The following is a 288,358-nucleotide window of genomic DNA, read 5'->3' on the forward strand; positions in this document are numbered from 1 at the left end:
TCTACACAGTCTTTCAAAATTAACAGCCATAAATGTACATCTCCTGAACCTCACAGTGAAATTCAAAGCAGTCAGAACACTCTGGCCCTGAAAGGCAGTAAAAAACACTTCACAGCACTGCAACAGTTTTTATCTTTTTTTTTCCCCTTTTGTTTGTTACAAACAATACATAGCTCAGTGTATTTGCCATAAGGAGCTTCTACAAGTCAAGATGTTCACACCAGGGTTTTATCACCACCAAAGCTCTTGCAAATAAATTGTGTACCCTAAGTTTCCACAAAGGAATTCCTGTAATCAGAGGGCATCCCAGGTTTTCTTCAAGCAACATGGGAGAGTAACGCTACGGCACAGAGGGTTAAAAGTCAGCAGGGGAAGTACTTACTCCTCACACAACCATCTCCCCATCACAAGAGATGTATTCATCTGTGAGTCCCGCGGGGCCATTAAATGTCATAAAGTCATACACTTCCTGACAGACAAGCAGAATTTCAGAAGTTTAGAAACTGCCAAGGGCGTTGTCGTTTTGTACAGCATTTTACATAGAAACAAGAGAAGAGCATTCTAACAAAGAAACTTGCAGTCTGTTAAGCTGTCATGGTGAGGAAAATTTGCCAGGAGGAATAAAGAAGTGTAATCAACGAATGCATATTGGGTAACAGCACATTTCAGGCTGTTGAGGTACAGCTGCAGACTTTCAGTGTCCTACTGGCTCTAGACAATAGGGAGGGTGAAAAACAAAGCCCTGGGAGAGCAAGGCTCTCCTGGGTGGATTCTCTTGGCTCCTTCGTGGTCAGGCAGTCTTCGTGGCTGCTAAGGTGGCTGAGCTGTTGGAGGGACACCTTCGTAATGGACAGCAATCACACATCAGAAGAGGGCAAGGGTGGGAGAAAGTAAGGTCTGGTGCCGAAAGGACACCCCCTTTTCCAGACAGCCACCCAGACAAAGGCACAGGGCAGCAGAAAAGCAGCCACACATGTGTCAATGGTTTATGGCACAGCCTGGGCCTTCCTGGGCACAAAGAATCACAGAATCACAGAATCACCAGGTTGGAAAGGACCCATTGGATCATCGAGTCCAACCATTCCTAACACTCCCTAAACCATGTCCCTCAGCACTTCATCCACCCGTTCCTTAAACACCTCCAGGGAAGGCGACTCGACCCCCTCCCTGGGCAGCTGTTCCAGTGCCCGATGACTCTTACTGTGAAGAATTTTTTCCTGATATCCAACCTGAACCTCCCCTGACGGAGCTTGAGGCCATTCCCTCTTGTCCTGTCCCCTGTCCCTTGGGAGCAGAGCCCAACTCCCTCCTCTCCACAACCTCCTTTCAGGCAGTTGTAGAGAGCAATAAGGTCTCCCCTCAGCCTCCTCTTTTCCAGGCTAAACAACCCCAGCTCTCTCAGCCGCTCCTTGTCAGATGTTCTCCAGCCCCTCACCAGCTTCGTTGCTCTTCTCTGGACACACTCCAGAGCCTCAACATCCTTCTTGTGGTGAGGGGCCCAGAACCGAACACAGTACTCAAGGTGCGGTCTCACCAGTGCCGAGTACGGAGGGAGAATCACCTCCCTGGCCCTGCTGGTGACCCCATTTCTGATCCAAGCCAAGATGCCGTTGGCCTTCTTGGCCCCCTGGGCACACTGCTGGCTCATGTTCAGTCGGCTGTCAACCAGCACCCCCAGGTCCTTCTCTTCCGTGCAGCAAAGGGGCTGGAAGAGTCTCTCCCGTGGACCACGATTGTCATATGTTGGGACGCACTCTATAATCCTCGTAGTGTACACATCAGCTGTATGTGCTGCAACTCTTCCTGGAGCCCGGTGCTTGGAGACGGCGGTTGCTCATGTCGTATTTGTCAACAGCTCCATTTGTGGGTTTGATAGTTCTCTCCCTCAGATGCAGCACTGCCTTCCCCATCTGTTGAGCACAGGTATTGTGACTGTGAAAGAGAAAGGTTTTGTTTTCCCTGCGTATTTTTAATTGAAAAATTGCAAGTAACCATCACAGATGGATATGTTGAGTGTTAAGACGTAATATTCATTTCCAGAGCAACACACAGGTTTTATTGCTTTCAGCTGTGTGTGTAACACAAAAGAGAATAGCAACTGTTGTTCAATCTTAAGCAAATCAGAGATAATGAGAAGCAGGATTTCGCCCTATATTGAATCCACTGCAGATATATTTACGTGGTATACTCTGAGAAACTCAGTTTTCCTATACTTCGAGCTATCCTGCCCAAACCATCCGAAAATAGTTGAAATGGCAACAAGCCCGGCTTGTGAGCTCTGCTTTAGAGGCAGGACATGTTTGTTCAGGCTCAACACATTAAGGGTTTTGGTTGCCTGAGTGCGCTGGCTGAGCAGTTTGGCACCTATCCAGGCGGAGGTACATGGGAATTTTCTGCAAGACGCTTCCTTTAACCGCTACCAGAACTAATGGACTGCAGAGAAGTCTACAAAAAAGGCATAACTTAGGGACCTTATTTTCATATGCAAAGATTGATACTTCCTGTAAAATAGACTGAAATATCCCAAATGTACATTAAATGCAATGTCCCACTGCTTTAGTATGTTTTATCTCATTCTGAGAAAAATTTAAAGAATGCGATAGAACTCTACCAGGGAACAAGAAGACTCTTCAGTAACACCTATATGCTCCTGAAACGCGTGCCTCCTGATTCCCTTTGGGTCTAAAAGTTTGAAATAAAAGAGGAGGGAGGTCCAACTCCACTGTATCCATGGGTACACCAGTGCAATTATTGTTACACTTTCACAGTGGATTTTATGAAATTACATTTCCTTTACAGTGGATTTTATGAAATTATATTTCCTAAGTTTTGGGGGACAGTATCAGGAGATATGTTCTTTCAAGTTTCTGTCCGTGTACTGCTCTGAACCACATGGGCATTCAGAAGACTGAGAACTCTGCATCATTCATAGACGTTCATTAGAGGGACATTGGCTCAGCCTTGTGTCACTCCATTGCACGGCACAGTCCACCGCAGCATCCCCCTGGTCAGTTCTTTTCAGGAGGGAGGGAAGGAACCGTTTCCTTTCTATATCCAGACCAATTTTTTTCTTTTTAAAAATGAACTTAATTAATCTACAGAGAGCATGGAGACGGATCATCAAAATAGTTGGTAAATACATAAAATGTTGCAGAGAATAGAATAATGCTCATAAGTATGTGATGTCCCATGCATGATACGACTAAGAAAATATTTATTTCCAAAATTAAGACAGATATATGAGAAACTTACAAAGAAAATTATGAATCTGCAGAAGAGACATTCTCAGAGAGACAGTTCTTGTTCTCATAAATTGTTTGCTAAACATCTTTGAGTGACATGATCTTAGTTTACTTGTCCTTCTCTGAGAGAGAATGAATATACTCTTTATCTTTCTGAATTTTCTTCCATTAACATTTCTGCTGATAAGAAAAGATAAACTCGCAACAGTCCACTAAAATGCAGAAATAGTAAATAAATATGTCTAAGCAATTTTTGAAGACTTAACTTATATGGAAGGATTTTATTCTAAAAATAAAATATTGGTATAAACCATTTACTGCTTTTTAATTTCTTCCTGGTCACTCTTTTTTATTAATTTTTTTTAATTTTTAAATTTTTAAATTTAAAAATGATATTTTCAAAGTGTTGCTGTAAGGGATTACCCATTAAGTGATTTTTAAAGAAAGATGCGAGGAGCAAGATGTGTTTTCTGCCTTTGAACAGTACATCACAGGAGAGGAAGACAGTAATTTGGTGTGTTCAGTCATGACGTTTACTTTGCCATCCCAACCTCAACACTTAGAAAACCTTCACTCCTTGACTGCAGTCCCAGTACGGCTCCTCCGTTGCTGCTTCTCTGACAGGCGCTGTGGGCTGTGGAAGGCGGTCACAGAGGATCCTTCTCTCCTCAGTGTTTTGGGGAGGGGGAGAGTGGAAATGGGAAAGCAAGGAAGAAAGCAACCATCTTCACAACCACAAATGTTTGGGCTCTTCATAAGAGAAGAACAGACCACACAGTCCACCAGACACAGTGGAGTATCAACATCACGTGCAAATGGTACAGAGAGCTGCTTGGAAAAATTTATTTCCAGGTCGCGTAAACCAACTCAGCCTTTCATATCAAAAGTTTCACCTTTTGTACTTATTATCAAACCATTGCCTGGAAGAAAACAGGGAAATTCTTTATGAATTTGTTTTAGAAGATCTGCAGAATTACTAAAGTAGATCCTGCTTTGCAGTAGATAACTCTGCAGTAAATTCCTATGAAATTCTGTGAAACTTATTATTCAGCGGAGAGAAAGCTGCATGCGATCAAAACCTCCGTGCTTGGTCTCTAGCGGTCCAAGAGAATGTCTCTACGTGTGTTTTGGAAACAGCAAGATGTTCTGTTGGCTACAGGATGGGCTACGAAAAACTGGGCTTCATGAAATACAACATACTGTTTGACTCAGGTAAGAAAACTTCTAGGAAGCTCTCCATTCGCTGCAGTGAGTTCATGCACTTAAATCAAACAAGAAGTAGAGCAAAACTTCTGAACAATAGCTGCTGGAATTCTATCCAATCTTAATTGGAAAAAAAAAAGCTTCAGATGTATAGCTTTGAGAAGATTCCTTTGGAGCTGAAATGATCCAAACTTTTTCATTTATAAATCTGCATTCTGCAAACCGCGGAAATGGAGACAACATGCGTCCTTACGTTGGATCACTTATCTGCGTAAGTCAGGCTTCAGATCCACACCACATAATACTCTAATCTTTAACACATTTGTTCTATAAATCTGCTATGTGCATAGATAAAAGCATTAATAATAATCACAGAATCACAGAATCACAGAATCACCAGGTTGGAAAGGACCCATTGGATCATCGAGTCCAACCATTCCTAACACTCCCTAAACCATGTCCCTCAGCACTTCATCCACCCGTTCCTTAAACACCTCCAGGGAAGGCGACTCGACCCCCTCCCTGGGCAGCTGTTCCAGTACCCAATGACTCTTTCTGTGAAGAATTTTTTTCTGATATCCAGCCTGGCCCTCCCCTGGTGGAGCTCGAGGCCATTCCCTCTTGTCCTGTCCCCTGTCACTTGGGAGAAGAGCCCAGCTCCGTCCTCTTCTCAGCCGCTCCTCGTCAGACTTGTTCTCCAGCCCCTCACCAGCTTCGTTGCTCTTCTCTGGACACACTCCAGAGCCTCAACATCCTTCTTGTGGTGAGGGGTCCAGAACTGAACACAGTATTCAAGGTGCGGTCTCACCAGTGCCGAGTACAGAGGGAGAATCCCCTCCCTGGCCCTGCTGGTGACCCCATTTCTGATCCAAGCCAAGATGCCATTGGCCTTCTTGGCCCCCTGGGCACACTGCTGGCTCATGTTCAGTCGGCTGTCAACCAGCACCCCCAGGTCCTTCTCTTCCGTGCAGCTCTCCGGCCACTCTTCCCCCAGTCTGTAGCGCTTCTTCCATATAGATCTATGTAAATGCTGAGCTCTAGGGCACAAGAGTCAGAGATTTGGGCTGCTTAACACCTATACAGAAACATCTGCATTAGGTAAAGAATAATGTCCCAGAACATCTTAAAATGCATCACTTTTTATTCCTGCAACTAGGAAGTGCAAAGAAATCTGTAGTCTTTGGGCTTTTAAGAAAAACAGAGAAGATGGTACAGATGAGTAATGGGATCTAATTTCTCTTACTCAAGTATTACTAATATTGACAGTCACGCAATCTGTTTCACACACTTTTTTTTCGTTCAACTTATGGGCTGAATAAAAGGAAAATTTTTTTAGAGCTGAACATATTTTACTTATTTATTTATCTTTAAAAATGTAATCACTGTACAGCCTAACAGAAAATATGGAAGGTTTTCGTGATGCTCCTTGAGAAAGATAAGAAGCAGCCAAAGCATCAGGGACTCTATTTCAGTAACACAGCTTTAAAGTCCCTATAATTTTCTGTCACTTAAGAAATACTGTGTGGAGAGCTAGAATGCTCTTCTCTGCCTCAGTTGCACTCAGGTTAATGGTCTGTGGTGCAGATCCCAGACTGCTCCTCTACATTCAGCGAACACCTCACGTAAGAAACAGTGTCACTTAGTGAGGAGATGTTATTTCTCGTTGTATCTTGTCAGACTTTAGGAATGATTGTCTGAAGAATAGAAAGACCTTGTTTTGCTGAAAATAACAGCCAGACTAAGAAACAAAAGGGGAAATCACTGCCAGCATAGCAACAAATTATGTAAGAAGGAAAGCTGCTTCTTATGATTGCCGTGGTGGGAGGAAGAGCACTGTAATTGACTCCACAATCGGCGAAGACTTTGGGCATCGTAACGTCTTGTCTGTCTTGCCTTGACAAGAGCAAGTGTCCTGGCTTTGGCCTTACTGTTTGGTCGGGCTCTGCAACCAGCAATAATGCAGGCCAGTAGTTTTGCAGAAGCACTGAGACAATATGAATAGAAGCAAAAAATGTATTATTTTACAACGTTTCATATCCTAATTACAAATAATAAGACAGCACAATATAAACAGTACTTGCCGCCTGCTACTATTAGTTTCCTTTAGCAATGGAAGTGTGTTCATGCTAAACAGAGATGGGTTTACATGAAGAAAAGTGATTTAGAAAGGCATCTGCTGCGTCAGGGAAGGAAATTTGAAGTATCTTCACAAATTTTGAACATAAAATTGCATAAAAATACTTGTTAATACAGTAAAAGGTAAATCCTTTTATCAGCATTTCAATTGCCAAATTTTACCAAACTGATCTGACACTTTTCACCCCAGGCACAGACAAACGTTTTGAAGAAATATCAGATTAATCTATTTTTTAAAAGCACGTGAATCTGGATGGTGCAACAGATATTTAAATGAGGTATTTTTGCTTTGCTCGGTTTGCAGTGTTTTTCTGTTTTCCATTTTGTTGTTTTAGTAGAGCTCTTGAATTCTCACATGGCTTCTGGGCTTCTGTAATGACCAAGAATAAATACTATTATGCCATTCAGGATTCTAAATTAAACTGATACTGTAGAGCACGAACAATGGAGTTAGACTTAAAAACAGTGGCAATAATTGAATGCAGAATTGAATTCTCTATTCTCCTTAAAAACAAAAATTAAATTCTGCTCTCAAAGGTCAACAACGTACTTGAAAGAGACTGGTGGAAGGTTAGGTACTCTTTTTTTAATTTTAAATATCATCAAAACACAGCAACGTACGCACGGGGGTTTTTTTTGTTTAAATTCTGTATTTAATTACTTTTTCAGGTTTTTAAAGCCGTAGTAATGACATGTTGATTCCACGTCCCTGTTCTGATGAACACATTTTTGTTCTTGTCATCTTGTTTCTGTTTGGAACACAGTACGTACAACCAGATTAATATAGCTGAGTATACCTGTCAATCACTGTCCACACGCAGTCTGCTGCCAAACACGCAGTGACACATTCACAGATTATGGTGATTGACTTTGAGGTTTTCTCTGAATTTTGCTCTTGTGTAGTCACCCGATCTGTCATTTATAAGCAACCATTGACTAAAACCTTTCTCAGATAGGACTGTAATACTATGACAGTAATTATTCTCTACATTTAAAACTTTTAATAAAGCATGAAGTAGTCACTGGACACAAGTTGAAGCACGAAAGAGGCAAAAAGGAGGAGGAATAATGATGCTGAGAATGGATATCCACTTCAGTGGACTTGACTATAGCCTTATTTTCAGCTGGAAATGTTCGCATTATGTGGCCATAAGGGTACCTTGACATCATACAATGGTGTCAGCTCTACAGAAATCTAACCTGTACTGTGCTTCTAGAACCAAAATATTCTTCACTTGGTTCTTGAACAATCTCAAGCAAATTCCCTGCCTTTTACAAGACTAGAAACCGTGTTATCAGATTAAAGATGCAATTTCCAATCAAATCTGGACCTTGAAAAGCAGTTAAACAAAGAAAACCACATGGTCCATATGGATATTTTCTAGGGACCAGGAATTCCTATGGAATTTAGGAAGAAAAAGAAAGTCTGTGGTCTTTCGAAGCCAGGTCAGGCTGCACAAAAGGACTACAAAGGTGCTGTTTGCCACTGTAGTAAGGAAATTTGTGCAGATGAAGTTCAGCTGAAGTCAGTCTCACTTTATTATCTGGTAATATAGACATCAGGAAGAATTTCTTCACCACGAGAGCGGTGAGGCACTGGCCCAGGTTGCCCAGGGAGGTTTTGGCTGCCCCATCCATGGAGGTGCTCAAGGCCAGGTTGGATGGAGCCTTGGGCAGCCTGATCCAGTGGGATGTCCCTGCCCGTGGCAGGGGGTGGGACAGGATGATCTTTAAGGTCCCTTCCAACCCTATGATTCTGAGGTTCTATGTCTAGCAAAAAAATCCAATATTTTACTTGCATTCTTTTAAAGATTACAAATGCTGTTCATAGCTCCATCAGTTGTATTGTAAAAGAGAAAATGATCAAGTCATGCAGTTTATATTCAACGGAGTTATAGTGAGCTAAGAGGAGGAAAAAACATATCCTCAGAGGAAACTGTCCCAGGCTTTACTTCATTAGATTCTACATTATTGCCATAATTATTATTGTTGTTGTTTTTCTCTTATTCTCTTGCCCAGCACATCAGATTTATTCCCAAATGGAGACACAGTTTTATTTATGCATAAGCTATCATCGTACTGCAAAAAGCACCAGCAGACTCAGCTGTTGCAGACCAAATCAAGTTATATCAGCTGTATCACCATTTCACAGATCACCTATCTTTCAAGCAGCTCAAAAAGAAGTGTGTATTGTGGCTCACTAGTAATGCTTGCAGTCTAGTATGTTAGAGAATAAAAATGTGGAGGAAAGGCTTGAAGCAGTCTTGTAGCTGATGAGATAATACCTGTTTTCCTAATCTGGCCGATGCGTTACTCTCATCAGCTCCACATATTGCTGACACCTCATTGCCACTCATGTCTCACCGCATTTACGTACTACAGGTTTCCTTTCTAAGCACGCTTCTGGAGGCGAAAGCCCCCCAAAAAATTAGAAAAGGGTTTGTTAAACTTAAAACAAAGCCTCACCATCAACTTAAACTTAGATTTCACTTTCTTTTCTTCCTCTGAGTCCACATTTTCAGGACAATTTAATTCCATGTTTACTCGTCAAATAAGTTAACGCTGCAAGAGGTATCATCTATTTGATTACATTAATTTTTTTTCTCAGTTCTGTACAACATTAACATTAGAGCAAAGCTCACTCCAGTGTCTGGCAAATATTTCCATCTTTGCTTTTTGAAAATGAATTCCTTGGTGAATCACAGAAATTATACACATTATATAAATTATATATAAAGTAGACAAGCATAGGAGTAAGAAAGTTTTAAAGTGTTTCCTTTCCATGCCGGGATTTCTCAGAGGATCTCACATCAACACAAAAGGTTAGGGATTTATCTTTCACATCTTTCAGTCAGAAAATGCTGTTGAGGTTCACATTCAGTTCTAAAGTTTACTAAAACTGAGCATCTATCCAGGGAGACTTTATAGAGGCGTTTTAGTCTGCGTGTGACTTGAAGGAGAGATTGTTAACCCAACTATAACTTAAAATGAAAATCTTTGTCACCATCTAAGACAACAAGGGTTTTAATGATGAAAAACAAGACAAGAGACATAACACGGAATGATCGTAAGAAAAAATTTAAGAGGGTCAGAAGCCAACAGTTCTCACTCCTGGTGATCACTATCTTTTCCTCCAGCAGTCCAGCCAGCCCTGACTTTTGATTTATCATCTGCCACGAATGTGGTGGCTTTCAGGAATCAGTGACCTGGATGGGCCGGAGACCGCTGCGGCAGGCAGAACTGAACATTTTGGACAAAATTGTGGGCAGTTTTGAACAAACTTTGGCTATGAGGCAACAGGGCTGAGAAACCAATCCGCTCACAGTAGTGATTGGTGTGCACCAGCATGAAGAAGGGGACTCGGGGTTTCTTCCTTGCTCCAGCCCCAGCTACCAGCGAGAACAGAGAGAAAGCCGAATCTGTTTTTTCAAGCTTCTGCTCTGTCCGTCAGGAATTGTCACTCTCTCCTTTTTTCTGCTGCTCGCAAAGGTAACTTTGCCAGATTTCACAACAGGGATGAAATCACACTGAAAACACTTATCGCAGTTATTTGGGGGACTTCAAGAGAAACGTTCTTTTAATATCCAAGACCAAGCTATCGCAGTCAAAGTTGACTGAAATTCATGATGGATGGCTTTAACGTAGTTCAGAGGACAATTCATTACAGATGATTTTGCAGGGCCGTTTCCCCAGAATTTCAGCATTTACTTCCATGCTTCCAGCCTGCAATATGTCCACAGAGAAAGTGACCAGGAAGACTGTTTTGGGTCTTGCTCAGCAGTAGCCAAATAATTTCATTGAGACAGTATTCGTTGCTAATGTCCTTTCACACCTAAGCCTCTCGTTTGCTATAGAGTCCAGCCCTGTACTTTATGTATGCTGCATGTTTCAAGACTCCAAGCCATGACACAACTTGGAATCTTTCTCGTCCTGCAGAATCTGAAAAATGCACAGCACAGCCAAGATTTTCATTATTTTTTTTCCTGTGTTTTCAAACTGATTGTGCTGAAACAGAAAGTGAGCCCTGGACATTTGCATGGACGGAGGACAATAGGAGGCCCCTGCCCTTCCCAAGGACCCACTAAGTCTTGACGTATTACAGCTGTTTGTTGATAAATACCTGGTAAATTATTTCTCCTCTATCTTACACCCATCATCTATGGCGTAGGGCTCAATATTTTCCACCTTTCAGTGGTGCTGGAAAATTATTGCCACGTGAACTTCTCTGAGATTCTCGAACAGAAGATGCTATAGAAGATTAAATTAGAAGTTAGAGGAAGGAAGTTCTCCAAATAAAAGTTTTACTTCACTTGACAACGTTACAGTGATGATGAATTTATCTGCCTCACAGAAAAACATCTAAACATTTTCCACAGGAGAATGCATTGATGTCTGTGAATACTCAAAAGAGAGGAATTCCCTTTCAACTCCATATGCCTGTTTATTACTTAGCACTCTAATGCTAATATTAAAGGCTTTGAAGAACAAGTGCCTACAGACAGACTACATAGTATGAAAAGCAGTGGCAAGGGACTCAATGATTTCTGTAGACAAGGGAACGTAGACAGGAGAAGAAATTATTTGGGGAGGATTTGATTAAGGATGCATGCATAATGCATTCATTCCAACTATGTTGATATGACTAATGCACTTCAGCCCGTCAGTTGTATTTAAAACTAGCAAAAGGCAATATTCATTCTCAAGGTGTGCACACCCTTCCCCCGCTGAGCTGCGGGATGTCAGACCTTACAAAGCCGCTGTTACAAAGGGAGCAGCAGGCAACAGGAACAGGGAGAAGAGCACCCGGCTAAGACAAAACAGCAAGCTTAAGTAGTTTCCAGTCTATTGTTCTTTTGCACTGAGCAGAGATATTGTTGTTTTCCATTTGACCAGCAAACAGACAGACTGCACGCAGCAGAGCAGTAAGCAGCTCCGCAGAGGTCATCGTCTCACATACAGCTGCAAAAGTACCTCTCAGCGCCAGGAGAAGTGGGGGCTGGAAGAGACAGGTCCTCAGGAACACAGTCCTTGCCTGTCTTTACATGTCAGATCTAGAGTTACAGTGAGGTTGGGCGTTCTTCAGCCCTCTCTCACCGGCTGAAGAAACATAAAACAGCAATGTACTGTCCCACCTTGGAATCCTCAGTCTTCCCTGGCCTTGTAGACCAAATCAACACAAGTGACACTGACACTTTTTGGGACTGTCACACCAGCTTACACGAGCTAGCACTGCCAAAAGGACGGCTTGAGGGAAGAAATGGGGATTGCTGGCGCAGAGAACCTCTTGCACCTTCTGACATTGTGTCTCTGGCACTCTACCAGGCAGAGCAACATTTCACAGGTATAAACTATATACCTAGAGTCACCTCTTAGTGTTTTCCTTCCTGTCCTAGCCATTTCCGAGCAGAAAAGCAAAGGTGCCACAACAGAGTAAGCCTTTAAGCATGAGTCGCCTCACATTACCTCTGCTCCTTTCACTGGTAAGTTCTCCAACCAATGGAGATGTTTGCAAATAACTTTTTAAACGTCGTTTTCCCTGTAATTAAGAAAGGAAGATCACAGTAATTCCCTAATACTGACCCACTGGAGCCTACGTGGACAGTAGGCATGGATGGTAATCTGTGGAGTTCAGCAGGCTTGGCTTACCTCTCAGTGGTACCACAAAAACAAGCCTCCCGGTAGGAAGCCAGCTTCTATAGCAAAGCCGCATGGACAGAAAAGTAGGTGTTTTGGTGCCTCCCAGTAAGACATCTCCAAATACTTTCTGTTTTTCTGGTGGCGCTGGTTCTGCTGTGTACTGGTGGCTGGATGAACTTTGCATGGTGGTTTGCTCCCAGATCCCGTCCTCTGAATTCTCTGCTCTCTCTCAATTCTTCACTCCAGAGCACCGTATCTGTTCCGCTAGGGCACCTTACAGAAGTGAGAACATTCTTCTTCTGCTCCGGGCAGAGACAAAGGTCCAAGTCTCCTTCAACTCATGGGGTACTTGTGTGACTCAGCTCAGGACTGAACTCAGGCTTCCCTTCCCTTTGTGCAGCTTTAAGGGGCTGACCTTGAAATACCGGATAGATTACAGCAGTAGGAAACACAGTAACATGCAGAGGCTTCGACTACTGCCAAGATGACTGAATAACGTCAGACCACAACAGAAGGTCTACAGTTTGGACCTCCTAAATGACTGGATTTAGAGGAAAAAAACAGTCATTTCCACTGTAAAAAACAGTGGAACCAAATGTCTTACCATTAATGGGTGCATTCTGGGGTTGAAGCTGTAATTCTTAAGCATGGACTCAACAGGAGATACCAAGAGATTATCTGGTTCACTTTTGTCTCACGACAGGGTCAGCCACATGCATACTGCTACATTCTTCTGATGTGGAAAAGGAAATGAAAAACATGGTGGAATAGTGAAGTCTACTGAAAACAGAATTTCTTCAGGGGAATCAGAGTGAGAAGTAACAGAGAAGCGTTGAAGATGGGTATCACTATCTCAAGTGTATTTACTCGTAATAAAATAGTAGGTGATGTTCTGCATCAACAAATGCAAAACATCACATATGGGAAGAGTGGAGACTTTAATGGCAAACATATCCAGTTATAGGTTTTATCTTAGCTATTATTGCTCAGGAAGAAGCTTAGAGCCATTTGAGGCAGTTCCGTGTAAACATAAGAACCACACCTAACAGCGGTCAAAAATGCAAATAAAACATTAGGGGCATAGGCCTGTCCTTAATGAGTATTAAGACTTACTAGGGTAGAAATCAAGAACAGAGCAGAAAACAGCTTTCTGCCCCCAACAGATCTTTCATGCAGCTTCATCTAATTACAAAAAATAATCTAATTTAACCTCAAAAATATCAGAAAGCAGATCTTTGTTTCAAAGGGCTATTGCAGAACTTGAAGAAGTAGAGCAGAAGGTGGCATGGTTGGTCGGCGCTGCAGAATGGCTCCTGAAAAAAGGAAAGGTAAAGAGATCAGGATATGTTGAGGGAGAGAAATAGTACATGAAGACAACAAGAGATAAACAAGTAGCTAAGTGTTTTGATAAGCATACAGTTTGGGAGACATCCAGTGAAATTTACAAGTAATAGCTGTAGGAAAAGAAAATTACTTTATTTTTTCCCCAGAGCATAATTAAAGAGCAGGCCATTAAAGTCATAGACTGTCCTGATTATAAAAACAGGGAAATGCCAAAGCAAAAAAAAAAAAATGGGCAGTGTTTTTTCCACAGATTGCAGCATCTGATCACATACCAATATGAATTTGTTATATGAAAGTTGAAAATTACCCAAATAGTAACATAACTCAAACCCTGAAGTGCAGCACTACTCAAAAGAACAGGAATTAAAAAAGGTGATTTTTTTTTTATCAATTTCATAACTTAGTTGAAGTTACATAGGACAACTCTCTTGTTTGTGCAGAGCTCCAGTGAAGTCTCTTTTTAGCCTTCTTTAAGCTTAAATGGAGCTAATAAGCCAATATAAGCAATACCAGCTAAACTGAGAGTAACACTGTCATGAAGCCCTGGATTGTTCTCCCTTCACATGGTCAATTGCTCTTGCATAATTTTTTCTTGTGACAAACTTTCCAGACAACACAGATGATGAACCACCTCTTATTCAGGTTTCTGTTCTTCACTGCAAACGGGTTTGCGTTGCCTCTGACCGCACAAGGTCATCAACCATGTTGTCTCTTCCTCTGGATGATAGGAATCAGTGGCTTTCTTTCTAGGAATTAGCTGTCCCTTTGTTTTTGCTAGTATGGCAGTTCAAATGAGACAAAGGAGGAAAAAGAAATTATGATCATGATTAGGAGAGAAAGAGCTGCGATAATCAGACTGGTGCTTTGCATTTGGGGCAAATATTTACTGTATTACAGTCCTTTCCCACCTTTAATATGATGTTGCAGCTGTTGTGAGGTGAAATGTATCTGATTAATACTATTATCTGTTTTATATAACAGCAACACATGCAGCTTCTTTGAAGTCCCCGCTCAGATAAAGGAATATATTAAAACAAATACTACTTCTTTTATCTACCCATATGAGAAAGACAGCAATGGAGAAAAGATGTTTTCTTTTTATTTGTCACTGTTGTAGGACAGGAGGTTCCTCAACTGATGAAAGAAATAATCATGATGTCAATTGGCCTACTTAGACAAGAGAAACACATGAAAGAGAATTTCCACCAGCCTCACCTCTTGTCTCCCACTCATCTGTCACATTAAAAAGAAAGCTCCGAGGAGCAGGAATGGGAAGTAGCATGGAACTAGTTGGAAAATCCATACATAGCCATGTTTGGAGCTATTTCTTTCTTTGCTGAGTCACAAAGCACTGAGTGACACTGGGCTACTGATACTGGGATGTGTGTAGCTCATGCAATAAGAAAGGCACAGACCATAACAAATATCTGCACCATTCACGTGTGGAGTTACTGTCAGTGCCCACATCCCTCAGTAACGTAACCAGGGTGAGTCCGTGGGTTGCAGAGTATATTGGAGTGCTGTGTTCATCCCAGAACCTCAGCTGGTGCAGTTCACTACACAAGTTAACAGAAAGTTGACAACATAAGATTTAAATTCACAAAGCACAAACGCAGCTCAGGTTTTGTGATTACATCAAGTTGCCTAGAGATGTTCAGGTCTGTAGTAAGATGCTGACAACACATCCTTATATTCACCTAATTTTGCTGCACACACTCATTCTTCTCTCCCAGTTTTTCTCATCCTGATTTGGTGTTACGAATGTTATCCTTAATTACCTTTAACGCTGCACTGCTCCTGCCAAAGGATGTCAGACATGACGTAAATCTCCAGTAACTCAGATTCAGTCGAGGATAAGCCAAACAGCAGGTTTAGGCTTCAGCATGCACACAAAACAAAAGGAGCTGTGAGATCGGGACCGCGACCTGGGCAGGCTGCAAGCTTCAGAGTGCCCAAATCTCAGTGATTGCCTTACCTTCTGTCTTCAGAGAAAGAGCAAATTTTGAGACAATCTGAATTACCATGTGGGTTTCCAAGATCTTATAGTTGTTGGCCTTTTAAACAGAGAGAAATTCACCATCTGAGCTTCAACCCAGCTAGCACAGTGCTATAATTCTTTTTTAAATAGAGTAGCTAAAGATTACCGAGGCTTGACTGGCTTCACAATCAGATAACAGTAAAGGCTGCTGGAACACTTATCTTCAGGGTTTCACAAAGTCTATTGCTGCACGTTACCTTGACATTTAAGGGCCTTAGACCCAACGGTTCTCCAGTGAGAAAATTCACTTACCGTCCTGGAAGAAGGGGTGAGACCCAGATCCCATTATTGAGGGTTGTGGATGAAAGACAAGACTGCAAGTACGAGAAGAGCAGAAAGGTGGTGGCGGGGTGAAGAGTCTCAATAGAGAAAAAAGGAGGACAGGGGTCTTCTTAACAGCAACATGGAAGCCCTGATGTGAATATCTACAGTAGAGGCATGCAAAAGCAGAGATGTGGCAGGACCATCTTTGGCAAGTTTCTCCTTGAGGAAGCTCTGACACCAGCCGCTCAGAGTGGAAGGTTGCCCAGGACGGTGGGGCCCATGCTAAAAGAAAGACACCTGCGTTAGATTTTGGGCAGCTGTTTGCCCATTTTAACTAATGTTTCATTGTGGTTTAGAGTGATAGAGGCGAGAAAAAAATAAGGCAGTAGGGGTGAGGAATGTAAGAAACAGAAATTGGTAATAGTCAACTTAAAAAATTATTTGCCATCTGTTTTTATTAGATTTACAATATTTCCATCAGTCTACAAACTCCAGATCTTAGCACAAAATACCTATGCAGACAGTTTGCAGGCAGAGAGGATTACTAGATATAGCTGGTTTTTAGGTGGGACTGGTTTCCTGGTGTCCCAAAGATTTATTTTCAGAGCTGTTATCCACTCCTCTTGCAATTCTGACCTAGCTTCAACAGTAACAGCTGAGACCCTCATCTCCGTTTCAGACGTACAAAATATCTCCAAGTTACACTATGATGATCCAGATCTGGGTATTTGTACACTGGCACTGGATTCTCATAGTTTTCTGTACCTTTTGGGTACAGAACTAACATTTTTCACCCACAGCAATGTATCATCACTCACTTCTGATAAGAGATAAGAAAGTGAAAGTGACATTCCGTTGTGCTAAATAAAACCTAAATACACTCACACATTTTGCTAAGAGAAAGTTGAAAACTTCAAAGCTCAAACAAAAGGAGTTTGCCATAACCCAATTACATTTTAACTAGCAATATACTAGTCAGTAATACACTCAACTTAAAAGGTGACTTGAAAACTTATGTTTGTGTATGTATACATATATGTATTTATTTTGCATCTGCATTTATGCACATCTATGCAGTCCATCACTTGAAAAGGAACCTAATGCAAACTGACAATGTATGCCAAAAAGCATTTTTCTCTAAACCACTACAAATAAAGCATCACTGCTAGTCACACTACACGCCAGTCACAGTTCATCTCTGAACACTACAGAATTTTCAGCAACTTTGGGGAGTTTGAACAGCTTTGACAAAGTTCCACGTTTTGTCAGTCCAAAAAGCACTTTGAAGAAACAATACCTCAGTTTTCATGTTGATTCCGCACTTTCAGCTGCATGCTGTTGTATCAATGCTGGCTCCAGAAGAGACTTACAGATCATAGATACGATTATTTTATTGGTTGTTGTTTTTTTAAAACATGAAAAAGAATTAAACAAATCTATAGGAATGTAAAATTCAGGGTCAAACCTGATTTTTCAATGAAGTCTAAGCTTTGTCTGTAACCCTTGTGTTCATAACACGTAACGTGGTTGCTGGGGATTTTGTCTCAGTTTGCCAGTAGAATTCATAACCACAACATAGAAACATATTTATTATGTGATATGATGCATTACTAGAGGTTGTCCCTAAATCTCATTAGCTTAGATATCACCACCTCAAGATTTACAGTGTTTTGTATACATCACATAGAGAACACGGAAAAGATGTGACTATTTTTGTTCCAGTAACCAAAGTGTGTTTGTAAAGCCATACAGAGCGGCCCCACCACTGTAGTGAGGATCCTGAAAATGCAAATAAGTGCTGGGAGGAAAGAGAACAAAAGGAAGAACTGCTCAAATAAACAATTGGAGCAGCAAGAGTTATATATATATATATGTTGTTTCTGAGTTTAAGAACTGTGACGGTCAAGATATCACAACAGCAAAACGTAAGAAATCCAGCCAGTTTAGAAGATGCAGACAGAAAAGGCAAGGGGGGAAAGGCAGAGTGCCCAATATAAGCAGAAAAGATAGCTTTTGTACCCCCAGAGCACTGGGTGCAAGCAGCTAAAGGCATAAGGCAATTTCCGTTCCATGACAGGTTAGTTTGACTCTCCCCTTTATGCAGGAAAAGAGCATTCTGCTGTTGCGAGGGGCCACCCTGCCCTGCTCCACAGTTCTTCAAGTGATGTAGCCTAAAGCCACAGAAAACTTCCCAAGGATGGTAGTTTGTGGTGCGCAGCACTGGAGGTTTGAACTTGCCTCTGCATCACCGTCACCACTTGTGGTGGCTGTCTGGGGACAAGAGCATCACAGGCAGAGGTGAAATGATTAATGTCAGAGATTTTGAATTATTGTAATTCATATATATAGTCTCTAGTAGGGACTGGAAGAGCTGGATTCAGGCTAAACCCATAAATATCCTCGGCAGGAGATAATTAGTAAAGACTCCCTGTTAGAATGTATCCTGCAGCTTGTGTTTCTTTCATGAAAAACAGCATATAAAAAGACAGGTATGACACTTAAGAAGAGAGTGTCATCACTGGGGGTAGAGTGCGTGGCTGAGAATTGAGAGATTTCATTCTTTTCCAGTCACAGATTTGCTCTATGACCACAATCAGCACAACTGCTCTGTTGTGTTTCATTTAACCTCTCCATAAAACAGAAAATTGCAGGCACAGCTCACTGCATTGTCAACCTGATCTGCTCGATGTCTGTAAAGCTGAGAGGGCAGAATGCAATATCAAACTGTGGCGTATATATCGAATGAACTAATTCAGTAGTTCCCCAATAAACCTGTCTTAATAAATTAATTTCTGTGCTTAAATAACGTTGCTAGCAATTTGCAATTCCCTTGGAGAATGTAAGATATTTAGAAGAAAAACAAATCTTTGCATTATATCATTACCAAGAACAAACAAAATATACATTTGTGGCAGAAAATGCATGTAAAAATTGAATAAATTAAAATCAGAGCTGTGTGCCAAGGACTTCAAACAACTTGAAGCATCACTTATTTCAATGAAACATTTGGAGCTTCATAACCTTGAATCTACATTTGTGCATAACAACAGAAGCGAATTTGACATTCAGGTATCAGTATTTATGTTCTGTGCTATTAGCTTTTTTAAACTTATTTGCCTTTCTTTTATCACACATCTGCCATAAAAGTAACTTTCATGGAGGAAAATTCAGGATTTGATCCTTGTTGCCCTTGGACAGCAAGGAAAGACAGTGCTTGAAAACAAGTACAGACTTTGCAGAAAAAGAGAAAGGAGGAGAAAGAAACACTCTTTCTTCTCCTTTTGACTTACTGCACTTACTAGTGTACCGTTTGACCCCGTTGGTAGGTTGTCCCTACAAAGAGGACGAAGATAGCTGTCCTCCTTTCCGGAATGGCCCATGTTACACGGTGTTGCAGCAGCTTTAAACCACTGCCCTGGCCAGTGGTCACCCCGAGGTCTGAAGTACCATTTCTGTTGTGTACATGAAAAGCAACCAAGAAAAGCAGTACCTTGCTCTGAATTCACTCCACTGCTGTGCTCACCTCAGATGGAAAATTTTCAAGGGTGTGCAGTCAGGAGGATGCTGTGTCACCGCCCCGACCAGCACAGGAATGCGTTGCAGCTGCAAACCAGAGCGTACAAGCGTGAGAATGCACAGAAAGAAGCCACTGCTCGAGCCGCTGTGGGCTTTACTCCTTTTCCTGCCCCACCGACAAAGTCTGCTCTGCAGGCTGGGCTGCGCCGCTGTCGCTCCATGAGCGAAGAGGGCAGAGAAAATCTGTGTACTTAGCACAGAGCGCATTGTCCCCTTATGCGCGGTGTATTCGAGCTCCACCATTAAACAGTGCAGAGATTGAAGCCCCCGACATGCACACACGGGCCCTGTGCCAGGCGGCAACAGCCCCTGCAAGGCATGGATTGACCCTGGGAAACCTTCTTCCCACCGCAGCTGTCCCAGCAGAGCACTGAGCTACCAAAATCAGCTGGACTGAACGGAGGGTTTCTCCACCACCACCACTTTTCCCCCTGCTTTTATCCTGCTTGTGTCACAGACTTATTTCTCAGGAGGAAGGATGCTGTGGCTATGATGAACGCTCCCTTCTCACAAACACATCGACTGACCTGCCACACCTCAGCCAGCCCGGCGGGAGAGCCACATCCTGACGCAAGAAGGACGGAGGCTACTGATAGACTGCGGGGCTCGCTGAGGTTTCACTATTTATACCTGGGTCATAAGAACCAAAATCCCACAGCATGAAGCTCAGCAAAATGTTCCCACAACAACCACACAGAAACACACACACAAAACTCAGCAAATTGCATTTCTTTCTTTTTTAACACTCTAGCATCAAATCTTTTATCAAGAAAACACATTGGGTACACGACAGGTATTAATGAAGCTCAGGGTACCGAGGCAGGAAACACAGGCTAATTATGATTTTGATTAATCTTTCACTATTAGCACAAGTTAAACAGTCCAACCTAATTATTCTCTTACTTGGGGAAAAAAAAATAAGTAACCGGAGAGTGCAAGTTCACATAAATCTTTTAGATCCCCTATGGATTGTCTTCTTAAAAAGAAAAGCATAAAAATGCTTTTTCTTTTTTCCTTGAGATGGTAGTTTCAAGAACAAACTTATCGTTAAAAACACAAGAAGCAGACTGGGGATCTCCCCAGTCAGCATCATGTGTCTTCCAGGCAAGAGGAAAACTCCCTGTAAGGCAGACAGGGAGTTTGAATTATTAAAGCTGAAGGAATAATCTACTCATGCTGATCAGAGCAGGGCTCTCTCTCAAGAGCTGGTGGGGTTTTTCCACTGGCAGGCGGATTATGTCATACGTGACCTGCATTTAAAGCAGTCACCAGCATATTTCCATATTGCTTTCTCAAGCAGAATTTCTATTGCCGCAACTATTTTGCAAAAAGAAAACCCCCACCACTCCCCCACTGTTAAAGACGATCATAAATCAAACGAGAAAGTAGGATTAGATTCTCTGGAGAATTTTAACATAATTCCCCCATCACTTCATAGATTCCAAAGGAGGTGTGGGTTGGTTTTTTTTTTCAAATTTTAAATAATTGCACCTAGGAGTGTATACTGCAGCAAAAGGAAAATCTATGGGCATAGGGTTTCCCAGGCAACCTCTTATCAATTGTCTGCTTCTTCGTGATAGTGTTTGCTGCACTGTAAAACCTTGAACAGCCTCTTCTGTCGCAGACTGAAAGAAGGGAGAGGGAAGGAGGGAGGCAGAGGGAATCACCCCAGCAAGAGGTTCGTTCATTGATTAAACGAATGCTGTATGATTACTTTGAATCCTGAGACTAATTTGAGCTACCTGCATGCAAATGCTTGTTGTAAAGCAACACATGTAATCAGGAAAGGAATTTATTATCCTAATTACTAAAAAAAAAAATAAAATTCCAGTCTCCTACAGAAAACATACCCTAAATTAAAAAAAAACCAAACCAAGTTTCCTGGCATCCCCACGTAATATTTCTGGCTTCTTTTGTAGCTCAGTTGTATCACTCACATTTTGAAAGATTTCCACCTTCTGAGGCTTCTCAAGAGGAAATGACAGTCACACCGTGTACTCACACATAAACAATCACCTGAACTGGAAACTGCCTCAAAGAGTCAGGCGTCGGGGAAAGCAACATAACACACCAGCACTCTCTTCGCTCCATGTAGGTTTCTTTATATCTGAATTCTCCGAGACGAGGGGGCACAGGAATGTGCTGGGGGCTGTGCCCTCTCCTGACGGCTTTTCCTGCTGTTATCACAGTGGGATGGAAGCCCCGAAGAGCTGAAAGTATTGAAGTGTCACAGAGGTGCCTACCTGTATTGAGAAAATAAATGAAAAGCCTCCAATTACTAAACCCAAAGGCTTTTTAGGCAGCAAGTACACAACCAGCCATAAGTATTCCCTCCTTACTGCCAAATGCTTGTAATAAAAATTCTCTTGTGAATTCCTGGAGCAGCCACGTCTCCCCTTCACCTTCCCCTCTAGCTCAATTCCCTTTCCCTCCCCCTTCTTTTCTCTGCCCCTTTCCCTTTACTCATCTGCATGAAAAACTTCCAATTGAGTGAGTCCCACCAAGGTGGGAAAAGGGGATGAGCCAATAACCCAATATCCATGCAGTCATGTAGAGATCATGAACACATTTTGGGAGCTATCTTTCACCTTCCATCCTGCTGCACTTGCTACTCCAGTTCCTCTGCTATGAAGAGAAAGAAAACCATGTTGACTATTTTCCCCTTTTTGTTCTCTTGGGATGACAATGAAAAACCGCCCCACATCTCATCGCGTACGCACAGGTTTTGCTTTATTGTCACCTCATACAGCAAAACTGCTGCAGCCTGTCATTGTGCAAACACAGCTTTCTGGGTTTGTCCCTAATGCGGTTTAAATTTGAGTTACGGGGAAACACACAGTCAGGAACCTGCGGGTGACTATTAGTAAAGAAGTAAGGGAAAAGATTGATGCCAATAAAATGAAAAGGTCAAAAGCAGACTCTGTACTTTGAACAGTAAACAGGCAAGAACCACCTGGACTCATTCAATTACACTTCCACGTTTTTACTGCAGCTTGACTCTAAATTTTACAATGAAGTCATGAGGTTAAAACACCGGACAAAATGGAAAGATGACCTCGCTTTGGTGACAGCAGTGACCGATAATCAGCACATTAGGAGAACATGCAGCAGTGATAGCTTAAAACAGCTCAGTGAGATGGAGCTTTTGAGACTCCCGAAGTAAAATCTGGAACAGTTATGAAAAAATTACAAAAGGAGATTGATATCTTTCACACTCATACCAAGCAATACAACGCAATTTAGTCCGATAGTTTATTGTTGTTGGCAATAATTAAACGTCAGAACACATGCAGATAATGAATGTTTTGCAAATAAATTGAAACATAAGACAAATAAAATCTTTTCTGTCCTATCTACAAGAGCCCAGGGTGGGGAGGGAGGTGGAGGAGGGGATTACCCAGCATTACAATTTCACAAAAGTTATTCTGGAACATATAATCTGTTTTGCAAGACAGTTAAATCCAGACCCTGACCAGGTTTTGTTGCAGAGTTTTGCCTCTGGACAGATCATCCTGCAGAACTGTTTTACTATCGTTTAGCCCTTGACAGGCTGCCTGGGCAGATCCTTGTGGAGTTAAAGTGCCAAATGGAAAAGAGAGGGTGTGTGATTGAAGTGAGTTTAAAATTATTTCAATATCATAGGTTTGCATTTCTAATTGCAAAATATCACCATCAAAGGAGCACTTCAATGCAGAGAGAAGCCTTCCCAGCAACAATGCCCTGCCACGGTCAGAAAGAAAAATCTCAACAGAACTCTTACATGACATGGCTGTGGAAGGCAACACAACACAGTCATTTTTCAATTTTACAACTATATACACAAAATACGTTAGCTCTTCTTTCCATTTCAGGCCTCCAACAAGCTCATTCTTTACTAATAAGAGATTTTGGAAGTTTTATGAAAAACTTCTACTCTTTGTTCAGGTTTTATTTACATTTTTCTCCACAATACGTGTCACCATGCAAACAGCTTGTAGCTCTCCTGGACTAAAGCCCTGTCACCTACCTCCACTGTCATCTGCTGGCTGCTGGGTAATACAGAGCTTACACTGAATTAGACACACAGCTGAGGGAATCAAAACTAGAAGTCTTCTTTCTCAAGAAAATGAGGAAAAAAAGACTGAGATGCAACCTATGATATGGACACTATCACTTTTCCCTTGTAAAATGTTCTATTAACTTATTAAAGAAAACTTACAAAACATTCCCTAAGTACAGCTGAGTAATATTAAACCTTCTTCGAACTGTTTTTCTGTATAAACTGATGGTCACAATCCTTAAAAGCCCTCTATTAATTAACTCAATTAGATGCGAAAGTCATAATAGATGATTGAGAAGTTTGAGGAAGGAGCAAGTGGCTCACAAATGCAGCAACAGACAATTTATGATGTGCAGAGCCTTTTACCTTTGTATCACCAGCTCAAAGTTGTCCAGAATCAAGGGGCAGAGAAGTACCACCATCCAACAGCAATTATGCAAAATGGAATTAAATTAATGGGTGTTTCCATTCCAGACTCAAAGAGAGTGCCCTCCTCACACCCGCAACCCAGCAGCTGCGAGGTGTAGTGCAAGGTTTCTGTTCCCAGTGAGCAAAGAGCCTGTGCTACACTCTCATTGTATTTGTGACTTTCACCACTCTGTTGCGGACAGAAATCTCTCCTGCGGACACAGGTCTGCGTCCTGCAACCAAACACCCCCAGACCACCCCACAGACACCGGCTCCCGCAACGCCCACCCTGGGATCAGCACTGCCCACGCGGCTGACTGCGCAGACACCTCCAGGGGGGTTTTATGAATTAAAAACTTCTAAATTAGAAAAAAAATAATGATAATCCCATCGTTGCAGCAGAAAAAGAGCTTTATGACTAATTTTCCAGCAGCAGTTTTAAGCAGACTGGAAAAAAAAAACCAAAACAGAACAAAAGCAGTTACCTGTGTGCAACCCCGGCATGACAGTGCTGTTGATGGTCTTTTCTAGTTCTGAAGTTAAGTGAGTGATCAAATTCTTCTTTCCTTCTAATACAGAATCCGATCAATTTTGGGAGCTTGGATGCCATTCTGAACACCCCACCAACACAGTTAGAAGGGTTCAGCATTTTATTACTTTGCAATGAAACCCAAGCAATGTCACTGTTACGGAGACCTGCCCTGCTCGCGCACGAAAGGAGAGCTGCTTTACTGAGGGTAAAAGCAGAAGCCACAGACTATGGGGTTTTTCTAATGTCCACAATAAGAGAAAAGTGTGGCATAATTAAACATATTAAGAAATAAGCTTTTTATCAACAGTAAACAAAACGAACCTCAAATATCATCATAATTACAGCCAATTTGCTTTTATTTCAGATGTGAGATCTGTAGGGCTACCAACTGGCAGCATTAAAGAGCTGTGAAACTAAAAACTTATTACACTGTTCAGTCACTTCGAGGCAGCACAACTTTAATATATAAATATGAATCATGATCTCTCAAGCAAAGCATACTTTTTAATACATAAAGTGCAGCTGAAAGTCAATTTTCTCAGAAAATGCAATTAATTTTCCTTATGAATGACGGCATTTCAAAGGTTATTAAAGTTTTCAAAAGGATTTAAACAGCCTGTGGATTTAAAATGTTTACTGGCAATGGGAAAGTGCTAGCAAGTGCTATTTCACTTCCCTGTCAAAAATGATTTTGGTTAAATAAAAACTGAGTTGGATAGCCGCAGACTCCTGCTAAATGCTCCTCTCGCTAGCTGTGCTGGAGCCTCACCTGCTGGACGTGACAAACCAGGTAAGCTGGCAGACAAGATTCCTCCTATTTGACTCTCTATTTGGCCATAAAATGAGAACACGGAATTAGAAATAAATGTAATAAAACACAGGTATCTCTACAGGAAAGACACAGTCCTATCCTACAGCATCCTGCCAGTTCTCCAGCAGCTTCATAAGACTTCAGTATTACAGCGATGGGATAGTTTTGCCTCTCTCACAGCCCTCTTGTCTTCCAGATGTAGTTGGTAGCAGCATCTTGGTACTTTCCACCCAGGAAGAATCTTCCCTTTGCAGCCTAATTTGACACCTCACAAACAAGGAGCTGCTGAGTTCCTCCAAGCACGCATGCTTCCTGGTACAAAGGAAAGCAAACTAACAACGTATGGTTTGATTTTAACCTAGGAGCCACCTCCATACGAGGGGGCATCATCAGTGCCCGCAGCAATGCTGCACAGCTATGCTGGAGCAGTCATGATATTTAAAACGGACAAATGTAGAATTTGTCTACAAGTTCATCAGATGAAAATTTGAAGTCATTAATGTCTCCTTTAATTTCTTGAGTGCTGCTAGTAAATAAGTAAGCAAGAAGCTCCTCTAAAAGGCCTGGTCTACAGCAGAGAAGGTTAGCAAACCCTTACAGGACAGAGACAGCTTACACAGCAAGACTGCTTTTGCTGACACAACTTATTACTAGTGCCACAAATGAAATAACCTGTATTGACTTGTTTGTCAAAATGTGTTGCATTTACATTAGGTGTTTGCTCTGCCGGTATGAAAATGCTGATTGTTTCATTTTTTACCCCACAACCCTCATTGACATTACTAGATTTTAAAGAGCTCTTTGCACCAACCTGTCCCGGTGCCTTTCTCTCTCTCTTCTCTGTTATTGGCATTTCAAAAACCGACTCCGGTATTCATGAGGTCGGTGAGTGACCATATTTCTGTACAAGTCCCTAAGCATTTGTTGTTTACTGTCCTTAACAGTGCTTTCTTAGGAAGTATTTTTTAGGCACAGAGGTGAGGGAGGAGTTGTTTTTTATTTTTACTTAATGAGAGCGCAGAAATTAATTTTGGAGTTCAATTCTCCAGAAGGCTGTGGGTGGAAAACTTTGGTGGTGCCATTTGGCAGACGCATAATTCCCAAGAGACTTTTGTGAACTTCTGGACAGGTTGCTGTGCACTCGGAATGCCCGTCTAGTCCTGCCTGTCTAGTCATGATGCTCATTAAAATTCCTGAAAAATCACAGGATCAAGAATGACTATCCAGAAGCTTATATTATTTCATTGGTTCCAGTGTTTTGTGCTTCCTTTCTAGCTATATTAAGGAAACTGCAAAGATAAATACCTTTGCAGATGTGGGAATGGTAACGAGTCTAAGGAAAATAGTATTTGCTAGAAGAGGAGAAGTAGACTGCAGAGAAGCATACCTCGAAGTGTGGGTATAATCATAGAATCATAGAATAGTTTGGGTTGGAAGGGACCTTAAAGACCATCTAGTTCCAGCCCCTCTGCGATAGGCAGGGACATCCCACTAGACAGGTAGGTAGGATATTTGCAATTTTCATAATATAAGCTGCAAGCAGTAACTGCCAGAGAAAAAAGGACTCAGCATGACTTTTCAGCTTATTTTTAATACATACGCAAAGATCAAGAGTTGCGTTATTCTTTGGAAATGCACATTCTACTCACCTGGTCAAAATTTTTGAGGATTACTGGAAATGAGGTAGTTGTGATGAAATGGAAGAGTTTTTAACAACTGTTTGAAAATTACAAAGAGATAGTTCTTCCAAAACTTCAAGTCCTCTGCACACTGTTCCCTACGTTATAAACAACGACTACCCTGGTGTTTAAGGGAGAATATCATCCTAGTTTTGAAGAACACTTTTGTCCCTCCTTATAGAGCAGGGAATTGTAAGACAGAGCAAATACATTTATCAAAACAGAAACTTAGCACAAGCATTTGCCAAGCTCGGCACTTTCTTTACTCCCTTCTGTAAACTCGCTCCAAGTATATTTTTAAATGCTAGCTTTGAAAGTGCAATATCAGATGTCATCAATCTTCACGAGATCTTAGCAGCAATAGTGAGAATTGACTGATGATGGAAGATGCAACTATTCACACACTGTCTCTCCTCCCCCACAATTACATTAAAGTCTGTAACAAACATTCATCAAATTGAATCAAATCTACCTGCAAGTGGTTTTTTTTTTCAAACTTGCAATTTCTTATGACAACGTAAAGAAAAAGCTGCAATAACTAAAGAATAATAATCTTTATGTTCTATGGTCTGTCCCTTATTCATTCATCTGTATTTCCCACATTTTAAGCTTTTCCTGACAGAACATCACCACCTAGTGACTGCAAGCGCTTATGGGAGCTTCCAGAAATCAGACCTAACAGAACTCAAAAAGAGAAGGCTGATGGGAAGAAAAATGAAAATGGATAACAATCCTTTTTGATATTTACATTGGAAGAATTTCCTAAGCAAGCTGAAAGAAGACATTCTAATGAAACAAAATAAGTAAATGAAACGGTAAAGTGCTTTGCCTCTTAAAATGCTTGCTAATTCATTTTTCTCCCCAATTCTTTAACTGCTTAGAAGTACATTGAAAGGTTCACAGTTATGCCTTTCCTGCCAACAAAGTTCGGTTCCTGGCCCTGTTCCAAAGCTTTGTGAATGATTTTTTTCACCACTGCCAGGATGAATCCTTTCAGGGAGAATTGCACATATGTCACTGTGACGGCAGCAGTTAACAAGAAATAAAGAAGGTTAAGTAATAAAGGTGCCATTTGGATACCTTGTGAAGAAAGCCGCATTCAGAAACCCAAGAAAGGCCCACTGAATCATCAAAAGTTTTGCTATGGATGTCACTTAGAATAGGGTGAAATAAAAGTTATGATAGCAAGCTTTATCCTTATCTTTAACTTCTATGGATGAGACATTCAAATTAATATTTTTTCTTATTTTTTGCAAGAGTAAAGCCTTTTCACTGTGAATTTGACTGAGACCAGCAACTCAATTTTGTCTATATTAAAGGCATCACTAATAGCAATTAAGTCACTGGCCGCCAATATTAGCTATGCTCGACAAAAGTAAAATGTAGGCATCCCATTTTTTTTAGAAAAGCAGATAAAACAACTGAGGATGCATCATTGCTAGCGTCCATCAAAAATATTATTGAAGCTATTGAGCAGCACTTGGTTCTAAGCCTACAAATAAATAGTCTACTAAAAAATTGTTTTCAACAAGCAGTAATTGGAAATTGCCAAGAGTTTGCTCAGCAACAGACTACAGACTAGCTTTATTTTAGCACTAAGATAAGTTATCACAGTCTTACTCTGTGGTGTTAGTGTATTTTTCAGTGTATTTTTTCAGTCATTAAGTGAAACGCAGACCTTATTTAATAAAATTAAATTGCCCAGTGATGTTCTCATTCATTTAGTACAGTGCATACATTTCTTTTGGCTTCCCCTGCCCTGAGCACTAGCTTTAAAGTCAAATTTCAGGAGTTAATGACTACAAATTAATCTAAAAGTAATCTGAACTGGCTTTTTCATAACAAATCCTATTCATCAATCTAATAATTTGTAATTAGCATACAGTGTTTATTATTTTTGTTTGCCTGCGTAATTTTTACAGTTGTTCTTGTACAAAAGAAATGTGAATCTACTTCTCACACTTCCAAAGCAGAGACTGCTATGCTTATAAGCTCTACAGAAAATTATTTAAAGTTGAAGTCGACAGTAATAAGGAATTTTTCCTGAATTAAAAAAACCTCCAAAAATTCCTGCGTTACCTATTATTTTTAGAAAATAGTTCATGTTTCACAGCTCTGTTTTGTCTCCATATCACTTTCGCTGTACAAAATTAATTCAGATCCAACGGCTGATGTGAATTATAAAATGATCTCTATTACATTATACCTATAAAGCCTTAAAATTGTGATATGGCCTGGGCATATTTGGTCTTGTACGCTGGCAGATGAACTTGGAGGGTGAGCACAGGAAAACAAGGAAAACTAGACGCTAGACTTGGATTAAAGAAGCCATATTTGGTAGGGAAAGAGAAAGGGAGAAGTTTCATTCAGAATCAGCCCAAAATACAATGATTTCTCTAGGGTTCTTGTTGACTTTCTTGATTATTCTCTGAGATTGGCATCCAAATAAAACCACCATTTTAAACCAAAGAATACATCTTTAGTTCCCTAAAATACCTGAATCAAAACTTCTGTTGGCTAAATTCAAAATGACTTCGCCATGCTCCTTTCTCCAAAACTACTAAGTTTACTCCTGGACATTAGCATTTTGCTTACCTTTAGTCAAAATAATCCTCAAATTAAATATAGCTATTTTGTTCTCAATGGTGACACCATAGCTTTATACATAGTTAGAAAGTTCAGAGGCCACTCCTTTATGAGTGACCTTAGATATCAGCAAACTGTAAGGCAGGAGGACAGCGAAGTGACAGAGACAAGGAATTTATTTTCTACCATGAGAAAGACCTTGTAGTAACCAGGTCCCCTTTTGCTAGGCTGGTTTAGAGCTGTCTGAGCAACTACTGCATCTGCAGAAACACAGACCTCGCGTGGTGTGCAGTGCTGCCCGATGCACGCCGAAGGCTGAATGGGCGGTAGGAGTTGGGAGAAGGGGATTTTATCTTGTGTCGTAGAACCATAGAATAGTTTGGGTTGGAAGGGATATTAAAGATCATCCAGTTCCAACCCCCCTGCCATGGGCAGGGACACCTCCCACTGGATCAGGGGCTGCCCAAGGCCCATCCAACCTGGCCTGGAACACCTCCAGGGATGGGGCAGCCACAGCTTCTCTGGGAAACCTGGGCCAGTGTCTCACCACCCTCATGGTGAAGAAATTCCTCTTTATGTCCAGTCTAAATGTGCCCCTCTCCAGTTTATACCCATTGCCCCCACATGGAACTGGGGAAAAAGAAAGTCTAAAAAACTGACTCCAACTTCCAAACCACAGTCCTTGTGGAAAAGAGCCTATTACTCGAGTCTGGGTAAAACTAAACTATACGTCTAGCAGCACGGTAAGCCATTGGGTACAAGGCAGGTTTATGCATATTGTGCGCTAGGTAAGGTTTGATGGTTGATATCGTACAGGAGGTCAAACTACACAATTTGATGGCTGGTTCTGTCTTTAAAGATTGTACACAGTCTGGGAATACCCAGAGCCAAATAAACTGGCAGTCTCCCACACAAAACAGCAGAGAGAAAGTAGCCCAGTGAAGAATCTGGAGTTATTTGAGCCTCAGATGAAATACAGAGAAAGGAGGAGGGTCAGGTAGAGATAGAAAGGGATCACTTCCTCTCCTTTCACTATCTCAACACTTTTTTCACTAGCATTGAAAATTCTGCCTGCTTACCCTGCTGAAGATGTGCACAATCCCGTATTATTTAATTGACTTTCAAAGACTATGGCAAGAGCACACGATACCTGTCACAGGCAGAACAAACAGAAGACAAGCTAGAAAGTTCTGACAAGGAGAAAAAGAATCACTTCTTTGCAAACAGAAAAGGCAGTGCACAAGGTTTACACCCAAACATTAAATAAAATATCTGGAAAATAAAATAATTCTAGCAAGAAACAACCAGGATCTAATTGTTTGGACTAAACTTCCACCCATCACTCCCCAGTTGTATCCTGGCATATACACCTTTTCATCCCGTGGCAGAAGCCTGAAAAACTCCACCCAGATATTCTCTAAGCTTTCGTCACACTTCTAGAGAAAGGTCTACCTATTTTTCCTGCCACAAAAGGCTTCTTCCAACATTACACTTCAGCTAGGTCTGCGATCACCACCAAAGCAGATAGGTTAGACAGCTGATATTTTCCTCTGATCTTGGCACCTCCAGAAGCACAGCATCAGCCAGATTCAACTCTGCCTGTATCCGGTATTAATCACTTTCAATGCAGCTAAACAGGATTCTCCTGCAGAGCATGGAGGAAGCCCAGCTGCAGCAGGACTCACAGACTATATGTAAGTAGAGGGAAGACAGAGGCATATATTTTAATGAACACAGTAAAGCAGAAAGCACTATGGAACTCCTACCTGCCCAGCACAGAGTTGGAGCTTAGCTCCATGCCGTACTCACCTCCATCTGACCTTAAAGCAAGTGCAGGTAGTAGGGATCCCTCTGCTGGTGCCTCCAAATTCAGAGATCCTATTTTGTTCTGCCACTGCTACTCAGCACCTCCTCTCCATGAGCACATGCAAAACAAATCAAGACTTTTCTGGTTCCCTTAAAACAGTGAATAGATATATCCTAAAACACAGCACGCTGAAACAATGCTCCAGGACACTGCAGAACGATTTGCTGCAGAGCCATCTCAGACCAGATCAATACCAAAGCTTCTATCTGTTGTTTCATTGCACAATGCTTCGTACAGCTCCCACTTAGAGAGCACTAGAGGAAAAGACAGAAAAAAACAACACAAAGGTGGGAGGTTAGAGAAAGACACCACTCCACAAAATCTGCAGTTTATGCCCCCCACAGAATACACAGTGCAATAGGAACACGCAGAGGCTGAAAACAGTGCAAATTTTCAGTCTCCCTTCAACATGTCATCCAATTTCAGACTGAGGAAGAAAAAGGCACGTTACACCTTCTGCTCCTATGAAGAAATAAATTTATTTCTTGGGGCATATGGCTCCTTGCAAGCAGGCTCCAAATTCAGTGTTAATGAAGAGGAATGACCGCTTCAATTACGCGGAGGGAAGGGGTCGCCGCCACAGAGAACACAACTAGCACTTTAATTATTCACAACCAAATGACACGTCCAACATAAGCTTAGTCTGCTGGCTCATGGTGCATAAAGGTCCGGTTTGTAAGCAGGATACCAATTCCTTCCTTCGGTTTCAGTATTAGAGCTGATCCATTTCAGCAAAATTGTAGGGAAAAGAGTTGCCACCCTCAATCCTCACTTCAGGGGAAAGATCCTCCTCACCATATTCCTGCAGTCAGACCCAGGTAAAATCACAAGTTACCCAAGATGGTGAAGCGATGGGGACAAATCACGTTAACACAAATGACAGTAGCAGAACAGCCTTTTTCAAAATAAATGCCAAAATCCATATAGATATATATAATAAGCTGCCGTCTCCTCCCATCCCCAGCTCAGGGAATGAGAAGACTTACCTCCATCCCGACACATAGCAACATTACTCGTAATTACTGTTCTGCAGGTGCCACTCAGTGTCTTCCCCTGACGACTATTCGACTCTCCATTTTAAAAGAGATAAGGAAATCAACTTTAGAGAGTCAAACTGCTTCTGCCCTCGAAGATGACAAGGTGACAGTTGGTGTCATTCTGAATATTCATCAAAAGCCAGAAGTGATTGCATTTCCAGTGAAATGGCAAAACGGGTGATGGAGGTCAAGGCTTTTGAGTCTTCAGAAGCAGCAGGGGAAAAGGGCAAATCGAGAGTCCTCAAAAGAGATGTTCGGTTGTCATTTCCCTTCATTGGGCAGTTGCTGTTTTCTTCACCTGCAGAGAAAGGCTTGAATACTATCAACTGTCTACCTTGGGAACACATCAACACCCGCAGTCCGACAGTAGAGAAAAGCTCAGAAAGGTTCAGCCTTCACAATTTATGGGAAGATTCTAAAGTTGGAAAACAAAAGTTCCAAAAATCCCATAAAATAGCTGACATTAAACATAGCCCAAGCATGAGCCAAAATAATGAAGAGGTTATGAGCCATCCTGACAGGACTAAGACTGAACTCATATTCATTTGTGCACAAAGTTCAGAGGTATGTCATATGATAAGTATTAAAAAAAGGGTTTAGTTGATTTCCTGTGTATTTTTTTAATTAAATTAATCACAAAGTCTGTTTTGCACCCTCCCGATAAAACCTAATAAATATACATAAGTATGCACTTAGTAACTTCTGGAAAATTTGAGGGCAGAAGAGCAGGTCAGGTACCTGCCTTGGCTACTTGATTTTTACTTTTCCTATGGAAGTTTTGCACACATGCAATTAATGGTTTGGGTTTTTTGTTTGTTTGGTTTTTTTTTTTTTTTTAAAATTAGGCTGTTATGTTGGAGGTTTTTAGTCAGTAAATGCATTCCTTTTTGCTTCTTGATCTGTGGGGTCTTCTGTTCATTTCTCATTCACATTACATTTCTTTACTTCCAGCATTCTCAACGACGAACTCACCTAAAACTGCCTGTTAATGAGACCTGACAGAAGATATTCCCACTGGGAGCGCCGTTTTTCCTACAGCTGATTCCAAGAGAGCATGGTTGCAGTGCAGCTAAAAAGCTGCCTCTGCCTTTCCAGCAGTCTGATGCCTCAACCAGACAATGGATTCAGGCAGAACTCACCGGGCACAACTTCTTCTTGGAAAGGTCTGTATCTGAATGGATTGTCCCTTGGATGGCAGAGAGAAGTCATAACAGGCCAAGAATTTGATTGCTGTCCAGAGTGTTCTTATAGGATATCTTCACCATTTTTATATAAACAGAGTGCTAAAGCAGTAACAAATCTGTACCACGGGATAAAACAGGAGACAAGGATGGATTTTAAACAGCTCTACTTGGTTTGAAACAGCATTTAGTTCTGGTTTCAAGATTAAAACATAAATTTCATTACATATGTATAAATCCTCTTACAATCTTTCTTATTTTTCTTTTTTTTTAATTTTTATTTAGTTCTTAAAGCTTCCTTTTATTTTAAATATTTAGGTATCTTTTTCCTTCTTTCCTATCTGGTAAGCCATCCACATCCCTGGTGACTGCACCAGGTCCTGCAGTAGACTGGTTTGGGTCTAATTTAACTTTCTAGAGGTGCTGTGCCAGAGTTAAGGCCCCAAAAGAAACATCCGGCGGATTCAGTCCAGAGCCGCTAGAGTTGTGCACTTTCCTTTTTTTATTGTACATGTTTTAACGTTACTGCAAATAGTACTAGCAAATACTACTGCAAAGGCTCAAGCAAGCAGAAGATCACTGAACTTTCTTATCTCTCTTCTGTCTATAGAAGACACCGAGAGCAGAAATGCAGATACCTTTCCAATGCACGCAGAACTGATCTTGCCTCTTCTGGAAAATCTAGTTACTAGCTCCTACAGGAGCAGCACAAAAAACAAGGGAAGGGAGAAAACCATAGAATCACGGACTATCTCATGTTGGAAGGGACTGTAAGGATTACAGAGTCTAACCCACTGCTGCTCACAGGACTGCCTACAATTAAACCATATGGACTAAGAGCATCATCCAGATGCTCCTTGAACTCTGACAGGCTTGGTGCCATGAGTAATGCCCTGGGGACTCTGTTCCAGTGACTGACCACCCTCCTAAGGGAACCTTCTCCTAGTGTCCAATCTGAATTTCCCTGATGTAGCTTCATTCCATTTCCCAGTGTTCTATGGTTGTTCACCAGAGAGAGGAGATCAGCATCTCTCTCTGTGTTGAAAAACAAGGGAGAGAGATGCCACGATAGCATCAGTCAGCTATTTCAGTGCCCCAGGATGAATCCCATTGGGCAACACAGATTTACGCACATCCAGCTGGAGCAGCGAGTCTCAAACAAGATCAGGATTGGCTGGGAATTTATCACTCCGTCAGATGTGGTCTTCCAGCCCTGGGCTCTGTGGGTCCCAGGGCCATCCTAAGTGTGAAAGATAGAGGCAGAGAAAGCATTGAATGTCTCAGATTTGTCTACATCATTATTTGTGAAGTGATCAACATCACAAAGCAAGAGACCAATGTTATTTCTGATCCTGGATCCCAAACATTGTCCTAAGCTGACCTTTTTACTTAGTAAAACCATCCTCAAATCCATTATTTCTTGTCGATAAGTCGTGTTCTACACAAGTAGTATTTACACAAGGAAATTATTATTTGAAGCCTTTAGTAACTAACGTATCATTATTGCCTTAGTCTCATACTGTCTGCTTTCCACAGGAGGAAAATTTTAGAAGTACTTAAAAAACAACTTTTAAGAGATATCCTTTAACATCTACCTGCAGCTTAGTACCTCTTTTCCTCCTCTTTCACCACTTCGTAGAAGCGTGAACTTATGGATGAGTATGCGAGATGTAAACCAACAGGATATTATATAAATTCCTTACCATAATTCACTGTTTTTTCCTGGGTAAAGGCCATTTCATTAGCATCTACTAATAAATCTGTTTGGTTTTCTACAACAGTCCCCAGCAGACAACAGCATATATGCTATCCAACTGCACCATTCAGCTTTGTTCTGAAGGACCTTCAGGGTCCTTTTTTTCATGACACAAGTGGGGCTTTTTTCCTTCAAGGGAAAGGCTTCTTCCAGTATCACTTCTACTCATCTGGCGCCTCACCACTGACATTACAAACAATTCAACAGTTTTGATGCATTCAGTATTCAAGAAACCTGTCCTTTAAAAGAAAAAGGAGCATTGGTGTTCACAGGTGTGTAACAGAGCTACTCTCTTTACCCTCCCACCCTTCTACCTCACACAGACTGGTGTGAACTTCCAGCCCACAGATACTTCCTATAGCTCTTGTATCCACGTTTACCAAAGCCTGGCAGCATCAGTTGTTGGTTTCATCCACTACAGGGAGGAGGGCCATCAATTAAAACAAACCATAGTACACATGAGCTCCACCACTTACTGAATCTCAGTTTGGGAAGTTAAAGGCTCGCTGGCTCTCATTTCCAGCAGTGTTTCCTTTCCAGGAGTGTTAAAAGAGGGTGCCTGTGGCCTCTGACTTCAAATAAAATGGTCCTTACTTTTAAATGAAAACCAGTATATATCCACCAAGATTCAATTCTGACAAAAAGCACATTTTCTGCAACTTCTGAGCTTGAATACTGGAAAACAAAGGAGCAGGCTGTGTACTTCCTTTGGGTAAACGCACCATGGCACATTTTTTTTATTACTTTCTGACCTTATTCAGCATCAATTCTGAAAGAGGGATGAAAGCAGAAAAAAGTAGCAAAGCTATAGCTCAACATCAGACTAAAAAGCAATATAACCACGGCTACTACAGCCCTCTAAGGCCCGAGGTAGACCACCGCCCTCCGTAACATATTTGCACAGTACCTCTGAATATAGAAAGCCTGAAGAAATTCACGTATGAGCTCTATGCCACATTTAGATTAATCAGTTCTATTTAATCAGCATAGCTAACCAGAAAAATAAGCTAGAGCATCAGTTCATGAGTCTCTTGGAAGCTTCACAGCTTGTTTGTTAGGTGTTCTGTGGCCCTTCTTTTCCCTCCCTACATGACTGGTACTTTTCCCAAGTCCCTAGGCTTATCCCAGAATAAAAAGTATGCCCCTCTTTCATGTAAAAGCTGTGGATAGAGCACAGTAATTCTCTTACAGTGATGACACCTCATTTATCATAGACTTAGAGCATGTGAAAACTTAACAGTGTCTGAGCTGCTCAAAGCAGCAGCCACCGAAATGCCACACGTGACAAGTTGGGAAAAAAAACCACTGCATTAAACAAATACAAAAACACAAATACAAATACTAAAAGTGTGGGTAAGAAAAGAGTTCTGTCATCTGAACAGAGCCATGAAAATAATCAAAGCAGGAAGGTTTCTGCTCCTATTTTGACAGGACAAAGTATAAGCCAAAACCCACAGTAAGCTTATCACTTCACAGAGAGCTAGTGCCCTCTTCTGCACAGCTTGCTTTGTAAAAGCTTATTAAAATGTTCTACAAGAGCAGAAGTTATCAAATCTATTTTACAGGCATCACACAATCCCACCCTCAGTTTCCACCCGTGTCCAGAACATCCTCATAAAGTAGCAATTTTGGCATTAGTGTCTTGTTGCTCAATCTTACTTGATTGCTGCTGGGCTTTACCGGATATTCCCTATAGACAGAACAAAGTGGTTTATTATTAAAGAGCCTCAGGATGCAGCCTTTGCTCATGCATCAACAGTACCAAATGCAATAACCTGCTCATACAGGCAAAGTTACAAGATCAGATGGGGATCTCAGAGCCATGCATTATACGACACAATGCAAACATGATCATTCCACGTGCACACAATATGGAATTAGCTTTAAAATTTCTTCTGGACTTGACACAAACAATACAGCTTCCTTTCTCAATCACTGGATTCAACCATATGCCACGCTTTTGAGTATTTTCAGGACTCTCAACCTTTTATTCTCTAAGATAATGCAAGGCATTCCCCCAGTCTGCTTTCCAGAGAACCAATTTGTCTTTAAACCCGGATTTTTACTTTGGTTTTAGGTAAGACCCTTTCAAGATTTGCAAAAAGAACTGTAACAACAAATACAGCTTTTAATCTAGAGAAGCATCATCTACTTCCTGCACTGTGGTACCCCTTGGAAGACGCAACAAACACAGTGACAACATATCATAACCCATAGGGAAGGAAACAATGCAGCTAAGAGTGAGTAGAAAGAAGTAGAGAAACAGGAGGCGAACCGTTAAAATTATTCAGATGGTAAATGCCACAACTAAATACATCTAGAAGGCTCTGGATCACTTCAGAAATGAATTGAGTAGCTGCAGAAACCACTGTAATTCAGTTTGAAGAAGCACCCAGGGGTAACAACAATGCGATCCCACCACAGCTCAAGCAAGTTTGCTTGCCAGGTGTGAGCTATTTCATTTTGACAACAGCCAGCACCAGGCATTTAAAATGGAAACTTCAAAAAATCCCACAGTAGAAAATCAACCCAGAAGCACTGGAGGAAATGTCTTTGTAGATACTGTCACGGCAATGGCAGAGTGGGAATTATACCAGCCCAACAGTGGCAAAAAAATGCAAAATAAAAAAAAAAAGCAGATACTAAAAGAAAGAGTTACAACAAATAAGCAATTTTAGGCTACAAATTATATATCATAAAGTATCTAAGAAACTTGCCTTAGTTCATAGAGAACTAAATTCCATCTGTGGCAAAAGAGCTTGCTAGCTTGACCATGTTGTCAGAACCGTGTTCCTGAGCAGGCCTTACATCAGCTTTTTCTCACATCGGCCACCAGCAAAGCTCTTACCTACTGTCATGGGGACCATAACTGGAGCTGTCCTGAATAAGCGCTGCTCAGAAAAACCTTTGCTCACCTATGAACAAACTTTGCCAACCCACGTCTGTCACCCTTAGCTCTATTTCCATTCCCTCCCTCCTCACTCTAGTGTATTTGTATACACAACCCTCTAGCTTGCCAAGAGTTTCACTCATTCTAAAGCAGAGGAAACAAACTCCTGGCTGACAAACCCCAAGCTGGGATTTTCACTGTTGCGCAGAAGATGGTGATGGGTCATTTGTCCCATCTGTCATCACAGACACAAAGATTCTGTAAATAGTCTGCTGTTCCTGCCCCAGTATTTTTCACTCACCCTCTCGCTCTTCACAGTGCTTTAGTTTCCACTCAGGTACTACTACATTTAGTCGTATTGGGCAGACTGGGCGCCTCTGAAAATCCCAGTAAAGAGCTGCAGTGCTGGCGCTCTTGCACAGACTGGTGGTACTGCTGGTGTCGGTGTCATCACACGCAGGTCCGCCAACAGAACCCTCTCTATGGAGACCAGGGTGATAAGAAGAGCTGAGTGAAAACGTCAATACGCAGGGTCAGGAATGTGCTTGATGGCTCAAAAAAGCATTTTTTCCAAAACATGCAAAGGTGGTTTTACAGACATAACGTGAAGTCAGAGCAGAGGATTCTGTGGAAAGAACTATTAGAAAATTCATTGCTGTGCAGTGAAATAACCATACCCATTTCACATGGATTTAACTGAAGTAGTGTCTGGCCATAAAGTCACCATCATTTTCACTGGATGAAACCTAAGAAAATTTCTATGGATGACAGTGCAGAAAATAAAAGGACTTTTCCTGAGAAAACAAGGTCACTTTCCTTCAAGTTTCAAGAGTAGAATATTTTATTGTAGACATTCAGCCAGGCTCACCCAAGAACAATTTATTCTGACTTATTGAAAGCTACAATTCAGAAATATTCTCTTTAACCTTCCTCTTCTGACTGACACACCTGCAGAAGCCCTTCTTGTTGGTCTTCACTTCCCTTGCCCAGTTCCGCTCCAGCTCTGCCTTGGCCTTCCTGACCCCATCCCTACACAACTGGGCAGCGTCTCTGTCCATGTCCCAGGTTCCCTGTCCCTGCTTGCACTGCCTGGGCAGTTCCCTCTTGTTCTTCAGTCTAACCAGCAGGTCTCAACTCAGCCACACCGGTCTCTTCCCTTTCCTGCCTGATTTTCTACATACGTGGACTGAGCGCTCCTGCACTTTATGGAAAGCTTCCGTAAATGTTTTTCAGCTCTGTTATGTTCCCTTGTCTCAGAGGACCATTTCCCAGGGGAGTTCTACCGAATCATTCCTTGAGGAGCTGGAAGTCTGCTTTCCTGGAATTTAGTGTCCTGACTATACTCCTCGCCTTTCCAATATCCCTCTGGACCTTGAACTCCACCAGCGAGTGATCACTGCCGCCCAGGCTGCCTCCAATCCCAACGTCACGGATGAGTTCACTTGTATTGGTGACCATAAGGTCCAGTGTTGCTTCTCGGGTGGGGGTCTCTATCAGCTGGACTAAGACATTACCTTTGATGCACTCCAGGAGTCTCCTGGATTGCCTACAGCTGCTGTGCCACTTCTCCAGCATATGTCGGGGTGGTTGAAGTCCCCAAGTAGGATGAGAGCTTGTGAGCACGAAGCCTCCTGTAGCTGGAGGAAGGCTTCACCGCACAGCACTCCTTGATCAGGTGGCCTGTAGTAGACACCAACCACAAGGCTCCTGTGTAAGAAAAGGTTTTCATGTAAGAAAAGCAGCAGGGTATGTCCTCTTCTCCAGACAAGCGAACCCAGACCAGCTAGCAACCTTGGGGAATGCAAATGCCCTGGCTGGACCATCCTTTTTATAACTGAGCTGCAGGAGCACTATTTGGGCTTGCTAACCAAACATTACACCCCTCCCTCTGCTCCCCCTCTGTGCCAGCTCTGTCCTTGGGGTACATGTGGCAGGCCTGGGAATCCTGGACAAAGCAACACATTCCTTTGTGGGCAGGGCCCTGCAAGTGTCCTACAAGGCAAGACAAGCCTCACAGCTCCATAGATTCACCACCTCCAGAAACACTGTATTAAGCAATATTGGCCTTACAAGGATCCAGTTAGTCTTGCTGAGGCAAACCAACTGTCACGTATGGAAGTCTCTACACGGAACGCCATAATGAACACACAGAGGACTGTGAATTGTGCCAATATTTATTTATATACACAAAATGTGCTATTTTGTGTAGCAGACACAAAAGCCCTAAGTACAGACTCAAAAGCAGAGAAAGCTCTCAATTTAACCTAAGAATCATAGAATAATTTGGGTTGGAAGGAACCTTAAATGTCACCTAATTCCAACCCCCCTGCCATGGGCAGAGACACCTCCCACTGGATCAGGCCGGTCAACACCCCATCCAACCTGGTCTGGAACACCTCCAGGGATGGGGCAGCCACAGCTTCCCTGGACAACCTGTTCCAGGGCCTCACTATTCTCATGGTGAAGAAATTCCTCCTTATATCCAGTCTAAATCTGCCCCTCTCCAGTTTATACCCCTTGCCCCTGGTCCTATCACCACAAGCCTTTGTCAACAGTCCCTCTCCAGCTCTTGTAGTCCCTTCAGGTACTGGAAGGTCACTCTAAGGTCTCCTCGGAGCCTTCTCTTCTCCAGGATGAACAAGCCCAACTCTCTCAGCCTGTCCTCGGACGGGAGGTGCTCCAGCCCTCCCATCATGTCTGTAGCCCACACTCAAATGTAGTGCTGCCAGCAAGCAGACTGAACTCATACCAGCCTTACAGTACACTAAGCCAGCGACTAAGGAGAGGCCTCATAACGGTACAGAAGAAGAAAGACCAAAACTGAAAGAAGGGGTACAGAAAGAAGGCACAGAGACTTTCTTGTTTCATCAGCCTGAGACCACGATTTAGCAGGAGCTCGAACATGATGCAGAAATAAGCTCTGCCACTTCTGTCTGAGTTGCAACAGCAAAGCACAAGCCTGTAATGAATTTCAATTCTGTTAAAGGCTAATGAAATTTAAACCAGACAGGTAAGGGTACCCTATGCCTTTCCTCTCAGACAGCATCTGGCATTCTAAAATGAATGGGGTCCAAACAGCAAAGCAGGACTGAAACACCAGGGATGGGGAGAACACCCCATACTTCACCTAAACTGTTATCTTTTCTTTCCTTGGGTGCAAGATCATTTCTAGAACATTTTATTTCCATTAGCTCCGCACTACACTTAAGATTCCATTGTAAATCCGCAGGAATCTTTATTTTTCATGTTACATTTTTATTTTAAAATACCCAAACAACTGTAAATGCTTTATCCTCTTCCTCTCAGTTCACTCTGTGTTCACATACTCTTCCTCCACACCTAAGGGAAAAGAGTTTTAAGTACCATTTTTCTTAGGCATACTTCTGCTCTAATGCAATGATTAAATTTAGACCGCTAAAGTTTAATTCCCATCTTCTCAGAAATGCTTCCCTTTTTAAAAACTCTCACTTTTGAACACCTCTACAAGATGTTACTAGAGCAAATAAATTTGGTTCAGAAACTACCCTGCCTCCTACCGGAGCCACAGCTTCTCAATGACCTCAAGACTATCTTCAAAATGGGTTGTTGTTCTCCTTTTCCTTAAACCTGGCAGTAACTTCCTTTCAGCAATTCCAATTGAAAGTGCTCCATTTTGATCCAACTTAAGTCATCCTCTCAGAGAAGCAAATTCCCAGGATGCCATCGCAACTGTTCATTCAAGTACTGCTCAGATTTTTGGCTCACCCAGCTCAGGCTAAGGTCTGGCGTGAGCTGGGAACGGCGGTACTAGGTCAAACTGAGAGGATCAGATAGGCAGGATGGGGGTTCAGAGAGAGCTGAGGGTTCATCCTGCAGCCACTATCACCCGCAGCTCGCTGCCTCCTGCAGCCATTACCTTCGGTCTGGCAGTTTGGTCGGAATTTGCTTACTTGCGTAAATGGTCTGAGCTGCCCAGCAGAAGGATAAAGACTTTGAAACAGGTCCGACAGCAGCTTGGCTGCTGAGACCTTCCTGGGGTGGTAGAAGGGACACCCACACCATGACGGAGAAAGAAGAAGGAGCCCTCTCACTGCCAGCTAGGTAAACTGACTCTACTTTTCTTTCTGCTCATGGGCGCATGAATTGAGTTACAGGTTACAAATTACGAAACGTTACGACGTGAATGGTGAATAAATGAAGTCATGTAACACAGAAAAGAGGATCGAGTCCCAGCGTGAATTTTGTAACGAGCTCAGGAAATACAGAGGTTAAATCACATTGTCCTGTAGCTCTGAGAGACCCAAATGGTCTGTGACAGCCATTCTTACAGAAAATTCTTGGTTACCTAAATGTTTCAGAAATTCTTCTAGGAAGCTGTAACATAAACATCCTTCTACAAGAAACAAGCACTTAGGTGGTAGTTAACTTACTTCAGGGTCCAGTTTGAGATGGAGCCATTCATCTAGCTCCAGTACTGCCAAACGAGCAGTTGTTTTGTCCTCACTCTCACTATCACTGCTATCATTCCAGAACACATCCCCTGAATTAAATAGAAAAGGTACATTAACATTTCTATATTATTTCCACTTACAGACAAAAACCCGAACACTACTGTGTAGCAATAAACCCCATTTTCCTTCTACATTTTGTTTTAAAAGGCAAATGCTTGTAAAAACACTGTTTATTTTCTGCAAGCATACCTCAGTGCAAAGTCTCCTTTAGCCAGCAGAACCTGCTGAGGGCCTTGCTATATAAGGACCTATATTGATGTGACCTGACTCACTCGTGTACCTTTATCAATATCAAAGGCCATTACCAAACTTGTGCCTGAAGCTGTTTGCAAAACCACACACTGCATATATACATATAGATATATATAGAGTCAAGTCATTTTGCTGTTGATTTTCTCGTACGCAGTAAGATGAGAAACTTACTACTGACATTTTTAGTGAGGATGAGATGGAACACCTGAGCAAAGGCATCAACATCTTTATACAACCAGATGTCAGAAAGACAAGAATCCATTTCTTTTATTAACCGTGGCTCAAGGGTACTCGCATCTTTTTCAGTCTGAAGAGAAAAGAAAGTATTGAAAGATTAATCTCCTTAGAGGGTTGTCTTTGCTCTTGTCTAGTAGACACAAAGAATTCAAACAGCATTTGAAGCAACAACCAGAAATGCAGCATTCAGGCGTCACTTCAAGCATTTACAGGTTCACCTGCAAGTACTTTAAACAATGCCAGCCTAGCCATTTGATCTAAACAAAAGCTATGCACGACCATCACGACAGGAAAGCACACTTCAGCCAGACGACTTCATGCTACTAACAAAGAAGTTAAAAACTGTCTTTTAAAATTGGTTAATATCCTTCTAGAAACTCTACAGGAGTAATATCTTTAGAAACCAGTTTCAAATAGGTAGTAATAACACTATGCAAAACGCAGATTTAATCGTCTTTTCCAGCTAAAGGAGAAACTTACCAGCTGATTATACACAGTGTCACCACCATCATCCAAGAGATTACCCTTTCCTTCTGCTCTTGGGACAGATCTTTGTCTCCGAGATCCCAGTTCGCTCTTGTTTTCTTGAGCAGAACACCAGCCACTCAGAGCGTCCCGTTCCTTTTCTTCTAGGATGCAAAAAGTATTTCCAAAAAGAGTTTTACAGTTGTCTTAATTATTCTTTGTTTCCAGTTACAAAAAAACAGTCATACCAACACAAGTTTTAACTATTCCAGTTCTTTTATTTAATCTAGAATGCTGTCACCAGCCCATATAAATTTCATTACTAAGGGCATCCCAAGTGTACCACTGTAAACACCTGCTAGAAGAGCTAGGTGAAAAATATCACGTAGGTGCTTAACCTCCTAGGCTCTCTGGTGTTCCAACACACTGCATTCAAATGAGCTTCCCAAGTAAATATCTCCTAAGCACTTCTCAGTCCAGATCTTTCTCCAGAAGTGAAATACCAAAAGAGAAGTTATATAGCTCCTGGACATAACAACTACATTCTGTATACAAGCAGAATAAACAGTAGAAGATAGCAGGGCCCTAACTTTTCTATCCACAGTGATCAGAACTGAGCAATGCAATAAATGTACACTTAGGATTGTATATTAGAGCTTTCGTCATTAGTTATTGTTGGTTTGGCTGTGTTTTTTAAATATGCTTTATGATCATTACTTACCATTGCCAGGAAAACCTCTCAAATAACAGATCCACTTCATCAAATAAAAAAGAACAATATTCAGTTCAAACGAGTCAAGACTTCTGATCTCCCCCTCTAGTCCTCTTCCATGAGACCCCACCTGGAGGGCTGTGTCCAGCTCCTGAATCCCCAGCACAAGGACGACATGGAACTGTTTGAACGAGTCCAGAGGAGGACCACAGGAGGACCACCAAGACCATCAGAGGGCTGGAGCACCTCTGCTATGAGGGCAGGATGAGAAAGTTGGTCTTGTTCAGCCTGGAGAAGAGAATGCTCCAGGGAGACCTTCCATCAGCCTTCTGTTCCTCAGGGGGGTCTACAAGACAGCTGGGGAGGGACTTTTTGCAAGTGTCAGGACTGATAAGGACATGGGGCAATGGCTTTAACTTGGAAGGGGGAAAATTTAGACTAGACATGAGGAAGAAATCCTTCATGATGAGGAGGACGAGACACTGGCACAGGCTGCCCAGGGAAGTTGTGGATGCCGCCTCCCTCGAAGTGTTCAAGGGCAGGTTGGATGGGGCCTTGAGCAGCCTGGTCTGGTGGGAGGTGTCCCTGCCCATGGCAGAGGGGGGTGGGACCTGGCTGGGCTTTAAGGTCCCCCCCAACCCAACCCATTCCAGGATTCTACGGTATTGAATACATCTGTGTCTGAAGAAGGCAGTGAAAATGTTACTAATCGGAACCATTTCTGTACAAAATGTACAAAACCCTGCCTTCTTTTAACGGCTGCACTTCAGTTTTCATGCAAACGACAGCACGCAGTGCCTTCTGCTTCTGTAGTTTTTGTGTGGGCAAAATCCCCAAGAATATGCAATTCTACTGAATAATAATTATGACAAACACATCCTTTCTCAACTGAAAGCAAAAATACAACCATAAAAAGAAAATGAAAACAATTTTTTGAAGTTACATAATTATTTCAATCATGTAAACACTGAGAGCTAAAAGATATTTGCTTCCATCTAATTGCATCTCACTGCTTAGTCTGACTTTGGAATTTAACAGAGAAGCATCCCATTTAGCTGCTCAATCTCTCCGTCAACGAGACGCATTGCCAATCCTAGCAATTAACAAGTCCACCAACCTTGCTGCTTCTCTTCTTGGTACTTCAGCATCACTTTGTTTATATACCCAGTGCTTCGTAAAATATCCTCCAAAAACATCTCTTGAACTTCAAAAGCTCTTCCTTGGACTGAAAGTAAAAATAGTTCATAGAACATTAGACATTCCCTACCTTCATCTGGAATCTGAATTTTAAAAAAGCATTTCTGTAGATACAAAAAGTGAATTAAACTTTATCTTAGAGACTGATTTAAGGAGTTATACTTTTCTTTGAAAAGTCTTGTACAAGTATCTCCAGCGGAGTTCATTTTGTTAAAGATTACCGGGCCACAAAGCAAAACACATTTCAAAAGGGGAATGTCAGCTGGGTACCTTGTTTCCTATTAAGCTCTTCAATTCTATCAACTGTTATACCAAGAGATGCTCAGAAGAGTGACAGTTAAAACTGCAATTTTATCAAAAAGAAAAAAAGAAAATAGCCATTTTTGTTTAGGTTTACAGAAAAGAGTTAACTGTGTAAGACTGGATTAAAAATTATAACAGCAATTAATACAGTTTTAGTGCAAGATCCCAGAAGCAGACCGCCATCTTGGTATTAAAACACCTTCTTTCATGAGAATTATACGATGAGAAAAACTTCTCTCCATTTCCTCCATTGCTGCAGCCAAATTTGGCTCCTTTTTACCGAGTACGCCCTGACAAACAAGATAATCCAATGGTGCTTATTGCCTAACAATCTACCCTGATATCTGTTTCAATATTAATGTTTCCTAGACCTTACTTATAGACACTAAAGGCTTCTTGCTCACAGGAAGAATTAAAATCTCCAGATTTTAATTTCTTGTACCTTAGCAGACATTTGCCATACCTTAGTTTAAACCACTCAGGGCTTTTCTCTTCTTTAGATATAAGAAGCTACAGCTCACACACTTGTAGAAGCTGTTACAAAGTCTTCCAGCACTGATCACAAACTGTGCTACAGGAACACACAACTACAAAATGGTGGTTTCTGTGCTAAGGACTTTGTCAGTTCTATTATTGAAGGAAGATGAAGCTTTCTCATGACACTAACAGACAGAGTTTGGAAACTCTCTTCTCATACTTCCTAAATTCTCAAAACTGGAAAAAGCAAAGGGTTTTTTTCAATTGGAACTCATCTGTAGAGATTAAAGGAAGTGATAGCAGCATGGCTTCTCAGGTAATCCAGAAGAAAAAAATTGTCCTCAGGATTTCCTGAATAAGTGTACTGATCTAAACGAACAGGAAGCTGCAAGGAGAGGAAAGTGGAAAGCCACAAAATAATTAGAACTGAAGTTTCCCTTGGGCAAAAAAAACTTTTGAAAAGACTGAAATAGCGTAATTTCCAGATTACTGCCTCCAACAAGTTGCAAGCCTTATTTTACTAGGCACAAATTCAGAACTGAGAACTAGAAAGAAATGTTTCTATCTATAATAAAATAGCTTTGTTTTTCAGGAGTGTTCCAAAAATTAAAGCGATGATTTGTGGAGATTATCAGGAAAGTGATCCTACCCATGTCCTGGGACCATCGAGCCTCTTAAAAAAGAGAGGCTGACATGCAGACAGCCTACTTGGTTGTTCTGAAAATACAGGATTCCTCTTGAAATACTTCTTCTCAGAACACATTATACTCAGACATCATTGCTGAGAAAGGAAGAGCAGAGCGAAGTGCCACAGGAGGCCACCACGTACAAAACTTGCAAGCCAGGAGGGTGAAGAGAAAGAAAACAAAATAAACCTTCTCTCACACATTTCTTTTACCTCTACTAAAGATGAATCAAATGAAATAATAACAGCAACAATGATAGCTTTTCCTTGCATTTGAATGTAATCTAACTGCAGATTACGGAGTCTAAACAGAAATCAACAGGAATTGCCATGGTTTTCTTCTCAACCTTTACCTAGATTATCAGCTCCATCTTAAAAAGAAAGAATCATATGATTAAAATATGAAAACCCAATTTGCCTAAAACTGCAATTCTGAAGCGACTGGCTGCAGTTATTTTGGTTTTATCCACTAACCAGCAGCAATCTCTGAGAGACCTGAAGAACTGGAACTCCAGGGAATGAATTAAGGTCGATCAGACTCTGGCACATCCTAGGCTCTACACCACCACGTAGATCAGCACTTTAAGAACCTTTTCCCGTTTCCTGAATTGGTCAGAGCACAGGCCAGGACACCCCTGCGCTTACAGAACTCCCTGTGATAAGAGCTCTCCCATCTAGGCAAACATTAAAAAACTCACAAAAATTAACAAACCAAGAGCAAGCATTGCGGCAACTCTCAGCGTATTTGCCATGTTCCATTATCAGAATGGTTTGCTCTGGTTCAATAAAATCTACAAATGCTATGGCAGACATACCCAGAGTTAAGATTTTTTAAGAAAAAAGTTAAGATAACTTTGTGGGCAAATCACATTTTTGTTATGCTTGTGAAGGGATTTGAAATGAAAGACGTGGTTTTGGGATGTTTGTGAGCGGCTTTTAGGTGAAGGTCCTATTTTGACGGAGTTTGTTGGGGTTGTGAGGAGATTTAGATGAGGGTGAGGCTGTTTTCAGACGCAGCCCCAGGAGAAGAGGACAAGGGCAAACATTTCATGCCCCAGAATGAAGGAATCCCCGCTGCGAGAACGCCAAGTCCTAAGGGGGGGTCAGGCCTGGGGGTCAGGCCTGGGCAGCCAGGCCCAAACCTGCACAAGTGGGGGGTCCCTTGCAGCCCCCCGGTGCCCCAAAGCCTTTCTCCCACTGTGCCCCCTCCCACGTCAGGGCTCCGCGAGGTGGGGCCTGGCAGTTTGGGGTGGGATTGGGGAGCAGAGAGGGCGCTGGAGCTTGTCGGGACCAGAGAACCATGGTGGCCGCTCGGCAGAACGTGAAGGCTGCTTCAAGCTCTGCACTAGCCATGACGGATGCAGGCTTTCAGACAGACCCCCAGCGCGTGCACGCTGCCAGCCCAATGCTGAGCTGCAGAGCGTGTTCCCTTCTTGCGCCGGGACTGGACGCTAGTGGAGAATTAACCTGTGGCCCGGGGACTCACATGGAGGAACTCTTCCCCCTGATGACAGAGCTCAGGGAGGAGGTGAACAGGCTGAGGACCACCAGCGAGTGTGAGACGGACACTGGCCACTGCAGTAACACTGTGCTGCCTGTCTTAGATGTGCCAGGGTGCCCAGTGCCAGCACAGTGCAGGGATCGCGGCACTGCATTGCGGCAACTCTCAGTGTATTTGCCGTGTTCCATTACCAGAACAGTTTGCTCTGGTTCAAGAAAATCTACAAATGCTATGGCAGACATACCCAGAGTTAAGATTTTACACCAATACTTACTGTGCATGATTGGGCAACTTCCGAAATAGCTAACAAAGACTTTTGCATCCAGAGCAGCACTAGAAATAATTAGTTTTAAATTAGCCTGATCCTGCAACGCATCTCTCAGTTTTATTAACAAGAAGTCATTGAACCAATCCCTCTCGTGTACTTCGTCCTGTAACAAACGGGGTGTGGAAAGAGGGGGAAGCAAACAGCAGAGAAACTTCACAGACTTAAGATTGTAACTTTCCACACATATGCACTCTTTAAAAAAAACTGACAGATACAATTTGCTGGAACACTAAAGACACACAGAAATCTGCTGGTTTAATTTAAGACAGGATTTTTTGTTAAACTATTCAAAAGTAACAAATATTTCAAAAAGTTTGTACAAAGAAGTTTTAGGAAGACTGCTCTGTTAACCCGCTAGCCACACACAGCTTGATTTCAGAGGTTCAAGTGAACTCCTGAAACTTTTCTAACTCTTATACTTGAATTTCATTTTCAAGAAAATGAAATTATCATCACAATTGATGAACATTTAAATAAATTGATGATAACACATAACGAAAAAAATTAGATTGTTTAGATCCATTAAGTCACACACAAAGCTTATCCCCAGCTGAGGCACATGACTGACTAGAGTCATCTCTTTTGTTAGTGTGCTCTGCTCTGGTTTTTGTATTATGGACTGATGAGGCAGGGATGCAAACATTTCAAAAATACCACATTTTTAGGCCAAAGTCATCAAGAATGTATAAACTATTCTCACAATTTTTCTCATTTTGATAAACAGGCAAGCACATAAAATTATCACAAACATTTCTGTCTTCAGCCATGGAGAGTTCAATCTTGCAAAAAACATTCTGGTTCCACTGACTGATATCCAATTCCACAATAGGACTATTCACGTCATCAGGAATGGATGCTTAAATAATTTGCTGAAAATTGGACTAGTCGTTATCTTGAAAACATCTGGGCCAACAGAAGGACTGCAAACCTTGTATTGCTAAAAAAGTACATTTTCCAAAGAACACCAACGTGCTTCTGTTGAACCATATCTACAGAAGCCTCCCTAGGGCTCTTCTGCTTTCTGACAAAGGAAATTCAGAGAAATTTAGATCTCTGTCCTCCACAACTATGTAATGATTCCAAAATTAATTATTGGTATGAACCTAAAGCAAGAACCTCTTACAATTAAAAAAGAAAAAAGAAAAAAAAAACCGAACCCAGTGCTATAGTGACAACTCATTAAGGTCTTAACAGTAATTCAGATTCTAGCCACATAAAAACACTGTAGATTCTCAGCAAATTAATAAATACAACTAAGATCTTCCAATGAGTAAGTAATACACATTGCTCCACTGCACGCGAAACACAGCAGGACTCTTACCACAATAACATGTGTCACTGTTGACAGAGCGCTGTCTCCCGCCATTAGCGTGTGAAGTAGGACGCCATTAGTGCAAAATGTTAACAGTGTCTTTGGAGAAACCCTATTGAACAATTCATGAAGAGACTTCAGTCCTTCACACCATTGAAATCACGCTAGCTTTCCAATACTTAATGAAAATTAAATCATTAACAGCTGCTCACCAGAAACAGAATTAGATTCTGGTTCTCCCAAGGAATTCATGCATCCTATTTGTTGACAAACAATGCCTATTCCCAGAGAGTTCCTAAGGAATCTTAGTGCTTACGCTCCAAACCTTCAGGCAATGAATTAATTAACAAATTAATTAATAAATAAACAATCAAGCCAAATAGAACCTTGAAAAACACTCTATATTGTTTACTTTACTGGAAAAGTCAGCATGGACTGCTTTGGAAAAACAGGTGGCAATTCTTCAGCATATGCTTCCGTATCGTTTTGTATTTGCCCACACCAGACTGAATCCCAAAGAAATCAGCTGATCCTTTTCAAATGCTTTATTTTTTCCTCTTCAAGAACTTCAAAATCTTTAAAAGGTACTATTCTGGTACCTGTGGCAGAGTTAGCTGGGCAAGGAAAAGCAGCGATTGCCACACTCCGCGGCACTGTCACTTTAAGTACTCTGAAGTTCCTTTGTATTAGGAACTCTCACTCTACACCATCCCTCAGGTGTGCTGCTCTGCCTACTTAGCTTCAAAGCAGGAAGAACTTTCGGATCTAACCATGTTAAAAGTAGGGAGAAAAAAAGAGGGGAAAGTGGAGGCTTTATCTGAAAGTAAGATGAAGAATTCCACTCACACACTTCCAACCAGAAAGAAAAAGACCTGCAATTCACTTACCTAAGACAATTTACCACACGAAACTGAAAAGTAGAGGAGGAAAACTGTCTTTTTCACTCTTAAATATTCCATTATCCAAGCAATAACATGCTCTACCTATACTTTACGTACAAGCTTCTACTCGGCTGTATCCCAAATATACGGTAGCTTATATGTACATAAGACCAAAGACAGCAACATGCGATCGACTGGCTATAAGAAATGTCCTGAGTACCTGCTTTCTAATCGGACCTGATAACCAACTGTCTGGCCAATCTTTTCTCCTCTTTCTGCTGCCACTCTTTCAGCCACAGCAACGGCTGCCAGACGTCTCGGCTGAGGGCAAAATATACGACAGGGAGTCCCATTTGTGTAACAGTCGTCCAGAAGGAACTGAGGGATCTGTAAAGAGAAGTGGTTTCAAGTTCCTTGTCAGTTTGATAAAAGTCATAGCTTTTTCACCAGGAAACAATTTAACTGCATTTCAATATTACAGAGGTTGCAAGGCAATTCACAAGAAGATTATCACTGCAAATGTGCTTAAAAGAGTAGAAAGGCAGCAATCACAAATTTCTGATTTTAAGTTCCATCTGTTTCAAAAAAAATAATTTAAGCTTCTCTCTCCTGCTCCAGAGAAATCGATAAAAAATACTTGTAGGTAATCTTTCATTTTATCACAAAAATATTCTACTATAGAACTAGCTTTAGAAGGAAAGAGGCTCTAGAAAATCAGGGCTATTTTCCCTCCAAAGTTTTACGTTACTGTAATGAAAAACTAGTACTGGTCACAAAATTGTGCAGAAATATTTATGCTCTTACTAAGTACCTGCTGGCCTAATAGTTCAAAAGCAAGAAAGGGAATCAGTACACAAGCCTTTCGACTGCAAAGGATAACAAAAAACCTAAAAGCAGCATAAAGAAATCTCTTATTACATAAGTATTAAAAAAATGGCATTAGTGTTTTATAAATACAGTTATAGTTTCATTCCATTAAAGAAACATACTTGTGTAGTTTTTCCAGATCCAGTTTCTCCTACAATCAAAACAACTTTATTATCCTTTATCAGTTTAACAATTTCATCCTGTTTTTCAAAAACTGGTAGCGATTGCCTGAGGGAATCAAACTCCGATTCCCCTCTTTTCACTGGCACCTGGGGGATCCCACTGCTGAGTCGCCCTCCTGTCTTGTTCGCTCCTCTGTTTTCTGTGAAGAGAAGTTAACACTTTACTTGGACAGAAGCAAAAGGAAGTCACTAAACTATGGCTTAGAAATCATACCTGAAAATGAACATTCCTAACTTTGTATGCATGCTTAGAGATGGGATGAATGACAAATGCATCACACATTTACAAGCCATATTCACAGTAGCACAGCCTGTTACAATGCTTGAAATAAGTATCATTCAAAGGAGTTCTTACTTTCCTATATACTTTGAACAAAAACAAACTATGCTGGTAGATTGCTCAGTGTCAAACAAGGTCATACGGAGCAAAAAGAAATAGAAAATAAATGCGAAAAAAAAGCTGCCTGGTGTATTTTCTTGGCTTTCGTATCATATTCACACCTTCACACCTCTACAGTTGGCCTAGAAATAGTCACTGTATAGTTAAACTTTTAAGTTATTCCAAACTAGCAATGTTGTCTCCTGAGAAAAAGATAACTTTACCATGGTTCGGATGCCTTCTTTTACATGCTCTCTGGTCTTTTATGACCTCCCTCCAGTCAGTCTTACACAGCCTAACACTCTAGTCCCCAGGATTTATGTGAAATCGTGCAAATTGAATCACGCTGCATCTAGACTGCTGGACTCACAGGGCACACAGTTGTACATTAGAAACCAGTGCAGCATTGCACGTCTTCAGAGAAGAGCATTTCAAATTCAGTATGGTAAATGCTATTCTGCAATTGCTTAATAATTATTTTCCAGAAGAATTAAAATCTTGGGTAACATGACGGCCTAAGCTCCTCACGACACCAGTTTTAAACGACCCCATTATTACCAACAAAAAGGCAAGAAAAGTAATGGGTTTGTTTTGCTGGTGAGTGTCAGTTGGGTTGGGGCTTGGTGAGTTCTTTAAGCCATGTCAATCACCAGTCCGTATCAAAGCACACATTGAAGATACCAGATTCAAGAGCACACGCATTTCCTCGCTCTGTCTTTGGCCGAAGTTCTGTTCGTTCTTTCCTTGTGACAGGAAATCTCTGAATTAAATTCCAAATTGTACGTTTCGTACTAGAAGTCAAGCAACAAGTCATTTCTGCATGTGTCACTGCTGATGTGTCCTTCTTCCTTACAGTCAGGTATCGATGTGCTCCTTTTCTGGGAGGGAAAAACCCCTAGAAGTATTTTAGGAATAAGCAATCTGTTTACATCTATGTAATGATCTGGCAGTCAGATTATTTTCAAATATAATGTCATACCTAGAAACTTCCAAACAATGTCCTGGGTAGCATAACACAGACCAAAATACCAGAAGCATCCACAACATCCAGCATCAAAAACACACAAAATATTGAACTATGGTTCCTAAACAAGAGCCTCCCTCGTTTATCCACTCGGTACAGCAAGTACAGATACAATTATAATTATTAACATCAAAATTATACTCTCTCTAGAAATTCAACGATGAAAATCAATCGCGATCAAGTTTTAAACACTGATCCCTTGAAAATTTATCACACCCAGAAATACTGAGGAAATCTGGGGAGACTACAGAGGAGTAGAACTCTTGGATTTATTTCCAAGGAAACGTACATTTCTTAAACGAGTAATGCACTAGTACAGCAAAGGAAAAAAGATACAGTTTGTGTCTTCTGAGGTATTTTATTTTTCTCACCTGTTTGAATCTCAGTTCAAGTATTCTCTCAACAAACAGCGCATGGAAAACAATGCAGACCTTGGTCAGAAGTCCTTTGGATTGACCCACAAAATCCACAAAACATTACAAAGGCAAGCCACTTCAAACTAACCATGCACAAAGATACTTATTTTTATCTGAAACTTTTCTCTCTAGCACCGTTCCCTGCAACAGGGCTCAATATGCTAGGAACACGCATCATTTTAAGTAATGAAATTCCATCAAAAAAACCACAATAAAATTCAATCTCTAACTCACCCTTTGCTTTAAGATATCAGCCCGAGAGACCGACTGAGACAGTGAACAAACACTCTTTCTGTACTCGTGAAAGAAGAAGGAAATTCCATTTCTAGAAAGACAATGAAAGAAGAACACAGAACCACACAAGGCAGTGTATTCTTAGAAACACAGAATCATTGAGGTTGGAAAAGACTGCTGACATCATTAAGTCAAATCATTGGCCCAGCCCATGGGGTTGGAAGGGACCTCAAAGCTCATCCAGTCACAAGCCTGCTTCCACTGGATCAGGCTGCCCAAAGCCTCACCCAGCCTGGCCTGGAACACCTTCAGGGATGGGACAGCCACAACGTCCCTGGACAATATGTGCCAGTGCCTCACCACTTATGGTGAAGAAATTCCTCCTTATGTCCAGCCTAAACCTGCCCCTCTCCAGTTTACACCCGCTCCCCCTCATCCTATCCCCACAAGCCTTTGTGAACAGCCCCTCCCCAGCTTTCCTGTAGCCCCTTCAGGTACTGGAAGGTCGCTCTAAGCCCTTCTCAGAGCCTTCTCTTCTCCAGCCTGAACAAGCCCACTGTCTCAGCCACCCCTGGGCCCTGAACAGTGTCCCCAAAGACCACATCTGCACCTTCTCTTAACATTCGCCGGAAGGAGCCTCCCTCACTCCCTGGGTAGCCTGTTCCACTCTTTCCTAAGGCATTCCTCCCTTGTTCTCTGCTCTCACCCCCTCAGTGCATCCCAGGTCGTTCCTTCTCCCACTTGTCCCTCCAGAGAAGAGCCTGGCTCCCCCTCTCCATCACCTCCTTCCAGGCCCTTCAGCAGTGCTCGGGGCTCCCCTCAGCCTCCTCCAGGCTCAGCAGCCCCAGCTTCCTAAGCTGGGAGGAAGCATCAATCTGCTGGAGGGTAGGGAAGGCTCTGCAGAGGGATCTGAACAGGCTGGACCGCTGGGCCGAGACCAATGGGATGAGGGTGAACAAGGCCAAATGCTGGGTCCTGCACTTGGGGCACAACAACCCTGTGCAGCTACAGACCAGGAGAAGAGTGACTGGAGAGCTGCACGGAAGAGAAGGACCTGGGGGTGTTGATTGACAGCGGCTGAACATGAGCCAGCAGTGTGCCCAGGGGGCCAAGAAGGCCAATGGCATGAAACCGTTTCGTGTCAGAAACAGCGCGACCAGCAAGCCCCACGGAGGTGATTCTCCCCTTATACTAAGCACTGGGGAGACCACACCTTGAATTCTGTGCTCAGTTCTGGGCCCCTCACCACAAGGAGGATGTTGAGGCTCTGGAGTGTGTCCAGAGAAGAGCAACGAAGCTGGTGAGGGGCTGGAGAACAAGTCTGACGAGGAGCAGCTGAGAGAGCAAAGGGTGTTTAGCCTGGAGAAGAGGAGGCTGAGGGGAGACCTTCTTGCTCTCTACAACTGCCTGAAAGGAGGTTGTGGAGAGAAGGGAGCTGGGCTCTTCTCCCCAGTGACAGGGGACAGGACAAGAGGGAATGGCCTGAAGCTCCGCCAGGGGAGGTTCAGAGTGGAGAGCAGGACAAAGTGTCTCACAGAGAGGGTGATGGGGCCCTGGCAGAGGCTGCCCAGGGAGTCCCCATCCCTGGAGGGGTTTCGAAGACAGGTGGACGAGACCTCCTGGTTTAGTGGCAGATAAGACGGGTTGGACTAGATGATCCAAGAGGTCCTTTCCAAGCCCGTGATTGAATGATCCCCTCAGCCGCTCCTCCCCCAAGCTCCTCCCGCCTTTCCCCCCTTTCCCTCCCCCCTTTCTCGGGGTGCCGAGGGCAGAAGGGAGCCGCCCCTCCCCACCCCCCCGCCCCACACCTTCCTCCTCCCCGCCGAGGAAGCGATCCAGGGCGAGGTGCACCGCGATGTCCACCTCCTCGTCCACACGGACCTCCTCGGGCCCCTGTCCCCGGCCCCCCGGGCCGCCGGGCCGCGCCATGGCGGGAGGACAGCGGGACAGCGAGCGCTCCCGGCCCCGGGACAGGGCACCGGGGGGAAAAAGGGGTGACAGGGAGAGTGAGGAGAGTGGAGGGAGAGAGGGAGGAGGGACGAGAGATGAGCAGAGAGGGGGGGGAGACTACACGAGAGCAGAGCAGAGCCGCGCGCTTCTACCCATGTGTCGTGTCGTCCCCCCCCACGGAGCTGCCCCTTTCCCCGCCCAAACGAGGCCCCGCCCCTTTCCCCGCCCAAACGAGGCCCCGCCCCCACCCGCCCGGCTCTGAGCCAGCAGAGCTCGCAGTTCACGAGCAGAGTCGCAGAGGGGATTCTGTTCCTCTGCTCTGGTGAGAGCTCACCGGCAGTGCTGTGTGCAGTTCTGGAGTCTTCAGCACAGGGAGGACATGAGGCTGTTGGGGCGATGCCAGACGAGGCCACGAGGATGATCTGAGGGCTGGAGCAGCTCCCATAGGAGAACAGGCTAGGAGAGTTGGGGTTGTCCAGCCCAGAGATGAGAAAGCTCTCCTGACAGCTTAGAGCACCTTCCAGAGTGGAAAGGGGCTCCAGGAAAGCTGGGCAGGGGCTCTTGAACAGGAAGTGCAGGGCTAGGACGAAGGGGAACTGTTCAGAGCTGAACGAAGGGAGATTGAGTTGGGATCTTAGGAAGAAATGTTTTGCTGTGAGGGTGGGGAGGCCCTGGCCCAGGTTGCCCAGAGCAGTGGTGGCTGCCCCATCCCTGGAGGTGGTCAAGGCCAGGTTGGATGGGACTTGGCACAACCTGATCCAGTGGGAGGTGTCCCTGCCCATGCAGGGGGCGGAACTGGATGGGCTTTGAGGTCCCTTCCAACCCAACCCATTCCAGGATTCCCAAGACGCTGGCAGCAGGGTCCCGTGGGGGTGGGCTGGGTGCTGCCAGAAGGCTGGGGCTGCTCCCAAGGAGGGAGAGAGCAGGGGGCACCAAGCTCCTGCACTGGGGCAGAAGCAGCGATGCAGGGGGATGGGAGCCTTTCTGCCCTCAGTCTGGTGTGTCAGGGCCTGTCCCAGACGTGCCGTGCTCCATCGTGGCAGCGCAACTGCATGTGAAGCATTGCATGGGCTTGTGGTGACCCAAGAGCAGGACTCGGCCAGGCCCCCACTTTTGCACTCAGCAGAGTTCACTGCACCCTCTCACAGCCCTCTCCCTGCTCTTCTGCTTTCTTAGACATCTGCTGGTTGCCCGTGTACACAAAGCTGAACGAAGCTGTGCACTACATCTGTACTTCTCGTCAGCTGTGCAGAGAAGGTACTCCTGCCCCTCACTGCCTGGGCAGAGCTGCTTCTCCCAGGTCTCCCATCTCCAGTGTTCTGGTCCTGCTGGCAGGTGTGCCCCTTCTCACGCTCCCCGTTTTGTCTTTGTGCCAGGAGAACAGCAGGAAGATGAAGTTTATGCACAGCATCGGAGCCCTCTGCCAAGGTGCCAAGTCCTGCTTGTTGTGAGAGCTGGACATGTTCTGCCGTGGCTATAAGGTGGTGGAGGAAGTTGAGATGAGAGGATAGGCAGGAGCTCAGCGGAAGAGGGCAAAGCTTGGTCAGCGTGAAGGGAAATGGCCTCAAGTTGCACCAGGGGAGGTGTATGTTGGGTATTGGAACAATTTAGTTATGGAAAGGGGGGTGAAGTGTTGGAAGAGGCTATCTAGGGAAGTGGTGGAGTCTCCATCCGTGGAGGGGTTCAAAACACGTAGAGATGTGACGCTTTGGGACAGACTTTAGTACACCTGGTAGGGCTGGCCTGACAGTTGGAGTGGATGAGCTCAGAGGTCTTCTCCAACCTTAAAGGTTATATGATACTGTGAGGGTGTGGTGGCACTGGGTGTTCCTGCTGCCAAGTCCCATACCAGTTGTGCTTCGCAGGCACTGCTGCAAGAGGAATGCAGGAACGACTACGTCCACTTGGAGCTGTGGCAGAAAACCATATGTGCGGTCACCGAATTGAGGTACCTGAACATTCCTACCTGAGACAGCCGAGGTCCATGTCCACATGTACAAGGCCTTCAGGTACCGCTCCCAGCACCAGTGCTGAACTGGCCCCTCTCTTTGCAGCTCCATGGAAAGACTGCTGGAAGGAAGTTCCTGACACAAACCTGCCTGACAACACTCTTGCCCCTTTCTATAAAAGTAAAGGAGCTTTTTGAGACAGAAACAGACACTGGTCCCTGCACCGCGGTGAGTGCTGAGTGAGCTACAGGAGCCCCCAGGCCCTCTGGGCTGCTCCCTGGCCACCCTGTGCTGCAATGCCACCAGAGGGCCAAGGCAGGGGCTCTGCTTTGCTTGCCCACCTTCATCCCCTTCCCATGTTCTGGCCACCTCCAGTGCCATGGGATGCTCTGTGCTTTGGGTCTCTGCCAGGCACGCCTGGGAGTCCTGCCTTGGCACTGAGAGGTAACATCAGCCTCCCAGTGGTGAGAGGGACAGCAGAAAATTGTGCCACGATCCTTTCTCTTCTTTGCAGACTCTGGAGGCCCTAGACAAGATGATGGAGTAGTTGGTGTGCATCATTTTGGTTGCTAGAGTCACTGAGGAACTGCAGAACATCTTCCAAGTCTGCATCTGTGACCAGTTAAGTGCTGAGGGGCTGCTTCTCACCCTGGGGGGAGGGGATGTCCACTCTGGAGTCGATGGTGCACACCTCAGTGCCAGGCAGATACAGGCCTGCTGGGAGACTGCTCAGCCCCTCTAGGAACCAGGGGCTGCCCACCAGGCTCTTCCCACATAGGGCTGCTGCCCAGTTGTCGGCTCTGTGAGCTGGAGCCAGCATCACCCTGCAAAGTCCCGACTTGCCAGGGATCCAGCCCTGGGCACCCTCTTGCCCTCAGCACTTTTATACGACTTCACCTGCAAGCAAGAAAGTAAGAGATGTTGTGTTGGGCTTCATCCCTCCACGCAGACATCTACTGAGAGTTCTGCTTCTCTTTAAACATCATTAGATCTTAAGGATAGTGATGATAGGGTTTACCTTGGTGGTGGAGGAAGCTGCTTTGTCCTATTGATCTTCTGCCTTTTCTCCACTCTTCAGGCAGGTTAATGCCTATGGATGAAGAACACCTCCCTGACCGATTTTCTCAGCACCAAGGACTTTCTTGTGGTAATGAGCTCTCTTGCTGGGACTGCCCTGCCAGGCATAGACAGGGAACTTGTAGGAGTAAAGGCATGGAGACTCAGTGGCACTGGTGTGGCCCCAGCGTGGCCCCACTGCCCTAGCTAGGAGTTCCTGCTGTCCCCGAGCAGGGACGATGGGAGGGCTGCACTCCAGGGTCCCAGCAGCGCCTCCAGTCTCCTGGCCACCAGCAAGCTCTGGCTGGCTTGGGGGCCACCCACTGTGTGCTTGAGCCTAACCTTCCTCCCTCCCACTAGGGGCCCTGTCCCCCCATCCCCTGAGAGAGCACTCTGAAGCCTTGGAGCACTAGCGGGCATATGGCCCAGTAGTTTTGGGAATGCTCATCCCTAACGTGGTTGATGGAGCTAGTGGGAAGCACTGGGTGGCCAGGAGAGCACGCTGACGGGCCTTGCACAAGCCCATGGCCATTCAGCTGCACCTCCAGAGCTGTCCCGCACTTCCAGTATCCGAATGCAGCTCTGGAGCATTTCCCCTCCTATCAGCCATGGTAATGCTCCAGCTCACCACGTGCAGAGACAAATTGGTTCTCAAGTCCTGCTCTGCTTCTTCCTGCCAGAAGCTCACTCAGGTGAGAGAATGAGCCATTGGGTGCCTCAGAGAGCAGCTGAAGAGCGTGGTATGCAAGCACAAGAGCCTGATGAAGAGCAGTGAGAATGGCTCTGCTCCTGCTCTTCCTGCACTTGAGAAATGAAACGGTGAGTGTGGCCAAGGGACAGATTTCAAGGCTGAGCCGTGATGCAGCGGGTGTGGCCTGGGGTTGCAGCAGAGCCAGTGCAGTGGAGGCAGCTGGGGCTTGTGGTCGGGGAGGTGGAGCAGATACCGAGTGGCCAGGACAGGTTCTGCTGTGGCTACAAGGTGATGGAGAAGATCAAGGCAAGAGGACAGGCAGAAGAGTGCAAAGCTTGGTCAGCATGAGGGGAAACGGCCTTAAGTTGTGCCAAGACAGTTCTACAGCGAAGTTCGCGTGCCATCTGCTGTTGGAACCTCTACTCTGACATTTAATGTTGTGCTTTACATAAAGCAGCCAAACCAAGAGTCAGAATTCTTGCTTTTTTTTCTTCTCCCTAGCCAAACTTTTCCCTGAAAATTAATTTTGTGTTTATAGATGTGGAAAATAAAAGTGGATCTCCTGATGGTTTTGAGAGTAGGATTAATGATGTTCTTGAAGCCGAAATCCAATTCTCTGTTGCCAGTTCCTTGATTTTACGGGTTTCAAGGACTGCGTGGAAGGTGAGAAAAGAAAAAGAGACCCCTCTCCCTCAAATCTAATCCTTCGCTGCCCCTAGTACTTGGGGAGCAGCATTCCCAATTACAGGCCAGTGTGCCCAGTGCAATCCCAGTGTACCCACTGACAGCCCAGTGCTCCCAGTTCCAGCTGGTGTGCCCAGTGCCAGTCTAGTGTTCCCAATTCCAGCCCAGTATGCCTAGTGCCAGTCCAGTGTGCCCAGTGACAGACCAGCATACCAAATGCCGGCCCAGTGTGCCCAGTACCAGCTCAGTGTGCCCAGTGCTATATCAGTGCTCCCAGTCCCAGCCCCGTGCTCCCAGTCCCAGCCCCGTGCTCCCAGTCCCAGCCTAGTGCTCCCAGTCCCTGCCCAGTGCTCCCAGTCCCAGCCTAGTGCTCCCAGTCCCAGCCCAGTGCTCCCAGTCCATGCCCCGTGCTCCCACTCCCGGCCCCGTGCTCCCAGTCCCGGCCCCGAGCTCCCAGTCCCAGCCCAGTGCTCCCAGTCCTTGCCCCGTGCTCCCAGTCCTTGCCCCGTGCTCCCAGTCCTTGCCCAGTGCTCCCAGTCCCAGCCCCGAGCTCCCACTCCCAGCCCCGAGCACACAGGGCTCGCTAACGTGGCCGCCACGTTCGCAGTCTCTGCGCTCACAGAATCCCGGGCCGCTCAGTGGAGCCGAACCCTCCTTCTTCCTGAATGCCATGCGCTGCACGGGCTGCAGCTATTTGAGAACCCCCCGGCGGAGCGAGTCTGGCGCACTCTAATACCGAGCGAAGAGCCGCCGGCCGCGCCCCCGACACCTCCCTCTGCGACGGGCGGTGGCGCCCCACGCCGCTCCCTCGGGGCCCCAGAGCCGCGCTTGGTCCCGGCTGTTCTGCAGCCTCTCGAACCTTCGGCACCGCTCCCGGCGAGGAGCGGGAGGAGCGCGGTCCCGACTCAGCCTCCGGGGGAAGTGGATCGGCTCCGCCTCGGGGCCGGAGCGGGGGGCGCGGGGCTCGGGGCCGCCCGCTCAGCCGCTCCTCGTCAGACTTGTTCTCCAGCCCCTCACCAGCTTCGTTGCTCTTCTCTGGACACACTCCAGAGCCTCAACATCCTTCTTGTGGTGAGGGGCCCAGAACTGAACACAGTACTCGAGGTGCGGTCTCACCAGTGCTGAGTACAGAGGGAGAATCACCTCCTTGGACCTGCTGGTGACCCCATTTCTGATCCAAGCCAAGATGCCGTTGGCCTTCTTGGCCCCCTGGGCACACTGCTGGCTCATGTTCAGTCGCTGTCAATCAACACCCTCAGGTCCTCTCCTCTGTGCAGCTCTCCAGCCACTCTTCCCCCAGTCTGTAGCGCTGCATAGGGTTGTTGTGCCCCAAGTGCAGGACCCGGCATTTGGCCTTGTTAAACCTCATCCCACTGGTCTCGGCCCAGCAGTCCATCCTGTTCAGATCCCTTTGCAGAGCCTCCCTACCCTCCAGCAGATCCACACTTCCTCCCAGCTTAGTGTCATCTGCAAACTTGCTGAGGGTGCACTCAATGCCTTCATCCAGGTCATTGATAAAGACATTGAACAGAGCTGGACCCAGTAGTGAGTATCTCATCTTCCAATGAGTAAGTAATACACATTGCTCCACTGCACACGAAATACATCAGGACTCTTACCACAATAACATGTGTCACTGTTGACAGAGCGCTGTCTCCCGCCATTAGCATGCGAAGTAGGACGCCATTAGTGCAAAATGTTAACAGTGTCTTTGGAGAAACCCTATTGAACAATTCATGAAGAGACTTCAGTCCTTCACACCATTGAAATCACGCTAGCTTTCCAACACTTAATGCAAATTAAATCATTAACAGCTGCTCACCAGAAACAAAGTTAGATTCTGGTTCTCCCAGGGAATTCATGCATCCTATTTGTTGGCAAACAATGCCTATTCCCAGAGAGTTCCTAAGGAATCTTAGTGCTTCCGCTCCAAACCTTCAGGCAATGGATTAATTAACTAATTAATTAATTAATTAATAAACAGTCAAGCCAAATAGAACTTTGAGAATCATTCCATGTTGTTTACTTTACAGGAATATTCAGCATGGACTGCTTTGGAAAAACAGGTGGCAATTCTTCAGCACATGCTTCCATATCGTTTTGTATTTGCCCACACCAGACTGAATCCCAAAGAAATCAGCTGATCCTTTTCAAATGCTTTATTTTTTCCTCTTCAAGAACTTCAAAATCTTTAAAAGGTACTATTCTAGAGTTAGCTGGGCAAGGAAAAGCAGCGATTGCCATACTCCACGGCACTGTCACTTTAAGTACTCTGAAGTTCCTTTGCATTAGGAACTCTCACTCTACAGCATCCCTCAGGTGTGCTGCTCTGCCTACTTAGCTTCAAAGCTGGAAGAACTTTCGGATCTAGCCATGTTAAAAGTAGCGAGAAAAAAAAGAGGGGAAAGCGTAGGCTTGATCTGAAAGTAAGACAAAGAATTCCACTCACACACTCCCAATCAGAAAGGAAGAGAAAAGACCTGCAATTCATAGAATCATAGAATCACCAGGTTGGAAGGGACCCACTGGATCATCGAGTCCAACATCCTTCTTGTGGTGAGGGGCCCAGAACTGAACACAGTACTCAAGGTGCGGTGTCACCAGCGCTGAGTACAGAGGGAGAATAACCTCCCTGGACCTGCTGGTCACACCGTTTCTGATACAAGCCAAGATGCCGTTGGCCTTCTTGGCCCCCTGGGCACACTGCTGGCTCATGTTCAATCGGCTGTCAACCATTACCCCCAGGTCCTTCTCCTCCGTGCAGCTCTCCAGCCACTCTTCCCCCAGTCTGTAGCACTGCATAGGGTTGTTGTGCCCCAAGTGCAGGACCCGGCATTTGGCCGTGTTGAACCTCATCCCATTGGTCTCAGCCCAGCAGTCCAGCCTGTTCAGATCCCTTTGCAGATCCCCCTACCCTCCAGCAGATCCACAGTTCCACCCAGCACAGTGTCATCTGCAAACTTGCTAACGGTGCACTCAATGCTTTCATCCAGGTCATTGATAAAGACATTGAACAGAGCTGGACCCGTATCCCAAATATACGGTAGCTTATATGTACATAAGATTTAAGACAGCAACATGCGATCGACTGGCTATAAGAAATGTTCTGAGTACCTGCTTTCTAATCGGACCTGATAACCAACTGTCTGGCCAATCTTTTCTCCTCTTTCTGCTGCCACTCTTTCAGCCACAGCAACGGCTGCCAGACGTCTCGGCTGAGTGCAAAATATACAGCAGGGAGTCCCATTTTTGTAACAGTCATCCAGAAGGAACTGAGGGATCTGTAAAGAGAAGTGATTTCAAGTTCCTGTCAGTTTGATAAAGTCATAGCTTTTTTACCAGGAAACAATTTAACTGCATCTCAATATTACAGAGGTTGCAAGGCAATTCACAAGAAGATTATCATTGTAAATGTGCTTAAAAGAATAGAAAGACAGCGATTATAAATTTCGGACACACGTGGAGCCGCTTTGAGCCCCACTCCTTGCGTGCAGCCTCCTGGTACCATGAGGAAGGGGGCTGGAAGAGACAAGTATGAGCCTACTGCTACATCAAAGCATGGTACAAAGAAGAAAAAGGGGAAGAAGGAGAAGGACATGGAGGAGCTTCAAAAGGAAGTCTCAGTAGATGACCACAAGCTGAGCCTTGATGGGCTTTATAGTAAATAAGGAACAGACTTGAGTCGGGGTTTGACTTCTGCACGTGCAGCTGAGATTATGGCTCGTGATAGCCCAGATTCCTTCACACCCCCACCAACCACTCCTGAATGCGTCAAGTTCTGTCCGCAGCTCTTTGGAGGATTCTCGCTACTCTTGTGGATTGGTGCTATTCTCTGTTTTGTGGCATACGGCATAGAAAGTCTGTCAGAGGGCAGGGACAACAATGATAACCTGTACCTGGGTGTTGTGTTGGCATGTGGTTATCATTACTGGCTGGTTCTCTTATTACCCAGAAGCAAAAAGTTCCAGCATCATAGAGTCCTTCAAGAACATGGTGCCTCAGCAAGTTCTTGTAATCAGAAATGCTGAGAAGATGAGCATAAATGCTGAACGTGTTGTAGTTGGAGATCTAGTAGAGGTGAAAGGAGGAGACAGAATTCCAGCTGACCTTTGGATCATATCTGCACATGGTTGCAAGGTGGACAACTCCTCGCTTACTGGTGAATCAGAGCCTCAGACCAGGTCTCCAGAACCCGGTGGAGACCAGGAACGTTGCCTTCTTTTCCACCAACTGTGTGGAAGGTACTGCCCGTGGCATTGTCATTAGCACTGGGGATCGCACTGTGATGGGCTGTATTGCCAGTCTGGCTTCTGGTCTGGAAGGGGGGGAAACTCCAATTGCCATGGAGATTGAACACTTTATTCACCTCACCACTGGAGTGGCTGTGTTCCTGGGTGTCACCTTTTTCATCCTTTAACTCATCCTTGACTACACAGGGCTGCACCTTGTAATCTTCCTCGTCGGGATCGTTGTTGCCAATGTCCCCGAGGGGCTGCTTGCTACTGTCACAGTATGTCTGACACTAAGAACCAAGCATATGGCTCATAAGAACTGTTTGGTGAAGAACCTGGAAGCCCTGGAAAGCCTAGGCTCCACATCCACTATGTGTTCTGACAAGACAGGCACTCTTGACACGGAATCACACAACGGTTGCACACATGTGGTTTGACAATCAGATTCATGAGGCTGATACTACAGAGAACCAGACTGGTGCTTCCTTTGGCAAGAGCTCAGCTACTTGGACCGCTTTGTCCAGAGCTGCAGGTGTCTGCTGTGTTTCAAGGCAACCAGGAAAATGTACCAATTCTTAAGAGAGCAGTGGCAGGAGACGCCTCTGAGTCTGCACTTCTGAAAGGCATTGAACTGTGCTATGGTTCTGTCAAGGAGGTGGGAGATAGGTATCCCAAAGTGGTGGAAATACCATTTAACACTACCATCAAGTAGCAGTTGTCTAGCCACAAAAATGCAAACCTATCAGAATCCCATTACTTGCTGGTGATGAAGGGAGCTCCAGAGAGGATCTTGGATCACTGCAGCACCATTCTTATTCATGGCAAAGAGCAACCACTGGATGAGGAAATGAAAGATGCTTTTCAGAATGCCTGCCTTGAGTGGGGAGGCCTCAGGGAGAGAGTGTTGGGATTCTTTCACTTGGCTCTGCCTGATGATCAATTCCCTGAAGGCTTCTGGTTCGATCCAGATGACTTGAACTTCCCTGTAGACAAACTCTGCTTTGTGAGATTGATGTCTATGATTGACTCTCCTCGTGCTGCTGTGCCGGATGCTGTTGGCAAAAGCAGAAGCACTGGGAGTTGTTATGTCAAGGTTGTTAATGGTTACTGGTGACCATCTGATCACAGCCAAAGCCATTGCCAAGCATGTTGGCATCATCTCTGAGGGGAGTGAAACAGTAGAAGATATTGGTGCTTGACTCAACATTCCTGTCAGCCAGGTCAATCCTAGGGATGCCAAAGCTTATGTTGTTCATGGCTCAGATTTGAAGGACGTGACTAGTGAGCAACTGGATGATATCCTGATGCACCATACAGAAATTAACTTTGCCAGGCCATCTCCTCAGCAGAAGCTTATTATTGTGGAAGGCTGTCAGCAACAGGGTACCATTGTCAGCAGTCACGGGTGATGGCGTGAATGATTCCCCAGCCCTGAAGAAAGCTGACAGTGGTGTTGCTTTGGGTACATGATTCTCTTGGATGATAACTTTGTCTACATTGTCATTGGAGTTGAAGAAGGGCATCTGATCTTTCATAACCTGAAGAAGTCTATTGCTTACACCTTGATCAGTAACATCTCTGAAATCATGCCATTCCTGAACGCAAACATACCCCTTCCACTGGGAATGGTCACGATCCTCTGCATTGACTTGGGCACTGACACGGTCCCTGCTATCTCCCTGCCGTATGAGCAAGCAGAGGGTGACATCATGAAGAGGCAGCCTAGAAATCCCAAAACGGACAAGCTGGTGAATGAATGGCTGATCAGTGTGGGCTATGGGCAGACTGGTATGATCCAGGCCCTTGGAGGTTTCTTCACCTATTTTGTAATCATGGCAGAGAATGGGTTCTGGCCTTCTGGCTTGCCAGGGATCAGAATTCAGTGGGATGACCAATGGGTTAATGATGTGCAAGACAGCTATGGGCAGCAATCGACTTATGAATAGAGGAAAATACTTCTAGGTAATCTTTCATTTCATCACAAAAGTATTCCACATGGAAGTAGCTTTAGAAGGAAAGAGGCTTTAGAAAATCAGGGCTACTTTCCCTTCCAGGTTTTATATTACTGTAATGAAAAACCAGTATTGGTCACAAAACTGTGCAGAAATATCATAGTGCAGGGATCACTTCTTCAAGTGCTCGAGGGGCCAGTGCTCCCCATAGAGCTGCAGGTGCTGCTCCAGGGCCATGTGCTGCCGGCACAGCTCAGGCAGCAGCTCCCGGTAACCACTGGAGAAGAGGATCTCCTGTTTGGGCTTCGGCTTCCACTCCCTTGAACACCTCCAGCACCTGTGGGGTGGGAGCTGGCCTTTTCCTGACCGAAATCTCAAGGATCCTCCGCAATATCGAAGCATCCCCACCAAAATCCCAGGGCTTCCTCCCAGAATTCAAGGTTCCTCCTTATAAATCCCACCAGATCCACCAACCCCCAGACTGCAGCATCCCCAGTGCCAGCCCAATGCTCCCAATTCCAGCTCAGTGTTCCCAGTTCCAGCCTGGTGTGCTCAGTGCCAGCCCAGTGTGCCCAGTACCCAGAGAAGTGATGGCTGCTCCATCCCTGCAGGTGCTCCAGGCCAGGCTGGATGGGGCTTGCTTAGTCCCTTTTCCAAGGACGTTAATGCTGATGGACACCTGAGGTCCACATCCACGCATATGAGGCCTCCAGGCACCGCTCCCAGCACCAGTGCCCAACTCGTCTCTCTGCAGCTTCGTGGAGAGAGTGCTGGAGGGCAAAGAGAAATAGCAGAGTACAGCTCCCAGACACTTGGGCCATTGCCCATCCCAGCTTCCTAAGGCCATCATCGCCCCACAATCAAAGACAAGAGAAGAAGGACACCCAGTCTCCCTGCCCAGGCCTGTGTCATCTCCCACCTTCTGCTGCTCCACAGGCATCTGAGGAAGCTCTCCTGGCTGCAGCAAAGTCCTTCGGCAGGAGGAAGCTCGAAGAGCCCATCTAGACTCAGCAGATGCGGAAAATTGCAGAGTGCTTGGTGAGAAGAACCCCCAAACCCAGGGCTCAGGCTGGACGAGGGCTGCCCCACGTGTCTGGGATGTGGGTCTCACCTGTCCAGCTCCAGCCTTGAGCCCACAGCCTGGAGCTGCATCTTTGCTCCCTGTCCTCAAGAACAGAAATCCCCAGGGCTCTTCTCCCGGATCTGTTGAGAGGGAAGGGTCCCTGCAATGGGGCGTCCTGGGAGGAGGGACTGGTGCGGGCAGCTGGGGAGGGACTGACATGCCTGTCCCCTGGTGCTCTCCAGCTGGATCAGGACTGAAAGAGGCTGAGGAATATTTGAGCGAGAGCCTGGATCTGTATATTTTGTTTCATATGTTACATAGTCTGTTGCTGCTTTCTGGTGATTTTCAGGTTATGAAAACTATAGCATGTATGTGTACTGGAATTATAAAACTCAGATGCTGAGAACTTGCTGCTACCAGGAAAAAATTCTTGACCTGGAGAAGCTTTATCCTCAATTGGATTTTAATCATTACTACACCTGTTTTTACCAGATGGTGCTGTCAAATGAATCTGTGTTTCTGAATCTGCTCCTTCATGTAATATAAATAAGACACACAGGCAACCATGCAGTTCCCTAAAAATTCAAGTTTTACTTGACGTTTAAATAACCTGGACACAAGTATCGACACAGTGATCTACCAGACTCAAAATAAAGCACAGTTGCTTCATGAATACTCAGTGTACACAGAAGATACGTATCACATTGCTATGTTTAGGTATGTTGTCTTCAAAGATCTTTCTAGGGAGCTTTGAATTAAACAGGCTTTCACAAAAGAAAATGTGCTATCTATTCAGTTCAGTATTCACCTGTATAAAGATGATTGATTTGGCAACTTAAACAGTAATGATTTCCCCACCCCTCCTCCCCCCCAACCAACATCTTTAACACGATGAGCTTGATTAGAATTGAAGAGTTACAGGGTTATGGATACTGTAAGGAGTGCAGTGTAGAAAACAGCAGGTCAACACTAGCTCCTCATGAAAGAAACTAGCTAACGAGCAAGGGACCAATATGGGATATACAAAAATGTTTTTGTGGTGTGGTTAGCAAGCCCGCTTTATTGAATAAAATACATGTTGTGCGGAGAGGTATATCTATGTTGTAGGTGTTGCTTATTAATAAGTGAGAGAATGCCATAACTTACCTATCCTTAGCACTTACAGAAGTCTCAGAAGAGCTAAATGCAGAGGCACGAAGTTAAAATTTTTGGCCTGAGATTGATTCAACAGACTAGAAGCAGTAATTCTGCGCATTCTCATGTCTGATGCGAATGTCTAAAATAGCAGGTTGTGCCCATGTGAGAACAGGTCTGCACAGCATCCAACCTGATGTAAGCTTTGCCTGGCACACGTCTCCTGTCTTTGGCCTGACTCGTCAGGAGGTGCAAGCGTTTGGACTGACCTCCAGCCTCCAGGTCTCAAAGCTGTAAGAAACCTACCTAGGAAGGGGTAGCAACAGTAGAAGGGGTAAGGTGTGACTCAGCTGTAAGAGGCCAGCTGTTTACAGATGTTGTAGGTCTGGTTTGGGGCTAGAAGGCATAGCTGTGGCACAGAAAGTGCTTCCAGTGATTGATCACTTGTAGCCCTCACAAAAAAAATAACGAGATCACAAGAACACTTCCTTCAAATGACCGAGGAAAACAAGCTTGAAGGAGGCTTATGTATATGGAAGAAGTTTCTTTTTCTGTACAGTTAGCTGAGAGCAATGTCCTTCTCCAAGTTTTACCTTGTTCTGGCACTGACACGTGGTTAATATGTAACATAGGTGTCAAGATTAGGCTTTCTTTTGCAGATACAATACTGTATTGTAGTGCTCCGAACAAAGTACTAGACTTACTAAAACCTGTTTCCTACATAGTCTCATTGGAGATAAGACCACTAATTCAAGTCCAGGACTCTATAAATGTCTCATATAAATGCAAACAAAACCCAAAAAACCCCAAAAACTGGCGGATAACAAAACATCTCTGTGAATTGAGAATTGAAATGTATCACTGTTAGACTAGGGTGCTGGTTTTGGCTGGGAGAGAGTTAGTTTTCTTCACAGTAGATGGTAAGAGGCTGTTTTGGATCTGTGCTGGAAACAGTACTGATAATGCAGGGGTGTTTTAGTTATTGCCAAGCAGCCAAGGCCTTTTCTGCTTCTCACCCCACCCCAACAGCAAGCAGGATGGGGTGCACAAGAAGATAGGAGAGGACACAGTTGCGACAGCTGACCCAAACTGACCAAAGGGATACTATTTGTCATCAGGTTCAGTATATGTATCTGGGGGGAAGAAGGAAGGGGAGATGTTTGGAGTGATGGTGTTTGTCTTCCCAATTAACTGTTAGGCGTGATGGAGCCCTGCTTTCCTTCAGACAGCTCAACACCTGCCTGCTGACAGGAAGCAGTGAATGAATTCCTTCTTTTGCCTTGCTGGAGTGCACAGCTTTTGCTTTACTTATTATACTGTCTTTACCTTAACCTACAAGTATTCTCATTTTTACTCTTCTCATCCTCTCCTCCAACCCTCCAGGTACATGGGTAACTCAGCTGGGAGCACATCAGGCTTTTGGTTTGCGGGTCCAGGGTTTAAACCCTGTCCAGGCTCAAAGGGTTGAAATAACAACAGATTTGACCAGAGTGCGTTAAAACAAATCTGTTATAAGCATTCATTATGTGGGACTGGACATCTGTGTTGCTGATCAGAATGTTGTTTTATTTGGTTTTGGAGTTGCTTGCCAAGCTACTTGCTATTTTACCTTACCTGCTGTACACACTGTTTGCTAGTGTACTTATGCAGTTTGTCTCACCTCTGGGCACTGGATTAAAGATACTGCTTTGCTGTCCTGTTTGGCACCAGCTTATGGCAGGATAAAATTAGTGGTCGCAGGACCGATTTTGTATCTACTCAAAGGCAGCAGGGAGCGCCTAGAGCAAAGTGGAAGCAGAATTTTCATCTGCGTTTGTAATTACAGCTTTTGTTACATTCTAGAAAGCCAGGCCATGAGGAAAACATCTTTTTTTTTTTTTTCCAGCCTCCCCTTCTCATTAAGGCTAATTACAACAGCTCCTGAGAGTTCAGAATACCTTTAGGATGTTCTGACCAGCACGCTTCTATTGTCGGGTCTTCTGCATCTATGTCACGTCTTGGTCTTGCTAAGGGTAAAACATTGGTACAGATGTGGGTGCTGTGCAGCTACTGCAACCCCCACAATGGGCACTGCAGCCACCCCAACCCCCATGAGAGGCACCGCAGCTATTCCAACTCCCATGACCATCACTGCAGCTACACAAACTTCTATGACAGGTACCGTGACTACTCAAAACCGGGCAACAGGTATTGCGCCTACACAGACGTCAGGGCAAGCTGCAACTGATGACCAACCAGTGCTTTTATAAGCTGCTCCTGTAAAGAAGAAGTACATAAAAAAAACAGCTTGCGAAGGTGGACCACTGTCATCAAGACCTAAAACCTGATCCCTATCTCTGAGTTAACTGCGAGACATAGGAAAAGACTTCAGTCATCAAGAAGGCCAGCGACTTGTCCCCTGGCTGTTCGGATGCTGGGATAATGGCACCCAATAGGTTGGACCTGGAGGGTACAGAAGCCTAGCATCTGGGATCCCCAGATGGAGGAGGGGGCATTGTCAAGGTGCCTGGAAGAGACACACAAGCCCTTAGCCTCTGGAAGTGAGGCGTGAGGAACAAGGAAGATATCAGGTGCCACTCAGGCAAGTGGACTGCCATGGAGAGAGGTATCAAGTATCTGAGGGAATTGACTGTGTGGGAGCTGATTTCATAGTGACCTGAGTGACCCGCAGACACCTACAGATACAGATGAAGAACAACATACCTGACCCATGTTGCAGAAGTTTGTACGGAGTGCACCACTGTCATACGCCCACTCATTGGCAATAATGTCTTGGGGAGAAGAAGCACCAATGACGGGTGATATGGCTGGAAAAATGTAGCAATACAAGGACAGTATCTTTTCCTGCCTAAAGGGCCTGTGTCTCAGCTGTGGAAGGACTGTCCAAAAAAAATAAAAACCTTATTAAAAAAAAAAAAGAAGTTTAAAAAACTGTTCTGGATAGAGGATAGGTCCTACTCTCCACCCGCATGGGCCAGTATCTCAGCCATTAGGAGAACCCCTGCAAAACCTGCTCAACAGAGATTACACATAGCATGATACCCTGTGGGGTTTTCCTGCATGACCATGGAGAGGACATGTGGAAGTCAGATGGAAAACCTGCTATAACCTTAGAGTCATGAGTACATGAGTTGCAAGGAGAAACAATCACAAATAGGGTTTCTTTCAGGCAAACTGCTGCTCCAGTTTCCAGTGGGCAGCTCCCCAGACCGGGCAGATCCCTGATCCCTATTTACAGGATATGGATAAACAGGATGAGTTTCAAACCTCTGTAAACCACATGAATCCATTCATTGAAAGTAGCTACTATGCTCAGAATTAGAGGGGCTACACATCACGCAGCTGATGCTACATGGAGCAAAGGGCTTGCACTGATCACACAGTAGACTCAAATAGGGAACCACAATCACCCAGTGATCTTGGAAGTGATCATGGACTGGCCAGAAGGCAAAGATTTTGGAATGCATGCTGAAGAGGCTCCACCATGTAATTAACTAAAAAAAAAAGAAGTGATAGGCCCTGTTCACCGATGGATCTTGTGGTATTGTAGGAAAACACGGGAAGTGGAAAGCTGCTGTCCTACACGATGAGCCACAGAAGCTACTGATGGACAAGGTGAATTGAGCCAATTCGCAGAGGTGAAAGCCATCCTGTTGGTGCTGGATACTGCTAAATGAGAATAATAGCCTGCACTCTTCTACTGACTCGTGAATGGCTGCAAATGCTCTGTGAGGGTAGTTAAGGCAATGGAAGCAAAACAACCAGGACCGCAGAGGCAAACACGTATGGGCTGCCCCACTGCGCCTGCCCAGAGAATCTGGCTGCAAAAGCACATAACATAGTTGCCTGTGTGCCCAAGAGTGGGGCCATAACACCCCGGCAAGTGGATCAGGCTGCTAAGATTAGCTGGCAATGCAGGGGAGAATTATTTTCAGCAGTGAGCCTGTTTTCTGATGTAGTGGGTTAAGTAAAATACCGCACACTTGGCTAACGGTATCCAGCAGTCATACACAAAACACCACAGGCAGATGACAACATATAGGGAAAAAAGGTTGGATATAAACTTTACAAGTAATTTTCTTCTTGATCAATATTTGAGGATTGGCAAGACATGGACATTATGTACTTATCATTCTCGAATAATAACACATATTCTCCTAAAGTCATAGATATATTCTACTTGCTTGTGTCTGAGTAAGGAATGCAGACTAATGGTAATGATTTAGAAAGCAACAAATTACAAGCAAGTGCACAATGCTCCAGCTTAGAACACCTTCTTGAAGAAATAAGTGGTTTTCATTGTAGACACTGTAACTACTTCTTGTGTGGTTTGTCGTATTTCAGTAGTCTTCCAAAAGGCTGTAATGCTCTGGATTCATCTGTATTACCACAATCTTTGCCACAGTAATGGGGTATTTTGTGAGTTTGGGGTTTTGCTTTGTTTGCTTGTGGGAACAGTACATAAGGTCATAAATAGATCCTAAAAGATTACTTTAAATTGGAGCAATGGCAATGAAAACATTTAAAAGACTTACAGAACAGTGTGAGCAAATACTTGAAGCCTAGCCCAACAATGTCCTAGTGTGAAATACACAGTAAAATCAGAAAATACTGAAGAACTGCCATGATAACAGAGTTTTTACCACAGAGTGGTTCTGAGCTCTTTCCTTGCCTTAGATTTGTTCACTGGGACTGAAGAAACGGAATTGTGCAAAATAAGTGATAAAGAAAAATATCTATGAAGTGAATCTGTCTTCCCTGGCACAGAGCAGCATCTCCCAACCTGCAGACCAATCCATACTGCAATAGGAATATGCAAACTGTATGGCTACCACCCTGGCTAATAGCCTCTACTTGACCACCTCAGGTCATGAAACAATAAAGAATCAAAAATTAAGTGGAAAATAAAACAAAACACGTCATACAAGGTTTAAATTCTCAGTTTTGTTAATTAAAATATGTCTTAGTAGTCCCCATGTTTCTTGTAAAGCTTGAATTAGATGCCTTACACTCACTCCACTTCTCAAACAGTACTGCTTTTCTGTCAGGGCTGCAGTCCCCTGGTGTTGCTGGGGGTGGAAGACACGGGATCACTGCCAGTCACTGAAGGTGGTCAAGGTCGAGTTCAAGCACGAGAGATGCAAAAAGGCACACGAACTACGACAGCCGTTTCCAACTCCGTTTGACAAATTCAATATTTAGTTTGCGGATTACACTTGGAAGAGTTACTTTCACAACACAAAGATTTTACTAAGCTTCTTAATAAGTTAGGAATGCCAGAAGGCTTATTCGTGTACTGACTGTGGGCAAATGGCAAGCAGAGTAATGACTTCAGCTGCTTGTACAACGTGAGAGGACAGGAGAAGAGCTAGGCATCACTTCAGATACATACTAGAAGATAACCCACTCAGTGTGCAGCATCATTAAAACTTACTATTCCTACCGTGACAATAGAAAAAAAATTGCAATCATCATACCTGAAATACTGCCTTTGTCATTTTATCAAAGAACAAATGGCTCAGAGAAAAGTATCGGAAAGTACTAGCATTGATTATTTCATACGAAAAGAGATTAAGGCAGACTTCACTAATCTAGTTTAAAAAAAAAATGCTATTTGCTAGCTGTCTTAAATGCTACTCTACAAGTTTCATTTAACCAGTACTTAAGTGCCTTGCGAAGCAGTCTTAATGTGGTCCGTCAGTACATATTCTCCATTTTTTTTTTCCAGTGTGTTTTACTGTGAGGTGATAAGATATATTTCTACAGCGTGGAATGTACAATTAAATAATCCCCCTATGTTAAAGGGCACTCAAAATTGAAAACACTTAAAACTACCAAGGGAAAGTAAGTCTGTATCACCTCTAGAACTCTCTGCTATAGTGTGTTACTGAGTCTACTACTATTGAGCTAAAATGGGTCAAGTCAACAATTGTATTAAGATGAGCATCTGTTGTTGTGCTAGGCTAAAATAAACCTTGTAAGAGCTATCTGTCCTTATGTCTCAGGACACAAGTTGATCCCCATATAAAATCATGAAGATAATTCTCCCCATATCACACTGTATTGCACAATTGGCCAAAAATATGACTATTTCGCTTCTCTTGAAGCATCTGGTCCTGATCGTGTCAGTTAACAGTCATTTTTTTGGAAAAAGGCTATTCAGTTACAGAGCAGACCGTAAGGCCTGTTTTGTTGCAGCAATTTTTTTGTTCATTTTTTTGGAAATGTAACTGCTGATGATTCAGTTTCACTAAGACTTTTCTTTTTGGTTGTCTAATTAGGTAGCTTCTCCTCAATGACTCAAGCCAATAGAACATCGCCAGTGATAAAAGCATCGCTTGGCCTTCCCAGCAAGCAGGCTGCGCTTCTGAGTGTCCTGAAGAAATTGCTACCGTGATGACTTCAGTTCCTTCCCTTGCACACACACACAAATTCTCCATTTCCAAAAGAATAAAATCCGTTCACCATCCTCAGTTACAGCAGTCAAGTCTCCACCTTGAAGCGTGACACCTGTACAGTTTTTACGATCCTAGTGGTGGGCTTTCCATCAACACTGTTAGTGGATAACTGAGATGTTTCTTCTATTAGGCTGTCTTTAGATCCATTCTGTTTCTGAAAGGAGCAAATTAAAACGATGTTGAAAATGTATTTTGATAAGTGCTGCTATGGCAGCCTTAGGCTATGATACAGCAATTTATATATTTATGTATACAGCAAAACAGGAATATTAAAATCTCCACATATATTTGGTGACACAACTCTTTCCCCTTCTTGCCTTCTCTTTCCTCTGCCAGCTGCTGCCCCTTTGTACTATTTGCATCTATATTCCCTACTCAGGAAATGCCACAACTAATTATTTGGTATTTAGCAAAACACTGCATGCAAGTTCTCACAAGGAATTCCTGGGCACCGTTGCGAGGAGCTCTAGGGCAGAGGGAAAAGAGAGGTGTTTGTGGACACCAAACAGTGTAACATTAATGCTTTCTAGGGCATGAATTTAAGCCACACTGTACGGGATAAGAATGGAAATAAGATCACGAGAAGTTTGAACAGGACTTAGTCACACACATTATCTACTTCTAGAAAGCATGTAAGTGTGCTTAAGTACATCGACTTCCCCTTCACAGCTGGAGCAAGTCCTTACAGAAACATCAAGGGCAGCTCATCTTTTTCGCTTCCCATCGTACAAAGGAATGCAAAAATCCTTGACCTTAACTCCTAGCAAAGAACAGGTGGTCTGTTAGCTGGACTTGAAGTGAAAAATATCTGTCTGTTGTTTTAAAATTGTTTTTAACTGCTTGTAGGATAAAATGTGATATATTTTGCTTGTTTTATTCTGTGCAGTTTTCACATTAGATGCAGTATCGGCATGTGGTTTTGATATATCCATACACCAGATTAATGGACTTGATGACTGGTGTAGGAAGGTAGGTAGAAATGTGTCTGGAATTCTCCCTCTCGTGTTTTGGTTTTCCTTTGGTGGGCTCGTACAACAGACATACAAGTGCTTTTTTAATATAATTTGCTTGCCACATTTTGTGCTTAATAAAACTATCAAAGTTGGGAGATACGGTACTTTAGCTTACGGTGAAAGCCAGTGATTACCTTTAAAAAGACAAGTTCTACCCTTTCTGAGATTCAAATAATGTAAAAAAACTATTCAGCATTTGGGGAATAAACGAAAAGCAATGCTTCAAGCCCAAGCAACAATACTCAAGAAAAGCTCTAAGAAGAGGCGAATAAGTTATGGTACATTGTGATTGCAACTGCATCCTAAACCCATTACATCCAAGACATTATGAATCCTGTGGAGAAAAGGGTATCATCTTAATACAGCATCAAAATCAAACTGGCAAAAAGTCCTCCAGAAGCAGAAAGAGGTGTTTGCAAGGGTCTATGCTACAGAACGACATATATTTGGAAATATAAATTAAGTAGTCAGATGGCAAAACGTGAAATTTCAAGTCACGCTGCTGCTGAAAAAAACTCAGCCAGCTTTCATTTCCATTGAAAAACAAAGATCTAATCTAAACTAAGCACTAGTCCTCCTAGTGGGGAAAAAAAAAGGAAAATTGCAAAGGACGCATAGTTACTAACCTGTTGAGTCAACTGGATGCTGGGACCTCTAGCGTCTGAAGATCGAGTAACAGGCAGTGGGGGTACCAGATCAGTTTTCGCACTGGAATGATTATATTACAGAATAGATATTGCTATAATTAAGTAAAACTATAACTGCGCAGGAATAATATGAATAATGAATAATGAAACTGACCCAGAGAGCTACACAGATCTGAAAGGCAAAATCCAAAAGGCTTGTCATCTGCCTTCAAACGTCTGAAAGCTATCATGCTGACGCTCAGTGGACACCTTCGGGGCATAGTTCATCTCATCCCTTCTCCAAGGGCCATTTCCTCCTGGACTACTGAGGCAGCCCAGCTGCACGTGAGATCAATCTCACCTGAAATCATGGGTGTGCTACACCTTCTCCAGGGTGCCATCCAGCTAAAACTAACCTCTCAAGTGGGTGATGTCATCAGGGGACTGCTTTTGACATTTAAGGCCTTAATAAAACTGAGAACAGGGTTGTCACTTTTCCGTTAGTAAATAAAGACTTTACAAATCAGTCTTCTAGGAAAGACTGATCCACTCATTGCTGAAGAGGGTGGTACCAGAACTCCCATGAAACAAATTACAGAGTTAATAAAGATATCTTAACTATATTGAAAATGAAGGTATCTGGGAAGCAACTCATGAGTTCTCATCCCTTAGACAACTTCATGGCCTACTACTCAAGAGCACTACAGATTTATTTTGGCTTTTCTAGTCTTTCCCCTTCCGAGCAGAGAAAGCAAGCCTCTATGGCCCAAAAATACACCAGAAAGGTTTTTGTACTTGTTTGTGTCATTCAGCTCTGAACATATCAATTTAGATGGTTGCCTAAATTCTCTGCTAGCAGACAACCACATTTATACCAATCCTAATCTAACCATGAGCTTTGAACAACTTCTGGGCCACACTAAACCAGTCCATTGCTAATAACTACATTAACGTACTTCACTTCAGACAGGACAGATCTTTCACCATCAGAACACTGGGACCGCCGATACTGACGGTAGCTTCGAGGGGAATGTGAATGCCTAATGCGGATCGGGTCGCCTTGAGTCCTAAGAGAGACATGATTTGTTAGTACAGCAGATCTTTGGCACAAAGACATAAATTCAACTGCAGACTGAGAGATTCTCCCATTTCTTATTAAAGTATAACAGACAGCTTCTTACAGTGGCTGAATTGAAAAGGCTGACGCCTTTCTTACAAGTCTGTATGTGGAATTCAATGCTTTAAAAGTACAAAGGTCACAAACCAGCATGCCCATATTTGAGAATGAATCTATTCAATAAAGAATACATTAGTATATACAACTTTAACATCAGCCTTTTCTGTTTAGTGGCGTTGTGGAGGCACATTATAATGCAAACCAGGATCCCATTTCTGTCACATGCAGCTGCTTCCACTGACAGATGGCGTTCCAAATGGGCAATTATCACAGTGAAATAGATGTCCATTCTTAATGAAATAGCTATGCCCTGGCAGCTGCCCATGACAAGCAAGGAAGGGAGCTGAACAGGTCAAACAGTGCCTTAGATGATTGGAATAAAAACTTAAAAGGAAGCAGAAGTTTAGGAAATAAATGGTTTGCTTTTTGCATTCAATTTTCTCTGATTCTGTAGAATATAACATACAAGAGATTGATGGATGACATATGGACACACATGGAACGTACAGACATCTGGCAGGTTCGAGAGTGTGCGGGAGAGAGAGGGAGACACGAAGATGATTTTTTGGTATTTTGCAAAGAGAAAATATCACGTTTTAAAATTAAGTACCCTGATCCAGCCCATCCCAGACGAGCACTGGGAGAAGATAAAAGTCTGGAGATTATGTGTAAACCTAGTTCTATTTCAGTATGACAGAGTTCACTGTAAAATAAGAAATGTAGACTTCTATATTCACAAAGAAAAAATCTGACACAAACTCACTCCACTTTAGTGTATGGAATTTCTTTCAATTGCTCCTCAGACAGGCCAGATGGATCAACAAGCTCCTTCCTAGAAAGGATTAGACAAAGTAAAATATGTAACAGCAGCTACCAACTGCAAACCGGTTCTTATTTTTATTATATTAGGCTGAAAAGATTTACTGAAACGAGCTGTTGTCAGCCCTGAAGCTATCTTGACATCAAAATAGGAAACCTATTAAGAAACGTATCTGACTTCACCTTGATTGCTTCAACTGCGTGTCGCATCCTGTTCCACCTTCCTTTAACCTCCCTGCAAATCTGATCTTGTTGCTTCACAGTATGTGTGAGCACTGGGTATACTGAGCAGCAAATCTGCTTTGGAATAGCTATCTTCCTAACTGGTAATTCTTTAGCACATGGGGCCTCATCCTAGAAGAGTCAGCATTACAAACAAGGACATTTTGGAAGCCTCAGTGAAGTAAACCACTGTAATTCTTCCTCAAAAATTCATCTACATGCAATGGTCATCTGTATTCAGTGCATCCACTGATCTGCATTATCTTCTACACGTGGCAGGTCATTAATACCCACATAATTTACTGTGGCACATAACTAAATCAGAGCATAATGCCTTATAATCACAGTGCAGGGAATGTGAATATATACATTAGAGTAAAAAAAGCAGTCACTTGGACCCTAAAAGCACCGTACTTACTGAATATGTTTCCACAGTTCTTCTTTAGCTTGTACATCTGGGCTCCTCCTATAAATTCCAACAAAGACAACAAAGGCAGAACTGTGAAAACCAACATTTGATGTGTTGCTGTTCAAATAACTTTTAACAGCACAGACCCTGGACAGAGATCACGGTAAATGTAATCCACCAGTGACTTCAATTTTAAGGTCTGTTATCTCAGAAAACGCATTAAACTTCATCGCTTTATTTCAACTGAAAAGTGATTTCTTGGGTGACTGGCTCTCAACCACAGCCCCTCTTCCACTGGCCTTCAGCGAGAGTATGCATAAAATACCGACAACAGCAAAACTTCCCAAACCAATGCAGTGCCCACCTACTGCCACCTCTTAACCAGCTGAGGATAACGTGTTTTGGAGTAACACTTTTGAAAAAGGCCCTCAGAAATGTCATGTGGCCCACAGAGAGCTTTATGGGTAGGATGAGGGAGAAGACACCCCAGTAATCCCTGGCAATTCCCAGCGAGCGCGAGCAAAGAGGAGTCATTGCTCAGCTGTCATCACAGCAGCCTCTTGCTTTCTGAAAGTCTCTCAGGGCTTCTGCTCACTTCATTCACCTTTCTGATGCTCAGGACAAAAAAAAACCCAGAAGTGAACAAACCAAACGAGCAATAAAGCATACTCACATAGACAAATGTTTTAGCAAGTGATTAGCTCACAGAGAAAGTACTTGGCCAAAATTCCTTGTTGCAGACACAAAGATCTAGTAAAGCAAGCCTGAATAGCACGCCTCACATTTTCCACTGAATTACAGATGATATCATCCCTAAACTGGATCACATCTATTTTTATGCTCCTTACCGTACTTTATTGCAGGGTTAGTGCAAAACCACTGCTGTTGCTGAAGTTGCACCTAGAATTCACCAAAACCCATGCAACATAATCAATTAAATAAGCATTTTACACAATGGCAGGGAGTGCATTTGCATGGAGAGATCAGATAATTCTTTTTATTGGGATTATATAAACTCGGTGTCACAGTTAGACTGTTCCACACCATCTAAGATGTAAGGGATGCAACTTTTAGACAGATTCAGCATGTAAAAATGCTCTCACTGAAGTCAAAGTTTCTCAGAGATTCTTACATCATCAGATCACACTGTCTCCATTTTTTGACTTAAACAAAAGGACTTCTCATATTTAAATATGCTTTTGAAGTGACATAATCCAAATTTAAATGAAGATCAAGGAGGACAGTAGAGTTATGCATTATATAGAATCACAAAATCATAGAATCAATAAGATTTGAAAAGATCTCACACAGAATCACAGAATCACCAGGTTGGAAAGGACCCATTGGATCATCGAGTCCAACCATTCCTAACACTCCCTAAACCATGTCCCTAAGCACTTCATCCACCCGTTCCTTAAACACCTCCAGGGAAGGCGACTCCACCCCCTCCCTGGGCAGCTGTTCCAGTGCCCAATGACTCTTTCTGTGAAGAATTTTTTTCTGATATCCAACCTGAACCTCCCCTGACGGAGCTTGAGGCCATTCCCTCTTGTCCTGTCCTCTGTCACTTGGGAGAAGAGCCCAGCTCCCTCCTCTCCACAACCTCCTTTCAGGTAGTTGTAGAGAGTAATAAGGTCTCCCCTCAGCCTCCTCTTCTCCAGGCTGAACAACCCCAGCTCTCTCAGCCGCTCCTCGTCAGACTTGTTCTCCAGCCCCTCACCAGCTTTGTTGCTCTTCTCTGGACACACTCCAGAGCCTCAACATCCTTCTTGTGGTGAGGGGTCCAGAACTGAACACAGTACTCGAGATGCGGTCTCACCAGTGCTGAGTACAGAGGGAGAATCCCCTCCCTGGCCCTGCTGGTGACCCCATTTCTGATACAAGCCAAGATGCCGTTGGCCTTCTTGGCCCCCTGGGCACACTGCTGGCTCATGTTCAGTCGGCTGTCAACCATTACCCCCAGGTCCTTCTCTTCCGTGCAGCTCTCCAGCCACTCTTCCCCTGGTCTGTAGCACTGCACAGGGTTGTTGTGCCCCAAGTGCAGGACCCGGCATTTGGCCTTGTTAAACCTCATCCCATTGGTCTCTAAGATGATCTAGCCCAACTGTCAGCCCAACACCACCATGTCCACTAAACCGTGTCCCAAAGTGTCAGGGCTACAGGGTTTTTTTAATACCTCCAGGAACGCTGACTCTACCAGCTCCCAGGGCAGCCTGTTCCAACGCTCGACCACTCTACTTCAGCATCTGTTAAATCAGCTCTCCTTGCACAGTGACAGAGCTGTATCAGAAATAACTCCAAGCTGCTCTCTAGCAGTAACAGCTCATTGTTTTCATATTTCACTGTTACTGGTTTGGCTTATTTCCAGGCTTCAGACTAGGAATAACGTTCAGAGACATCTATAGTGCAGTACATGTTTTACAGTCGGTGTAAAGGTAGATTAGGGAGGGACGGCAATGGTTTTGGGTTTCGTTTATTTTTTTGTATTTTACAGGTGCAGAAATACTGGTAGATACGAGTTTACTGCTTTATAAATACCAGAGAGAGACAGAAGGGCGAGAAATAACCGTACATTTGTGATTCCCTACTGGGACTAATATGAACTAATCCATAACCTTCTCAGGCTCCAAGGTGGTCATGGCTTTACCACACAGGCGCCTCAGAAGATCCCTGTCCTTGACAGACTGCTCTGCTCTCCCTTCTGACTGCTCAGATCCTCATGAGAATAACATTTATGGTCACGAGTAGCTTGCAGTCTGATTTTTTCTCAGTGTTCAGCCCTTTTTGTGTTACGTGTTTGTGTTTATTACAATGCTTTTAATTTTATCTGATTTTCACTTATTCCTGTCTCTCTTTCTCCCTTCTTGCCTTTACTTCTCTGTCCATGCTGGTTTTAACTCCCCAATGCAGTACCTTGGTATGCAGTGACATTTAACAGCCTTTTTCACCCCTCAGTTTTGAATGGATTTCTCTTTCCATGCGACCCTCTCCTCACAAAATAGCAGCTGCAAACCCTGCATTCGCCCTGGGGCTGGGAAGATAGGCATCCCCTTCCAAGACTGAATATCCAGGCACTGGGGAATTAGAAAGCTCCCTGAAAAAAAAAAAAAAGCCTGCTTCTCTGGGGGGAGGCTTTGTAATGCTTACAAACCCTACTTTGCCTGAGGAAGCAAAGCCTCAAGGTCGCTCGCTCCCAAACCCTGGATCCCCACAAAGGAGGGTATTGTGCACACCACTGACCCATCCCATCAGCTCATGGCTTTTACTTATTCATGGAAATACAAGAGTTCAGGATGTGACCTTAAGCCTCAGGTGTCACCGAACATCATGTGAACCCTCACCTACGGCGAGAAATATTAATTTGTGGGGCAGTATGGAAAGCGAGAGGTTAAATAAGAAGCCATCCTTGTTTCTCCGTTTTATAGGAACTATGCTCCCTGCTTTCTGTGGCTAACTCCGAGCATTTATTCTCTGATTGCTTCCCTGCTTCCCCGGCAAGTACACTAATAAAGAAGCTGCTGTAAAATACTGGTTTGGCAATATGGCATCCCATGAAAAATATAAGGAAAGGGGCTAAAATACAATGATGCCTCAAAGCAAACTGCTTTTATGGTTTCCTACCTTGGCATTATTTATTTTTCCTTCTGTTTAGGAAGTGTTACCATACTGGGATAACCTCATAGCATTTATTTAAGTTAACTCCCATGAAGAATATTCAGAAATATGATAAAATTAAAATATCATAATAAAAGCATTTTCTTTCCAAAGGTCTATTCGTGCTTCCAAAAAGAAGAAAAGCTTACAAAAAGAAAGGGAAATGTAGGTATTGCGTATACTACAGAGGAAATTCATGATTGTATCATTCTTAACAGCCCACAACAAAGCAGTCCTTACTATTAAGTCTTTAAAGACGGATCATCATCCCTTTTTCACTTCGTTTTTATCTTTTACCAAAAATTTGTTTAGATCTCGCTGTATACACAGATTGCCCTATTGCAGAATCAATAGCTTCTGGACAATTTATCTGCTAATCAGATTCTCTAATGCACAAGAAACCTAACTGGAATTGCCAGTAAGTGATGAGTCTTCAGGGGGATTTTTGTTTATTTTTGTTTTGTTTTCACACACTCAAACAACTCTACACACTAATAAGGTCTACATTACTTTTTTGTGTCTGCATCTGCACCCTCATTAATATTTCAGTTTGAGTCACAAATGGTAAATTTAAATAGCCTTGGAATTTTAATGGCCATTCTTCTTAATTAAAAAAAGCCCTTTGGCTACACAGATGTTTTACGTGAACTCTTGAAAACAAACCCTGCAGAACTAGAACTGGGAGCTCTCTCTATTTGCTGATTCCTTTAGGAGAAAGAAAGGTCAAATTCTTGTCAAATACTTTTATTCCTGAGACCAAGGAGACACTACCTCACCAACACCGATGATTATTGTTACTCATTTCCAAACAAATGAAACGCACTGCGCCAGGCACGGTAACAAATATTTCATCCATTACTTCAAACTTCCAAAGTGAACCTCTATTTAAGCTGACTGCGATAAGGAACTTCATGTGAAATACTTACCTGTACTACTGAAAGGAATGTTTTGTATCCGTTGTTAAATGTGCAAACTGAAAGGACCACAGGACTGGATTTAAAAACAGAAACACCCAATGGAATTATGTTTCCCTTCCCTCTGACCTCCATCCAGTCATGTACACAGCTGAACCAAAATAAATTAAACAGACGCTCTTACAGCCTCCTGCAGGTTAGTAGTTAAATGTATATTACAAACTGTTTTTTAAAGCACTTTGAAAGGATTTCCTATGTTACTGTTTTTCAGTTCCTACTTCCTTATATTAAGATTTTTGTCATACTTGGGAGGTTTGGGCTTATTTCATCGGTTTGTTGTTTAGGTGTTTTTTTACTGAAGAATGAGACAAAAAAGGAGGAATATATTCATCACTAACACAACAGGGAAAAGAAATGAGAAGCCATCCAAAATCTTCAAGATTTCCTCATTTCTTTGCATCCTTTAGGACAGTTCCTTTTTAAAGTAAGATGCTACACATTCCTTTCTTTGCTAATAGTAGTTTAAATAAAATGTAACTCAAGATATCTCTGTGACGGAAAATAAAAACCATTTCATAAGTTGTTAGCCACAAGAGGGACCCCGTGCTGTCCAAGCAGTGACATTTACTTGGCTTAATGGAAAAAAAGGAAAAGTTTGCTATATATTTAATCTAGCCTTTATTAACCGAGTACTTTTCCTACTTATAGCACCCTCTGAATACAGTAAAATAATGTAAGTCAAACTTACCCAGCTATTTTTTGTAGATTCCATACAAGTGAGCTTTAATATTCCTTATTCTTAGTAATAGATCATTGTATAGTTACACCTAATAACATTTGACTTTTGTGCAGCTGAAAGTGAACAAGTCTGTACAAAGCCAGTTAAAGTAGAAATTCCAACATTTGGAATTTTAATGCCAATTCCTATTTCTCATAAAAGAATGAAAACTGTAGACTATGAAACTGGAGACAGAAATGAGTTCTAGCAACACAGTCAACTGAAAACTGAGCTTAAGTGGATTTTAATACTGGAAAATTCAGTGGGGATAACAATTTCGATCCATATGAATGAAATAATCATTTAAGGGACTTCACAGTTTCTCTTGGTAAGTCTTAACACGAAAGGCATATTTAAGAAAACACATTAATGGGAAGTACCTATGTTGAGTGTCTCACAGAGGCCACACCTCGAGACCGTCACCATCAGGGCTGGCAACTCATCCGTGTCAGCCAGGCAACAAGAGTGGGGATACGGCTGCAAAGACTGCTCTCTATTCCTTTCTTCCCCAGTGTCCCATATCTCTCCTGGCATTCTTCAACAGCCCTAGCACTGCGCTGCCTGCCCGGAACACCGATGCCGGCACTGTTTTGGATGGTTGCTTTGACAGCTGATTAGGCTGGACACAAACACAGTACAAACAGTGTGTCTATACCCCAAAACCACGCCTTTAGAAGAAAACTACAAGTTAAAAGCAACCAGTATCGTCATTATTTTGAGAAAATTAATTTTAGATGCTGACAACTTCACCACATCAAAACCATCTGTCAGCCGGCACAGCACTGCTTGGCAGCTCAGCTCCATCGTGGAAACCCTGACATCAGGATGCAATAAATCACGGACTGCTGCTTGACAATGGTACATGACATGGAGACACCAGCAGTTGGTCTCACCCGGAACAACACCGCAGGCATTATATGATTGAATAAGTGTGCGTACATTTCACAAAAATGCCTGCACCTATCACACAGAATCTGAATGTCTCCACAGATTTCCTGGCCAAAAGAGGGGTCAATCACTTTTCTCATTACAGAACTAATGTTCGATACCCCACAAAACCACTCAGGACTTCATCCAAGGTGATGGGAAGAGTTCCTGACCAGCTCTGTTACAAAGCCCTTCCTGCGTTATTCAAGACAAATCTGCTCATGTGAGCACATTCCACTTGAAAGTTTCTGTTCATCAGCAGCTGAGGGCCACCACCACACTGGAGATACTCCTCCTGCTTCTTAACATGCTACAGCAGCCTCAACACTCATGCCGAAGAGGGCAAGGGTTACATACGATCGAGATCTGTGCCTGGATCGCCGGTAGTTTGGATCTGCCTGGTTTTTCTCCTTTTGTCGCCGTAGCACAGCTTCCCACTGAGGAGCAGAGTCAACCATGTCATTTTCTTGCCGTAATCTGCAAAAGAAGTATCAGTTTAGTTTTGATCTTCGATGCAGGATGCTCTGAGAAGCAATGCAACACTTTAAATTTTTATCTTGCTCAATTTTAAGCAATGCTCCCAAACTACATTAAAATGTAAGAACTTGTATCAAAGAAAACTCACCGATTTCTTATTTACAAGCAGCACAAGCCAAATATGGAATGACCCAGGCCTTTAAGAACAGGCCTGCAACTCAAATTCGTCTTCCCTCTCTAAGCCAAACACCCAGAGTTTTTTTCCTGTTTACATATGCCAGTCCACCTCACCTACAGCAAGTGCCACCTCCACTTCACAACGCAAGGCTCAGCTAGTACAACTTCTCCAAACACCTTGTTGCAGCATCCAGCTTCCTAGTACCCAGAGAAAATCCCCCAAGGATGCCCTCAGTGAGCTCCCACTGATAGGAAGCAGTCCCTTTACCCTGACCTGCAACAAAGCCCAGGATGCGTGCAGATCTCTCTCGCTGCTCCAAACGCATATAATCCCACCACTGCACCCCTTCTGCACCATCCCCCGTCGATTTTGGCCTCTGCGTCTGCTTGTGTGCTTCTAAAAGACAAACGCCTTTTATTTCATGGGCTTTTTGTTTGTTTGTTTGTTTTTATAATTCATGAACCCATTACTGGAAGGCGATACATATTAAACCAAATGTTTGAATATCATAAATTCAACGCGTTTGTTAGTCGGCTGAAGAAACTCTACAATGACAGAACCAGCCAGGCCAACTGATGTGCCCATGTTTGGTCGTTCGAAGTTCTACAGTCGTTTCACAGTTTTGGGGCTGCAGATATGAGTAGTGTGATGAAAGGCTAAGGTAGAACTGAAGGTCTTGCTCGGTCTCAGCATTGAATTTAAAATTCAGAAGAGATTTAGAAGCAGCTCTGGGAAATAACACTTCAAGGGTGGGTTCTCTTGACAGGACGGTATGACTGGCATACTCAGGAAACAAGAAGAGCTTAACAAAACGACTGACAGGTAAAATAAACAAACAAACCAACAGAGATAAAAGGATTACCCTGGCGACCTGACTGCCTAGGAAATGCAAAGCATACTGCTGTTGTTGCTCTTCACTACATACGTACCTTTCTTCTTGAATTGTCAACTGTTATCAGGCTAAACTGGCTACGCAGGCTGCTCTTTTTCCTTTAATCAGATCTTCTCTCACATGCATAATGAATTTTGAGCTGGATTCCCAGCTACTGTAATTGGCCACTACTCTACCAAATGGCACAGAGCACCTGGAGAAGTCGGCAACATCAGGTTTTGATTTCTATGCGAGTCTTTAAACCTGTAATCTGGTGACAGGGCTTAACATAAACTTCTATCTGGGGATTTAATAGAAGACCTCACACAGCAATAAGTAATGAATTGTGATTTCCATCCCAAATAATCCAATTTGTGGAGACAGCAATCATCCCACATGGTGTAAACACCGTTAATTGCCTCACACATGCAGCAGTCTCTTGCACAAACAGCCGCCAGACCAGCACTGCTGCTGGTGGTGGGTCTCCTCCACCTCTCCCAAACAACCCCCAGCAGATCGAGTAGACAGCTGTGCTCTGCAGGAGGCATTCAGATGCTTGCCATAAAATAACTGAGAACTACTCGTGCTCCTCAGGGAACGTAAACAACAAAGCAGGACGTTGGGTCCCTACTCCAGCACAGAGCACGCGAGATCCTGCACCTCAGGTTTGAAACCACACAATCACAATGACCGCGAACAAATTCTCATTATGGGAGTAAACACATCATTTCTGCTCTGGTCCATTCAAGTAATGGAAACCTTTGGGACTAGCAGGGAATAAACCTGCAGTGAAAGTAGAAAAGAGTTCTACACAACTAAAAGTCTCCCTGTTTTACAGGTAAAGAAGGACAAAATAAAAGAAGAAGAAAATCTCAAGACTTCAAAAAACACAATAGGTGTCAGTAATATATGGTTTCCAACAAAAATGCAAACACCGTTGAGCATCACAGAATCACAGAATCACAAGGTTGGAAAGGACCCATTGGATCATCGAGTCCAACCATTCCTAACACTCCCTAAACCATGTCCCTCAGCACTTCATCCACTCGTTCCTTAAACACCTCCAGGGAAGGCGACTCGACCCCCTCCCTGGGCAGCTGTTCCGGTGCCCAATGACTCTTTCTGTGAAGAATTTTTTTCTGATATCCAACCTGAACCTCCCCTGACGGAGCTTGAGGCCATTCCCTCTTGTCCTGTCCCCTGCCACTTGGGAGAAGAGCCCAGCTCCCTCCTCTCCACAACCTCCTTTCAGGCAGTTGTAGAGAGCAATAAGGTCTCCCCTCAGCCTCCTCTTCTCCAGGCTAAACAACCCCAGCTCTCTCAGCCGCTCCTCGTCAGACTTGTTCTCCAGCCCCTCACCAGCTTCGTTGCTCTTCTCTGGACACGCTCCAGAGCCTCAACATCCTTCTTGTGGTGAGGGGTCCAGAACTGAACACAGTACTCAAGGTGCGGTCTCACCAGTGCCGAGTACAGAGGGAGAATCCCCTCCCTGGACCTGCTGGTGACCCCATTTCTGATCCAAGCCAAGATGCCGTTGGCCTTCTTGGCCCCCTGGGCACACTGCTGGCTCATGTTCAGTCGGCTGTCAACCAGCACTGCAGACTATCTTTTAAACAAATATATACCAACAAACAAGAATGAAAAACTCCAAACTAAGCACTACTATTCCTCAGCAGCATTACAATGGGGTGGTCACAGCAAAGAAATTCTAGTTCGTCGATGCTGAGAGAAATGCATCAGCAGTTATGCCTCTGGTTAGACCCCACTGATCCTATCATGCAGATGTCCTTAGGGTCCTTCTCAAAATGTGCTTCACTGACTCTTGCCAAACGGCATACCTACAGGAGTCCCTGTTTTCCTATGGTGTGGTCACTACCTCAGATGATGTTTATATTTTGACACTTGTAGCAGTTTACTGCACTTTGAACACGTGGGTTCAGTCATTTCCAAGACTGACGTCAGCACACAGATGTCATACAGGGCTACCTGTAGACATTTCCCCCTGCAGATGCAGAATATTGATGATGAAGATCAACAGTACAGTGCAACACTGTTTTTTCATAGGAACATACAGAATAAAGCAATTATGAGACCACTGTAAAATGAGATTTTATTTCCCTGAAGATTTCTCCATTACATTATAACGCAACATACTTCCCTTGCATTACCTGAAGAAAAAAACCTAAATTTTAGTGTCTGAAACTTGGAATACTACAGACTTTGCTTCTTGTAAAAGGCCATTGGAAAGTTTTGAACCTGTTTGCTAAAAGAGCATAACATCCTAAGTGTAGTCAAGATAAAGGAGAAGTCTGAGTCAGGAACTGTGTATAATTTTGTACCTTTGACAGATTGCTGGTATTGATTCTGTTCCTGCATCAGTCCACTACATAAGCTTCAGTTTTCATCACACGCCCACGCTTTAATCCCTTCTACTTCACCATTTTCGCATCCTAAATAAATTCCATCGTCCACATATGTTCACTTTTTTTATTTGAAAGAACTGATGTGAAAAAAAACCTTTTAGGTTCCTGCTTTTTTTCTGTTTTTCATTCTTCTCTGTCCTCTGCAATGCCTTGCTACATATATCGCTGAAAGATGTCTTGTTTAGCTTCTTAATTATATATTTTTTTATCCATGCCTTACTTCTCCCCCCTCCCCATTCCTACTCATTTGGTCACAGGCTTAGCCAATCTCTATTTCTTATGCTTTCTTGCTTATATGCTCTTTTAGTAAAGTCAATTATTATTAGCTTGTAATTTTAACAATAAATTCACAATAAATTTTGCATTAAAAAAATGCATTTCTTCTGTGACTGAAATATCCTCTTCACAGGTTCTTCCTCAATTTCTAGGAACATCTGCTTACAATGAACCATTCACATGATGGAGTGAAAACTCAAAGACTGAGTGAGATCAAGTAAAGAGTTTCTTCCTAACCTTTTTCCAGTGTTTAACCTTCAGAACATCTCACCTACATTTCTGTTTTTCTCTGACAATTTGTTTTCATCTGGTAAATCATTCACAATGATCTCTTCCTCTCATGTGAATAACATATTTTACTCTTCTATGATCAGAAGCAGATTCTTTTGGGTAAGTTGAGTATTCAGTCATTTTATTCCAGTAAAATGATGCGACTTTGTGTCTGCTTGTGCCAGCGATCTGATTATTGTACTGGGAAATAAATTAATATTAATCTGTGCCACAGGTAAAACTTGAGTAACAGCAGTTGTGACCCTCATTATACTGTCCCATTTAACCCTGTCTCACCCCTAATGGGAAAGCTATTCAGTGCCTGTGCCCTTTCAGCTTAATATATTCCTGCTGCTAAGAAAATGCATAAATTAGCTCTGACTGGTGGATTTCCTGCACCTGATGGCAAGGAACAAATCTTGGACCTCCAGCTCATTTACCGCTTGTTTACTTTAATACTGACAAAGACTTTTTATCTGGTCTAACGTGAAGAGACCATCTAAGAGTAAGAGATGCTGCAACATTAATATTTTTTATTTATCTTACATTTCTGAAAACGTAAAAAACATAATAACAATTCACATAAATTGCTTTGGTTTTCTTTTTAATTTTTTTTAGTTTTCCATGGGGTGGGGAAGGGTAGGTCAACGTCCTTTTATTCTTCAGAAAATTATAAGCAGTATTTAATCCTTCTTCCAAGCCAATCTTTATATTGCAAGAAACTCTTAAAAACATTCTTGTGGTCAGTCTCTAATTTCCTCCACTTGCTTGTGGAACTCCCTGAACAAGAAGTTTCATAGGAGAAAAAAGCCTAGCAAGAGCGTTTGAGGAGAAAGGGATACAAAATACCATTTACCTACTGATCACTGAAACTATTCTTAGCAATTCATTCAAACTTCAGATCTCACCTGGAAAACAAATCTTCCATGCACATTAGGGTACGGTTAGCCAAGTGTCTCACAAGACTGTGCTCTAATTTAAGTAAACTCCAAAGAAATCTCATGGCTCAACTGTGCTTTATGCCAGCCCGTTTGAATGTCACAATGATCTTTTAGCATCTCCCTAACGGTTGCAAATCATGCTTAAAATATTACTATTGTATCCGTGGCATACAACTATAATGTATATTTTTTTTGGCAGTTATCTCTCTTATTAAAAAAAGGACCTTAAGCTGTGTCAGGAGGACTGTAAAGACAAAATCCACATTAGTTCCTTCTTATTAGGTCTATCTCAGAAAAGTACTTTTCTCTACTTGTTTATGTTTCTCTACTTGTTTATGTTATGTTATGTTTCTCTACTTGTTTATGTTTGATGTCTCTACATCTAAAATATATACAGTTCACCTGTTTCTCTTCTTCCGATGCTCTCGGTTGGAGTTTTCGGATTCACTACCACTGCTCGTGTTACAGCGAGACCGTGACCTGGAGAGGAGGAAAAAAGTGGAAAGATTAATTTATCTTCGAACATCTTGTAAGGAGTACCGAAATTCTAAACAAGGAATGAAAAACACTGCAAAGACATTACTGGGAAAATGAGAATTAAAACACTGTAGAGGGCTTGTCTGCACTTGAAAGTTGCATTACATTTTTCTCATTAATTGATTTGGAATAATTGCTGCAAAGGCAGTGCACCCAGAATGCCAAAATAAATTTATTTATTTATAAATATAGAAAGGCCAAAGGGCACAGAGGAACAGGTGTGTGTATCAGCACAGCTTTGGGTGTCCCGATGCACAGTTAACTCCATCATGTGAGGAGCTACTTTAGTATCAGCTCTGCTTCTAAAGCTTCAAACGGTAAAGTGATATTGATGGCTCTGATTATTTATTCCTGAAGACCGGTGGAACAGGCTGATGCTGAACTACAAGAAAAAAATGGGCATAGGACTACCCACAGGCAAACTTCTTTCAGTAGAAGGAAGTGCTTGGCCACTATTATCTGAGATCCTTAAATACTTGATTGACACTGATCAACATTTTGGAGCAGACAGACCAGCTATCAGGCCTCTGGTCCTAGAAATCAGGACTTCAATACTGTACCGCTCCGCTAGTCCTGAAAAATGGATCTCGAATCAAAACTTGGTTTGCACCTTTCTTCAGCGAGGCAGACACCTCTGCCCCAAAGGAAGGACGTCTCTCTGTTGTTGACAGCCTAACTGAGTAATGGGGAAAGTTTACCAGTATTAACATGAGGGGGGACCTGAAGGACTCGGAATATCTGGAGCTGGAATCAGCAATGGTCTTGATGAAATGGAAAACAGAAATTTTCTTCTGAGGTCTCTGGGCATGAAATAGAAGACACATCGGTTTGACTCCCGATGCTGCTGGCAGAAATACATACTTTCTTGTGCCTCCTGGATTTTCATTTGCTTTTTGATGAGCCACAGATTTGTTAAACTATACCTCAAACACGCTGAGGAGTGAAGGCGGCTCATTAGGTGTGGGTAACAGGTAAGAGGAAGCATTTCATGACAAGGGTGGAGGCTATTGTCAAGCACCTGCTTAGAGCATCTTTTAACAGTTCAGGGAGAAGAGCTCAAGCAGGCAGAGAGAAGACATGACTTTCTAAGGAAGAGAAGAGCTGCCCCATGGACCTCCTCTGCGTGTCACATCTGGCTAACGACACGCCACTCTACCCAATGCCCCAGAAACTCAGACACTATTATAGATGTCTTTCTGACACACTGATGGTCTCATGAACGCGCCCATAATGCCAGGGAATTACAGCTTTTTTTTTATCAAATTATTGTGCCCTTAAATGCTTCGGAATCTATGGCTTCTGGTCACCCCCCTGTCAAAAACTATGAGATCATTAGCTCAAATATCTCCCATTCAAACAGAAATGTTCTAGAATAATAGGCCAACCAAAGCCTAAGAAAATCAGCTCGGTGCAGCTTGTCTGCAGAGAAGAGACTTGGAAAACTGACGTTTCCGCAGAGCAGCAAAAAACCTCTCCACTTTACCAGATTTCACACCTCACAATTTAAAACCATACTATGCCACAAGAGGCTCAGTTTCCCAGGTAAAAATACACATTTCTGGGTGAAGACGAAGATGGAGATAAGAAAGAAGTATGTTACTACAGAAAAATGTAGACCCAATGAAAGAATAAAAGATGGTATCCAGAAGGCATTGCCTCAAGCACCACTTTGGAGGGTTCAGAGCAGTAAGTGCCCCACAACTGCAGCAGACCTTACATGCTCAAAGTACACCTTTTTTCCCCCCCAATATCTTATGAGGTGTTTAGTAATCATTCTACTAATCTTGAATATCAACATTACTAGGTCATCCAAGCAACAACGTTCTTTCAGACCTCCAGCTCATCAGAGCATCTCTGTTCTTTTACATTTCTCAGCACTTCGAGTATTTTCTTATTCTGATTTAAGGAATTTATAACATAAGGTACGAAGGCAGCAAAAATCGCACCATGGAGGAAGTGCAAGGGAAAACATCCCATTTGCTCAAATTCAAGGTAGCTGTTCAGGAATGGAAATCTGATCCATCTTTTAGATACTACACATCAAATTACTGTGTGTTTCCTGTCAGAAAAGCACTTGCGGGAGACAGAAGGGCCGCTGAGCTGTCAGTTGAGTGGCAGCTTCTCATGTTGGCTGTCAGATATTATCTTTCACTGAATATTAAACATCAGCTTTTACTAAACGGAATAAAATACCAAAATTTCAAACAAAGGTGGTTTCCTGAGTCAGGTGCAAGAACACACGCGATCATAAAGAACTGTGACAATTACAAAGCACATTCCATCTTTTTTTCCCTCATATTTTCTTGGTTGGGTTATATACTTGATATTTTCTATATTTATATGGTCTGACAGAAGCAGCGTGACAGAAGGCTTTATAGACAGTTTGGCAAGAGAGACAGAACAAATGGAGTCCAGGAGAGGGCTGAGGGGTGGAGTGAGTTTCAGGATTTGGTTTTTCAGAGGAACAGTTGACAGAGAATTCTGCTGCAGTCCTTTTCTGATTAAAATGAAAGAGGAGTAGCCAGATTGTGAGAAAGTGAGAAGATCTGTTCCAATATACAACAAAAAATTTGTACGTTCGTAATGTAATACAGCCATTGGGAAGAAGCCCTTTCCGAGCATAAGGGTTTTCCACCTGAGGTGTCCAACTAAATCCCTTCCATTTTATGTGCTGGACATCTACCACAGAACTATCACTGGCAGCTTGTAATGGAAACACCCTTCAAAAAATAATCTGTTCTCTTAAAAGAGGTGCAAATTACATGAGCACTTTTCTTAACTTCCTGTAATTGTCCCTGAGAAGTTTGTATATCTGCCAGAGCTCCTTTACTGTGCTTGAGCAGTGACTCAGAATCTGGGAGTGCCGCCTGCCCTTCACCAGCCTCCAGAGACTCTGACACGGAAACGCATCGCGCCGTCTCCTCTCTCCAGCAGCCAGGGCAGGAGCACAGGAGCGAGGAGACGCACAGCACAGCGCCGTGCCAGGCAGATGCGGCACCACGGAACTCCAGATGCAGAAATCTGTCAGAGGCTGAAGTGGTTGAAGGGCACAACCAAATTCACATCAGCATTTTATTTGGAAAAGTGTCAACGAGTAAAGACTGCACAGGGAAGGAAAAAAAAAAAAGAAGCTTAAGAAAAAAATTCAGTAAAAAATGGGAAAGACAGCGTGAAGACTTCAAGAATGTACATATGCCTCTGCACCTACCTTTTGCAGCACCGTTCATCTCAAAGGGCAGGACATTCGCTTTCAAAACATATTGAGTAAAAGGGGACTGGAAGGCTGGAGAACTCAAAATAAAATCTGCAGATGGAAAATCCCAAAGCTAACACTTCTGGAATTGGCTTTCAAGTTGCAGACAAGTCCTTAGTAAACTCCTATAAAGTACTCCTACTGTGGTGTAGTAGCGAAGTGCAGTGTAGTAGCTGCTAAGAGTCTGCGCTGTGATGAGGTTATGCTACAGAGCGTTTTAGCAAAAGCAAAATAGGAAAGAAAAAATTAAATGGGTGGAAAAAATTAAATGGGTGGAAAACAATTAGGCTTTTAAACATTTAAGAAGATGGGGGAGAAGGAAGGAAGGGAGGGGATGCAAGAAATTAAAAGATTATCAGTACCTTCGCTATCGTTTCGTGCTATGGATAATGTATTTACCTTCTCCTTTGCTTCAAATCTGAATCTTCACCACTGTTTTGATTTTTCCTGTGACATTAAGGAAGGTTTTATGAAACAACAGGGGTCACTCCACACAAATACACAAAGAACTCCCAACTTACCTGTACAAAACTTTACAAAGTTGTGTTTTTTCAGTATTATTTAAGGCAGAGAATAAAGAGTATGTGCTTTTATAAAACTTTTCAGGACACTTCTACAATAATTTGTGAAGGCACATTCACATTCAGGCTCTCATTGTAAACCATGGCATGTAAGGTTAAGCATGGAATGCTGGCCTTTATAGTTTCCCACTGTTTTCTAGCATAGCAAAGCATGATGTCTTCCTCTTAATTTCAGTAAAGATTGCATAAACAATGCAGCTATTGTTATCAAACAGTTGAAAAAGGAAAGTACAGGAAGAAAACCAAGATTCAGGAAGACATAATTAGGTTAGCATCTACCTGTTATTGTCAGTCTTCATGGTCTCACATATGAGATAAGACTTTCTAAAAACATTTTGTTGGTGTGGTGGCCCAAGAGAAAATCTGCTCTTGGCATGAACATTTGCCTGCTGAGGAGGTCAGCCAAATGCAAACCCCGGGTGATAAAAACTTTGCGTCTCAAAAAATTTCCTACAGCATAATGCACAAACACTGTTCTTTTCGTGGTACGAGACAGTTTTGCACTGCTGGTCTTTATTCCTTTGTCTTTACAGAGCCCAACAACTCCTTCTGACAACTAAGCCAGCAATGAATGAAAAACCCATCCAGGAAATACACTGGAGTTGATACTTACAAGGGCTCTATCCAGCAGGGTAAATCAACATAACTTTACTGAGTGAGAGAGCTGATATACTTAAATTCAGGCACAAGGTCACTAAGCACACTCCATGGATGAGTTTCTTCACTCCTGTTCTAGGCAATTAATGGCATTTAAAAGATCTGGAACAGCTCAGAAACCTGACAAGTACAAAAGTTCCACATATAACTACGTTTTCTCATAAATAAAGCTGCACCTTAATATTCCTTTGCCAGCCTTGGCTTTGAAAGCCAAAGAGGTAACCCCTTGAGAGATGTCAGAAGAGAGGCAACTCTGAAGTGCTGGCACACAAAGTGGTCCTAAAAGACTGCAAGGAATGCGGCCCTGTCTGTACTTCACAGCAGATCACAGTAGCAGGGTACCTTAGCAATGAAAACAGGTTTTCTGCAGGACAAATCATCCCAGGTAACATGGAGTTTCTCAAGCCTGCGTCACTTCAGAACTGTCCCTGGAATTTGCATTTTAAGCATACTCTAGGACACATAGCACAGAATCTCCATCTGTTTAATTTTACTTATCTAAGTTACTCAATTCAGCACATAGCTGGTAAAAATACATTAAGTATCTCATCATTCATAGAATCATAGAATGACTATGTTGGAAGGGACCCACTGGGTCATCGAGTCCAGTTGTACTTTTGATGGCATTCTCTCTGATGTAGAGTAATTCACACATGGTACTAAGCAATGTATTTAAAACAAAATACTGCTCGATATTAGAAGTTCGTTGTCAAGCAGGCAACATCCGTCAATCCTTTACTTCACAAGGGAAAAATAGCTGCAGGAACTGAAAGGATCTTGCACATACCAGTAGTGTAATTTCTCATAGTCCCAACATAATTTTCCCAGTACCCAGAACAGAACACAAGTAAAATGCTTGACCAAAGCTTCTTATCCAAAAGCAGATCTGGTATTCTTGCTAAGGTCTTTTTCTTTGAGTAAGAACTGGCCCCTGGAGCACCCCTTTTCTATGGACCCAGCTGTGTCTCCAAGAGCCTTTACTGAACACAGAACGTGTAGGACCTCCAGATTTCTACTGTGAGAAGCCAATAGCAATTAACTCTGCAGCTCTTACCTTCTCCGGACTGGCTGTCCAGACTCATTCTCACTGCCACCCGATGGGTTCCGTCGTCGAGAGTAGGGAAACTTTGGTGATTTATTGCGGTCACTGGGAGAATTATACAGCCCACTAGGGTCAAAAAGGAAGAACAAACAGTCAGCTTTAAAATTCCTATGAGTGTTAAGCCAGGGAACTAAGATTCAGCTTACAAAAACATTCACAATACACACACACGCATATATAAGTGAGCTATACGTGAATGTGTGTGTGCCATATAAACACTGACAGTACTGCTTTCCAGCAATAAATGTTTCACACTGAACTTGCGAAAATGTAGGACAGAGAACTCTCAGCATTGCCAAAACAACAGCTCTAAGCCTACAAAATGTGAAACCAAGTACGTACATATTCTGTTAGCATAATAAAATTTCTGTGCTTTAGTATTAGTTATGCAATCCAGAGCTACGCATTCAAATGCACCTCTGTTCTTTATGTTTTCCATGGATATCAGTAAGAAAACAGTGTTCCTGTCACAACATATCTTCATCACAGAGCTAATGCTTGGGGCTGTGAAGCAATTTCAGCCTCAGCTCTCTGCTGTTCCGGCTTCAGGTGATGTATTTAAGCCTAGATGAGACCCAGTGGGTTGGGTTTTTACTGAATTAGACATAGATTATCAAATGTCTGTATGGATTATCCCGTGATACCTTCCTAAGAAGTGTAAGGACCTCTTCCCACAGTGTAACACAGGTTATGATGGAGCGCATACCACTTTAAAGTGGTCTACTGGTGTTCCACAACCTTTTGGAGGTAGGATGCCAAACTCAACCATACATCATTATCTAACATCACTTTTAGCCCTTTTCACAACTATGTGCTAAATGTGATATTTTGAAGAAATTGCAGTTAAGGTATTTTCTAGTTAAGGTATTTCTCTCTGCTTTCCTAAAACTCTCTGGCCTTCAAATTTGATACACCTGCTCCTGCAGACGGCTGATGACAGGACTGCTCTGCACAGCTGACAAGCTGCTGCACTTCGTCTCAATGAGAATTATTATCACAAGCTGTGAAAGCCTCTGTGCAGCATACATTCTGTTTCCTTGTCTAAAACTGTGAAGTCCTTCAGAATAGACAGGCTTGTAAAAACTCAGTCCTACCATTCTTGGACTCCTGGAGGATCAAACTTCCTGCTCTCTTGAGAGCAATTTTAACACTGGAGCCAGAATGCGACAAGCTGACACCACTTTTTCTTTAAAAATCGCAAATTAACATCTATTCTAGCAAGAGAATATTTACACACTGCCTTGTCCTTACTCTAAAACCTCTTGATGTTTACAGAAGGAGCACACAGGGTAAATCAACCCGATGCTTCAAAAGACACGTGTAGATCTGAATAATCACGTGAAAGGAGGACTGTGCTGGAATACACTTAATGAACCATCCGGTTCAGCGGCCTGTTTCCAACAGTGGATGTAAGCAACCACCTACAGGAAGCAAGAAGTTGAATATGTACGACAGCTCCTCAGGGGACTGCTTTCTCAGTCTCTATTCCCGGTCCAGAGGAATAACTGAGCCAGGTGCTATATCTCTGTCTCCAGAATCCCTTGGGAATTTCACCCAAGTTCTCCAGGAATCCACTAACCTCCAGCATCTCTTGTAAAGGAGGACCACAGGTCTCCTATTATTCATCACAACTCCACGGCATCTTGTTTTGCTCAGAAATCTATGGGTCATTTTTTTGTTCCCGTGTGCCTCTCTGTACACTCGCTGACTCAACATCAGCCACCACCTGGTGACTTGTCGCTCATACTTTAGGGGTCTTTCTGCCATTCTTCACAGATAACTTTCACTACCCCAAACAATTCTGCCCCACGGACAAACCTTATCACCCTTTTACCAGGTCTTTGGCAAATATTCTTAGTAGTAGAGATAAATGAGCAGATCTCTGTGCAAAGCCACTGGTAACCCTCACCCAATGACTACTTCTTCCAACACCTGCTTTCCTAATTTTCAACTGATTGTTCATCCATCACAGGACCTATCTTCTTATATGCAATACAGATTAATTGTGACCCCATTAATATATTCATAAATTATATCAATGTCCTTCAACCTATTGTTATGGCATGATATTTAGCATTGCACAATACCTAAGACATCATGCCTCGCCTTACCTCTGTGGGCCATTTTCTTCCCATGGTGCGCTTGTTTTACTTCTTTGGGTTTCTGGACTGTTTTCATTTTTCACCTTTTTAAAGCTAAATAAAAGTACAGATATATATATATGTATGTATGTATATATTTTAAACCCACAGTGTATAGATCACACATTCTCTCCTTCTGACTTCTTAAAAATAAATCTTAGAGGGATACAGTCATTACAGAAACCCATCCTGGCATACAGCTATTTGCCTGATACGTGAAAGAGGGAAAACAGCTGCTATGTTGAAGAATCCCTCCTAGAAAGAGAGATTGGAGGGAAAGAAAAAAAACCCCAACCCTGAAATCAGTTCTACAAACTCATAATTATGGCTGCACTCAGAAAAAAAAAGAAATCAGCCTTGTCCCACAATAAATGAGAACAAATGATTAGGCCAAACGTGTAACAAGAGGGCAAATATACAATATGCTCTTTCAATCTACCACAATATGTGTTTAACAGATCATTGAACCAGAGAGTTTTTCTGGTTTTTATTCTACATTGCCCTCAATGGAACTTTCTTTCACGGATTTATTTAAACACCTCTTCAATATTTTTGAATTTTTTGCTAAATAGTGCCTGGTAGCTGTATGATCCAGTATTTAACAACGGCACAAACAATTACCTCGTTTTGTTTCAAAACTTCCAACTGTTTCAAAATTTCCTTCCTGTGTTCCTCACTAGTTCTGTACTTACTGGAAAAAAAGCTCTGTGAATGATGGTTCCCTAATCACAAACTCTACTCTGTATTTTTTTAACACGTTTTTACAGTCACATCTCTTTTCCAAGTGGAAGAATCAAGGGCTATTTAATCTCTCCCAGTATATGAGTCACTACATATCTCTAATTATCCTCATATTTCTCTGCCATTTTTCCAAGTGTAAAGTACCCTCTTTAAGATGGAAACAGAAAAGGCAGGAGGGATAGATCTTAAAAAACAACCCAGGTCATAGGCTTGTAGAGTAGCATATCCTTTCTTTCCTCCCCCAGTAACTCCTCATGTTTTCTTTTTATCAGACACTGAGCATAGATTTGACAACATTAAAGAGTTGTCTTCACTGACTGTTGCAAGTTAGAGTACCAGAACAGTCAGACAGTCACCCGGCTCAAGAGATATATCAATGTTTGCAACCCGTCTCATAGCAGATGAGGCAAAACAGCAGAATGTTCCAGTTCTGCCTTTATTCTTACCATTCTCACAGTGTCAGGTTTTACAACTTCCAACCTTCTAATGCTCCTAGATAGCCTTCTCACTGCCACTCCAAGTGCTGAAAGGTGGCTTCCAGCTAAAGTATGCCTTTACACCCACCTTCTTGCCGAAGACTAGTCATGCTTTTGCTGCATTATCATCGCCAGAGCTTGCTTTCTACACGAACAAGCAGTTCACCTGATACAGAGCTAGACGGAGACATTGATTTCCACTAAGCCCTTCAAGAATTATTACTGACAGCAACCCACTGCAAGCATTAATACAACATATCTTTCCAAAGTGCAACTTCAGCGGGAAAAAAAAATCTTTACAGATGCTTACAGAAAGGAGGACATAAGCCAGAGGTCTTTGCACGGAGTAGGAGTTGACAGACTCAGCTTTATGAAGGACTTGTGGCTACTTAACTCACTAATCCACTTCTAACCTCAGTGTTTAGTTAGTACAGGTCACTGAGTTAATAATTTAATTCTCACACAGTGAACAAAATGCAAAGCTACAGTAAGTCATCAGGAAAAGAAATTAAATTAAGCTTTATCGGTTAAATAGTTTTCTTAATACTGTACCCATTAATTATTGACTCATATGTGCATACAATCTATTCGCAGTCTTAAAAATATGTGCTTAGTGCAGACTACACAAGTAACTCAAGTAAATACATTTCAGTCGTATATTGCAAAAAGCAGTTGGTTTCGCACAGCATAAACTACTGAGAAATACCCAGACTGAAGTTGGGCTTAAAGAAATTTGAATGGTGTTCTCAGATTTAAAAAAAAAAAGAGAGAGAAAGAGAGAGAGATGACCCTGGAAGGTGATTTCAGTGCCTTAGATTCTTAAGTTATTATTCATTCACAGCAGATGAACACTTCCAGCTAGAGAGCTAGAGCATGGCAGCTCTTCAGATACTACTATCTCCAGATACTACTATCTCAGATACTACTATCTCAGATACTACTATCTCAGATACTACTATCTGCAGCTGTAAAAGGGACCGAGTTCATCCCAAGTATGTGAAAAGGTTAGGATCTAAATTTCACCTGTTATTACTGTTGTTGGAAGCTTTTATTGTTTACCTTGGATATATTCACTTATTCAGAAATTACCAACTATGTATCTCAACAGTGAATGACAGGTTAAACTATGACAATTCAGTTTGGAAGAGCTCCTGAAGGATATTCTGTAAGCAGTACTGAAATTTAATGCAAGAATTACACAAGATAAACTACCGAGCTGTAAGCTCCTCACAAAGTATGTTGTGCTGCCTGTCATGTGTATGAGGACTGGCAGACCTGAAAGGTATTTTACGTGTGCAGATAGACACACAAAGAGAAAAACAAACTGATTTTTTCAATAGAAAGCATGGAAGTAAAACAATTCCGAACACTTTTTTTGCTGGAAGTGACTACTTAAAACTGTAACTCAGTCGGAATCTGACTCTGAATTGCTTTTAAGCTGTCGAGGTAAGAAGCTAAACTCAGGAACCTTGAAGCTGCCGTGTTGAGAGCCTCTTATTCCGGCCCTTGCTCCACAACCGGCCTATCCATTTTTTTTAACAGGTCACTGCTATAAATTTATACTTAGCCTTTGGAGCACAAGCTGTGGTGAAGGGCTCCTATCCCTTCCCAATATGATCCTCTCTGCAGCCTGGAATGGGAGTAACTTTTACTTTGAACTTTCCTCTCTCCTAATGAATCACGGAACAAGAGAATGGCTGAGGCTGGCAGGGACCTCTGGAAGTTATCCGGTCCAACCCTCTGCTCCAGCATGGCCACCCAGAGCCAGTTGCTCAGGACCATTCAGAGGCAGCGGCTGAACCCTCTCAAAGGATGGAGACTCTACCACCTTCCTGGGCAACCTGTGACAGAGCTCAGTCACGCTCACCGTGACAAAGAGTTTCCAGATGTTTAGAGGGAACGTTTTGTGTTTCAGTCTCTGCCCTTCGCCTCTGCCCCTGGAACTTGGCACCACTAAAAAGGGACAGGCTCTGTCCTCTTTGCACCCTCCTTGCAGGCACTTACCTACCTTTGTGTTGTTCTCCACTCAATGACCTTGTTTTTCCATGACTGAATGTCAAAATCATAACCTTTCTTCTAATCCATGATCTGTACTATTTTTGAAGGGATAGAATATTGGATGCAACTTCCCTCAAACTGAGGAAGCAATTAAACTCAGCTCCTCTTCCTGGGGGCAACTGGATAAATAGTAGGCAACAGGAAAGACTATCCACCAACTATTTGCAGTAAATTGTTTAGACCTTTCCCCAAAGGTCAGTCCAGATAACTACACGAAGCCCACAGCTTCAACGGAGAGATAAGGCCAGAGTCGCTCAGCTCAAAATAACCTGTCAGGGTTACTGGGCATGCAGAGACAGACATTCAGGCAACGGAGCAAAAAAGCTGGGTGCCAAGTTTTTGACTCATTGTTTTGTCAGAACATTCTTTTTTGATTAAGGTACCCAAATTCCACCTAAAATTAAGACTGCAGATATAAATCCCTTTCTGAATGTCGACCTCCTTCTTCCAAACGTGCCTAACAAGAGAGGCGCACCTCAGCACTGGTACTTAAACACAGCAGACCACGCAAGTCCAGAGGAACCCTGACAATTCACCATTCCTAAGCATCGGGACAAACACTCATGAGTTTTGTTCTGGATTTACTGGTGCAATAGACTGCAAGATGAACAGCATTGCTGGGAAAGAGGCCATGCCCAGCTCTTCACTGCCCACACATCCCAAGCAGAGTCTGCCCTGTGCAGAGGCAGAAGACCCTCAGGGCTCTGCCAGATGGCCCAACATCCCACAGAGAGACACAGGAGACTTCACAGGACTATCCTCACAAGTGCCACGTGGGTCTTTATCTGTTTTTTTTTCACATTTTAAACTGAGACTGTCTCCCTTCTCATTAACTCTCCCTGATCATGGATTTCCAAACTCAATGTCACCTGGACCTTTTGTTCCAGCTTAATCAGAAAATCAGAGTTTGTTATAATTAATTACTGTATAATGCTCTCTCACCTTTGTCAGCACAAGATCAGACAGTCCTAAACCTAAGGGCAGGATAAACTGTTACTAACGATGAGTCAGTGCGTTGCCCTATCAAACGCAATACACAGTCTCCCATAAGCCAGGAGGGAACTGCTGGTCTACGTACCTTTTCACAGGGGAAGGTGCAATAATTTTGGTCGTTCCTTCATTTTCGCCGTTTGTTGTAATCTGGCTCATGTTCTTAGATCCTAAAAAAAACCAACCAAACACAAACAGAACAATCCTGCAGCGTATACGCTTGCACAGCTCATCAGCATAATCACCTGCTGAACACAGTGCAGCATGAGAGATAAAATGACACACAAGACATGGGCACGCCCTACTTGCTAAGGGTGAATAAAGGTCACATTTTTGTGTCTTATCCTTATTTCTATTTATATGACATCACAAGAAATTTTATCATAGAGTTAACAGTCATTACTCTTCCACATAAGACAGAGGAGTTTGAAGCTGTTGTTTATAAAGGGATGCTATGCCACTGCCACCAAAAGGGAATTCTCCACTCAGTCAACAATGAGAAGAAAGGTATGAGGAAAATACACGCTATGAAAAAAACCTTGTGAATCTCCTATTTAATAATTATGGCTTCTAAAACAATCGTTATATTAGAATGGTAAAGCAAGATTAATATGTTTGTTCTAAGAAATCAATTCAACTTGATGGAACCAACACAGTGCAACACAACACTAATACATCCCACGTTAAGACCACGAAAAAAATAACTATAAATCAACGGTTCAGAAAACTAGTATCTAAAAAGAGAGTGACAATAAAGAGTAATATTCTGACAGAGATAAGTAAGGATCAGTTTCAACAAATCAGAATCTTTTGGCCATTATTTGAAAGTTATTTGCCTCGTTTCCAATTTTTTTGCCCAATACTCTTTCCATTTTGACCCTGCACTTTTCATACTGTTGGCACTTAAGTCCCTATCTGAGCCACAAAAGGGGAACCTGAAGAAGCAGAAGGAACACGCACTTTTCTCTCTTTTTCAGCCCAAATGTAACAGACTCCAAAGAAACAGATTTGTGTATTTGTGATTTAGGAGCACTGAGGGCCAAGGGAATCTGGGTATTTCATACTGGGTTAATGTCAAAGTGGTGTGATAAGATTATGCTCTACAGATGTACACAGCTCAATATCGGGAACAAAACAAGAACTGTTCTGTTCAGCTTGGTATCTCGCAATACATTAATCATCAGGACAAGTTTGTTCCTACTGCTGCCACAGTGTCCATGCGGTTCTTTTAATATTCATCTGTATTTTTTCCTTCATTTCACACATTCTCTTTCCATCTAAATGGCAATTTCAGTCATTTCTTACAAAATGCTACCTTTTCCAGAAATAAATGTTAAGTAAAAAACCAAAGTAACATCACTGATGATGTACATCAGCTCTCAGCAGGATTCTGAGCACGTTTATTAAAGATAATGAAACAGATTGACTGAGGCCTGTGTAGACTGCTAACAAGGAAAAACTATGTCCTCTGGGCACAAGCAACAGCATAGTACTATTGTTAATATACTGATATGAACTTAAAAGGCTTTTTGTTTGGCTAAAACTAAAATGAAATAATGAAATATCTTAAATTAGGCTGTGGCAAGATTTTGCATTCTTATCTATCGCCACAATCTCAGAGAAAGAATTTCTCCACTATCTCCTTCAACTTCACATACCAACAACCCTTTGACATACAAAGTCTCTGGCTCTTCTCTACTTCAGCACAAATACTTGAGATATCCTAAGGCATCCTGCCTGGCCATCCACTGCCTCTCCTACAGGTTAAATCTGTTAGTTTTCTAAAGATACCTCATGTGCTGCAGCGGGTCTCAAGTGGATTTGTCACCTTTGCTTAAGCCATTCAGCAAAGCCCTTTCTATGTCTCACCTTACCACTTTTAATGACATACTTTACACCCTTCCCTACTTAGTATTTCAGACTAATGCATGATGGGGGAGGGGAGCAGCGTGGCTCCTGTCTTGTGCAATAATTGCTCCTTGAAGGTACTTTTTGTTGTTTAGGCAAGCACGAGCATTAGGAATAGTCTGAAGAAGGAAATGCACAATGGGCACATATTGACAGATAGAATAGAGAGTAAAGTTTTGGCATTATGAATGATTCCTTTATTTCATATAGCAAAAGACAACCAACTCTCCAAACTCTCTGAAACTCTGCATTCTGGCTTGTACAAGAAACGATGTGGCCAGCAGGAGGAGGGAAGAGATTGTCCCCCTCTACTTGATACTGGTGAGGCCACACCTCAAATCCTGGGCTCAGTCTTGAGCCCCTCCATACAAGAAAGACACTGAGGTGCTACATCATGTCCTGAGAAGCGGAATAGAGCTTCTGAAGGGTCAGGAGCACAAGTCTTATGGGAAGCGGCTGAGGGAACTTCAGCCTAGAGAAAAGGAGAGAGGGAAACCTTATCGCTCTCTACAATTGTCTGAAAGGAGGTTGTAGTGAGGTGGGTGCTGGTCTCCTCTCTCAAGTAAACAAGCGATAGGATGAGAGGAAATGGCCTTAAGTTGCACCAGGGGAGGTTTAGATCAGATATTAGGAAAAATTTCTTTGCTGAAAGAGTGGTGAAGCATTGGAACAAGTTGCCCAGGGAAGTGGGGGAGTCTCCATTCCTGGAGGTGGTAAAAAATTGTGTAGGCATATCATTTTGTGACATGGTTTAGTAGGTATGGTGGTGATGCGCTGATGGCTGGACTGGATTATCTTAGAGGTCTTTTGCAACCTTAATGATTCTATGGTTCTGTGATGCTCTATCTGTCCATACAGTTGTTTTCCGTTTTCAAGAATGAAGCAATGGCTACCTTGCCAGAATGACCTGCTTGGTGAAAAGAGAGAATCACTAACAAAAAAACTTATCTTGAGTTAATGTGGGTGAGAAAATTATCAAAAAGAATCACTAATCTCCATGAAGGCCATAGAAGTCTGCTGCAAAAACTCCTACCTAAAAAGAGAAAGACACCTACAGTTAAAATAACAAACAAATAAATAAGGTGACAGCACATAAAAACAGGAAGCAGAAATTTCCCACTTTTAGGGAAAGTAGTGGTAGTGAAATGAAAATGGAGTAGATCAAAGTGTTGAAGTACAAGGATATCTCAGTCTTTCTGACCATCATTTTTCTACATGCAGATACATTTAACTTGCCTTTCCCAGGCCATCAAATTAGTAAGATAAAATAATCGACTATAATAATGTGGCCCAGAGAAGTATTGAGATCAGCAAATATATGACTTTTTTGAACAAAGGAAATAACTTCAGCACTTCACATATTACTGCACAAGTTAAGCGCCTTCCAATTAAGCCCTTCAGAGTGCTCATAACCTGACAGAGCAATCAGAACTCATGCTGCAAAGCCTGTCATAGCTATGGAAAAACTGTGAGAAAAAAAGCCAGGGGATGAGTGCTATAGAAGTAACACCCACCTCCAGAACCGTTCCTTGGCTACATTTGGCAATAGCCTTACAACTCTGCTACACAGACCAGCCTTACAACTTCTTCTGAAAGAGAGGTTGTCTCTGGGTGTCAGGCGATGGAAGGTTATGTGACACAGAGTCACCCCACCTGAGTGGAGAAAGCCTGCGACGCCTTTGCAGCTACTTGAGTGCTCCTCACGAAGGTTGGTGCTGCAGAGCCCACCTGGGGAACCTGAGCCTTTGGAGGAACTACTACTAGTAAATCTCTACAAAAGCAGCAGCTCCTTCTCACTGTGGAGTTCGCTGGTTAGCACTCTACTGCTTTAACAAGTACTTAGTTGAGGGAAACCAAAGATAACAGACCAGCAACTATCGTGCACAGAGAGAATTCATCAGAAACACAAAACAAGTTTCTACTGAGATAAGACTTTGTATCAGCCGTTTTGACTCCACCACTGCCCACAATGAGGACCTCTGCGTTGCTTTTTCACAAAAAAAAAGCTCCTGCTGCACATTCTAGTACCAAAAACTAGCTTAATAAAGAGCTTTCTGTCCACAGTTACAGAAACTGCAATAATTGCCTTACTGTTCCACCTCATCTATCTTTTACAAACTACAATACTGTTCTACTAACACACACGTCTGTGTGATACAGTATCTCTAATACAAAAGACCGACTCCAGAAAAACTGTCCAAACACTAACCCTTAGCAGTAAGTTATCTTCACCATTGTTTTTTGCATGCCTAGGTAACACGCCTCTCAAAAATACCTCCCTAGAAAGCCAAAAATCTTGAACATCTCACTTGTAGCAGGATTCCCTGTTTGTTTACCTTTTATCAGATAAGTTACTGTTAGCATTCACTGCTCTGAACTTTTCTAATAAAGTGAATGCGTGAACTTTGGTTCACTTTTACAGCCATCTCGACGCAGATTTGTGTATTCAAGTTAAACAGACGATTAGATTCTTAAAAACTCAGATGTTGAAAACCTCAGGAGACTGGCAAGCTAATTAGCTCGTCATGTCTGTTTCTTATCAAGTAAAGTTATTTCACTGACATTATCTGTAAGTAGTGTTTGTATTTAAATCTGTCAATAAGGGCAAAAGATAGTGCGATCCGAAGGAAAACAAGCAGTAAGAGGTCATGCTCGGCACTGTGCATTACTAAGAGCCTATAAAAATGAACGGACTTCCCTATGTCTACACTAGCGTAGCTTACTCAATGGTAATGTTTATTTCCCAAACTGGTTTCCAACCTGCCGCCTTTCAAGCGTTTGTGCACCTCACATCACACACATGAAATGCAGAAGTGGTTCTATCCATCCTTTTATAAAACCTGGGATTGCAAACAAACTTTAAAGCGTAAAGCTCAGGGTCAAAAAAAAAAAAGGTAAACAGATAAAATTACCTCAACATTCATTTTCTGAAATTTAACTTTCAAAGCCAGTCACTCAACTTTATGGGAAAAAAAAATTGTGACTCTGAGTGCACTAGACCAACCGTTGTAGCTACCACGACTGAGGGTGGTGAAGCAGAGTAATTACAGCCTTCGTTGGTAATACGCAAGTTAGTCAAGGCAAGGATTGTGACTGTCTGTGATTATTTAGGGACTATTATAATACAGACAGTACCGTAACTTTAATACCTGCTCCTGATTCTGCATCTTGCTTTTGAATCAGAACAGCAGCACTTCACAACTACGCAGTGTGCAAGGCAGGGACAAATCAAGTCCTCGGCTACTAAATGAAAACAAACCCTAAGCAAAGTGTTTTCCCTGACTGAATAAACTCCGACACATGACAACGGGTCTGGTCATACCGATGTTTGTCCAGAGAGGACATTCCCAACGAGCTTGTCACACGCAGTGCTCAGCCAAACGAATAATGAATGCTTTCACCCTTCGCACTGATGCAAAAGTTGAACATTATCAGTCTTGCCCTAAGAGGGTAAAGCAGAACAATGAGGGATCCTGTTCCATGTTTGAGCTTATGATCTGCAGCCAGGAAAAAAATGCAACCCTAACTCTCTCTCAGGTGAAAAGAAAGGTGGGGATTGAGAAAATGTAACCAGCTATGCCTTCCCATGGAAGACCTTACAGAACAAAGCCAAAACACCTTTGCTCTCCTGAAGTCCACCTTGCACATAACCTAAACATACACACACACAAAAATAAAAGTGCTAATAGGAAAGCACTGATTGCAGAGCTACTGTAGTTCCCTGGTCTGATTTTTCCACTAACCCTAGAACAAGTGAGATGTGAAATGTATTAAGCAAGTGAAAAAGGGGAGGTTACTGCATTTTAAACCATTGTAATCTGAATTCTAGGTAAATAAATTGCCATGCTAAAGCCAAACTGCCTACGCTGTCTATCCTACCAGGCGAATCAGTCAGTGGCAGTGGCATTTATACAGGAAAGCTAGTTTCTCTCTGTTTACAGTATTATCTCCTTCAATCCTTCTCCTAAAGCACAAATATTTTTACTGAAAATATAACAGTAAATATTTTCTATCATTATCTTGGCACCTACTCCAGCTCTTAACTGAAAGTTAACTGAAGTACTTGAACAGACCAATAAAACAAAGAAATGTTAGTTGCTAAGCTCTGCAAAAGATAACCAACCTCTACCCTCAGGACACATAAAAAAATATATGTATAAAAAACACATACTAAGTAAATGGGAATAACACCAGAACACACATAGAAACAGAAGGAACTAGGGAAAATATTTTAATAAGATGGCAAAGGTTAGAGGCTTTAGGGCTTCATGAACACCTCTACGATCGAGGCAATGGCCTGAAGCTCCGCCAGGAGAGGTTCAGGTTGGATATCAGAAAAAAATCCTTCACAGAAAGAGTCATCGGGCACTGACAGAGGCTGCCCAGGGAGGGGGTTGAGTCGCCTTCCCTGGAGGTGTTTAAGGAACGGGTGGATGAAGTGCTGAGGGACATGGTTTAGGGAGTGTTAGGAATGGTTGGACTCGATGATCCAATGGGTCCTTCCCAACCTGGTGATTCTGTGATTCTGTGATTGCACATGCTACAGCCGTGCATTTGCAGCTATTGGATCATCTAATTGCTCCCAAAACCATTGGTGTGGTCGCTCCTATTACTGGCATCAAGAGATGAAAAAAAAATACAAAACAAAACAAAAAAGAGAATCAGAATGGAGAACTGAAATGGCTGCAGAAAGAAAGCTTTTCATGCACTTGACTTTGCAATCTTATGAGAATAAAGTAAAGAAGCAGGTGAGGAAAGAAGATGGAGAGTGTAGAAGGAAGTTGGTGCCTAAGAACTATCTGTCAGTTGTTACTGGGTTTACAGAGAATGAATGGAACACTGATTTTGACTCCAAAAAGCAAAATTAGAAGCCATGTCCAGCTGGATCCTAATTTAAGTGCCACTTGGCAGAAAACACCTTAAGAAATCCGTAATACAGGCAAATTAAACACACCATTTAAAGTGTTGAACAAGGCATGTTTAATCTTATTAGACATACTAGAAACACAAAACCAAGAACGAAAGACTAACCATCAATGGTAACTATGGGCATGACCTCATTATGCAAAAGTAATATTTATTTTAAAAAGAAATGTCATATTATTCTCCCCAACATTTCAGGTGGGTAAAGTTTTAAGTATCTCATAAAGCTCTTTAAACTGCCAGGACCATCCCTGAGATACAAATTATTCTGTAAAATAAAATCTAGATCGAGCTAATATCTTTAAACAAGTGATACTTAAAAAACAGTCTTGATTTTTTGTGTGAAATGGGCTTTCCTACAGTCATGAACCAGTTTAGGTGAAAAGGAATAGATTTATGCTAGTGACACGCAACAAACTGACACGTGATGTGTGACACACGAGAGAGAACTTGCAGTTAGTCTGCTTTCAACATCTGAAAGCCCATTTAAATGGAGAATGAGTATTAGATATTTATCACTGTCAATACGCAAACACAAAATAAAAAAATAAAGAGAAAAAAATACTCATTTGTAGGGAAAGATGGAATTTAAATGACATAGCTCTCTTACTTTAGCTCATGTTTTAAGTGGGAAACAAAACCAAATTCATTTTAAATTAGAAATCATTTGATGGAATACACCTGCCCCAGAGGAAAATGATTGTACTTTTGGAATACATGGATAATTGATTAAGTTGAATTAAAAGGAAAACGACTCAGATGGGTGATACATACTACACAAACACATATGCATATTACAGTGAAAAAGCAGCCTTTTAAAAAACAAAAAAAGTTAAACATATTATTTAAATTGACCTAAACAACAAACGTGCTCTGCTCAGACAATTCTGCTGCATCGTGTTACATCAGCAGAATAGGCACCAGGAAGGTTTGCACTTTCTTCACAAGTCCAGTCAAAGAGACAGTAAAAAATTAACAAGCACAACACGCACTATTACAGCAATACAGACTGACTTCTACCGCCTGTGCTAAAGCAAACAGTATTTTCAACTAAGGACTGTGTCAGCTCATAAGTTTACCTCTGAATAACCACACAATTCTCTGCACAACTGAACTGAGAACTAATGACATAGGAAATGCTGTTCATCTTGAACTACCGCCTTAAGAATGGGCCCGTGCAGCTGCACAGTTCTATGTCCCTAGGTTCAAGGGTTAACAGCTTCTTGCGCCTTAGGTCCCCATTAAGAAATGCAGACACAACAAAAAGATCAATCACAATATAAGGCAATCCTTCTTTTCTTACACTTACCTAAATAAAATACTTTTTTTTTTTTTAAATCTGCTATATACGGATTATATTTTCCACGAGAAATGCTTTAAACTACACTACACCTCAAGAGCTAAAAGACAGAACACATCAGCTTTGTTTCTGAACCAAAAGGCAGCGACCAGAATAAACACGGGCTGTTTCCAGGTGTAAATACCCGCTCGCTTTCTAAAAGTGGGGACTCTTGAAGTTTTTTATGCTGTACTAACCCATGACGAAGAGAAATCTTGAGTGTATTTCAAAGCCCAGACAACTTTCTTCTCCAACTGCTAACATATGTACACATACACTGACTCCATGCACAAGTCTGACTGGAATCTGCATGACTGCTGTCGTAGATGGAGCTAAGGATACATGCACAGTCACATGAACTGGAGACTGACGTCAGAAGAGCTTTTTGCCTCTATTGCTCAGTTTCAGGAGACATCCATTATTCTGGGCACAACTCCTTTAATCTGTGTTTAATCTTATCCATTTCCTCGAACACCTGTAAAAACTTTCAGCTTCCCCTGACGGCTTCAGCACGCCGAACAGATTTCCAGCTCACACATCTGAAGCATGTTAGAATTGCAGAGGACCCGGCACCAGCTTCTGTTCCACTTAACAGCAAAATAAAGGGATATTGCCCTTGAACAGGGAAGAGGATGTACAAGTGAGACACCTTACAAGCAGCTGGGACAATAGGATGTCAACCAAGACACACAGATGTAAACTCTTTAGCAAGAGACAGGACTCCTGAAAAGAAAGCAAACACGTTCTCCCTGCCTGTTGTCAAACTTCCCTTTCACACTTTACAGCAGACCTACAGACATCGGGTTTCATCATGTTTGATCCACACCATCTCTTTTACTTCTACCCACAAAGTCGGGGTTTTTAGATCCAGTTAAAGCTAGATATAAATACTGACCGAAGGCAAAAGACAACATCCATTCTGAGCGACCCTTGAGGACCCTGTAGCAGTTCTGAGTCACCTCTTGAACTCAAAATAAAGCAAAGACCAAAGAAGACACGTCTCCATAGGACAAGCAGAGGAGGACTTACCTGTCTGTTGTGTTCTTTTGGGGTAAGTCTTACTGCGACTTCTTTCAATGCGCTGGTCTGGCCGCGGGAGCTGAACAGAAGGGTCTGTGGTCATATGCAAAGATGTCCTGCCAGTTGAAAACACATAAAAAAGAACAGAAAAGCTATTACTACACTGCTCTTAATACCAACCACCAATATTCCTATCCAGGAGCTGCCAGACAATCGGGCAGTTATGGTTTGCTTGTGTTGAGAAAAGTCTTCCTAAGAGGTATTGACAAAGAACTGCGTAACTAATAATTATCAGCCTTACCCATTACGATCCTTCTATTTCTAGAGTGGTGGTGGAAATACAGACAGGAAGGAGAGACAGACAAGCCAAAATTAAACCCAAACAAACCCGGTGTACTTGCAGGCCATGGAACAAACCTCTAGAATCTATCATTATAGTAAATAGGGCCTTTTCACCCAACGGCTTCAAAAAAAGACGAAAAACTATTTTTTTCTTCACTTGACAAACAGGGAAAATGAAAATCGAAAGAGGCCCAGCTTTCAGATGTGGCTTTGACTTGCTGCCTTCCACCCTCGCTTTCAGGTTCGCTGGATATACAACTCTGAGGCAATTCTGAAAACCATGCCATAGATTATTTGGCTCAAAATTGGTCAGCCAAAGTGACAGAACTGGATTTAAAAAAGTAGTCAAAAGTTGCCAAATCAAGTGCTTTGCTCACTAGACAAAGGCCCTGTCATTTCAACAGACTTAATTTAAAAGTTTCAATAAAACTCAGTAGAAACTATTGGGTCTTACAATCTTAACTATCTCCTATATTCTGCCAGTCGTCTGTGCACGGGAACTAGAGAATCAAACACCCATTCTCCCTTCCACATCTTCCACTGTATCACAGTATTAACCGCCCTCTATCTCATGCTGCCTGCTTGGCTAACTCAGGCTAAAACTGAGATTAAGTGCTCCCCCTCCACCCTCCGTCTGAAGTTTACCGTATCTTTTAAGGTTTGCAGCCTTGAATGCTTATCCAATTTTGCCAGCTAGTCTAGTGAGAAAAGATACATCCATTTGCCTTCACATCTGTCCTCGTTTTTATTCTTAAATCAATCACACTTCACCAGCAGTATTACTACAGGATTAAACGCCACCATTTGGATTGAGATCCCTGGCGGCATTTCAAATGCAGCTGCAAAGAGGGGTATCACAGTTACAGACTTTCTACATTTCTTTGCACCAAACCTTCGCTAATTCCCAGAATGAACAGCAGCAGCCAATACGCCTCCTTCTTTTGTTATTTCCCAGTTGTCAAGAAAATCTCTTTAGGACACGAATGTAATTTCAGGACTTATAAAGATATTTTAACTTAAAGCATTGCCAAGGCTTCTCTCACTTTCACTGTGGCTACAGCAGGCCACGGCCAGCCCTGGGGATATGGAAAATGAGGAGTAAGTAACATTTGCCCCAAAACTGCCAAACGCCCAAAAGAAGTCTGTTAAAACGGCCCTGATTCATGCTTTGTCAGCAGAACTGCTCTGAGTTATAGTTTGGGTGGGGCTTTTCTTTCACTGCAAGTAAAGAGGAGAAAAGAAGGAATGAAGAAGGAATTAACTGACATTTAAACAATGAAATAAACTCACCTGTACCGATGTTTATAACCTATGGATCCAAACTTGCTGAATTTTCTTGACAGAGAATTTGATTCATTTTCTGGCACTCTATGATAGTTTGAAAAAGAAATAAATAGAGTAAATTACATAGATAGGTATAAATTACAGTTCCCTTCCCAAGAAAAGAAAAGAGAAATGCAAACTTTAGGTTCCAAACAAATAATTTCCTGCTATAGTCCCTCTTCATCCCTACCTCCAGACTCTTACGGGGTTGAGAGTTCCTCAAAGCCATGTTTCTACCACATGTTTTTACCCTCTTCATTTGACTACACCTCTCTATATTTCAGCATCCACTGCAAACTGTTGGTAAGGGCAACCTTTCACTTAACATTTCACAAGAGCAGACAGAAACATCATGCAGCAGAAATGAGAATGCAGGAGGGATTCTGAGTTTACTCATTTACGTTTTAAAGCCAACCCCAAGCATCCCATTGACCAGTTCCTAGCTGGACACCCTTGCGCATTTCTGTTACTGTTTTTGCAACAGTAAAAGAAAGCGTTTTGGTATGTGTAACACTGGAAACATTTAATACACTCCAATAAGTAAGCAAAGCATTAAGGAAATTCAGTGGGTCTTCCTATGAAAAAAACATATGCATTGTAGGAAATAGTAATGTCTGAAATCCAAAGGCCTCACTCAAGTCCATGTTGCCTCCAAAAATTTGATGGTTAAATGCATAAAAATGTGTACAGCAGCTTAAATCTTGCCATACACATTTGTGGATACTTCTGTTAAAGGCTACTTTATGCAACCTGAGACACTGCTTCGAAAAGAATTCCAAGACGAAAGGAACCATCAAACTACCCAATTTTAAAATTACTGCTTCAGATCATTGTAAGAAAAGGGAAGGCATCAGTTTTTAAGAGCATTCTATAATCAAAAGGAAAACTGGGTTTCTAGGCAGCAAGCCTGTGTTAACCATTCTGTAGGTATAATAAGGTTCTCACTCAATACAGACTTCCTCCTTTTGTTAACAAAACTACAATTTCTGCATTGCTCACCTGAAAAACGTATGATGTTCTACACAGCATTTCCAGAGGTGTTTGCATGTGACCTTGTTACGTGCTTCAAAAAAGAATGAAGTTTCATTGCACTGAAAACAAAACAAAATATTTTTTATGAGGGACTGTGCCAGTGAGGTCAACCATCTCATATCAATGCACACAAGAAAAGACATAACTATGAAACAAAGCAAGTTCTATAATTCTGCAGAATTATTCATTTGAAAGATCTTTTCTTTTTGGCTTCTCATTGCCTGACAATAATTATTTAAATAATCAATTCCTTAGCAGAGAAAAACAGAATAGAAAGGAGGTTATTGAAACACTCGTGTTTCTTCTTTCTTGTTTCTAGATGTCATGTGTTTTCGTAATTAAATACCACAAAGTTTTTTCAAATACTATTGTTTCTGATGTTTCCCAAAAATGCACCTCAGACGTCAACAAAAAGTATATTCCCAATGCTCTGTTTAACGTTATACAAAAAGGTAATAATAAGTGAAGAAAATAAGCAAAAGATTTGTGATGAATACAAAGCAACACCACAGAAAGAAAATGTGCAGAACATCATATAGACAAGACCAAGGCAAAACCAGAAAAAAAGACGAGGGGAAATAAACATTTAAAATAAAATTAGCGAAGTTCAGAACATCCGGAATACTAGGGGAAAGGTCAAAGATAAAAGCCATGAAATCTACCTTAAAATATCTCAAGGAAGACAACAAAAAAGAATATTCAAAGCTTAAAATTTATTCAGTAGAATCTGGCAGTCAGTACAGGAGACACCAGAAAAAGGCAGGGAAAAAGGAAAGAGAATTCAGACATACCCAAACAATAAAATACTTCCAAAAGACAAGAAAAAGCAACAGACACATCACACTGCTTGTTTCCAATAAGCTAAACATTCCAATTTGTCAACAGAAAACCCATTTCCAGTATCTGTCACTCAGTAAACTTAAATGCTTGGTTTTCTATGTGGGATTTGCACAAATAATGTATAATCCCACTGATTTCGCTGTGAATGCTCAGCATGCTACTATACCGCTTGTAACAAAGCTGATTCCTAAAACTATTTCCCTAGTATATGAATTTGAAAGGGGGAGGTGATTCATACCACTTTTGGCGGCTGATTTTAGGAAACGGATGCTGTGCGTCCGCAGTGCCCTGCATAAACAGGCAAAGAGTTCTGGTTTCTCCCACTCTTCGTTTAATGAGGTGCGGTGACCTGCAAGCACCTTGCCAAGGGTGAACTAACTCATTATGTTCTCTAGAATTCAAAATTTCATCTCCAACAAAAGCCAATTATATCTCTGCTAATGGCTGCTAGGCAGCCTCCAAAAAAATCAGGAATTGCCTCCTCAAGCAGCCTTTCCTCTAACCACGTAACAAGTAACAGCGAAAATGATGGATCCTTGCAACTGTGGTTGGAATAATTGACCTTTCACGACAAAACAAACACACAGACAACACATATTGGAGACATATACATATATATTTTCTCCCATGGGTTATTTTAGTTGAATAGCTGGCTGGAACAATCCCATGAAATACCTAAAGAATGAAAATCATTATCTAGACTTCTCTCAAAAGCTCATTTTCCTCTCTAGGGCTTCATAGCAAGAACAAGGACTACAGTAAGACATATGGCCACTGAGAATGCTGAAACTGGATTCATCTGAGATTGCTATGTGCAACATAAAATGATTATATAGTAGATTAGTCCCATAAATACACTCATATGGTATCTCTCTGCAGGATTCACAAGAGGGTTAACTTGGAGAAAAATAAGCTTACTTTATTAAAAGTAAACCCAGACACTTAAAAATTAAAGCTCTTCTAAAACAGAAAAAATAAAATATAAGTAACTGGGGGTAAAAAATAAATAAAATAGTTTTCTGGAGAATCTTGAAGGCTACCAAGGAGAAAAATCTATTTATACTAGAATTTTCAAGACTAACCATATCGCTCTTGGTCCTCTGGCAACCAGAAACAAGAGTCTACCCACCACAAGACAGCAGTGATTTTTTTACATTTTCAAAGTAAACTGCTTAAAAACCAAGGGACAGAGCAAGAAGCTTTCTGATAACACACTGAGCTTTATTCATTTGAATCTGAAGGAAAAGCATGTCTAAAAACCATTGCCTCAGAATGGATGCTTGTAATAAGTCACATAGCACAGTTAAATTTTATTTAACAGAAAGAAAACCTGAAACATTCATCCCTAAGGTCTTTCACAGAGGAGACAGTTCGTAACTCCTTTATGATTTTTCACCTTTTCTGCAAAGGATTCGGTAACTTACTGCAACTAAGTCCAGTATGACACTGCATACAGCAGGTTTAGGACTTCATTTACTATTTAGACTTTTTAAGGCTTGCAAGTGCACAGTGATTACCCTCAGAATTTATAAACGCATATATAAAAATTAAGCAGTACTGAAAGCAGTAGCATCTTCCAGGCTCATCTTTCTCCCATGACTGAAGAAATTGATTTACACAGGTAAAGCAAAGACGGCATTACCCGTTAACACCACAAACTTTTTTTTCCAATAAAAGGCAATATTTTTAGCATTTTGAACAGCTGTAATTTGTTGCACATAGTGAGATTTATCTGATTTTTTTTTCTTATTATTCTCATACATAGGAACAAAACCCATCGCACTTTTACTAATGATTTATAGGAAATGACAATTGCAAACTCATTTAGTGGGTTTTGGTGCCTCTCAAGCTACTCCCTGCTACTCATCGTGTTGCTTTCAGAGTGCGCAGTGCGCTAACAGTGAGGGACTGTAAACCACGATGGCTCACTGCTTCCACAATGTGCTTGCAACTGTGGTTAGAATAATTGACATTTCACAACAAAACAAAACAAACACACAGACAACACATATTGGAGACATATACATGAGCTTATTTTCTCCCATGGGTTATTTTAGTTGAATAGCTGGCTGGAACAATCCCGTGAAATACCTAAAGAATGAAAATCATTATCTAGACTTCTCTCAAAAGCTCATTTTCCTCTCTAGGGCTTCATAGCCTTTTAGCCTGGAGAAGAGGAGGCTGTGGGGAGACCTTATTACTCTCTACAACTCCCTGAAAGGAGGTTGTGGAGAGGAGGGAGCTGGGCTCTTCTCCCAAGTGACAGGGGACAGGACAAGAGGGAATGGCCTGAAGCTCCGTCAGGGGAGGGTCAGGTCGGATATCAGAAAAAAATTTTTCACAGTAAGAGTCATTGGGTACTGGAACAGCTGCCCAGGGAGGGGGTCGAGTCGCCTTCCCTGGAGGTGTTTAAGGAACGGGTGGATGAAGTGCTGAGGGACATGGTTTAGGGAGCGTTAGGAATGGTTGGACTCGATGATCCAGTGGGTCCTTTCCAACCTGGTGATTCTGTGATTCTGTGATTCAGGAAGCCAACTGTGCTCACCAAGCACGCAGAAAGACACATCTTTCTGTATGGTGAGTTTTGATCACATCTGTGATTTGCACCATCAAGGGAAGGGGCAGGCTGCACGTCCAGCAGCCGCCAAACCCCCGGCAGCAGTATCTAGTTGTTCAGCTCTTTGACTATCGTCTCCTCAACCTGCAAAAGGAAAGACACTAAAAACTGCGAGGACAAACAGAAAACATTCCTTTCCTTTTAAATGCTTTAAAAGCTTGTCCTGCACTCTGCAAAGCATGCTAAATCTCACCAGCTTTTTCACCCGTGGGAGGGTAGAGAGACTACCACGGGGGACGCAGACAGCTTGAGCTTATAAATAGAGCTTATAAATAGCTTATATATACCAGCTTATAAATAGAAGGGCACTCAAACATGTAGACACAGCCCTTATCTGTTCTACGCTGCCTCTCAAACCAGCCAGAAGATTGATCTGTCAGGGGATCTCCACAAAACAGCTGATAATTGGTACAGTGCTATATCATACCCTCCCCCATCCTTCACTGAAAGACTGAAAGCAAGTTACTAAAGCGTTCAAAGGAGACAAGTCAGAGGGGTCATTGCTCTGTCTAACTGCAAAATGCTTCTGGAACTGCCAGAGCTGACACACCAGTTCAGGAGTGCCCACGCTGCCCTTTGGAAACGGCTCCTGGCTTGCTCTGTCACGCCAGTCTGACTAAACGGCGTTGAAGCTCAGAGCTGCTTGGTGCCCAGTGAGCTCAGCGCCCAGGAAGGCAAGCTCAAGTCTGCCTGGAAAAGAACTCACAGATTTAAAATGACGGTTCTCTCTGGGAGCCAGAAGATCCCTCGTTTGTGAAGCTCCCAGATTACTCTGAAAATAAGAAGGCCACTGCCAGCAGACTTACACCCATTCCATGGAGAACTGCACCCATCCACAGATCATAAATAGTTCGAAAACCTACGATTCAGAGCAGGCTTTAGCTGCTATAATTTATGACAAGACATATACTTGTTCCCACCAACCCAGGCTCAGAAAATTAAGAAGAAAAACCCAAACCCACACCAGGTACCCTGCCAGCACTAATCACTCTTGCTAATCACAACAAATATTACTATAACATGAGGAGGGTTCTTATCATAGACTCATAGAATGCCATGAGTTGGAAGAGACCTACAAGGATCATCAAATCCAACTCCTGTCCCTGCATGGGACAACCTCAACATTCACACCATGTGTTGGAGGACATTGTCCAAATGCTTCTTGAATATTCTCAGGCTTGGCACCGTGACTGCTTCCCTGGGCAGCTGTTCCAGTGCTCCACCACCCTCTGAGCAAAGACTCTTTTCCTAATATCCAACCTAACCCTCTCCTGGCACATCTTCCTGCCATTCCCTTGGGTCCTATCATTAGTCACCAGGGAGAAGAGATCCACACCCGCTCCTCCTCCTTCCCGTGTGAGGGAGCAGTAAACTGCCATGAGGTCCCCACTCAGTCTTCTCCAGGCTGAACAAACCAAGTGATTTGAGTTGCTCCTCATGCAGCTTCTCCACTAAACCCTTCCCCGGTTTTGTGTCCTCCCCCGGACACTCTCCAGTAGCTTTCGATCCTTTTTATGTTGTGGCACCCCAAACTGCACACAGTACTGGAGGTGGGGCCACCCCAGTGCGGAGGAGAGCAGGACAGTCCCCTCCCTGGATTGGGTGCCAATGCTGTGCTTGATGCACCCCAGGACACGGTGCCCTCTGGGCTGCCAGGGCACTGCTGGATCATGTTCAACGTGCCCTTGGCCAGAACCCCCAGATCCCTTTCTGCAGGGCTGCTCTCCTGCCTCTCGCTCCCCCGTCTGTACGGACAGCCAGGGTTGCCGTCTCCCAGTTGCACAATCCGGCACTTGCCCTCGTTAAACTTAATGCAGTTCTTACGCCATATGTACTGCTCATACACGTGCCTACGCATGTAACAGAAATATTAACACCAGCTCTAAAGTTACTGCTTCCCAACGTTATTCTTTGACAGGTTAGGCAAACACCTGGATGCTATTAATTTTTAACCCCAAGAGGACATATTCTGTCTTTATGTATTTACATAATACGTATCAATCATAACTTAAATAACAGATAATTGATTATTACTCATTAAACATCAATCTTTACGAACATTATAGAAGTCAGGAATTAAAATTAATAATACTGTGCCATTTTGCATAAAGCATGTCAAAATTGAAACAAATGCATCTCTGCTTCACATTATATCAATGGAAGAAAGACTAAAGAAACTACCAAAAAAAAAAAGATAGCAAAACTTTAGGGGAAATTAATTTAAGTTTATACAGGAATTTTAAATCTAGTTCTCCTTCAAAAACACTCATTACTGAAAACTTTGCTGTCAAGCCTTGAACCATCTTATAATCCCTCTATAATGGCTCAGACATGGGTTAATAAAAAGCAAGATAACACCCCAATTAAGCAAAACAAGCCAGAACTGTTCTACATGACGTGTTAACACCACTGTGCTTGATCTCCTCCACCCTCCAATACCATTTTGACCCAAGTGCTTGGAAACGTAAGTGATAGAAAAGTAACTTGTAATTCTTAAAGCATAATAAATATCAAAATCTTGCGTTTTGACTGGAATTTAAATGTATGCTAAACGGGACTTCAGACTGAGAGGGACATCTCTTTAGACTCTGTTCCATCTTCCCAACAAACTGTGAGAAGAATACATCAAATTGAAAATTCCTACCTAGAACTTGTAACACAAGAAGGAATATAGCATGTGATAGGACAAGAAAGGGACCAGCTGAACCACCTCATTAATGTAATCACTTTGCAGACTTTTGACAATTCTAAAAAGCTAATTAAAAAAAAAAATGAAGCATATATCCAGGGCTTTCTGAGACTACTTAAAAGAACACAAAAATTTTGTATTTATAGACAAGTTTCAGCCACCAGAATGGGGAGCATTATGTGCTTTGGAATTGCCCTGAAGTTCCTCTAGCATGCATCAGTGGTCGGTATTGCTCCTGAAAACAGTCTTTATCACGTTCACCTTATGAATTCAGCTGAGCTGGGCCTCTTCATTTGATTACGCAAAACTGCAGAGGAAGGCACATCTTGAAAATGTGTGAATAATTTTTAATTGCACAGTTTGGAGGTTTGTTCTGACTTCAAAGAACCCAAATTTCAAAACCCCTCGAACCAAAAAGTTTAGACTTTCAAAAGACCCGTCTCTTACAACAAAAAAATAATGAAAGCAAGCATTTTGCACATTCAACGCTTTCCTGTTTAGTGAAACAAGCATGAAAAGTAACAAGCACAGAAGCTTTGCATAAACTCTGCGAAGGAATGAAATCATTCACTTGCAGACACAGAGCAACCAAATGAAAAGTCGCTGTTACAGAAAACAGTATGAGGTTTCAGGGAACAGCAGTGAAGTACTTGCTACCTACAGGCAAAAAAGCTCCACATCTCTCACTTCTGCATGTGATTACGTTTACTTTCCCAGACTACACAATCCACCAATGCATGTTTTTTCTCGGTTTTGTTTCATGTCCTCAGTTGAGAGAAAAATGAAGGAAATAGACCACGTTCCTCACAGGGAGAAAGCACGGGAGGTGCACCGCGCATCCCTTCGATTATCCACTTAAAACACAGTGCATACATTGTGATTAAGCTCCATTGTGCTGCTTTGGGGAGGGTTCTGGCAGCCACCTGCGTTACTGGATCCCTTCCAGAAAGGTTGCTCAACAGACATCTATGCTACCAGGAGCTGCGCACAGGCATCACATCGATCTCTCGGCTTCCTTAAAGGAAACTGCACAAAAATACACTTTCCTTATCTACAAAGCTTCCCTGCGATTGTCGTGTTCAGGGAATCCTTCTATGCAGTCCTCACAGGGGAACGGTTCTTAATTTCATGCTGGTATTTAGAGGTTTCACGGAAAGCCTATCATGTTTCTAGCTCAGAATTCACAGCATGGGTCCGTTTCAGGGACAATGAAATACTGACTCAACATTTAACACCACTGAAATAGAGTTCCTGTCAGCTGGTTGAGATCATCGGTCTCACATGTCAGGATAAGTCACGGACCGCCAAATATTAAGGGCAATATTTTGTTTATGAAGGGGCAATAGCAATAGTCTTAGGGATAATACATATACAAACACAGCAGTGAAAGATAAAACCAAAACGCCAGTGGACGCTCTTGAGCAAAATAGCAACAGGTATGCAGGAGAAATAAAGAATTTAAATGTACAGGAAATGTTCTCATGAAAGATACAAAGAAATACAAGGGATTACGCTAAAAGACAGGAAAGGAGAAGTGCTTTATGCTATTATAAAACCGTAAGCATACATATCTTGTGCTCAGTACATCATCGAGTTTAGGAAAAGTGATACTATGTAAACAACAAACTCGGCAACCACAAATATATCTGACACAAGGGAAAAGCAACACTTCACTGGTACCAAAAGCACCAATAGCTTCCTCTTGATGAGCAGCCGTACCTAGAAGAGGTGCCCATCAACGTAAATAAAGGTAGACAGTGTGTAGAAACACGAACCAAAATCCAGTCTGCATAGATTTTAACTACAATATGGAGAACATCATTCACACAAAGCATTTATATTCAGAAATAATCAGCTCTTTTTATCACACAATTTTAACTCCTTTGCTCTATGCCACAAAGCTTCACCTAAAAGTCTCCATTATTTCTCCTTGAATCTTTCCTGGCATTCTTGCTAACTAACTGGTAACAAATAACACATTCCAGATTGGGTACATCGCATTTGAAACAAGGGGAGTATTCATTCCCTGGGCCGTAAAGCGATAGCCCAGGAGGCAGAATGAAGTAAAAACGGCATCTTTACTGTCCTATCATGTCCTGCAAACTCATGTCGCAGATGAAGGACAAAGTGATAGCATTTATTCAAAAAAAAAGATTAAAAAAAATCGTGAATTAAGTTTTTGAGGAGTATTGAAACATACAGTTGTGAAAACACCCTGATTAGCTTTTCTTCCTCTGGGTGCAGAACAGCAGGAATTGCTACGATAGCTTTAATCCAGAGGATAAGGCTAACGTTTACTTTTTCCAATACATAATTTTGTTCAAAGTAACACCACCAGAATGTTTGAAAAAAGGGAGTGGAAGATTTTTCTGGGCCATTTTGGCCTTTTCCTTTGTTAGGATATGAAGCACTGTGGAAACGCTTCAAATATTAGTTGCAAAGGAGATTTTAATGATGGTACACACCCTTGTATTTACTGTTCTCTTGAAAATTTCCTAAAAGTACCTGTCAAGACTTGAAATTACCAAGTGCTGTCGAAGTGTTTGCCTTATGACAACAGCAGTGAGTGTTCACCAGCCATCAATATTCACAGTCTCAACTCAAGCTTGTTTCCCAAGCTTCCAGGTTTTGTGCTCAGCTTGTTAAAACTTTGCAATTCCACATGGATCAGACAAAAACTATACGTATGTGCCGTCAAACAGAAACTACAGCATCACTTCAATGCAATTCACTTTAAGTCAAACTCAGACCTGTTTATACATGAACAGGCATTCACCCTTCACATGAAACATTGAGTAAAGTTTTCCCAGCCTTCCCCCGGTCTTCAAATAACTCTCCAGTTTCAACAAACACACCACCAGAAATAGAATTCCCACAGATCACCACACCAAAACGCTTTGGAGTAATAAAAGTAAAACTTGCCAGTACATCTGCAGAGGCACAAGAAATGCTGTCCTCAACAGAATGATGACAACCAGTTGGTCATACACCTACATTTCCCATAATGTAATGACTATACCAAATGGCCTTATGGAAAAAGCAACAATGACACAGGTGAATGAAGACATACACGTAATCAGTAAAGGGGAATATTGCCAGCAGGTTAATATGTCTTCAAAACAGCAAACCTTCAGTCCGGATATTCCAAACAGAAGTTTTTTCAAACAATAATTCAACAAACTAAACTTATAACCCACCTAGACACCAAAAATCACAGGCTACCTGCAACTGTTTTATTACACTTTATAATTTTCCCTACGCTCTCCTTTTCCCCCTGCCCTTCATGCTTCACAGGTGAGAAATATATTTCTCTTTTTTCCACTGGCTTTGTCTTAAAACCCCTTCTCTTGCTACCAATGTGCTATCCTGGCTCCCCTGGAACCAACCCTGTTTTCTCTCAGTCTAACAGCACAACGAAGTTAACTCTGACAAATGCGTTTTGAGGCACATTATGTGGCTTCTGTTGCCAAACTACAAAATTACTTGTGCATAACAGCTTTTTAAGTTTCCATCCTTCCATCCATCCATCCATCCATCCATCCATCCATCCATCCACATTTTGGTTAATATTAGCTTTCCCTGTGGATTTAGCCTAGTTTAAAACCACTGTATAACACCATAAATAAGGCATTGCAGAATTAGTCAACTCTAATTTGCAGAGCATGATATAAAATGGTAAAAGGTTTATTATAAAATTCCTACTTCAGTACTGTTCCGCTGAAGTTCTCTCCCCTTCAGGAACATACTACATCTGAGGATAAGGTAATTTTTTTGCAGTAACTATCAATAAAATTAATTTCACTTTGATGGTTTCTTGCAGTAAATTAAAAAAAAAATAAGTTAGACTTTGACAGACACACAAAATTTCCTACTTCATTAGACCTGTGATTATTTTTTCTCTTTCAGGCTCAAATAAAAACTTACGTCTTTTCCCAGGACTCTAAGTTCAAACTGTGTTTCCTTGAAGTGAACTTTTGTAATTCTAGGCCTGTAATATCGGGGGGAAAAAAAACACAGAGACTTAACTTTATGCACAATAAACTATAAATTTATATGTATTTATATAGAAAAACAGAAGCAAATTCAGAGATAGATTTCTTTTCATTTATGCATCAGATATCGACAGAAAATTTGCAATATTTAAACATTTCAGCATGAGTATGACAAAGGTGAACTACGTTTTCAATACTTGGATTATCAAATAACTAAAAATTATTTGATATATTGATATATGAGATATATATATTATATTGATATTTGATAAATCTATAATCTAGACATTTCATATATGTAAAATCCAGACAAAGATTAGGAATTCCAAATATACTTTTTTTTTATTGAGACAATTTTCAAATAGATATCATAAATCATATATTTATATACAACAACACTGTTACTGTTTTAGCACGGACTGCAACTTTAAATTATACATACCAGAAATATTTTCCTACTTGTTTTTTATTCTTGTAGACAACAACACCTACGGGTGTTAATCCTAAAAAATACTCAGATTTGTTTTCACCCTAGAAAATAAAAATGTGTGTCATTCATATGGTTGTAAGTCTTATCCATGTAACAGTGAGGTCTAGCGGTCAGTCAACCTGATGACTGACTCGAATGTACCGTTTCTCTCTCTCAAATGGCAAAATAGCATTTGATCTACTGACAAAAACTCCCACACAAAAAATTGTAGGGATAGAGGCAAAGAGGTAAGAAAGAACGGCAGTAAGGGACAGAATGGGAGATTTCACGTGGCACAGTGAAAAACAAAAACTTTTTTTTTTTTTAAGGAATTACTTTCCACTATTTCACAAATGGCCCAAATTCAGAAACTAAACTCTCGACTCAGATGTGAACGCAGGAGACATCCTTACTTTCGGCTGAAGGTAAATCGTGATTTTCTGACCTATTCTACTACAACAAACCCTCACAGCTGCCTCCTCCTTCCTGAAAGAACATTACCTGTCTACTGCTACCAAGTGAAATAGCTCCTTCGAGAGACTGAGAGCACTTTTTACGTTCAGAAAGGGTAACGACATTCAGGAAACAGCTGCGTGCACCATCTCCTCCAAAGAAAACTGCTCCTCAGGTCAGCAACTGGATGGCAAACCGCATCAGGAGAGAACAGGGTGAATACCACCTCCCCGGCTTACGGTCAGTGACCAAAGTCAGATGTGCCCTACACTTGGAAGAGTGCAAACCACAGTGCGTGAAGTTAAAGTCAACTGCAAAAGCTTGTTCATGGGCCTGCTCGAGCTAACGAGGAGGAGTCTCGCAAGCTCTAAACAACCACAAAAAAGCATCAACTGTGAGACAGACTCAGTGTAGAAAATGTCCTTCTGTGTGACTACTGATGTGAGAAAGATCAAGGGCACCTCCGCAAGCTCGACCTGTGCTCCTCAGTGAACTAACTGCCAAAGGCAGCTTTACTTTTAATACCACCAAGTGAGGAAAAGAACTACATCTCTTCACATGTGCAGTTTCAGCCTCAAAAGGCTTCTGTTGCAATATAAATAGGAATGATGAATTGACGGGTTCGACTTGGGCATATTACAGCTCACCCCTCGTCACTGAGGCAGGGATCTCACTGCACAGCAAAAGCAAGCTAAGGGAAAAAAATGTTCCAGGCTCTGCTAACGCAATATGATTTTGTTGGATCGTGCTGAATCTTGTTACAGCAACTCCCCCGGCTTTCTCTGGGTGGGAAGGGCACAGTGCGTAGGATATGAATACAATTAAGCCACAGGGTGCATTAAAAAGTACTTCATATTGCAGGCTACACAATTTTCATTGGGAAATACACTTAATCTTCCGGTAGTATCTTGATTTCTTTATTTTCTTTCAAGTAATTTTACAAAGTACTGACATCTAACTCACTGAACCATCTACATTACAACTCCTCATTTGAACTTTTTTTCTTCTATTAACAAAAACCCCTGCCACAAGCACAATTATTCAAACAAGACAGAACGATGCTTCCGCCAGGATCACAAAGCCTCCAGGTGATGACCTGAATCCAATCCCAACATACATGCTGCTTTACAAAAGAAGTGGAGGGTTTTGTTGAAGCAGTATAGACAACTTGCAATGATACAGCAGAGGAAAAGGCTGGAAATGTACTCTGGATCTTTAGCAAAAAAAAAAAAAGCCAGATATTCTGCTGCTGCTCTGCTCCAGTTTTTGCAATGTTATTGAAAAAGTTTCAGGATGCACTTGCTGTTATTTACACAAGAACAACTTGCAAATTCTTGTGTCAAAGACAAAGTTTATAACCCTCTCTCATCTCCCTTGACGCTTGCACTAATTACTTCTTGCTAATCTGAATTGTTTTTTCCAGAGTATAAATGATTGTCTTTTATAGGCGTAACACAATCACAGACTTCCACCTAAAAAACATTAGGCTTCTGTATGTATGAGTGGATTAATCCCCTCGGTCTGTAAATACGTCTTCCTCTGCCTGTCTTAGGTACAGTGTTCCATTTCAAGGTATTCTGTGGCAGCCGAACTGGGTAGATACTCTCTCCCACGTTAGCACAAAACCTCTTTTTTCATTGTCACCAAGTTTAAAATATTTAAACAATACTTACATAAACAGGATGAAGATCCACTCCATACATTTCCAAGGACTTGGCCACCCCTAAGTAGTTCAATTCTGCCTCAGCAGGAACTTGACCCCTGTCAACAAAATTCTGTGTAAGAATTTTACACTTTCTGTCAACATATTAAAATAGACCACGTTAATAAATTCAGTTTGCTGGACAGGTACACAACCCCTCCCACTCTTCGTTTAGACTGTCATTATCCTTTCAGCGCTGTACTTCTGCTTGCTCCAACCAAGACTGGATAGTAGGCGCAAACCTTTACTATTTTTTGCTGTGAGATCCTACCACAGACATGCTATTATGTGTACAATGTATGCCTACTACAGTGGCTAATCTTCTCCCATCTGTCACAAATATGTTTCAGACACTCCATTTTTAGCCTTGAATATGCAAAATTTATGCATTTTTTTCCCCATACTACGTGACTGCTAATAAAGCCGGAATGGAATGATTGGCCAGGGTACTATTTCCCCACAGCAGTGTTGAAGGCACAGAGGACTTCTGAAAGGAGTGTTCATGACTTCAGATAAAATATTCCTTTCTTCATGAAAACTTGCCTACAGGAAGTCACGCCAGGTGGAAATACCCGTCTGCTGCCGCGAAAACAAAGTTTGGAGTCCGTCTCAAGAGTATTTTCAGTTTCAAAGATCTAGCTTGTCTTCCTATGTGCAAATATAAATTCATCAGTTAAAAACTACCATCAGCTGCATGCCGATTGTTTGGCAGGTGGTGAGGGAGGGAAATGGCTACTAGGAACATAGCTGACATCACTGATGAAGGATTTATTTTAAAAAGGAAGAAAATGACTAAATAAATTCAAAGCCTTCATTTTATTCTTCCCTTAATTACTGCTGTTCATATAGGAGCAAGAGACTCTGTGGCAAGCCTGAAATAATCGAAACTGCATTTTTGTCTTTGCTCCTTTTTAATACTTCTATGAAAGCTACTGGAGTGTTATAGGGAAAGGACAGCACAGCTTGTGAAAACATCAAGTCAAAAAGATGCACGTCCTGCTTCACCCTGTGATCGTTCTTTTGGGGAAAAACTTCACTGCATTTGCTACCTTTCAAATTCAAGGTGTGAAGCAGAGCTCAACACTGGACTCAAAACTAGTAGAAGTCCTGCAATATGCACATTCTTGCTTCCTGTCTCGCCATTCTCTTCAGGCTTGCAGCTACTTTCCTGGTTTTCCTAACTCTTTTGTGCCTGACAAAGTAAAAAGCGCATCCAACATGAAAGACACAAAGCAGCAGAACTAACAGGAATGCAACACTAAAATCCCTTCTTTATATCTTATCCGTGTTGTAGCACTGATACTGTTTTAGGTGTTAACCCTTCTTTCTAAGGACTGATGGGAAAGCAGCAGACCTGAAGCCTGTAAGAGAGATTCCTTTCTTCAAGAGCTGGATTTCCCAGCAGGAGCAGGGCTTCCCTGTGATTCATCTCTCTATTCAGAATACGCAGAACACTGGATATTCAACACATCAGTACTGTCACATCTTTCAAGCCCTTCATCCACATCTGCTATAACACTAACTGCACAGCCTGATTTTTAAAAAAAAGATATTAACAGTTCTCAGAAATGTAAGCAAAGAGTTCACCGGAGCAGTATTGCCTTACTGAATTCCCAGGCAGGCTAAACATTGGTCCTGAGCAAAGTGGATTACTTCATTACTGAATTAGTGCTAGAATCCAACTCCAATTTAAATACAGCTGTTACTGACTCCTTACTGAGCATGCTGAGAAAAGTGTTGATGTGCTTATTCCACTATTTTCATCCATCTATGAAAGTATCAAAAGGGTTAGATGTCAAATAAGAGTGTGTGCATGTAAAAATATGTATACATATATGTATAATGTATACATATTTTTACATATGTATACATAAGTATACATATTTTTACAATAACACATGATTTATAAGAAAGTGCATTTGCAAAAATATTAAATAAAATAAAGCTTTGAGCTGGAGCTTCTGAAGGAAGCAGACAGAAGTGCGAGGAAGTTCTTTCAAATACAGATGGAGCAGACAGACTATGAAGAGGGGGATGTCAGGGAACGAAATAACTCCCACTATTACAAAGGTTAGGTGTTCCCTTTTTACCACACATGAAAACACAAACCTCCTTACCACCATGCAGCTTGACAATGCACCCCAGAACTGACACAGTCTGTGCCGCTGGTAATGACAGAGCAGGCGATGTAAGAGCCGTGCAGCTGACGTGCACCGCTCACTTAGATGGATGAAGAGCAATCGAGTGCCACTGACGTCCCTAAACAATACTGAAAGATACTCTCAAAGCTGCCAGGGGCATTTTAGCTTTCTTTATGCCCCACTGACAGCACATAATACTGATGTAAGATATGCCAAGTATCACTGCTAGCGCTGCTGCAATCCGGAACAGGCAATATCAGAGGGCTGATACAAGGTCTCCCATCTGCACTGAGAGATCACACGTCTCCTCCTGCACCATGAACGCCTTCTTCCTTACATGCAAGTCCTGAAGCCACTGCTTGCTCTTCCAGATGTGTATGACAATGTAAGATCTCCTCACCCTGCTATATGACCCTGGGATTGTCATGTTTGCTTATGTATGGGACAACAATTGCAGAAAGCACGCTGCAGAGACTCGATGCAGTCAGAACCGCTCACTTCCAATTCTCAACTTCCCTAATCTTACCTGATTTAGAAACTTAAAACCGCATCCTGAATGAATCCCTGAGTAGCTTGTGTACTACATAAAAAAAAACCTGCTACCAAAACCAGTTTATCTGGACATAACCAGCACACGCAAGGTATGCCACACCTATCTTGCAGAAACCCCACGCTTCCACGCTCCAGAAACCATAAAGAAGTTCTCCTAAATCGCATCACAAATCTGTCCTAAAATGTCTCTTGTAGGTGAGATAATTTGGAATATGCCCTCAGCTATCCTAGTTTCTAACTTCTTAACTGAAGAGACCACTGTCATCTATGCAAAAGTCAATGCTGGCAGCGGTGATGATGAAAGGCTGAACTAGCAATGAGTACACCTCAGTTCCACTGTCTTTTCTGATGATGTCAAATCCCTGACATCTAACTGCAGCGAAGCAGCAGAAGAGTATCAGAGCTCCAATTCAGTAACCATACAGAAACACTAGAGACAGTGTTAAAAGAATTATTACTCCTCTTTGCAACCACTGTACCCCCACCTGAATTTCATCTTCAAGGTTATAAGCTTTCTGAGGAAAATGCATCTTAATCTGATATATTACACTAAATACTAAGAAACTTGAGAGAGAAACGCACGTTGCTTAGTATCAGTGGCCTAACACACAGCAATTTATCTCAAGTTTCACTTCTCAAACACAACCTCTGTGATGTTCAACCAAACAAAATTTCTATGCCCCAGTTTCCAGTCTCTGGAGCAGAAAACAACATTACTTTTCTGCTTCACAAAAGGACATGTAGTGAAGTTCTCCATAATACTTCGATTTCTCTGGAGCAGTCAGACAACCACGCAAATAATTTTTGAACAACAGACTCTCTTCCCTAAAAGAGAAAGCTCAGGCCAATGTGGCAACTGGCACAGACTTCAATTACTGAACTCTTCAAAAAGAAAAGCTGTGTCTCTGAGTTAATACTTATTCTCATTAAACAAGGTACAAACAAAACTAACATGCAAAACTACAGGCAAGAAATTACTTAACCTTTAGCCAGATTATGGCTTCATTATACAAGAGAATCACGAAATCCAGATCTAAATACAAGACAGCTAGCTCTGCATTATCTCTGCATTACTTTGACAAAATAATGATGAACACAGTCATAAAATGTTTCTTATTGCTCTCACCTCAATAAATGTTTATATCACAATTTCACCTAACCCGGATTTGTTAGAACAAGCTTCTTTACACTTACCAGGAGCATGAACTTGGAGATAAGCAAGTAGAGGTTTATTTTAGCTTTATGTACAGTTGAACTTCTGCCATGTGTTTTGTTTTCAAAACCAATTTAGCATTTTGCATTTTTAAGGCACTGTGGTCTAATACTTAGAACAGCAGATTGGGAAGCCAAACTTCTCTGACTTCCAGGGCGTTCATATCGTGACTGGTGGTCTGGCCTCTGTTACTTGTACATCAAAAGTCCTTCAGCCTAAAATTAATCTCACTGAAAGTATTTCGTAGAAGGCCCTTTTAAAAATGAGTAAATGGGACAAAAAGTGGCTCTCAGTTGCTGGAGATTCTTTTGTATGCCCAGAGACAGTGTAGCATTAATCCTTCTCTTTAAGAAGACTACTTACACAGCTGCTGCAAAAATATCTAGTACTTAAGCTATATTCACATAGTATCACTTTTTGGCTCTGTCTTCTTTACTGGAAATCATGTTCTTTGCTCCAACTTCCCTGTGAGATTACTATGTTTTGCCCCTCTATGTCGCTGCTCTTGTTCCTCCCTCAAGCACTGACAGAATGCGGTAGAGGTTATTTGTTCTCATCTAGCTTTGCTTATCTGTTGGGCACTCCAGTTGATCTCCAGGTTGTCCTTATTGTAGCTTTGCTTCCCACTCCATAGTATTCGAGGGAAGGCGTTGTATGTACAAATTGCAGTCTAACAGAAAATCAACTGACTTCCGAAACGGCATCCTGGAACCCACCATAAGGTACAGATTATCCAGAATGTCAGTGATAGTAAAACTCAAATGTTCAATGTCCAAGGTGATTATTATTCCAATAAGTGGAAGATGGAGAATTAAAATTTTTGCAGTCTCTATTACAAATATGAATCCATCTTTTCCAACTTTTGTCAAGGTTACGTTGGAATTGCATGAATCTCCTAGGTCTTCTGACATACATATTTCAGATCTCTACAGTTCTTCTTTTTCCTGTCTACGTGCACCTAATATTCTCACCTGCAATCTCTTCAACAGTTGCCCCTGCCACTTACCATAACTCTAGTTTATTCCTTCCTTCTCAGCTCCTTCTCATATATAAGAAATGTTATCAGATACAGTTTCAATGCCTGTGAGCTTTTGTAGTGCCTTGTTCAGTTTAAAACAAAATTATTTCAAGTCCAACCAGACACCCTGTCTTCTCACTGCTTTAAGGTCACACGCAAAGTTCTGGAATTTGGGTTTTGTCCAGAAACCAGCACGTTGAATGGCCTGTGTTACTCAGTGCTGCCTCTTCTTCTAGGTGCTGCTTTCTTCTTATAAATCCTATGTTCTTCCCTACAGTAAAATCCATCACGTTGACCACTGCCAATATGTTTTACACAAGATATGTTGGTTAATAAAATTTAAGGACTTCATGATGGTAAAAACAAACTGCGTCTTTAATTCATGCAGATGCTGCAACTGAGATTACCACTTAAACCACAGGCATACAAGCTGCTTTCCTGGTAGCTCCTGCAACGTGAGCTGCTTCCACAAAGATTCATGCAGGTTGCTACAAGCACTCCTTCATTACTCCAGCTAAAGATCCGGCAAGAAAATAGAGGCTTCTTTGTACCAAGTGCTGTACATTATTAGATTAGAAGTGGTTTCGTCCTAACAGTTAATTTGAACGCACAGGGCAGTACAAAGAGAAGAAAAATTATCATCCCCATTTTGCAGACAGTAGACTGAGGCATGGGCATAATAAGCAATTTGTCTAAAATTATGCGTTAAATCTGTCCCGGAACAGGGAGCTGAACTCATAGATTTTCATTTCATTCTTTTCTACTACGAAACTAAGAGGAAACAGGAGTGCTATTGAAATTGCTGGTTCTGAAACATGCATACCTAGGCCTGACCGACAATGCATTTCCAGTTATTGTCGTACTCAGTTCCTAAAAGAACAACTCCAATTATGTAAAGTGTTTTCTGTTCCTGCGGGACATTACTGATGCCCTATGTTCTTTGTTTGGGTCTAGAGACCTCCACCCTGTACCACAAGCTGCTCCCTTCCACACCTACTAAACATCTTGGAACCTAATATAATCTGTCAAGTTCCCAACAGTACTGAAATCTTACATCAGAGTTTTGTGTATCCGTTCTATGGCATCTTCCAGCTCTTCCTTCTGGTCTGGAACAAAGCGGTACTCCGAGACATAACCCGCAGTGTGCTTATAGGGGTCATAGTCTCCCAGCTCAGCTAGAGGACACAAGAAGAAAAGAAAGGTCACCTATTTTTAACACCTTATGATAACCAAAAAACATGTTACATTACCTGCCTATTTGTTGTCAAGTTACCTACTTTCAAATGTCTGTTTACCATGCAGTCAGTTAGAAAGACCAAAGAGTACATAACTGTTCATATTAGTGCACACAGAGCCAGGAAAAAACTTCTTCAATCATTTTAGAAGAGAAATTGAAGGTTCAAAGAGCTAGAGGTTTTGAAAGGAAATCTACCATTTCTACAGAACTAGATATAACTTTGTCCAAGCCATCAAAGTTGACATTTGATGACATTATTTGGCAGCATATACAAAGCAATTCTAGAAGCAAAATCTAGTTTTTTGAATACCTATGTCCTCATGATGAGCTGTATTATTACAGACAAGCGATCCATATTCTTGCTGGGACTCCTAACATGTCAGTGTGGGAAAGCGAATGAAGACAAATATCCTGAGACACCTACAGGTATGTTCTTCTAAGGGTAAGCTTTGTTTCTTCTAAGGAAGCACAAGACCTCATTTTTCAATAGCGTACCTATGATTCTATGATTCTATGATATAATTTCCAAACGTTAAATTCACTTTTAAAATCAAAATACTTTTTAAAACATTCTTAAAAGAAAATAACCTAATGAATAGCTGATATATTTTTCTTTGAAACAACCTTGAATTTCTGTACATTAGTTGTATCAGTTTACATGTTGCTATGCAATTGTAAAATAGATATGCATCTTTGTCAGAACTCATTTCTACTGATCTTATCTCATTTGCATCTATCTGAGAAACTGCGGAAGTATTTCTATTTTTTTAATAACACTGAGTAAAATCTACGTAGAGTGAGTTTCTCTGAGGTTTCTATCCAATGCCCGCTAAACCCAAAACATAGCCAAATGGAGGATTCAAGAGCAAAGAAGAAAAAGACTCATCTAATAACTCGTTTCTTTCCAGAATTTAATGATGTTTCTAGGAAAAGACAGTGATCTGCTTAGTAGAGAAACTGAGAAGTTTCTCTAGCATATCTCCATTAAAAAAAATTATGTAATCCTTGCCCATAGCAGGAACAAGGTCAGGAATGCTGTAGGCTGTAGGCATTCCTCATAGAAAACCTGGTATATTCTCCAAGCTGGGCCTTGGGTACTGATTTCTCCACCATCATCTCTATAACAGTCTGTAGTGTTTGGCCACAAAAGGAGGAAACAACTCGTTCATTAAGGACAGGATCTGCCTGGAAACCAAAGATGACACCCAGGCACAAGCTGCACGGTGAAAGCAGTGTCAGTGGCTGAGCAGGACATGGGTAGAGGACTCTGGAAGAACATGTGGCCCTGGCAGCTCCTCCAGATCTCAGCAGCTGCCAGCTCCACTGGGAAAGGCTCCACGGATATCATTACAGAAGCTGAGCTCCTCCGCTGCTACTGAATTCCCGCAAGCACACTTCATCTCAGTTTGGAAAAGAAAAAAGCACAGTCTGGCACATCACCCTTGCAAAGGCTGTTCACCTCAGTTCTGATGCTTCAGGTTCATACTTTCAATATCTGATACAGATGTTTCTTAGGTGTCATTATATACTCTGAACAACTGCAGGCTTTAAATAAAAGGACAATGCTTTTCATAGAGTCAACAGGAATGTGTGCCTGCTGGTGCCAGGACTAACTTTAACTTGTTGCAGGTAATTTTTACCATGCCTTAACTCTTCTCCCTCACATGAGCTTCGTCGTTGTTTTCCAGTAGAATATCTGATATTAGAATCACATGAACAGGATTTTATATCAAAACAAGTGCTTCCCATATTGCAACTACCTTACAAAAAATGACTAAAGGACAATAATTCATTCTTTTTACTTGTTTCTTATAATACAATTAAGATGTCATTATCCTTACATATTTTCCTGTTTCATATTTACAGTACCTTTTCAGAGAAAGCATCTACGCCAGTAAAGTGAAATGTGCACTGCAAGCAGTTTTTATAAGTATGACATGTCATATTTCTTAAATCGTAAAATGAAGTTAAAAATATCTGTACAAAAATAAAAACTGCCCTAAATTTTGGCTTTTCATTAACACATACAACATACCACGAGATTCTGCATAATGCCCAGTCCCACTTCAAATGCAAGTTATTCTGCTTTGTTACTCTAAAATGGAAATGAAAGTAGGACTGCTTTTTATGTTGTATTAAGTGTTGTTGAGTCACACTTAGAACACCAGTAACAAAAATAATCTTTGCTTAATACAGATCACTCATGAGAAATCTAAATTTAAGAGAGAATAAATTACAGACACAGGTGCCGGCATGGCTCATCACAAGAATTTTGGTTATTGATTGGGTTTTAATACAGAGCTTGAGCTGTACTGGGGAAGAAGCAACTCAATGGTAGACAGACAGCTCCTTTCTAATCGATTACTCGTTCTATCAACTATGCAGGATATAACACCCACTTCTGAACTGCTAATTATGATGGGTGAACGCAACTACATGACAGACAGAATTAAATTTCTTCACTTCAGGTCAAAACACGTCCTCCCTTCAAGCACAGGAATATTTATATTGACATAATGTAATTTTTGAAAGAATCTTTTACTTGACAGACTTTGTTGGCTGGAGGCTGCCAACAGCCCATCAAATCCGCCAACCTCCTCATGCAGGTTTTGTCATACTCTGTATGAAATCTAGAGTGAGTCATAAAGTCTTAAGTATATGATAAGGTATTCCTCAGCAAGGCAAGGAGAGTCTTCAGGCTGACAATTCATTTTCTTTTTACATTAACTTCTATATTGCTTCTATATTATCTGTTGAGAATGGGCATCTATTTACAGTTCTTCAGCTAAAATCAGGCATATTAGTTCTGTTCTGTTTCCAAATCAATGCATAAAGTGTTAGTGAAGTCTTCAGTCACTACTTAATATTAATCATAACACAGGACTAAAAGAAGTAAAGTCCTCTTTCGTGAGAACTTACATTGAATTACATATGCTCCCAGTTGTGCTGCAGTGTTGACTGGACAAGGCAAACGGCCCTGTAAAACATCTTGCTTGACCTGCAAGAAAAACTGATACCTAAAACAGAAAGAAAACAAAACTATTATTTCAATATTACCAAATAATGTTTCATCATCTCGCACTTTACTGCAAATATAACTCATACTATAACTCTGTGACAGTCAAAAGAATTCTCCTCTCTGAATTACTCTTCTCCTGTTGACCTTGAAAGAATAACTAAGATTAAACTAGAGAAAGAATCTAGGTAGGGGAGCACTCTGTAGTCTTCCCGTATGCTCATATGGTGCAGATAAAAATGCCATCTCTCCCTTTGGACTTTCATAGAGCAGTCAGGAAGTGGGGAAGAGGGCTAGGAATCAGGAAAACTGATAAAGAAACCTATCAAAGAACCAAGGTTTAACCTGATCAGTGGATCAGCGGGAGACCTGGGTATTGGATACTTCTTGACTCCAAGGTATCCTGTCTACACTCTTTGGAGCACAAGCAGATTTGATGGATGCCTTAAGTCCATATTTCCATGAAAAAAAAAAAAAAGGGGATGGGCATGCCATCAGCAGCTAACTGTAGCCATCACAGCAAAGGGCTTCTTGGCACAGAGATAGCAGGGGCAAAAATGTCATTTTTAAAGTCATAACCTGCTTCTGCACTTGATGAAGCACATATTGAGACCACTTACAGTGAAACACTATGTGCAAAACAGACGGGAAAGTAAAGACAAAAAAAAAGAAAGAACAAATAGGCCAACATACAAAGGATCTGCTTGGTTTTGCAAGTCCCCATACTCATTTATGGGAAATCTTCAAAAGGCTGTTTGGGGTGTTGCCCATTTAAGTGGTGTTTCACATCACCCCAACCAAATTTCTTGTACTAAGTTCATGCAAAAGATAACAATACTGAGAAGTTATCTTTTTAAAGAAAAAAATGGTCATCCATACAAACATATAAAACTTTCAGTATTCACTAATTCAACTTTATCTACGTAAAGCCATTCAGCTACTGCAAAAAATTTATTCTGTGTTAGTACAAGTTACTTACGAAAGCACTTTGGAATGACCTGAAAGTTCAAAGTGCCTCTATGCCGTTTTTAGGGAATTCACAAAGTGTAGGTGTAACTACAGCTGATCTACACATCTGCTATGATCTAATCAAATTACTAGACTTTATCAGCCTAGTTGAGCCTCTGAATAAGGACACCAGTGTCCTTCTGGTTACTGGTCCCCCAGAATTTGTGCTGTGACAGATATCGTAGTAGGAATGTTCAACCTTAAAACAAATGGCTAATACTCTCCACCTTAAAGGACCAGCACACTGCCTAAGAATTTTCTAGGAATACATTAGGCATCTCAAAGCACATTCTTCCCTCTATGCAATATCTCAGTATTGCTTCTAGTTTAGGCTTGCAAGTCCTACCCAGACAAATTTTCTCTGTATGAATGTTAATAATTGCAGAGATTATTTCGCTGTGGAGTACACAGCATTTCTGATACGAACCCATCCTTCTACTAGCACTTCTGCAGCTCTTCCTACCAGATGATGCTATAAATGTCTATTCCACGTAGCAGATATCTGTATTTCTGCATTCTCACAGTCTTAAAACAAAGCATGATAAGAAACTGAAAAAAAACACCACCTTACTGCAAAAAAAACAGTCAGAGCCAACTGTTAAATGCTTAAGTGCCTCCTAGAAGGTGAACAATCGCAATTCCCTGAAGCCACTAACCTCTTCACAAAACCAAGTCTTTCGTTCGAACATGTAGTTAAAGCACCCTCACCTTGCGCCCTGTCAGGTTTGTCATGGGTCTATAATACTGCCTACGAACCAGTTTGCTCTAGCAAATACATTCAGCAAATGGTAATTGGGAGCACCTCAGTGTTAAGTTTTTGCCTACAAGCCAGACAGATTTTGCTGTGAAGCAACTACAAGTTTAACAGGTATTTCATTATTTGCAAATACTAATCATGTAACACCACGGATCATCAACATCTAATAACAACAGACTTTGCTCTCATATCCACTAATATAATAAACGCATGTTCCAAAGAAGCACATCTGTTATCAAGGTTAACACATCTGTGGTGGTTTTGACTGAGATGGAGTTAATTTTCTTCACAGTAGTTCATACGGGGCTACGGTTTGGATTTGTGCTGGAAACAGCACTGATAATACAGGGAAGTTTTAGCTATTGCTGAGCAGTGTTAACATAGCCAAGGACTTTTCTGCTTCTTGCACTGTCCCACCAGTGACTGGGCTGGCGGTGCACAAGAAGGTGAGACAGCTGAGACAGCTGTAAAACGTCATGCTCAGCATATAAAAAAGCTGGGGGTAAGTAGGAAAGGAGGGATGTTTGGAATGACGGTGTTTGTCTTCCCAAATAACCATTACGTGTGATGGAGCCCTGCTGTCCTGCAGATGGTGTTCGGCCAACCTATGCCAGCTGATGGAAAGGAGTGGATCAATTCCTTGTTTTGCTTTGGATGTTTTTTACCTATTACACTGTCTTTATCTCAACCAATGAGGTTTTTCTCGGTTTTACTCTTCTGATTCTTTCCTGAGTCCCAGACAAGGGCAGTGAGCAAGCAGCTGTCTGGGGCTTAGTTGCTGGCTGGGGTTAAACCATGACAACATCACCAGAATTACACACTTTAGCAGAAAATTATTATTATAAAGAAAAACAAGGCCTTTAATCCCTCCTAATCAGAAGAAGGTTTTATTATCACTATTCTATTTTTTCCTCAAGAGTTACACCTTCCTTCCGAGGTTTAAAAGCCTATAGGAATAAGTGCTCAGACACGTTGAGGGCATTTGATTATTCCATGTCTTTTGCTGAAGTGTTGATATAAGCATCTCACTTTCTTATGCCTTCCCTCTTACTTTCTAAGGCGCAAATGCTGCATGAACAAACCCTGTGCAGACATGAACACAGGCTTACTAATTATACTAAAACGCTTTTTGATCAGATTTGCACAACTAATTAGCAGTGCAAATCACAGTCTGACCTTAACACAAGACAAAGAGAAACCGTTTTTGTAACTATACCCCTTGTCATTTCCCAGACAGAAAGCCACCTTGCCTCCCGGGTAGCAATCACAACAGGTTCATTGGCCAAAGCTCCCTTCCAAGGGCCCTGTGGGCAGGGTTGAAAGTCCTTCTGGTAAAGTACAGGAAAACTGTGTCAAGCTTTCATGGTACAGGGTCATCACACTGCGGCCAGCTTACATTCTTCACCTGCAAAGTCACAGTTTATCATTTTTACCAGCCTGCCTCGATGTTGTTATATTGGAGACTTCCATTCCTGCTGTGCCAGTAAGGAAACAAAAAGAATTTTCTTACTCCATTACAAGAAAAATATTCAGCCTGTGCCGCAACAACTGCCACCTTCGATTAAGGAAAATTAAAAACATGCTTCTTAATGAATTCTTGTGTGTCATATTCCAAGGATATCAGAAGAAATATTTTGGCTTTTATTAACACAAGCCGGTGCACTAATTTTGTCCGCCTACCTATCCAAACTCTTACATTTCCTTTTGAACCTAAAACTAGTTGTCTCAGACCCTTCATAAATAAATCAAACAGAAAACTGTGTGAGTCAGTTCAGGCAAGCGTGTGTGTCTATATGTCCGTGTGCATGCCTGTGTATGAGTTAGTCTGTGCATCCTTATATTTCCCAGAGGCTGAGTTTAGTTAAAAGAATCAAAAGCATGCCACTCTTCAATTTCCTCCACATATTTTTAGAAAGACCAAAAGAAATCCTCTGGAAAAACAGCCCTGGAATTTTAGCTACAGCCAATAAAGAACATTCTCTGTATTTATATTTGATATCCAAGTAAACTCAAAACTCGATTATAGCATAATATAAATGCAAATGTTACAATGCTTTCCTTTAAAAAAAAAAAAGAAAAAGAAAAAACAAACCCACAAATGCATATCAGGTCCCTCTGGTTTTTGATGCACCGGAAAGCATCTTTTCATCCTGGGCTTCCAAATAGTTATCCACACAAAACACCATGAAGACAGTCACCGTCCTTTTCCCAGTCATACACGTTCAAGCAGAAAAAAGTTCACATGATGAAAGGAAAAAATACCAGCCCAGACAAAGCACAGCAACATGTACCTGTTGGAATAGTTTACGACCCTGAAATCAACAAACTACACTCTTATTAAATACTGTACCTTGTTATTTCTTCTTTAAGTTTACATGGATCCTCTGCATAGAATTTAATGCCAAAATACAGAGTATACGGTGGTCCAGCTGAGGGGAAAAAAAATATTTGGTGCAAATGTTAGTTGTTATGAACTGTTGTTACAAATTATTACTAGCTGACTACAAAAAAGCTACTAGGAAGAGTATCTTAATATTTTGCGAAACTTCAAAGTTTTAGGAAAAATCTTACATACATACACACAATAAATTCATACACCTACATTACACAAGTTAAAAAAAATATAATTATTTTTCTAGTCTTGTGTTTATTTATTCACAGCTTCTCTGTCTACTTGGAGTTCTTGCTTATTTTGAAGATTTAACTTTAGATTTCATTGCTAAATTACCATCTTACCAAGACAACTTTTTTTTTTACTGCTTGATTTTGACCTTCAGATACTTTTTCTATGGAAACTTTTTGAAAAAAATGTAATTGTGCATGAAAAGTGATTCCCTGTTATAACTAATAACACTGAATGCTAATCCCTTCCACACATTCAAATACCTTACAGAGGAATTTTAATTGTGTGCCACTTCAATCAAGAAACATTTGGCAAAGCTTTTCTAATTCACTTTTTAAAACTGTTATTCTTTTGGAGGATTCCGTTAACTCTGTATTGAAATCCTTACAATTCCGTGCAGGCTCCACTTCTGTGTCTTTTTTTATAGGTGGTCTCCAAATCCTTCTTAATTATAATAAAATAAGACATCTCGTATCTGTGATATCTGAAGAGTAACAGTAACAGCAGAAGCTCTTCTATCAGTAAGAGGCACTGCTTTTACTTTGAGAAGCAAAAGTGAGTTGACGATGATTTTGGCACAGTATTGTATGACAGAGGTACCACAAAATTAAATACAAGTTGAGGATAGCACCATATATTATTCTAAAATAAAATTGAAGCACAAAGAAATCTGTGGACAACAACCACACAAATCATTGGGAAATGACAGTATGTTCAATCCACGTGTGAAATTCTGATACAGCTATGAACTGCACTAATAAAACTTTTCATGATCAATCTGTTGTGACTAGGATTTAAATGTTGTACGGGCTCTATGTACGGAACATTGCCTCTGTTACTTCACCTTCGGGTATGTTCTTTATGCTCGAGTTAAATACATACTGTTTATCAATTCTTTATGTTCAGCAAGGGTCTTTGCAGGATCCAGCCAGTACTGTGAGACAAATAATTACGAAATTAGTCACTTAACATAGAAAATTAATGAATTAATACAGAACAATTTCAATTCTATATTTATTCATATATTAGTACTTATTAGCAGACTGGCACACTTCAGTCAGAAACAGCCCGTACAAATCTAACATTGCATATCTTCTCCTAGGGTAGGGGTCTTGCTAAAAGGAAATCTGTTTGCGAAAAGCCCCACATCTCAGGCTTGTGAGAAGCTGGCTCTACGGAAATATCATACTACGCACCCATTGGTGTCTACCTAATCTGCTATAGCTAATATCATATGTACAACCTTGCTGTTTTCTCCCTGGGAGATTAACCTAAGCAGGATAACTCTAAACAACAAAGCACATAAGACGGGACCTACAAGGAAAGAATGAAGCAGCTTCATTTGTCTTCTGAAAAACAAAAGACTGTAGGGGGAAATAGGCATAATAGCACTCTTCCAACACCCAAGAAATTGCTGTAAGAACATAAAAGATCAATATTTTTCTCACGTCCACTAAGTGTGAAGAAACTGGAAAGACTAGAAGCAAAGAAAAATTAGTTTTCATTTTCAGAAACAGTTTCTAGTAGCAGTGTGAGTGGATGGCTCGAAATTGGCACCAAGATAGGGAGGACACAGACTCTTCCACCGTATGGTTTACAGGACTAGTTGGACAAATGTGTCAGAGATGACTGAAGTACACTTAGAACACTGCAGAGGGATGAATGTTACATGGTTTCCCACAACATTTGATCAACAAACAATCTGCAGTATAATTTCTCACCGATAACTCTGCCCTTTCATTACCAAAATTCTAACAAAAGCTATTCTGTTGTGACTGTTGACCACAGATCAGCTGTGTGCTTGTTACGGCTACACAGGTCACCAGCACCCTGCTCTTGTAAATCCTCCAGCAACTTATTTCTTCCTTAGCTTAACATATCTATGCTTCAGTTTTGGAAGATGGCACCAAGGCATCTGCCAAGACCATCGTGTCTCCTTTTTTTCCAGTTCTCGTCCCACATACACAAACTTTTTTGACCAACTGAGATTGGCACGCCTTCTAAAAGCACAAGAGACAAAAAGGCTGCAGAAGACAGCTGTTATAAAGAGCAAATTGAGGCAGATTGAATCTACTTCATTAGTACCCATGTCTTTCAAGTGAAGAACGACATAGACCAATTAATATAGAAACTCCTTACATGCACCCCTGTACTAACCTGTAAAGAACAACAATAAAATGATTAAACAAGAAAAAAATCGCCCCTGTCTCTCCAACAACCGTCTCTGGATTAGAGAATTTCACTATTAGAAGAAGTAGCATAAAGAAAGGAGGGGAAAACTCTACAAAGCTTCTGAGTGAAAAATTTCAAGAAACCGATTTCATAAGTAATTGCAACAACTATGCTTATTTTGACAAAACATGAAAACAAACTATTTCCATCAGCTGATGATCCACCTGCAACAGAAACAGCTGTATACCTTCGCCATTAAAATCCAGGGATGTTTGTTAAGAAAATTTCCTAAATTTGAAGGAAAAAAATATTACGTACATTCTTGTATTGAATAGATTCAGTCACCATTCACACATAAACCTTCTTAACCTCAACAGAAGGTGGGAAGGAAAAAACCTGTCACACTTGTTCAAACATTCTACTAGATGTCCATATCAGCAATAATCTGAGCTAGCAAAACAGGCCAATAGAGATTTTACAGTCAACAGGTCGAAAAAGGCAAAATGACTCTGCAGTGCACATTACGGCTTTGCAATGCGGTCAGAATGTAGTCTGACCTCTTTCCAAAACTAGTATCGCAGTATGAACAACATTTCCACAATCTAGCTTGCTTGCCATCAAAAGCTTTGTGTTACACTGCAAGATTTTCAAAATCAGATCAAAATCTATCACAGAAGAAGTCTATCCTTTATTAAGTTCTCCTGAACGGAACTGAAATCAGATATATTGCCTTACAGTACTCTTCACAGTTCAGCTTTACAGACATAGGTACATCAATTATTTGTAAAAAGAAAAAAATTGTGCCCCTGGATCACCATGCAACTTTTCAAGCCACGCACAGAACAGTTACAGATATTTGGTTGCCTCTGCAACCTGAATTACACCGCCTCATGTACTCATGTGATTCAGTGGCTGCCGTGAGACAAACCAGAATTCGTCCAGGTCACTAAAGAGTATGGGCACATGTAGATTGTACAGTCAAAATACAGTTGCATTAGAAGTCTTCATTATCACTAGGCCACACTTGGCTTGCAAGTCAAATTATGTTCCTTTTACAGTCTTCTGAAGGTAATTTCTAAACTTGGGGGTGGAGGACAGAATTCAGGAGGAAAGCTGCATGTTCAGATTCAGAGGGAAAACAAAAGAGAGAAGGAACAAATCTGGTTATTTGTATGACTAAACATTTCTTTTCCTTCCTCCAAGTGGAGCCAGCAGGCGAAACTGCACTCCGATCCCTCAGACAGATCGCTGCTACACCTACTAGTGAAAAGCAGCACCAGCTGGGTCAAGGAAACACGCTCTTCAGAGGGTGCCATGGCCTCTACACCCATGTGCTGCACTGGTGAAGTTAAACAGTTCAAGTCACGTCTGTTTACTGCAGCGACAAGAGCGCTGGGTAAGAGGCAAGTATCTAGTTTGCCTTCTCATTTCTCCTGTAAGCATTCAGTATTGTGGCAGTACCACAAATCCATGCCTAAAATCACTATGTAGCTATTTATTATCATTAAGGCTGTCAAATTTTCCTAAGAAATGCAAGGGAGGGAGGGAAATTTCTAAGATTTCATTTATAAGCCAAAGGTGAATGGAATTTCATGGATAATGAAAAGGCATTTTTCAAGCCAGCATCAGACAACAAGGATGAGAACACCTACAAAACCATGAAACTCTACACCAAAGCTCTCTGAGCTCATACGCACTCATACATACTAATGTGCCTGAGACGCATGTTAAATAGCGTTAAGTATAGTTAGGAGTTCTGAGCTCAAATGCTGAAGTTTCAAGAGAAATGGAACAAAAAAGAAGACTGCCGTATTAATCCAATGCGCTTGTACAGCAGGTGCTGACAACAAACTCTGCAGTCGTGAATGCCAAAGTGGCTCCAATACGCAGTCTCATTTTTTTCCATCTCTTTGGCAGCGAGCTTGCGGCTTCTCAGTGATTTCCCACCTGTATCTCTCCTGCATAGGCAGGAAGGTTATGTGATTTATAAACAGCTCACCACTACTGCAAAGAGGTGAAGCCATAAATATACCCATCCAACTGCAGGTGTTAAATTTAGTGACTCCGAAAGGAGAATTTAATATTTACAGAAAAAATGGAGGGAGAGAAGAAATCATTATTTCCAAATACCCATAATCAAGGCAACTATCACTTCACTAAAGTGATGGCTACTAGTTTGCTGTTATTTACAAGACCATTAAATATTAATTTAATACAATATTTTTTTATTTACTGACTACAAAAGTTCTTAAAGAAAATATTTCCTTTTTAATTTTTAGGTAGAAATTATTAATAAAGCAGCTCTATTGTCCTTTGTGCTTTCACAAATTTGGCTCCCGTACGAGCCAGATGCATAAGCAATACGCATGCAAGCACCATGGAGTATTTCATATTTAGTCCTTTTCAATGGCTGCAAACATTTCTCCACAGATGTAGTATCTTCAATTCCTTGAGTCTGCATAGGGTTAAACCAGGGTCAAATTCCATGGACATGCCTGAAACAAAACATTAACTCGGTGGAGGAGCTTGCTGTGGTATCAATCAATGAAGTGTCTGGTGGAGAAAAATCTATCAACTTCAAACTAAATTCTGGGCTCTATTAATCATTTTCTTACAAAGCCGTACTGGCTGTGCACGTGCCAGTTTTTGTTCCCATTTACAGCAGGCAAAACTACCACTTTCAAGAGAAATACCAGTATTTTTTGAACTATAATCTGAAATTATCAAGATTTTTCCACAATCTAAGAAATTAGTAGCCAGAATTATATTGTCTTTGTTTTCTGTAAATGTTCAGTGCAAAGAATCTAAATCTGCTAAGTTCAAGACATCTTTATTATTTAGACTGGACATAAGGAAGAATTTCTTCACGATGAGGGCGGTGAGGCCCTGGCCCAGGTTTCCCAGGGAAGCTGTGGCTGCCTCATCCCTGGAGGTGTTCCAGGCCAGGTTGGATGGGCCTTGGGCAGCCCCTGATCCAGTGGGATGTCCCTGCCCATGGCAGTGGGGTTGGAACGGGATGATCTTTAAGGTCCCTCCCAACCCAAACCATTCTATGATTCTATGATTATTATTTAAGAAATTTATTTGATACTTCTGTCTTTTCTTTATTAGAACCAGAGTTATGTTGACTATATTCAATACCAGATCAGTAGTATGAGGTTCCCGCTAATCCTACTATACTGTAAAATCTCTTACTGTGTCTTTAACTTTCTTGACTATCACTTTTGTCCAGGTTGCTTAAATCCGTTAACAATCTTCCAAAATTTCTAGCTTCTGATCAATAGTATCTGTCTCCATTTTCTTTTCACTGGATATGCTGTCTATTTTAACAAGCGCAACAAGTTTTGTCTTTCTTTTAGTATATCAAAAGGTATTTTTATCTTTTTTTAATTTTTTTTATTTGCCATTATAGGCAAATATCAAATTAATACAAAACCCTTACAAAACCAAAATACAAACTAAGTGCAGTTAATGTTCTTCTAAGAGACCAAAGTACGCAGCACACTATGTGACAGTAATTCCCTACAGAACACTTTTGATCGTAAACAAACCTTTTGTTTAAAATCATGCCTTTCTATAATTAAGCCGCACACAGCCTGCTCAGTCTGCTACCTTACCCAGTTTGGTGAGTAACGAGGCACTCTGAGCACGTTGCCTTTAATTTATTAATCATGCTGTATGGATCAAGAAACATCTTTCAGATTCATGAGTTTGCACAGCTGGGATATGCAATACATAGCTCAGGCTTCTGCATTCAGCTTGGCCACAGCGGAGCTGATCTGTCATTGCAGCACAGAGATTCACAGTAGAAAGTTCAGCTTCACAGGAAAATAAGACCTGGGCTATGGAGTTGCAAAATATATAGCCATGGGCTACCTCCTACCTGCTGTGCTCACAGGTCTGTACGCTCAAAAAAGAGCTTCATTATAGCAAGGGAGAAAGAAAAAAACCCAAACATATCTACTCTAAACAATGGATGCATGGTACACAGGCAGAGTGCTGCCCATCTCATATGAGCTCCAGATCTTGGAAGAGGGCACATATGTTCACGCAGCGCTGCACCTGAACTGAATGAGGCTGGGGAAATTCTCCTGGCTGTGATACTGGATTAACACGGTGATACAGCTTCCTATATTTGTACTTCTCCCCCTGCTCAGGGCCCTGACAGAATATCAGTACACTGTACAGCTCAGATGAGCATCATATGGGATAAGAAATGGATATTTGCGTCGCAGCCTGTTGTGCTCCTGCAGCTTAAGGTTAAGCCTATTTAGTGTGAGAGTTCGGTTAGGGATGATGAGGGGGCACCCTGACCAACGGGAGATTTTAAAATGCAGCCAGGTTTCGGGAAGTAAAAGAAAAAAAGTTTTTATTATCAACACACCTTTAAGAATCTTTTGGTTATCTACCATTCTGCAATAAACGAGTTTCAAAATATTTTTTGTAAGAGACTTTTTCAGCATGATGACTCTTTCCAGCATGCTTTTGTGGTTTGACAGGGGAATGCCTCGGGCTTCCAAAGTACTCTTTCCTTCATTCTGTTTTGCTCAGCTTTTCCTGACATATTACGCATAAAAAACTGCCACTTCCATTTTCTCTTTTGTGTGCCTCAAGAAATTACTGTCCTCCTGACAGAGACGCAACTAGCACAACTATCCTAGGGCTCGCTGGAGACAACACAAAGGCAGTAGTGGGACTACCCGGGGAGCACCTGGGAGCTGCAGCATAGTGGGAATCAGATGTCCCAGAGGCAAGGGACGAGCGTGACGCTCCCAACACCAAACTAACCCAGCACTTGGCCCCTCCTGCACTAACAGAGAGGTACACCGCTGGGCTGCTCTTTTCCTGAAGTAGTAAAGTGATGGCAGAGTACAAGGTGGGACAGAGCTTCCTAAGCCGCCTTTAGCTTCTGTAGCAAAGATTGTAGTGATCATTTCTTGCCTGGAAATACCAGATGGGGCACAACATCCCACCTTTCCAGGAGACGAGGCAGAAGGCAAAAGTGCTGTGTCAATCAGGACACATATAGTTAGCCAAACAAAGCACTCAAAGGTTAGGAAACACTGCTGACAACCTATAGCGTTAGTTCAACCCCTCTGTTTAAGCTGTTCTAGTATTGTATTACAATATTTTTAATTAATTACTATATGTTGTATTTTAAATCATTATTTGTAGTCGGTTTGCGTGGCAAGGTTTTGGTAGCTGGGCGGCTGCGAGGGTGGTTTCTGTGAGAAGCTGGGAGAAGCTTCCCCATGTGCGATGAAGCCAATGCCAGCCGCCTCCAAGACGGACCCACTGCGTCCAAGGCCAAGCCCATGAGCAATGGTGGTGGCACCTCTGGGATAACACAATCAAGAAGTGGTAAAAGTTATTGCACCACACATATTGCAGCAGGAGAGAGAGTGAGCATATATGAGAGAAACAACTCTGCAGACACCAAGGTCAGCAAGGAAGGAGCGGGAGGAGGTGCACCAGGTGCCAAAGCAGAGATTCCCCCTGCAGCCCATGGTGAAGACCACAGTGAGGCAGGCTGTTCCACCGGCAGCCCATGGAGCTCCACGGTGGAGCAGATATCCACCTGCACCCACTGAGTACCCCGTGATGGAGCGGGTGGATGCACCCAACGAATGCTGGAGCAGGTCTGCTGTCAGGACCTGTGACCCCATGGAAAGGACGCACACTGGAGCAGTTCATGAAAAACTGTAGCCTGTGGGAAGGATTCGCTTTGGAGGACTGTCTCAGGAGAGGGACCCCACACTGGAGTCAGGGAAGACTGTGAGGAGTCCTTCATCTGAGGAGGGAGGAGCAGCAGAGACAACGTTTGATCAACTAACCGCAACTCCCACTGCCCAACCCCCTGCGCTACTGGGGTGGAGGAGGTAGAGAAATCGTGAAAATATTTTTAAGATTTTTTTTTTTTTTACATTATCCCCCTTTTATTTTGATCAGTAATAGATTAAAGTAATTTCCCCAAGACAAGTCTGTTTTATCCATGATGGTCATTGGCAAGTGATTTTCGCCACTCTTGATTTCTACTCATGAGCCTTTCATTACATTTTTTCTCCCCTGTCCACCTGAGGAGGGGCAGTAATAGTGTAGCTTCGGTGGGCACCTGGTGTCCAGCCAGGGTCTAACCACCACATTATTACAAGGTACTTCTTGTTTTTCCTTAGAAGGCCTGTCTTATCACAGCACAAGACACCTAAGCTCACACACTTCATGACGAAAGTGTTCTTGCAAACCCTAAACTTCAAGAACTTGATTGAACAAATTAAATATTGTCCTTTTAATATGGAGAGTTCCAGGGAACATGGGATGTCAATAAAGAAAAATGTGTGTAGTATGACAAAATTACTACCCTAGAGACGGCCTATCAATTTATATTTTACCCTACTGTTTATTGCCTTCCCAGCACCATCCAGTTCTGTCAATCCGTTTGCTGCATCTAGCTGTTCTCTCTCACCTGCTAATTAGTTCATTAGCTGCTCAGGAAGAAACCATTTTAATGTTATGCATTCATACATTACATAGCACAGTGAAACCCTGTTCACTGATTAGAGCCCTGCTGGTGCTACAAAAATAATTACGATACCACCCACATAAGAGGCAGCACACCAACACAGCACTTAAAAGACCACCTGGAAGTGCTGAGGCGTGCAAAAGTAATGGGGAAAATAACTAAACAAGTTCTTTCAAACGCTTAATAAAAAAGTGTTCATTTGTGACTGGGCTGAGTTCTTTAAAATACATGTTTTGTCCACCCTGCTTTATTAATCATTCAGTTATAATATAAATTGTACGACAGAAAAACTGACAAAGCAAATAGTAAAATATTCTCCACCACAAGCAGCGTATTAATAGGTAGACATACCTCCAAACACATTTTTCTGTCTGAGACTAACTAAAGAGCACGGTTTTAAAACTAATTAGCAAGGTAACCTTTCTCCCTTTCCCTAAGGAAATCTACCGCAGCCAATCCAAAACACATCCAATCCAAAATTCAAACCTAGGCTTCTTGCCAGACACTACAGGACTAATTCCCACAACAGCCCACAGAGTTTTAGTCGTATTCAGTGTACAATTGAACACAGCTAAAGCACAAGGCGTTGCACGGAAGCTTTCCCTTTAGAATGGCCATTCTTAAGGGCTTACCAGATTTCACCAAAAATAGCAAGCTAGAGGTAATTGCCACAAAACACATAAAACTAAATAAGGTGGCACAGGTTTACTCATTTATGAACTTCCCAGATAAACCAATCAACTCTTAATTACCCACACACAAACAACAGGAAGAGGCATTTTCATAACGTTTTGCTACAAGATGGCCCAGGTGCAAAGCTCGCAGCAGAAACTCAGCCAGCCACTGTGGCAGCATCTACATGGTAGGGCAGATGCACTCCACAACGTGGTGCACCGTTGTGGTCTCTGGTTGTACCTCCTGGCTACCTCTCAGCTGCATGTCAGGGCAGAGCTGGTGTGTGCACCGCTCTTCCTCACACCTGGGATTTCCCTGCAAAAATGCCCCAGAAGCATGAGGAGTCACACAGTGCTCCCATCGAGGAACCAGGAATACCAGCACATGGCAAAGACCCACCAGTGCAGAAGCCAGGTAAAACACAAACCGATAGACCTTGATACAAAGAGAGGCTGGAGCTCTGTATCCGGGCTTGCACAACCTGTATCCCAGAGACACAACCGGTGTCATTCCAAGAGCAGGCAAACAGGGAAGCAGGATGAACACTTTCCTAATCCATGGGAAAATCGAGAAGCACTGTGGCTTCCTGACTTCGAGACAGTCCGAGAATAAAGACAAAAGCTAATATTAAATTTATATCACTAGAGCATCGTGTGAGAGAAAAAGGCAAAAAGGCTGTGCTTTTATTTGGAGAGGCCAAGGTAACGTGGTTACAGCCTACAGCTCATGTACAATACTGTAATACAAATTGCACTGGTATCACAATCAAATCATCTATTCTGCTAGCACGATGCATCCTAGAATGTGCCTTCATCAGTTAAGCCTTTCAGAGAAGAGATATCATCTTCTCTCATTCTCATAACTCCATATACACTATTATACAGACAGTGTATATGCCTCTGGAAATTTTCTCAGTAATTTCTATTTTATTTGCCTCTGTGGAAAAAGGGGGAATACATTTCAGACAAAAAAAATACCTACTCGCTTTTCATTCACACCTCAGTTTCCTCAGGAAATCAGAAATACTGTTTTTAACAGTTTACCTTTAGTTCACAGATGAATCTGACCTTCATCTCCTTGGAATGAAACATGTTTAGAAGGCTATCAAGGAACTGAATTCATAAATCTCCATAGTATGGCATAGAAATAAAGAAATATTGAGTAGGTCAGTCTGTAGCTCTCAGCAGCAATCAATAACGTTCTGCTAATAATGACTGACTTCAGTTTCTATATGTTCAACTTCTGCTAAACAGAGGAAATTGACAAGTATTTAGCCAATCCAATAACATTATTTTTAGATGGAATATGACATCTCTTGAGGCCTGGGTCTTGTGCGGTACTCTTAGCACAGAAGAGTGTCTTTAAAAGCATAACTGCTTGACTTAGTTTGACCACAGGCCAGGAATTATTCCCTTTATAAAATTAAGGTAATACGAAGACCACCTATGAACACAGTATCAGTCCCACCGACTGAGCATTCCTGTTCCTCCTCTCTAAGCAGTAGCCCTTCACTGACTATTTCGGGAGATGCACTCCAGACAGCACTGTCCTGAGACAGTGCCTGTTTTGACTGAGATATCTCAGCCTAGTTTTGATTTTATTGCCTATTCAGGACTGTAATCTCCTGTCACGAAGGTTCAAGAGAGTATGGGCTCCAGAACACAGAACCAGTTCAGGCACAGTCAAAATGTTATTGCCAACATCTTGACTCCTGGGGTTCCACCAGTGAACACACAACCACCACAGCAACTGTACGACGTGCTCTGAAGCAGCGGTTCAGCAAGAGTTAAGCAGCCGGTGATGCACACAAGGCCACTGCTCCCCAGACATTGCCGGGCCAAGTGAAGCTAGACAGCACAGCGCACCACGCACTGGCTTCAGGGCACAGAACTGAAAGGGACAAACATTAACCCTACTTCCATATCATAATTTAGTACTATTTATATTTTCTTGGTTTGGTTTTCAACAACACTTTGCATTTTATTCTGTTCCTATCTACGATACTAATGGCTATTCCAACACTTTAATGCAAACAAACACAAAGACATTATCACTGGAAACCTAAGCCAGGAAATAGTAAAAGTTAGTGGAAGTATGACAGTCTCATTGTCTACAGGAAAATGCCTCAAACAGGGTAACTTTTACAGATGGAAAATCCAGTCTGTCGTGTCTTTTACTCACGGTTTGATGACTTCGGTCACAGTAGCGCAGTCCGAAGTAATCTATCTCCACTAGGTTTAAGTGACGAAATACGTAGCCCAGGACAACCGACCCTTTCGTTGACTTCTGTGGGAAAGAATTTACAGAGCCTTTTCACAAAGATCCTGTGCCTTTGTCAGCTATTTGCAATGGCATTCATGCATTCAGTTAGCTTTGTCTAAAACATAAAGGAGGCAGTTCCAAGTGCCTTTAACAAAAATTTCAGCTGTACAGAAGAAAATATTTTGTCCTGATACATGTTTAATCAATCATTCTGCAAACACTATCAGGTGGCTGGCAGGTCAATGGTTACAAAACAGCAAACAAACAAAAAAACCTGCTCGAGTGTACTCAAATAAAATGATGCTGGTGAACCTAGCATTCTTCTAGAAAATCTCTGTTTTCTGATTAAAATTCTAATCCCCATCACTTTTTAATTTTAATTCTAAAATCATACTCTTCCTTACAGTACTGGCGTGTCACTCCAACTATGACAATGAAGACCAAGGAGCCAAAACTTTGCCCTTAAGATCTACATTATAGAACACTAGCTGCTCAGTTACTACTTTTTGTGAAGAAAGTCAGGTTTTATTCATTTTCTTTTATAATTTTTTTTTGATAGCAGACGTGAGAGCAATCCAGCACCCTGAGTTGAAATAATCCTGTTGTTTTCTTTAACAGGACTTCATTAAGGGTCAAAACAAGCATTTGCAAACCGTGCTGGGGACTATATTACAAAAGACATTATGTTGTTGATAATACATTACAGGACACTCACTTCCACCTGAAAGTGGAAGTACCTCTGAGTACCTCTATTAGTTGCTTCACCTGGTAGTCAACAGCAAACAAACTAGGAACACTGAAAATAATTACACAGAATGAACGTTCAGTCAGTTACAGCCTTTCACTATCACAGCTCTAAATTCAAGAAAATATGGACATGACTCACTAGTAGATTTTGGTTAACTGCTTCATATATACATTCATACATATACACATAGACATGAAAATACTATCGCATACCAAAACTGCCCTACACTAAGACTGCATAGTCACACAATAATGAATAGCACTTTTGTATTTGAAAAATGCAATGTCAACAACCAGTTTACAATGGATTTGACTTCATAAACCACTTTGAATCCTCTTTAAGCGTCTACATTGTAGCAAAATCACCAGAGAGAAAAGAGGAAAATGAAGCTGTGAGCTATTGTTTGTGCCATTTCACCCTTTAGCCTACAAACTAATTCAAAATTAAAATGGCCTTAGAATTTAAAATCATTTAGTATAGCTTTGCCAGTGAAGGATCAATCACATGACAGAGAAGATCCATCCATTCTTTTTCAGCAGATGCATTTGGTCAGGATCTGTAACTTAGTCACACAGGCAGGGCCTATACAAAAATCTCAGATGGCCACTCTGAAATCAAGCTATGACAAGGTAAACATGTCTAGTAGGCTGGGAATTATTTTTTATGTATTTTTAAACATTTGTATAAGCCAGCAGATGTTCCTTAAATGTTCTGTGTGGAACCGTCTAAAGACGTCGTAAAGGTTAACACTAAGCAACCGTAACTGCATGCTCCCTCCGCATGTACAATGAGAACAGCCACAAAACAGAAAACAACTTAGGAAGCAACATGATCAATCTCATTTACTAAATGTCATTTCAGCATTTTGGATAAAGCAGAGCTAGACAGTGATTTTATCATGAGATTCCTCAACAGGAAGCTGAACTTGAGCTGTAAGAAAAATGCAAGGCAAGAGTCAACCCCTCTTAGCTATGGAGAGACTATCAGGAGCACTGCAGCAAAAGACAGAAACAAAGTAAAACAAAACACACCTTAAAAAGAATTAAAAATACGAATTAAATTATTAGACAGCAGGGATTCAAGACTGAAGCAGCAACTGATGTGCTTAATTTTATTTTTAAATCAGTTGTTACACAGAGAAGAAGGAGAGATGTTCCACTAAAACAGTTATCTCATCATTCATGTATCGTATAAGACAAATTATCTTCACCACTGGAATGTTTTTCAGTACCATTTAAACAGTTACATAAATGTCTTGGGAATGCAGGACTGGACAGACATCCGTAGGAACAGACACAGGAAAAACTCGATGCAAACAAGCAACGACGACTCCAAATGATTCTTGTGGATAAATAATGGCGACACCTTCAAATGGGTCCTAAACATAAAAGGAATAGTATACTAGGAGGCAGCTCCACCACGAGCTGCTCAGAGCCACAGGGTTTTGACACAGTTAACCAAAGAGTGGTTAGTAAAGCCTTGCAGAAGTCAGAAAAAGCACCACAGCTTACAGGAAACACAGAGTGGTGCCCACCGAAGGCATGCTGAGCTTCTGTAACCGGGAAGCACAAATCTATTTGCTCTCAATATTTCCGCTCTTAGTCTGGCCAGTAATGTCATCCACAGTGTCAGTTAGAGCTAAGAAATAGTAATCCAGTGGCAAAGATGAAGCTGTCAATTTTCCATTCAGGCACCTCCGTATAATACACACTTCTGGGAGTGATCAAAGGTAGAACAAAATAAAGAAGTCTTATAGGAGTTTAATTCACATAACTCCGCAACAGTTTAGGACTCAGACAGCCTTCTTGGCTGGGAGTCTTCTGCAGCTAGCCAAGGACCGCAATGGACTCTACATAAAGAGTCTTTGCGACAAGTTTCCTCCCATAAAGGCTAAAGCTAGTGTGTTGTCTCCAAGAGGCATCCATATTTCACACCTGGTCTGGCTGAAATTAAAGACTCCTTTCCTTTCAGAGATAAATAGTAACTGTGGAAAAAACCTTTTTAATACTTTTTACTTATGTTGCTAGGCTGAAAGAAAACATAAAGGCCTGATAATTTATTCTCTTGACACAGCTCAGGTAACACTTCCATCATTGCAGGTTCTGCAGAAACAGGTGGTCTGGCTGTGAGGAAATGCTGAACAAAACCATCCAACTTAACAAAAGCCGGGAGTTCTCCACCTCTGCAGCAGCAGGATGCTCAGTACTTTGGATACCCTCAGCCAAAGCAGACTGTGTGTGGTAGTCTCCACAGCCCTCCTCGCCAACCCCTTCCACTTCCTTCAGCAATGCTTGCACGTACAGAGGTCTGTGCTTCCCAAGGGAATTGCCAGGATGAGAGCCAGCAGGCATCCCCACACGCCCGTAGTCTCACCATCCTTAGCCCCACACTTTCCCAGGACTGAGGAGCACTCTTCCGGTAAAACCCTGACTCTTGCTGAAACCACCGCAATCTCACTTTCAATTAAAGTTCTCATTTTTAAGTCATATGATTTCAAGGTTTCATGCAGGTAAATTGACTCTTCAAGCGGAGTTAAGAAAGAAGTTTTGATGATGAATCCCCTAAGTGGCTACTTTGCAGTCCTGAAACATTTTACTGCATTTGAAGAAAGTTTTGCAAACTACGAAAAGATACCTTATTTTCCCTGATAAAATTACAGCAAAATCCAGCAAAACTGCATACTAAAACTACCAAAAATGTTAACAGGATTACATTCACATCATAGGGCATTGTAAAAAAATTACATAATCTGCCTTACATTAAGCTCAGACTTGCTGGAGGCTTGCATGCTTAGGCGTAAACCCAAGTATACTTGAAAATATCACCAGCAATGCTTTCAAGAGAGAACAAAGAATTGTTCGAGTGAGTCATAACATCTTGCTTTACATGTTAGCACCAAGGCTTCATAAACCAGAAAGGCAGGTTTCTACTGGCTAAAGAAAATGACAGCCAGAACATTCAGGAGAGATCTGGTTTAATTGTATATTTTTTTTTTAATAAAAAAAAAAAAATTTCTTCTTTTAAAAATGGTACATAGAGTACTATATTTTAACATATTCACATTACTGTGTATTTAGTCACCGGGAATTCTTATCTTCCACACTGCCCACCGCTTTTTAGTTCCAGTGAGTTTTTTTCTAGTTGGATACTTTTTTCATTTTCTGGTTTATATTGTACACAGAAGCACAGGCCAAATCAGGACCGTGATTTATGTTAACTGCATTTAAAGACAAAGCAAGACACGCAGCGATGTCTGCCTCAGTAGGATGGTAGCCCCTCTCTTGAAAGAAAAGTAGTATAGATAGTGAAGCCTCTTTTAATCAAAAACAAAATAAAAAACACATTGGCTCTTTTAGTTCAAGTACCTATCATGAAACTTTTTCCCCGAAAGTAATTCAATCCACAAACTGTACCTCTTACAACCTCATAAATGAAGATGCAGATCAATTCAGGAGTCTTCAATCAAAAAGAAGAGCTCAAAGCTCTGGTTGAACAAAACCACTGCCTTTTGAGATACCTACCCCCACCACAACCACTCGTAAGAGTCTACTGGAAAGTCACACGTGATACTTAACTAGTTACTCTGCTTATATACTGGCAAGAGGTAACAATACAGAACACGAGCAGAAGGTGCCTGATACTGAACAAGGAAGCTGATAGTAGAGTATGGAAAAGCAACAATGCTATAGGGGACAACACACAATCGTGCTGAGACATTCAGAAACACCTGTGTAACCTCCCCACGTTTCCCTGTCAAGTGCAGGGCTGCGTGGGTTATGCTGCCAGCAAGCCCGCCAAGCAAGAGCTTATCTGATTGCTTCAGGCAGTAAACTTCATGCAGCGTTTTCAGAGACCAAACTGCAGTATTTTTCCCTAAGTAAAGGTTACTAAGGAGAGAGGAAAATCACGCACAAAAGCAGCAGTCAGTCACGCGACTTAAGGGTGAACGGAGTCACCAGTGCATCCCATTCCTGGTAGAACTGAAACAGAAACAGGGGTCTCAAATGACATTTTCTCACTGCTCTTCTTCATCCAATTTTCCTCCCTTGCCTTAAGCTTAGAAAAGACCACCACAGTTTTCCATCTCCTTCCATCTATAAAAGCAGCAAGGCACAAAGCTCTAAAATCAAAGTTGGTGGTGGTCTTTAACAACATAAAGTAAGCACCCCTTTTCCCCAGGCAGTCAACCAGCCAGACCTCAGTTTGCACACTGCATGTTCAAGCAAAGAAAAATCTTTAATGATGCTAAATATTTACTATTATTCACCTAGATAAAACAGCTAGACCTTAATTTGCAGAATGCGTGTCCAAACAGAGAAGAATTTACATGCTTGCTATTTTATATGTGCAGACGTTCCCCAACTTAATCACATAACAGAAATAAATACTTGCAGAAACTGAGTATTTAACACATGCAAATGTAATACCACAGTCTGCCCTAAGCATACATCCTATAAATGTACCATCCAGCCTGTCCGAATCCATCCCTCCCTCTCTCCTCAGCTCACAGCAAATGCACCAGCTTCTTTTCAGAGATTTTTTCCTGAGAACGCCTGAGAAATTTACGGACCTCCCAATCTCTCTACCCATGAACTCAACACAGTGTCTGATCTGTCTGCTGGATGTAATCTATGGCAATGACTTATAAATGCTGTATGTTAAGAGGTCCGTAGATTTGTTTCATTTTTACTCGTGGTCAATCTGATGCGTTCCATTTACAAAATGCTATTTGAGAAAAATATCCAAAGGAACGTCCTATTTGTATGGGTTTGCAATTAGCGTATCTGACCCAAATTTATGAATACTTTTAAAAATTCAAGGGGCCAAGTCCTTAAGAGAGGGGCAGATTTCTGGGAGCAAGGTCTCCTGCTAATTAAACGTCTCCCCTTGTAACTGCAGGCTGAAGTACACTTCCAGGATTTGTCACAGATAGACGTAAACTGCTCTACTCAACACTGTGAAAAGATACATAGATGAAAAAAAAGTTTAAAGTAATCATTTGAGAAAATATTTGGCTTATGGGAAACTACTTCAGCTCAGCGGGCTCCTTTTTTTGTTGGCAGATAGAAGCAGCTATATTTACTCAGTATAGGAATGCAATTTGTACATGCACACGTTATAAGAATTGCTCCAAGCGGGAATAAAAGTCCAGTGAAGAAAATAAGGAGCAATTACAGCAAGCAAATAAGTAATGGAATGGCAACTAAATTTTGGAAATATAACTAAATACTTACTGATTCTTTAAAACTGATCTCTTATTAGTCATTAACAACATTTTGCAAAACAGCAGCAACTATTTCTGTGTAGAGGGATTCCAGACATATCAGTTTCATTTAAAAATCAGTTCACTAATCTGTATCCTAATTTTAACATTATCCAGTTCATTAACATCTACATTTACCGTATGACAGATGAATTAAGGTACTAACAGTAATGCATTTGAATTTTTCACAGAAAAGAGCTCTTCTGAAGAACTGAACACCAATGATCATTTCCATCATTCACACACACTCTTGAGTAATTCCTATATCAAGGATAGAAACCATTACAATAATAATAATGAAATTCAAACATACAGTATACTATCACTTCTTTGAAATGGTTAAGATGTTGGTTACTATCATTATTCTACTTTGGAGAAAACACTTCTCACACATAGCTCTGTGACCTAGTGTATCTCCTCGGCAGGCAGGGGCTCTGCCCACCCTGATCAGCGATGCTCCAGAAACAGACCACAAGCACCTGGAGAGGCAGAAGACAAGTACACGCGACCTTACAATGCACGAACTCTGACAGATTTATTTTGAACAATTCCCCATGAATATGGAAGACACATCCCGCTGGACACACCAAAGGCTGCGACGCTGCGAGACAGGAGGAGGCTCTCTTCTCTTGGAAGCTGGGGTTGAGCAGGGCGCTCGTGGGTGCACGGTAGAGGAGAAGAGCTCAAGTTTCAGCACTGGGCTGCCTGACAGAGAGAAGATGATGTGTTTACTTTTTGTGCATGCATTCCAAATAAAGGAAGAATCCCATGTTTTCTAGTGAATTTTCTTGATATGGTTTCAGCAAAACCTTCAGAATACCTTACTTGAAACCGTTCTCGTATTAATTTGTTGCAACTTTAAAAATCTATTCTTGATGTTGCTTATTTTGTCTTATTGTCTTTGTATTATTGCTCATAATCTGCTCTAAAGCATTTCAGTTTCCATTTTGTCACCTTTTCAGATGCTTTGCCTTATTTCTCTAGCCTCATTTCCTTTATTTCTTTGTTTTACTGGACCAATAGTTCTTAGACGGTTTGTATCAGTGTGCATTAAAAAAAAAATAAATTACAGAATACATGCAACGGTACAAATTTTTCATTTTAATCATCTATTTCTGGTCTGTTTGGTTCTATCCCACCTCTGAAAGAATTCATGATTTCTGCCCATGTGCAAAAGGGAGGCACTTCTAAGTACCAAAGCCTCAAAACTTCTTCTGCAGCCATCAGTCTAAACACCTCTTTTAAAGCAGGTGTTTCATGCATTTATATGGAGCACATTAAGCTCATTATGCACACCAGTATTAGAACACAAGGTCTTATAATTTAAATATGTGCTTTGATTAACTGCTTGAAGTGCAATCTGTCAAGGGAGAATGTCAGTAAAGAGAAAAATACTAAAAGGCTTTCAGAATGACAAAATGTTGAAAATTAAAGAGGAGACACTCATTCTGTTGAAGTGTTTCAGGAATTTACTACTCCAGCTGTTAAGCAGAGCAGTAACACTGCAATACAGTTACAGTCTTGTTATAAGAAGTTGGCTCAACCTACTACCTAGTAGAGTGGTGACGGGGTTTTATGTTGGATTGTTTGGGGATGTTTTTAGGAGCAGAAGAATGGGAAGATCGGTATGCATCTTGTTAATCCGTTATTTGGCAATTTCTTTTATTCAGAATAAATAGCTGGGTGTCAAGAGCTATACATACCTGCCAAAGCTTATTTATACAAAGCATCACAAGAGTCTTTGGTTAAAGAACAAACCACCATCTCATACTCCCTCTCCTCAAGCAAAGCCCAGACTCTGTATCCTGCTTAGCACTTGCTCTCAGCCCTGGTCACACTGTTAACCTTTCTCCTTCAATATGACTCCCAACTGTAAATGGCCTCTCTGTTTCCTAGGATACGTTTTTCTGCTGCTTTCTGAATTTTACATACGTCATCCCATATTTTCTTTCCCCCTCTAGCCTCCACTTTCATCTTCTAATTCTTTTCAAAGCTCTTGGCATGGAGTCAGCAACTTATGATGGTAATTCCCAAATAAATTCCCGATTTGTTCTTTAACCTTTCTTTCCATGCCCCTTGTTCAAGGCTATGGGCTACACTGGCATAATGTACAGTTTTAAATCTGTGTCTTACAGTCAATTCACATCTTGGAGCCTTCTATCAAGCTCAGTTCAAAAAATATTTTTGAAAAAATCCTCACATTTTCCTTCTTCAAAAGCAGAGGTGTTAGTGTCAGACTTGGTTTTGTTGATCGTTTGACTCAGTTAATTGAACCGTCTTGTTGTTATTATTGTACTGTTGAGTAACGTTACAAGAAGCTCAAGAGAAAAAGTTACCAGAAAAACAGTGGAATCTTCCTCTGTTGCAAAATTAATGGAAGACACAAAGAGAGAATTCATTTCTTGAAAGGACAGAAGTTCCTTTTCTTTCTGGCTCCAACGCTGGTAACATAAGGAAAAATAGAGAGAGGGAAATACAGCGGAAAAAAAGAGTATCCCTCTCTAGAGCCTTTCAAAGCGCTCTTTTGCATCATCATCCCAGTGACATGCACACGCCAGTGATAAAGAACTGATCTTCCTGTAGAGTGAACTTTGCTGAGGCCCTTCCGAAGGTACCTCAGGCTGCCTGTGGTGTACATGAGCGTAAAGAGGCTCAGGATGCACTTGAGCTCTCGTCCTCCACCGTGCACCCACGAGCGCCCTGCTCAACCCCAGCTTCCAAGAGAAAAGGGCCTCCTCCTGTCTCACAGCGTCGCAGCCTTTGGTGTGTCCAGCGGGATGTGTCTTCCATATTCATGGGGAATTGTTCAAAATAAATCTGTCAGTGCATGAGAAGTGCGTGCATTGTAAGGTCACGTGTACTTGTCTTCTGCCTCTCCAGGTGCTTGTGGTCTGTTTCTGGAGCATCGCTGATCAGGGTGTGCAGAGCCCCTGCCTGCCAGTGAAATATCATGGTATGTTCATTCGCTGCTCTCCTACAGGATAGTCAAGATATTTCTTTCCACCTGTCAATTCAGAACTCGTATCTTTTGGTACTAAATTAAATGGACCCTACACAGCAACCAACCAACAAAAAACAATTTTTATATATATATATATATTTTTATATACACACATCTCCTTGTGTGTACGTATATATAAAAATATATATACATATACACTTGTATATATATATGTTTTATATATTTATCCTTGCATATATATAAATATATATACATATACACTTGTAAAGATATATATATTCACTTGCAGTTCATAAATGAGAGTTCTTAGTTTCAGTTTAAGACTCACTTCTGTTTGAACATATTTTTATTGAAACACATACTGTCCTTTTACAGTCTACGTAATGATTTGCTGCATCCACAAAAAGCTTTTCCAAAATGTTATACCATTGGAATTACTTAAGTTTTATTTCCAGTTTGATGGTGTTTAACTTCTCATTTTGACTGACACTAAAATATTACTTACTCCTGCAATGCAATGCAGAACAAAGGATAAATTTATTATCCTAAAAAAAAATGTATATTCCTTATCTGTACAGCTTTGATAACTCAATTGCCACGGTGCTTCCTATAAAACTGATTTGATTCTACTGGGACCATAATGCACATTACAATTTCTCACAATAACCACCTGGGATTTTGTTTTAAAAGATTAAAAATCAAAATTTTTTTAAACGCCACTATTTTTTAACAGACATTCCTCACGAGAGCGATTGAAGATTCACTGCAAGTATTTTTGTTCTAAATGTAGTTTTCTAAATACGCTCATCAGCAAATCCCACAACAGAAAAAAACAGTCTACATGTTTGCATCAGGACAGGAATAAGTTATCCATTATCAGTCTGTAATGGCCGCTAATGGGGAACTCTATACACCTGCATTCTCTCCTGTCCCTTCTACAATTTCTGGCTGTCCTGAGGAGCTGGTATCCAGAGCCAAACACTGCATGGGGTCATATTACCATTTTACTGGCACTGGGCTGCATTCAACTTTAACAACCTTGACTGGAAAAAAACAAAAAAGCTTCTCCATGGGAAAGGAAGGACTTTTAACAGAGCCACAGCAGCAGAGGAGGATGAAAAGGACTCATCCATCACAGCTCCTACCTAGCTGCTCTTCACCCTCTGACTAGTGCTGCCTGCCCCCTCGCCCCCATGCTTACAGCAAGGGTGCCTCATTCAGATGTCAATCAATTCCTGAACCATTCAGCTGTCATTCAATTCCTGAATCCTGCAGATTTCAGCCCTGCATATTCAGATAAACCAGAATTTGAGCCAGGGTTTTTTTTGAAGAATGATACGCCTGCACATAAACACACAAAGTAAGTGTTGAGTTCAAATAATGACATGGAAAATAAAATTCCAACGCATCCTGCAGACTGCTAACTCAGCCCCTTCCATGTGCTGCACCAGTGTTACCATCAGTTTTTCTCTTGCCCTGCCCCGCAACTCACACAGAATTATCGTCATGTCCTTGGCGTCATTCCTCATCCCTGGCTACCAGCTCTGAGGTCCTTAATGAGAACCACCTACCATGCCAGGTCTTTTATTTTTCCTGTTTTCCCTAACCACTTCCCAGTACCTTGTCCTTTCCTACCACTTGCCTCTTTCCAGACAGCACTCTCCATGCTCATACCACCTCGTCACATACATTGCTGCTTCCCTTAACCCATCATCCCCACTGGTTCCCACATATCCTGTGAACTATTGTGCACTGAATCACAGAACCTTATCATAGAATCACAGAATCACCAGGTTGGAAAGGACCCATTGGATCATCGAGTCCAACCATTCCTAACACTCCCTAAACCATGTCCCTCAGCACTTCATCCACCCGTTCCTTAAACACCTCCAGGGAAGGCAACTCGACCCCCTCCCTGGGCAGCTGTTCCAGTGCCCAATGACTCTTTCTGTGAAGAATTTTTTTTTGATATTCAGCCTGACCCTCCCCTGGCGGAGCTTCAGGCCATTCCCTCTTGTCCTGTCCCCTGTCACTGGGAAGAAGAGCCCAGCTCCCTCCTCTCCACAACCTCCTTTCAGGCAGTTGTAGAGAGTAATAAGGTCTCCCTTCAACCTCCTCTTCTCCAGGCTAAACAACCCCAGCTCTCTCAGCTGCTCCTCGTCAGACGTTCTCCAGCCCCTCACCAGCTTTGTTGCTCTTCTCTGGACACACTCCAGAGCCTCAACATCCTTCTTGTGGTGAGGGGCCCAGAACTGAACACAGTATTCGAGGTGTGGTCTCACCAGTACCGAGTACAGAGGGAGAATCACCTCCCTGGACCTGCTGGTCACACCGTTTCTGATCCAAGCCAAGATGCCGTTGGCCTTCTTGGCCCCCTGGGCACACTGCTGGCTCATGTTCAGTCAGTTGTCAACCATTACCCCCAGGTCCTTCTCTTCCGTGCAGCTCTCCAGCCACTCTTCCCCCAGTCTGTAGCACTGCACAGGGTTGTTGTGCCCCAAGTGCAGGACCCGGCATTTGGCCTTGTTGAACCTCATCCCATTGGTCTCGGCCCAGCGGTCCAGCCTGTTCAGATCCCTTTGCAGAGCCTCCCTACCCTCCAGCAGATCCACACTTCCACCCAGCTTAGTGTCATCTGCAAACTTGCTAAGGGCGCACTCAATGCCTTCATCCAGGTCATTGATAAAGACATTGAACAGAGCTGGACCCAGTACTGAGCCCTGAGGAACCCCACTTGTGACTGGCCTCCAGCTGGAGTTAACTCCATTGACCACCACTCTCTGGGCCATCCAACCAGTTTTCAACCCAGGAGAGTGTGCGCCTGTCCAGGCCAGAGGCTGACAGTTTCTGAAGCAGAATGCTGTGAGAAACTGTGTCAAAGGCTTTACTGAGGTCCAAGAAGACTTCCTCCTTCCTCTACTTAAACTTTCTTCAATCTACTTCTTTACACTCTCCTGCCGGTTCGGGCCTTGACCCCACATGAATCAAGCCAGGAAACTTCTCCATAGTGTTGTTTTGTGGGACAGGTAACACAGAAACAACATCTGACAGCTCCAGAGGCAGAAGAATTGTTTTCAGTTCTGGTGCCAAAACTTAAAGCACCAGAAACAAGAGTTACACAAGTAAAGAAGTGGCCACCAGGACCTGAGAGGGATGGTGAGAGAGCTTTCTTACAGGAATGAACTGATAAAGCTTGAGGAGAGACATTTCAGCTTGAGAGCTGGGCCTGTGCAAAACTCATGAAGTTCAACAAAGCCAAGTGCAAGGTCCTACACGCGGGTCGGGGCAATCCCAAGCACGGATACAGCCTGGGCGGAGATTGGATTGAGAGCAACCCTGAGGAGGAGGACTTGCGGATGTTGACTAATAAGAAGCTCGACATGAACCAACAATGTGCACCTGCAGCCCGGAAAACCAACAGTATCTTAGACTGCATCAAAAGAAGCAGCATCAGAAGATCTAAGGAGGTGATTCTGCCTCTTGACTCCTCTCTCATGAGACCCCACCTGGAGTTCTTCATTCAGCTCCGGGGCCCCTAACATAAGAAGAACATGGATCTGTTGGGTCAAGTCCAGAGAAAGGCCAGAAAGATGATCAGAGAGCTGCAGCACATCTGCCGTGAGGACAGGCTGAGTTGGGGTTCTTCAGCCTGGAGAAGAGAAGGCTCCAGCGAGACCTTAGAGCACCTTTGCAGTACCTGAAAGACGCTTACAAGAAAGAAGGAGAGGGACTTTTTACAAGGGCCTATAGAGACAGGACAAGGGGTAATGGTTCTAAATTGAAAGAGCATAGACTTAGGCAAGATAGAAGGAAGAAATTCACACTACAAGGGTGGCAAGGCCCTGGAATAGGTTGCCCAGGTAAGTTGTGGATGCTCCCTCCCTGGAATTGTTCAAGGACATATTGGATAGGGCTTTGAGCAACTTGGTCTAGTGGAAGATGTCTCCGCCCACGGTAGAGGGGGTTGGAACTAGGTGATCTTTAAGGTTCCTTCTAACCCAAATCATTCTATAATTCTGTGATCCTATGAAATCCTCTTTCATGGTAGTTTTGGCCATTTTACAGACCATTTCAAACAGCCCACATTCAGTAGCTACTTGACCATCAGTGCAAAATCTGTGTTGAAAGTTTACAGCATATAATAATAAACGCCTTCTGAAACATCTTTTTATTTAACACCTCCAGGTTTATTTCCAGATCACCTCCAGATCCATATTTCAGATATACCATAATTTTGATTATGCATAGAAAATATGATTTCATATGCACTGTATATCTTCAAATAAAAATCATTCTGGGTGATCTAAAACTTTATGTACTACCTGTTATGATTAATTCATAAAATCATCAATAAAAATAAAATTACCAAATTGTCTTTATTGTTAAAATATAGAGTCTCTGATGGAGACTCACCACATAGAGCATCTTGAAGAGAGGTGGTTTTAACCTGAGGATATGAACCAAAGAATAACTATACCTTGGCTTTGAAGTCTATTCCTACAGAAGGTTTTTGTTCTTTGATAGGGAACCTACAAGAAGCTTAACTTCTTGTACATGATGTAATATAATTCATTACAACTGCCTGAAAGGAGGCTGTGGTGAGGCAGGTGTTGGTCTCTCCTCTGAAGTAACAAAAATGATGAGAGAAAACAGCCCCAAGTTGTGTTAGGAAACATTTAGATTGGATACTAGGAAAAAATTCTTTACTGAAAGAGTGGTGAAGCTTTGTAACAGGCTGCCCAGGAAAATGTTGGAATCACTATCCCTGGAAGTGCTCAAAAAACATGTAGATGTATCACTCCGCGATATGGTCTGGTAGGCGCAGCGGCACTGGGCTTATGTTTGGACTGGATGACCTTACAGGTCTTTTCCAACCTTAGTGATTCTATGTTTGTATGATCAATGAGACAGATATTGATATATATGACATATATATTGATGTATATGTTGTCTGCCTACCAGTGCTAACAAAAATATTCCGCATACTGAAGAAACAAAAATAAAAATGCTACTTAATCAGTGCTTCTGTAATACATCTCCATGAAGGAGAATATAAAGACATTACATACATGTGCAACATTGGAAGAATTTCTTCACTCCCAGCTGTAAGGCAGATTAACAATAAGCACAGCGTGAAAATTCATACACAAATACAGCACAGAGATTCTTATAGAACTAAACCCTTCTTTCTCTACGTTTAGTACAAAGCTAATGAGTATGTCTTTTCATTAACAAAACTGTTCAGAGATATGATTAGTTAAACCCTCAGTGCTCATAGTCTAAATATTGTGACTGTAATGAAAAATGCATCCTTGCAGCATCTTCAGCATTAGACTCAAGGGGGTAATTAATAAAATGCCTCAGGCATGCTCGCCTTCGCTAATGGGGGTGGTTATCTGCTGTACGGCGTGAATCTGCTCACACAATTCATGCAAGAAGGAAAACTGTTTTTAAAGCAGCTTGCTGAATACAGACATGAAACCACAAAACATATTTCACGTTAAAAGAAAATGTCAATTAATTCCAGAAACAAAAAAAAGTCTGTTTAGAATCCACCAGTGATATGAAAATAAGTTGTTCTTTTTCACTCAGAGGCAATCTTGATAGTTAGAGTGAAAACCTGATCCTATTTTAATCAATACGAATTTTATTACTGACTTTAGAGGCAGAGGATTTTAATTTACTCCTAGAAATAAGTTTTTAACCCTTCAGCCTAAACTCTGTGTAAGGCCAGCTGCGTCACACAGAGCAGCTACTGGAGTCATGAGCTTAATTACCTATGTTTGGACCCAAGATGCAAACAGCTCCCAGCTTGCTCCCAATAATCTAATGGAGTCAAAACTGATGATTTTAATCAAAGCAAAAAAACCTATCCAACTGAAGACTGATTGTAAAATCTTTTCTTTTTACATCACAAGCTTGCAGGTGAGCCACTAGTGTACTGTCAAAAGCCTCCATCAGGCTATCTCCTGCTGTTTGGCAATTGTGCCCTGCCACAGAGCGCTAGATAAATCTCAAATGATCACGTTTTAAATTGAATTAATTTAAAGTACTGGGTACGCCTAGTGCATTTCTTTGACTGAAGGCAAATCATAACACGTTTTGTGGACTAGACCGTTAAATTTCAAATAGAAAATAGCTACTTTCATTTTTATCTTGCTTGAAATGTAGTTGGTTCTATCCAGTTTTTGAAGCCAAAACAATTGATCTCTGATCTGTGTTAAATACAAGACTTCTGGCAGCATTACTTTTTTTTTTACATTAAATATAGTATGTGATTTGGACATGATCCCATTTACACTGAAAACCAAAGGCAAAAAAACTCTGTTGTTTGAAGAAGCCTTCAGTTTTGATCCGACTGCCTGAGGATAAAATAATATGGTTTACTTAGAGTAAAACTGGCAGCATATTTAGCAGGACTAAATGAAAACATAGCCCCTAGGTACTCTTTTGCATTTTAGGTAAGAGGCATCATTTCTCCAAGTTTTTAAGGCACACCACTTCAAGTGGACCTTAACCACGACTACACTCCTCGCTTTGGCACTGAACTCGTAAATGAGATATGCCCAGGTAGCGTTTCTTGAACAGCTATTACAAAGTCGGTGACATTCACCCTCTAGAGTGAAATCCTACTAAGCACCTTTCCTTATAAAATAAAGATTTTAATTTTTGTGTCGTTTATCTTGGCGATGTAAACTCACTCACAAAACTTCTCTGCTGACAATAACATCAGGGCTGTTAGCTGAGACAACACACAAAATCAGAACTTCAGACTACCTCTCTCTCCCTACATACACAGTTACAATAGGTACCCCAAATTGTTTTTAAGTAACTGTATCTGTTTAAAAGTTGAGGAGACTGTTTTATTATTTATTATTTATTATTTATTATTTAAAGCAGCCCCAAAATACTGATGCTTTCCAGTCAGGGTTAGATCTGAAACTTCATCCCATGAAGGAGGACAGATATTAAGACTGCAAGCAGACTGTCTTTCCACTGAAAGGTGCAGTTCTACGTGAGTCAAAACCACCCGGGCAGGTTTCAGTAAAATTCTTCCACCATAAAAAGTCGAAACCAAACATTTTACTTCCTAATAGGTGTTAGCCCAGTACCCACCTACTCCACACTACAGATTCATCCCAGCACTATTTCTCCCAAGCGCCGCTCCCAGGCTACTGTGATGCACCACAATGCCTCAGCCACAAAAAAAGGACAAAGTCACTCATTTATCTGTCTTCTAAAGTCTATCTTACAATTCCGTGCAATACAAATACCCACAAAACAAATGTCCTCAAGGAACATTCTCGCTCAACTTGCCACTTACAATAACGTAGCCGCTGCTCACCCAGACACCAAAGGTGCCTCACATCCCCTTCCCTGTGCTGGAGGGATGATAGACACCAGCCTACACAGCCGCTCCCACTCTGCTGAGCTGTTCTTGGGAGCATAACTCACCTGGTTTCACTGAAAATAAACCAGTCCAGCACAGTGTCATTAAACTCCACAAATCTAATGGATTTTAACTTACCGTAGCCTAATGATGTTTCCATCGGAAACCTGCTGGGCCATAGGTATTGAATCAGTACTAAAATAAACAAGTCTCCCAGATCATATGAGTTACACTGCGTTAGTGATCAGCTGTCCCAGCCGCAGCACAGGCCTTGTCAAGGCACTTGGTATATCCAGGTATGCAAAATGCACGAGATCTTAGCAGAAAGATGGCCAACTCATAGCCATAGTCATGCTGTTCAAAAAAGCAGGACTTAGATCTACCTTGGGTCTGGAGAAATAGAACACTATGCCAGTGATGTACATGTCACTCATCCAGTTATTAAGGAGGAGTTCATTACCTAAGGTCAGTGGCTTTGAAGCTCCAAAGGCCAAGCCTGGACCTGCTGCCATGCAATACCCCACAAGAGGCAATGATTGTTCTCTTTCGTGGATAAGTGGACAACACTGTTCCAGTATCTTACTCACATTCTAAACCAAATTCTAGAAAAAAACACACAAACTTCATTGACTGAGAATGATCAAAGACCATACAGATTAACTAACAGAATACAGAAAAGTTAGACTCCGAAGGTTTGCCTTGTCCTAGGCACATTCAGACATTCTCACAGAATGAAGAAGTTCCCACTTTTTACACTCAAACTGTTCACATCCATCCACTTTAGTTGTCTGAAGGCTTTTATAAACTCAGCTATTGTGTGTCTGTCACTGGCTGCCATGAAAGCAAAAACTTCTCTTGGGAACGCTGTCAGGAAAGGTGGCACTGACATCATGCTTTGAAGATATTATCAAAGCCTGAAATAAGCTGCTGACATTTCCTCAAGAAAGGCAATTGATGGATTTGAGGATGTCGCCTTTTGGCACAGAAGCAGCACAGCATGGTAATCAAGCGCAGAAAATGGAAAGCAATTAAAATAGGAGGAGGCATCACCTTCACTTGCACAGCTACACTGAGAACAGTCCATCCAGGCTGCTGTACTCAGAGACTGAGATACAAGTTTTCCTTAATTCATATTTGCTGGTTTTGACAACCTCACATTTTTGAAGCAGAAATAATATTGGACTGTACTGTCTAGCTAAACAAAGGGAACTCATCAGTTGTCCCGTTATTGCAGAGTTGCAATAACCCAACAGTATCTGGAGGTGAGAAGGGCAGTTTCTCATCACTATATACCTGAGGTAATGCTTTAACATATGCCCCCTATATCACTCTGCTTTAGTCTGTTACTACAGGATTAAATCTTAGTTTTTAAAAGACACAATTAACAAGAAAGAAAACATTGCATGTTCTTACTGAAACTGGAGTACACCTAACACTAAAGGTAAGGAGGCATGTGTATCTTAATATTCAAAGACTAAGACATTTGCATGTTTGTATTGACTTTCTTTTGTCCACATATAATTTTAAGAAAATCATTAAAGCTCCTCCTAATCTGATGACTTCTTTGCTCAGTACCTCAGGAAGAATCAAAATTTTTCTGGTTTTCATTTCCACATTTACAAGCATGATCATTTATCCTTTCTGCCATAAGAAACAAAATGCTAGTCACCAAAATACTTACTCGAATAATCACTGCCCCATTCTTATTTTTTCGCACAAATCCACTTAAGACAATAAAGCTGAACCACGTCAGAGGAGAACTCAACCTTCTTTTCCTAGACATAGTATCATCACACAATACCAAGATCCAAGCAGCTAAAACAGGTTAACTAGCCAAATTATAGTAAGGAAGTCTACAATTCAAATATACAACAGTGAACCTCACATTCATCACACAACCGCTTCGTTCGGGTTAGAAGGAAAAAAAAAAAGTGAGGTTCACAGGGCAATTCACAACACCTGAGAACATGCGATGTTCAAACAACATCTGTTCCAGGTGACATATCTAAAGGAAATGTTTGAAAAGCTTAAACGCACAGCTGTTGAAAAGTCAAAAACACAGTTGGTATACAAAACAGTAGAATATTGTAAGTCTTACCGCGCTCCTCTATACAATGTTTGCTCACAGATCTGTCAGGAAGGAGAAAAGGTATATAACCCCACTGTCAAAACCAAGCAGCATAACTAGGCTTTAAAATATTTCAGTTTGACAAGCCAGATGGCAACACATCCATTTTGACAGCAAATACTCAACTCATTGTGACCCAATGCTACATTCGCTCCACAAACAAGATACTGCTCAAAAAAAAAGTATTTCACAGGTAACATCTACCAAACTGAGTGCTAATTTAGGACCTAATGAACTTAGACTGCAAAGTCTAAGATTTTTGTTTTATGGAAAAGGTTGTTTTGCTGCCATATTCTTCCAGTAATTTACTTGAGAAACAGACGCCTCATTAAAAGTAACAAGCAGAGCTGATTGTCGCTAGAAGTATGAAGAGGACAAATATTTTCCTCCAAGTCATTTTATAGATATCGTGACACCTATTTTTACCTGCCTTCAAAACCTAGACTTGAAATATTTTAGACAGGCTTCCTGGAGAGTGCTAGGCTAGTTAAGATCAGAAGTTACTCACCAAAAGTCTCCATAATTTATTATCATCATAATCTAGACAGCAATAAAAGTTGACTTTTTTGCATACTATGTATGACAAGCATAAGAAAACTCATGTCTATTCTTTGCTCTGTACTGGATGCCTGAGTTATATTTCATTGTGAGTCTCGCCCCTCTACCATACAAAAGGTAGAATAACTTTAAAGAAAACAATTATTAAAGCCACACAGGTAAACAGAATGTGACAAGACACACTTCTGCTTTTTGGAGGATGTTCTGATACACTAAGGAACCCACTAATGAACCAACCTTCATTGCTGAGAAGTGATTTTCAGGAAGAGAAAAAACAGCACATCTCCTCAGTCTGAGCTTCAGTAACATATCTGGTTTAGCATCACATGATTAATTTCATTGGATAAGGAATAGTTTAGTAGAGGAACCACAAAACAGACAGGCTGGGTAAAGAAAAATTACTGCAGATTTTTCTTTTTTAAGAGAACATTACTAAAACAAGTTCCTCTAAGGCTGAAGGCAGAACACACACCACCTAGAATTTTTTGCACATCTGCAGTTAATATAAATGCCACTTTAAAATTAAGAAGTATAAAGGAAGAGCATAGATGCACTTTAAAAAAAAAAAGAAAACTACCTGGAGGACAGGATCAATAGACATGAGATGAAATTCAATCAGACAAAATTGCAAGGATTTGCTCTTATCGACAAAAGACACATATTTTTGTTACAGCTGTAATGTCACTAAATAGAAAGAAATGGGGTACAAAGGACAAATGTGTATTAATCAAACACAGCACCACCAGCACTCGAGCACCGCAAGACAGTGATTTACAAGACAGTCCAACGTGGCTTCATGAAAGGTTCAATTCACCTTTTTGACGCCCAGCTGAAGGGCAGAGTGCTGTAAAGTGTTCTCATACCCCAGCCACAGAGATGATCACGGCAATGGGAATCCAGCATGTCTTCCAAGTTTTCCGCTCAACTTGAAGTTTCTTTTATAACTGCATGAGCGTTAATGTAAAAGCAAAGAACGTTTGCAGTCTTACAGTCATAAATTAAAGAAAGATCCCTCCTGGTAGGTTACAGTAGAAGGAAACAACAGTAAGTTCACCCCGCTCCTGTACAAAGATAAACTGTGATTAAGTTGTGCTGAGGGCCACAAAGGCGGCAGAGGGGCTGCAGCATGTGAACATACAACAGCTGTCTAGGAGAACTTGTTGGTCTACGTTGCAGAGAAGTAGTGAAGGAAGGATGTAGTTGCAGCAAGAAGCGACAGAGCCAGACTCTTATGAAAGATGCACAGTAATAAGAGGAAATGATCACAAGATGGAATTCCTTACTGGAGAGTAAGTAAGCGCGGCAACAGGTTGCCCACAGGTTACGGAGCCTCTGCCGTTAGCGACAGCAGCCAATCTACACAACAGAGTAATGCTGCATTGCTTTACTTGCATTTGGCTCAAATTACACCTGAACGTAAATTCATAGAAATAGTAGCTTGGCATAAGGGTGTCTCTATGCCTGCCTTTAAGGACTGTTTTAAGAAATCTCTTCCTCATACGGAATATATTAAAAGAACTGTGTATAACTGATATCACTATAAACACTAGGGTGAAAAAACACTGGAAAATGGTCTACAAAACTCCCAATTCCTGACAGAGCCTGTAGAGACATGTAGTCAGCAAGCACGCTGATAGAGTTGGGGTTGTTCAGCCTGGAGAAGAGAAGGCTCAGAGGAGACCTTATAGCGACCTTCCAGTACCTGAAGGGGCTGCAGGAAAGCTGGAGAGGGGCTGTTCATAAAGGCTTGTGGGGATGGGACGAGGGGCAATGGGTATAAACTGGAGAGGGGCAGATTTAGACTGGACATAAGGAAGAATTTCTTCCCCATGAGGGTGGTGAGGCCCTGGCCCAGGTTTCCCAGGGAAGCTGTGGCTGCCCCATCCCTGGAGGTGTTCCAGGCCAGGTTGGATGGGCCTTGGGCAGCCCCTGATCCAGTGGGATGTCCCTGCCCATGGCAGGGGGGTTGGAACTGGATGGGCTTTAAGGTCCCTTCCAACCCAAACTATTCTGTGATTCTATCATTATCAGTACTTTTTTATCGAGAAGCTTAAAAGCAGTGCACCCACTGTTCCAAGACAATAAACTATCGTTTAGCTAAATGCTATTCACTTTAACTTTCAAAACATATTTTGAAAGTACAAACACATTAGCTGAAAAATATTTTAATTCAAATGTGATAGCATATTATTAATTCTCAGTGCACACACTCATAAACACTACCCCCTCAGAAATATTTTGTGTTCATTTTTATATTGCTTATTTTTATACAAAAGGAAAGCAGGAGTCAAAAACTTATCCACAGCTCTTAGATATTAACCGCAACTCTTAACTACATTGAATCTTCTGGAGTTAAACAAGAAGTTAAAAGCAAACACAGCAAAAGATAGGTTATACATAAAGTCAATCACACCATTAATCTCTGTTTCCCTTTAGCACAATTTCCAGAAACGTTAGCTCTGAGGATTTTCTAAAGAGAATAGTTAGAAAACTCTAGGCCAGCAATATGTGTCATGAGTTCCTTTATATAATTATTAACAGAAGTCTCTTAGTTCAAGCAGCTTATTTTCAATAAATTACCGTGCTACTAACAGGTCCACTCTGAAACAATGGCACAAGCATCTCAGTAACCCACATAGAAGCTGTTTCAAGCGAACTATGATCTGATAGCTTAGCATTAATTATAACACAGATGACTGACTTTGCAATTCTTACATTTACTTTTGTCTTTCATGTTGTTATTCTACTACGAACTATTACTGTTGAAAAGAGAAAACTGTTTGGACAGCTTACCCAGGCCTAGCAATAATCACCCCTATTGTAAAAGAACAATGCTTTGACTTTCCTCTGAGAAAGGCAATGCAACACTGAATTTTCTTACACTTACTAACTTGATGAGGAAAGCAAACCAGTCCCAACAGCAACTGGAAATCAATCTTTCACTCTTCAGTAATTACTGCTCATGAACTGGCAAAAATTAAAAAAGGGCCTTGCCATCATACAGCAGATATGTCAGAACTTAGCACTGAACTGCGGGTATTAATGGTCTAATTTCTGCCATCTACATCATATAGCCAAATTTGCTTTTTTTTTTTGAAACACTCTGTTGATAAAGAAGAACAGCTCTCTTACATGTAATTCCTGTTCAGAGTTGTCTTACTGTTCATTTATAGCCCAAGCTTTGCACAGCCAAATCTGTGGATACATCCGCTATTCTTCTTAAAGTTGAGATTATTCTTCAACCTTCATTTAGATATGGAAATCAGAAATACAGTATCTGAAAAATACTAAGTTGAATGCCAGACTGCAAGTATCTTCATCTCAATTTTTATTTTCCCTTTTTTTTTTTTTTCTCTCTAAGAAACAAGTGCGATCTGCCTGCAAAACTCAGGCAGACCACGTAGCATCCTCACACTTCAAAAATCATCTCCAAATCAACACTTGTGAGTAATTTAATTATTTTTAAATTTTTTTAAGCCTATATTTGTCAAAAGCTGATTGCTCTAAAGGCAGGTCATGTTTCTTAGTTTAAACAAGCACAGTAATTTTAAAGTCCTGGCTAAGTTAATAATATGCTAGGTTCTGTCACAACTGTCCAAGTTTAACTTTTAAAAGGAAAGTTTCATTCAAGCCTGCCTACTCCTTATACTTACAATTCTAATACTTCCTCACTTACTATTTTACAACAAAATATGTAAGAAAACATTCCAAGCTTATATGATTTCACTACCCAAAATATCAAGCTAATCTCCCAAGGCGAAATATTATTTCAGAACCTCTTTCAGGACCTCTGCTATACAGGCAGCAAGCTAAGTGATGCCTCCGCTAGGTTACACCTGTACACTGGTTTAAACAGGTGCAATCAATTAGAACGTAAGACATCTATGTTAATAATGCACAAGAAAAGATATCTATCTTACTGGTCCTTTATTTCCTTATCTTTGCAAAGCTCTTTGCAAAGGAAAATAAATTAAGTCAAAATTTCAGCCCAAATCTGTGGTACTGCAGCCGCAGGCACTGCTTTCGAACGGAATATTGAGATAATTGGACCCCACACAGATATGCCAGCAAATCTTGATTTAAAGCTGTTACATTAGGCGTGGGTCCAATTCCTTTATAAAACAGAACTGAATCAAGTCTCAATGCACAAATTACATCGTGGATGAGGAGGTTTTCTGTTAGTTGAAATCATACCATTTTCCATGGTCAGGTTCCACAAAAGGAACACATTTTAAACAAGTGAACATATTTCCAAGTGTCTCAAATGACTCGGTTTAAGAGTATAAAAAACTGGCATCAAAAAGGACTGTTAACATTGTCGGCTCAACCATCTGCGTGATAACACACCTAACTACCCAGATACTACTATCTCATTCAGGTCTCTCCAATTCTTTGAAATCCAGCCCACCAGGTCCACACGACAGACACATCTCAGCAGCACCTCCGGATGCACAAGTCCTCTGTGTCACCCATCCTGAGCACATGATTCTGGCTGCCACAGAGCTACCTTGAGGTTAAGGAATAAGCAACAAACCAGTTGCAAGTTTGACAAGGCTCCGGCCAGACAGCAGTGCCTGCCAGTTGCCTCTGGCATGGGAAGCTGTGAAGCTGTTAACCTGTGGCATGCCAGCATCCCAGCAGAGGAGTTTGTTACAAGCAAGGTAGGAGCAGTTTTCATGATCAGTAAGTAAAGCTTGGCAAGTTTTACTCCAGGCAGTCCTTGCATCATCCATCCAGAAGGACAGGCGAATCAGTCCTAAGCCATTTTATATCTTTTTCAAATAAAAAGACACATCAGGAGGTTCCAGGAGCCAGTTAACTTGTACTTCAATTAGAAACTTCCAGCTTCTTTGAGAAAAACTCTACGTAAACTCCAACCCAATTTTATTCCCAGTTTGCTGGCCTTCAACCATCACAACAAACTGCAAACAGAAATAAAATCTTGACTGCGTATGAAACCAAAGCCACAATACAAATAGGTGTTATTCTGCTAACTCAGTCTCTAGGACTGCATTTGAAGTTACAACCTCCACTCTGAGATATGATACACGTGATGTTTATTAAAAAAAGTGACAAAACCAAAACATACTGCTCTGCAGAGCTTGCAACGAGTTTCACAAGTGCATGTACAAACCTGCTGGAAAGACCTGGAGATGCCTTCATACCTGCTATTCTCCATCCATACAGTAATAATAAATGTAGTCTTTTTCACTATAAGTTACAGTGCTGCATTTTATTCCATACTTTAATTCACCAGCTTCCACTCTTCAGAGCTTTAAAACTTCTGTGTTGGTCACATTCCAAAATAAACTACCAGTAATTCATTATCAGCATTAATTTCTCATATGCAGTTCCAAAATCCACTGGCGGGAGCTTGCAGTACAAAACAATTAAGAAGTTCTTCCACGAATAATAAATTTTGGCATTTTTAACTCCTTTGTTCATTTTTTTTTTTAAATTTTCATTAAGGGAAGAATAGTAGTATAATGCACCAGAACTAAAATCCATAAGAGAGTAGTTATTTTATACCACATCTATAATGTAATATAAAACTCTTAAAAAATGAGATCATTACAAGTGTCAAAAAGCTATTCCTTCTGCAGTCAGACTATGGTGAATTGAAAATGCATGAAATGCAACAAAATAAAACTAAAGATTACCAAAACAAGCATAAATAGCTCTTTTAATTCCATCATTTTTAAAAGACAGCAAAGCAGAATAAAACAAAATGTATGAATTCAAGGCTATGACTGGGGAGAGAGAACAGTCATCAACAATTACTATTGCCAAGTACATGTATAACTCAGGTTTTTAACATAAGCAGCACTATCATAACGTTTTGCAGTAATCTATTACAGTTCTAATTCAAGGGAACAAGATTGCTAACATATTTTTGTCAAAAATTGTTATTGTTACAGTTACGGTGGGTTGACTTGGTCTGTTGTCAGATGTCCACCCACCTGTTCTAAGGTCAAATAGGTGAAAGATACCTACACAAAACTGCAGTAAACATTAAACATTAAAAACAAATAACTGTGATGATGATAATAAACATGTCAAACAACCTAACAGGTAAGACAGTAATTCTTAATTTGAAACCTTACATTCTCATCACTGCCTTTTTAAAAATTGAGCACAAATTACCGGAGAGGCAGCACTGCATATCTTTGAGTTATCACCAGCTAATGAAGACACAACAGGAGGTTTTTTCTGGGTCAGGACCTCTAAAAGGATGCCACTCTCCAGTGAAGTATGTATTTACCGTAGATAATGATCACAGCTCCAGTGAAGGATGTATGGCTGTCTACAAACAAATCAGAAGCAGGTATATTCCCAAGCTTGGACACTTGATTCATCTTTCCAGTTTCCTCAGAGCATTGTCCCCTCATTCATTCACCTAACCAGCTGCCAGCACCAGTAACAATAAACCCCCTAACACTAGGTGTTATTCCCATTGACCTATTTCTAACCATGCCCCTTGCACTCAAGAGGCTTCTCCTCTACTCTCGCCCACATCCCTGCACCCTCTCCCACTTCTCCCTCATTAGAACCCAGCAGACCTTCCTGAACTCTCTGCTGTGCTACAGCCCACACGCGCTGCTCCCCTGCTACACTCAGTTTATAACTAAATGCTTACATGAAGGCTAGTTTGCTTGTGGTAGGGGAAGATATGGGTATTGAATGGGTTTATGTGGATATGGTACACCGAAGAACTGAAGTAGAACTGGAAAAGGACAGAGGAAAGGGGCGAAATAACTGAGATGCATATATTGGCTGTCAAATACATCGTTAGCCAAACCAGACCTCAACAGTTCCTCTTCCTTCTGGATTAAGCCTCATTTCACTCACGACCATGAGCATCCTACATCACTACTCATTCCTACTGCCACCTTCCCAGGGGAAGCAGAAGAATCAATCAATCACAGAATCACCAGGTTGGAAAGGACCCATTGGATCATCGAGTCCAACCATTCCTAACACTCCCTAAACCATGTCCCTCAGCACTTCATCCACCCGTTCCTTAAACACCTCCAGGGAAGGCGACTCGACCCCCTCCCTGGGCAGCCTCTGCCAGTGCCCAATGACTCTTACTGTGAAGAATTTTTTTCTGATATCCAACCTGAACTTCCCCTGGCGGAGCTTCAGGCCATTCCCTCTTGTCCTGTCCCCTGTCACTGGGGAGCAGAGCCCAGCTCCCTCCTCTCCACAACCTCCTTTCAGGCAGTTGTAGAGAGTAATAAGGTCTCCCCTCAGCCTCCTCTTCTCCAGGCTAAACAACCCCAGCTCTCTCAGCCGCTCCTCGTCAGACTTGTTCTCCAGCCCCCTATTTGTAAATAGCCATACAAAGGCTTGAGAGGCACATTACCAAGAAAGTGAATGTACAAATTATGCACCATGATGGCAGCAAAAGAGCAATCCTGACGCTAAAGACTTCTGTGGTGGAGGAGTTTATTTCTTTTTTCTGTCCAGAAGGGGTGAAAAGGCACCACTGGGCAGGAACGATGCTTTCTGTGGATCAAAGCATTGGCTTTGGTGGTGCTCTGGTTTTCTCACTGCATCAAGAAGCAGCAACAGAACTTACCTACAGAAACTTCTGCAGATCTCCTCCTGAGAAAGTTTAAGGTAAATTTTACGTGAAATATATACCACTTACTGTGCTTTATGTCACAGATACATTACATAATATTATACAAAAATATAGATAATAACTCAGTAAGTACTAGGTCACTTCATCCTCCTCTCCCACTTTAATATCAGATACCATTCTCTGTTTCTAAAAGACTACATACATCCCTTCATTATTCCTTAGGATTTATTCACAGAAAAGTCATATTGTTTACAGTAAGAAAACATGACTGCACTCAAATGCTGATGGATAAAAGGTGCTCTCAAACGAGCAGAAACAATGCAAAAGGGCTGGAAAAACGACTTCTATATCGCATTGCAATTGCTATGTCAGTAGATATCCTGAGGCTCTGGGTTTCATTATATGAAAGGTAAAACAATCGAACAAAGATGACAGCAGCACAAAAAACCCAATAATTTCATTTCAGGTATAAAGGAATACTTTAATGCATTTTGTCTGAAAGAAGATGAATGCCAATTTTTAAGCACTTTATTTTCTTGGGGTTAATTTACCAGACAGGTTGTTCTGTTAGATCTGGCTCTGCATGTTTATGGAACTATATAACCCAGGAAAAATGAGCTAAAGGATGTGTAGTTTTATATAATGATCGCTCTGGATTTGAAGCTACATTCATTCATTCATTCATTCATTAAAGCAGAAACAAAATTCTTTCCCTCCACAGTCATGAGGAGGTTTTGCTTCGATTCGACACAACCTGCCATAAAAAAAACCCTTCTGTATTTTCTTCTTATAGATGCAGCTTTCCTAAGAACTTAAAGAGTTAATGAATTCTTTAGATTAAATAAACGGAAGCTATTTCTGAGCAGATCTTTCTGACTTCATCCTCTCTGTCAGGTTTCAGTATCTGTATTTCACTCAGATTTATCTCTCTGTTTAATACGAGACCCCACAGACCCCGTGTCCACAGTTATCTTTGTAAGCTGGACATCAGGCACTCTGAGCTTTTAAAGTGTCACACTTTGACTCACACATGCAAGACACACACGGAACTTCTCACGATTGATTTGACCTACACCAAAAATAGATAATGGATACTTAAAAACTGCCCTTCAGTTCCCCCCCCTCAAAAAGAAGTGAACAACCAGGAGGAGAATGGCTTTTATTTTAAAAAATTATGGGAATTATTCGCACAAATGCTAACTGGATTTATTAAAACAGGTGACTTTGTTAATTGCCATCCGCTGTAGGCTCCTTCTAAACAACTCTAACCACCGCAATGCAGCAAACCAACCCTACCACTTTCACCTTGGAAACACAGGCATGGCTACACAGAGCACACGCACATTCCCGGCAGTTAAGCCACGCTCAGCTGGGAAGTCCTAGGATCGGCAGGAATGCACTCAGTAGTAGCCGTTTCCAATCAACCTCGCTATACTGATGACTTTTTACGTGAAGTTTAACAGCAGACACGTTTTTGGAGACTGAAATGACGAGTTCCCTTCTTATGGGATCTGGTTGAGTGAATGAGAAAATGCCCTTACAGAATTTGCCTCTTGCTTGAAATTCACGTGTCCGAGACTAAAAGGTGTCGAGCGGCACTGAAAGCAGTCACGCATTAGGCTTCATGTACAGACAAGCAACTAAACACATAGCGGTCTGCTTTCAGGTCTGCTTTCAACAGAGCTGAGCAACAGAACAAAGATTTCAACCCCACAGCTTGTTTTCTTAATGTAAGCCTTTTTTATTCCTGAGACAAACCTGAAAGAACATAGGTAGCAACTGGAGTAATGGGTGTCCCTTGAGCTGCAATCGGGAAGGAGAAAGCCACAGATGCATTAAATAAGGCAAAGCACAAGAACAGAGAGAAGCGGAGCGAGAGATAGGATGGTTCCTTCTTTCTTCCTACTGCAAACACTACGCTGTGCGTGAATTAACAAGCCCTTTGTTTATCTCTGCCTTCTCCTGACTAGAAGATGGGGCAGTACAAACGTCTGCTTTCCGGAAGCAGTGTACGAGCGCTGCGCATCTGCTGTGCTCTGTCCTCCTACCCTCACACCTGTGAGGTTAGAGTTGTGGAAATCCTGGCTCTGCAGAGCCATCACACACAACGTGGTGAGAAAGACCACAGCATAACGAACACATGCATGCAACCAAGATCACAGACAGCAAAAAAACCCAAAACATTACACTGACAGTACCTAACAAAACAGAATAAAAGAAAAAAAGATAAGACGAGAGTGGGGATGAAATAGGAACCAAACAGCAAAGTGCACTGCACAAGTAAAAGCTCAGAAAACAGCCTGTCAGACATCATTTTTTTTGTGGAGTTTATCCACAACTGGTTTTAAATTCATGATTTTTGCTTCCCCTTGGGTACTGCATGTAAGTCTAATTAGGGAACACTCCCATCCAGGTGACGTGTACAGCACGCAGCGTGGGTTTGCTTTATATTCCCATCATACCACCCACCACCTACAAGGCAAAAATCACACATCTTCTCCAGTCCCTACCTTCTCCGTGGCTTGCTACTATCACACAGGTGAAAGGATAAGCTGGTTTATTATTTCACAAACAGAATATGGGACAGAGTAACTAGGAACAGAGGCTTTTTGGTAGTCCCTATTCCCCAAAAAGTGATGAAGGAAAAAATTTAACTCCTCTGACAGAAAATTAGTATCACGTTCACAACCATATGCATACCCTACAAAATTCTCTGACACGGAGCCAAGCGTGCTGTTGAGTGTTGTTGTTTACTCATTTTTAAAACTGGCCAAGGCTGTACTCGTTTGTGACACTGTCAGAAGCATACCTGACTTTATCAAGCCCAGACTGGCACCCTGCAGTCATGTCAAGACAGATTAGTTACACAATGATGCTCCACGAAACCTGTCATGAACCAGGAACTGTAATACAGCTATTTTCTTCACAACCCTCCAAACTATTTAAAATCTAGACAAGAGCTATAAGCACTCTTCTAAACATTATACTAACAGAATATTCAGGTCATATCCAAAGGTTTCCCAGTACGGCCATGCTTCTACTCAGAACACCACACTCAAACACAGCACAAAAAAACATAACTACTCAGGCAAAGCATTGTAAACACAGAATCACAGAATCACCAGGTTGGAAAGGACCCACTGGATCATCGAGTCCAACCATTCAGAAAACCAAACACAGATGAGCTCTCTGCTTCCAGGGAGATTTCAGGCTCCCTGCTATTGAGAAGGTCTTGCCACTCGCGTAAGAAGTTGTCTCCACTGACCTGATTTCCCTGATTTTTTTTTTTCCATGTCATAGACAGAAATACCTGGAAACGCATCCCAGTGTTAACACTGTACAGCTAGTAACCAATGCAAGCGACCAGAGACTGATTACTGAAATTTTCAAACAGTCGGTAAATGAACTAGAAAAGAAAGGCTGCAAAGAACAAACACTGAAGAAGAAACTGATAAAATCCTAGATAAAACAAAATAACATAAACCATACAAAAGATCTGTACGGGAACATCTTAGGACCAGTACTCTTTAATATCTTCATGAATTTCCTATATGTAGGGCTCTAGGGTGTACTCACTAAGTTCTCTGATGACACGAAACTGGGGGGAGCCGCTGGCACTCTTGAGGGCAGGGAGGCCCTGCAGGGTTATCTGGACAAATTGGAGAGCTGGGCGGTCACCAGCCACATGAACTTTGACAAGGGCAAGTGCTGGGGTTTGCACGTGCGACACAGCAACCCTGGCTGTCCACACAGACTGGGAAACAAGAGGCTGCAGAAAGGGATCTGGGAGTTCTGGTCAACAAGTACGGGCGCAGAAGATTCCACCACCGCACGTGTGCAAAACAATACGGCTGATGACATTGCACGTACACGGCTCCAGAAAGCGCAGGACAATACGGCCGATGTCCTTACGCTCGCTAGCAGAAAACCGTGGGACAGTAAGCAAGAAACTGTGAGATAGTTAAGCGGGAGGAGAAAACACCGAGATAAAAGACTCATCTGTAGCAAGTAGAGATAAGCTGAATCGCTGCAGCTTTGTGAACCTTAGAAGAGGAAAATCACTGGGGTAGCTGCTAATGAGGCAGATAAGGGTATATAAAGCCTTGCTTGTACAAAATAAAGTGATTTCGGTTTTGACCCTGAACGGAATCTGTGCCTCAATCGCTACAAACAGGAGGTTGAACACGAGCCAACAGTGTGCCCCGGCAGCCAAGAGGGCCAACCATGTCCTGGAGCGCATCAAGCACAGTATTGGCAGCTGCTCTACCCATCACCACTGCAGACCCACCCTGAATATTGTGTGCAGTTTTGAGCACTGTAGTATAAAAACAATACCAAGCTACTGGAGAGTGTCCAGAGGAGGGTCAAAAAGTTGTTGAAGGTTCTAGAGGGGAAACTGTATGAGAAGCAACTCAAGTCATTTGGTCTGTTCAGCCTGGAGGAGACTGAGGGGGAACCTCATAGCTGTTTACTGCTCTCTCACAAGCAGAAAAGGAGTTGATCTCTTCTCTCTGGTGACCAATGATAGGACCCATGGGAATGGCAGAAATATGTGCCAGGAGACTGTTAGGTTGGACACAAGGAAAAGATTCTTCACTCGGAGGGTGGTGGAGCACTGGAACAGCAACCCAGGGAATTAGTCATGGTACTAAACCTAACAATATTCAAGAAGCATTTGCACAACGCCCTCAGACACATGGTGTAAACGTTGGGGTTGTCCTATGAAAGGACAGGGGTTGGACTTGACGATTCTTGTGGGTCCCTTACAGCTCAGGTCACTCTGTGGCCCCATGATTTACAAACTCCATAGCCTACACATTTAATGCATAGTCAATGGAAATCTAAAAAATGTCTATGTAAGACACCATGTATGTCCCTAACACTTGAAAACTATACATGAAAATCCCAGCCTTATGCTTTCTGAAAAAGATACTAGAAAATGTGAAACAATATACTACTTTTAGGATTTAAATGGCTAAAATACAAGTTCATGTAGTCACACAATATTATATTAAGCCAAGCTTTGTTTATGTAATACTGGTTTTATGTTAAATTAGTTTCTTAACAAAGATGAATAACATGTCTCTATGGTACACATGTGCACGCAATTGTACCTAAAATTAAAAGATCCCACTGAATACTCGTGTTTCAAAGCTTTTTCCACCAATTCTAGTTCTGCTAGAACATGTATGTAACTCAGATAAGAACTTATAAAGTTTCTTTTGAGAAAATTACACACACACATTTTTTCCAGGACCCTGTCAAGGTTATCAAAGGTCTTCATCAACAAAGGAGAAAGTGACAACAGTCCGACCTTCAGCCTTTTGAAATCAGTGGAAAAAATTCATTGACAAAAGAGTCATGCATTTAACCTAGATCACTACGTTAGGGAAAAAAAATGCAAAGAGCTATTCACAAATACGCTCTCATGCAAACAACAGAGAAGGGAGGAAGAAAGCTGGGAGTTGGGGACGGGAGGAGTTTGTAACTCAGTTGTCACAAGAGCATCACATTTAACTAAACCAGGTATGCAAAGATACAATTCCAGTTCTTCAAAGTTATAACATCCTAGTCAGTGAAGAATACTAATATTGCACATTACGCAGGCAATGCTTCTGTAATTTCCATCCTCTCATCAGCTAACTCATATATGACTACACTGAGCACCCTTTGTTCCTTTACAAGGGGTTCAAAAACATGTTCCAGACTTTCAGGAATGGCACATAAGCTACAGCAGTTCAGCACTCCTTCAGCACACTACGCTCTTCAGTCACTGGTCTCCTGGAAAAGAGGTCTGGCATTTCAGTTACGCTGAGAGAGAGAAATATATACTATATCTATATTTTTTAATATATTATGTAGTTTTTTATATATGATATATATTTTATATATACACACAAGTGCATGTGTGCGTATAATCTATACACACACACATATATGTTAGTGCTCCACGTACCAAGAATTGCTACTGCAAACACATCTGGCCTAGAAATAAAATTAGGATATTCATTTCTCTATTTAAGATAAGGAAAAAAAATAATCTAATATAACTGAACTGCCACCATTAAGTCTAAGCTTAATTACAAAAGCGCCAACACTTTACTGTAACTGTACCCTGAGCTGCCCACCAAGCAAACTACAGAATTTGTCAGATCAAAGGAAGCAGTATTAAAGAAACATGGACACAAAATTCAACAATTTTATTAGTGACACTAAAATGTTTGGATCTGTTTTATATGAAATCTCGGTCCTTTCATATACTCAGAAAATGTATATTTTATACTTTTTTTTCCATCAGATATTTCACAGTCAAACATGGAGCTTCAATCTAATACCAATTAAAACAAATATTTCACTTTACCGACCATTGTTTGTTCTGCTTTTGTGATAACACTCTGGCAAAATGACATCACCCATTTTAAGATGTAACCTCTGGTATGAAGAGCCTATTACGAAGCACGTGGAGAACAACTCTGCACGTACTGAAAAACAGTTTTGCTAGAACTGGTAAAATGAGAAACACTGTATTTCTGTAAACTCTTTTAATGACAGTTCCTAGTATGACAACTATAGTCGCATTGATGCCCCTATCAATAAAGATGGAAGTCAATACTGGTCCCAGATATAAATCATTAAGTTTAATAAATACATAAAGCTAAAAGGTAACAGTGGAGACACTTTTGATGGCAGCATATCATCAGTGGATGTGCCTTTTTTTTTCCTATAAAGAAACAACTGCTCTAGAAAAACAACAGACAAGAAATCAATTCCTAACACTTCGCCATAAATATTTTTCAACAATTACTTCGAAAATATGGCCCTGTATATGAAGGTGAAGCAAAAAGGGGAGATTTAATGGCATTTATTAAAGTATTTATTATTCAGAGGAGTGGGAGGGAAAAAATCAGTTTACAGGTTGTTGAATGATGTATGACCTCACTTTATTGTGTAACGCTGTTTTCTTTAATTATTTATTGCTTTTACTGTTCATACACCCTGAGTTAAGTGAAACAGCACGATAAAACGCTTTTCAAGATTAACAATAAACTCATCTTTTGTAAATTGACTAAAGGTAATTAACTTCGCTTTGGAATATTGATATTTTGCTTGTGCAAGTAACATCTTGCAACGGCTTCAGAGGCAAAATATTAGCACCTTTCACGTATAAACTACACTGTTTAAAGAAGGGTTTTAAGTAGAGAAAATCCCTGACGAGGCACACGGACTTCAGTGCAGAGGCTCTAATACTCATCTTTAAAACTCCACAGCTTTGGGTAGGGTCACTCCAACTTTTAGTCACGGGGATACGGGAGTATTTGAAGGAGGTCAGCAGGCATTCGGTCCTTCTCTGCGCCACAAGCAGCTCAAAGTGGAAACTCTCAGTAGCTTCCCCCAGGGAGGCTCCTCGCTTCGAGGCAACCTGGTGGGCTGTGATCCAGGAGATGCAGCTCCCACACAGTCCTGCCCACGGCACCTTCTCAGGGCGGGGAAAGGGAGTGGCTGGGATGAGCCCTCTTCCAGCCATAGCCAGGTGGCATATGACTCCTCGGGAACCACATCCAACCCGAGTAAATTAAAGTAGACCTCAGGCTACCCAAGACAGGGCTGGGCCAAGCGAGGAGAGGAGAAGCACGCAGCTGTAATTGGGGTACAGTTCAAGGAACACATGCTTTTTTAATCAAAAACATTTTTTCTCTTTATTTTGTTGAGCCTTAATAGCTTTACAAAGGCCTTTTTAACATACCTCTGTTCTTCCCACCTCTGCAGCCACAGATACAAATATTACACTAGCAAGTCTAGGCTGGAAGAAGCATGAATGGAAGCGAGTACTACCTCTGTTGTGTCATTTCTACTTCTACTGCACCCATGACTTCGGGATGCTAAAAGAAGGGGCCAGATGACAAAAATTCAACTACAATACCAGTGCTGAGAATGAGTCTACTACTCCTCCCCAGGAAGGTAACTCAAAACAGGCGGTGCCTGAATATAACCACCTCAGCAAGCCAAGAGCCAAATCAGAGACAAACACAAACTTCTTAAGTTCTACAGAACTTCATTGAAACCGAACGCAAAGTAGAACAACACTGGAAACTACTTTTCTGCTTCTGTAATTTTGCTGCTTGAAGAGCAGTTGTCAAGAAAGGGGCTTAATACTACTTACGGATTAATAGTACTTATGGATTCAGCCTAATGTTCACTGTCAGAAGAACAACGTGACCACAAAGACACCAGAGAACTTTTCAAATATGGAAGATGAGAATTGCCTAATAAGAAGGCATTCCATATTCAGGTCCTTCAAAGCCTGACCTGAAACTTCAAGCAGCTTTGGAAGACCAAAGTTCACTCCGAGGAACTTCTGAAAGCAGAGAGCTCGTCCAGAAATCATGAGTTTTCTAAAGTCTTCCTCAAACTATGAGCTTTACCTTTGGGGAGTGAATGCATATAAACTATTAAAAACAGAAAGGGACACTGGGTGCAACAGTGTCTTGGAGATGTCAAAAAAATCAAGTCAACAAACTTACAAATTAAATCTGCAGAGAGAAATAAATCCATCTACAGCTGCAAGCATTTTTTTTAAGGGGAGAGGGGTCAGGACATTGGCAGCAACGGTGGAGAGGTTTGTTGGCTCTGCTTCTGTTTTGGGAGTTTAAGTCAACTCCTGTTCTCTGAGGTTTAATATACCCCCAGATTTTTGTCTGAACACATTTCCAGTCTTCAGGGTCTTCTCAGATCTTCTAACAAAGAACGGTATCAGAACGTATCACTGGTAGAAGGACTTATATCTGTTAAGATTGATTTTAATTAAAATATGAAGTCGCTGTTTCACATCACACTGCTTATTTCCCCTCACATCAACTGCCTCTTCTGCACTATTACCATCATCATCATCACTTACAGAGATGAGACACAAAAAGAATGCCAAAATAGTGTAGTTCCCTGTGGTAGGGATTGTAAGAAATACTTCTACTAGTCCCTAACACCCAAAACTTAAATTCAGAATAACAAAACAGGAAGAAAAAAGGGAAATATAATTTCCCCCTTCCCTAAGTGCAATGTCTTGAAGTCCATATCATCCCAAGGAGGTTAGACTGCTAGAAGCAAGAGCTGCACTCTGCTTATTTACATACCATCTCAAAACTTTGGCCAGCAGACCAATCTTACCAGTTTTCAGTCTCCTCATCATCTTCTTCAGAAGACTGCTTCGTATCACATCTTCTGGATTTCTGCTGGATCCCTGCCTGGCTCAGTTTAAAGCTGCTCTGGAACAGGCAACATTCTGCCAACCAAAGAGCTCCAGGGACAGCCAACATGAAACACACAGATAATGATATGCATTTGGAAAGTGTGTTGTGGTTTGGACCAGGGGAGGTAGAAGGAGAAGCTGCCAAAGCTTTGGCAGAGTCATGAGGTTAAGTCCTCTCTGCGTGGAGACTCTCAGAAAAACACAGCAGAACAATTATGGATGAAATTCCTGCTCAAAGTTTTTTGCTTTTGTACCACTGACAGCACAAATTTTATGCTGTCACCTACTTGCTGGAAACTTCTGTCACTTACCAGGCTAGGAAAAAGCAAACAAAAAAAAAAAAAAAGGTGAGGGGAGGCAGAAGATTGTTTAGATCAATTTAGTCTTCTCTCCTTATTATTCAGGAAGGAAATAATAGAACAAGAACTACTCAAGAAAGACAAAAGAGAACTGCAAAGCAGGACGTCAGTGAGGACACAGTGCAGAAACAGTTGGCGAATGGCAGTTTTGTAGGGGCGCACGAAAACATTGAGCAGGAAAAAAATAGCTAAGGTAAAGCAAACCAGTCCTGGTATTTCCCCTAGATACATGAATATGAGATAATAGAGAAAGACATGTGCATACAACCTAATGCCCCATATATGCATAACCTCTCTCATATTGACTGCCAGACAATTGCCTGAGTGCCTCTCCCTGATGGAGGTCAAAGCTTCCAGCATTTCCTAACATCAAGTCCCCTAACATATTATAGCAAAGCATGTTAAAAAAGGTTAAGGAGCAAATGTACTCTATACACAGATCCACTGAAGCTAGAAAAAAAATGAAAGTAGCTTAACTGAAAACAAGAGTGGCCCTGGCTAGATGTCAGGGAAAGCTTTCTGACTAAAAGAGTAACAAAGGACTGCAGCAGAGCTACTGTGAGGCTCCTTTAGTTGAGATTTTCAAAACCAGGTCAGACCAAAAGAACCCGTAAAGAATGAAACACATATTCATGCCCTCATCTAATGTAATTCACTATAAATTGACTATTTAGCCTCTTCATCTAATTCCTTCTACCCCTATCGCTCCACAGAAGCAATCATAGCCACTGAGAACTGGTGACTTTACCGTCAAGGAAAAAGAAAACCATAACACTTCCTTTTATTCTGAACTTCATCACAGAAATATGCAGGCTTACTGGTTTTAGAAGTCAGCAGGGTTCGTGCTTTTGAGTTCCTTTCTGCAACCATGACAACAGAAAGTTTAAATTATTTTAAATAAGAAGAGAGCAATTCTGAGAATTTGCATTGACAAAAACGCCGAAGTGAAATCCACTATAGGAACCAGACTGTAGCATAGCAGATTTGATGCCTTCCATAGAAATTAGAGACCATTGAATATGCCTACATAAACTGAACCACCACTACCATAATACGTGCAGTTCTTAGCCAACAGCAAATGAAGAGTAATGCAACTAAATCCCCTTATTGCAATCTAAACTAAACTGAATTACTAAATATTTGCTATTCATGTGTGTGGATAGCTACCACAGCTGAACAGTTATCAGCCTGATCATGCTTCTAAACCTTTTGATAGAAACTTGTGAAAATCAGCAGAGCCCACAAATACTGCATGCAAGTAAAAGATTTAGATAATGTAGTCCCACTGGAGACCTTAACTGTAAATAAGGAAACACATCTACCTGATTCACAACCTTCAGCTCTATGTGACTATGTAAATGGCTCTGTGACAGTCAGATCTCCCTTTTGAAATACAATTTTAATATATCCATAAGTGAAGAACAGAAGTATTGCTTAGAGGCAAACATTTCTTTGTGTCTGCAGCAGCTGCTCCTTAGAACTATTAAATTCTCATTTAATTATCTGGGATCATTTGTTTCTTAAAAATACAGACATAACAGCATAAAGTCCTCTATCTTTTCTTTCTAGCATCGAGTAAGAAAATGCCAACTCATAAGTTGCTAAGACGCTGCTTCCCAGTTTCAGCTCCTGGGCGTAGACCTCACATACCAGGCATCAGAAAGGCACTTCAGTGTAACTGATACTGTTGTACTGACATTTTCTCTGTAACTGGTAACCCAGGCCTTGAAACAGCTTCTCAGAATTACTTGACTGCCAAGCACAATCTTTAGAGAGAACTTTTGAAAGGCTCTTATGCAAGCACCTGAATACTTTTGAAAACAAGTATCAGGCCTGTGTCCTTTGTGTACAATTCCACTCCTGCCTGTTTCATATGCATGTGAATTTTTCTAGCCTTGATTCATGATTGCTTAAATGACATTCGAGATAATCTAACAAAGGGCAGTATCATTATTTTCCTCCTGTAGTAGAGTGTGTGTGAGCTGACTAAAGCCCAACCACTGGTTCAGCTTGTTTGGGTTTAATCAAGTGTCATTAGAGGATAAAACTCCCAGTGGAATCAAGAGCCCAAAACGAGAAGAAATCTTCGTTCAAAATAAAAAAAAATCCTTTTAAGCAGATCCAACCTCCCACCTAAATGAAGTAGATAAAGAAAGAAAAAAATCACAAAAATAATCTGATCCCCCAGGGTTCAAACAAGCCTGTTATTTCATCAAAATATTATTATGCTCCAATCATTAGCATGCATAGATAGATAGATAGGTAGATACATACATACATACATTTCAAGGTGCTTTAACCTTCTCTAATATATTCCTTCTCCCACAAGTGAGTAGCCTACCACAATGATAACGAGCACTATCATAATATGTAGCCAAGCAGACTACATGGGGATTGTTATTTTTTTCCCCTCTTGAAAGCACATCCAGTTAGCCAGAAAAACAATTTTTGGATGCAGAGAAAACCTTGAGGTTTGGAGGTCTGATGGGCTGACAGGGATGATGGATTGATCAAATGGATTTGAGAGACTGTGGGCTCTGTGTTTTGATAAGGTCAGTGCTTGTCGTGGAATTACCTGCCAGACCTTTGGCAGACAAGCTACCTTTGCAGCTTTATGTTAGAGATGCTTAAAGTCTTTTGGCTTGCCTGGAAACCTTCCCCAATTCGCACTGCTCCTGGAACCACAGTGTGCCTCCCTCCCAGCCCGCCCCGGGCAAGGGCGGTGAGGTGCTAATGCTACCCTGTTATCTTTCTCCCTTAAGGAAAGGTTAAGCTAGATAAGTATAAAATCATTTTTATCAGTATAAAGGATTTCCTTGCTGTTTTACCTATATATTTCTTTTGCAATAAAAACAGAACACGCTTAACCAAAATCGTGACAGCCATGCAATAACTGGATACGTCTCAGTCCAGACCTACCCGTAACATGCACTTATAATTTGGGGAGACGCCTGGCGCAATTTACTCACAGCAGAACTCTGCAAATTTGTACTACCAGAGCAATAACTCCAAACTAATTGGTTATTCTACTGCCTAGAGAAAATATTCCCTGAACTGACAACTTGTGCTCTTTTCTCCTCCATCCTAAACCTCTCCACTCCCACACTTGTCAATTTTCTCACTCACAAATTTGCTGCAGCCCTACACCGAGATTCTCTGGGGCAGAGCCTGCGTTTGCGTTGGCTGTTTGCGGAGCGCTTTGATGTTTTATCTGCGCGCTCGAGCGCTAAAACGAGGTATTGCTCTACAAAAAAATCCAGCTCCGAGTTTATGCAGGAGGAACAGCCGTACACTTAAAAAAAATAACCTAAATCAACATGTGTCATGAATGCTGGAGCATGAACTAACAAGAGTCAAAGGCATTATTTAATTAAATGGTCAGTCCTTTCTTCCAGACTGAAAATGGGTAGTGCGCGCGACAGAGTGCGAGGCTTCCTTTGTGTATCCTCGAAACAATCACTGCTACAATTTCCTTTAAACTGTTTTTCTGGTTCCCTCCTCCTGCTTCAGACTAAGAAGAATTATGCTTTTCCTTGCACTATGATTTTTTTTTTTTTCCTTTTTGCAGGCCTGCACTGAATAGAAAACGCCTTTATCAGGCCAGTCAGGTTTCCCGTTCCCCTGTAACCACTCCTAACTGACTCCGAAATGCAAGCACATTTGTATGCACGGCGAACTTCATAGCAAATACCTGCTTCTTAAAGGCACTGTACACTCTGCTAGCTCCTGTAATTTACTGCTTGAGTAAATTCTTTCACATCAGTTTTTGTACACAGAGAAATCAATGTTCCAAATTCAATTACACTACTTTTCTATGGTTCAAGTGATTTTTTCTTATTCTACATCCCTTCCGTATGCAAGAAAAGGACTATGAAACACAGCAAACTTAACAAACTACATAATAAGCCTGTTAGATGTCCTTCTTCTTACAGACAATAACGCTAAGGCCATCTGCTCCATGTGGTGAGATATATGTAGAAAAAAATGCATATTAGGATAAAGAACCTTAATCCATTGAAGGCAAAGGCAGAAGAAACTCCACCAACTTCAAGAGAATTATAATGATCCACTGGTGGATTACATACCAAGACACACAGTGTGTTGTTTCCTTCTGACATTTTATGGATTCCTCTCCCCAAACTTCTTCTTCCAAAAGAAGAAGACTCCTCTGATTTCTGTATAGACATGCACACAATATCAAAAAAAAACCCAAACCCTATTATTTTTCTGCCCATCCATGCTGACTTTCGTTCATCCGTTCCCAAAGCAGCAGCATAAACATCATAAACAAACATGGTTTGCATTGTAGTTTGTCTTTAAACAAAGTCTTCAGGAGGCAGTTTGCAAAACCTGCTTCTATAGCAGTATTTGTTCAGGAAAGTGGGAGAAAAATGAGAAAACATATCTAAGATCACAGAACAAAGATTCAGACAGGAAAGCAACAAACACAGCTCATATGCTCTAAACAGTCAGACCCAAGATCTGAACGCTGATCGGTGGCCAAGGATGACTAAGAAAAGATGTAAGTTTTATTAAAAAGGTAGAAAGTTTATACAATTCTTTTGTGTGAACAACATCCAAAATCCTTGTACAAGAACCTAAATCATTTTACTTTCAGAGTCATCATTTACTAATTGCACCTGCTTGCAGATAAATTGGGTCCAGTTTGGCTCCTCTTGAAGTCGGTGCCAATTCAGACCAAAACACCTATTATCTTCATTGTGATTGAAACCAATTCCATGATTTCAAGTATTCCCAAACCAAGGAAAGGCTTTGGTAACTCACTATTCCTTTCACAAGAAAAAGAAATGTTACTGCCAAATCACTGCCTGAGGAAGAGAATTGCCTTTGCTGAAACAGCTCAAGGAGACGGGAGGAACAGCTGAAGGAATCACAAGGCAAAGAACATTTTCTTCATAGTAAGAAAATTACCTATCTGGAGCCTCGGGAGAGCAGAGAATGCCTCCTGTTTTTTGGGGAAAGACAGTTTGTAGCGGTGATTTTAAAGGCACTATAGTTTGTCAAGCCTTAATTCAGAAGAACAAAAGACCAGTCAAAATAATCCAGAATAAGGGTGGCACCTTTGAAGGACACCAAACGCTTTTGTTTCCAAGTACGACCCCATGACTTTAGGGTTTGCTGTGTTACAGGCGAACATACAGTTGAAAAGAGAACGTAAGTGCTCAGCCAACTTAAATGTTATACACTAAAAGAAAAGGCTTATGGGCACATGTCCCAGCTGAGGGATTTTTAGAGAGAAAAAAAAAGAACAGGGAGAAGAATATGGCTGAAGAATTTCACATGACTTCAAAACAGAGGCAAAATATTTGATCTTTTGAACTTCAGGGCTTTATTTCATCCTGAAAAAATATTAAAAAAAGTTCCTCCCCTACCCAGAGCAGCCAATGCAAATTAAACCTAGAAGCTGAGGGCGAGTCAGGACATTCACACACATCTTCAAAAGGTTCCACCACAAAGTCTCGCGGCTTTCTTCCCTTCTTTCACAGAGGAAACAGTGATAGGAGAAAAGGGGTTTTGCAAGTGTAACCATCCTGTCTATTTGCATCTCTCCTTCATTTGCCCAGGGCCTTTTTCTCCTGATCACCACTACTGAACTTAGGCTACATTTCTCCAATGTCCCCTTCTAAGAAGTCCTAATTTCCTCCAAAGAGAGATCCAGGCACGGTTGTAAGGATCATTTGCTGCATGGCTCACAGTATAAATAGCTTGGTTTCAGTCGTTCCAGCCAGCCTTCAACATTACCCATCAGTGCATGTGCCTTCAAAGCACCTCGATACGTATCACTCATCCCTTACAGTCACGCTATGACAATCAGAATTATGACAGTCTGAGACTCGGCTTCCTTTCATTCTGGCACATTGAATAAACAAACCAACCATGCAGACAAAAGATTGTTTGTCAGCATCAAGCAGACTTCAAAGGATCCCCAAAAGGGGAGGTCTGGGCTGTGTGCAATGCAGCATAGACGTGGCCAGCTGCATCACTTAACCCGGAATGCAAAGGGCTCCTTGCACACCCTCATACTGAAGGACTTGAGGGTCATTGAGAAGCTCGACATGAGCCGGCAACATGCACTCACAGGCTCAAAACCAACCGTGTCCTCGTCTGCATCCAAAGCAGTGTGGCCAGCAGGGCGACGGAGGGGATCCTGCCCCTCTGTTCCTCTCTTGGGAGACCCCATCTGGAATACTGTGTCCAGTTCTGGAATCCTGATCATAAGAAGGAGACGGAGCTATTGGAATTGGTCCAGAGGAGGCTGATTGGAGAGCTGGAGCACCTTCCCTACGAGGACAGGCTGAGAGAGTTGGGGTTGTTCAGGCTGGAGAAGAGAAGGCTCAGAGGAGACCTTATAGTGACCTTCCAGTACCTGAAGGGGCTACAGGAGAGCTGGGGAGGGGCTGTGCACAAAGGCTTGTGGGGACACGACAAGGGGGAACGGGGATAAACTGGAGAGGGGCAGATTTAGACTGGACATAAGGAGGAATTTCTTCACGATAAAGGTGGGGAGGCCCTGGCTCAGTTTTCCCAGGGAAGCTGTGGCTGCCCCATCCCTGGAGGTGTTCCAGGCCAGGTTGGATGGGCCTTGGGCAGCCCCTGATCCAGAGGAAGGTGTCCCTGCCCGTGGCAGGGGGTTGGAACTGGATGGGCTTTGAGGTCCCTTCCAACCCAAACTATTCTATGATTCTATGATTCCATGATTCTATGATATCAGACAGAGCTGCAGAAATCTTGCAGGGAGCAAGAATCATCAGCATGAACAAAAACTGAGAAAGTAGCAGCAGATGCCCACATATAGACGTGGAAAATCTGCTTTCATAATAAACGGCGCACCAAAATTCAGAGCTCACATCTTTTCAGAAGGGATATCTAACTATGTGCTTCAAGTTGAATGTCAGTGCTGAACTCACTCCCCATTACTCACCTGTGCTCTTCCTCAATTTTTTTAATCCTGAACAGCTATTTTCACCAATTTCTTGGCATTAAAAAAACCAATGTATTTTCCCTGGTGGTTCTGAATACAGCCCCTTATAAAATACCCTTGTTCTGGTATTTTGGGGGGGGAAAAAAGAACAAAATCCCACTGCATTCCTTCTAGCCACCATTCATGCACCAAATAAGAAAGAAGTCAGTCCCAATTTTTTTCACAGTGTGACACTGAGAATCTGAATAAAATCAATGAACCAAAAAGAGAACTCTAATTTTTTTATATCTGATTTATTTAAAAGATTAATAATTAACTAAGTATTCAATATTTAATAAATAAGAAGTGGACATTGCTATAGACAGAAAATATTTTTGGTGACACTACAAATAACCTCTTATCAGACACAAATGAGACATTACAGGAAATATATAGTATGTGGAAAATCAGAACTCGGTCCAGTGTTTTTTTATTGGGACTATCTTCCTTCTGGCTCAACCCTGCAAGATACTCAACTGCCTTTAGTTCTGCAAACTGTTAGCGCATTTGCTTATATACTTTAGTAGCCATGCCAAATTTTACCACTAATTACATAGGGCAACTGCCATTTTCTGTCTTCCAAATTCTTTTCCTGCAATTGAGATATAAAGATCCTCCTTTTCCATTACTAAAAGGCATTCTGTGTCGCATAGCCAAAGAATTTTATCCCTCAGCGCGCTTAGTTCTCATTTTACTGCGAACACAGGAAAGATAATAATGTGCTGAGCCACTTATTATCAAACTGGCTCACTCAACCACATACCAATTTTACCCACATACCCAAAACTTCAAGAGCTACAGGGAAGACAGAGTGTCTTCTTGTCTGGCTGATAGAGAGCAATTTGTAACCCTGCAAAGTTTAAAAGGCAAATACTAACTAATAAACAAGTATACGAACCATAAAAAAGCACAGCCTGCTTTTTCCTTGGCATTGATAACTATCCCTGATGGTAACGACTTTACTGTATATTTTTACTGTAAGTCAAAGGAGCAGCTGAATTCCCCAGAATATAAAGGATTCCTCTTATTAAACGTAACTAAAACCAACACCCAACAGGAGGGAGAGTAAAGCCTTTGACACAGTTTCTCACAGCATTCTGCTTCAGAAACTGTCAGCCTCTGGCCTGGACAGGCGCTCACTCTCCTGAGTTGAAAACTAGTTGGATGGCCCAGAGAGTGGTGGTCAATGGAGTTAACTCCAGCTGGAGGCCAGTCACAAGTGGGGTTCCTCAGGGCTCAGTACTGGGTCCAGCTCTGTTCAATGTCTTTATCAATGACCTGGATGAAGGCATTGAGTGCACCCTCAGCAAGTTTGCAGATGACACCAAGCTGGGAGGAAGTGTCGATCTGCTGGAGGGTAGGGAGGCTCTGCAAAGGGATCTGAACAGGCTGGACTGCTGGGCCGAGACCAATGGCATGAGGTTTAACAAGGCCAAATGCCGGGTCCTGCACTTGGGGCACAACAACCCTATGCAGCGCTACAGACTGGGGGAAGAGTGGCTGGAGAGCTGCACGGAGGAGAAGGACCTGGGGGTAATGGTTGACAACTGACTGAACATGAGCCAGCAGTGGCCCAGGGGGCCAAGAAGGCCAACGGCATCTTGGCTTGGATCAGAAATGGGGTCACCAGCAGGTCCAGGGAGGGGATTCTCCCTCTGTACTCGGCACTGGTGAGACCGCACCTCGAATACTGTGTTCAGTTCTGGACCCCTCACCACAAGAAGGATGTTGAGGCTCTGGAGTGTGTCCAGAGAAGAGCAACGAAGCTGCTGAGGGGCTGGAGAACAAGTCTGACGAGGAGCGGCTGAGAGAGCTGGGGTTGTTTAGCCTGGAGAAGAGGAGGCTGAGGGGAGACCTTATTACTCTCTACAACTGCCTGAAAGGAGGTTGTGGAGAGGAGGGAGCTGGGCTCTTCTCCCCAGTGACAGGGGACAGGACAAGAGGGAATGGCCTGAAGCTCCGTCAGGGGAGGTTCAGGTTGGATATCAGAAAAAAATTCTTCACAGGAAGAGTCATTGGGCACTGGAACAGCTGCTCAGGGAGGGGGTGGAGTCGCCTTCCCTGGAGGTGTTTAAGGAACGGGTGGATGAGGTGCTGAGGGACATGGTTTAGGGAGTGTTAGGAATGGTTGGACTCCATGATCCAATGGGTCCTTTCCAACCTGGTGATTCTGTGATTCTGTGAGAGCTCGGCACTTGTATGCACTTCCCTCATGTCACACCTAGACAGATTAAAAAGATTCACGGGGAGAAATAAGAAAGAAAGGGTTTGTTTAAATGGAATCCTTACAAACCTCTGAGATTTCGAACAACTAAGCTTTAGGAGAACACTTTTGGTACTGTAGGTTAGTGATGCATTCAGCTCCCAAAAGATTTCCACGAAGAATGATCAAAAAAATCTCTATTCAGTATTTTAAATTTTAGGTTTTATTTCAATAATGATCCATCAATTCAAAGAAACTACTCCGGTGTCTTTTTTCCAGCTGTGGAAAGGTACTACTAGAATTACATTACAGAAAAGAACTCTTCCCTTGTTGTCACAGCATTTATTTTCCTCTGACTCATATTCTCAGCTGTTTCTGCCTCTTCATTTCTAACCTCCACATTATTACTGTTTTTCTTTTACTTTCCTCAAATAAAGAAAGCAAATGCACTGCCTCTGTGACTACTGCTGCCTCTGTTCCCTTATACACCTCGGACTGGAGCATCCTGACCCATCCTCTCACAGGTAAGGACCTGCCTCCCAAAGAGTCACCAAGCACAGTCTACTTCTGATCAGTGAGACAACAGCCAAAACAAGATACAGTGTGTTTGCAGCGATACTGAAATTTTAGCTTTAAAAAAAAAATATCAATATTTATGGTCGCAAACCAAGCAATACCGCCTTCTATTAGAGATAAAAAGGCACGTTTCCCACTTTGCAAAATGGTCTGGTTCCCCCTCTTAATGCCACAGAAAGCCAAAGGAGCAGAGCTCTCGTTTTGCCATATTTCTATTGGTTTTTCACTTCTAAATAATAGCATGGGTTGACCCCAAGCATGTCCTTTTGACCTTATTGCCTCCAGCATTCAACCGTCCCCAACACAGAATGCAAAGGGAAGAAGCGGGAACGAAAGCACAATCAATACATAAATTACAATCTTCATTGTATCTAAATATGTAATGAAAACGCAGTCTGCAAAATTCTACTCAGATATCGAAATATGACTGTTCACTTGCAAAGACCTCACTTTTTAATAAAATGCAGATAATATAGCTGCTCTGTCATTATAGAAACAAAACCCTCTTGAGGAAAATAAGAGTCTAAATCAAAAAAACCAAACTGACAAGAGTGAACAAAGGAGAATGCACTAAAATTCTCCCATCTTTCTACCAAAAACACGGATATTAGTGATGCAACATGACCAATATATAACTTATCATTTTCTCATGCGTGTTCAATACTACTTTGACAACCTCAATCTAGATGGCAATACTATCTTGGATATTTTACAGCGTGAAATGACATAAAACTACAGCTTCTTAATGAAATTATTTTTGTGAAGCACTTTCCATATTATTCTCTTCAAAAATTTCCCTCATATCACACGGTAATTTTTAGAATTTTTTTTTTCTTGAGGGGAGGAGCTGCAATTCCATAGCTGAATTTTAGTTGAGGGCTTTAATAAACTAAAATAAATAAAATATCAACATATGGTATTTACCTATGCCAAATAATCTAATATAAGAAATCTTAATCCAAGCTACAGAAATCCAAAAGCGTTTAATAAAAAGTCCACCTCATACAGCTCACATTTGCCCTGGTTATATTAAGAAATTATTGCTCATTCAAACCAGCAAAACAGACCCCTCTGACAATATTATTGGTCAAACCTCAGGTTGACTAAAAGGTAACTTCATTTAAAAGCTAATGGATTTCCTTCTTGCTGTCACGCTGGTTTCATTAATTTACTTAGGTGCACGTAGGGAAAATAAAGCATCTCAGTGTTCATTTATTTTATGGTTATTCCCTAAGGTATTCAAAATCGCTGGTCTCATCTGTAAAGACACTGGTGGAGTTAGTAATATGTTTCAAATATGTGACAGTAATTTTGAGGAATAGTTAGCAGCGAGGTTTGGGAGCCCTTTTGTCCCTCTTATTCTTCTTTATCTAGAATTGTGCGCTACTTAAGTCCATTTTTAGAGAAATGAAATAATGCACAATTCCACACGCACCGTCTTGCACTCAGTGTGTGCTCAGACGGCTGTTTTATACACATAACAGAAATTTGAGAAAGAATAGCATCTTCCTAATGTGGAAGAGGCATATTGCTGCTGTTGCTTTTGCTACAAACCATGCTTGGATGTGTTGCACCTATGACATTGAAGAAAACATACTCGTTTACGCTTACATTGACAATACTATCTGTTTATTTTCCCTGCTGCTGTGCAAATTATGCACACTTAAAGGAAAACTGTTAAGAAAAACAGTTTCTTATAAAGAAAAGAAATTTTGAGGTCGCAAACAAGACTTCAAACGGTATCAGTTTTTCTAAATACTGTTTTTCAGTGTTTAAAAAAAAAGAAAAGAAAAGCTGAATTTCAGCTGGATTTCAAGATTTACTTTCAACCGATTCACTTTTTATTAACTAATCATTTCAAATTAATATTCTGAGTATATAGAAGAATCTGTCTTGAAAGTATTTGTTAATCAATATCAAGCAGGGCAGGGGGAAAAATATGATTTAAGATGTGTGGCTCTGGTATTACAGGTTAGTAATTACCGCAGGTGGTAAGCAAATTAGTATAGGTAGAAAGCAACAGCAATCTACCATTAAAAAGACATTCAGGATTGCTGAAACAGTGTACCTGCACAATTAAGAAAACTTCTCACAGAAATACACTTCCCTTTTAAAAAAAAATGTAGAAGCATAAAACAAAAACATCACAAAGAATACATTCCAAATTCACAACAATTAACTTTTAATGCTACCTCTCAAGTCGAATAATTAACAAAATGCAAGATCTTTCCATTCACAGGGCTGTATTTCTTGCTGACACGCACATTCATTGAGCATTTTCACCAGGGGAAAAAAAAATAGGAGCCTACCATTCCCATAGTGACTCCTTCAAGTCCTTAGAGCTAAACTGGCTTGAGCCAAAAATGCACTCCACATTTTCTGTATATCCTAAACTTTGAAAGCATGAAGTCTGGAGCATTTTTAATTGCTCAGATTCATTAAAAAACCCAACAAGCTTCAACAGGAAGCAAAAGGAAAAGAAGAATAACGCCAGAATAATCCACAGAAAACTTTCTAAGAACTGTTATGTCTACCTATTTCTATATCTCAAACTAAATCATATTGTCAGCTATTCTGTAAGTTTCATTACAACATGTATCACGTTCTGATGAGCCCATATCAAGTCTTTTAACACGGTTCCTAACCTCCGTCACTAACCTCAGTCACTTACCACCTCAGGTATTTTCGTGCATGTGGTTTTTTGTGTATTTTTTTTAAACCACCTTGCGACGTTGAAGCCAATTTTATGTTGTTTGAACTCATTTTGTTCAATACCCAGTGAGACAGCATGAATAAAAATCTGACTGCTTACTGCCCAGCCAACAACCACATGCTTTCTTTGGAAAAAAGAGTACTTTACACAGAGATTCAACCTGAAAGTGTAACTTACAAATCATGAAGTGCGTCTCTGTACGGAGAGTCTCCTGTGGCAGCCCAAGGCACCCTTGTATAGCACAGAAGTACAAATTAACACTTTCAACACAACGTCTAGGTGATACGGTGGCCAGAATATCACTGTGATGATGGTAATCCCTAATAAAATGATGCTACAGAACATACACTGTAAACAGAGTGTTCCAGGGAGAATTAGTACATCTATACTCTTCATCACTTCTCTTACAGTGAAACTTGCTGATGGCCCATCCCGCACGTCGAATAAAATAGGACTTCAGACCACACAAAAATAGTGCTCAGAGAGGAATTTCAAGGAACACTTCAAAAGTGCAGTGACCAGATGGCTTAGGACTAATTAGAGAGCCCATTCACCGAAGAAGTAGCTCATATTTTTCTGAAGAACTTTATTCCAAGAAAAGAGATACAAACATAAAAGAGAGTTTTATATTAATTATATTAATATTATGTTTCATAATATTTTTAACTTCTTTGGGGAAGCGAAAACAAACATTTGCCTTAAATAATGTTTTCAAGAAATATAAGTGAAAAACTATGGGTAAAATTATATCGTTAAATAGTCCTGTTAGGTACACATTACGGAATGAACATTCTTTCTGAAAGTGCTTATCACAAATAGGCTTCCGAACAGTATTTTCTAAGGGCAGACAGAAGTTTCCTCGACGTCCAATTACAAGTCTATGCAATAAGGCACACCACTCTCCCTCTGCGAGGACAACTGCTCCAATTCTTAACAGAGTTAAAATATGTAATGTCCACAACCCATCAGTCAAGTTCACATCAAAACACTATCAACATGTCTTGCACCTTCAACAAATAAGCTAAACCTACTTAGAAGTTAGTACAGACCATTAAAATGCCTAAACTAGTCTTTAATCTACATGAAGGTGAGTCAAAGTAACAGTCCTGGGAAAGTGTTTTTCAGTTAACAGCTGATTGTTGTCATTTTTATAGCACAAGTCTGCTAAAAAAAAAACCATTTCTTAATGCGCAGAAGAGGAAAATCTGCCCCAATCGTACCTTGAGTAGACAACCTGTACCAGAACCGCTTTGGGCTAACAAATGCCATTGCTTTATTATCTCAAAACATGTACTCTCCAAAATAGCTCTTACTGTTAGCGTACTATGGGGAAACATAAAAAGGGAGACTCCAAGATATTTGATGCTCTGTCCTGATTTTCAGCCTCCCATAAACCTGAGGGCTTCCATATCTTCACACAACAGTGCTCTGACCTTAAGCCACCAAGACGTAAAGGGAGAACAGCAAGACAGCAAGAAAGCAGAAACAAACTATGAAAAGAAAAAGTCACTCTCAGCAACTGCAATGAGGAGATGATCACAAACCGCTCCGGACAGCGTGGCTGACGACAGGCTGGTCAGCTGCCTCCAGCCTAAAGGGCGTTGAACTTCATCCTGGCTCTAATGCTGACCGGCTGCATGACCTTGGAAAAGTCACTCCACTTCTTCGCACCTCAGTTTACCCCTTTGGAACCAAAATAAATCCAATTCTGTCCTTTTTCTAACACGCTCTTTGAAATTCACAGAGACAAGTAACTTTAAATGGGACCTGAAGTCAGTCTTGTGCCACCTCTGCTCATAGGTTTGATCTAAAGTACAACTTAAAGCCCAAAGTTAAGTACCAAGAATGTGTTAATAAAAACAATAATTAAAAAATTGTGATATTTTGCTGCATACAGTCGCTGTCAAGCAAAGTAAGCCAGAAATTGCAAACTAAGCAACCCATCTTCAAAACTCTGCATCAGTTCAGAAACAACTATCTAATTTATGCCTTTATTTCAGCTTTGCTGAAGAAACAAATTTGCCTAAGACTCCTCCAGCCACAGAGCTCCATCTCCCACCGATGCAAACGGGACCGAATCTACGAATATCGAGTAAGTACATACCAGTAAGTAAATAGCTATTAAGTTGTGAGCTTAATTTCTAGCAGAGATGTATCTGCTTGAGGGGGAAAGAAGGGAACGAAGCTGCTTCTGTAACCACTTTAAATCTGCTCTTCTAATATAGTATTTAAGATTTGCAAAACAGTACTGAAACCGTAAGTTTCATGCGTAGCTGTGAACCCAACTAAACGTGTGAAGGCAAAAGAGAGGTCACATCCAGAACCTGAAGTTCTAAGAAAACCTTTGTGTTAAAATATGTAAGAACATTCGTAATCTATATCTCAGTGCTAAAGCTGAAATTCTACGAAAACAAATAGGAAAGCCTGCATTTTTAGATCTGTACGTGCTAACAACAGAGTGAAAACACGCCAAATGACAGAACATCACATCAGTTTTACGAAGGTATAATCATATAACTTCGGTGGGAACCTGTAGAATAAAACCAACCCTTGGCAATTTAAAACTGGCGTCAACCAGGACTCGGTTGAAAGAACCAGTTCTGCCCTCCTCCAGCTGTAGAGCAGATGAGGGCAGCGCTCAAGGAAAACCAGTGGTTACCCTTCAGCCAGACAGGCGCTGCCGTTCACACGCAGCTGCACAAACACTTCTGCGAGGGAGAACACAATGGTGGGAACCACAAGCTAGGAAGAGCTATGCAGCTCCGCTCCCTACGTTTTCAAAAGTTCGTGGAACTTCAGCACTGGGGTGTGGTTTCACATTATAGAAATTTAATCTTAAGGGGAAAAAAAAAAAAAGGCTGCTACAGAAGGGGAGGTTTTCCTTTCCCTAAAGTTCCCTGCAGTGCCTACAACAAGATGTTAATAAACTACTGCTTCTCGATCAGATCCACACACCTTTCCGGCTGACTTTATGGCTGCTCCACGGTTCGGTTCAAGACAGAGAAGGGTTGAAATTTTCATCACCGTGCTCCATTCAGATCGCACTAAGAATAGCAGGAAGCCACACCCTTATCCTAAACGAGTTCGTTTCCAACACTGCAAGTCACACATTCTTAAAAAGAAGTCACATCTTCAGACCCTTTCTTTCCCATGGGACGTTAATTTTTATTAAACGCTGCACGTACCCATCACCTTTCAGGATTGGGATTCATGAAAATAATCACGCATGCACAACACCCACCCCCACCACTGCACGTACAAAGGCAAGTTTCTCAGAAGAGTCTAAACTGAGCATCCGAAGACCCTATGTAGGTACCAAACTTCAGCATCTCTGTGATCCGTTCACTCCTCTGCGTTAAGCTCAGCCTTACGAGCCTTTAGGCAGGTGTCAAGCAAAGCTTGACAATTCCTAACACATGTAGAGCTCACCGTGACACAGATTATGGGTAAAATTATATCGTTAAATTCAGAATATCTCTCCCTCCCTTTGGGTTTTCCTTTCTAACTTTAATCATAAAAGCTGAAACATACTGGCCAATAGATTTTTACACTTTGAATGTCTTAGATAAAACAGATTAGCCCTTTCCAAGAATAAATTTTAGAGGAATTGATTTTTTTTCCCGTTTCTTTTTTTTTTTTTTTCTGATCCGACACTGAAACCCCGTTCCTACGTTGCCAATGAACTCACATCCCCGGCTTTCAAACAAGGGCTTCAAGTGTCCGAGAGATGCCATTTGCTGTCATCAGGCTTAACCAAACACGACCAAGTTGAGGGCCTTTAGAAGAATCTCGGTTTTCACATGCTCTGTCGGGGCTCATTAGCTATTGGCAGACGGACACCGGGAACAAGAGTTCACCCGCGCCTGCAGAAGAGCTTTTTTTCCCACCGAACGGGCTCCCGGGATGGAGCGGGGGCTCTACCCCCGCCGGGAGCCGCTCCCGGGATGGAGAGATGGAGGGAGCGGGCGGTGACACATCCCACGTTCGCTTTGATCCTCGGTAGCGCTTCCAGCGCGATGCTCAACCCCGCGAGGGTCCGCACCTGCTTATCTGCATATCTACGGGGGCGCATCCCCCGCAACGCATCGCGCAACGTCAGCGATGTCATTCTGTCGCCTCCCGCGGGATCCCCAAACCCCCCCTTCGCCGCGCGTCCCCCACCTTGATGCCCTGCTGCTGGCTGGTCAGGGTCAGCTTCGACTCGTCCAGGAGTAAAACTTCGCAGTAAAATTCCTCCGGGACGGCGCAGAAACAGCCCATCCCGGCTGCGGGAAGCGGGGGGGAAAAGCCCGAGCTGGGGGCGCCGATCGCAGCCGGGGCCGCGGCGAGCCCCGCTCCGCACCCCGCGGCGCCCGCAGGCTGCTACGGAGCAGCGCCCACCGCCGCGGGGCCGGCCCTGCCCGGCGCGCGCATCCCCGGGAACCGCGGGGGCCGGGCGCTCCCTGCGGGAAAACCGGGGGAAAAAAAGGAAAAAAAAAAAAAAAAGAAAAGAAAAGAAAAAAAGGCAGGGAAAAAAACCCCACAGAGAATTAAAAAGAAAGGAAAAGGAAAAGAAATAAAAATAAAAAAGAAAATAGGGGGAAAAAAGGAAAAAAGAAAAAAAAGAGAAAAAAGGGAAAAAGAAAAAAGGCAGACAAAAAAGAGAGAATTAAAAAGAAAAAAAGGAAAAGAAAAAATAAAAAGAAAATAGAAGAAAATAGGAAAAAAAGGAAAAAAGAGAAAAAAGAAAAAGGGCAGGAAAAAACCAGAGAGAATTAAAAAGGAAAAAAGGAAAAGGAAAAAATAAAAAAGAAAAGGAAAAAGAGAAAAGGAAAAAAAAAAGAGAAAAAAAGGATAAAAAGGCAGGGAAAAAACAGAGAGAATTAAAAAGGAGAAAGGAAAAGGAAAAAAATAAAAAAAAGAGAAAAAGAAAAAAGAAAAAAGAGAAAAGGATAAAAAAGGAAAAAGGGGAAAAAACAGGAAAAAGGGAAAAAAAGTGAGGAAAAAGAAAAAAGCAAAAGAAAAAGGAGGAGAGAAAAAAGGAAAAAGAAAATACAGAGATAAAAGAAAAAACAGAGGAAAAAAGAAAAAATGAAGGAAAAAGAAAAAGGCAAAAGAAAAAGGAAGAAAGAAAGAAGAAAAGAATGAAAGAAGAAAAGAAACAAAAAGGAGAAAGAAAAAAGAAAAACGGGGGGGGGAATAAGGGGAGAACAAGGAAAAAAGAGGAAAAAAAAAAAAGAGGGTGGCTTTTTTTGTTTGTTTTCTTCTCCTTCAGGGCAGCAGCCGCTGTCCCCGCGCTCCCCGCCCCGCGGCTCCTCCTTTGTTGCGGGAGCGGCGCGGGGCGGCGACAGCCGCTCGGCTCCTCCGGGGCGCGCGGTGCGGAGGGAGCGCAGCGCGAGTGCGGCGCTGCCGGGAGGGAGGGAGGGAGGGAGGGAGGGACTGGGGTGGGGGAGGCGGGGAGCGGCTCGGGGGTGGGCGGCGGGTTAGAGAAAGGGGGCGGCTTGGGGGGGAGGGGGCTGAGAGATAGGGAGGGCTTGGGGGGCGGCTGGGGAGGGGGCTGAGGGATGGGGGTGCGGCTGGGGAGGGGGCTGAGGGATGGGGGGCGGCTTGGAGGTGGGGGCGGATTGGAGACAGGAGGTGGCTTTGGGGCGGGGGGCAGCTCAGAAATGGGGGGAGTTTGGGGATGGGAGCAGCTTTGGGACGGAAAGGCTTGGAGATGGGGGGCGGGTTGGAAAAGGGGGGCGGCTTGGAGATGGGTTTGACTTGGAGATGGGGGGCGGCTTGGAATGGGGGGGGCAGCTTGGAGATGGGAGGCAGGCGCTGCCCGCCCCGCGTCCCTGGCACCCCGCACCCCTGGCACCCCGCACCCCTGGTACTCCGCACCCCTGGTACCCCACTTCCCTGGCGCGTCGCATCCCCGGCACGTCGCACCCGCACCCCTGACACTCCGCACCCCTGGCACCCCGCACCCCTGGCACCCCACACCCCTGACACACTGCATCCCTGGCACCCCGCAGCCCTGGTACCCCACATCCCTGGTACCTCGTGTCCCTGGCACCCCGCAGCCCTGGCACCCCGCACCCCTGGTACCCCGCACCCCTTGCACCCTGCAGCCCTGGTACCCCGCAGCCCTGGTACCTCGTGTCCCTGGCACCCCGCACCCCTTGCACCCCGCAGCCCTGGCACCCTGCACCCCTGGCACCCCACACCCCTGACACTCCGCACCCCTGGCACCCCGCACCCCTGGCACCCCACACCCCTGGCACCCCACGCCCCTGGCACCCCGCACCCCTGGTACCTAACACCCCTGGCACCCCACACCCCTGGTACCCCGCACCCCTGGCACCCCACGCCCCTGGTACCCCGCATCCCTGGTACCCCGCATCCCTGGCACCCCACATCCCTGGCACCCCGCGTCCCTGGCACCCCACATCGCTGGCACCCCACATCACTGGCACCCCGTACCCCTGGTACCCCGCACCCCTGGCGCCCCGCCTGCATCCCCGGGATGCTGCGCCCTCGGTGCCCCTGTCCGGGGCAGCAGTGACCCCAGCCGGGCCCCGGGGGGGCTCCCCTGCGGCAGGGTACGAGGTTTGCCTCCCTACCTGGGGGGGGGGTGAAGGACCGGTGAGGGTCCGGGAGAGGACGGCTTTCAAAGTAGCCTTGTCAGGAAATATTTTCTCCAGCAATGCTGATAAAGACTGAGCCTGCTACGCATGTATTTAACTTAAAAACTATCAGCCCTGCAGTATTAGGGGGGGGAAAAATAGAAAAGAACCCCCCAAAATCCAAAAAGACACCCCCTCCCAGAAGAAATGAAACCAAGAAAATGTAGGACGTACATAAAAGAACTTGCAATTGCCTTCGCAGCGTCTGTCTATAGTTTCTAGAGCTCATAGCAGTCCACCTTTGTATTTTAATCGCTGCGTGCGTCTATAGTCTATGCTTTCCCCCCCAAGGCAGAAAGTTAAGCCGGCATCAAAGTGTCTGTCCATTCACCGAAGTTTGCTTGCATGAGTTGTCCTATTGACGATCATATAAAGCCCGCGTGTGCAAATGTGCGAATACACATAAGTGTTTTTCTTACGATAGTTAATTTGGTCATATTGCGTAAGGTAAGTGCACGAGGAGATTTCTAACTTGACAAACCCTACCAGCTGTGTAGGTAGGTGGCAGGCAGTGTGATATCTCAGCTTTTACACACCTGCCCTAAGTGAAGCCCGGCTATTTAATAGCCTCAAGTTGCAACGGGAGGTTTAGATTGGATATTATGAAAAATTTCTTTAGCAAAAGAGTGATGAAACATTGGAACAGGCTGCCCAGGGAAGTGGTGGAGTCCCCAAGCCTGGAGGTGTTCAAAAAACTTGGAGATGTGGCATTTCCGGACACGGTTTAGCAGACATCATGTTGGGCTGGATAATCTTAGAGGTCTTTTCCAACCTTAGTGATTCTATGATTCCACGATTCTATGATTCTATACTCCCAGGATATACTACTTCCTTTTTATTTTTTAATTTACTGCAGGTAATGTTTAAACTTGGGCTGTGCAGTGTTGGGATCTCTCTATCCATCCCGTAGCTACAAAACCAATGTTCCATGAGCGCTGGAAAGATCCGAACAAAAAATACATTATATACATTCATAAGCAAACAGCATTATGAACAACTTAAAAAATATGAAGTCCTACAAAAGCTTAAAAAAATCAAGTTTGTAACCTTGTTTTTTGGACAATATAAACCTGATAAGAATGTCATCTAGACAGCACACGGAATTTATGTAATTTATTCCTGCTTTTCTAAACACATCTTTCAAACACTGTTCTTGAATCATTCTGACAGTGGATGGTTTTCTAGAGAACAGATGGTTCCTTTTCCCCTGTCTGTAGTCTATTTAGATCCATACATCACGCACATCAGGACATAAATTACCCTCTAAGTCAGTTGAAGTCATTATATATGTATAAATCACTGATTAATCAAGTGAGAGGGAGGGCTCAGTGAACTCAAAACCCGGTTTAAAACCTTTAATTATAATTTTTAAATGGCATGTATAGCTAAACCATACCCCCACAGCTGAGCAGGTTAAATCAAGACTAGTCTTGGTTATAAGCAGACCAAGTGAACTCTCCCTTGTCTTCTGCTTCCGAAGATCGATTTCACCGTGCTACCGCTCATCGATTGGTCCACAGGGAATATACGAAGCATGCGCTCATGTTCAGCTGTTGCCGGTGTTTGGAGCACAGAGTTACTCATTTATGAAGTTATCTCCCAACCGGCTGCTGCCGATAGCTGACTGCTGATTCAGCAGCAGTACCAGAACCTACCGTTCAGGTAAAACCTGGGAGGGTGGTCCTGGACTGAGGTAGTGAGAAAATTAGCAGAAGAGAGGACAGGAACCTGTCTGGTGCTTGAGGAGCTCAGGAAAGCAGAACAACTGTTATATACACGGGCAAAAATGTAGAGCCCAAGCTGTGCTTGGAGCTCCGTGCAAGATAAGACCAGCCCTGCCTTAGTATTTCAAGTATCAGGTCAGCTCACAACTTACAGGAAACATCTGTTTCCCAAATCCATTAGAAAACAGAGCTCCTTTTCACTTCGCTCTACGAGAAAACACACAGATCAAGCACCGCAAAGGAAAACTTGGTGACGTAAGCTCTCATCACACAAACACTTATGGACATGTTCAACCTGGGCATGTAAGTACAGGACCAGGCTATAAAGGCGTGTTTGTCCATTGCCTGTTTGATGAGGTACCCGGCATGATTCGCTGGAGCCACCACGTTTCAGTACACCTTCATTGAAGTGATCAGTTTCAGCTGTAACCAAGTATTTTCGACGTGGTCATATAAAAAGACACTGAGCACTACAAGGACTTCTGTATACGAAGTGATCCGCATTCATATTCCAACATACCGGCAGTGAGACTAACCATCCAAAGGAAACAGATGAAAATACCTGTTTCCTCACTAATTTTTACAGTTTTGCTCACAAGCATTTGCTGCTAAAGTGTATGAATTCACTTTTCTCTCTTTATTAATGAAGATTTTACTTAAAACACCTTCATGGATGTTATCATCTAACGATTCCTCCAGACTTTACACACATGTGCATCCACTGTACAGTAACAATCCACAGACAAAAATTCTGTAAAAATAAACTTATTCACATATTGACCACTTTTTATATTTCCTTAAAGGATGTACTGACTTGACATTATACTGTCATATAGTTAAACATGTAGTAAGAGGCATGATGACCTGTTTTGGTCGTTATCACTGTCACTGACATATCACCGTTATTTACTGATCTGTAGAAATGCAATAACTTCATCTCATCCACATAGGATTCCAGGGGACAAAAGTTAAAGCAAGACACAGAGCAACCTCTCTATCTTCCCCCTCATCCAGAGACAAATCTCTCGGACTCAGCTCCCTGCCCACAAGGTGGGCAGAGAAAAGCGCTGAGGTCTAAGGCAAGAGGTTGAAAACAAAACGGAAAGCAGCAGCACATACTGCTCTGGTTCAACAGGCGCCCACTTGCCCGTACATCACTGCTGCGAAACATCTGCGCTCCTTCCAGAGAGGTCCTCCAGATGTTCGACGTGCTGTTGGGAGCTATACTTAGTTGTGTCTTTTCCACTCAAAAAAGAGATCGAACCAGGCAATGGAACAAGAATCTTTTCCACATATAGGGCACAACAACCCTATGCAGCGCTACAGACTGGGGGAAGAGTGGCTGGAGAGCTGCACGGAAGAGAAGGGCCTGGGAGTGCTGGTTGACAGCCGACTGAACATGAGCCAGCAGTGTGCCCAGGGGGCCAAGAAGGCCAACGGCATCTTGGCTTGGATCAGAAATGGGGTCACCAGCAGGGCCAGGGAGGGGATTCTCCCTCTGTACTCATCACTGGTGAGACCGCACCTCGAATCCTGTGTTCAGTTCTGGGCCCCTCACCACAAGAAGGATGTTGAGGCTCTGGAGTGTGTCCAGAGAAGAGCAACGAAGCTGGTGAGGGGCTGGAGAACAAGTCTGACGAGGAGCGGCTGAGAGAGCTGGGGGTGTTCAGCCTGGAGAAGAGGAGGCTGAGGGGAGACCTTATTACTCTCTACAACTACCTGAAAGGAGGTTGTGGAGAGGAGGGAGCTGGGCTCTTCTCCCCAGTGACAGGGGACAGGACAAGAGGGAATGGCCTGAAGCTGTCAGGGGAGGTTCAGGCTGGATATCAGAAAAAAATTCTTCACAGTAAGAGTCATTGGGTACTGGAACAGCTGCCCAGGGAGGGGGTCGAGTCGCCTTCCCTGGAGGTGTTTAAGGAACGGGTGGATGAAGTGCTGAGGGACATGGTTTAGGGAGTGTTGGGAATGGTTGGACTCCATGATCCAGTGGGTCCTTTCCAACCTTGTGATTCTGTGATTGATTGATAATTTTACGCCTTTCAGACGCTGCAGCTTGAGTGTGTGGTCAGTGTGTATGAATTCACTTTTCTCTCTTTATTAATGAAGATTTTACTTAAAACACCTTCATGGATGTTATCATCTAACGATTCCTCCAGACTTTACACACATATGCATCCACTGTACAGTAACAATCCACAGACAAAAATTCTGTAAAAGTAAACTTATTCACATATTGACCACTTTTTATATTTCCTTAAAGGATGTACTGACTTGACATTATACTGAATGAGAGAGCCTTTGAAATAAGACGTGCCAGTCAAGACCACTTAAATATGAGAAATGATAAATTAAGGAAAATATTTATATCTATAACACAGTGATAATCAGAAAAAATACTAAAAGGCTCGAAAGTACCCTGGAACAGCTGATTAAATTTATTAGTACTTCTAGAGCAATAAACACCGAGAGGACCTCTGAACTGACATGGCACTGAGTAAAAATGTGTTGCTCTTTTTCTTTCTCCTTGTTTAACAAGACTGTAGGAGATTGCAGCACTGCAAACACACACTTAAAAAATAAAAGAAATCATAAGTATATCTTATTTTCTGATTTAAAAAAAATAAATACATTTTAACATTAAATACACTTTCTAAACATTAGAACATAGTGACATTAAATGCACTTTCTCCGCAAAATACAATAAAACATTCAAGATATTTATTGTAAACTACAGAGCTAAAATTAGAAGCTGTAAAATCTGTGTACTTCTATCGAAGCAAGAAAAATTTCTGTCTTTAGCTACTGTTTGTTGAACCTAATTTTGTGTGTGATGTGGTTTTACAGAGTGTCTGCCAAGATTTTGACAAGTTACCCCTATGTAAAGCAGAACCAGATGATCCTGTTTTGTTTTGCTTATGCTTAGCTTCCTTGGCAGAACTCAAATATGTTTTAATACTAAAGATAATTGAGTGGCAAGATGTAACAATCTAAGCTACCAAGAGTGAAAAAGACACATTCTTTCCAGGACTGTAAGTCTTGCTCTGAGAATCTACATGGGCATCTGGTGGCCTCAGTCTGCAGAAAAATAGCGGCTGTGAAGATGTGTGGACACTTGGGAGGTGAGTGTCCTGTGGAGAAAAGCGCATATTGTTCAAAGAATGCTACCGAATGGATAGACTCAACTTTCTCCTTGCAGAGAAGGACTTGGGGTGCTGGCTGATGAGAAGCTCAATGTGAGCCGGCAACGTGCGCTCACAGCCCCGAAACCAACCATGTCCTGGGCTGCATCCAAAGCAGCGTGGCCAGCAGCACGAGGGAGGGGATCCTGCCCCTCTGTTCCTCTCTTGGGAGACCTCATCTGGAGTATTGTGTCCAGTTCTGGAATCCTCAATGTAAGAAGGAAATAGAGCTGTAGGAACGGGTCCAGAGGAGGCTACAAAGATGATCGGAGGGCTGGAGCACCTTCCCTACAAGGACAGGCTGAGAGAGTTGGGGTTGTTCAGGCTGGGGAAGAGAAGGCCCTGAGGAGAACTTAGAGCAGCTTCCAGTACCTGATGGAGGTCTCTGAGAAAGCTGGAGAGGAACTTTTTACAAAGGCTTGTAGTGATAGGACCAGGTGGGATGGCTTTGAACTGGAGAGGGGCAGATTTATGATAGACATAAGGAGGAATTTCTTCACGATGAGGGTGGTGAGACACTGGCCCAGGTTGCCCAGGGAAGCTGTGGCTGTCCCATCCCTGGAGGTGTTCCAGGCCAGGTTGGATGGGCCTTGGGCAGCCCCTGATCCAGTGGGGTGTCCCCTCCCATGGCAGGAAGGCTGGAACTGGATGGGCTTTAAGGTCCCTTCCAACCCAAACTATTCTATGATTCTTAGTAAAACAGGACTGAGTAGGCCCATGCAGAAGCACAGAAAGAGAAGATCATTGTCTCCAAACTGCTGCACCCTTTCCTACCACATTAGAGGAGCTCCAGAAGTATGTCTTTGGGGTAAGACAATGAGCAATGATGTGCCAAAACTTACATGCCTTAGGGAGGTGGTGCTATGCCTGTTCCACGGCACTAGATGTACTCTGATATTCTTGTAGGAGGCAGATACAATGAGTGAAGCATCTTTTATCCCAAAGACAGGCTTCCCACATTGCCTGGTAAATAATAAGGGACTTGGGTAACCAGCCGGTCTGATGTTGTTTGAACCCCACACTGTTCAAACACAACAGAAATTGCGTTTGTCCCTAACTAGCATATCTTCTTTTCCTCTCCCCGACTCTCCAAATGCAGCTGGGGCAGGGAGTGTGCGGGGGAAGAAGGCATCATTGCCAAGAGAACCTCAGTTCTGTTTCCCAGAGGGCCATTAGACCTCTGCGTGCTCTAGAATTAAACACAAGAACACACTAAACGTAAGCAATGACTCGGGCAAGCCAAACATAGGCTGAGAGGATTCCCCCTACCAGAACTCCAAGACAAGTTCAAGGGGGAGCAAACAGTCAGAACCCACTTAAAGTGACACATATGCCAATTAAGATGAATGCCTTAACAGGGAGTGTCTCCCACTCTTAAGAAAAAGATACTGTGTATGTAGACAAGCTGTCTGCAGGAAGCTTTGAGAGAGAAAAATAATGACTAGTGTCACCAAGTTTATTAAACTCATCACTGTGAATCTTAACTTTTAAGAAGTCAGGTCCTTTTGCTTTTTTTTTTGAAGTGATTAGATCTTTATTCTGCTTGTCTTCTGATGTCCGGTTATTACAGCCACATCCACAACTGTTGTTCTCCTATAGCTAACTTCATTTCTAAAATTGTGAGCTCTATACTAGAATAGTATCACTTGTAATATGCAGCAAGGTTTCAAGTTTTGTATAATCTGTAAATTCAGTGATTTTCTTATAGAGTTTGTACAAGTGCCCTTCCAGTCCTCTCTAGCTGTTGAATGCAAAAAATGTAGCCACTGTCTGGAGTACCTCACCTATCATGAGCTATGATGCAATGGGTCAATGATGGGATGCTGCGAGTAATCGGAAGCAATTAGCCTTTACTTCAATGACCACACGATATATGTATCATGATTTCATAAGCAAAAAGATTTTCAGTAGCTCCCTGCAACTGATCAAGGAAACAACGAGTTCATCATCTATCTTGTAGACTCAGGTACGTGGTACAGATGGAAGCACGTCACAAGTACCCTGCTGTGACTTTCTTTCAAGTTTCCTTTCTGTAGTTGGAGGGTGGGAAGGATTCCTTCTTGTCTCCACAGCGGGCACTGCGTCTGAGCGATGCTGAGTTTGCAGAGAGATTGCTCCAGCTCAAAGTCAGGCTGGACCACCAAACCAACTAATCCTGTTTATCACATCCTCTTGAACATGGGGAACATTTCTTGCTTCAGAACCTGGGAACTCAGGCTCATAAAGCGTGTTTTCTGGAATTGTGAAGTCAGCCTGAACAACAGGAAAATCTGGAAAGTTTGCCCCTTTCCTGGGAGTTTGTTTCTAAGTGTGGTTACACCTGACTGACATGTTTGTGTGTGCCATCATTTGACAGCCTTTGATTCTTTCTTTTAAAGATAAAATAAATGTAAATGAGAACTGTATGGGGCAGGAAGTCCCTTAAAAAAACCAAAGACATTAAAGAATTAAGCTTGCCTTCAGAAAAAAAAAATTCCCAGTCCCAAAAGTTATTTAAGAAACTGCATGAGGTAAGTAAGAGGTTCACAGCAACTCAGAACTCATGATTTCATACTGTCATAGTGTAAATCTGATATGGTCTTTAAGAGTGTAGCAATACTTACTGTTCTGCATCATTCTCTACAACAGTCTAACTTCTTACCACACCACTTCTTGGTTCAAGTTACGTGATCCGCAGGCTGAAAAGAAGCTCAATTTCCAGTATAGGAAAGGGGAGAGGAAAATACAAGGAAAGGGCAAGAGAAAGGGGAGGAGAAGAAGCAAACCTACCTGGCTGTTGGGATGACAGGAACTGCAAAGTAAGTTTGCAGTGCAAAGGTGAAAGCTAGGAAAACAAAAGAAACAATGAGAGGCACACAAGAGGAGAGAGAAATGAGAGGAGGAAAAGCGGAGGGGAAAAGGTATATAAGCTGAATAAAAAAAAAGATAAATTGTAGTGACAATGTTTTAAGAAGGGGATGCTTCTGTAGGAGGTGGGCCTGCCAAATGCGACTGAAAGACAGGGTCAGACTGGGTCGTGAACACAGACAGCTTTGATGGAATCAAAGTGCAAATGCTGCTTACACAGGCCTTATCCTCCAAAGTAACATTTTGCCTTGAAGGAAGGCTAGGAGTGTGGTCTAGCCCCATTACGAGCTTCTACAGCCCTGCTGTGCTCCCTACCATCCTAAGCTGTCCCCCTCGCCTGGCGTCTTACTTTGCTACGTGGTGTAACACTATTTTCAAACACGTGCCTCTGGTGTTTCTGGGAGAAATCTAATGATGCCTCTCACTGTACCTCCTCCTAGCCATGTGGTTTAAACAGCAATGCATATACTAGTTGCTCTTATAAACTCTTCTCGGTATTTGCAATTTTTTCCCACAGCTGAATGTACAAAAAGAAGCGATTCCTAATGAAGCAAAATACATTTTTATGCCCTCTAAATAAAAATTGATTATGTCAGTTGCACCCTACGTTTGATGGTGGTAGTTGATCCTGATTATCTCAACGTTATAGTGTGCACCTCTATGCATAGCACACTGCATATATTTATATATGAATTAGCGACAGCATGGACATTCATGTATTTTCTCAGACACAGAAGCAGGAATGTTCCTCAGCTAAAAATGCATGTAAAATGTATTACCATTCTGACATATGCATGTTTTCAAATCTATCACATTACAGAATAGCAAAGATTTCCAGGGACTGATGTAGCAGCACTTCAAGGAGGTGAGAGCTCTACACACAGCATCTGTGAAGAGAAGAAGATTCATGAGATTAAACTATTCTTTCTCTTCTAATGCTTTTACAGAAAAGCTTATTCTTTACTACCTGAAAGCCTTCAATATTCATAATACCAAGTTCACTGGTAATGTTACTATTGCTCCTAGCACTGAATGATGGCAACGAATTCTTAATCTGCTTGTGCATGCACTTTATATCATGTTCATGCTGTTTTGATAGGGTTTGGATTCCTAACATCTTACTCCACTGCTAGAACGGCATACCTGAAATACCATTTTGACTATCTGAGTATTTATAACTTTAAGTCTGTTAACCCAGATGATGCTTACAGCCAAGCTCTTCATCATTCTTTGCATATTTATAAGCACGTGTTTGAACAGACTGCAATGTTATTAAATTTATCAATTAAAACTCAGCCTAATTGTGTTGTACTGCAGGTTTCTTCTGTTTGTACTGTCAAAAATCAATTAATAGATCATTAAAAAACTAAGTAAAAGTCTTTTATTTATACTGCTCTTTTAAAAGAGGTGTAAAGAGAATCAAGAAGCTAATATTGAGGGCATACCAACCGTTACCAATGCTTCAGGGTATTTTTGTGAAAGTTGTAAGACGTGGCAGAGAGCTAGTTGAAACAATTTTGACCTTTCCAGAATATTAAATGTGTCTTCTAAAGTAATTGTTTCATCTACCACTACAAAGCTTTGCAAGAATGTATGACAACACTCAGCTTGGAGGACCCCACACTGCAACAGGTGGAAATGCACCCCGAAGGAAGCTGCGTCAGAGTTGTTGAAGTCCTCCGTGAAGACCAGAACTTGCAAACATAAGGCTGTACCTATCTGTCTATAAAAGGCCTCATTGACTTGCTCTTACTTGTCTAGGGGCCTGTAGGAGACCCCTGCTGTAATGTCACCTGTCCCTGTCCTCTCCTTAATCTTGACACATAAGCTCTTGGTTGGCTCCTCATCCATCCCCAGGTAGAGTTCCATGCCCTCCAGCTGGTCACTGACATAGAGGAAAACACTCCCTCTTTGTCTTTCTTGCCTGTCCTTCCTAAAAAGCCCCTATCTCTTCATCCAACACTCTAGTCACAGGATCCACCCCACTGTGTCTCCATCATGCCGATGAGACCATAGCCCTGCAGGTGTGTGCACATCTCAAGCCTCTCTTGTTTATTGCTCATGCTGTGTGCATTTGCATAGAGGCACTAAAGTTGGGAGCCCAATGAAGCTGGCTCACTGGCTGGAATTCCTTTGTGTCACTCTTCAGGTGCTCTCCTGTAGATCTGTGTTCTTTCTTCAGGCTCCAGGCATCTAATTCTGGCACTAGCATTGAAAATGGTAGAAGTGGGATGGACTGAGGTTCCTCTCCTCTGATAACTTTAGCTTAAAGTGCTCGTCACCATTCTGGTAAGCCCCTTCTCTGACAGATGGACTTCGTCAGCCCCCGGCAGACCAGGCTTCTCAAAGCTAGTCCGTGGTGTAAACAGCCAAACCCATGGCCGCAGCACCAATCCCTCAGCCGTTTGTTGATTTGCCAGGCTCAACTGGCCCTTTCAAACCCCATCCCTTTGACCAGGAGGACTGATGAAAAAGCCGCCTGTGCTCCAGAGTCCCTTACCACTGCTCCCTGGGCTCTGTACTCCCTCTTTATATCCCTCAGACTGCTCATGGATATATCACCAATGCCCACATGAAACAACAGCAGCAGAGAGCAGTCAATGGGCTGTACTGGACTTGGCAGCCTCTTGGTGATATGGCTGATAGGAGGCCCTGGTAGCCAGCACACCTCTCTAGAGAGCGGGTCGTGTCAGCAAATGGGTGCCTCCATCCCTCTCAGGAGAGAATTTCCCTTTAATGTCACCCATCGCCTTCATTGCGCTGGTTGTAATCCAGGGAGCGGATCGGGCTGCCTTACCTCCCTCCAGCATCCCTCCCAAAGCGACAGTTGGTTCCTCTTCAGTCTGCAGAGTGGTGAAGTGGTTAAGTCTGTTCTGCCTATGACAGTAGTTGTTAAGAGATCTCCCTGTCCTTATCTTGACCAATGAGCTTTTCCTCCTATTTTCAGCTCTCGCCCAGTTGAGGAGGAACGGTGAAAGAGCAGCTGAGTGGACGTCTGGCACTTGGTTAAGGCTGACCCACCTCAGAACTGGTAATAGTTCAGCTGATGTCAAAGTGAAACTTTAGGATCATGGTATCAAAGGATAAGCTTGGAAGGGGTCTCAGGAGGTTTCTAGGTCAAACTCCTGCTCAAAGCACAATCATCTATGAGGCCAGACGAGGTTGCCTTGGGACATTATTCAGCCTACTTTTTAAAACCTCACATGGTGGCGACTACACGGCTCTGTACTCCCACACAGTAGATGACAGCTATCAACGCAGTCTGTTGTTTGCAACTGTATAAACACACACAAGACAGACACCAAATCAGTCACCGTACTCATTTGCATGAATGTTTGAACGTCCTAAGTTTCTCCAACCACAGGGCATTACCTTCATGAGCTTCTTCAACACAGGTATGCTTGACACCCTCCAGATAAGACTTGCACAAGATTAACAATTTGGCCATAATCGCACACAAAACTCATTAACAACGTGCGCTTTCATTTTACCTTCTGCCACAGTGTGAGCTTTAGGTTCATGAAGGAAATCTGAGCAGCTGGGGTCTGAGCAGCTACCCGGTTTTGAGATTATTTGAACACCTACAGAGTAAGCCCACAGCATTTGTGGGATTATTCTGTATATTTCTTCACAGACAAATACCTGGTAAAATAATACTGAGAAGTTATTCAGTTAAATTATTAACTTTGTCAAGAGTTTGATTGCTCATTAGTCAGGATCTCCGCTTTGTTGGGTACAACACTTACAAAAGTTCCTCGATGCAGGTTTTTCCCAGGATGTGCCTCCATGCTATCAGCTTGCTCAGAACAGTTTGCTTTAATGAAGAACTATTTTGGTTTTCCTCTTCATCAAGGCCTGGATACGTCGGCAGGACCACAACCATCTAGAGGACAGCTAGCCAAAAGACACCCTAAAAATCAGCCCAACACCACCATCCATCCTGTGAAGGCTGGTTTTGCATAAGTCAATAGCCACTCATCAGGTCCAAGCATAATGATTTCAGGGTTTAAACTTATGGCCAGAGAAGCCGATGGTTCTTCAACTATGGAGTTGGTTTGTAACATCTAAAGCTGTTTCTAAGACCTGCAGCTGATCTTGCATGAACTCCTGCTATACCTCCCCACTTTTCATTATCCAGTCTTCTGTAGGGCAGCATGTGCTCAACACCTCGATACAGTTACGACGGTCATTACTCACTTTGCAGAGGGTATGTTATGGCGCAGCATCAGCAGCAGAACAGTAGATGAGGAACAACGGTCACTTCTATTCCTGTGTTTCTCCCTCCTAGTAAGGTGTATTCAGTGCAAATCTGTTTTGCTAGCTGTGCCACCTCAGGGCAACTTAATGTTCCAAGTTGCCCTCACACACACTGCTTTGTCCAGACAAATAAAATAAAATAGAAATAAAAATTATTTGTAAATAAACATGATCTCCAAATGAAGGAATTTGTTTCTCAGTGGTCTCCAAGGGCTACTCATTCAGCAGCCTAGAGAGTAATGAGGATTGTTTTTTCATATGCCATTTGGAAAAGAGGTTCTCCTTTTCCCACAGTGTTGTACATCAGCTTAGAGAAAAGGTCCAAACAGCAGCAAGGTGCCTATGGCTTCTGTTACTATTCTTCCATCTCTAGCAATTTCTGTGGAAGGTTAGAAGAGGGATTAACTGAGTGATTTACATGGCAAAGTCCTTGAGCCGTGGCCCAGAAAAGCTAGTTGCCTTCTTCAGAGGATCAGCTTCCCACCAAACCATTTTCTTCTGACATCCAGCATCAGTTTCCACTGCCTCCAGAGTCAGTATATGCTGTGCACTGATCTTCCTTCAAGTTCCTTTTTCCTTAAATATCCATTATTTTCCATTATAAAACTAAATTAAGGGAGATCAGTTTCTGATCCTTTGTGATAGGAAAGTCTAACATCTACTTGTAATAACAATAACATTGTTAAAAAAATCATAAAGGGAACATCAAATATAAAATTTAGTATTTCAAAGCACTATGAAAATATAAAAAAAAACCTGACTGATCCTCAGAAAGAGGACATTGGTTTGATAGGACCATGAGAAGGGTAAAGCCTGTGACGACGTATTGTGTGCTCCCTGATGACAGAAAAACAGACTGTGGCTCCTGTATAATCACTTCCAAATGGATCATTTAAAGACAGCCTTCAGATAACCACTTTGTACTGAAGTATCAGGATTGTGACCTCCACACCGTGAATGACATGATCCTAATATCTTATACTGCTGCTCCTCTTTGCAGAAGAACAAGACATTTTTCACACCATAGCGGTTAAGCTGTAAATCCACAATGAAAACCAAAGTCTCATTTCTGGGTATGACGGTGTTGATGTGTTTTCTTATGTTTTTGGTTCAAGATACACCAATATACAAGTGAGTAAAATTAACAAAACCAGGAAGAGTGAAAACACTACTGGGTTATGAAGTACACTGTGCGACTAAAAACCTGTCACACAAATATTTGTAAAGATTCATGGTAACAAAATTTCTTGTGGAAAGCTTTTAAACACCTTGAAAGAAATTCAAAGACAAGACCAAAGTCAGAGGTGCAGGGAAAAAAGACCGAATGGTAAATTCCAGTAAACAATATTAGTTATTCTTGAAGTAGATTTCATTAAAATAACTTTCTAACAGCATTTATTGCATGTCTAATGAAGACTTCTGACATCCCACATTTTTCCCAGTTCTTTCCTAGTACTCAACTATACCATTAGAATGAAAATAAAGAGTACGCCACCACACTTTATGACATTAGCAAAGGAAACAACAAGGTATTATCTATTTTCCTCCTTTTCCATGAAAGCTGGAATGCATTTCTAAATAAATACGCAAGCTGATATTCTAATGCCTAGACTTGTCAGACAGCCGTGGAGAGGGGGAAAATCACATATTAAATTATGAGACCGAGTCTATTCATTTTTCCATGCGCACTCAGCTCAATGAATTATATTCAGTGCTTGCTGAAAATTTTACAAGGAAAACTAGTCAGACGAGTGATAGCTCCAACTACTGATGCTATTTGTTTTGTGGCAGACAAAGAGGCATTCTTTTGAAAGTGATTAATATTGATCATTGCAGCCAAATGTCAGGCTGAAGTCGAGATGATCTGTCACAGATGAGTTACTTGCCAGCTGACAAAGAGCCAATGTTTCCCCCCACCCTTCCAAGTAAAGGGACATTACCAAGATAAAAATCTGATTTAAAAAGAGATTTTTCCTTTGCGTGTCATGTTAACACCACATTGTGTCACTGAAAATATGATTTTTTTGTGGATTAAGTTTCCGTGCAATTTGTTCTGGTTTTGTATGTGCTCCTGACTAAGCTGGACCACTGAAGGAAGTCGGAGACTTTCATATAATTTCATTCATTCTGTTCTGTTAGCAAAACCAAGTCTGTTATCTTCAGCTTTCAATAGTGAAAAAAAAAATACAACTATTGGGGAAAAAGAACAGTTATTCAAAACTAACTCGAATACCACACAATCACAGAAAAACAGAAGAGCTGAGGTTGTCGGGGTCATCTGGAGATCATCTAATCCAACTCCCCGCTCCATCAGAGCCACCTAGACCACCTAGAGCTGTCCATGACCACATCCATATGACTTTTGAGTATCTCCAAGGAGATAGACTCTACCACCTCCCTGGGCAACCTCTGCCAGTGTTCGTCCACCTTCACAGCGAAAAAAGTGTTTCCTGATGTTGAGAGGGAACTTCTGTGTTTCAGTTTGTGCCTGTTGCCTCTGGTCCTGTCACTAACTGAAAAGAGCCAGGCTCCACCCTCTTTTTGTCCTGTCTTACATGCATGGATGAGATCCTGTCACAACCTGGAGGGCTGCACAGCACGCGGGTGTGTAGAAATCATGACCATGGGTTTGAAAATTCCATAATACACAAGGACAAGGAGGCTTTTATCCTCTACATTTCTCTACTTTATTACATGCTATGACAAATTTAAAATTAAAAAAAAAAATCACTGCTAGCAAGCATATTTATGATTAACAAGGGAAAAAAAGGCATATATCTAAGTATCACAACTTACTGTCAGTAATCGATTATATAGGATTGATCAGTAGTGCTGCAGCAGTCAATAATAGCAGCAAACCAATTGTATAGCAACAAGAAGTAACAGCAACAGCCAAGTATCTAATACTAGAGGTTAATATAAATTTATCGTTAGTGAATCAACTTGCCATCAATACAGCAGCAGATACAATTAGGATAGATGACATATGCAGTAAGAGCATCAAGTGAGTTAGGCAGATTTCAGAAGGAACCAAACCATCCCCTTCACCGGTGATCTGTGTCACAGTGTGGAGTCAGCCAGGCACCCCCTGGGAGAGTCCAACATCTGGTATAAAGTTTGTGAGGAATTCAGCCTCTTTAGAAAAGGAAAAGTACATGCAGCACAGAAAGTTCTCAGAGCGAGCAGCTCTAATTTGGATAAGAATTAACTCCTTTTTTTTATCACAGAGACACAAGAGGGCGTAGGACATCACAACTCTGAGTAGCCAGTAGACGCTGTTAGTTTTACATTTTTTACCTTAAATAGACAATGGTGTTTTCTGTTTTTTTCAGGCCAATTTTGTTTTTCCAGACTGTTTCCACTTTTTCAGATGATATCTTGCTGTTACAGTTTCTTTGGGTTTGCGCTTATCACCGGCATCTCGGGACATCTCTGGTTTCTAGGTACCCCAGCTATACGTCAAGGAGGCCAGCTGCACTGTTCAATGATATTTCTGGCTCCAAAGCTTAGTTCCCAGGCTCACAGCTTCCAGGCTGGCAGGCATTTCCTTTTGTTCAGTAATTTTCTCCATCTCACAGAATCACAGAATCACCAGGTTGGAAAGGACCCATTGGATCATTGAGTCCAACCATTCCTAACACTCCCTAAACCATGTCCCTAAGCACTTCATCCACCCGTTCCTTAAACACCTCCAGGGAAGGCGACTCAACTCCCTCCCTGGGCAGCTGTTCCAATGCCCGATGACTCTTTCTGTCAAGAATTTTGTTCTGATATCCAACCTGAACCTCCCCTGACGGAGCTTCAGGCCATTCCCTCTTGTCCTGTCCCCTGTCACTGGGGAGAAGAGCCCAGCTCCCTCCTCTCCACAACCTCCTTTCAGGCAGTTGTAGAGAGCAATAAGGTCTCCCGTCAGCCTCCTCTTCTCCAGGATAAACAACCCCAGCTCTCTCAGCCGCTCCTCGTCAGACGTTCTCCAGCCCCTCACCAGCTTCGTTGCTCTTCTCTGGACACACTCCAGAGCCTCAACATCCTTCTTGTGGTGAGGGGTCCAGAACTGAACACAGTACTCAAGGTGCGGTCTCACCAGTGCCGAGTACAGAGGGAGAATCCCCTCCCTGGACCTGCTGGTGACCCCATTTCTGATCCAAGTCAAGATGCCGTTGGCCTTCTTGGCCACCTGGGCACACTGCTGGCTCATGTTCAGTCGACTGTCAACCAGCACCCCCAGGTCCTTCTCCTCCGTGCAGCTCTCCAGCCATTCTTCCCCCAGTCTGTAGCGCTGCATAGGGTTGTTGTGCCCCAAGTGCAGGACCCGGCATTTGGCCGTGTTGAACCTCATGCCATTGGTCTCGGCCCAGCAGTCCATCCTGTTCAGATCCCTTTGCAGAGCCTCCCTACCCTCCAGCAGATCCACACTTCCTCCCAGCTTAGTGTCATCTGCAAGATGACACTCACGAGGCTGTCCTTTTTGTTGCTTACACCAGATCCTCCTGAGCCTTCTCTTGTCTAGGCTGAGGAGTTCTAGCTCTCTCAGCCTTTCTTTATAGGAGAGATGCTCCAGTCCTTCGTCCCCTTGGTAATCTTTCATGAAACTCTCACCAGGTAGTCCATAAATAAAACTGAGCAATCTCAAAATACTTAAAACAGATCCAAATCATCCCCTTGATTTATGCATTACGCATGAGTTTATGTGGTACGTATGGATTTGTATGGTATACTTGAAACAAGGTAGCATTTTTGAACACGAATATAAGATCTATATCCGTTAGACTCTGTAAGATTCTCCAGTCTTACTGTGATCTCTGATTTTGATCTGATAAGATTTTGGTAGATAGATCACAGACAAGAAAGGATGTTTAATTTCAGGAAAAAAAAAATAAGTACTAACAAAGCAATTCACAAAATCATTTTTTTCGGAGGTGCTATTGACTTTCTTGAGGGACAAGAGGCCTTGCACAAAGGATCTAGATGGACTGGAGCATAGGGCAATCACTAATGACATGGAATTTAACAAGAATAAATGGTGGATTCTGCACCAGGGGTGGAGTAATGCTGGGCACAAGTATAGATTTGCAGAAAAGTCGCTGGAGAGCAGCTCTGCAGAAAGAGGTCTGAGGGTCCTGGTTGACGCTGAGCTCCATATGAGCCGGCAGTGCTCTGGCAGCCAAGAGGGCAACCCACATCCCAGGATGCATTAGTCACAGCATAAACAACTGGGAAAGAAAGGTGATTACCCCACTGTGATCAGCACTGGTGTGGCCTCACCTTGAATACCGTGTGCAGTTTCAGGCCCCAGAATTTAAGAAGGATGTGGAAGTACTTGTATGTGTCCAGAGAAGGTCAACAAAGCTGGTGGAAGGGCTGGAGGGCACGTCTTGTGAGAAATAGCTGGGGACTCTGTGTTTGTCTAGCTTGGAGAAAGGAAGGCTGAGGTGAGACCTCAATGGGCTCCACAGCTTCCTGAAGAGGAGAAATGGAGAGGGAGGTGCTCATCACTTCCACATGGGATCTAGTGATGGCATATGTGGGAATGGCTCAAAGTGTCAGAAACATTTCTTTACTGGGAGCGTGGTAAAGCACTGGAACAGACTTCCAAGAAAGGTTATCGATGCCCCAAGCCTGTCAGTGTTAAGAGGCCTTTGGACAATGCCCTGAACAACATGTTTTAACTTTTGCTCAGCCCCGAAGTGGTCTGGCAGTTGGATGAGATGATTCTCGTAGGTCTCTTCCAACCGAAATATTCTATTCTATTCTATTCTATTCTATTCTATTCTATTCTATTCTATTCTATTCTATTCTATTCTATTCTATTCTATTCTATTCTATTCTATTCTATTCTGTTACGTTCCATTCCGTTCTACTTGAATGTGTGACTGAAAGACTTACTTCATGAAGACAAAGCCGTGCTCAAAAACTGAATATCCAGGGACTGTAAACTCATTCTTTGTATTTAATCTAGTCAATGTAAAGCTGGTTACCACGTTCGAAGTAAAATCACGCCTTTTGCTTTGAAGTTTAAGTGCATATTAGTTTCCATTGTAATTCTTTTCACAAGCTCTGGAACGTGACACAGAATTCCCAATTCGTTTTAAGATTTTGTAAATTACTCAGCAGAAATGCATAGTAAATGGCTAACAGATAAGGCAATCCCCATTCATGCTTATATATAGAAGGCAGAAGGAGAGGATAATTCATTATCAAAGAACTATAGCTTAGAGAAGCACTAGGGAAAGACTGATGAGCTGTATCACAGTAGCTGTGTAATGATGTCACACTGCGCTTCCTCTGCAGAAGAAGAACCTTCTCACATCACTACATCAGTGAATGAGCCAACAGATTTAGAAAAGAAACATCATGTTCAGGAAAGACTGAGGCCGGAAACAGTCAAAAGCCCACCTGCCCACCAGGATCCAACGTAGCACATTTCTGTACATGGGCCAAGATCTGAGCAAGACTGTCAGTAACAGTGAATGGAACAACAGAGCAAGGAACAAGATCAGGAACAGGAGCTTAGACCTGAGGTAAGGATCAGGGTAGGAGGACAGGTCAGAACAGAGCTCCAAGAGAGGCCAGAAATCTCTGTCCTCATTGCTCATTAGAAATCTCTGCTCTGCTTGCTAGTTAGAAAGTTGTGCCTGGCAAAGAGTCTGTGCTCTACAAGTCTGGTAGCCTTTGCTGGTCAGGCAATCACTTTCTACAGCTAGACAACTGGTTTTAGCCAGCACAGATCGGGGCAACTGAAAAGGAGGTAGGGCTTTCTGCAGACTGCGTTTCACTGATTTATAGGAGAGAAGGATGGAGGCAGCAAAAATTAGCAGTCCTAGAGATGCCATACTTGGGTTTGTCCTAACACTCAAAAAATTAAGGGAGAACAGTCTGCCCTTTGCAGTTGTGGAAATCAAATGTACAGGTTTGCACACTGTAAGTAAAGCCATGAAGGTGCTGTTGATTCATTCCAATTTCTGTGAACTATTACATTTTCACATTGGTAAAAAAGACAAATATCGTTAGTGCACTATAAAGTATAGGGAGAAGTGAAAACTGTCTGTGTGATTGTTTCCACAAACCAAAACGGCACATTTAGTAACCGTTTTGAGAACCTCATGAGGTTCAACAAGGCCAAGTGTAAGGTCCTGCACCTGGGTCAGGGCAATCCCCATTTTCAGTACACGATGGGGGATGGTGTGATTGAGAGCAGCCCTGCAGAGCAGGACTTGGGGGTGCTGGTTGATGAGAAGCTCGACATGAGCCATCAATGTGCGCTCACAGCCCAGAAGGCCAACCGTGTCCTGGGCTGCATCCAAAGCAGCGTGGCCAGCAGGGCGAGGAGTCGATTCTGCCCCTCTGTTCCTCTCTTGGGAGACCTCATCTGGAGTACTGTGTCCAGTTCTGGAATCCTGAATGTAAGAAGGATGTGGAGCTGTAGGAACGGGTCCAGAGGAGGCTACAAAGATGATCTGAGGGCTGGAGCACCTTCTCTATGAGGACAGGCTGAGAGAGTTGAGTTTCTTCAGCCTGGAGAAGAGAAGGCTCAAAGGAGAACTTGGAGTGACCTTCCAGTACCCGGAGGGGCTACAGGAAAGCTGGAGAGGGGCTGTTCATAAAGGCTTGTGGGGACAGTACAAGGGGAACGAGTATAAAATGGAGAGGGGCAGATTTAGACTGGACGACATAAGGAAGAATTTCTTTGCCATGAGAGCAGTGAGACACTGGAAGAAGATGCCCAGGGAAGCTGTGGCTGCTCCATCCCTGGAGGTGTTCCAGGCCGGGTTGGATGGTCCTTGGGCGACCTGGTCCGGTGGGATGTCCCTGCCCGTGGCAGGAGGTGGGACCGGATGGGCTTTAAGATCCCTTCCAACCCAAACTATTCTGTGATTCTGTGATTGATTCTGTGATTCTATGAGTACTATTCCTGCCGAGACTCTTCAGTGCTTTAAAGAACTGAATAAAGAACAGTCGGGTCAAGTTTTATTTCTCGCTATCTCAGGGCCATTTAATCTTCTGTCACTGATGTTAAGAGTCCGTCACACTGTATTGGTTTCAGTTCCTCACAGGTGTTTCCCTCTCGTGGTCATGGATCACAGGGATAACAGCATGAGAAACTGCTCAGGTCCCCTCTGGTACGGATGGAGCTCTACAAATCGCTGCACCACTAGATGGCATTTGAAGCATGAGCCATAAATTTCACTGCAGTCATGTCAGGATTTCCTTGACCTTGTTAGCAATGCATCCAGGGAAGCCATTATGTGCCTGGAACATCATGATGTTTTATTCAACGAATCCTTAAATAGTGATACTGGTGCCTCAAGGGAATCTTGGAACAGTGAAGCACCAACATTATCTGCCTAAAGGGCATTTCTCTCTTTACAGCACTGTGGAAAGCAGGAATTTTGAAGGAGAGGACATTATGACCTCTGAAGTGAATTATTGCATGAAATATCCTGGAAATCTCCTGATGAGGTAAAACAAATCATAAAAACGGCAAGAAAAGTAGAACTCTATGGAGAATGAAGCGAATCACTGCTTACATATGTATGCAAAGCACTTGTACACATCTTATCCCTACATGGCCAAGAGCTGATAGCCTAACCTACAAACAAAAACCAACCCAGACAGACATCCTGAGCTCAATCTTCTTCATCTTTCTGAAACTACTTTATCAATTCATACAGAAAGGAGCTTTTGTTTAAAAATATAGGTGCCACAGTTTAAAGGTAGAAAGAATAAGGTCTTAATTACAGTGCAATGAATAAAGATGCCTGAAATTCTCAGTTGTATCTCTTGTCACCTTTTCCTTTGATTTCTCTTCTTCAGGTTCACACAAATATAAATACATGCATCTGCGATTATTTTCAAGGTTTAAGACAACACGCACGCAGGGGCGCTCAGGAGGAGGTGCTCAAAGGTAGTTCTGTGCTATCCTTGTACACTACTTAAAAAGACGTGGCAGCATCCCAGCAAAAACAGGGGGGACACTGGTCCTCATTCCCATTTTCCAACAGTCTTCTCAATTCAGCCTGTGCCAAGGGAACATGGAAAAGGGGCAGGGTCTTTATGCCGACTCATATAGTGCCTAGGGAAGATCAGTTAGCAGATTTGGTAGGACTTCAATTATAGAAACGCGACAGCCTTTGTGTCGCAGTAGTGTTAATGTGATGGAACCACAGACCAATACTATATTGGAACCAACCGTAAGCAAAACAGAGACTAGTGTGTTACCCAAGACCACTGTGGATCTTCATTAGATAATGTTTTCTTGTTGCTGAGCAAATATGAGGATTTCATTTTACAGGAAAAAATCATTGATACAATAGAAGACTATGAGTGTCAGGTATTTTTTCTCAGTTTTTCAGAGAACAAGTACTGAATTTATTGTACTACAAATTCTTGAGGAGAGATACTTGTCTTTGGTTTGTGAAAATTGTCACATTTGTGCTATCCCAAAACAAATCAGTAATCATGGTAATAAAAACTGGCAGTCACAGACAATGATCAAAGACCTCTGGAGTGTCCTTAGATAAAAGTTGGCAGGCTGACGAGGACAAAGTCATACAGAAAGCGATGCCATATACTTACAGCTGTGCTCAATGGAGTAATCAGAGAATGTGAAGAAAATTATGCCAATATCCCAAAAGCCCAGACAACACAGGGCTCAAGTAAGGGCACAAGCACATGTTTCTCAAGGGGAATGAAGGCATATAATGGGCATTAAGGCCAGATTTTAGTTTATTCAGACAAGTCTTGACTGATTATGGAGTAAAAGGCAGATTGTTTGGAGCTGAAGAGAGAAGGATAGAACTCTTGGTTGGCAGGAGCATACTCTGGAGTTCATAAAAAATCAAACAGGGACCAGGTTTTGATTTTCCAAAGGTTTAAAGTCCTTTGCCGCATGAAGGACTTCAAACGTAGCAAGCAAATGCTTGCAGCAACAGTGAGTTCTCTGTGTTTCCCATGTAAGTCTGGCTTCACGGTGGCACATGTCACCTCTGCCACAAAAATCAACATTCATGATTTAGATTTTTATGACCTGTTTGAAAGACTGTAAAAAGTTAGTTACACTACAACACATAGTGGCCAAAACGTGTAAGTCGTTCTGCCATTTCATGTGCAGCTAATTCTTCAAAAAAGCATAACAGGAAATTCATTATGTTAATAGTTTTACGAACGCTAGAGGCGTATTTTTGTTATGTGGATCCCCCTTTGAACTACTTTGACTATTCCTCAGCCCGGAAACCTTCAGACATCTTTCAAAATTATGTGCTGAAAAAGTAAAGATGAGACATTCAATATAGTACAGTGTTTGTAATACACCATTTATATTACTTTTGCTCATTAGCTACAGGGGTATATGGATTTATATTGGACTGCTGCATCTACTTCAATAAAATGAACACAAGCTGTAAGTTGTGATGTATTTTCGCTTCAGGTGGATTAGCAGGAGTATAACTTATACAGCAAAACAACAGTGTCAATGAAGGAAAAGCCATTTGGCTATTTCATGTAAGAATTACCAGAATACACAGAAACCTAATCCTACCTCTTCTTTTTTATCTAAATCAAAAATGCTTGTTGCTTCTTTAGAAGTAGTTTTTAAGTGCAAGAGCAGTTTAACTACCTGGAACAGATCTACCTACATCTGTTAGGTAGGATCTAACTAACTTATTTTCACCCATTAATGAGGAATCTTATTGCGCATTGAAAAAATGGAATAAAGGAAGTTTATAGCCATTTAATCCAGATTTCTTTTTATTATTATTAGTTTATCCCATAACGGCACCCCAAGGCTGAGGGAACATGAATAGCTTTCATCATGCCTTTTGCGTGATGCAGAATAATACCTTGGAACCCCACAGTCCTTGCTACGTCTTGCTCTGTTTACAACGAGGTGTGTCGGGCGCAAGACACAGAGCTGGTTCTGAGGCCGTCTTTGCACTGCATCTGGGTTGCAGAGATGTTATCGCTCAAGCTGTATGGCGTAAAGAAGCCAGAGTTGTTTTTCTGGCTAGGTTAATGAGTTCACTGGTTCAGAGGAGGCTGCTGAATTTGTCTATTTATAAGGTTAATTTTTGCTTTACCTCTCAGTAGCTGGGCTTTTCTTCCTACATTCCCTTGCCCCCCTTCCAAGCCCTCTTCTTTCAACCTTATCCCTTAGTTTTCAAAGTTTCTCTTGCTCCACCACTACTCCTTTCTCTCGTAAGTACTCTCTCTCCCCATGCCCACACACCCTGCCTCTTCAATAAGAACTTCACCAGGGGTCAAACAAGCCTGAACATGCAAATCCTCTGATTAATTGGTCTGGTGGAGGGAAGGCTGCACAAGCAGCTGCACAGAAAACCCCTGAGCAGTGGTAGCAGTTGCAGGCAGTTGTACTGGTGCATCTGCAGCTTGAGCGCAGTGAAGGCAAAGGAATTTTTTCTCCTCCTTCTCGACATGTTTCGAACATGACCATGCTCTGATCCTTTCACGCGATTGGGCTTTCGCTGTTAGTTAGTACCGGAAAAGAATAGAAGGAGTGGAACATCAAAGCTGAGATGCAGCGTTCCTCATTTGCCCACAGTGTGGGCAAAACAGAAGGTCTGAGTCAAGAGGCTGGTGAGATCTTTGATGTGTCTGCTACGGGAAGCAGAAAGAAGCTGCCAGGCAGGAGAGCAGGCAGCTAGGCTTGCTGCTCCCCTGCTGCCAAAGAAATGGGCTGTTGGGTACTGCTGCCACTGGATCAGCCAGCTTTGACCTGGGGCAGGTATTGCTGCAGCAATAACACACAGATTGTTTGGCTTTCCTAGTGTGCAGCACAGGCAGAAAACGTAAGGCAATGTTGTTTGTCTATTATTCTTGATGGCTGCCTTGAGCTAGCCTAGTCTCTACGTTTTCGAGGCTGCACGTTTTTTAATATCAGAAGACGCCAGAGCTAAGGTTACCTTTTACACCCAGTATAAGACAGCCTTTAGCTACATCTGCCTTGTCTATGCAGAGACATTTGTATGTGTGTATGTGCTTGAATCAGCACATACAAAGGGCAACATTCAGTAAATCGCTATTTCTCCTATTCACTGCCAAAAGTTTAGGTTATAGACCTTACAGTGGGTATCTGCAAATTTTAGAGCCCTTTCTTCAGGGGAATTATTTTTTCTATGAGGCTACTCGCAACAGTATCCGGGCACTTCACAAATGCTAATAAACTCATGAAGTTAAGCTGTGATAATCACAGAGCTCAGTAGCGCTTCTGGAAGCTCTTAGAGCATTACACAAGCCTCTGCCACCGGAGCTAACTGAGTAACTGATTCAATACTAGGAGGCTTTGTTTTCTGCAGAAGGTGATGAAGTATACGACCAGGAAATGAATGAAACTATTTGCCTTTCAGTTCCACATACACTTTTTTAGCTGTAAAGCAGTAGTGACATTCAGGGCACACGCTGAGCAGCCTGGTACAGAGAACCTCACACATGCGCTGTATGGAGAAGTTCAGGTCTAGCTGCAATAATGGAGGACTTAGCAGCCCAGGAGCATCATCACAGCAAGGTGGCTGTTGCTCTGAGACCTAACCTAGTATCCTCCCAAGAGGTGCATGACAATTCATGGGCGTCACTCAAAGCTCACATTTGTCTGACGTGGAACTGTACAGCATCAGGCAAGACTGTGGACTTGGACACATGGGTTTGCCTACTTTCTGTCCCTCGGGCTTAACATTCTCTTCTCAGTTTCTTCCACTATGTTAATATCATCTGCGTTCCTAAAGCACCATTTGCTCTTCATCCTGCTCCTGTTCTACGATTTAGTTCTCATTTTCTCTTCCCAACGCACGCTGCTGGTCCCCAGCCCAGTGTCAGCCAAGAAATTCTGTAAGACATCCTGAACAGCAGGCTTCGTTCCTGCCTTTGTTTCACCCAGATGGCTGCAGGCCAGCATCCCTCTCTGCTCAGAATGAAGCTTTAACTGCAGGCAACAAACATATTCTTGTGTCTTTTTCCTGATTATGTATCACAGAATCACAGAATCACAGAATCACCAGGTTGGAAGGGACCCACTGGATCATCGAGTTCAACCATTCCTAACACTCCCTAAACCATGTCCCTCAGCACCTTGTCCACCCATCCGTTAAACACCTCCAGGGACGGTGACTCGACCCCCTCCCTGGGCAGCTGTTCCAGTGCCCAATGACCCCTTCCATGAAAATTTTTTTCCTGATGTCAAACCTAAACCTCCCATGGTGGAGCTTGATGCCATTCCCCCTTGTCCTGTCCTCTGTCACTTGGCAGAAAAGGCCAGCTCCCTCCTCTCCACAACCTCCTTTCAGGTAGTTGTAGAGAGCAATAAGGTCTCCCCTCAGCCTCCTCTTCTCCAGGCTAAACAACCCCAGCTCTCTCAGCCGCTCCTCGTCAGACGTTCTCCAGCCCCTTCACCAGCTTCATTGCTCTTCTCTGGACACACTCCAGAGCCTCAACATCCTTCTTGTGGTGAGGGGCCCAGAACCGAACACAGTACTCAAGGTGCATACTACTTTTCAACAAGAAAGGCTTGCTGAGAGCAGGTATCTCCCTTATTTAAAGATGTCACCACACAGTGACCATAGGAAAATACTTTCCCGTGGACTCATATAAATATACGTGTACTGTTAAAATAAAAAAATCTCCCAGAGCTTTAAGATATTAGAATACAGATTGCTGTTCTAAAAAAATAAAAAGTAAAATAGAACCATAGAATTGTCATAGCATCATAGAACCACCAGGCTGGAAAAGACCTCTTAGATCATAGAGTCCAACCATTCCTATCTGCCACTAAACTATGTCCCTGAGCATCTCATCCAACAATCTTTTAAATACCTCCAGGCATGGTGACTCCACCCCCTCCTTGGGCAGCCTCTGACAGTGCCCAGTGACCCTTTCTGTGAAAATTTTTTCCTGATGTCCAGCCTGAACCTCCCCTGGCGGAGCTTCAGGCCATTCCCTCTTGTCCTGTCCCCTGTCACTTGGGAGAAGAGCCCAGCTCCCTCCTCTCCACAACCTCCTTTCAGGTAGTCGTAGAGAGCAGGATAATAAGGGCAGAAAAAAAGGACAGAAACTAAAACAGCAGAGTTACAGAATCAGAGAAAAGCACAGTTGGGAAAGATCTTGAGAGACCATCTCACGTTTTGTAGTTCCCACAACAAATGCCTGTCCACAACTACTCCTGTCTCTTTCCCCCTCCCAATACTTCACTTCCCACCAGAACATCTTCCCCAATATCTGTCTGAGATCTCTCTTGCTCTGATTTAGACTCAATACTTTTTATCCTCTCCACTTTGCACAGGTAGCAAAGTATTTCAGTTTACGGCAGCCTTTTATTCAGCTGTGGATTATTATTTTGTGCCCCATCAGCTTCCTTAGGCCAAAGCATACAAGATCCTCTGATCGTTCCTTACTGGTCGTATTTCATAATTTTCAACGTCTTCTCTTGGCTGTGTCCAATTACTGACATCTTTCTCAAGGGCAATAGCCAAGCCTGGGACAGACTCCAGCTGAGTTTTACCAAAGCTGCATCGAGCAGACAGATAAATGCTCTATTATACCCCAAATATTCTGTTGTTGCCATGGGCAACAGTGATCAGGAGCAGAACAGTGGCTGAACTTCCTCCCATTAGCAAGAATAGTATTTGCCACCTAAGCAGAACTGAAAGAGGTAAGAAAGGTTGTGGAAAGTGGACACAAAAAGGAAAACACCAGCTGAGTCTGAATGGGGGAGCAGTTGCGGTGCGTGAATGCAACACCACATACAAATGAAGAATCGGAAAAAGTGACTGAGCAAAGAAATTGTAAACACTATAGACTTTTTAACTTAAAGAATCATAGAATTACCAGGTTGGAGAAGACCTCTTGGATCATTGAGTCCAACCATTCCTATCTGCCATTAAATCATGTCCCTGAGCACCTCATCCAACTGTCTTTTAAATACCTCTGGGGATGGTGACTCCACCCCCTCCCTGGGCAGCCTCTGACAACTCCCAATGACCCTTCCTTGAAAAATTTTTTCCTGATGTCCAGCCTGAACCTCCCCTGGCAGAGCTTGAGGCCATTCCCTCTTGTCCTGTCCCCTGTCACTTGGGAGAAGAGCCCAGCTCCCTCCTCTCCACAACCTCCTTTCAGGCAGTTGTAGAGAGCAATAAGGTCTCCCCTCAGCCTCCTCTTCTCCAGGATAAACAACCCCAGCTCTCTCAGCCGCTCCTCGTCAGACTTGTTCTCCAGCCCCTCACCAGCTTCGTTGCTCTTCTCTGGACACACTCCAGAGCCTCAACATCCTTCTTGTGGTGAGGGGTCCAGAACTGAACACAGTACTCAAGGTGCGGTCTCACCAGTGCTGAGTCCAAGTGCAGAATCCCCTCCCTGGACCTGCTGGTCACACTGTGCTTCCAGTTGTGCCCAGATCTCTGGCGTGCGCCTTGTTGAGGTTTCCAGGGCTCCAGGCTGTGTGGCAAACAACTTTGTGCTGCACACTCACGTCTCTCTACACAATATCTGTGTGTGCAGGGGCAGACTGCCTCAGCAGTGAGTTGCGGTGTTTATCACCCATCACTATTTTCACCTATGCACATCTTGCGATGCTTGAGATTTCCTTTCTCACAACAGCATTAGTCGTTTTTTTTAACCAAAGTTTATCTTATAGTACAACGTTCTTTAATTCAGAAGGACAGCTGCCTCATTTTTTCCTAGTGATAACACCTAAATTATTTGTTTAGGCTTCATTTTTCTTCCTCTGGCAGTTAAGGTTGAGACAGGCAGCTTTTCAGCTATGACACATAGAGTTTTGCCACTGACCAGTTTTTATTAGAAATTACCATTTAAAACAATTTTTAATAATTCTAATCAATTTACTACATCTTGTTAATGATATCAGATGGCATAGCTACTAAATATGTGCTGGTTTCTCAGCACTTTCAGAATTTTTTAGTCACCTGAAATACTAATTAAAACCTTTTTTATTAAGAAAAACAATAAAATTCATATATAAACTGCTTTTCATGCCTGCCTGTAATAATAAACCTATGTTTAAATAAGAATTTTATGAAATATTTTTAAATCCAATGGTACAAATACATATACTAGTGTTAAATCAAAGATGTTTACTTTGAAATAATTTTTTCCCATTACTAAAGAATATTGCATCTTCTTAAACAGTTCTAGAAACTCTACTTTTTAATGCTTCCTGTCTGAACAATTTGTCTGCAGAATCACTGCTGTGGACAGAGCACATACACGTAATTTCAAGTCCTCTGGCTTCAGCATAGGCGAAGGCATCAACATTTACCACGGTGGGATGTAAGAAATTGATCCTCTAAGTTTTCCCTTTTCTCTGTGGATATGAAGGATATCTGGCAGCCACCAGCTTTTTTCTACTATTGACGCTACCAACCCAATGGCTGCTGAAACATCCTGACTGTCCTCCAATTTCTCCCAAGCTACTGATTTCCGCAGCTTGTTTGACGTGTGCAGTTTCACAGAGTCTTCTTAGGGTTTGCTATAAAATGCAGTTCAAAGGTGAAATGAAGGTCTACTTTCTGAAGCCGATGATCCCAGGAGAGCTAAGAAACCCCACCCTGAAGCTGCCGTGTGCATCGGTGCCGTGATCACTGCTTTCTAGACCACATCAGAGTAGCTTTGGCCACAGTGAGCGAACATGTGCTACTGGGAGTTACCATAGTAACAGAGCTGCCAAGTGAAGTAGCATGTTGCCAAAGATCTGCAGCTCAAATTACTTCTCCAACACCGGCATTAGTTAACGTTCTAGATGTTTCAAGGAAATGCTTTAAGAAATGTAAAGATAGCGGGGCACTGTCTGATTGACAAAGCAGTCTCCGGTCTTAAAGCCAAACCGAATTATTTGATAACCACACAAAATGAGTTACAACTGCTTTCCTAATCACTGACTCCTGTTTGATACGGAGTATATTCATCTACAGCCTCTGTCTGTCTCGTCAAACTGATAGCGAGTATATCATTTAATTTTTTGTGGCATTCCTAGTGGGCAGCTCCACAAGTCTTATTCCACATGGAGATTAGTATGAAATGAAGAGAAAAAGGCGTTCTCTAAAAGAACGTGAGATCTTCATATAATGTATGACTATATAATATATGATTATGTAATACAGATATCTCCATTTCAAGAGGGCAGTAGGTCTAGAAGTTTGAATCTAGTGAGTGTCAGCCTCCTTCATACTTCTGTTTACACCACTATTTAAAAAAAAACAATTAAAGTCCCAAATAATGCAGATACTTTTTGAAATTTGGCTGTTAAAAAACAACTCCTCAACTGTGAGGAATGTGTACAGAAGGCTGTTTACCTCCATTTCCTGCGGACTGTCTTGTATGTTCCTGAATCACTATGGCCTTGGGATACAGTCTACACATAAAAGAAATAGTAGTATTTGATGTGAGGTCCAAAACCAAAATCCTACAAATTTCACACCCCTTTTTTGATAGTTCCCCTGTAGACTAATTTGGGGAGTTCAGCCCCTGTTACACTGACTAATAGCTGGTCTTATTACCTGATTTTACTTCGGTGTACTTCTAGAACAAGAAAAACCCTGTAGCCTTCTCTAGACCAGGTGCACAATTCATCTCCACTCCTTTTCAGAAAATGCTATATACAGACACAGGTAAAAAAAATCTGACATGCACAGTACACGAGTGGTTGTGTTGCACTGACTGACAAAGAATAATTGGCAAACAGTGCCTGTAATCCTCTGTTGATTCACAGAGAACAGGGAGATCTCAGCATCTTTAGAGACGAGGACATGCTAAAATGCTCTCTCTTAGAGAAATAGTGGTAAAGTTCTAAAGTAGCAAAATACTTCCTATGGTCGGGTCCATGTAATGTCAGTTTCAAGTTCAGAGGCAGAAGAAATTTGCATCAACTCTGTTCATCTTCTTCAGAAAAGTTTCTTTCTAAAAATATAACACCTGATTTTCTCAAACTGACGTTACTTCTCGTTTCTCCATTCTCTCATAAAATGCGCTTAAGTTGTATTACCTTTCACTGGATTTTGAAAATGCAGAATGATGTTTCTTATAGAAGTCTCTCCCTTAACTCTCTCCACTAGCAGAATCACCGCATTCAGAAAAATCTACATATGCTTGAAAAATATAGTTCAGTCCTGTTTTCTTACTTTAGCTTACATAGGAAAAAAATCTCAACTATTGTTAGCCAGACTACTCTGGACTACCTCCTTCAATTTGGTTAAGAAATTAATTTGAAAGGTTGCTGTTTCTGTCTTTGAAGTATCACGAGGGATCTTACAAAGTCAATCTTTTTTTTTACTACATTTTTCACTTCAAACTTTTTAAAAATTCATGAAAAAAACGATAGTACTTTAAATTTATCAGTTTTATTTTAAGTACATTATGATCATAACAATACACTTTTTCATTCATAACGAGAATATTGAAAGGACTTTTTAAAACAGGCTCTTTGGAGTGAGTTGCATGCGTTTCATTTGCATCTGACTCGGGAAGTAAAGAACGAATTCTCTGTACTTAGCTGATTCTCTTCTATGTAGTTTGAAAAGATAGATGCAAATCCACAAATAAGTGTGATGTGCTTTGGTAGCATTGTTGCAATGCCATTCATTATCAGCCGGCAATTTGTGCTTGTAGCCCCGAAAGCCAACCATGTCCTGGTCTGCATCCAAAGCAGTGTGGCCAGCAGGGCGAGGGAGGGGATTCTGCCCCTCTGTTCCTCTCTTGGGAGACCTCATCTGGAATACCGTGTCCAGTTCTGGAATCCTCAATGTAAGAAGGAGATGGAGCTGTTGGAACGGGTCCAGAGGAGGCTACAAAGATGATCGGAGGGCTGGAGCACCTTCCCTATGAGGACAGGCTGAGAGAGTTGGGGTTGTTCAGCCTGGAGAAGAGAAGGCTCTGAGGAGACCTTATATGACCTTCCAGTACCTGAAGGGGCTACAGGAAAGCTGGAGAGGGACTGTTCATAAAGGCTTGTGGGGATAGGACGAGGGGCAATGGGTATAAACTGGAGAGGGGCAGATTTAGACTGGACATAAGGAAGAATTTCTTCACGATGAGAGTGGTGAGACACTGGCCCAGGTTTCCCAGGGAAGCTGTGGCTGCCCCATCCCTGGAGGTGTTCCAGGCCAGGTTGGATGGGCCTTGGGCAGCCCCTGATCCAGTGGGATGTCCCTGCCCATGGCAGGGGGGTTGGAACTGGATGATCTTTGGGGTCCCTTCCAACCCAAACTATTCTATCATTCTATGATTATATGAAATTCAGTGCCAGTCTCCTGGGGAAACCAAACATAATTATAAATACCTAGAAATAGGCTCCAAATCACAACACCTACATGAAAGAGAATTTGGGGTCATTGTTCTCTGAAAATGTCAGCACCATGTTCACTTGTGCTTATAAAGGCATATAGCATGCTAAAGGGTAAGTAACCGGGGAATGTTAAGAAAGGAGTAGTGGTTAAATGGGAAAATATCATTGTATCATGATATAAAGTTGCCATTCATGCATTTTGAATATTACATGCAGGTCTAAAGCATGTTATAGAAGTACAAGAGACAAAGGGTTTTGTAAAAGAGGTGATCAGAAGCGTAGAACATCTTTAGGTTTGCATATAGGATTAATCCAAGTAGAGCAAGACCCTTTAGTCTGGAAAAGTAGAAGAGAAGTCAAGGGTAAGCTGAACAGGAGACAGTTGCTTACTGTTTCTTATAGTTCAAGTACAGGGGGCACATAATGAAGTTGTCAGGCAGGTTGTTTATTTTACTGAAGCAAGTAAAATAAACATAGCACAGAGCTAAACCAGAGAATTAATCATCCTCAAATACCAAGTGGTCAGACTAGGAATAGGATTAGAAAAATCGACAGCAGACAAATTCAAGGGTGAGCAGTAAACACAACAGATAAGATTCAACCTCCAGTGCAGCAAGTTCCTCAGTCACAGATTGCCAGATACTCCGTACTTCGGTGCTACATACCTTGAATATTATTATGTAGTTTCCTAAGTCATTCCCCAATGGACAGTGTCTCGGATGGGTTACTTACCGGGTGGTCTTCATTTGACCCAGTGGTGACTACGTCCTTATATTTTTGTGCAGTATAATCTAAAAAATGCTGGGTCTGGGGCTGGTACTGACAGAACCACCCACGGTATCGAAGAGGTATAAGTGATTTCAGGCATGGGGAGAGACTTGAGAGCAGCAAGGGGTCTATCCCTGCATATCTATGACTTTGTGGACTCAGGCTGTCAACACCGTGATAGTGTGACGTTTAAGAATGATCATTTATTAATGTGAGCAGCCAGAAGCTGCAGTACGGTCTGAATGTGACTGAGATTTCCAAGAATTTCCCACAGGCAATGTGCAGTTGCTGGATGCCAAAGACGTGTGGCCATTACTCAGCCAGGATTAAATTCTAAGCGGAGTTACTGTGGTCAACGCCTTTGTATCTATTAGTAAATTCCCTGACTCAACCAATGCCTTTGTCTCCATATTTTTCAACGGTAGCAAGACTTAACTCTAATTTTGTATGCAAACAGTGCCATTCTTAGCCCTAGGAAACACGCGCCACAAATTAGATAGGAAAATAAGGGAAGAAGTGTCAAAGGTTCAATTAGGGAAAGATGAACAAAACAGAAAGGTAAATAAGTCTTTAATAACAGTTCTTGATGACAATGGCAGAATTTTTTAAGTAGAACAGCTGAGTGCCTTATGGGATCTGTTGTGATTGAGAATGATTATAAGGAATTTCATAAAGAAAAGGTTATGTGTTGAATATCCACCATTTCCTTGCCTTTTACCTCATGACCCAGTCTTTTATACTTCGGGTGAAACAGTCAGAGCAACAGCTGATAGAAACATGAAAGGACGTTGTCCAAGTGTATTTTACAGGTTAAGCAATATAGTGTTCAGTAGACAACCAACCACTTCAAAAGCCATGTGTTTACGATGATTTCTAGTTCTCCTCAAAAAACACTAGCCCACCTACTTCCTCGAATACATTTATCATTGTAAAATGAAAAAGTCAAACGTTTGGGTTATACCAAAACAGAACATTGTGATTATTATTTTATTTTTAATAAAAATGAGGTCTTAATAGAAAATTGAAGGCTGGGACTTCATTCAGCTGAGATTAACCTAGATTTTCAAACTATGGAATACCCACAGAACAAAACCTACAAGTTATGTTCAGCATTTAAATAAGGCTCCTTTATTTCCAACTAAAAATTTTCCAGCTTATCTAAGCACGAAGGAATTAAGCACGCTGCCATTAAACCCTAACAATAATGAGTATTTTCTATCAGTTAAAAATATCCTTAGAAGTTGTTCTTTTGGTCACCTCTAGTCTTTAGATTTTCTTGATTGCTCTCCCTGGATACTTATTCTCCATGTTTCTAGGAAATCAGGTTGACCATTAGCATTTTGGATGGTCAGCATTCCCCCTCAGGGCATCCTACTGACCCACTGAGCTTTCTTGCCAGCTTAATCTCAAATCAGGAAAAACGTTTTGCTGGTAGAATAATTCTTTCAGCATGACCTAGTTGCTAGTTAAGGCATCTAATGCAGCATTTTATTTTAAAGCTTTTTTACTGCTATTACAGTTCAATAACTTGTGGGTTTGGGTTTTTTTTTTCCTTACTTTCTGTACACCCTTGTGGGATAAAATGAACTCAGGTGTCTTTTATATAAGCAAAATGTTTGTCTCTGTCCAAACTGCCAAAATATATTTGAACATACCCTCCTTCCAGTCAATTTTTCTCGTTTATCAAATGCAAAGCCTTAAAGATTAATTACTTCAGTACAATCCTACCCTGGACTGATGCACATCGTATGATGACCTTTTATTGAACCTCTAATCACAGCACAATCTTATTTGCAGCCTCAACACACAGCATATATGTCACCTTGATTCATCCCATAATTGGACGTCAGCTGCACAGGAACACCGCCAAAAAGCTGTCACACCCTGTACGAGGCAGAAGTAACCTTCTATTAGCCGGGAGACCGAGGACAACGCCATAGCCTCAAACTGCTTCTAGAACTTCTCCTCACTGTCACTGACCATAATACGGCAACCTACTGTTCCGCAGACTGTGTCTGTTCATAGAGAAATGTTTTGTTTGAGTTGACAGCAGCTTTTCTTAGAGAATGAGATTGCTATTTCAAGAGAGGCAATAATTCACACGTAAACAAAACTGACAAGCCTTTTTTTTTCCAGTGAAGCACTAGTTTGTGCAAATAATATACATATTATTTAGGAATCCACACGGTGTAAACTTACAATGATACTGGTTTTAGTATTTCATGCCAGTTTTGGGGGTTTTTTTGCAGGAAGAATTCATCCAGCGACACAGTTGGAACTCAGTAACTTGCATTATGCTGTGCAGCACAACATGAGGTCGCAGAGCAGGAAGATCGCCTCAATGTAAGCAGGCCAATAGTTTTATCTCTTCAGAAATGTGAAAACTAATGGCTGGGCCAAACAAATGGCCATTATTTCCTGCCATGCAAACAATGGCCACTCATAGGTGTTAAAAGGATAAGAAGATATGAAGGACATTGTGAATACAGACAGGATGAAATATTCTGAATTCCATGCAGTTAGAAAATGTGCTATGATACAGAGTTTTGTTTTTCTGCTTTCTCAGACCCTATTGCTAGGCTTGCATCCCTCACGAGGTCCATGAAGGTGGGCCTGTGCATCGACCTCGGCAGTCCTTCGATCTTAGTGGAAATCCATTCTGTGCAACTTGCTAAAAAAAAAAAGGACCCTAGCATGGAGCCCTCAACACCTTGCTCTGCTGCAATGTCTACTGCAAAGTAAATGAGATCTGAAAACTACAGCTATGCTTTCTCCTTTGTCACTCAATTTTCCTCATAACCTTCTTCCTCTTTATCTTCACTTCCCCTGGCTAGAAAGCTAATAGGAGAACACGTTGACCCAATTTTACATGTGAAGGGTCGCACAGAAAGAGCAAGAAATTTAAAGCTTCGTCTTTCACAGCAATTATAATTCAAAACTGCAGGTGTTTTTTCTAAGATGTAATAGTGGGAAACTCTATTTGCATGCAGTGTAAGTAATGCAAATGAGCTTTTTATTAACACTGCAAATTATATTAGTGTCACATAAAATTATATGAGTAAACTAGGCCAATAAAATTAATTCCATCATGAGGAGTTTCAGAAAATGTCCTCTTTTATGCTGGCTCTACCGGCAAGATAAAGAGTTAATAGCAGTGTATCATCAGAAAAATTCATTTGCTGATCACAAGCCTGAGGGAACTACACTGTTACCTAGCAACTAGTGAGAGTAGCCTCTTTTTAATAAATTAACCCCTTGATGAGTGTTAAATGCATAGTTAGTCTGTGGGATTTGCAGCTTCTTGCTGGTCCAAGTAAGTCTGTTTCTGACCGCGTAAGAGTGAAAGCCATATTACTTGCTATTTCAAATGGTCTACACTTGGCCTCTGAAGACATAAAATTATTACACATCTCCCTTCACAACCAACATCCCCCATAAAGATGAATCTGTCACTTTACATCGTGTCACATTGCAAAGAGCCTCAGCCCAGAAAAGACCTCTGCGTGACTGAGGTTTCACTATGACCCATCTTGGGTTGAGAAGTCCTGCGTTCCCACGCAAGGAAATCACTCTCAGTCCTTTATGCTTCTTTCTACATTAATGAGTGCACAATTCAAATGTGGTACCAAAATAATTTTACCACAAGAGATCCTTGAGGATCCTTCTTGCATAATACAATTTTCAATGTTTTCTAAAAAATACAAAGTTTGAAGTCGTTGCTTGGTAGGTATGAGCTGAGAAATATTTGTAATTTTCTGATAACGGATATGAGTAAAAGGCAACCACTTGGGCAGCCGGCACATTCAGTGAGCCATAAAGTCCAGTTAGACCCTGGAAACTAAGGGCGTTATGTCAGTATGTTTGAAATAAACTCTGAAACTGCATCTATTACCTAAATACTAGGAGAGAGTAGCAACCTACCAGCAAGTCTGACTGACTGAAATTGCTTCCTAGAACTCTGTTCACAATGGATGGAATAACTAAGATCAGGCCTGATGACAGACATCAAAACCAATCACTCTCGTAGAGCAATATAAATCTGCAGCGAGTCCGCTGCTGTTAACAGAGCTGTGGTACACATGAAATCAGAGAGAGATCCTAGAGGTGACAATCTTTTCAAAGAATCACAGAATCACAAGGTTGGAAAGGACCCACTGGATCATTGAGTCCAACCATTCCTAACACTCCCTAAACCATGTCCCTCAGCACTTCATCCACGCGTTCCTTAAACACCTCCAGGGAAGGTGACTCCACCCCCTCCCTGGGCAGCTGTTCCAGTGCCCAACAACTCCTTCTGTGAAGAGTTTTGTTCTGATATCCAACCTGAACCTCCCCTGGTGGAGCTTGAGGCCATTCCCCCTTGTCCTGTCCCCTGTCACTTGGGAGAAGAGCCCAGCTCCCTCCCCTCCACAACCTCCTTTCAGGCAGTTGTAGAGAGCAATAAGGTCTCCCCTCAGCCTCCTCTTCTCCAGGCTAAACAACCCCAGGTCTCTCAGCCGCTCCTCGTCAGACGTTCTCCAGCCCCTCACCAGCTTCGTTGCTCTTCTCTGGACACACTTCAGAGCCTCAACATCCTTCTTGTGGTGAGGGGCCCAGAACTGAACACAGTACTCAAGGTGCGGTCTCACCAGTGCCGAGTACAGAGGGAGAATAACCTCCCTGGACCTGCTGGTGACCCCATTTCTGATCCAAGCCAAGATGCCGTTGGCCTTCTTGGCCCCCTGGGCACACTGCTGGCTCATGTTCAGTCGGCTGTCAACCAACACCCCCAGGTCCTTCTCTTCCATGCAGCTCTCCAGCCATTCTTCCCTCAGTCTGTAGCGCTGCATAGGGTTGTTGTGCCCCAAGTGCAGGACCCGGCATTTGGCCTTGTTCAACCTCATCCCATTGGTCTCGGCCCAGCGGTCCAGCCTGTTCAGATCCCTTCAGAGCCTCCCTACCCTCCAGCAGATCCACACTTCCTCCCAGCTTAGTGTCATCTGCAAACTTGCTAAGGGTGCACTCAATGCCTTCATCCAGGTCGTTGATAAAGACATTGAACAGAGCTGGACCCAGTACTGAGCCCTGAGGAACCCCACTTGTGACTGGCCTCCAGCTGGAGTTAACTCCATTCTCCACCACTCTCTGGGCCATCCGACCAGTTTTCAACCCAGGAGAGTGTGCGCCTGTCCAGGCCAGAGGCTGACAGTTTCTGAAGCAGAATGCTGTGAGAAACTGTGTCAAAGGCTTTAGTGAAGTCCAAGAAGACTACATCCACAGCCTTTCCCTCATCCAGCAGTTGAGTCACTTTGTCATAGAAGGTGATCAGGTTAGTTTGGCAAGATCTGCCATTCGTGAACCCGTGTTGACCAGGCCTGATCACCCGGTTCTCTTGCATGTGCTTCATGATAGCACTCATGATCACCTGTTCCATGACTTTCCCTGGCACTGAGGTCAGACTGACAGTTCCCCGGATCCTCCCTGTAACCCTTCTTGTAGATGGGCACAACATCAGCCAGCCTCCAGTCCAGTGGAACTTCCCCAGTCAGCCAGGACCACTGGAAGATGATGGAAAGGGGTTTGGAAAGGACATCCGCCAGCTCCTTCAATACTCTTGGGTGGATCCCATTCGGCCCCATAGACTTGTGGATGCCTAGCTGGGCAAGCAAGTCTCTAACCACCTCCTCTTGGATCATTGGAGCCTCAATCTGCTCCTCTAACTCTTGGATTTGTACACGAAGGGAACAACTTTCTTTGCTATTAAAGACTGAGGCAAAGAAGGCAGTAAGTACCTCAGCCTTGTCCTTGCCCCTGTCACTGTTGTTCCTTCTGCATCCAATAGGGACTGAATATTCTCCCTAGTTCTCCTTTTCTTGTCAATGTATTTGTAGAAAGAATTTTTATTATCTTTCACAGACTTAGCGAGTTTGATTTCTAGTTGGGCCTCAGCCCTCCTGATTGTTTCCCTGCATGATCTCACTTCCTCCCTGTAGTCTACCCAAGATGCCTGCCCCTTCTTCCAAAGCTCATAGACCTTCTTCTTCTTTTTGATGCATCCCAAAATTTCCCTGCTCCACCAAGCTGGCTTTTCCCCCCGCCGGCTCCTTTTCCAGAACACGGGGATGGTTTGCTCTTGAGCTGCTAGGATTTCATTTTTGAAGAGCGCCCAGCCCTCGTGGGCTCCCTTGCCCTGAAGGACTGTCTCCCATGGGACTTTGCTAACCAGCCTTCTGAACAGGCCAAAGTCTGCCCTCTGGAAGTTTAATGTGACTGTTTTGCTAACCCCCTTCTTAATCCCACCTAGAACTGAAAACCCTATCACCTCATGATCGCTTAGTCCCAGGCATCCTCCAACCGTCACATCCCCCACAAGGCCTTCTCTGCTCACAAACAGCAGGTCAAGGAGGTCACCCTCCCTTGTCGGCTCACTTACCAGTTGTGTGAGGAAGTTGTCTTCCACGCACTCCAGGAACCTCCTAGACTGCTTCCTTTCTGCTGTATTGTACTCCCAGCAGATATCTGGAAGATTGAAGTCACCCACGAGGACAAGAGGTAGCAATCTAGAGACCATCCCTCTTCATAGAAGAGCTCATCAGCTGCTTCCTCTTGGCTGGGTGGTCTGTAGCAGACTCCCATCACGATGTCTGCCTTCTTGTGGGCTCCTCTGATTTTAACCACAGGCACTCAGTCCCTTCCTCACTGCAATCCAGCTTAAGGGTATCGAAGCACTCCTTAACATAGAGGGCTACACCACCTCCTTTTCTACCCTTCCTGTCCCGCCTGAAGAGTTTATACCCCCCCATAGCTGTAGTCCAGTTATGTGAGTCATCCCACCACGTTTCTGTGATGGCAACGACATCATAGTCACCTGGCCCTACAACAGCCATTTTCAAGGATTTTACTTTGAGGGTTTTAGTGCATAAAAATAGAAGCACCACTACCTATAGTCAAACAGCCTTTTTCTGTCCTGATGTCTACACCTAACCAGCGGAGGGATGACCATGCTGCATAAATTCATATAAAGCTTAATGGATGCAACAGCAAAACTCAAAAGAAACAGAATGAGGACATGAGAGGCACTCAGGATGTGGTGAACAGCAAAACCAGCTTCTCGCATGGCCAAATCTGGCACACGTTGAAAGCCGTGTAAAGACAAACAAAACCGCAATTTTTCAGAAATCTCAAATCTAGTCCAGTGTACGTACAGGCAGGTTGGAGAGCAGATCGTATTTTCTTTACACATCCTCTCGCTACACAACAAAAACTCTTACATACAACGTAGCCTCTTCTCACGCCACAATCATGATTTATTGTGGAGCTCTTAAATTGTCTGAGGAGAGGTCTCGAATATAGCCCGTAACTCTGGTGGTTGGTCAGGTCTTTTTCTTTGCTGGTTTTGTGATCCTTCAACAAAGTCCTTCCGACAGGTGGCTTTTGTTCTGCAGTGTGAATACCCAGCTAGCTGCAGTATTAGAGCGAAGAACAGCTTCATCCATTGGAAGCGGAGGGAACATCTTATGTAAAGAGGAAATATGCAGGCAAAGGGAATTATATTAAATCTAAATGTAAACTAGATAGAACGTTAGGGAACTAATCATGGAAATCTGTTAAAAGAAAAACTGCATCATAAAAATTCCAAGGCTGGACATTTAACAGGAAAAGATCCTGAATTGGTTGGTGACAAGCGAAAAATAAGAGGTCAGAGAAATTATGCTCATGTTAATTGTAGTGGAAAACAATTGCTTGTGAAACTCTCTTTTAACTGAAGTTTAGTACTTCTCATTCTTCACCTATTCTCACCTATTGTTTCATCTTACAATGCTCTTTTTTTGAAAATAATTGGTTCTATTGTCTCAACGCTTTCACAAACAACCATTTTTTGTTTGACAGCTTGACTTTTAATGATGTGTTTTCTGACCTTATTTTGCTGTTTCCTGCGTGTGTTTACTAACCTTACTTTGATTTGTTGCAAATGTGCTGCCACAGCACTAATTCTGTTTTCAGCTTATTAGCCGCAAGCAGAAGGTACACCTGAGTCCTCTTAATATCACGAAGAAAATCTAATTCTCCTGTCTCTGCAGCCTGAGTCTTTAAACCTCAGGATAATGTAGCAACCTGTGAAGCACATGAATTCCTACAGGCAGCGCAGAAAAAAAAATGTGGTAAGTAATTAGGTTTCATGATTTATATGTCTGTTTCTTCTAAATCCTACTTGCTTCAAAACTACTAATGTTTGATTAATGTGGTCTTCCTTTTGATATCTCAGCTGAAAATGCTAAGTCCTGGGTGAACAGATGGTGAATTAAATTGAACGATAAGAGGAAAGAAGTTAAAGCGCTTTGAACGAGACAAAGGCAGGCACAAAATGGAAACTGCATTTTCACTCCTTAAAGGAAAAATAAAAAATATATCTTGCTGACCAAGGGAGGACACTGTTAAATATTCAATTTCTTCTTTTGTAGTTGTCTGTATATTTAATTTTCAATATTTTTCACACAGTGTGTAACTAAACACTGAAAGACACAGTGCTTTCTCGGAGAATTAAGACAAGTGATGTTGTACTTGAGGACATGGTCTAGTAGCGGACTTAGCTGGGCTCAATCAATGGTTGCAATTGATAATCTTAATGGTAACCAAAACCATTCTGTGATTTCTACCACTGCCTGTTCAGTCTTGGTAAACACCCTTCCATCCTGGGAAACATTATTTTGGTGGGGGTACACAGCACTGCCAAGACTCCTCACTCATGTGTATCACCAGAGAAGAAGAGGCTAGACGGAGTGGTGGAGGACAGGATTTCTCTGTTCCTTTAGTGGAAGAGGAAGGATGATTCCTTCTCACCATGAAGATTTCCGTAGTAGCCTGACAGAATTTCTGTGGAGACTCCACATCTGTAGTCACCACTGTAGGGGTAGAGCTGAAAAGACGGGGCAACTCCTGGAAATGTTCTGCTTCTGCTAAGTTTCTATTGCTCGTACCTCTACCAGCTGGAGATTCTAAGCTTATTGTAAGGCTATCATATTTCTGGTTTATAACATCCCGTATCTCCCATGAAACATGCTACATTTTACTGAGGCATCAATAAATCCAGCAGCAGATGTTTGTGTGCGTCTCATCTGTGAAGTTATGCCTGGCTGTGATATCATTACAATATATTGTGTTTTCTATTGCCAGTCCACTTGAAGAGACTTTTTTCCTTCCTTTCGGCTGCTAACCTTTGTTCTCCAAATCCCATTGCTTAAAATAAAGCCTTTGAACGGGAAGTTTAGACAGTTTTACACACATTAAAAGCAAGCAGATGTACAGAACATTTTTTAATTCCTCCCCGTATATTTCTGGGCTAGTTCTTAGAAGATTAAAGAGAACTATTAAGCACATACAGATGTGTTCATTTTATGTTTTGCACATCCACTTTTTCAAAGTGGAACTTCTGTGGAGGACCTGCCAAGAATACAGATCACATCAAATAAAACAGGAGTACCACAACACAAGTGGATTTGTAAACAACCCCACAGAAAACTACCAAACTCCAGAGGCTAACCTGGGAAAAAAAAAAAAATTAAAATAAAAGGCAGGATTTATGAGGGAGATGGATGTATTTACCCCTAACGCCTATAAGATCTGGTTCGATGCAGAAATCCACCCCCACAATACTTGAAGCAAGATGTTATACAGCCATGATCTTTGCATTGCTAACATCATATTGTCGGTCTAAACTTTAAATAAGCTCCTCTGTCTATTGTTTTCCATTAATTCTTATTGACCAGCTTGCGTGGCAGATGGCCACTAAGAAACACTAAATCTAAGACACTAAACACCAACACTAAGGGACATCACACTTTGATGGGACCAAGGTTACATGAATATAGTCCTCTTCATAAAAGAATTGCGGTGCAGATCCTCCTCAAACGTAGCTGCACCTATTTTAGTCATCCATGTACCCCACCTTTGTCAGGGCTCTAATAACAGCCTTAGGAGAAATTGGTTGGGTGATGCAGTTGGGAATGCCTATAACAAAACACATTGAGACATCTCAGAATGTGGTGACTTAGACCTCAGTTTCGGAGATACAGAGCTTTAGAAATAAAGCAGTTCCTATAGACTTTTCCATCCTTTCTAGGAATATACTTCACCAAAAAAAAAAAAAAAAGCTAAAAATGCCTATGTCCTTTGCATCAGTGGATTGTAATGTCAGTTGCAGAAAAGATTAGGAATTAATTACTAATGCTAGATCCCACTCCAGTTTCTCTCCTGTGGTAATTGGAGGTTGCACATTCTGCAGACAAGGGAAATACATGGGTACCTACAAAGTGTGCCAAACACGTACTCCGGTTTATTGGATACTGGGAGAACCAAAGATCAGATCAGAATACAGGTGAAGATTAAAGGTGAATAGAAATGCTTGCAAATAGACAGAATTTAAAAGATGTCTCAGCTTCCTATAACAGTGAAAAGAAACAGAGGCAACAAAAGGAACCATTCAAAATATTTCCTGTTCAGTTCCACTGGCACTAGCAGCATGGGTGTACAAACCAAGCAGCTGCTTAAGCTATTTTAAGGTTGCTTAATACCTACTGGAGATGAAGTTCCATATTTTAAGGTCATATTACTGGCCAGAGTATAATATGCTGTTACTTCAAGTACTGACAATACACGGTAGTAGGGATTTAAAGGTGTTAAATCTTCTCTAACTCCATATAAACTGGACTGCTATTTTAGCGTGCAGCATGTATTTGTTTTGCTATTCTTTTTCTTAAACAACTAAAGACAGTGTATAAAACACAGCAATGCATAAATATTGTGGTACTCCGTAGTTTTATTTTGTATTTGATTAACCATAGGAATTACTGAGATAAGAAATGAGCTGACTTGCATACTCCAGACTTTAGAGTTTATCTTTGACAGAGCAGCATCGCTTAATAATCTTGTTACGTGTACGGTGATCCATGTGATACAAAGGCATTCCTAATGTTCCTGCAATCATTGGCAGATGTCTCAGGGTCTTCAACATCCTCTCTAAATTTATTTTCCTTGGAAACCCGACCACCACCCCTATATGCATTTAAAATTATCAGATACAGCTCCACAGGTGCCACTGCCCCTCCTGATCATCTGAGCACCTGATCTCTCAGTCTGGTTCCGACCTTACAGCTGGGAAACCCCACAGCCATGTCCCCTGCAAAGCCTTCGCCGTGAACAGGCTGGACCGCTGGGCCGAGACCAATGGCATGAGGTTCAACAAGACCAAACACTGGGTCCTGCACTTGGGGCACAACAACCCTATGCGGTGCTACAGACTGGGGGAAGAGTGGCTGGAGAGCTGCACAGAAGAGAAGGACCTGGGGGTGTTGGTTGACAGCGACTGAACATGAGCCAGCAGTGTGCCCAGGGGGCCAAGAAGGCCAATGGCATCTTGGCTTGGATCAGAAATGGGGTCACCAGCAGGTCCAGCGAGGTGATTCTCCCTCTGTACTCAGCACTGGTGAGACCGCACCTCGAATACTGTGTTCAGTTCTGGGCCCCTCACCACAAGAAGGATGTTGAGGCTCTGGAGCGTGTCCAGAGAAGAGCAACAAAGCTGGTGAGGGGCTGGAGAACGTCTGACGAGGAGCGGCTGAGAGAGCTGGGGTTGTTTAGCCTGGAGAAGAGGAGGCTGAGGGGAGACCTTATTGCTCTCTACAACTACCTGAAAGGAGGTTGTGGAGAGGAGGGAGCTGGGCTCTTCTCCCAAGGGACAGGGGACAGGACAAGAGGGAATGGCCTGAAGCTCCGTCAGGGGAGAGTCAGGTTGGATATCAGAAAAAAATTCTTCACAGAAAGAGTCATCGGCACTGGAACAGCTGCCCAGGGAGGGGGTCGAGTCGCCTTCCCTGGAGGTGTTTAAGGAACGGGTGGATGAAATGCTGAGGGACATGGTTTAGGGAGTGTTAGGAATGGTTGGACTCCATGATCCAGTGGGTCCTTTCCAACCTGGTGATTCTGTGATTCTGTGTGGCCCCCCTGGAACGCCATCTGTGCGCAGGGTCAGGGTAGAGGTGGAGGATGTCACCCTTTGTGCAAGAGGATAGCTGCTCAAGGAGAGATGCAGAAAGCAGGAGGTTTGGCTCTCTGGCCTTCCAGAGTGCGAGGGAAATCCAAACTGCCTTCTCTCCGAATTTTGCCAGTGGTTTTATAAAAGTTCTGATGCCACCTGGAGGTGAAATTGCCCCTGACACTCACCTCCCTTTCTTTCCTCTCCTGCCAAACTGTGCTGTCCATGCCCTTTTATCCATTCTGCCTCTTCCCAGGCCCTTCCAAGAGATGCCTCGAACTGAGTGACACCAAAAGAACCAAAACAAACACCCACCCTCCTCCTCCTATGGCAATTTCTGCTGTGTCAGTGAATTATATCCATTTATGGAGGTCTAATGAGTGTCAAGGAAAGTTTTAAGCCTTTCGGGAGCAGAATCTGCTCTTCTTTTGGTGCCAGCAAGCTATAATATTAGCTAAACCCATTGCAAGCAGCTGTATCTTAAGCTGGTGGCTGGTAACTGGGCTACAGTCATAGCTGGACTGTCATGCACAGGCGCCTGGGAAAGCTCCCTTCCCCTTTCCTTGCTGGAACTGTGCCCCTCTATAGCCGGAATATAAGTCTGTGAGATCACTAGAGGATGAGCAAGTGACAAATGGAACCAGCTTGCAATTTAATGCTGTTCAAAACAGGTCATTTATTTTTGCGACCTCGTTGCTGCTTATTTGAGGAGAAAGAGAGTTTTAAGTGTTCTTCCTTACAATTCACAAAACTTTGCAATATTTTTTTCTCCCTGTCTTGTTAAATATCTCTTTCACTTCTTCACAGAGGGTCTTAACGAGTGACAAAAGCAAAATAGATTACCAATGACAAAAGTAAGTGCCTTATAGGGATGCAGTGGTATTTCTGATATTTGTTCCCTACCTCTGCTTGCAAAATAAAAACATTAATAGAATGGAATATCCATGCCTTTAACAGCTGTGGCATTCTCAAAGGAACACTTTCCCCATATATTTTACCTTTAACCTGAATAATGGGTTAAATGATCCCTTTTTCATAATAGTCGTAGCCAGTTTTCACCTCCAAAACCAAAATCTAAATGCAAAATCAAAGACTACTTATAAACACGTTATTTCAAATCTTAATAAAGGTTTTAATAACTGTTTCCTGTGCTCATCACAATTTTGCAATTACACTGGAGGAAAACATTCATTTTTTACTGACATTGAACTGATGACAGGACCATCTCCACTACATACATGTCTAACTCATCCATTATTACATTACTTAATTAGGAAAAAGGAAATGAAGTAAAGTTTCCTTCTCCCTGGGTAATCAATTAGACTTCCCTTTTTTTTTTTTCCTCCATTCTTCATTATTAAGATTAAAATGAAATTACGTGGATTAGTTCGTATATCCCATATGGAAGTAGGGAGCTCTGTTACAACCAATTATTGAGCTAAAATGCAATATTTAGATTAAGAGATAAAGCCACAGCATTGTAATGACTACACGGTTTAAAACTTGAATTTCAAAGGAAATATTTGTAAGCTTATTTCCATTCTGATGAGTCGATAGCCAAAGAGCAGGAGGACTAAAGACTGCAGTGAAGAATCTCAGTTACAACGCCGTTCACCTTTTCTAATAATTCAGCAGGGCGGTTACCTGATCTTATATATTAGTACAAAGTTTATTTCGGTTTTTAGACTTAAAACTCACATTCTATGACAATTAATGAAGAAGTCGATTGGAAAGACGGTCAATAATTAATACGCCTCTAGTGCATGTATGATTAGGAAAGGTGTGATTATTCCTTTTTATTCACAGTCCAAGAAGAATCTCGTGCCTGGTGCATCCATCCAGACATCAGCATCTAGCATCCATATGAAAAATTGTCTTCAAGACATTGCAAGAGGTTGCCTGGCAACAACTCTTCTCTTTTATTTTGAATGGCATTTTGGGGGCAGAGAGTGAAGAAGGGGAGAGCTGGAAAGGAAGTTTGACTTGAGAGGCTTGCTCTGATTTAGATTTCCGTGTTACTATACAACGGTGATTCTGTTCAGCATGGATGTGGATCCCACATGGGTCCACGTTTTAGGGGTTCATCAGTACGTATATGACTGTGCAGGACTCTGCGTTACCTTTACGTCTACTTCAAGTTGTATATTTTCGGCTTTGACTCAGCTGAAGAAGGCTGAGTAAGGAACATAAACCAACGATGTTTATTTTAATGTTGGTCAAATAAGGAAGAGCTGTGATGCCTGGCTCCAGGGAGAAGCGCTTTCTGTTTGGAATATATGTCAGGATAGCCATACTGAAAAAAAAAAAACAGGCTTCTTGTGCAGACCTGGGCTTGGTTTGATTTCTGCTGCTTGAACAGCAATTGTGGTCAGCCCTCCCCAAGGCTGCTAAAGCTTTCAGCTCTGCTCACGGGGAGGGAGTGGCTTGTTGGGTCTTGGACTGTAGGCTGCAAATGCAGATTCGAAGTGTCCTTTCTCAGAGTACTTCAGACCCGTGTTCCTACGACCCCCAGCTTAGGGTGGATAGGATAGTTCAGTCACCTTCTTAGATTTTCGGAGCGCTTTTTTCTGACTCAGCAATAAGGGCAGTTTGTCTTTCAATGAAAATATAAGGCCAAAGGAAAGGAAAAGGTGGAGATAACAAAACATCAAAACGTGCCAACAAATCTATACATCTAAAAGGCAAGACGTGAAATTAAGGGCATGTTCATATGCCAACAGTACCACCAAGAAAGCTGAATAGAAGCTTAAAAAAAAGAAAAACAAATACCAACAACTCACCACAACCAACGAGACAACCTAATATCAAACATTTGATTTTTTTTTTCCTACGGTATATCTGGACTCTCTACAACCCAGCGGTTGTAGGTTAGAAAAAAAGTTATGTGATTGACTATAAAACTTTTGTTGGGAAATGCAAATCAATATTTTGACAGCAGCAAATCAAGACTGAGGTCTTGATTCTGCGGTTTATGATGCCACTTTGTAAGGATGTAATTTTTCTGCCTGCTGTGCTGCCGTTATCTTCTATCTATTCCCTTCAGGAGGAAAACAATGTAATCTTGCATTTCTTAAGCCACTTGAATCATCATCCAACGGTTTCTTCTATATCCCATTGGGTTCGTATATTAAAATTGAGTGATTTTGAAAAGGTATTGCTAAGCTTTGAGCTTTTGACTGAGTGTGTCCTTGTCCAAAACTCCAATCCATCTTGCTGCTTCTAATTCAGCTTTGTTTTTTTTAAATGCAGCATGCATGGCAAGTGCTGAGGAGACAAGATCCTGATGTATTAGCTCCTACCTTAAAAGGGGTTCTGCCTCACTTCATAGGCTGTTTTGATATCCTAGAAACAAATTGATATGGGATAATATCAAGCAATTTTTTCATACGTTTCTGTTCATGAGTGTTGCATGCAACATGGGAAGATTTAAATTAATTTTTGCTGGTTTTGTAAAGTAAAAAAAAAATTAAAAATCAAGCTGAAATAAAAGCAAAGGAATGAACATCAAGACCGAGGGAATGACCTTACTATGAACTATGACCTCTAGGTCCGTTCTAAAGCTTACGCTTTTTCTTTACGTTTCTGTTCTTGCTTTCACTGACAACTATATAGGTGATAACAAAAATGGGAACACTAAAAAATACCAGCTGCATGCAACCGACAGCCTTTTAAAGCCATTATCACTTGAGCCCTCTCTGAAATATAGTAAACCTTCACCAACACCAATGTTCCCACCTTTTTATATTTTAAAAGTAAAGGATCAGCTGAGAAGCTCGACATGAGCCGCCAACGTGCGCTCGCAGCACAGAAGGCCATCCCTATCCTGGGCTGCATCCAAAGCAGCGTGGCCATCAGGGCGAGGGAGGGGGTCCTGCCCCTCTGTTCATTGATAGCTTATTTTTGAGAGCAACCTTTCAACCAATGATATATGAACGTACTAGTAATTTAATCTGGAACATATTTTACTAGTTTGCTTTACAGAATGTCAAAGGCAACAGTATAGCTTTTCATAAAAGGCAAAGATATTACAGCCGTTTCCCACTTTGTCTACCAAAACTGTCTCACTGTCAAGAATGAAATCCAATTGATTTGACATGATTTGTTCTTAATAAGTCCACACAAGCTTTGCCTTATTGCTTTATTATCCAAATGCTTTGAAACGGTCATATATAAATTGTTCCTGTATCTTCCCAAGAATCAGCATCAAGTGGGACCTCCCTGTAACTCTTCATGATGTCCCTTCTATTTGCCTTTTTGAAAGATAAGGATCATGGTTGCCTTTCTCCTACCCTTTCTTTTTCTTTGAAGAAATCTTGAAAATAATTGCCGAGGTTTACAGAGTGCAGACTGGAATACACATAACTATGTCTGTATTCTTTCAAGGCTCTTTTTTCCATTTTCTTGCCAATTCTTTAATCATTAGTTAAAACTATGTTTTGTTCAGGCAGTGGTCATAAATAAGTTCTAATTGCCTTTCTGTTGAGAGAGATGGAAAAGATAGAGGTGAACGCTTCAGCCTCTCTGCTTGCTCCATTATTTCTTTTCCCTTTTATTATACTGCCAAATTATGTTTTCCTCTATAGCCCCTCTATACAATTTTACTTTACTTTCCACTTTTTTCCAACCCCGGAACACAGCGAAACTGAATTTGTGCCTTAGTCTCCTTAATTTACTATTACATGCTCGTGATAATCCTTTAAATTAATGAGCCATTTAGTTGTACTTCTTTAATAACAGTATAATTAAGGCATTTTGTCTTTCCAGAAAGAATATAGTTTAAGCTGAATTCAGTGCATGCCATCTCTATGTTGAAGCACAGGCTTGAGCAGCAGAAGCTTATGCATGTTGGCATAATGGTGTCCCCATCAGAAGTTGTAAGACTATGGCTGTTCTTCCTATATATTCCCTGGCCACCTGCAACGTGTCATCTCTCTGCCTCCATTCTGCCTGCACGTTTGCGCAAGTGGTCATTACCAGGGACAGGAAACACACAAGTATTTCATCCAGATGGAAATAGTAAACTGGGAAATGCTGACGGGCAACAATCTTCTTCACCAGCAGGGGTCTTTGAAGACACAATGTGTATCTGTTCGCTGTCGCCAACAGGAAAACACATTCCTAGTGAAATTTTACACCATTATAAATTCAAGGTGCCGCGTCCAGAGGCAGAATCCCCTCCCTGGACCTGCCTACCATGCTGTTTCTGACACAAGCCAAGATGCCATTGGCCTTCTTGGCCCCCTGGGCACACTGCTGCCTCATGTTCAGTCACTGTCAACCAACACCCCCAGGTCCTTCTCTTCCGTGCAGCTCTCCAGCCACTCTTCCCCCAGTCTGTAGCACTGCTCAGGGTCGTTGTGCCCCAAGTGCAGGACCCGGCATTTGGCCTTGTTAAACCTCATGCCATTGGCCTCGGCCCAGCAGTCCAGCCTGTTCAGATCCCTTTGCAGAGCCTCCCTACCCTCCAGCAGATCCACACTTCCACCCAGCTTAGTGTCATCCACAAATTTACTTAGGGTGCATTCGATCCGCTCATCCAGGTCATTGATAAAGACATTGAACAGGGCTGGACCCAGTACCGAGCCCTGAGGAACCCCACTTGTGACTGGCCTCCAGCTGGAGTTAACTCCATTCCCCACCACTCTCTGGGCCATCCAACCAGTTTTCAACCCAGGAGAGTGTGTGCCTGTCCAGGCCAGACGCTGACAGTTTCTGAAGCAGAATGCTGTGAGAAACTGTGTCAAGGGCTTTAGTGAAGTCCATGGACACTATATCCACAGCCTTTCCCTCATCCAGTAGTCGAGTGATTTTGTCATAGAAGGTGATCAGGTTAGTTTGGCAAGATCTGCCTTTTGTAAACCCATGTTGACTGGGCCTGATCACCCGTTTTTTCGTGATAGCACTCAAGATCACCTGTTCCATGACTTTCCCGGCACTGAGGTCAGACTGACAGGCCTGTAGTTCCTTGGGTCCTCCCTTCAACCCTTCTTGTAGATGGGCACAACATCAGCCAGCCTCCAGTCCAGTGGAACTTCCCCGGTCAGCCAGGACTGCTGGAAGATGATGGAAAGGGGTTTGGCAAGCACGTCCTCCAGCTCCCTCAATACTGTTGGATGGATCCCATCCGGCCCCATAGACCTGTGAGTGTCTAATTGGGCAAGCAAGTCTCTAACCACCTCCTCTTGGAACATGGGAGCTTTGTTCTGCTCCTCTAATTCCTGTGACAAAAGAATACATCGGCCTTGATTCAAGATACATCAGTCAAGTACAGTGATTATCCTCATTTTCCCTTCTGCAGCAACTGTGATTACATGTCTAACAGTCATCCTAAGTATCACTTAACTGTAACCGCAAATAAAGTATAGCATTTTCCAAACTGCTATATTTTGGCAGAACTGAACATACGTTAAAGTATTGATGTCAGCATATTAGTTTCTTTTTCAGCTGACAAAACAGCTGAAACAATTAGTAACTTGGCTAGAAAGAACGGCTACTTGCACGTGATCACTCGTGATTCGAGATATGGAAACAATAGATCTACTGCAGTAGTCATCTGCTACTTGTGTAGATGACAAAGAAATACACAAATGTCTACCCTGGTATTTTCAAGACAGAAATGAAAATGCTTTAGGAAAACTGAGCATACAAAGGGCGACTGCATCCAATTGGTTCAATTGTGTATACTAAGAACCATTTGCAGGTGACTACTTACATTAACTTTGTTGACCACTCAGTTACAAAGTAAAGTAGAATAAAAATGAACTTTTACTCCCATTTAATTTCCCAGTTCATACACTGAAAAATACATTACAGCACAGTATAGGTTGGTATAACCTGATTTGGGGGGTGGTGTAACATCCTTTGCTCACCTATCAAAAGAACGTGAGACTCAAGATTTGTAAACCCTGACACATACATCGGGTAAGGTATATCCCAGAAATAATTATTTCTATGTATTTCAGTTAGAATGATCTTAATATGTTCTGCAAAATTTTGAAAATATTAGATTTTTAGATTGTCCATTTGCAGTTTTTTAATTTTAGTAAGACAAATGTTAGAAAGACAAGTTATATTTCTTTTACAAATTGCTAAACTGACGTTGCAATAGTGTTAAAAATGTGATTTTATAGGTGCTAAATTTTATGACGTAGTGTGCTAACTGAAAATAAGCTAGAAAACTACTGGCAAATTCCTTGGTCAAATTCCCAAAACACATTTTAGCAAAGGATTAAAAATAGCGAGTGTTTTTATCCAGTATTATATACAATCTTTCAAATAATTAAACTCGTATTTTTGTCTCTCATTATATTTTAATGAACAAAGTTACTTCAATGTGTTATAACTCCTCTTTGTTATAAGAGGAAACTGACCTTTTAGGAGTCAGGAAGCCTTTACTGAAGCTTCTAGCTGAAGTGGAGTTAGCATCTAAGCCTGGCAGGACTGTCCTGAGAAATGATGACTACACGGCAGAGCTCTGCTTAGCTCGGCTACGGGATTTCAATTCTAATGTCAAATTGGTCACAGCTAGAACATGACCTTGATTGCAGGCACTCTTTATACAATTTTGTTTAAATATAGTTTTACCTGGAACTGAGTTTCTAGCTTTGCAGTTGGAAATTCGACCCTTTACTTTGCTGTCAGAAATTTGTATCCTTTGGGTTTATAGACATATACAAACGAAATGCTGTTGTAGACAAAGTTACTGAGCATCTGTCACCCAAAGCAAGTTTGAGGCGATCCCCATTTTCAGTACACGATGGGGGATGGTGTGATTGAGAGCAGCTCTGCAGAGAAGGACTTGGGGGTGCTGGTCAATGAGAAGCTTGACATGAGCCGTCAATGTGCGCTCACAGCCCAGAAGGCCAAATGTGTCCTGGGCTGCATCCAAAGCAGCATGGCCAGCAGGGCGAGGGAGGGGATCCTGCCCCTCTGTTCCTCTCTTGGGAGACCTCATCTGGAATACTGTGTCCAGTTCTGGAATCCTCAATGTAAGAAGGAGATGGAGTAGTTGGGATGGGTCCAGAGGAGGCTACAAAGATGATCGGAGGGCTGGAGCACCTTCCCTATAAGGACAGGCTGAGAGAGTTGTGTTTCTTCAGCCTGGAAAAGAGAAGGCTCAGAGGAGAACTTGGAGTGACCTTCCAGTACCTGGAGGGGCTACAGGAAAGCTGGAGAGGGGCTGTTCATAAAGGCTTGTGGGAACGGGACCAGGGGTAACAGGGATAAACTGGAGAGGGGCAGATTTAGACTGGACATAAGGAAGAATTTCGTCATGACGAGAGTGGTGAGACGCTGGCCCAGGTTGCCCAGGGAAGCTGTGGCTGCCCCATTCCTGGAGGTGTTCCAGGCCAGTTTGGATGGGCCTTGGGCAGCCCCTGATCCAGTGGGATGTCCCTGCCCACGGCAGAGGAGTGAAACTGGATGGGCTTTAAGGTCTCTTCCAACCCAAACCATTCTATCATTCTATGTTTCTATGATAATACAGGTGACACAGACACGTTTCTTGTTGTGTTGCCTGCGCCTGTTTAGAGCCTGACATGCCTTCACACTTTGGTCTCTAGTCGTACAGCTGACCAAACCTATCAGATCTTCTTTGAAAAAGGTATTGGTTTTCATTATGATTGTTACCATTACTCTTAATGGCAAATTAAGAGTCCTTAGAAATTTAAACCATTTTACTGGCATTAAGAAATGTAGATTAGAATGTTATGCTTTTGTTCCTTCCACAGCAAACATTTTTCTGAACTGTCATATTTCTTACTAAGGAAACAATTATCCAGTCTAAAACACGTCTTAATCATTTACATAATCTAGTTACATCTGAAAAAAAATTAACTGTTCCGCCTTCCTCTTTATTCACAGGATAAATGTAGGAATAAGTGATACTGTTTAGGCTAGGTGAGCGGTTGCTCCTGTCCTTGAGGTTCTTGAAAGCTCTTTTTTTTCTGATAAATGTTAGGTTTGGGAACCCAGTTCCTGACTTACATCAATAATGAACCAAAAGTGTCTTCACTTGAGTCCGAGCACTGACACAGGTAGCACGAATGCAGACCTCCTGGATTCCTACATGGCTGTATCTTTCCAGCTTAAGGACACTTAGTGTAATATTACAATTATTCAATATGCATTCATGTGACTAACTCTGAGCTTGCAGGTTAGTCTTCCCAAGAGACAACTCATGGAATGCCAATCATAAAGGTGACGTGCACTTAGAATGTCCTTTTTCTAAACCTGTCTTCCTTTCCTAGAGGTTTCCTTGGCTTTAGGGCTCCCACCAGCACAATAGATGTGACGGTTTCCATTGACAACAAAATATATTATACTATTCGGTGAAATTATTTATGCTACTGAACAAACACCGTAGAACATAAACCTGTCGCTTTGGACACCGACTTGTATTCAGGGGCCTCTCGGGTTGCGACTGCTCACAAGGGCAGTACTGTCATCTGCCCATCTTCTACCAGTTGCATAGATGTCTGATAGCCTCATCTCTTAACCTTGGAGAATGATTATGGTTACTCTAAAACCCTGTGCTATGAACGACGGTGTTTCGAGATCTGGCTGCTCAGAAACTGAGCGGTTTGCATAGCAGGGAGGAGCAGAGCACTCCATCAGCCACCCCAAGTTACACTCTCATTTCTTCTCAGCTTAACCCTGTAGACTCTGATTCAAACCGATGGTTAGATATGAGAAGATTCAAGAGAATTTGGAACCATTTAGTCCCCCTGAATCTTTGATTTTATATTTCATTAAAACAAAGCAATTTTCCTTTTATAATTCTTTCTCAAAATAAACATTATTTTGCCAACAAACAAAGCAAAACTCGATACATGTAAAGAAAAATTACAGGTGTTAGTTGCACCAATATAATTTCTACTGTCTGAATCTCGAAAGACCAACAAACTTCATTTACTGATGGTACTGATCCACCACTGTTATGAAGATAATAAATTGCTTATATCTACATATCTTATTTTAAAGCTGGAATTGGGCTCATAGAGCAGAAAAACACATTAGCAGGTTACATTTTTTGCTGCAATTCAACCAAAACAAGAACATTCATGCTTCCTTTACCTAGAAATATTTAGGGGAAAAGTCATGTGTCATCTCTGAGACTGATGAAAGAGCTAATCCTATTGAAAGGATCTAAATCTATAGTACTCCAGCCCTGCAAGATCTGGGAATGCGGCAATACTGGAGAGAGAGAAGTCCTGCTGAGAAGCTAAACAGTGCAGATTGAGTGATCCAGAGTTCTGCAGGACGGGGGCTCGTGTGCATCTCTGCTGATTTGCTGAACTCTGTGGAAGCAGAGGAGCAGAATCAGCAGCCTGTGATGGAATTTTTCATCTCCCTATAATTCAGAAAGCTGTCCCTGCAGGCTCTGAACTCATCAGAACTCACACTATGCACTTGGAGCAGACCTTTTAAGATGGAGCCTATTTTATCTGAACACTGTAAGTTTTCTGATCACAGGAACAGAGAGTTGTTTCAGAGATGCCAAATCTGCCTATTGTTAAATAGCTCCCTCGTAAGCTTGACTTTCTATGCACGAAATATTTTTGGATCAGATAGGTTCTACAAAATCATTAAGGATTCATTTACATCCACAGTGAAGAAAAAAAAATTTTCCCTTGAGGGAGGTGGAAAGCTCTGAAAAACATATGTTCTGTCACACCGAGTTTAGTGGGAGGGGAACAATCTCTTATAAATGCCTTTTCATGATATCAAAAAGTACTACCAAGCTCCTCTGCATTCAAATACAAACCTTCTTTGGACATGTCGTCTCTCCTAGCGACTGACTGACTGGTCTTTACTCTCCTTACCTGGAGTGGCACGCACTTAAAAGAGTGTTATTCTTACAAGAATTAATATCTCAGCTTCACAAATCTGACCCTTTAGCCAAGAGAGTTCACCGTTGTAATCGTGTCAATGACTTGATCTCAACTCTATTTGTGTAGATAACAGCTAGAAATATAAATGCAGTTATTTATCACAGTTTGGTCTTTATGCTGAGTGCTTGCAATCGAGTAGAAAGATAATCCCCTTCGCCCTTGTCTGTTCGGTAATTTCATTTGGAAGTAAATGTCATAATTATCATAAGATAAATGAGATTTAAAACTTTAAGGTACTTAGTTTGTTCTTCCTTTATTTCTTCAGAACTGCTTAGAAGAACTGCTGGTGACGGTGCCCTGTGACAATCAAGAAAGATTTTTGTCCTCTGAAAAATATTAACGCATAGTACTATGCTGTAAGTGGGCAGCCCTGCTGAAACCACATTACAGCACATTACATTAACTATTGAACAGCCATTCGTTTCATAAGACTGTAACTTGTCCGTATTGAATACGGTCTAATTTCAGCCTCTTTCGGAGTAATCACATACATGTCATCTTAGAACAGTTTCACCACATGGTTGTCCTCCACACATGACTCAATAATTTTAAGTACAATATTAGTATGGGATTTCCAGACAGGATCACGTTGCAAAATTGTGATTGTTTTTCCCTCATCTATTTCTAGACTGAAAATTTATCTCTGGATCGTTCAGTGCTGTGCAGAACCAATGTGTGCAGAACCAGCTATCTGTTTTTACAGCTTACTGTAAGCAGTTTGCTGGTGGTACCGGCACATTTCGCTCCCTGTCTGTATTACACCCTAACAGGCTTAGTGCTTGCTGCCCGCGGGGTGCCGCGCGCTGCTGTGCTTGCAGCTCACGCGGGGCAGATCACGTCAGCTCTACACACCCCCGTGTCCATTTCAAGCACATCAGTGACACTCAAACACAGCACAAGTTTCCATTTCCCATCTTCAGGTTTCCTGAGGTAAGTAAATACTTGGGGTAGATTGGAGTGGGGTGTGCAGAAAATCCTCCCTCACTTTCTCAGTCCATCAGGGAAATCATCTGAGCTGAATCCCTTGTGAATGCCCCTCCTGGCTGTGCGCAGGGCCAGTCGGGCACAGAGTTTATCTCTGCCTCACTATCCTTTGTCCAGAAAAGCATTTCTTTTTCAGACTACACCAACAGTTTTGCAGAAGAGGGTGCTGATCCATTTATGGCCTTGGTATGAAAAGCACTCAGAATCTGTAAAAAATATCATTTTAAATGCTATTTATTAGAGCTAATGCTATAGAGAAAGAGAGAATACTATAGACAAGTTTGTGTTCCTCTGGGAATCTCAAACTGAGCAGCACTGAAGGCGCCTCCAATCCAACCGCTGTGCAGACCCCACCCACAGACAGCGTTATCTCATTTTGATTATTTGAGCTATGATAGGATGTGTCTTACAAGATAATGGCTCTATTCGTTGTTACCAGCCCCAAGCAGGAAGGATGCTCACACGAGAACCTCTTTGCTGGACTGTCGCAGGCAGGCAGTGTACCCGTACCTGCCCGTACACGGTGGGCGATGCCTGTGGGCTCTTCCCTTCCACCAAGCAAGGCGCGTCCATCCTGCCACGCAGGAATTTGTGCGGCACAGCCCTGAATGCTGCCCTGTACCTGTGCAGCACGCACCTGAGCTCACTCAGCTTGACTGCTAGGTGGGTCACAAACTGCTCAAAAGAGCGCTTTTCCAGTCAGGATCGCTGTAGCTGGTCACTATTTTCAAGCTATCATGGCAAGGCGATGCTTTTTTTCCAACAGTTAGAGCGGGGCATAGACATTCATGCAACAGTTAATTCCTTCAACTTTATTATTTATTTATTCAACTTTATTATTTACTTATTATTTACTTATATTTACTTATTATTTACTTAATTATGTGAACGTTTTATTGGTTGTTTCCAGAAAAAGATTGCAATCTGTATCTCACCTGCAAGCAACTTTCCTAGAAGATTTTCCGTGAGATTTTACATCTGTTTTTTAAATTAGGACTACCAGTCACAAGGTAGTAACAAGCTTGAGGAGTAGATGGGTCTGCAGAAATGTAAAGAGAGCCTCAGGAAATGGGTCGTGAAATATATATGGATTTATAAGCTGAAGGAATCTCTAGTTTTGTTCCGTGAAACTATTGTTATAGTCATGACAGCTTTATTGTTTCCTTCGCTGAAGGCATATCTGTGGGCTGCAATTTGCAGAGACACAGGGGCACAGCCGGCACATAATATCGGGTGCTTCATGCACAGCTGTTCACAGAATCACAGAATCACAGAATCACCAGGTTGGAAAGGACCCATTGGATCATCGAGTCCAACCATTCCTAACACTCCCTAAACCATGTCCCTCAGCACTTCATCCACCCTTTCCTTAAACACCTCCAGGGAAGGCGACTCGACCCCCTCCCTGGGCAGCTGTTCCAGTACCCAATGACTCTTACTGTGAAGAATTTTTTTCTGATATCCAACCTGAACCTCCCCTGGCGGAGCTTGAGGCCATTCCCTCTTGTCCTGTCCCCATCCCTTGGGAGAAGAGCCCAGCTCCCTCCTCTCCACAACCTCCTTTCAGGTAGTTGTAGAGAGCAATAAGGTCTCCCCTCAGCCTCCTCTTCTCCAGGCTAAACAACCCCAGCTCTCTCAGCCGCTCCTCGTCAGACGTTCTCCAGCCCCTCACCAGCTTCGTTGCTCTTCTCTGGACACACTCCAGAGCCTCAACATCCTTCTTGTGGTGAGGGGTCCAGAACTGAACACAGTATTCGAGGTGCGGTATCACCAGTGCTGAGTACAGAGGGAGAATCACCTCCCTGGACCTGCTGGTGACCCCATTTCTGATACAAACATTGCGCCCACCAGCAGATCACGGAAAAGTTGAAAAATATTGGCCTCCCTCTATTCTCCTTTTGATTTTTACATTGGTGTTTTCAGAGCAGACAATGTGCTTTCCTTCCTTTGCAAATGTACATCCAGGTGTAAGTGGTGACAAGGAGACAAACAGTTCTTGTGACATGTGTGACCTATACTATCTCTGTAATTTTTATCAGGTTATTTAACATCTTTCCTTGATTTCTGCTGTGGCAAAAGAAGTGCTATCACTTTGGTAAATCATGCAATATAATTATAGAAGAATAAAAGAAGTTATTTCCATTACCATATGAGAGACTTCTTTCAGAGATTTACAGTAGAAAATTTGTTTAGTAAACTGTTTAGTTCAATGCAAAAAGGTCTAAAATGTATTAAAAAAACAACCAAAACACAAAACCACTGAAGACAGCAAATTAAGTATAAATGTATCTCACTTTAAAGAGTTTTCTGTACCACGGTACTGTCATTTCTGAGAATACAAGAACCAAAAGCCAGTCCTCAAAAATATAATACCGTCTTTAACATATTTTTTTAAAATTATTCTTATTTTATTTTTCACATGCAAAATGTCTTCAACAAATTCGAGGAACTTGTCCTGAGGAGAATGAGATCTAAAGGGGAAAAAAGGGTCCATGAAACTAGGAGTTAAAAGGGTTAACATTAAAAACAGTAGTGATTTATTCCAACAAGCAGGAAAAACATGAATTATACTAAAATGGTTGTATCAGAAGCCTGTTAGTACTACGAATACAAAAAAAAAGAGTCACTTAAGACAGAGCAATGACACACAGCCAGGGAACTGTACGAGATCATAGCTGAAGTGTGTAGGGACAAGTCACAAATTAGAAATATTCAATGGCTCTTTTCACCCTTTCATTTAAAATAAAAAGTATTCTGACCCAATTTTTCGCACATATGAAGTACAAAAATGGTTTAAAAGTGTATGTAATTGACTTCACTCGGGCTTGACAAAGATCAGCCTAAAGCAATGGTTCTCTAGTCGATTTTCAGTTCCCGTATCTGATCGCATTTTCTCTCACAAAACAAAGAAAAGTCACTTAAAAAGAAGCTATCTAATTTTCTCCAGAGGAGAGAAAGTAGAGATTGCAGAATGATTATGAAACATATCATATGTACAGGAAACACCCTTACTACAATGTGCTCAAAGCAATTGTAAGTATATTATCCAAACAGCTCACAGTATTAAAAAGTTTGGACAGTGCTGTGACAGAAGATGTCTCCTTCACAATTCTTCCTCAACAGCAGCTAAGTAAAATATATGCCACGTTATTTGTCCTTTAACATTTCTGTGATTGTTTTTTCCTCCAAAATCTTACTTTAATATTGTAATTTGAGGGAGTATCAAACTGTTTTACTACTCAAAACATTTAAGAAAAACAGTGGGAAGTAATTATTTATGCTACAAATGTTAAACTGTAGAATTTGTTTATACAGAATCTTATGGACATCAAAACCACGGATTCATTGGACAAATTCATGGAAGGAAAACTCTGACGTATTTACAAGGCTGAGGATTTCTGTAGGTCACAGCTGTTCGAGTTTGGAATAGTATGGTGAGAGAAATATCCTCCCATACCTCCTTCACTCTTGGAAATTAGTGGTTGCAGCTTTGAAACAAAATTAAGTGTCAAATTTAGCATTTATTTAGTCCCCCAGTTATAAGCCCTCAAATAAGATGAAAAATGTTTTTTTCTAATCTGATACAGACAAGAAACCGTCAGCTATGATACATAATTCATTACTTTTGAGCCAGCCTTCAAACACTGAATGTTTAAATACAGAGGTAGAATTTTCTTTTTTTTTTCAGACAGATATCTCTACGGATGCAGTAAACTCCAAAATGCAGCACCAAAAAAATAAAAGTATAGATTTAATACTTACTGTCACAAATTTTGTTTAAGTCACTTAGCAGAGCAAGGAATTAACTGGTAAAGGAATTACATATATTAACATTATGTACATGACATATTTGCAGCACAGCATGTCACTAAACAAAGCAAAAGTGGCTTTAGCACTTGAAATATTTAAAGATGAGAGGGCTGTCAATCAATCTTTGCCTGTGGGGAAAAATCAGTTTTATCTAAAGCAAAAGACACAACGGGGATTATGATGAGTGATCAGTAGACTGGACTCCAAAAATAAAAGCCCTTAAGATAGAGATATATATTTAAAAAAAAAAGTCAGGACAAGCGACTAAAATTTAAAATATTTGTTTTTAAAGAATAATTTTGAGTGTTTCTTGACGTTAATGACACATCTGTGTATCTGCGAAAACAATGCAACTCTGCAGCACTCATAGTGTCAGGATGTTGCCTGGAATCCTGGATTCCCTCAAGGGAGCCAAGGTAATGTTCAATCCTACGTCATACAATTCCCAGTCAACCCACTTCAGTCACCCAGAAGTAGCTTTTGTGTCCTCTAGCATTATCAATTACTACCTGCTTAACCTCAAAGCTGCAATAATCACAATTATGCAACTGCTTAGTCAAACAGGTCACAAGAGCTTATATTTCTGCTAATTATCATGCAGATGTGTTCTCCGTATCCTAGTGATCCTACCTTATCCTTTCAAGATTGTTTTTGCGTTTCATAATGAATACTCACTCTCCATAAAACAGGAATAATCCCTGTAAAAGGTTCAGAATAGATGACCACAATGATTCCTTCCGGCCACTTGAGCTCTTTAGCTTATACATCTGCAGCAAAACATTCCACATTTTTCTAATAGGGATACTCTTACAAGGAGTTGAAACTCTGACCAATTCTCTGCTGATGCTGTAAGTAAACAACCTTGGGGTTCCTCAGTGAGGCTCTTCCTTTGTTGTGATCACTCCAGATGCCTATGAAATATGACAAGGTATTGGCCAAAATCCTTTTGGCTATTAATAAATGCCATTTCTGTTTAGAATCGTGTTTTAGCAAAACATTTCAAATGCTCTCATGCTACAGATAAGATGGCTTCATTCATGACCTTATTATTTCTCCATTTGACAGCCACCTCCCCGGCAGATCAACCCAGCTAAAAACTGTGGCGAAAATACTGCTGTAAGCAAGCTGTGTTTTAAATTTTTTAACCTTGAAAATAAACACAAATCTTTTTTTACCCCAAAAGTAAATCTTTTTTTACCCAACTCAAAAACTATCTAAAACTTGAACGTTGGGTTTTTTTTTTCTCAAGGTTTCCCTTAAACCTTTCAGCTCTGATTAGAAACTATGGTAATACCAGAGGTTGAATTTAACAAGTGAACATCAAGCATTATGACAACAGCCTCTATACGACCTTTAACTCTTGTAATTCTGACGTATATATAAAAGAAATTATTTCTATCATGATTTCTAAAAACGAATCTCAACACCCCATTAAAGGAAAGAGAGCTATGATTTCTGGACTATGGACATTCCCCATTTTACCACCTTGGAGCCTCTGTTGAACACAAATATTCCAGATGGATATAGCTCAAAAGGCATAAACTAAAGCAGTGATACTCTTTAGGAAGAGTGTCACACTTTCCTTTCATTCACTCACTGAATAAAATAATTTCCCTCATAATGCATCTCTGTTTGTCTCCTATTTTACTCTCCTTTTCTCATGCAAAGTAGCTAAGTTCATTTTTATATTTTTGGAAGCTGCAGAATACCAATGACACGGAAGCAAACTACAGTGGCTGTGCCAATATGCAGAGACTGATAGAAAAACAAGATAATGAAATGGTCCCTTGATGTCTTTGTTTTCAAGAAACAGGTTTCCTTCCTTTTATTTCCTTCTCTTTTTTCTTTCCTCAGTCCATCCTTCCTCCTTTTCATTTACCTAAGCCTCCTCGTATTGTTTTTCCACTGAAAATAATACTCAAGACTCCTGGTTTCCCTCATCAACTCCAGTAAGAGGATATACCAAGAAAATCCCTACGCTTCCTTTGGGAAATGACTAACCGCAAGGGATGGATTTTCACTAACACTGTAACATGAATAAACAGTGGGGAAAAGTGCCTCTCCCTCTTAGTGAGTGTGCTCAGGCTGCTCCAGCCACAAACGTGGTTCCGAGGGCGGTTCAGCTCCTGTCGCGCTGCTCTGCTTGTGAGTATTTTGGTGCAGGAAGAAGTATTCATTTAGTAGAGCTGTGGCTTTTTTCTTTCAACAGTCCTCCACACCAGCCCACAGAAAGAGCTCATTGCAGAGAAAGAAGCAGACTGAAAGACCCTTGGATGAGAAGGAAGTACCGGGATGGAGACACTGATGCTATCTATCTTGGCTGCTTATCCTTCCAGACTCCGTTAGCCAAAGCCAAGAGGGTGACTCTGAGCTCCTAAAGCTGCAATGCAGGTGTGTAAAACAAATGGGTCTGAATACATTCCTTAAAATTCTTTTCCACTGTTCCTTCTTTTGAAGAGGGAGGCCGTGGATAAAACCAGAAGGAATCGGATTGACTAAACCAGAAGGCTTCAGTCTGTTTCAACATCTTCTTCATTTCTGTTTCCTTTGTGAGCAAATGTTGATGCACTGTACTTGCTTGACACCACAAAGGACTAAATAAATTCCTTACACTGCAGTAGCACTGCAAATTGTTGTTTACGAAGTATCCAAGATAAAGATTTAACAGCAGGTAATTACCTGTTCATGTCCAGCCCTCTGCTTACTGATACAAGGAGTCCCCAGCGAACGTCTCTAAACAATCACCCAGTACTATAGTGATGTTAGTTTGAAAGGTATCTTTTAACACTAATATTCAAAAGTGATGCTGAATTGCATTTTCACGATTATTAGAGCAATCCAGCAAGCTAGGAGGTGTTCAGAAACTGGAAAATTTAAGGGGCAATGTATAAGAGGGTTATTTTCTTCGTATATATAAGTGGGGAGCCATAGCAAAAGGACTGTACGACAACATAGAACAAGCAGGAGGTGTGTACTTGAGGAAAAGCAGTCAGGCGACATGCATGTGTTCATGCTGTACAGGCACAGCAAACAGCAACATCCCAGAAAGCATCGCTATGCTATTTCTGCCAGTGGTTTTTTCAAAACCAATTGAGCCCCCTAAGGCAATGTAATATACCGGAAAACAGCATTGATGTAACCTACATGATGATCATGGGAAATTAAAACACTGGTTCCCTTTGTTAGGAAAAAAGCAACTTGCTTTTTAGAGGAAATGTCATATACTCAGCCCGCTTTGTTATTTGAATTCGGTGTTGCTGAAACCCCACTGGTATTTGGGAACAAAATAGTAGTTTATAGTGTAACTGGAATATGGCAGAAATACAATTCTCTATGTTCTGCAGCCTCCATCGTCCTCCTGGTTTAGCTTAGCACTGTCACCAGCCCTGTCTGTGTGAAAAATCCACCGTTTTTTATGACCTCCAACTCGAACTCCCTGAGAACAGTGCTCCTCCTGACGTGGTAAATCCAATGTAACACTCACTGGTTAGAACGTGGAAGAAAGGTCTTGTGAATAGCTTGATAATGATCTAATTACAGCCTAAAAGCTTTAGAGAGACCAGTGACAACGTGACAGCTGTAATTTTTATGCTGTTTCACATTCTCTGGCAGCATTGGTGTGTTGGGTCTGGCTGGGATAGAGTTTCTTTTCTTCATAGTAGTTGGTATAGGGCTATGTTTTGGAATTGTGCTGGAAACAGCATTGATAGCACAGGGCTGTTTTAGCTATTGCTGAGCAGAGCTGACACAGTCGAGGCCTTTTCTGCTTCTCACTCAACCCCACCAGCGAGCACGCTGGGGTGCACGAGAAACTGGGAGGGGACGCAGCTGTGACAGCTGACCCCAACTGACCCAAGGCACATCCCATACCAAAGGACATCGTGCTCAGTACATAAAGCTGGAGAAGAAGGAGAGGATGTTCGCAGTGATGACATTTGTCTTCCCAAGTAAATGTTACATGTGACGGAGCCCTGCTTTCCTGGAGATGGCTGAACACCTGCCTGCCAATGGGAAGAAACAAGTTAATTCCATGGTTTCTTTGCTTGTGTGATCAGCTTTTACTTTACCTATTTAACGGCTTTTATCTGAACCAACGAGCTTTGTCACTTTTACTCTTCCAGTGTGCTTGAGACAGAAGTCTGTGTCTTAACCCAGTTTCTGATGTAAACATAGCATCAATACACGGATGTCTGCCTCTAATCCATAAAAAGTGGAGCTAGTTGACATCACACGGAGAGAGAAAAAAGTGAATCTTGAACAGAAAAATTAACACAAAACAAACGAAAAAGAAATTTAATCAGATATGCAAGTTTGGAGTTAGGCGTCTTCAAAAACCCCTGGGTCAACAGAGGCAGTTGAGGTCTAATTGCTATGATATACCACTCATTTCTACACGGATGGAACATGAAGATAGGTTCTATTTTGCTTCTTTTTTTTTATTCTGCAAGAAAACACAATACTAGGGTAGATAATAGTATAATGCACAAAGTGTTGCAACAGGATGCAGTGAAATATACTATGTTAATCCATCCATGAGGACCTAAATAAGGAGAGGTGTGTTGTATTTCTTAGCAGACAGGAGAAGCACTGCTTTCTTCTAAACAGCGGTTCATTTCTGAAACAGAAAACATCCTTATTACAATACACACACAGAAGCACCTGGATTATTCTCTTTGAAAACTTTTTTTTTATTGATTAGATAGCTCATTAATTGATCTAAAGGTGTTTACAAGGTGTTACATAGTAAGATTTAATTTGGAAATTTTACACGACCCATCTGTTCCTTCTTCTTTTCCTTACATAATAGACTGTGATACAACAGCCTCTCATTAGAAGTTGGCATAATTTTACAGCCTTAAAAATGTAGTTTACCTCTCAAGGTAAACATGAATGAACTGTTTAGTACGAAGGGGGATTTTCTTACACTGAACTCTCAAAGGAAACACGATGGTTCCTCTTAGGTAGTGTATCGATCCTGACCAGGAGAGTGTTCCAGGCTTAGGAGCTAGTGATCCACAAAACTATTAATCTGAGCAGGCACAGGGCTGCGCGGCACTAAGCTGCACATGCAGGGTAGCTTTCAGGGATGTGCTATGCTGCACAAGTTCCTGGGCTTTAGGATGAACTCAGTTCAGGACACAGGTTCCCACAGGCAACTCCTGCTGGGTACCAGCGATTACAGCACCTTCCTGGCCTTGCCCGTATCTGACAGTGCAGCAAGAGGTTCTCTGTACAGATTCTATTTTAGGAATAGAGTTGTTTTCTTCTAAGGAAAACGCACAATAGCTCACAGGACCAAAAGGGAAGGTTTTCTTCCTGGGCTGGCTCTGCTGTGCACTGTGTGACAAGGTGGTGGGAGTGGAAATCCATGAAGGTTCCATCCAACGCTGCACAAACGCCAGCTGCCCACCAACTAAAGGGATGTAAGATTTACTCACTACCTATATTACTCTTATTATTCTTTCTGATTGAAGCAGTGATCTTACGAAGCCATTTCTTGTCAAGCCTTTCTTATTGATCCAGAAAAAAAGCCCTGCACTGTCTCCCTCTCCCCTCATCTTCCACCCCGTTAGAGAACAGGAAGATACACGGTGTGAGGAGACAGGTGTGCTTGCACAGCTTATCCTCTGCATTTGATCTTTGATAAATTGCTGCACACAGAGGACAGTTTGTACATACTTTCCACTGCCAGAAATAGTTTCAAGCTCAGATCTCAGAAGAATTAAAGAAGTGGATTCTATTGATCCTTCTGTGCAAGTTTCTAACCTATAACCCATAGGCTGTAATCACAGAAATGCTCACATAAACCCAGAGTCTTGTGTAGCATTATTCCTTCAATAAGATCAAATGTTTCCATGAGTAAGGCCTGAATTTCTTGCAGTACCGAGTATTTGACACTTGAATTAAGCCAGATTTGTTAACCTGTCTTTCTTGTGTCTCTGTTTCCCTACCTACAGCACCAGCTGGGCAGAGCAGATTTCGATATACATGGTAAGTAGTCAGAGAAAATCAGAAAGGCACAGAGAATAACTGAGAGAAGAGAAGGAGATGGTGGACGTAGTAGCAATATAAATGTTTATATGCAGGAACTACTCTCAGCCTACACTTTTAGTCAAAGAAAATATGGAAATATTTCTTCTTTAACACAATGAAAACACAAAGGTGTGGATATCAAAGAGTTATTTATTTAATTGACCTAATCTGCGAAAAGAAAGCTCTGAGCCAAATGTTTTCAAGGTTTCAAAATAAAGTCTTCTCTCGGGCCTACTTATAATTGTTTATTATCATTTGTTAATGTTACTGATTTTTTGTTCATGGTTTTAATTTAATTTAATATTTTCTTGAGAAAACACAGGAATTTAGGCTGTACATTATGAGACATTTTGATTAATGTATGGTAATGTGCTCAGTTCAGAAACTGGTAGAACTCTTAACATAATCATGTTCAGCTTGATTGAATAGTATTTCTAGAAATGATATTAATTTTGAGTATTCTGAAAGAATAAAACAGTAGATGTGAATTTCAAAATTGCTAGATACAAGTTTTTCCTAATTTTTAAAGGAAATTACCAGATTAGGTTTCATTTATGTCAGAGTTAGAGGCGTAGTGAGTTGCCCACTCTTCATACAGGTAGTACATAATCCATGTATTCTAGTTATTTATTTAAGTGTCCTATAATAGCTACACAGCTACAGGCAAGAAGGAGGGTAATATTGACATCCTATACTATTCTGCCCTTTCTAAAGAACTGCATAAAAAGTGAACCACGGGGTTTTTTTTCATAGGATATTTATAGTTCTGCCAGTTAGATTATTTCACAAAACTGCATCCAGGACAGGATGTGTACAGCAGGCAATCTTTCTATTAAGATGCAAACTGTTCAGTGAAAGTACTTAAGAATCACGTAGCAGCTGTGACAGTGCCAGAGGTAATTAAACTGAGGTTCTAAAAATAAAAAATGTGCATGGCAATGCACCCCATATTTGATTTATTTTCTCCAGCTGCTAATTATGTAAATTTATCCTGATAATTGTTACTTAGACTGGCATCTTCCTATTACATATTCATATCAAAACACAAACTCAGTCAATCAACCTGTGTTTTGCTTCTGCCAGAGTTTTCCTGCACAGCTCAGATTCGGCCAGCCTGAGCTTCAGCTTCTGCACTGATTTTATAGCAACCTTGCAAACTAGATAATGCCAAGAATATCAACAATTAGTCACTCAGGGAGGAGGAAAAGCTAATTCTCTTGCTTAGGTTATCCCCGTGTGTCAATAGCCTCTTGGTTTCTATTTGTTTGGTTTTACACGTTCAAAACCTTCATTTAAGATAAGGGACACTGTCCTTGCCTTTTATTTCGTAGTTTGCTGACAACCCAAACACACAGAGGTACAGGCATATCTGCACGTATTTTGGAGCCAGTTCTCACAGGACTTTTAAACTATAATTACTAAAAGAGATGTAAAATTGTTTTTACGCTTTCACAGTGAATACAGTTTCTGCTTCACTTCTAAATAACAACCCTAATATTGTAGTTAGATCCCAGTTCATTTTATTTCCTCCTTTTCTTATACTTGCTTAAAGATTTGTATATTATATTCTGCGTCTGAAGATATACAAGCTTCATAGAAGTCAGGAGGTGTTTCTACCTAACCTTACAGAAAACTTCAGAAAGATATTAGAAAAGGTCATTATTCAGATTTCGTGCTTAATTAATTAAAATTGGCCAGGAATGTAAACCTCAGATTAATATTAGATAGAAAACTAGACCATGATGTAAATATTAAGCCATGTTTAATCAAAGTTGTTTTAGCACTCTAAAAGCTACAGACATTTAAATTCAACAGTTTCATACAAACAATTCAAGTTTTTCAAACGGACTTTAAATAAATCATAGAATCATAGAATCATAAATACTTACTAACTGTGTCATATTGCACTACCAAATAAGTACGCAGAGGTCCAACTTTTACAATATTCCCTGACAGGCACTTAGTAACATGCAATTATGCTTGGTCTGTCAAGTCCTTCAAGATTAGGCTTCATCACTTCTTTAAATTTTACAGACCTTTAGCATTTTTTCTCATTTTCCGATGACAATGTTGTCTTGGAAGTAAAAGAAAAAAAAAAATTAATTTTTATATTTACAGATGATAAATTCCCTAGGACGCTACATATTTATAACATAATAGTTTATACATGAAAAGCAATGAATACTTTCAGGGAAGTAAGCTATCCTTCTTTATCAGTGTTTTCATCAGCTTAAGCCATCTTTGCTTCATCACAAGGATATTTCTCAATACCTTTTATGATTCATTTCTACCTAACTTGCAAGAAATGTCAACGTATGCTGAACTTGTCTGAGAGAATGAGGCTTTTGAATTACAAAATAGGACAAGAAGCACTACAAAAGAGGACAAGGAGGACAAGAATGCAAGCCTTTCCATACAGGTCCAAGAACCTGCCTTAAACCCAAGTGTTACTAGACTACACTAAGGAAAAAAAAGAATAGGACAGTATCAGATCACCAGGATACAATGACATTCCCTCAAGAGCTCTAAAGAAACTGAAGGATATTGCCAAGTGACTGATTGCACAACCTCTTTTCAACACGCCAAAACATCAGAGGACTGAAAATTGGTCAATATGACACTGACTATTAACAGGCTTCCTAAGGAGATGCAGAAGGGGAACCACAGAGCAGTAAACCTCACTTCTGCATTGTGCAAGTTGGTGAAAGCCATCAGAAAGAGTAAAATCCAAGGGAATGTGGGTGAATCCTTTCAACTGGACTATCAGTATGGGTCTTGTATGACTTCCACTTATACATGAATCCAATGGCATTCTTTGAATAAATCAGCGATGAAGTGTATTAGAAAGGTCCTGCTGATATCACCTGCTTCAATTTCCAAACAATGTCATCATGGACCCCAGTATTTGGAAGGTTAGGCACAGCTGTAGTGCCTCTGTCTCAAACTGTATACGGTAAAACTGAAAGTGATGCACAGATAGGTGTAATAGACTTGATACACCTTCCGTATTAGGACTGACTTGCTCAACTAGGATAGTTCATCCTGGGGGAAAAAAAAAGACTGAGAGTGCATTCCATATGAGAGAGGATTAATAGAGAAGTACTCTTTATTATCTCTCTCGAAACATGAACTTAAGGGCTTCAAATAAAGCTAACAGTATCCCGTTCAGAACAAACAGAACGTGTTCTTCAGGCAGAGCTTAACTAAGCCACACCACGTTCTCACATTTTTTAGTAGATGTGGTTCACTGGCGGATTCCCGATTCTTGAGGAAAAGATAGCATGGTTTCATAAGCAAGCTCTGCTTCAAAACATACGCATGAAAATGAAAGTAACGAAGATAGCACAGACAGCCTTCAAATTCATTAATATTTAAATGCCTGTCTTTACAAACACTCTTTTCTAAGGTCATCTGTGCATTGTGCGTAATAGCTCTACCATTCAATGAAGTAGTACAAGCTGACCCAGAAATTATTGTAAATTACAACATTCTGGTGCATGAGAGACATAGATCTCTCTCTCCAATGCTTCTGCAGCATCCCACTGCAGTTTTCCTCAATTTCAGAACTTATTTGCATTTGTGACTTCCTTTCTGCATGAAAGCTTCTGTCAGCTGTGCTCCTGCTGCTGGAATTTACAGGTCCATCAGCACTATCTGTGACCAAGCAGTGCCTCAAAAACATCCGTACTGTAGTAACACCGCATTCACAACACTGTGAATGTGGAAATACTGTCTCCACTTTCTGGTCTAGACTTTAATGGGCATAACAGAACAGCTTTGTTTTTCACATAACCAACCAAGTAGCTACTTAAAAGTATCACTTCTGAACTGTGACTAAAACTCTCGCAGTTTATCTTCCATAAAAAAATGAAACACATGACAGCAGGACATTATAACCCTTAGCAGAGCTGAAATCTCCTTTCTCCGGAGCATAGAAATATCTGGTTTACTTCTATAATAAGATTATGATTTATAGTTCTAGCAAAATACCAGGAATTTTGAAAGTGGCCACAGATGTGACCAGTCGTGAAGTCTTCCCCGTAGTGATTAATTGAGTAATACAGGTATCTATAGTCTGTCTCTAGCAAAAGATATCTTTTTTTTTTCTTAAGAAATCACTACACCCAGCTGGAATGCATTGCACAAGAACTGTGATTAAGGTGTCGTTCACCACGTAGGTGCTGTAATAATTTTTTGGGCATGGACTGATCTAAAATTATATTTTTTCCCTATTTTTTCCTAAATTCCTACTATTTCTCAGTTCTGAATACGTGTCTGTAAGGGCCCTGAGCGAATGGTCCCTCCTGGCCAGGACTCCAGACAAACATAGGATAACGCCGCTTCCAGATGGTGACTTTAGAGTGAGGTTCCCATCAGGAACCTTTTGGCTGAGGTGCTACTGCTCAGCCTCACCCAAGATCCTGCTGCCACGTAGCCCTGCCTGGACACACACCCTGCTCGTCTGGTCCTGGACCCAGACCACAGCCACCTTCTGGACCGACTTTGGCACTACCTGTTATATTTGTACTTTTGGCACTACAAACCTGCCCACTGGTCACAGGGTTATGTCTGACTCAGTTTCCCTCATCATGCCTGACCTCGACCCCCACCCATGGGTTAACACCCCAGCATGGCTGTGACCCATCCCTGTCCCCACAGGGATTCTTGATGCTCCAGGACGAGGGTGGCCACTGGCTGCCCCCTGGCATGGGTGGTGCGATGGGTCCTGGCTGGTGATGCCCCTGCTCCACTGGTCCAGAGGCCTCTCTCCATCCCCATGGAGCAGCCGATCAGGTGTTTCAGCTGCTATAGGAGCTGTAGTGGATCAGCATTCCCCTTTCAAGAGTTTCAAACGATGCTGCTATACAATGATCAAATCAATGATAATTAAATAGACTCTGCTTCCTAATATACTCCTTCATGAGACGTGTACCCTGTAAATTACTGATCATTATTATATGAACTCCAGCAAATGAATCGAGTAAGTGAGGAAGCGTGGATACTAAAAAAATCAAGCTTACGCTAAGCTTCCAAGGACCTCAACTCCCTAACCATCTTTTTTTTCTCAAAATGTGCCACTTTGTGAGGTAGTTATATTTAGGAGCTTTAATTTAGGCATCCTCCAAAGATTTTTCCAGAATACTGTATGGACAGAGAGACAATGGTTACCTTGAACTTCACATAAACGCTGCAGTCGGTGAACTATGGTCACAGACTTGCAGAAAGGAAGAATATCTAGTGTGGAGATGGCTGTGAGTGTAGCCATTTGATCTCACGGATACTGACGCACTAGTTTAAATTGGGTTATATCTGACCTAGATTTGATAATTTAGGCCACAGAGGGGTTTTACAGGGAAAGAGTAGCAGCATCTCTGATAAAGATCGCATGACTGGAGAACAGACCAATAATATAATAGCAATAATCAGAAATGCTAAAATTTAAAATTTACATCTTTTACACAAAATCATGTCTGTATGTTGATTCTTACATAGCTCTCCAAAAGTACATTATCTCCATCAATTTCTTGTTTCATTGTATTGTATTTTATTATGTACTCATATATGACACAAGATTCGCATGTTTTCATTCAAGAATGTAAGTCCTAGACATTCAGGTCTCAGTTGGTCCCTCTAGACTCCATTTATTATCAGCCTACAGAAACAGATAACTCTAGCTGGTAATTTACCTTAAACATTTAAAATTAGATTAATTGTCCTGTGTGGTATCTTCAATGTGATGTCAGATGCCTCAGATGAATCTAACACACACACTATATTATCTGCCATATTTACTCAACTTTCACAGAAATTAAGGCTTAATGTGGAAATAATTATAGAACCGTAGAATCATAGAATAGTTTGGGTTGGAAGGGATCTCAAAGCCCATCCAGTTCCAACCCTCCTGCCATGGGCAGGGACATCCCACTGGATCAGGGGCTGCCCAAGGCCCATCCAACCTGGCCTGGAACACCTCCAGGGATGGGGCAGCCACAGCTTCCCTGGGCAACCTGGGCCAGGGCCTCACCACTCTCATCGTGAAGAAATTCTTCCTTATGTCTCGTGTTAATCTGCCCCTCTCCAGTTCATACCCATTGCCCCTCATCCCATTCCCACAAGCCTTTATGAACAGCCCCTCTCCAGCTTTCTTGTAGCCCCTTCAGGTACTGGAAGGTCGCTATAAGGTCTCCTCTGAGCCTTCTCTTCTCCAGGCTGAACAACTCTCTCATCCTGTCTTTGTATGGAAGGTGCTCCAGCCCTATGATGATCTTTGCAGCCCTTCTCTGGACCCGTTCCTATAGCTCTATTTCCTTCTTACATTCAGGATTCCAGAACTGGACACGGTATTCCAGATGAGGTCTCCCAAGAGAGGAACAGAGGAGCAGAATCCCCTCCCTCGCCCCGCTGGCCACGCTGCTTTGGATGCAGACCAGGACACAGTTGGCCTTCTGGGTTGTGAGTGCACATTGCCGGCTCATGTCGAGCTTCTCATCAACCAGCACCCCCAAGTCCTTCTCTGCAGGGCTGTTCTCAATCACACCATCCCCCATCGTGTACTGAAAACGGGGATTGCCCCTACCCAGGTGCAGGACCTTACACTTGGCCTTGTTGAACCTCATGAGGTTCTCACAGCCCCACTCCTCCAGCCTGTCCAGGTCCCTCTGGATGACATCCCATCCTTCTGGTGTGGCAACTACATCACTCAGCTCAGTGTCATCCGCAAACTTGCTGAGGGTGCACTCAATCTCGCTGTCACTATCATTGATGAAGTTATTAAGCAGCCAGTAAGACATCTGAGGGACACCACTCATCACAGATCTCCATCTGGGCTTTGAGCCATTGTCCACTACCCTCTGCATATGACCATCCAACCAGTTTCTTATCCACATTACCGTCCACCCATCGAATCCATATCTTTCTAATTTAGAGAGGAGAATGTTGTGGGGGACCGTGTCAAAGGCTTTACAGAAGTCTAGATAGATCACATCCGTCGTTTTTCCCATGTCCACTGCTGCAGTTACCCCATCATAGAAAGCCACTAATTATTGTAGTATGTACTGGAGCATAAGCACACTGAAACGAAGTATGAAGACTTTCATAAAAAATGTCATATTCTGGAGGACACTGAAATATACTACCCCATTCCCGTCCTACAATTTTGAACAATTTTCCTCCAAGAAAACTGCAAGTGCAGGTACCAGCAATGTTAGTTCATTTGTTCTACATCACAACCAATAGAGAAGAAAAGCCCATCAAACCCACACTTTTGCATAGTTGCTTCCTTGATAAAGAAGTCTGTCAGAAGCTGCACCTGATCATCAGAAAAAAATGAGGAAGAAAAAAGAGATTTGCTTTCTCGAGAAAAATCCATATTTTTTTTTTCAGTAACAATGCTAATTTTATTGGGTTTAAGTCTCATTTGATATCTTGCTCTTTGCAGTAATAAGTTATTCCTGTACACACAAGAACAGAGGCAGATTTTAACACAGCTATATTTTTTCCGGCTTTGGAAATGACCACATCAGCAAAGTCATACTCCTTTACTTTATAACTTTCATTTTAATATCTTCACTGCGTGAACTGTTTACCTTTATTTTTTGTTCTGTGCTAAAGTGTTATCACACAGGTGGCTGACTGTCTTTACTCATTCCATTTTTTTTAATATGCTTATAGTAGTATGGGCTACCAAGTGCAATTCTTTTGTTGATCATCAGCAATATTTTAGATGAATTGAATTCGAATTTCCCCAAAGATTCTGTCACTTGTTTCCTGACCTTTGGTAGCTACGGCAGACTTTCAACTAAAACTATTCTCAAGAGCTTTTTCTGCCCATCTGTTGCTTGTCAGCTTTTCTAGTCTTTTTAGCTCTTTTGAGTAATCCAAGAGGAAATTTCTGACTCTTTCCCCTTGCCTATTGACTTCTCTTATGATAAAGCAAGAACTACCAAAATCTTCTGGGGTTAACAGATGTTGTTAGGGAAAGCACATGAATTGAATTTGGTCTTTAGGGTATCTCTACCCTTCCTACCTCTCAAGGCAGGTAGCAGAGTTATTTAAAGACGCAGACATCTGACTTCCACACCAAAAAAAAAAAAAAATAAAAATAAATCCCACGCTTCTTTTAGAAAACTCAAGATTTAGGGTACAAGTTGAGACCTCTTCTGATGTCTGGGCTTGAGCATAACTCAAAATGACTCATCCTCTGGACTGAACTCAAAGCCATTTTTGATGAATATTCAAGACTCTCGTATCACATTTTCTTTCCTACTTCAATTCCAGCACAGGAAATTTGGACATATTCCATACAACTACCACCTTCCTTTAGATTGACAGGATAAAATTACATAAAAATTATGTAGTTTTAAGAGCAATCTCTATTTTTAATCCTGTAAGCCCAAGATGGAACTTCTGTTTTGGGACTAGTATCTAGTGTTTTTTCCTTTGCTTTCCTTTGGAATTGTGAACCTTAATGTAAACCAGACTACTCAGCAATGATTCGTAACATGCTTCACTCCTTCAAGTTTTCTGATCTAGTTAATTGACTTATTGATACTTAAGTACACACAAAAAAAAAATAATAAGCTTTACAGTTCTAATTACACCTCTAGGATTACAGTGTTGCACAATACGCAAGTTTAGGAGCATATGTCCTGAAAAACATCCTGTTTTTTTTCCTTTGTTATACTTTGTAACCCTAGGCATAAAGTAGTGTGGAATCTTGCTTTCCCAGTTCCTTCTGTTGATTTGCTCTATCCACTGTCTCCTAGCACAAAACTAGGTACGTTAATGAGTGACATTTTAACATTACATTATTAATTGCTCAAACCAAACACTAAAAAGAAAAGTCCTTCTTGCTACGGGTCATTTGTCCTTGCGATTGGCAACCCTTAAATAGAGATGGCTAGTCCCTCGATAGCAGACATCTGTAAAACTTCTGTCTATATGTTTCTCTCTATAGTTATAACACTGAAGCTCCTCTGGATTGGCCTTTGTCCTGAAAGATAAATGCTGCCAGAATGGCTCCTATAAAATGCTGTCTAAATCCACAACACAGAACAACTGCCCGTTGTGAGAAACATTTTCCTCTTCAGAGTGTGGAGAATACGATTCTACTTAGTAACACAGTTAATATTGACAATTTATTCTTCATGCACCTACTTAAAACTTAGACCCAACAGAAGAGCTTTACACAGTGAGCTATAGAAGTGCCCCTGTGAAAGCCCTTCTGAAAATGGTCCATCTCACAAAAAACATCTGAAAATACAGATGAATCGCTAGAGAGCTTTTCTTGGTGGGTGGATGTCACTTAGAACAGGCTATAACTTTTCAGAATGTATCTTCAGCATGATCACCTTGTTCATTTGTCAAACTACTGAATTAGAGCTGCTGTCATTTTATGTCACCTAGTAGGTTTTTGGGTCTTTCTGGCATATGGGCTTATGTTTACTGATTGAGGGCAGAAAATGGCTTGTGTACATGTGTCAAACATGCGGTGGAATACTGGTCTGATCAACACCTGAACAGTGCTCTGAAAAACTGAACCAGAAGTAGTAATAATATTCAGATGGGTGATTAGCCATCAGGCTGAAAAGACCACCAAGCAGATGGTTTTAAAGGTTAAGAAACATATTCTACTGCTTCTATGCTGCTATGGTATAGCATTCACCCTTACTCAGGGAACTCCCCAGAAGGCACACAGGTAAATCCTATGTCTACTTCCAGAATCAGTAGTTCCAACAGCACAAGGTGCAACGGGAGAGAAAGGAGACGTCACAGCTAGGGGAAATTCCAACTGATTTCTAATAGCGTGTGCTTCCGTGTGCCACAATTTGGAGCAGCTACAGCCATGTCTCTTGAGGGTCATAACTAGTTATTGTTTTTCCACCTCTTTTGTATCTCCTTATCCTGTGCAAGACAGATTAGCTCTAGAGTCTGACACATGGACTTGCTTTTCCTTTCATGGAAGCAGATGGTGCATAAGCCAAAGTTTCTTTTTTCGCTAGCAGTGCAGCAGGTGTTCAGCCACAGGGGCCAGGGAGGAGCTATGGCTGCAAAAGCGCTGCAGCTGCTGCTTGAAAAGCTCACAGCATACCTTTGAGCTGGTCAGGCTAACGCTGCTAGGGCAGATACTCTCCCTACTTTTTTTCCTCTGGAGATAGACCTGGTTGCAGCTCTTCAGCACAAAGGTGCACCTCACATCCAGAAGCATACCTAAAAAAAACAAGGGACAGTAAATGATATATGGCTACTGACACTGTTTCATTTTCTTAAAGTTCTTTTGATTTGGCTTGTTTATGATTCCTTCAACAGAGATGTTTTAGGAAATACTAAGTAAGAAAAAAAAACCAAAAGAGTTGCTACATCATATCTTTCTTCCATTTTCATGTTTCTTGGATACGAAGCACTGTAAGATTAATTTGCTTTCAACATTAGTTGCTTTTATTGCTAAAACTCTCCACCTGACACACAAATGAATCATAGAATCACAGAATTATTTGGGATGGAAGGGATTTTAAAGCTTATCTAGTCCACCTCCCATGCCACAGGCAAGGACATCTCTCACTGGATCTGGTTGCTGAAAGCATCATCCAACCAGGCCTTGAACAATTCCAAGGATGAAGCATCCACAGTTTCTCTGGAAAAGATGTTCCAGGGTCTCACCACCATCACCATAAAACATGTGTTCCTTATGTCCAATCTAAATGTACCCTCTTTCAGTTTAAAACCACTGTGCCTTGTCCTGTTACTACAGACCTTGATTAAAAAGTCTCAGCATGTTTCTTATAAGCAAGTCCCCTTCCTACACTGAAAGGTTGCAATAAGGTGTTCCCAGGGATTTCTCTTCTCCAGGCTGAACAACGCCAGTTCTCTCAGGCTTTCCTCATAGGAGAGGTATTTCAGCCCTCTGATCGCTATTGTGGCCTCCCAACAGGTCCATGTCCTTCTTCTACTGCGGACTCCAGACCTGCATGCAGTACTCCAGGTAGGGTCTCACAAGAGTAGAGAGGGCAAAATCATCTCCTTCAACCTGCTGGCCATTCTTCTGATGCAGTCCATGATGTAATTGGCTTCCTAGGCTGTAATCTCACGTTGTTGGCTTATGTCCAGTTTTTCATCCATCAGCACCTCCAAGTCCTCCTTCTCAGTTCCCAATCCTGCCATCCCTCAGCCTGTATTGACACTGAGGATTGCCCCGACCCAGGTGCAGGACCTCGCACTTGACCTTGCTGAACTTCATGTGGTTTGCATGGTCCCAGTCCTCAAGTCTGTCCACGTCCCTCTGGATGGCATACCTTCCTTCTAGAATATCTCAGCTTGGTGTCATCTGCCAACTTGCTAAGAGTGCACTATGTCACTGATGAAGATATTAAATAGTACAAGTCCCAGAACAGACCCTTGAGGGACAACAGTTGTTACTGGTTTGCACTTGGACACTGAGCCACTGAATATAACTCTTTGGGCATGGCCATCCAGCCAATTCCTTCTCTATCAAATGGTCCATCTGTGAAATGAAAACCTCTGCAATATAGGTAAGAATGTTGTCGAGGTGTGTATCACAGGCCTGACTGAAGTTCAGGTAGATGACATCCATAGCTCTTCCCTTGTCCATTGATGCATTTACTCCAGTGTAGAAGGCCACTGTGTTAGTCAGGAGGAAATTTGTTTGAAGATACACTCTTATAAACTGGATTCAAGAATTTTTGATGCTTTCTGTCTTTTTATGAAGAGGACGGTCACTATGTGTACCACAGAGACGCTTAAAATTGTTTTTATTTTATTTATATGTCACACAGCTGGACATTCCTTGATTAAATCCAAACTACTTAAAATAATGAATTATTACGATTCTCATTCTTCAGATTTTAGGCAATATGCCAGGAAAACTTTAGTTTCCTGGTGACTGAATTTACCAAAATAGTACTAAGAATTAATGTCTTTCAAAAAGCTATAGCCAGTGTGATACATCATATGATTATCTAAAAGATATCATTTAGAACACCTAGTATCAGTTCACTCTGCCATTTTCATTACTTTGATTGAACTTGTATCAGCATGGATTCAGCAGTTCATGATCATAGTTTCTAAGTCACAATTTTATGGCCCTTGAAATGGAACAGGGGATAATCAGGACACAGCAATGACAGAAATCACAACTAAAATTTATATTCAAATCGCAGGAAAATGTCATTGCTAAAACAAGTAATACAAGCAATATCAAATCATAGAAGGCACAGATTCAGCTATTTGTCAGTAGGTACTGGCTTTCCTAAATATCTGTTTAAGTCTCACAAATACTTGCAGTTTGACAGCATCTTGCAACAGACTCTATTCTGATGTCTGTCCAAGAGGGGTGAGAGAGCGTTTAGCAAGGCAATTCCTTTGATACTAAAGAGCGGGCAGATCCTGTCTAGACCCAAATGAAGAGAACAGAAAGCCGTAAAACACTGCAGGTCAAATCTAAGCAGGAAATGAAGAGGACTGAAAAAAAAAGAAAAAAAAGGCATTTCAAGAGTGAGTTGCAAAAGGTTTTTATAGACATTTATAGACATCAAAAGAAAGAAAGTCTTATGAAAGGAGTGAGATCTCTCAATGACAAAAGTCTGAAAGGAAAAGGGGGGGGCGGGGTAGAGGGTATCAAGGATGGCAAAGCTAGCACGGAGAAGCTCAAAGAGTTGTTCGGACTAAACCCCCACTGCTCGGGGTGCTGGAGATTCATGACCCCACAACTGCTTCACACAGGGGAGGCCAGAGGAACTACGTCAACTTCAAGTAACTTTGTAGGAAATAGCCTAAATAGAGAAGTGAAATACAGGCTGTATAAGACCGTCACCTGGAAGTCGAGAGAGTGATGAAGCCAAAAGTGATAGAAGGACCTCAGCTTTCAAACAGTCATGGTGTACAGCTCATCCTTAGGGCTAGGAGCTGGTCACCAAAACTCAGGGCATGTCAGAGGTGACCTTCAGAAGGAGAGACTGGAGAGACTGACCTCTGTCCCTCCGAAGCTGAACCGTTTACAATAAAGCTCCCCGAGCGCATGGACAAACGTGGGCTGACAGAGAGCAACGTGTTCTCTGTGAAGGGAAACAGAGAACTGACTGACCGCTGTGTGAGGGTCCCAATAAACACACAGAGAATTACAGAATGATAGAATGTCCTGAGTCGGAAGGGATCCACAAGGATCAGAGTCAAACTCCTGTCCCTGCACAGGACAGCCCCAACATTCACACCATGTGTCCGAGGGTATTGTCCCAAATGCTTTTTTAATATCACCAGGCTTGGTGACTTCACTTCCTCCCTGGGGAGTCTGTTTCAATGCTCCACCACTGTCCGAGTGACAAATATCTTCCTAATATCCAACCTAACCCTCCCCTGGCACATCTTCCTGCCTTTCCCTTGGGTCCTATCACTGGCTGTCAGAGAGAGCACCTGCTCCTCCTCCTGCTATGAGGAAACCATAGACTGTGATGAGGTCTCTTCTCAGTCTTTTATTCTCCGGGCTGAAC

At 42.0% G+C, this 288,358-nt stretch overlaps 2 protein-coding genes and 1 pseudogene across 33 annotated transcripts; 1 reads left to right on the forward strand and 2 right to left on the reverse strand.

The window, feature by feature from the left end:
- Positions 1-3,639: 3,639 nt before the first annotated feature.
- On the reverse strand, positions 3,640-51,451 carry LOC128850388 (3'-5' RNA helicase YTHDC2-like). Of its 31 annotated transcripts, XM_054054217.1 has the most exons (7): positions 51,287-51,451; positions 50,195-50,297; positions 45,500-45,607; positions 43,686-43,834; positions 43,140-43,275; positions 42,636-42,745; positions 39,620-39,933 (listed from the first exon to the last, which is right to left on the reverse strand). In XM_054054217.1, the coding sequence occupies exons 3-7, from the start codon at positions 45,576-45,578 to the stop codon at positions 39,898-39,900; spliced, it is 510 nt and encodes a 169-aa protein (XP_053910192.1). In that variant the 5' UTR covers positions 45,579-45,607; positions 50,195-50,297; positions 51,287-51,451; the 3' UTR covers positions 39,620-39,897. The 31 variants fall into 31 exon arrangements, 4 of the variants coding, with proteins under 4 accessions (XP_053910194.1, XP_053910192.1, XP_053910193.1 ...); XR_008447773.1 differs by lacking the exons at positions 39,620-39,933; positions 42,636-42,745; positions 43,140-43,275; ... (2 more) ...; positions 50,195-50,297; positions 51,287-51,451 and adding exons at positions 3,640-12,951; positions 13,429-13,531; positions 14,194-16,146; ... (1 more) ...; positions 21,378-21,683; positions 38,528-38,700; XR_008447783.1 differs by lacking the exons at positions 39,620-39,933; positions 42,636-42,745; positions 43,140-43,275; ... (2 more) ...; positions 50,195-50,297; positions 51,287-51,451 and adding exons at positions 3,640-4,162; positions 12,045-12,117; positions 12,228-16,146; ... (1 more) ...; positions 21,378-21,683; positions 38,528-38,700.
- Positions 51,452-63,085: 11,634 nt separating this feature from the next.
- LOC104060232 (sodium/potassium-transporting ATPase subunit alpha-1-like) lies at positions 63,086-67,006 on the forward strand (annotated as a pseudogene).
- A 1,257-nt stretch (positions 67,007-68,263) lies between these two features.
- On the reverse strand, positions 68,264-206,807 carry EPB41L4A (erythrocyte membrane protein band 4.1 like 4A). Of its 2 annotated transcripts, XM_054054143.1 has the most exons (23): positions 206,567-206,807; positions 153,611-153,715; positions 142,945-142,996; positions 141,790-141,868; positions 137,578-137,675; positions 134,476-134,596; positions 128,469-128,556; positions 126,316-126,404; positions 125,806-125,869; positions 115,703-115,794; positions 114,671-114,748; positions 113,048-113,154; positions 103,937-104,018; positions 99,554-99,637; positions 97,395-97,508; positions 95,502-95,549; positions 91,715-91,792; positions 86,234-86,353; positions 79,613-79,660; positions 78,917-78,985; positions 77,933-78,043; positions 76,977-77,058; positions 68,264-75,491 (listed from the first exon to the last, which is right to left on the reverse strand). In XM_054054143.1, exons 1-23 carry the CDS (start codon positions 206,663-206,665, stop codon positions 75,363-75,365), a joined length of 2,037 nt encoding a protein of 678 aa, XP_053910118.1. In that variant the 5' UTR covers positions 206,666-206,807; the 3' UTR covers positions 68,264-75,362. The 2 variants fall into 2 exon arrangements, with proteins under 2 accessions (XP_053910118.1, XP_053910120.1); XM_054054145.1 differs by lacking the exon at positions 99,554-99,637 and having other exon boundaries at positions 68,265-75,491.
- Positions 206,808-288,358: the final 81,551 nt, after the last annotated feature.

This window comes from Cuculus canorus, chromosome Z (genome assembly GCF_017976375.1).
Source record: "Cuculus canorus isolate bCucCan1 chromosome Z, bCucCan1.pri, whole genome shotgun sequence".
Classification (NCBI taxonomy): Eukaryota; Metazoa; Chordata; class Aves; order Cuculiformes; family Cuculidae; genus Cuculus; species Cuculus canorus.

Excerpts from the sequence above, each read along its gene's own strand:
- LOC128850388 (XM_054054216.1), bottom strand. Across the intron at positions 43,835-45,499 it reads CCAAGAAGAGAAGCAGCAAG|AAGAAAAGGAACGGGACGCT; the intron begins GTTGGTGGACTT and ends TTTGCATCCTAG. Across the intron at positions 41,566-42,635 it reads ATCTCAAACTGGACCCTGAA|GTGTGGAGGAAGAGTATGTG; the intron begins GTAAGTTAACTA and ends CTTTTCCCTTAG.
- EPB41L4A (XM_054054143.1), bottom strand. The coding sequence starts at position 206,665 with ATGGGCTGTTTCTGCGCCGTCCCGGAGGAATTTTACTGCGAAGTTTTA. Across the intron at positions 126,405-128,468 it reads TGGATCTTCATCCTGTTTAT|GGTGAAAACAAATCTGAGTA; the intron begins GTAAGTATTGTT and ends TTTATTTTCTAG. Across the intron at positions 113,155-114,670 it reads GGTTATAAACATCGGTACAG|GACATCTTTGCATATGACCA; the intron begins GTGAGTTTATTT and ends TTCAACTGGCAG.